The sequence below is a fragment of the Electrophorus electricus genome, chromosome 6, assembly GCF_013358815.1.
Source record: "Electrophorus electricus isolate fEleEle1 chromosome 6, fEleEle1.pri, whole genome shotgun sequence".
Lineage (NCBI taxonomy): Eukaryota > Metazoa > Chordata > Actinopteri > Gymnotiformes > Gymnotidae > Electrophorus > Electrophorus electricus.
In genome coordinates, this window is record NC_049540.1 from 10,460,799 (window position 1) to 10,680,798 (window position 220,000).

Consider the following 220,000-nt stretch of genomic DNA (forward strand, 5'->3'; position numbering starts at 1 on the left):
CTGAAGTGTGCCAAACTGAAACATGCTGTTGTAATGGAAGCTAACGAAATCATTTAATTGCATTAAGTTTACAAAATAAACAAGTGGATGAAGAAGCACAGAAATTGCCTTCAGTGAAGCAGGTCACCTTTTTTTAAATAGTTAACGTAAGAGTGTTTCTACTGTCATCACTAAATGAAGTTAGCCAGCCCAGCAACTAATGTGTAAAATGCACACCATTAGTTCCAGACGCTTCCACAGTCAATGAGGAGAAAAAGCAGGCTCCTCTTCCTTTTCTGACATTTAACCCTTAAATGCACAACAACCAACCTCATAAAAAAATGCAACTTTTTAAAATTTGTTTATTTTCAGGAAGGGAATCCCTGAGCATACAACTGTGCCCTGGGTGTGTGTGTGTGTGTGTGTGTGTGTGAAGGGGTGTGTATAGGGTGTCAGTACCTGTCTGCACCTGTCTGGGTTCAGCACGTCTGCGGTTCTTGCTGTGCTGCTGGTTGAGTCGGTCGAGAGCATCCGACTCATCAATGTGCAGCAAGGCACTCGCTGCCCCATTCCTGTTCTCACAGCCATCATGGTCCTCTGCTCCTTAACCACATACACACAAAAGACAGTTAGCACTCACACATATCAGCCATTCCCAACACAAACACAGATCAGAAACTACATACAATTACACACACAGATCAAAAAGAGTTTGTGTGTGTGTATATACACGTGCGTGTGTGTATACGTATATGCATGGATATGTCTGTATGTAAATTTGCGTATCTAACCATAAGCAGCTGCCCACGACACAGGCATGAAGTCCTTGCTGAGGGCTGTGCTGTCATACGCTCTGTCATGAGCCACTGGCTCTTCGCCTCCAACTACCACTTCCATATACACTTCATCAGAGAGTTTAGAGCCTCCTACACACACACACACACACACACACACACACACACACACACACACACACACACACACACAGGTATGCAAGCACGCACCGTGAGAAATGGAGAGTGAAATAGAACCCTTGTAACCAGGTATTTTTTCCAGATCAGCATACTGTTTAAGAGGATCAAGGGCGCTCAGTCTGAGGTATGCTGCTGTAGCAGAGGCCTAAGTGCCCTCTACTGGCAGGGTGTCTTACCGTCTGGCTGAGTGTGATGGCTGTCACCCACAGACATGTAAACCATCTTTTCCCTTAGCGGTCTGCCCACGGTATCTGTCAGTGCCAGAGTTTCCGAGTCACCTTCCCCTATATCCACTGGCTCACCTACGCACACACAAAATTATGCACTGTGCCACCATACATTTGCATCAGACAAAAAATAACGAATGTCTCTAGATTTAAATAAGAGAAGAGTAGGGGGGGGGGGGAACACACCCACACCCACCCACCCCCCCACACACAAACCCCCCCACACCCACCCACCCACACACACCCACACAGAGCTCACCCAGGTCATCCTCCCCGGAGTCAGCTTTAAAGATGTAAACCTTAATGACTTCCTGACCATCCTCGTCTTTCTCCACTTCTTGATCACCTATGGTTCCCTCCACAGTCACCTCCTCTCCATCAGCTGAAACCATCTTCCCCGCCTCATCCACTACAAGGAGGATGAGAGATTTAGAACGTCTGAGATTGCGTTCAGTCCTCACGGTAACAGAACTCTAGACGTCTTTAAGCAAAAGGCAGAGAGTGGAGGAAAGGATAGAGACACTGCAATTTGGAAAGAACAGAAACAGTGAGAGCAGAGCAGAGCTTAGCTTCTTACTGCCAGCATGGACAGGTGGAGGACTATTATTGCATGAGTCACAGCTTGTATAAGCATATTGTAGGGACGTAGTGATGGATAAATGAAAAAACAACAAATTGTTTTTTTTAATAAAAGTTACACACAAACACTAATTAAATTATCTAAATTTAGATGCATTTATGTATTTATACAGACTATCAGGCCTGTAATCTGAGTACCCTATCTGCACAACCATATCGAGATCTTCCAAAAAACAGCACATAGTCACTTAAAATATCTGCTTAGTGCTGTAAATGTGAACGTACTGGTATAAACAGAGAAAAAGAGGCAAAGAGGACTATTACAACCGAAAATACAAAGAATAAATTAACACATGAATGAATCACTGAATGAGACTCACAGGAGATCATCAGATAGTCTCCACACGTGTCCGAGTCCTGCTCATGGTCCAGCCCATCATGCTCCCTCCCGTCCGCTACCAACACATCCTCCGACATCTCCGCCATGGCGACACCCTCCTCATCCTCTTCCTCACCCTCCAAAGACATCACGCACGTCTCCACGGTGACACCCTCATCGTCGTCGGCGACTACATCCTCCACGGCATCCTGGATGACGAGCTCATCAGAAGGGAAGCCCCTCACTGCCACGCCCTCCCCCTCTCCTTCTCCCTCCCCCTCTGAGACCAATACAGTCTCCTGCAGTTCCACAACATACTCCTCTCCACACATCCCTCCATCATCTGAGAAAGAGAGATGATGAGGGAAAGGCAGAAAGAAGAAGAAAGAAGAAAAAGAAAAATGTTTGGACCACTAGGACATTGGAAAATTACTGACTGCAGCACAATGAGTGCATTACTCTGATGGTCCCTAAAATAAATAACAGGTCTGGTGAGCAATTGCTTCACTCTGGGGGGCAGGGCTACACTACCTGACCCATGGAGGATGATCTTCGGCTCTTGGGAACGGAGTGCGAGTCTCGTCACATCCTCATCCATTGTCTTTACTCGTCATTGGCCTCCACCAAACTACACCAGAAAAATCCATGAATCAGAGACCTGCTCACATCATATGCATAGCCAATTAAAAGAGCTTGCCCAAGGCATAATATACTCAAAACATGCTTACAGTGACAGCTGAGACACCCTCTCTATAAGGCCTTCAGAATATGGACAAAATGACATAGTGATTATATTGCAACTGTGATATGCCTTAATACCACAAACTGATGAACACATAATGTGACATGCTCAGAGACTGGCCAGCATTATTTTGGTCAAAATTATTCTAATTTCTTTGGAGCAGGTGAACATTGTGATTCATTAGAACTCTCACATGTATGTAGAATGTCTGAGGTTGGTCTGGACATACAAAGCGTGCACACACAAAAGATGCAAATCATTAGAGATCATATTTCAATGAACAAACGATATGCTGTGTAGCAGTCCTCCCTACACATAATCCAGTTAAAGAATCATGTGGTTTTATATGCATCTTTTTTCACTGTTCTTGGCTGAAGAATTCTGGTATAGGCAGATCTAGGTATCAATCACTGACTTCACTGCCAAGGAATCTAACAGGGAATACATACAGAAGACAACAAGCACAGCAGCTCAGAGTCCATCATGCTGCCCACAGACAAAGAAACTGACTTAAGTAACTGAAGAGAACAGGACAGAAACCAGGTTTCATATGGTAAGCCTTATAAAGGGCAAACATAGCCACACCTTAAGCACATCACCAAACTATCAACCCCAATAACACACACCTCGAGCCATGCTGAGGGTCCCTGCTGTTGACAAACCACAGCAACATGAAAACGATGCAATCCAAATTCGCGGAGAAGCGCAATCACGCATGCGTCTACTTTCATTGCACATGCTCAGAACGTTAGCCCCTCCCCTTTGATTTAATTCGCAGGGCTGAACACGCAGGTGTTCCTATACTGTTAAACCACTACTTCAAAAAGAGAAGGGGTGGGGAACAAAAAAAAGAAAAACTAAGAAAAAAAACAACATAACCTGCGATTTGTGCAGCCGCAGAATAAACTATTTGACACACAAGAAAAGAAGCCACATGAATGCATTCTACATCTGTGAGGTAGGTGGTTTCGGTGAAAGAGGCCCACAGGTATGGTCACGCCGCACCTTTTGGACGGTCGTCCGGAGCAGACAGCCTGTTTAGCTAATGCAAGCAGCGGTCGCCTGTCCCTTTAATTTGAGGATGAGTCTGCAACAGAGGGCCGGCTCTGAATAGAATGAATGAAAATGAAAACATGGACTGACTATTTTTGTTTAAAATATGCTACATTAATAACACAACTGTGAAAACAAATTTACACTATGATAACGTGTTTTAATGTACCAACTGCTAAACTATGATTATGTTTTACTGCAAATGCAGCTACTACTGCTGCCGAAAGGACACAGCTACTTCAAATGTGGCCAGCTAACAACATTTATGAAGAAAAAATTGGATTTTTTAATGTTTCCCCGCACCGACATCCCGACCCCTGGAAAGACAGAAGGGCATTAGATTTATCCACCTTCTCTCACCGAACCCGTCTTTCAACACCTGAAACCGGACATAAATATGGCGCCCTATGACCATAATTCTCCCTTTTACTGAAAACAAAACCTTTCCGTGAGCGCCATTTTGGACGAAATTGGATCATGGATTTTATTCCCGCGTCGCCGTATAAGACAACAGACATAAGACTATGCCCTGGTGCTGACCCTCCTCGTAAAACAAAGAACCGCTTTAATGCTGCGCGTTTCTCCCGCGGTTTTGCAGACAGGGGGGTTTAAAAACAATACCCTCCCCCGATCGCTAAGGCCTCCCTGCGGCCTTCTCACGGCCTCGGCCGTCGACCATATCGAGGCCTAGAGTCTACAAGCCGTACAAATTATAATTAAAATAAAAATTACAAGTCGAGTTACTTGAGCAGTCGCGCATTAGACACGTGCAGAGCTGGCGCAATACGTGACGACAAAGAGACACAAAACGGGCGCTCTTACCATATATCGGTTAACGGGGCGGCCTCCGTCTTGTTAGTCGATTTCCCAGGCCGTTTCGGTTCCCCCAGACTCGGGCAAGTCTCAATCGGGAGTTTGTGCTAGCTGGGCGGGCCGCCGAGTCGCAGGGAGGGAGGGGCCGAGTGTTTCGGAGCTCCACTGAAAGGCAGAGAAAGCGCCGCAGCCCGCAGCTCCGCCAGCGCCGAGGCCGCCGTCAGCACGACACGTCACTGCCCAGCCGGCGCAGGAAAATGCGGAAGAGCTTTGAAAGCATTATTGCCCGGGGCAGGCCGAAAGCTCCGCTAGAAATGCGAAGCGGCAAAGCTCTGGGTGCAGTTTGTTCTCGGAGTGCTGCGTATAGGTATCCGTAGCCATTTTAGCAGCTTGCGGGTTTTCAGCGGCTTCGAAACCAATTTAACGGCTCGGTGCAGGTTTTTCTGTGTTTGAGCGCGCGCTTCGATTGTTGCATTGCATATGCTCGCGTTGTGCATAAGACGTCCAAGCAGAGTCTTTAATGATTACTTTATTAAACGCGTTATCTTTGTAATAGGTTGGTGTGCCACCTACGTATACAGAAATGGACTTATCGGTGTCGTCCGTGGGCGAAAAAAAATGGGTAACTTGCACGGTTCGGTATGATTTTCCACACTGCTTTTGCTGCGTTGTAATCGAATGTACTGTGATCTGACAACCCTCAATGATAAACAACCCTTCCGGAATTTTTTTTGTTTGTTTGGGTTTGTTTTATTTTGGTTGTTCAAGTTCATGAACTCTCACTTTTTGAAAATTGTTTTTCTTCGTAAAGTTGTTTTGCGACGTCTCTCAGATACGCGTATATTTACATATACCATCGTAATAAAATAAAGGTATAGATTTCATACGACGTTTTTGTCAAATTCAGAGGTGGTAAAGTTATAGCTTTGCCTTTGAAGGAACAAGCATATACTTTGACAGTATTTTTACACCTTGTTGCAACCCTTGAAACTACAACAAGAACAGATTCAGTCTTAAATTCATATATGAATATTCATAACTGGAACTTTATTTTAATCATGATGGAATGTGCAGGTGCTCAGAGATCGTCCTCTTGCTCCATGCCATCCAGTGCAAGCTGATTGGACCAGTAGCAGAGTTTCTCAGCTTCCTCTTCCCACTCGGAATCGGACGCGCGCAAAGTGCCACTCGTGACCTCATCCGAAGCCAGTGGCAGAGGTGTGTCAGAAAGAATACATTTTTCATCAGCCTTGTTTTGTGTAACCAGATAATTGTCATTCCTGTCCGTCCTGAGAGTGCCTTTCTTTTGTTGTTCTTTAGCCAACACCTCCAAAAGAAAACAAATTGTTTACCACTGCATACTGTTGTCTTTATTGTGTCTTATTTTATTGGGCGTCATGGTATTTGGCATGACATTTAGACTGATTCATTAACAGAAACCTGTAAATGTTCTACCAGAAAATTTGCTCCCTTGCTTCTAACAAATTATTTTCAAAGCTGTTTAGTTATATCATAGCTTCTGGATCAAATTGTATTCCAGAAGTGCTCAATAAATTGGTCAATCTGGGTTTTTGGTTCTTTTGGATGAATTACTTTTTGTCTATAACAGAGGACTGAAACCGCAGACTACAGTGCTGCAGGGCCCCACTTGGTGTACCTTGATTTAACAACCTTGATTCAGTTTGGCTTCCTCATTGTCCAGTTCATCAGCATGTGGGTTAAGTGCTGGGTTAAACCTAAACCATGCAGAATGTGACCTCACCCTCTCGTGTTCACCCGGGGTGTAGAGGCGTCTCATGCGCCTAATGTGCTGTACCCGGGCAGAGTGACGTGTGCAGGTTTGGGGTGCCAAGCTAGAGACCCTGGAAGACAGGCGTGCAGCCGGGGACCTGGGCAAAGGGGGCAGTGCTGGTTTAAAAAAACAAAACAAAAAAACTGTGCAGCCCACCCAGTGCCAAATGTGTCTTCTCATAGTTCTAACATGGAATTCATAAATGTGTGCAGCTTGGGGCAGATGCACACATCTAGTGTACCTGGAGTGAATGAAGGAGATTCCAGAATATGCATGGATGTCTTAGTCCTTGCTCTGGACACATGTGAGGTGTTCCCCAGTTGTTATAATAAAACTGACTCAAAGCATAATTAGCCAGTCTTCTGTATGCCAAATGAAGTCTGACCTGATTTGGCAACCCAACACTGACACAAGGAGCTAGTGGGATGAGTGTGTATAACCAATCCAGGCCTGAGAGCAAGGATATAGTGTACTCTCCTTCTCTATTAAAACCTCTATTCATAACCATGAAAAGGATCCAGTCTCGCACATCACTGTAAGAGGTGTGATTAATATAGGCCCACAGCACAGAACAAAGTCTATTTATAGTGCCAGACTTGTGACAGGCAAAGTTAGAGAATCCCACCCTCCAGTGGGTTACCTCAGTGGAAGAGCAAGCTGTCCACCTGCCTTGGGTCCTGAGATGGCCTCATTCTGCAGGCTGCGCAACACACTGCTTATTCTCTGGTCAGCTACGCCATCCGTACTCGGGCAGTTCCGGGACAGCGCTTTCAGGGACAGATGTCTCCAGGTATTTCCTCTGCCCCCCAGATGGATGGGTAACTCGTCTAAGTGGCTAGAGTACTGATGGGGGTTTAACTTTAATCGGGAGGTGTTTATTTTACTTTCTCTACAGATGCTAGAGTATGGGGATAAAGAGTGCAGAAGCATGCAATGCCTTTGTGGCTCAGTGCCACATTTGCAAACATGGTGCACACTGTGCAGGTTGTAAACATTCAGTTTGCACCCATATGCAGACCTACTTTAGATTTCTTTGTTTTGGCACACAATAATAATGGTCAGAAATCCTGCAGTCTGAATTTGATTTAAGAAACAAACACTACTTGGCTCCATGTAAAACTGCATGACCAGTTTTGTCACCTGCATGTAGTCTCTCATGCACGTGATGTCCGCAGGGTCAGAGATTGCTTGGTCACGCCACTGAATCTCGTCCTTGGTCATGAGTTCCACAAACTTCCTCTTCCCCATTATCTGAAAGGTGTCTGCAGTGGCCTGTTAATACACAGGAACTCTGTAGAAACCATGTATTTTTTTCCCCCCAAAGATCAAACTTTTAAACGCTTTAGATACCTAAATCCTAAACAGCTTGCTACTGCTTCCTGTTTTGAGTGCAAGGTTTTGAAACAAAAATAAGGGGATGGTTCCTATGCTCACTTGATTAGAAGGCCGGAAGAGCTTTTTTCCCGACAAGTAGTGCATCCCTTGGCCCAGGTGGAAAATCTTGAACACAATTACAGGTGGAAACTGAGACCCTGAGAATCTAAGCAACAGAACAGGTGCAACACAAACAGGGCAGATATTGGATTTCAGTCTATGGACAGGTCCCTCAGTTCTTTTACCCCACCCCTAACACTAATCCCACATGGAGTCTGCTGTCCTGTTGGTGAGTGGCTGTCTATCAGTCAAAGGTCGTCATCGCAACATAGGAGCACTGGGTGGGTTAATACCTGAATCTGACCTTGCATGGAAGGCTGGGGTCTCTCAGCAGGTGTGCCTCTCGTGGGCTGAGCTGGCGTAGAACTGCTGGGGTCAGACACTGTTCCTAGACACCATCAAGCACAGAAATCACTTCAGTGACAACGTCGGGGAACTGACAAACGCGCCACAAGGTGTTGCTAGCGGCTGGTCAAAAAAAGAGGAGGCGGAACTATTCATAATATATCATTTATTCATTATTTATCTGATAACAATGGCGGTGACGTGTCCCCAGAAAGCATTACAATAAAATCAAGACATTAAAGCTTTGAACCTACTGCCGAGCGCACAGTGTTTAATAGCAGGCGAAAGAGTCGCCGATCTTGGTAGGATCGCCAGTATGCCTGGATTTTCCTGGCGGAGTTCTCGCGCATCTGTCGGTTTAGGCTGTACGGGTAACAAAATATGAGATTTGGTTTCTTGATCAAAAAGGGAGCTAACGAAAACAACGAACCGAATAACACTTTTGCTAACTATTGTCGTACATCTTGAATACTTACCCATATTCCATCATTTCAAATGAATAATTTAGAACCTGTGGTGCTCAAACAATCATCTCTAGTTAGCTTTAAGTTCACAGAGATCCATGGAAATCTCAATCGCGTCTCTGTTGCCAGGCAACAGAAAGCCGTAACAACAAATGGGAAAGACACGCCAGAGTCAGTAGTGTTAGGTGCGACATTTGCATTAGCTTAGGCTATCTGTTAAACGACTAGAGAGTAGGACGCAAAATATATATATATATATAATTATTTATAGGTGGTCTAATTCCTTTAGCGGATACAGCACCTTAGAGCTACACTAGGTGGCAATATGCACAAATGTGCACGCATTCCCCGCTAAATACTATAGCGAAGAAGAGCATGAACATGTACAAGGTGAGAATTAAAAAACTTTGGAGAGTGAATATACAGATTCCTTTACAGCAGGAGGCTTAAAACATTTTAGATCAAAAACCGTTTAGCGCGTCATTCTGCTAAAAGCAGGTGTGTCGTATGCTAAATTTGTAACCTAAGGGCGCTAGATTTGTTCTCAGCCGGGTGGTAAAGAGGGCACTTGAGAATTGATGAAGTCGAAGGACATTTCAGGCTTGCGTGTAGAAGTGTATCATTGCTTTCCTTTTAATGCTGCCATTTCGTAACGTTTAATTTAATTCAGTTGAAGCTGCATAATAATGACTATACGTGCAAATCAGGAGTTTATCTGCTGCAAGGCAAATGAAATTTGTGTTTTGAACTTGTTTTGTTAACGAATGCGACTTCGTTTCAAATTGTCATTTCATTTTATTTTGGTCAGATACATAGAATAAACGATTAAAGTAAAATTGCAGTCTAAATATGTTGGCACTTAAGGTTCCTGAGGCAGAATTCATGGTTGCATTTGTTTTAAAACACTAGGTGGCGCTGCCCCTTCGTTTAACCTGTCGAATGCGTTCTTATCACGAATTTAAGGGTGTTGCGTACTTGGATGTTGCATGAGCAATACATTTGTGCTTAAAATACGATACACTTCACTGTAATTTCATGCTCAAATGCTGAATGATATTCTGCAAATAATGTTTTGGAACCTCAGTTTTCTCAGTGATCAAAGTTCACTGTAAATTGTATCCTAATCTAGTATGTAAAATTTATACAGATCCTCTGGCCTTTGCACTTCATACTGGACATGTAATAGAAAGAGCCTGAGCTCATCTATAATGGAGTTGCTAAGTAGGTCCCTCACAATGAACTCGTATTGTGTGGGTGTGCTTTTTTTCCTTTTTTTTTGTGGGGGGAAAATGCACACATTATCCACCAAAAACACATGCATGTAGAAATCTAACATAGAATAAACAGACACAAAGTCTCTATTTAAGTGTGTACTGGGAGAATAAACAAGTTAGCATTCTGTATTGATTAGTTATGTCTCTCTGTATTGCCATTTCTTATCACAGTTTTCTTTAGCAGTCTAGATGAAAATGTTCCATTAAAAGTTTGAGTTTCTCACCTGTTTACATATTTGCAAAGATTCCTGAATTAATACAGATCACTATGATTGCCTCTCTGCCATATTCCATTTCCATGGTGATGGTGGATGCTGCTCCAGGTGGGAGGCACAGTTGGCCTCTCGGGCGTCCTGGGCATGATGTCAGCATCCGTGCTAGCTGCCAGTGACGGCGAGAAGCCCAGCGACAATATAAGTGTGGATGAGGTAAAGGCACCCCAGTGCCTCCTGATGTGTACAGAGAATAATATGCGTATGTGAATGTTTTGAATCTTGAGGAATCTTCCAGAGCTGTTGGCAGTAGGTGTACTATGTGTGTCTTTCAGCTTTCTCTCTACACGATTCCCCAGCAAAACTTCAACTATGTGGAGCCAGAAAAGGGACCGGTGGAGGACGGTGTAGCCATGCTGAGGAAAATGGCAGAGCCATACACCACCTGGTGCCAGGTACTCACAAGGGCTTGGCCTCACCAGTAGGCTCAGGTTACGGGCTGGCCTGCTGCCCAATGTAGACTTCCCTTGAGCAGACTCGTTCCTTGAGGCTCTTGTGCTGTACACTTACCTGCTTTAATGAAGTGACTCACCTCATTCAGCCACAGACTCCTTCAAACTGGCCTCATCCTGGGTTGAGTGCACCCAGTTACCTAGTGTGACGCAGTGGCTTGTGTAGGCACCTGCCCAACTTTCTCTCACATGCGCTGGGTGTGCTTGGAGCCAATGCACTGCTTGGCCTCTTGCTTCCTCAGCACAAGCTTGCAGCTTCTTTCTGGGTCAGATTCCAGCCCTGTCTGTGCTGATTTAAGGCACACAGGCAAATGCTAGGCCAGTGCTTCTTCTAAAGATTCTTATGCCAGACAAATTTCACTGGTGGTGTCCTGTGGGTGTTTCCAGTTACAGATGGAGGATCCAGTCACCTTTCTTCCATAGTGGAGTGTCTCTGCTGGGCTGTTTACTTTACAGTAACAGTAAATATGCTCTCCACATGGCCCGGCCCAGAGAGCTGTGTGTAGTAAATATAGTAAGTTATGCAGATGTAAAAGGTCGAAGCAGCCTGACTCTGGTCCTTCACCCTCTGACACTTCACTTTCATGTACACTGGACAATGATCTCTTAATCTCTGTTAATCTAATCAAGCTTAATGAGAATTTCATAGAAGGAACTGCATGCCTTTAACCAGATAATAAACCCAACATACAATCACAGATAAGCTGTATGGTTGTATCCTACTAATCTTGATGCTCATTGTTGGGATACTGATCTAGAGTCAGCCACTCCACTACTTCATTTATGATCTAGTGTTTCTAATTGTTTGGTCATGGTTTTACTGCCCTGTCTCGCTGACAGCCCCCTTTCAGCACACGAGCAATTTAACCAAACAGAAAGTTCAGGTGTCTTCTCACCCCATGGCTACACGCACACATGCAGGCACCCACCCTTCCTTCCCATACTTTGCTGCTTTGCACTTCCACTGCTGGTAGTCTACATTGGCAGTTGTCCTGTATAAACTTTCCAGCTTCTCTGGCTCTTCATGAGTGAAATCAGAACTTATGGAATACTTGGTCTGCATGTTTGATCGTCCACAACCTGGACTCCTTTCCTCTGTGAGTGACCTGAGACATGTCCAGCCTCACCTTGTGCTCCTGTGTGGGATACAGGCCTGGTCCAGCCTTGACTTTGCTCAGAGCTGCATCATTGAGTCTTTGTCCTTTCTCTCCTTTGCTTAAAGCAGAGCTGGATTGAGAGGCACTTCTCATATGGACATTTGGCCTGTCAGCTGGTGTTGCTGTTTTTGCTTGTGTCAAAAGGTTTGTTTTTCGCTCTGGAGAACTGAAAATGTGTGAGAACCAGCTCACCAGCTGCGGGAGGCTGTCCTCAGAGGAATGAGCAGAGTAATCCACCATGTCTGCTAAAAAGAGGCCAGTGTGTAAAGAAGAAGCAGTGTGTTATGAATTAGCAGCACCCACAGGCATTGCTGAATTGGTCTTTCTTGGACCTATCCAAGCAAATGGCAATGGCAAATGGCTTTCACACTCTCCACAGCTACAAATGCTGGCACTGACTGGCTGATTCATTTGTGACCTTTGATTATAATATTTTGTTATTTTGAAGATGAGATGTAGACATTCGCTTATACACACTTAAACATAGGCCTCAAGGGTGACCTACACACTAGTTTCCACTGTGCATATCCTAAATTAATGTATTGAACATAATTTCTTCATGGTGTTTCAGGGAAATGCACTGGGTTCCAAAAGCTGATGTGTAAGCTCACAAGTCATTCTGTCAGACATTATGGCTTAACCAGAGCCAGACACTGAGTGACCATAAAAATCATAAACATCTCCTGGTAAACCTTTGGAATAATAAATCTTTTGAACTTTCTCATCCGGCAGAGAAAGTGAGAGAAATTTTAACCAGGAAAGAAAATCTGAGTGTGTGTATACAAGTCTCATCAAGTAACCGGCTCAAAAAATGGAAACACAATGTTCAGCAGTGAGACACCAGTCTGTAGGAGGATAATGTTATTTCCTGTGTGAAACAGGGTGCCTATGGAGCAGTAAAGCCCAAGGTGGACTATGCACTTCAGTTTGGCCAAGGTGAGAAAACACAGTTAAATAAGATTAACAGTAGTTATAGTACATTTTAAAATGGATGAAGTTAACATTAGAGCTGGTTCTGTGGGTAAAGAGCCACAGATTTGGTGGCTGGTTACTGTACTGGCTCGGTTAATGTAATTGCCAGTTACTATAATTAACTGTAGTAGTGGTGGGATACTGTAATGGCTAGTTACCATAATAGCTGAATACTCTAGAGGCTGGTGAAGGTAATGACTGACTGGTTACTGTCCCATCTCAATTCTACAGACAGTTATACATATTTGAAGAACCCTCCCTCACAGTTCTACCCCAGGGCAGGAATCATTGGTTTTGCTGGCATCCTTGGCCTCTTCCTGGCAAGAGGTAATGTGACTATTTACAACTAGTTTTAACACTGCAGTGAAATTTACAAATAGTGATAGTGATGTGCAATTGTCACGGTCTTTGTAGTAGGTTTCTGAAATTGTGCATTACCAGATAGGTGACCTGTGCATATAGAATGTTATAAGCCCAGAGTATATGTTATTTCATAGTAAAGGTGAGGGGGTGCACTCATTACATTGTTAGTAAGCATGTGTCTTTGATGACCTTACTGGTCTGTGGTCTGCATGCTTCTGTTTTATTCTGAATCATTTTGAAGCTTTGGCTTGTTCACTGTTTTTGTATATGTCTGTGTTCATTCCTCCAGGTTCCAGGCTAAAGAAGCTGGTCTACCCAATTGGTCTGATGACTGTGGGAACTGCCATGTACTATCCACAAGAAGCAGCCAGCATTGCAAAGGTGCGTGTGAGTGCAAGCAAATGTTTAATCTGTATTTATTTTTAACTGCCTCTGAGATGAGTCTGAGATATTGAAATGGTAATTGTGCAAGCTGGGCCAGGGTGTGATTTCAGTTGATGCCAAGTTATGGCTTTATCAAGTTCAAAGTCACAATAAAAGTGAATGTTAGGTTTGGAACACACATGCCCTGCTTCTGGTTGGGGGAAGAAGATATCTGCTTATATACTTCCAATCTGTCAGACGCTCAGTTTGAAGTTGTAGCTGCATGTGCTGTTACATACGCCACTACAACCTGTAGTAACCATGTGATGTGTTTCTAATGCTCTGTGGCTAGAGTGCATTTTGTTCAGTACCCGTGTGTGCGTGGTCGTGATGCTGGAATGTGTTTTTCTCCATTCCTGCTGAGTTGTGGGGAATGTTTATTATTAACCGATCATTCTATTATCATCACTGTCTGGAGGGGGGAAAGGGTTGGGGGGGCACAAGTTCATGATCCAGAAGTTTCCATCACACCTGCCCAGATTAAAATGAGAGATGGAGTGCTTCTCTCTCTCTCTCCAGGGTAAACCCATCATGGTGCTGACCCGCACCCTCCTTTCCTTTAGCTGCCTGCTGGTTGTGGTAGATAGCTGGACTTTTTTCCCCATGTGCAGTGGGGGTTAATGACCTTTTCCTGCCATACCTCCTGCTCAGGTGGGACCTGCTGACTGAATGCTGTAACACCCCTCTGACACTTTACTTAACGTGAATGATGATTGACAGGGTGAAGGTGGGGCTGCCTCATCTTCAGACACATTTGTATTACATGTGTTTGTAGAGGAGTCACACGAAGCTCTGAGGGTCATGGGCTGCTACGACATGGGTGGAGTTGTAGCAATTGTAGCTTGGCATGTTCCAAACCTATCACTGTTCTCCAGGGTGGGGTTGGGGGGAAAAGGCTATTTTTTGATGTGCTTTATCACTGCTATTTCCTATTGTCCTCTCCATGTTCCGTTCTCTCATTCTCTCTAATATGCGTGTGTGTCTGTATTATGGCCTTCCTGTCGCTTCTCATCCTCATGCAGAAAACTGGCAGTTCCGTGTATGAGTGGACCCTACATGCGTACATTGCTGCAGAAAACCTGATTAAAAGCAAGCCGGGCCCAAAAGCACATGCAGAGAAGGCAAGTCTTCTCCAGCACAGCAGAAACGGGAGCCATGCTTCACTCTGTGTACTTGTGCACTTGGTGTAACTTGCTGAGGCACTCTGATCCCACAAGATTCAACCGCCTTTTTCTTTTCTTTTTTAAATTTAATTTTGTTTATTTAAGTGTGCCTTGTAACCCCTGACTCCTGACCTTGCTTAATTTTTCCACAGATTGAGCAGGCAGAGGAGAAACCTTCCAGTGAGGAGACGAAAGCTTAGGTAGGGAATAACAGCCGCTTCATCACAGCATGATAAAAACATCATAACTAACACTACAACACAGCTGGGTATTGCATCATAATACCGTACCCATAACACAGCTCAGTTCAATATAATGTGCTTGCTTGCACAACCGCAAGCTTTACAGCCAGTGTCATGTCTCTTCAAGTGAGTACAGACCTTCCTGTGGTTTAGTAACCTCTGCATATGTTTTATTCACTTCCCCATGGAGCAGATTTTTGATACTATTGTGCTTTAACCCTACAGTACTGCTGATGGAAGTTGCTGTTATACTGGTCTGAGTTCAGTTGTGTACAGTCTTATGATGAGGTTGGGGTTTGTTTAGGTGGAGATGGTCTTGGATTTAAAAGAGCACATCCAGCTGCTGGTGGAATGTTACTCTCTGCACTGCCTTTTTGAATCAGTAGTTTGGTTTAAGAAATGCCTTTTTCTTAAAGTTTTTGATGCTTATTTTGCCTAAAAGCTGGATATAACTATCATCTTCATTTGCAGATATTGCATCCTTTCTGGGTTGACAGGGTGATGGCATGCTGTAACCTGTGAGCTGGAGTGTTGAGGATACAACCCATAATGCCTGAGCTCTCCCTCCTCCTCCTGTGAATCTCCTGCCTTCTCTTTTAATTTCTGCCGTTTGAACTTCTCCTTTGGTCACTTCCTTTGGCTCACCCTTTAGACCTGCTTATACACTAACCACTCCTTCAGCAAAAGGGGAGTGGTTTGTCAAAAGTTCTGAACTTGGAAACTTCAAGAACTACCACAATGGTATTTTAATGTATATTGATGATTATTTTAATGTATATTCATGTACAAACTTGAATAAAATGGTCTAGATTCCACATTCTTGTGTACAGTGTTGTAAAAGGAGATGACTGGATAAAATAAAGTATGCCATAAAGTAACATTTTACCATGGGGCAGTAGTGCTGGTCCAGACATCTCCAAGGCTTGCTTGTTCTGGCATTTTTTTTTCTAAAAATCACTTCCTTTTTTAAGCAGACGGGTTTCAGGGAAGCATAACTGACTACTTTGTCATGGAAACAAACTCAAAAACCAGTTCTGTCCAGAAATGGACATCCACAGTTTGTTGCAAAACAGTTTCACATACGCTGAGTGGGTATTGCCTGTCATTGCCATCAAGTCTTTGAAAGGAGAAACGGCTGCACCAGCTTTACAGACTAAGAACTATATAAGCTTTAAAAGTGTACTTGTTTAAATGAACTTTAAATCTGATGAGAAAAAAGTACATTTTTGGCAAGCCTTGTTAGGGAGTAAGAAATGAGTAAATTAGAAAGTTTTTATCTAGAATTTTAGTTTTGGAGAATTCACAAAACTAATCAAAGCAGTAACCAATGATTGAATGTGCCAAAAAAAGCAAGCCATGTTAGTTTTCATGGTGCAGACATACTAACTTATCATTTTTGCAATAACATTGAATTACAACCATAAAATCAGTTCATATTCCAGTATATTTTACATGTGAGACATTGTTTCTTTTGCAAAGTATTTCAGTGCACCTGCTTGGTGGACCTCCATTCCTTTGACCAAAATTGATTTAATCATGTTACCTTTAATTTCATTATGAACAGCTAATTTGAGTACAGTAACATCCATTTCTTTAAAAAGAGAAAGCAACAATCTCTGTATGTTTTAAGTTCTTTCCCACAGGCTCTCTCCCCCCAAGTTAGGTCCCAACCCAAGAGTAGTCATAGTTTAATGTGCTCATCAGTCCCTTAATCTGAGAATGGACCTGTGAGCAGGGTTTTGAACAGCAGTTTCACTGCTCAGATACTCCTGAATAAACACAGCTAAGTAAGCCTTTTATAAGTTGAAATGGGGAGAGCAGCCAACACACAAACTAAAGAAAAATGGTGCACAACATTTCTACAGTAAATGTGTACTTTATTAGTCTTGAGAAGTACAGGGGAGCTTCAGCTCATTTTTCTCAGGTAAGAGGGGTGAGCTGGGCTCCGTATGGTCACCGTCTGCTGTCTACTTGGCGGACATCTTGAGCAGGCTCTGCTTGTTGATCTCAAACAGTCGCCAGCCCTCCTCGAGCGAGAGGTCTGAGGCTCCACGCCGCTTGTAGAACTCGATGGACGGTTTGTTCCACTCCGCCACGATGAAGTGCATACTGCTGCAGCGAGTCTTCACCGCTCTCTGGGGGAGGGGCAGAGGAACTCCATGGTAATTTTAAACAGTCCAAGACAGTTTTACTTAACATTCAGCAGTGGAGCAGATCACCACTGCAGGTTTTATTCTAAGTAGATGACAGAGATGTAAAACTTACTTCACTGAGCAACTTCAGGATTTCTGAGCCAATTCCATAACCTGGAAGTGACATTTCAATTCATGTACACTTTAGTTTGATATGAATGCTTTAGAAGGTAACATTTGTAATAAACAAGTCAGAGAGGCCATACAAAAGATGTTGATCTTTGTCACAGCAAAGGGGTATTATGGCAGAGGACATGTACCTCTGAACTCCTTCATGACGTAGAAGTCTTCCAGGTAGAGTAGCTTTCCAATCCAGGGGTCATAGGTGAAGTAGTACATAGCAAAGCCAACCACTGTATAACCTGAAGTGGGTGAACAAGTTTCCGTTAGCGGACGAATGGGCCAGAATTCCTTTAAAAACCACCTACGCTCTGCTTTGGACAGAAGTGATGGAAGGAGCAGGAATACGAGAACAGGATCATGTGACTTAAGTGACTCATGCATAATGTAACGGTATACGCCCGTGACGTCACGCGAGCGGAACGGGCGGCTTGTGTTATGGGTTTCATTTCACTCATGAAATGAACCACGGACATGACTGGCTCTTGGCGAAAAGTTTACAAAGTATAAATGGGTCACGTCTGTAATAGTATCTTCAAAAAAAACAACCAAAAAAACAAACAAACAAACAAAAAAAAGCACTTGCCCTCTTCGCTCTGTTTTTCCCGAGGTACTTCCGCGACGACGCAGTGGTAGAACGGATGGTCTCCGAAACCGTCCTCCAACAGCTCTAAAAGATAAACAAACAGTAAGCGGAAAGAGACCCAGCAGTAGAAACTTCCGCCATTATTTTGTGACAACAGAAAGAGTGAACTCGCCCTACCTTTCTCGGTCAGAACGACCTGTTCTTCCATTTCTTCGAATTTGGCAAGCTCCTGAAATGTATTTGGGTTTTTTTAATCGTTTGAGATGACACATCAGTTAACGCACAAAGGGTTGCTGAATATGTGGCAAAGCCCATCTTCCTTGTGCGTTTTATCAAAATGTATCATTCGACGTTTGTTGTTCAAACCAATATCCGACATTTACACGCTGACACGAATTTTACCTTTATGAGACGCAAAATATCTGAGACGTCCTTGGGCTCGGCGTTCCGTAATATAAAATTGGCCATTTTCTTCTTTTGCTCTTTTTTCCTTTTCTTACTTGTCCTCGGTAGGTGAAGAGAAGCAAGATTTGTTTCTTCATTCGTTTCCAAGGGGGTTACCCTCAGCAGTAAATCGGGGTTCTGACCCTTCACTAAGGGATCACATGAAGTCTGCAGACACTGACCGCGCTTTGTCCTACTGCGCCGCTCAGTTCGTATTTATACTCGAGAGCAGATGTCGTAATTCCCGGAGCCGAGCAAACCTGCGCGTCATATCCAGTCCCAAGCAGGCTATGTAAAATCTCAAATGCCCGAACAACGGAAGGAGGTCTACTGCGGCGTGTGCTAAAGTACCTTGGCGCTACCTCTTTATTGTATCGGGTCTCCACCACCCCCACCCCCACAAATAGTAGAGTATATTATTCATTTAGTTCAGTAATTTCTTCCGATAGCAAAACAGGAAACCGGAACTACAGGTGATTACATATGATAACGATAAGCAGAGAGGCCCTTATTTGTATATGTGCCATAATTCCTGTAGCGCTGTTGGACAGGTCTGTGTGAAATCAGACACTGAGATGAAAACATGAAATTACTCATCCTCATGTCAGCACACAACATAACTTTGGCTAGTTGGGCCCTACATGACAGCGGAGACTTTGTGTCTTTTGTGAAGGTGACTACATTTAGCTACTTACATTTGAAATTTTATTTTGATGTGATTTTGAAGTTCTTAATCTATGGACATATGTTTGACGTGTTTATCCCCTATTATGTGTGTTCTTTCCCAGTGTCTGGGAAAAAAAAAAAACATATCCTGTGCATATCTATTGCCCTGTAGTGACAGACTGAAAAGGAAGTTTAGTTTATATGTGTGACCTCACTTCCTGTTTCAGTGACAGATCTCCACACACACAAAAAAATAATAGAACAAAGCCGTCTCTAAAGCATAAATCAATTTCTTTGATCTTTGGAGGATGTGACTTTGATTATTTGTATGCTGTAATGACTTTAAGCAGCTTTAAAAAAAAAAAAAAAAAGATTTGGTAGCAGAGTACTTATGGAGGAAACCATCAAGTGTAGGAACATAACAGGATGCATCAAAATTTAAAGTGAGACAAGTGGGAATTTGTAACAAAGTGAGGTAGTTTTGTAACAAAAAATAAACTATAAATAAATAAACCGATTTTAACTAATCTATATTAGTACTGTTCATTAGTGTACTGTGTTTAAAAGCTCTGATTACTTTTATTTCCACATTTCTCACTGTGACATGACATAGTGTCTTAACACTTCAAACATGATACTTAGCCTGGTATTGATTTGGATATTACTGACTGTTCTGAATGAAGGCACTTTATTTGTGCTGAAACCCCAGATTACAGCCTTGTACCCAGCCTACATACAGACCTGTGACCTGTCATCCAAACATCTGTTTTGAAGGCTTTACAGCAGAGGCAATAAAATATTATTTTATTGTTTTATTGTTTTGATCTAGAGGTAAGTATTTTTGTTTTATTGATTTATATCAGTGATTTGATTTTGTGATCCCTCCAAGTGATCCGAGGAGATAACTGCTTTAAATGAAACGTGTTACAGAGGATCTGGCAGTGTGCTCAGAAATTGCAAGTCATTCCTCCAAATATGTAGTATACATTAGAACAAGATTATTCTGATTTATGCTGCTACATAACAGCATAGTAGCACAGTACACAGAACAACAAAGTGTGAAAGCACAACAGTATAAGGAGAGTGTAGAAGAAGAAAAAAAAAATGGATACATTAGGCCCAGCTATTACAGAAGAATAGAGTTCATAATTCGTGTTTAATTATACATGTCTAGTAACTACATTTATATATCATTTACTAACTATGTATTCATATTTGTTGGAGGCCTGTTTGTGTTAAAATCTCACTGGCCAGGCCGAAGGTCAGCCGACATCTTGCAGCTGTCAGGCCCTGCACACGTACTGGTAAATCAGAATGTCTGTACCAGGGTTGCGAAACACCTTCCAACACGTTGTCTGTATCCTTGCAAACATATATATAATTAAGCTGTGTATACAAGGCAGGTATAGAATACCAAGAAAGGAGTTTAGATTAAAAGTTCATGACTGATGTGAGAAAGTTGATTAAAAACTCTGACATGTCGAGGGGAGGTTATGGTAAAAAACAAAACAAAACAAAACAAAACCTGCTACTAAGACTCAGAGCCACAGCTTAATGTGAGATTGCATAAGTTTAATATGATCAAATGACTCACCTCAATTCTCTATTGCCTGCATCTCAGGGACCTGCAGCATGGGCTCAGATAGGCTTTAACAATTGTCTACTGTGAACCAGATTAGTTGAGTCTATTAAGATAAAAACATGAGTCCTTGACTCATAGTCATTTAAAATTGCTGTGTGGTAGTATGTAATATATAGTCTAATTAGTCAGAGTGGAATAACTATAAATTCTTATTTGAATAAAACATGAGCACTGAACTGCCGAGTTTTACTATCTGATTAGATGATTTGACAATCAATAAGGCTATTTGTGAGGATAGCTTACTCTTAAAGACGGACAGAACAGACAGCTTAAAGGCCTGTGTTAACAAGTCTAGAACGTTTTAGAGAATAATCACACATAGTCCTAAAGTGGATGTCTCCAATGAGATAATGCCTGTCATAAATTTAAGAAATGCTTCTTTTGGTAATCTAGAATCTCATGTTCAGAGTGTGCCTGTGGTATTGTTAAACAAAGGCCTCTCTCTTGGTGGCAGGGAACAAATGCCTTCAGTTATGTCATAAATAACCCTGCTACATTCTTACTGCAGCCACAGGGAGGTCAGAGAGCTCTGGGGCCTTCATAAGTCTCCATGTGTTTTTTTCACTGTGCTATATGTGAAGCCTCTGATTATCTTTGAGGCTCACAAACTTTCTCATCCCCCAGATAGTTGTAATCCACTTTTTGTGTGACTCAGAGAGTTCCTGTACTGGTCACGTTTTTATTTACTTTGTAAGACACGACAAAAAGAAACACATTTACATTGTATATTTACGTAGTTCTTTGCCAAATTAGAAGTATGTAACATTTTAGCAATATAAATTAGTACAAGAGTCAAAAATCTTTATAATTATTAATACAACTACACAGTAACAAATAGCTATGAATAGTGCAGAACAGTTTGAACATTATCCAGCAGTTATCCGTAGTCTGACTATGTGCTTCTGTGAATTTTTATTCCAAAAAATTACTTTCCTGCTATTTTTTTTTTTTGGCTTTGTTTTTGATTTTACTTTATAGGCTTCACAAATCTCATTACACTGTATACACATAGAATTACAATGAACCAAACAAATTTCTAAATTATTTCAATTTTCACTCTTCAGCCATCATTTTCATGAGACTCTGCTTGTCGATCTTAAACAGTCGCCAGCCCTCCTCGAGCGAGAGGTCTGAGGCTCCACGCCGCTTGTAGAACTCGATGGACGGTTTGTTCCACTCCGCCACGATGAAGTGCATACTGCTGCAGCGAGTCTTCACCGCTGTCTGGGGGAGGGGCAGAGGAACGTCACGGTAACCAGAGTCTTATTAGATGGAAAAGAGAAGCCAAACTATCTTGTTTTAATTAACACCTCAGAGGATTCCACTAAATGCTCTGAGGTGTTACTAAATTGTGATGGCATTAATTCATACTTCTTAGAATTCATTGTAATGTGAACATTGTACTTAGGATATTCATATGAATGTTGCTTTGGGGAAAGAGTATATCACAGCTAATCAACAGTCCTCAATTATTATTAACTTGCAGGTTCCATGTGAGCCACAAACATGGATGCCAAGACACAGACCTTTATGGGCCAGTGGCTACCAGTGGCTCCATCTACAGATCTACATGGGCACTGCTGGGCTGTAAACAACAAGCACAGCAGTGTCTGTGTTGTTTTTCAGCCCAACCCATTAACTTGCAGGAGGGAGATACGTACATGGCTGAGCTCCTTCAGGATTTGTGACCCGATTCCAAAACCTAACGAGGGAATACAGAGATGTGAAATGTAAACAAGCAACAGCTGCACTATTTTTTTTACCTTCCATTACTCAACATAACTCCTGAGTGTCATGTTTTGTTCTGCATTAAAACACTATGAAATTAATAGGTAATAAGCACAATTTGATAATAATCTGATTATCTGAAGCAAATATATTGCCACAGACAAAACACCAAACAGTGCTGTGCTGAGGAACGCCAGGACTGGATCTAAGTAACTGTAAGTGCTGTCTGTTTGTCACTGCTTGAGTACCAAATCTAAACCATGACTCTAAACTCATCACCCATGTACCTCTGTACTCCTTCATGACATAGAAATCTTCCAGGTAGAGCAGCTTCCCAATCCAGGGGTCATAGGTGAAATAATACATGGCAAAGCCAATCACTGTGAAGCCTGGTGGGAATGGGATAATAACACTTGAGCATCAGTTGACTGGAAAATCCACAGTGGACAGAATCACCTGGTTTCCAAAATGTTGACGACAATATTCATAACAGATTACACTGGTAAATTGGTCTTTTTTGATGTCACCATTTATGATTTAGATGTTTTTGAAATTAAATGGTCACTATTGCTAATTACAACACCATTTGCCACCCTACACCACCAATTTGCCATTCTAAAGAGCGTGTGTGAGTTTTTTTTTTTATGTTAGTACAGCTCAGTTTCATTAACTTTTTATACAGCATAAAACGTTAATAGTCTATTATCATTTTGGTTAGTTTTGGGCAGATCTTTGTGTGGTGTAAGGCTGGCGAAACTCCATGTCCCGTGGACCTTACCTGTACTTTGTGTATTTGTATGTTACACTACTGTAACCGATCTTTCAGTTACCTCCCCGCCCACCCATGTACACGAAACGGGTAGTGTACACGGCGAAGCAAGAGACTGTAACCTGAAGACATAAATTACAGAGTGGGGTTTGGGATTCGTCACAATGTGGTGCACTTTATATCTAGTTCGGGAGCGAAAAGTTTAACAGAGGTACCGTCAGCCAGAATCTGATAGTGGAAAAAACCCTGGGAATCTTACCGTTCGTGCCTTTCTCCTTAGGCACTTCAGCAACGATGCAGTGATAGAAAGGGTGATCCCCGAAACCATCCTCCAGCAAATCTGAAATAAATTAACTCGAATAAAAGAACGTTGCGTGTGACCTTTTTCATGCTTAGCTTGCTTGATTTGGCTTGGCTTGGCTTACCATTTTCAGTTAAAATGACTTGTTCTTCCATTTCCTCGTACTTGGCCAGTTCCTACAGCAAGATAAAAGTGAACAGCTGATAAGGTTCTTGCAATACTGCTTTAACTTTCACTTACGGTTTTTAAAACCTCGCACACGCAACGTTTTTTCATTGTAAACGTTTATTTGTCCTCATTTAAATAGGTAATCCATATCGAATTGTTTACCTTTATGAGTCGCAATATGTCAGACACGTCTTTGGGTTCCGCTTTCCGTAAAATGAAATTGGCCATTTTCTTCGTTTACTTTTCTTTCCTTTACTTACAAGTCCTCTGTATGTGAAATGTAGCAAAATTTGCTTCTTCATCCGCTCCCCCGGGGGGCTACAGTCAGAAGTGAGTCTAGGTCTCTCGCCCTTTCCTGTGAAAACGCATAAGTGAGCTGCTGTCCGCTAGAGCTCGCGACCTCTATTTATGCGCTGCATATGGGCGGAGTTTTCCGTTTATTTGTTTTTGTGAGACTTGCTGAAATATTAAACACAGGATAGTGATTATTTGTCAACAGTCGTTTTCCTTGCGTGTTAGTTACGCTTATTGTTAAAACAAGGGTTAATAAATGTCAAAATATTTTAGCTTAGTTCTACTTACAATCTTTCTGATACTACACAGCAATAAACACAAAACTGCCTGTGCATTAAAAAAAAAAAAAAAAGCTCTTAAGACTCTACAGCACTGCATAAACAGTTGTAGACATATGTCGACGGTGACATTACTGAATCTCCTAAACTTACAGGTTCATATTCCAGTGTATTTAAGAAATAGGAAGAACCACCAGACACCAGCAGGTTCATCTCTACCCTTGCATAAATATTGCTGTCACTGTAGCACTGAGTTTATGAGGTTAACAGTTGTTGCTGTTTAAAGAACCTTTTCTGAATGTTCTCTAAAGTAGTATACATTGATTCTTAGTCCTGCTGTTTTCTAGTGGCCCTGGCAGCCTTGGGCACTGTAGTATTTTGTTCTGCAAATTGACTATGTCAGTGTGATTGAGCTATTCAGCTCAGCATGGGTGTTTTCACAGAAAAATAAAAGAAGTGCAATGTATAGACAGGGAAAGCAAAGCCCATGGGTGACAGTGCTGAGTTGAGCAGCTTAAATCCTTTTTGTGGTGCTAAGCAGAACTGTTCCAAGCTCATTGTGATACAAGGTGTTCAAGCTAGAATTAAAACAGCCATCACTGAATTTCAACCAGATGTTTAACAAAATGTTATGCTTTTGGACAGAGTTCCTGAATGTTGTGCAACAGAGCCAAGAGTTCCACTGTACCAAGTGGAAATTTACAGCATGCCTCTTTGCTGGGACAAAGTTCCCTATATCGTACCTTTGACCCTTAAGGTGACATTGCATGGCAGCTGATCTTTGCTGCAAGTGCAGGTGCATGAACATGTCTGAAGTTGAGAAAACACTAAATACAAGGACAATAAACAAAATTACAGGGTTTTAATTTAGGTTTATTTATGATTAGATAAAAGTAACAGCATCATGGAGATGTCCAGGACTTTCCTGGGCATAAATTAAGACATCAGAGCGTCTCCCCTGTAAAAGTTGTAGTTCATTACCAAGCTCTGTTTGGAAAACAAAGTAGGCGTAAGCATAGAAATGTTCAAATTCAACAACAAAACGCAGAATGTTCTTGCAGGTTTTCATTAAACTTTTTCCAGAGGATTTTGTAAAATTTGCACAGGCCTACATACAGCAGACAGGGTTGTTCTGAGAGCTGCTGGAAACACAACTCTAGAGGATTCAAACAGAAGCCAGTGAGTGAAATTCTGAAGAGTGTTTTACAACTGTGTACGAAAAAAAACATATAATTGAAAGTCAGTTAAAATGCAATATGACTGCATTAAAATGGATCTAGAGGAAGCTTATTGAAAATGTTAGAATGTTTCCCAAACATGGTGCATCAGCACTCTCTGCAGGTTAGTGTGAAGTACTAAAATGCTGGTGAAATGCTGCATGTAATTTCTGTAACAACTTCTGTAACAACTTAACCTGTTCTTACTCTTTGTATATGGGTGTGCTTGCATTGTGTTGTCACTGAAAATGGAACCAAGAACCATCAAACAACCAAACACACACTAGTCTTTTACATGCAGAATATGCATTTTACAAGCAAATCTCAAAAATGATAAAATCAGATGTATGGACCAAACAGACCACAGCTCTATCAAAAACCCTGTTTATTCTGTGCTTAGCACACAGCTGTACACCTAGAGCACTCACAGCAATGGCAAATGTAAAACATAGATGTTAGTTCAGTTTGTCAAAATACTTCAGTTTGCCAGAGGGGTCAGGAATAATCTGCAGAGGAAAGAAAAGACAGAAATAGAATTAATCCAGAGTGAGATCACAATCTCACTGGCGCACGCGCGTACACACATGCACGCACGCACACACGCACACGGGCTTAAGATAGGACTCACCGTTTCACTGCCCGGTTTCCAGCCAGCTGGGCAAACTGTAAATAGAGAGAACAAATAAATTCATTATAAAACTGGGACAACATAGTGCTGCAGGTGTGTGTGAGAGCGAGTGAGAGTTTGAGACTGAAAAAGAAAAGTGTACATGCGTGTATATGAATCTGCAAGAGAAAGACAGAGTGAGAGACTGCTGTGTGAGGAAAATTGTGTGTGTGGGGGGCCTGCCTTCTCCGTGCTTGTCCGTGTACTGGAAGGCCTGCACCAGTCTGAGCGTCTCATCCACGGAGCGACCCACAGGCAGATCGTTCATAGTGATCTGCCGCAGTATGCCTTTACCATCGATGATGAACAGACCTCTGACAAACAAACAAACAAATAAATAAATATGCATGTGTCAACAGATAGCTAAAACAGATTACAATGTAATCTCCATGGAGCTCACCAAAAGTCTCAATCTTCACTAAGGTCTAAAGTTGATGTGATTATATGTTACATGTTCCTGTGCTATTCTAACAAAATTCTTATGTACTGAGTACATTTGCCAAATAAACAGATTCTGATTTTTGAGATCCAAGACAAACATAAAAACCAATGTATGCATATAAAAGTTCTTAAAAACAGGTGTGTTCACATAGCAGCTCTACATGTGTTCTTATAACACCCCCGTACTATTCTCTTTGAATCGTTACTGGTATCTGTGGTTTTTATGTGCCTGTTAAGCTGTGATGTGTTGCATGTGTGTGTCTTAACCTGAGTGTGTGTCCCTGGTCCTCCAGGTAGACGCCATAATCCTTGGCGATCTGGTGTGTGAGGTCAGACAGGAGGGGAATTTTCAGTGGTCCAAGACCTCCCTGCTTCCTGGGGGTATTAATCCTAAAAACACAAAAACAAATAAATTTAATTATTGCAAGATAATATGTTGTATTATATAACATAACAGAACAGAATGGAGATGGCTGAAGAATATGTCCTCACCAGGCCAGGTGGGTGAACTGTGAGTCGACAGAACATGCCACAACATCAGCATTGATGGCGTGGAACTCATTCACCCGGTCGCTGAACGCAATGATCTCAGTGGGACATACGAAAGTGCTACAGACAGCGGCAGAGCACAGATTGTATTCCACTATGAGCCTGATTTTTTTTTTACCACACAGAGAAACTTTTTTATATGCTAATGAATGAGTGTTTCACTTTAGAAAAGATAAGATACATCATGCTGTGAAACAGATCCCAGCAGATATACAGTGATCAGATTTACGTTTGCAGGTGCACACTCACAAGTCAAGGGGATAGAAGAAGAAGACTAAATATTTTCCTATATAGTCAGATAGTTTCAGGTCTTTGAACTCTCCGCTGATGACAGCTGTTCCCTCCCAGTGTGGTGCGGGTTTAGAGACTGCAACACAGCAGGTTTTCACAAATCTGAGAGATTTAAAAAGGTTTAAACGTATCTCATAATATAATAATCGAAAAAATATGGGTGCTGGGGGAGGGGTGATACAAAAAAAATGCTCTGGCCCATGACACTAAAATTGTCTTCTTAAAAATCATGCCAGGCCACCAATTTGCAGTATGTCCGTGAATGCTGTCCAACCGTGACGTGTACCAAGGGGAGTGAGATTAGTTCTCCAAAACAAAACCTCTTACATTTACGGCATTTTAAATAGATGTCAAATAGAATCTCTAGGCAAATCTAATCTACAATTTAAAAAAAAACTACCCGTGCGTCCAACAGCATTGAATATAGAAATATAAGTCATTTAGCCGATTATAAGGTGAAGGCTAACTACACGAATCTGTAAATGGCTGTATTGTTAAAAGTATGCTTCACCATAGTTATGTGCAGGCCAAAGCTAACGTAGCTACTACTAAAGCCACTAAGGTAGCGTGTTCTAAAAACTGAAACCATAGCTCACATAAAAGTGCACTTTTCAAAACCCACTTGAGTCAGTGCCAAGTGGTGCTGTAAAGCAAAGAGACAGTAATCATGTAAGCATGCACACAAAGGATCTGCGGGGGGGAAAGAAAATGCAACGCAATGCTTACTTTTTGCTTTGCTGAGATGCAAGGAATGGTCGGACACGGGAACGCGAAAAGCCTCGCCAGGGTAAACGTGTCCTCCGGCGTAGTTGTAGCATTCCTGGTCCTTTTTCTCATTTGCGCCTTGCTCGACCGTGAACTCAAAAAGCAAGCACAGTGTGCAAAACACGCTGATCAACTTTTTGGCCATTTTACTATAATGCAAGACGTCCATTGCTGTGGCTCGCACGGTTCACGTCTTTCTACCAGCGGGAAAACGACTGGCTCCGATTATTTCCGTCTTTTTTCGCCGATTCTTAACACAACTGGATCGAGTGAAGATTGCGAATGGAGTCTGAGCAGATGATATATAATATTTAATGGTTTGATTTGAGCATTACTGGCAAGTAGGGGGCGGTGTAGCCACATGACTGCGCTGAAATGATTGTAAAATCATTGTGGAAGGACAGAGGCGACTCTTCTTGGTTTGAGCTGGCCTTGGTAGCATGCAAAAGATGCTTAACATCATATCCAACGTACTGAGGGGCAGTGCCAACAGAAACGTAAGTATCGTATCTCTGTGCTCTTCGTTATCAAAGGTTTATGTTGCTGGTGCTCAAGAGCAGAGGAACAAAGCTGTTCTGTGAGCAAGTCACAGAACCGCATCCGTGCTTGCGGTAGCCATGTAGCTTAGCTAACCGCTAGCATAGTTATGTTGACCTTGCAAAGGTATCTTACTGGGCCAGATTGGCTTTGGCTAGGTAGCTACAATCTGTAAGAATCTTAGTGGATGTTTACAGTACAGTTCAATGGATCGGTTATATTTAGGTAAAAGAGGTTTACTTTAAAGGTAGGTTTCAGGAATATGTTAGCTAGGTTAACGTTAGCTAACTAACTGGAAGGAAACTAATGTGCTGAACACATCAAGGTTAGCTAGCCAACCGAGTCAGCGCTGAAATACGTCCACGTTATGTAATCATGTTAGCTAAGTATTCTTAAAATAAAATGAACCTGTCTGTCATCTTGGTGTCATTTAGTTGCTAATGTCATGGCTTCAAATCTAAGCAACACAATTGTGCTGCCAGCAGTGATCAATTGTTTTCAGTTAAGATAGCTAACTAGCAAACTATGTACATGGCGCAAATTTCGCCAAATTTCAGTGTCTGCATCTTGTCTCAAACGCAACAGTGGCAACACTTAGTCACTCGTAACCTTGCCTCTGTACTAAGCCATGCCTACGTAGGCTGCGGTGAGCTGTGTGCAAGTCTGAAAAGGTACCATCACATTCTTATATTGTATACGTTACCGGAAGCGGGGACTTGGGCAGGTTAGTCACTCCTCACAGCGGTCCCCTCTGAGAGTTCATGTGCTCTAGCCTGATGAGCTTGTTCCTCGACATCTGTTTAATTTAATGCCAAAGTAAAGGGTGCGACATGACTGTGATGCCTGTTATTGTTAACTTTGTTTTGGAATGTAGCTAACGGAATCACGCTCGATGCAGTAGTGTTTGTAGCACTGGAAAGGGGAGGTCACTTCATAATAATTATATTTATATATTTTCTCTCTCTCCCTCTCCCTCTCTCTCTCTCTTTCATGGGCTGTCTGTAAGGGAGCTGAACTGGTTCGTGAGGTAAGGGTTTCTGATGAAAGGGTGGAATGGCTGCAGCTCATCAGTACATCACTATATATTTAGGTCCAGAAATACTGTGATTTACTGTTTTGTTCTTCTGGCTTTGCTCCCTTTATGAAGGTCAAAGATTGTGTGTGTGTGTGTGTGTGTGTGTGTGTGTGTGTGTGTGTGTGTGTGTGTTTACAAATTATTATAATTCAGTGATTTGCTCTCATTTTTTCTATTAGTCTACTGTCAGTTTTATTTATATGAGCTAGTTTATTTTCTTAAAAACCATCAATTATGGTGCATAATCTAAAACCAATTTTACATTGTACTGGTGTAATTTGTCTTAATGGAGTTGCATTTCAACTAGTCACTCCTGCCTGCTGCTGCTAGTTCATGCTAATGTCTCTGTCTCTCTTTCTCACACACACAAACATAGACCCACTCCAAACAGATAGGTGTGTGTACATACTATGAATTCAGTGTGTATTGTTGATTTATTTATTCAGAAAGCAGCTGAGCAGGTTGCTGAATACTGTGGCGTTAATAAGCCTTAGAGGACTGTAGATTTACCTTGCATGCTGAACTTGTTTAATTAGTGGAGCAGATATGAAGTTCAATACCAGTCACCTTTTATATTTGAAGCATTTTGTCTAGAGTGATGAGTGGTAATATTTAACATTTACTCTGCTTGTTCTGGCTTTTTTTGTGGGAGTGGGGTGTCTTGATCTTTGACTTGTATCATGGCGACCTGTTTGCCTGACTCTTCTCTGCAGTCATCTGTGTGTAGTGCTGTAATGCAGCTCTTGGCAGGGCAGGGCGAGTACGCAAACATGACCTCGTCCCCTGACCCAGACCCAACATTACACCCTAAAAAATACCCCAAACTCCCCTCAGACACTCCACACACATCCAGTGCTTCCCATCCCTCTGCCCCCTGTTCCGGAGCTCTAGAAACACACCAGAGGTCTTGGTGCAGCAGTCAGAAGAGCGACTGCTAGCCTTGACTCCAGTGGTTAGTGTGGAAGAAACTAGTGCATCTCTGGTGTGCATTGCGAACAATGTGGATGATCCCCAGCCAAAAAAGCTTTCAGTGCAGCCAACAGTGGCCTGGACAGACGGTGTCTTTATAAGGGAGTCTGTGGTCCCCCCAGCTAATGAAAAGGTGTTTGAACCAGTTGAAGCACTGAAAGAATCACAGATGGTGTTTGATACATCCACAAAGGATGATGCATTATTAGAATCAACTTTAAAAGAAATATTAGTAAGCGGTCATGTTTTTAAAATGCCTTCTCCTGAATATGATGCCCCAGATTGTTTGGTTATACGGAACTTTTCAGAGAGAACCCCACCCATTTTTGCCCTAACCAGACCACAACATGCCTGTGACCCTTGCCCCCATCTCTGCTCTATTAATCCCTCCCCTCACTGATTACACCCCTGCCACACTTCCTCCACACGGGAGCCACCCGAGTGCTGATGTTTCAGAGAACATCTACAGCCAGGCAGTAGAGACTGCCATAGCACAGCCACTGCTTGCTGTGAGTACTGGCAGCTTCTCATTTACTGTTCCTCTACATCACATACCTGGCTTCCCATCAATCCCCAGCTTACCCACCTAAGCATGACCCCCCCCACTATACATTACACTTAACCTGCTAGGTCAGAGTTTTCCCAGAACGCAGCTTGACTGCTTGCGGCGCACAGCAGTTCCTCAGTGTATGTTTCCATGATTTATCATGTTTACTGTTGACCGACTGCAGTGTCTTAACTTAAACAAGAGAAGCTTTTTTTTATGTCTCTGAAGCATCCAACTGGTTTAATCTCCCTGGTGTCGCAGAGTAACCAGAGTGTAATCTGTGTTACTTTGAATTCCATTGTCTTGGTTCAGGTGGTCAGGCTTGTTTGCCGGTATGGTTTGGTGTGCTTTCATGTTTCATCTGGTGGATATAAGTGTGTGTGTGTGTGTGTGTGTGTGTGTGTGTGTGTGTGTGTGTGTGCGCGCGCGCGCGCGTTGTTTTCTGCTGCTGGCCAAAAAGTTCGGGGGGGGGGGATGGGAGTGTTGTTTTAATTTCTGTGCTCATCTTCTCATTTCTTCATTTTATAGGGAAGCAGAGTGGTGGTGGCAAGTAGAACCTATGCAGACTTCACTCCCCAGGCTACCTTTGACATCAAGGTGAGATGTTAACTGTGTCAACCACAGGCACAGGTAAATCCTGGGCTCAATCCTGGGTAATATTTTATTCATAGTCTAGAAAACATCTGCCAGGTACCACAACTACAAGGTAAATAAATAGACAAATTAATAAATATCAGGTAAACACCCTAATCCCAGATGGAAATACTTCAGTTTTGCTCTATTCTGTTAAATGATGGTAGTTAATAACCTAATTAAATATGTAATAAGCAGAATAATGGTCATGTCTTGATTGGCTGAATGTACTATCTGTCACTCTTGGGCAGAAATGTGACCTGCACAAACTGGAGGAGGGTCCACCCCTGCAGGCGGTGCTTACGAGGGAGGAGGGGCTTCAATACTACCGCACCATGCAGGTGATGAGACGAATGGAGCTGAAGGCAGACCAGCTATACAAACAGAAGATCATCCGAGGCTTTTGTCACCTGTATGATGGACAAGTGAGGAGACACCACACACACACACACACACAGCTTCACTACAAGCAGATACAGTTTCAGATACTGCATGTTGTCTTGATTTCATTCAAAAAGCACTATCTGCACATAAGAACAAATTGTTTCCATTAAAAGCCTTCTTTTTCAGTCTTCTCTCTTCTCTTCATCTGACACATTTTCACCTAGCACATGGTGTGAATTCTGTTTAGTGATTTGATGGAATATCTGAAGATTTTAGCAGACAACACGCTCACTCACCGTCTGCTTAATGCTGTGCCAATAGGAGGCATGTGCTGTGGGGATTGAGAGTGGCATTAACCGCACAGATCACCTTATCACAGCATACCGTGCTCATGGATACACCCTGACTAGGGGCGGCACCGTCCGTGAGATCATGGCAGAACTCACAGGTGAAAATGCCACAATACCCCCCCCACACACGCACACACACACACACTCCTCCCTCAGTGTTTCATTCCAGGTGCTTGGCTTTCAGATTGGTTCAAATCAGCAGGTCGAGCTAAATAGAAATCAAATGGGTGATCAGGACAGGACTTGTTACTTTTTAAACCAACCATTTACATCTCTGTTCCAATGCACCACTGCATATACCACAGAAAATCATCAAATAAATCAGGAGACCAACTTTGGGCATGAACTTTAGTTTAGCTACTTTAGTTCAGGCATTTTAGCATTTTTGGGTTGGATCCTACTGATGTCTGTTAGAGCAGAGTACTGCCTGTATTCACGTAGGTAGACATACTAAGTACTTGTGCTCTATTAGTGTACCCCTCCATTGCAGGTCCAAGTTGAACACCCATGTTCCTGTGTGTCTGGTCTCCAACAGGCCGTCGCGGTGGCATCGCAAAGGGAAAGGGGGGTTCCATGCACATGTACGCCAAACACTTCTATGGAGGAAATGGAATCGTGGGAGCCCAGGTGAGTCAGGATACATGATGCAGTTTTTTGGCTGCTGTCATGTTCCTGCATGCAAGTGGTGTATTTTAGCCTACCGGCTCCAGCTCTACCTTGGTTTTCATTGTAAAATTTAAATGTAATTTCCCAGGTGCCTCTTGGGGCTGGTGTAGCATTGGCCTGCAAGTATCAGGGCAAGAATGAGCTCTGTGTCTGTCTCTATGGTGATGGTGCGGCCAATCAGGTGAGTCACAATTTAAAAAAAATTTTTTTCCCCTTTCTTGTGCTGTGGTTTCATCTACTTGCATTACGCACTGTAGAAAATCAGGGAGTTGTCCTGATGATTTTAAACGTTGACTCTGTTACTCTTCAGTGTTATGTCTTCAGCCAGTGACGAATGGTGGACCTTTTGTGTGTTTTGTATGCAGGGTCAGATCTTTGAGACATATAACATGGCAGCTCTGTGGAAACTGCCATGTATCTTTATCTGTGAGAATAACAAATATGGTATGGGCACGTCTGTGGAGAGGGCAGCAGCCAGCACTGACTACTACAAGAGAGGAGACTTCATCCCAGGCCTGAGGGTAAAAAACACACACACAAACAGTCCAAGGGGGACTTGAGGAACGAATACTGGAGTGAGGTTTATGCTACTGAGGATGCTACTGAGGTTTATGCTACTGAGGTATGGCTTTTTGTCCAAATAATTGTGCTATATGAAAAGAAAGCATAAATATGCTGACAAGCCATAGGTTACCAAGGAGAAAGAGAGAAAAGATTTCAAGTTCAGGTGTGGACGGAGCAGTCGTGAGGGCAGCCGACCTCACCGGCGTCATTTTGCAATATTTACTATATAGATTTCTAAAAAATAAATAGTATACTTAAAAAGGTATAATAAGTCCAGTGATTTGGACTGTAATTGATGCGCCCTTGGTAATAAATATTATAGAATGCATGAAACCTTTTACACACATTCACAATCAATCTTTCATTATTTCCCACCAAGATGAAAACAGCGAGTTATTCCTATTTATAAAAATGGAGACACATCTATTCTCAAATTATAGAATAGTTTGTTTTTCCAGTTATAAAAAAAAATTGAGACTACTTATACACAGGTTTGATTAATTTCATAGAAAAACATTTTATATTGAGTGACCATAAGGTTGGCTTTATAATAAATAGGTCCACCGCAATGGCAGTGAAGCAGCTCATGGAGACATTTACTACAATAGTCAGCAGGGACTATACTGTGAGGGTGTTTATAGATTAAATACTATTGATCATGGCTTATTAATGAAGAAACTAGAGAGAGAGTATGAGAGAGGGTATTAGAGAGACAGCATACTCATGGCTAATAAGTTACATTGATGATGCATATTATCAATGGCTAGGCTGGGAGGACATAACAGGGTTTGAGTGTAACAGCAGTAAAAATAAATAATGGAATGCAAACCAGACAAACAGGTTGAAAGCAAAGGTCAAGTGTATTTAAGTTTTGTTGTTCAGATCTAGAACTATACAAGTAACTGGAGCAATAGCTTCAGGAGTGGCCCAGCACAACAAACAAAACCACACAAGAAACAAAACGACAACTGACTAAGCTAACAAAAAGAAACGTACAATGACTACATTGACTATACTGGTATATACAGAGAAATTCACCCCCAGACAAAATGGCAGCCACTCCTCATCACCAGTGTGTAACTGCTATATACAGGACAATATATACAAGATACAAGAGACGTATATTAACCAGCAACCAAACCAATAAGGGACAAATCGATGCGTAAATCAAGAGGAGAATCCAAATTCATACACACAAATCCAAGCAATCACAATATCAAAAAGCAGAAACAAGTCAAAACACTAAACAGCAGCATTAAATTCTCTAATGAGCCCCAAGAATAGCCCTTCTTCCCTTCCTCCACCTTTTCATATGCGTCTTTTGTCTACAATCAGGGGAAGCCAAAACATAATTCATAGGAGTCTTTTTTTCTGTCAGGGACCTGCAAAGTGTGCACTCAAGAAAGATCCCGACATGGGCAAAAGGGCTAATTCCTTGTCACCAGCCTCAAAAGAACGGCTGCTTTTCGGTCATGCATTGCCTTCATAGCTGCCTCGGAGTCACTAAGATTGTTAGTTTGTTTGGCTAGTTTTCTAACAAACTGCAATCAGTTAGGTAGTTTAGCCACAAAATCACAAAGCACACTAGTCCTGGGACTGGATGACAACCACGGGTGTGATAAAACTTTGAGTGGACTGCACACTGTGTGTCCGAAAAGCAGTGCATTACGGCTGAACCCTAAAGAATGTCACGGGTAGCAGTGTCACGGGGAGCAAAAAGGAGCAGAGGAACACGATCATCCTGATCATTCTCATACTCAGTACAGTAAGACCTCAGCATATTTTTAAGTCTGATGGAACCTTTCCAACACACCTTGAGACTGAGGGTGATGTGCACTGAAGGAGTGGTGTTGGATACTTAACTCATGCATTACTTGTGTAATGGGTTTAAATAGGTTTGAGATTAAATTAGTCCCTCTGTCGGATTGGATACATTTAGGTAGGCCAAAGGTAGTACAGAACTTAATCACTGCTTTAGATTTAAGTGAACGAAGGGGGATCGCATCTCAGTATCTAATGATACTAATGGTACACATTAAAGTCAGCAAATAACATCCTGCCCGTGCCTTTGGCAGGGGGCCTACACAGTCGAAGAGAACATTCACCCACCACAGAAATTGGAACCAAAGGTGCAAGGGGAATAATCTGATTTGGTTTCTTAACCATTTGGCATGTAGGGCAAGTTCAGCAGTAGTAACTACGTTTTTTCGAATTGATGGCCAAAGGAAATGTTCCAAAATCCACTGTGTGGACCCTCACAACCAGGTGACCTGACAGTGGGTGACCATGAGCTACAAATAAAACATGGGCACGGTGGCTGGTGCCACTATTTGCATCACTGTGTTCCACGCTTCACTAGAGTGAGTCAGTCAAAGACCACTTCCGCAATAACATTTTTTCATTGTGATGCTCACTACTATAGCCTGTAGCTTTTTCTCCTTGTTTATCTGCGAGGGTTAAGCAATGCAAAAGGGTGCTGTCGGCTCACTGAGCCACAGCCAGCTCCTTTTGCCACATGAGATCTGGTATCTCCGGATCAGGAACAGCGGGCACAACATTTTCTTCAAGCACTGCTTGGGCATCACCTACTGGCACATCACACATGAATTTTCCTTTCAGGGGAACCACATTACAGAGTTTCTATGCTTGAGCACGGGTCAAAAAAAAACAAGCAGGAAATGTGCCTAATACCTCTTGTGCAGACTCATTAACCTCCACAGGATTCTCTATTGCCTCGGGCACAGAGAACAGCAAACTAATGGCAATGTCATTGCCTAAAATTAACGATACACCACGGACGGGCAGTTCGGAGTGTACCGCCACTTTAGCTGGTCCTGAATATACACTTATGTACAGTCTCATAACATGTCGTTACCACTATGTCTCTTCATGACAGTGTCAACACGCTTTCCGATATATGATATAGCAACATCAGTGTCCCTTAATCGCATGATTAGATAGACACACAGGTGGACATATCGATATGAACAAATAATGTCAAATCTAATTTGATTACTTGTGGGGTTCCACTAGGTTCAGTGCTAGGATCCAAGTTGTTTATACTGTATATAAATGACATTTGTAAAGTGTTATTTTTAAAATATTATTTTCTGAGGACAATTTATTTGAAAATGGTTTCTGAATTAAATGGAAAAGGAAGTGAAAGTTTTAAAGAAATGGTTTGAAACTAACAAGTTATTGAATTTTAGTAAAAGTTGATCCTATTAAGGAGCAAATAAATTGGTAATGGGCAAATCAAAAATCAAGTTAAGATTAAGATCAATAAGATAGAAATAGAAAGAGTGTATAAAATACATTTCTGGTTGTGATGATCAAAAATTATATTGGAAGCCACTCAAATAATATAAAATAAATGTCGAACCATTGCATTACTATATAAAATTAAAGATTTTATTGAATCAGAATTCACTATATGTACTGTACTGTTCTCACATAGTTCCATGTGAGAGATGTGGGGAAATGCATGCAAAACTAACAAATGTTATTCACAATACTGTGAAATCAACCAACAAACTATATAAATTTACATGTTTTACATAACAAACAAAAAAAAACTAAGGTAAGGACAAATATTTTTAAAAAATAGATGTACATCTGTCAAAGGACTAAACTTGTGATAAGGATTTAATAATGTAGCTCACTTTTATAAAAATAAAAAATTAAGATAACTCCTTCAAACTAAGATATTAACAAATAAGGAATGAGGAATTAATTACAGTAATTCACGTGTGTGTGTGTGTGTGTGTGTGTGTGCGCGCATTAAGGTCGATGGTATGGACATCCTGTGTGTGAGGGAGGCCACCAAGTTTGCTGCAGAGCACTGCAGATCTGGAAAGGTAAACCAAGATATCATTCACACCTCTGGCCTTAAAACAGACTAATTAGCTGCTGACAGACAAAAAAGGAAGTCATATATCCTCATCACGGTCACCCCAAGCACTTGGTTATTTATGTAATCAGGCTATCAGGTGGGTGGCAGTGGTCCAGTGCATAGAGACATGCATTCAGTTAACGTTCACTGACTTTGACTTTGACCATAAGTGTTGGACTGTCAGAAACGGTTGATTTTCATGCACAATAGTCTGTAGTGTTTACACAGAATGGTATGAAATACAAACACCATGAAGTGAAAACACCTTGTAAATGAGAGGCCAGAGGGGAACAGCCAGCTTGGTTTGAATTGTCTGGAGGTATCTGTAGATTCATGTTAATCTTGTAGTTGTGTTACAATTTGTAGGGCCCAATTCTGATGGAGCTGCAGACATACCGTTACCACGGACACAGCATGAGTGATCCTGGCATCAGGTAAGAATAACTCATCACCACCTCCACTACCATCACCTACAGTAATATGTATACAAAAGGGTTAGCTCAAGGTGCTAGCAACACCAAGGTCATCTGTATAACCATGTCAGACAAAGTGATGTGAATGAGGAGACTGATCAGCTGTCTACCTGACTGGCATGGCATGCATTTTACATTTATTTCTGTTTATAATAACAACCAACATGGGGAAGTTTTTGTCATGAGTTCAATCTGTTTACTTCTTACATACTCCTCACCTACTTGGACCTCCTGGATAGTAGTGAGGTTCTTTTCGTTTTTATCGTCACTCTTAGTTTCCCACAGTACCCTTGTAACCCCATCCCAGGCATCCAAACCTACCATGGCGACAGTGCATGAGCTTTCCCCTCTTGACCTTGCTGTGTTTCCGTAGTTACCGCACACGCGAGGAGATCCAGGAGGTGCGCAGCAAGAGTGACCCCATCTCCCTGTTGAAGGACCGCATGATCAGCAACAACATGGCCAGCGTGGAAGAGCTTAAGGTGGGGTCAGGGAGGAGAGCATTTATACAACCAGAAGAAAAATCTCCCTTCATAGACTATGGTCTTTTAGTCCTGTCATTTTTATGAAAAAGGGGTTTTGCTCTGTTCTGTACCTTCTGTTCCAGATTCATTTCAGTATTTAGGTGAGAGTCAGTTGGATGAGTTTTTGTTTTGATCAGTTCTAAACATTGTGTGTCTCTGTCAATTCCTGCAGGAGATTGATGTAGAGGTCAGGAAGGAGATTGAGGATGCAGCTCAGTTTGCCACAACAGACCCTGAGCCCCCTCTGGAAGACCTGTGCAATCACATCTTCTCCAATGAACCTCCCATGGAGGTACGGGGAACCAACCCCTGGGCTAAGCTCAAGTCCATCAGCTAAGAACTCTGCAAGCCCTATAGCCTCTTCTTCCAGAGAGTACTTTACCCAAAAAGGCTAACATGGCTAACCCTGAGTGTAAGCCGACAGGGGTGAGCTAGCGCTGTTCATTGTCTCTGTGGTAATTGAACTCCCACTAGCTTTCATTAATAGTTAGCTGTGTTAGCATTTGTAGACTGACATGTTTCTAGAAACACACACAGCCACATTTGTACTGTACTGGATGGTTGAAGGGTCAATTAAGGACGACAACACACCATTTGAAACTCTGCGTCCTGTTCCCGATGGCACCGTTTTCTGCCACATCCACCCTTTCGTTTGCTCCAGGTAAAAAAAACAAGCTCATTGGAATGAATGTACAATTACACAAGTTAGAATGTTTTTGTTTGCTGGGGATCCACAAAATATCAACAAAAGCTGTTTAATAATGAACTTCATTATATATGGAATCTGTTATTTGTATGTAGGTAATGGGATGCCATTTAGTTGCTTTATATCTTGACAAGCAATTTGTGCCTGCTAGATGAAAAGTTACTGGAGACTTTTAAGTCGAGTAAAAACTAGGAGGGGAGGTGGTGGTACAGAAATTAAATCTCTGAAACGCACAATGGGAAATATAGGCCCACTGGACCTGAATATAATTTCCTGTTTCTTTTTGTCCAACCAATATTTTTCTTTCTTTTTTGGGGGGGGGGGGCAGAAGAATGTAGTTTTGTTTCTAAAGCAGGAAGCAACTTTAAAAGTTTTGACAACCATTTTTGGAGGCAATTTAAAAAGAAAACTTGTGATGGTGAATGGGGAATTGAGGTCAGACGTCAGGCTTTTATCCCATGTTGGCCATGTTTGTGTTGTTTCTGCCATAGCCTTTATAAAAATTAAAAATATGAATACATTTAATTGTCTGCTTTTTTAATTGTCCACCTTTTCCCATTTTACATGGGGGGGGGGGGACATAGCTTTGCTTTGCTGGGGACAAGAACGTGGACTGTGTTGCATTCAATTCGGGTGCCTCTCAAATTCATGTTCCCTTTAAGAAATCGAGTCCTTGGGCATGCATGTTCATTGTAAAAAGATCAGCTCTAGGACTGAAAGGAAGAGGTTCACAACATGGCTGGCATTGTAACAGGTTGGGGCAGCCTGAGATGATCCCAAGTCCCTGCCCTGCCCCAAGTATCAATCAGTTAGGTCTATGTGGGATTGATAAATCACATGCTGGAAGAAGAATTAGTCCTAAAATCTAGGTATATGTGTGTTTATAGCACCTCATACATGTTGCTATCTTGTACAACTTTTAAAACTGCACCGGAGTTGCAGTTTTGGCCACCGAGCTGGTGAATCAACCACATTTTAGCTGTTTTATGCTGTGATTGGGCTTTTAGTAGACAGTACAACCTATCCAGCAGTGCTAATAGAGGCAGTAGCTAAGACCTCTTTAAATATTAGATCTTTCCATCTCTCTGGCCCTCTTTAGAAAATGGGACATTTCAGAGCTGTTCCATGAAATGCATTAGGAGCAAATTGACTTGTATAGATAAAAGGGCAGAATCTTAACAATCATCTTTTGGGCAAGGCCCCTCTCCGGAACATAGTGTTTCACTTTGAGCTGTGTAATTCATGGAAAAACAGTTTGAGAGTTCCACTCTGCTCTTTACCAATACTAGCAGCACTTTGTCTCTTCCTTCCTTCCTCCCTCTCCCTCTCACACACACTCTGTGAGAGATCATTACACTCCACACGGTGCTTTTCTGTAGCTATTCAAGACAGGGATAAGACGTGCTGTATCCCTTGACTACATTGTATGAACTGCGTGTAAGTGCGTCTGTGTGACAGGGTGTAAAACATGCCTTTGAACTTTTTCTCAGCTTCTACACTTGTTTTGCCTTAGGTCTAAAGCTATTAATATTTACAAAAGAACAGGAGACAAAAAATATTATTGCAGTAAAGACGGAAACCAAAGATGCAAATGTAACGCAGAGTCAAAAGGCCAACAGGCAGATGACGTATCGGAATCAAAGCGTTTACACCACATTCAAAGGTTCAAGAACTAACAGTACAACATGAGGGATTGGGAGCATATGGCGTCGAGTTTATACATTCCATGCCCTGCTTAAAATTACGGTTCGTGATGGCGTGTGCAATGCAGTGCAACAGTGAGTACAGTTCCGCATAAAAATTAATCTGAGAACGCGATTCAAATAAATTTCTTACCTGAGCTGTAGTGTGCCGCTGGCCAATGGGAGGCCATTATTTCACGCCCACGTGACGTGCCCTGCAGCCTCATTCTGAGAGACAGGTAAACGGCGCGGCGCCATGTTGACTAAAAAACGGAAGTACGTGATCGTGCAGTAGAAAGGTTAGGAATTACACTTAAAGTACTTAGGGCAGTTGAGTTGCGAAAGGTTACGCAATCTAGAACGTATTTCAATAAAAAAAAAATAAAAATAAAGTTTGTTTGACTTGTTAACGGGGTCAACCCCTTCGCGGGACGATCTTTTTTTGTAACTTACATTGAGCGTGTGAAATCACTTCAGTCCGCTATAGTTGCAACTCTATCTGGACTGGACGATGCCCCTGGCACAGTTTGCGGATCCTTGGCAGAAGCTGCCAGTTGGACATTTGGAGCATGAGGTAACTAGCTACCGATTAGACGAATGTACCCTCTGTTTTACAAGGAAATCGAGTATGCAATGCACTGGCACACAAGCGCATCTTTGAAGACCGCCAACTTTTCTTAATGGATGTAACGGGCTAACTAATGTCGCGAAACTACGTCAGTTGACCGTGTATAAACATTTTGCAATGCATGGCTATTTATAAAGTGTTTAAAAACGTCGCGGTGATGGCACCGTTATTTGGCCAGCTAGCCAGCTAATGCAACATTACGCGACGCTGTAACTTTGTTGGACCTGAATGCATTCCGTCACATGTTACTGATCTTAATTTATCACAGCTTTCCAGAGGATAGCTCGGTTAGCCTAACACTTTACGGTAATCTAGGTAAAGGTCTAAGATACATTAGAGAACTGTAAAACAAACGTCACTTCGTAGATAAGTATTTAGATTGCCTGGCTAGATAGTTAGCTCGAATATATTATTTCTTTCCGTTTCCAATAGCGGTAGCTCTTCGGAGAGCTTTAGCTTAGCTATCTTCATATCTATGCTTAGACCTGACCGGACAAGCCCAACTTGGCATTCAGTGGACTAGTTAGCTAGAAGGGTGAATTTAGTCTGCTTTATGTCTTATTGCATGTTACGCGTGGAGAGATGTGGTAAACAGACGGGTTATGTTTTACCTGGTAATTTATTTGTTTTGTTTTATGGAAGGTTACGAGATACATTGGTGTTTCAAGTACGGAACTTTTTTTCCCGCAACGTGAGAAATAGGTGACAGCTAAACTTCTGGGCAATGCGTCCTGAATCTTGCTTGCTAATGAAATATTAGTTATCCTACATAACTAGCTATTAGCTAGGTAGCTAGAGAACCTCACCAGCTAGGTGTTTTATACCACGCAGATTTTGTCAAAATCAGGAATTCCCGGCGTAGGCTCCTCTTTAGGATTAAGCCACAGGCTAGTGCTGTAGACCTCGCCTACTTAGTCAGCGTCTTGTCTCTACGGTCACAAATAATGATTCTGCCCAGGTGAAAAGTCGACAATACAATAGCGGAAGGTCGGTCTCCGAAAACCACCGGTGGAGAGCTGTTCATATAGGCTACGAGTATTCTCCAGAGTCATGCTATATGAATGGTTACTTCCAGTCTAGGGTTTATTTGACAAGCAACATTTCTTCCCGCTGTTGGGTGTTGTCTCCCTCCTTAAGACTTCCCATAGCATGACTGCATGCAAAATATCACATTTTGGATCATCTGTTGTTATATGCTGGCTGAGCTTTGTAGATCCTGTGTCTGTCTGTCTGAGTGTTTGTGGTAGAAAAAGTCCTCTTATGTCCTCCGTCTGGTTAAGCACACACACACGTGCACTCATTGAATTCCAGACACTCTAGTTGCCTAAGTGCATGGTTTCATCTCTGCTTCAATGTACACTGAATAACATGCCTCTTCTTGTGTGTTTGACAGGATGACTCTATGGGGGATGACGATGCAAATGCAGTCAGTGTAAGTCTTCAGAGAGTGCGTGTGTGTGTGTGTGTGCGTGTACGGGAGTGTTGCAGTGACTGTTGATATTTGACCTTTTTTCAAAACCAAATGCATTGTTGCACAGACCTCGAGGAGGAAAAACAGTGTCTTTCTATTCTGGGGGGAAACACCTAAAAATAGTCAGACTTCAAACTTTGACTCATTGTGACTTTGGATTCTGAGTTTATCTTTTTCTCTTTGTGCACGTGTGCATACGTTCAGAAATATCTGCTGCCTCTGAACGCTACATGCAGCTGATTGTAAGAATTTGCAGTCTGAAGAGAACTCTCCCTACTCCCTTGTACTCCTTCCTTGCACTCAAACTACAGTAGATGCAGCTGGAGGGGGATTATGAGCGACAGGATCAGTTGAGCAATACCACTGCCACAGCATGGATTATCTCACGTGGAAGTTTCTAGAAGCATAGGGGTGGATCCCTGTACGAGTCAGGCCCAGAATTCCCTTGAAGTGTGAGTGGCATGGCAGGCAGCCTATAGGATTAGAGTTGGAAGTCGTACATTATTCATTATTAAACTACTCCAACAGCAGTGAGAAGGAATAAAGATCTCTGCTGAACTGTTCCTAAGAACAGTGCATGTGTGAGAGTGCATAAATGTTAGCAGACAACTGTCTATGTTCCTTTTGTGTAATGCAGGATGCAGCTAACAGTTGTGCTTAAGTCTCTGTCAGGATGACTGACAGAGAGTGGTGTTGCACACTTTAACTTCCCCATCCTTTGGTAGGTTTCATTATGTTGGGATCAGTCTACACACTATGTCTGTCTTTCACCAAAGACACTCTAATCGGACCAGACACTAAAAATTTGTCAGCTATGAGGAAAGTCGAAATTGGGCTGAATTTATGTAGTCTGGCCCTGGCGTTAAACCTCATTCACCTTTGACATTGTGTGGTTGTGACTCATGACAGGAAGCAGTAACCTCTGTCTTGGGAAACCTCTTTAGGTGCAAAGTTGTGTGTGTTTGTGTTCACATGCTATCATTTAGCATTTTAATATTTTTACTGAACATCAAGTTGTGCTTGTGAAAGGGCAGTACTGGTTAACATCTTTGAGGATTCTCCTTAAGACTTCCCATAGCATGATTGCATGCAAAATATCTGCTTCTGAAATGCGTCAGGATGAAGCTGAACAGTTGAAGACTGTTTAGGTTTGTTGTATACATGTATTAAATAATCAGGAGAAAGTATGCACTTTGTAATATATTGATATCTGCAATTTTAGCACTGCTACCATTGTACAGTTAAACGATTGTAAAAGTAAATTAATTTATACTGACTTAGAAGACTGTAGTGTACCTACTGTATGTATATGAATGGGACCCCCCCCCCCCTTTTGTTTAACCTTTTTTGAAATCCATTCAAAACTGTTCTGTGGAGCAGTCAAGTAGGCACAAGCATAGCACATACAATGCTGCTCCAGATTCCTCAGTCATGCTGTAATTGCCCACAGTCGTTGTCCAGGTGATGTGTTCTCCTCATAGTCATAAAGCCACCGAACACACGCCGTCATAGCTCAGCCGCCAAGCACTCGTGACTACTTGGCCACCAAACACTCATGGGCTCACAAGGCCTGCTATCCATCACTTTAAGATTGGGTGTCTTCTCATTGGATTTACTGTTTACTTGCCTCAGTTCCTTTTGCGGTTCTCACTGACCAAAGCAGGAAGCAGCAATGTTTGCTGTGTTCAGCAATGTATTCTGCTAGGCTCAGGGCATCTAGCTGTTTGTGTCTGAAGTAGTTATTCATGTTTCTACATTGCTGTGAAGCACTGCTGTAGATTTTACAATTACCTGAATCTTAATTGAACCACACTGTCACCCACCAAAATCTTCTGATTAAACAAAATTATATAGCTATAGCAATTGCATGTAGTCTAATTTCATTTCAAAAGTAAATTCATCTTAATACAAATAAAATATATGTTAAGAAACATAATTACATTTAACTGTTTAACTATGCTCATCACTAATATAAAAACAAATCTCATCAAACTTAATATATCACTTTGATGCCCAGAAGCGAGTCCTGCAGGAAGTGGAGCTTTTGAAACTGGGTCAGATGTCTTATGTAGCAAAGATTATTTTAAGAAAAAGCCATCCCAAAGTAAAAGGAAAAACAGTCACTTTTATTCTATGTGACATCGAGGCTTCTTTGGTATGGTTTATAATGCGCAGGGCAAGTTTAGATGGTGGGGACTCATTCTGATGTTGCTCTGATGTTATACTCTGGACTGTATAATAATAATAATAATAATAATAATAATAAAGTTTAATCTGATGTTGGTGCAATGTCACTGTTGCTAGCGTGGCCCGAGTGCGTTCTCGAGTGGCGTGCCTTTCTGAAGATGCCTCATGGCACATCTTAAGTGAGCTCTGTGTATCCTCTTCCTCAGGATGAAGGCCCCATAAAGGAGATCAGCATCACACATCACGTGAAGGAGGGCTCAGACAAGGCAGACACGAGACAGTTCGAGCTCCGTAAAGTTCTCGGCCAGGGCTCCTTTGGCAAGGTGAGGAAGACGATGGCTGCCAATGCAACACTACTGAATTTCGGGCAAATCGGGTATGCAATTTTGTTTGCATGTTTGTGTGAACAGGTTTTCCTTGTGAGGAAGATAACTGGGCCAGATGCAGGACAGCTCTATGCCATGAAGGTCCTCAAGAAGGCAACACTGAAAGGTGTGTCTCTGTCTCTGTGCATGTATGCATCTCTCTGTGCTCATGTCTGTTTGTCTGTCCACATGGGTGACTGTACATGGTTCTGTGTCACTCTGTGTTTTCAGAGAGCAGGCTCACTCCACTGCGGTTGCTTGTTGTTGTTTGTTTATTTATATATGTATATAACAGTGATATTTTATGACTGTCAACTAATCTCAGTATCTTACTGACACTTAGAGTTATCTGATTGAAACAGTTCTCTCTGCTAGTAGGACTATACCCATTGTGGAGTAACAAAAGAAGCATTTGGTCTCTGCCAGTGTGTGGTGTAGTTTAGTGAAGAAATTATTTATTTCTAATTCTGTTTGCTATCAAAGGCTATAAGTTGGTAGTTTCTATCTTGTCTGTGTGCATGCGGTTTCAGTAAGAGACCGAGTGCGGACAAAGATGGAGAGGGACATCCTTGTCGAGGTCAACCACCCATTCATTGTGAAACTGCACTACGGTCAGTGAGTAAATACGGCTCAACCAATAAGATCTCTCCTCTGACAGTTCCTAACATAAGTACCTTAGAACAATAGTTCTAATAGGAGCAACTGTTATTAACAGAAACACACTATTGTTTCCTAGCCAAATCAGAATGAGCAAAGGGGACAGGGCTCAGAGATGCTCTTTACACTGATGCATCACATGATTGGTTACTTTTACTCAATAGCTGTACCTAATAGATGTGGTCAGTTGAAAATTGTGATCCGACACTCCTGTCACCACTTTTCTTCTCTGTAGTTAGGGGAGTGACTGCACTGAGGTCCTGCACCCTGTGTAGAATGTGCTAACATGATTTGAACTCTTCCATGAGTGACCTGGCTTTGAGCAAAGGACAAATGTTAGCTGGGTTCTTTTAGTGTACATTTATATAAGCAACTGTAATTGCATGTGTAAATGCACGTGTGTGCATACATATGTGCAAATATATATACAGTACACTCTTCATAACCTCATAGCCTGTAGGTTGAGCATTACTGTAGGTGTACATAATAAACCCATGTTTTAGGTTGTACAGAAACAAAATCACATTGTTCACAAGCATGAACATTGTAAAGGATGTCAGCATCCTCCTCATTCGATGCTTTATTCGCTGGGTGTGTGATGGCCACACACCTCACCATGTAAACCTAAAGGAGAGTGAGCAAACGTACTGAAATGCACTGTGGCATCCCATGTTGTGGGCGTAGCTTCTGGGTGCCGCGTGACACGCCTATGCACACGGTGAGGCTGGGAACAGGCAGCTGAATCCATTCTGTATCCCACACAGCGTTCCAGACGGAAGGGAAGCTTTACCTGATCCTGGACTTCCTTCGAGGAGGGGACCTGTTCACTCGCCTCTCTAAGGAGGTCAGACACCTGCTCTGGCACCACTGATCAACCTAGACACCAGGCGCCACATCTCCAGTCTGTTGCTTCGGTCCGGGATTTTGTGATCACTTTCAGTACTCGAACGTTTTGTGTAACCCATTGGCCATTTTCATTCGTCAAACCCAACTCCTCTGCTAACCGAGAGTGGAAAATCTGTAGTACCTGGTCCTCAACGGCTATGATTTCACAATGGGTGATTACAAAATACAGTGCCAGATTTTGGATTTGAGAACTGGAATTTCATGTCTTTTCTCTAACCTATACTCCAGTCCTGCTTTTTCTAATTATTAGTGTGACAATACAGCCATTGGGATGTAACAGGATTCTGAGGACACGGGAGGCAGAATAGGGTGCTGTTTCTGCCTCGTGGACATGGTTTAGATGCTAAAACTTAAAATAATGACTTATTGGGGAGTTTTTCCTTCCTGTTCTCACTCTTTGCTTGCTCATTAGGGTACTGGAAGCTTTGTGACAGTGTGATGTGCTCTATACAAAGAAAATGGATTTGAGCTAAATAAATCTTCAGGAAAAGCTTTGACTTTTGGTTTTTGATCCGTCTGTTAGTTGCTATATAGACTGTCAGATAGTACCACTGTGCTGAGTGATCCTCTGGGTTTGGGCAGGTCATGTTCACGGAGGAGGATGTGAAGTTTTATCTGGCTGAACTTGCTCTTGCCTTGGACCATTTACACAGCCTGGGAATCATCTACAGGGACCTCAAACCTGAGAAGTAACTGTCTACCTCCAGAGTTATTTACTTGCCCAAAATCATATTTGTAGCAACACCCAGTTGTGTGTCTTTGTGTGTGTGGTAATTTCAGCATTCTCCTGGATGAAGACGGTCACATTAAACTCACTGGTGAGTTCCAAGATTCGACCTTCTATCTTACTGTAATCTTTGAGATTAAGACCAAGGTTCAGCTGTATCTTATCTTGATTTGGCCTAAGATCATGTTCAACTTGGCTCTAAATTATTAGGCTTAAGTGCTGGTATGCTCAAAACCACTCCTAAATCTTACACAGATGATGTAACTGCTGCTTGCTAAATGTTTTGCTCTTTGTGTGTTGCATAGATTTTGGGCTGAGTAAGGAGTCTATAGACCATGAGAACAAGGCATACTCTTTCTGTGGGACAGTGGAGTACATGGCCCCTGAGGTGGTGAACCGCAGAGGCCACACCCACAGCGCTGATTGGTGGTCTTATGGTGTACTTATGGTGAGGTGGTGGAGTCGCCACAGAAGTTCATCTTTGTTGACACAAGCACCATCATGCAGCTGATGAGAATTAAGATTTTTTTTTTTTTGTAAATTGTTCCATATTAATACTGGCTATTTGTAGTAATGTTGCAGATTGTTCATTAATGTTGCATTAATGTTATTGTTGTGCCACTGTATGTCTACAGTATGAAATGCTGACCGGAATGCTGCCATTCCAGGGGAAAGATCGAAAAGATACCATGACCATGATCTTAAAGTGAGTCCTTCTTCTGCCTGGCTATCAGTTTTAACCACATGGCTCTGGAACTCAACAAATATAGAAAGGAACACTATTTTGGTGTGTGGTGATGAAACCTGGAGCAGTTTTTTTGACACACAGGCACTAAGACTAGGCTAGCTTCCTGGAAACCTGTGTGTGTGTGTGTGTGTGTGTGTGTGTGTGTGTGTGTGTGTGTGTGTGTGTGTGTGTGTGTGTGTGTGTGTGTGTGTGTGTGTTGGCAGAGCTAAACTGGGTATGCCTCAGTTTCTGAGTCCTGGGGCCCAGTCTCTCCTCCGCAACCTGTTCAAACGAAACCCTGGCAACCGGCTCGGTAAGCAGCTCATCCTTTCAATGGGTTTTATCTCCATAATGTCTCAAAAGGGGTTTCAGGGCTAAGAAGGTTTTTCCTTCAATGGGTGTGAGAGATGACGAGTTGATGCACTGATGATTAGTGTAATCTTTAGCTGTGCTGTTTCTCTGTCAGGGTTATGTGTGCTGATTGGTTGGGTGAAAAGATTTGTGTTGTGTCTTTAGGGGCGGGGCCTGATGGGGTGGAGGAGATCAAGAGGCACCCTTTCTTCTCCACCATTGACTGGAACGTAAGTGTGTGCATGCAAGCATGTGTGTATGGCCATAAATGAGTGATCGTATTTTTTGTGACTTACAAAATAAGTTTTAGGTAGTGTCTATAAAAGATTACTTGAGAGATCACCAAATAGTTTTCCATCGGTATCTAAACTTCTGCCTAAACGCGCTTTGTATCTGGTGTTTTGGAATTTTAAAGTTTTAGGGATGATTGAGATTAGTGTCCTGTTTATAGTGGTATTAGTCTTCTTTGTCTGGCGTGTTTTCCGTAGAAACTGTTCCGTAGAGAGATTAACCCACCCTTTAAGCCAGTCAGTGGACGTGCGGATGACACTCTCTACTTCGACACTGAATTCACGGCAAAAACTCCACGAGGTGAGAGCACAGACTGAACACAAACACTGATCCCTAGCAGGGGGTGCAAGGCTGCTTTCCCAGTAAATTTCCCTTCGAGAGAGACTACACAGCACACCATACACTTGATATCTCTGTGCTTTATTTTGCCTTCAGATGTGTGGCGCTAATGAGGTATCAGCTGTTTATGTATATGTTTTGGTGGAATGTAGGTTAATTCCATGTTTGCGTGTGTGCGCACGCACACATGCACACTCTTCGTTTAGACTCCCCCGGTGTGCCCCCCAGTGCAAATGCTCATCAGCTGTTCAGAGGCTTCAGCTTTGTAGCAGGAGGAGCAGAAGAGGAGAGTCAACCTCCCATCCAGACCAACACCACCATCAGTAGTGTACTGCAGGTACACGTGTATATATACACACACACACACACACACACACACACACACACACACACACACACACATACACACCCTCCCATCCAGACCAACACCACCATCAGTAGTGTACTGCAGGTATACACACACACACAAGCTCCCATCCAGACCAAATATCCACAATTTTGTACTACAAAATAAATGACAAAATACTTAAAATGTAATTTAAATATATACACATACTGCCCATCTCTGACTACACGTGCACACATTAGTCTGGATGTTTTTAAAACAAGGTGTGTGTGTGTGTGTGTGTGTGTGTGTGTGTGTTCGTGTTCGTGTTCGTGTTCACAGCACCGGAACGCGTGTCAATTCACTGATGTGTATGAAGTGAATGAGGACATCGGCGTGGGCTCCTACTCCATCTGCAAACGCTGTGTCCACAAGAGCTCAGCCATGGAATATGCTGTCAAAGTAAGGCAGGAAAACTCCCCCCACAAGCCACACTGGGCTCACCACTGAAGAGGACAAAGTCCGAAGTGTGGCCATATTTCTAATTTATTTAATCTACTCTATTAATTAATCTATTTAAGTGCCCCTCCACAATTTTAGTTAAAGTTTAACCCACGTTTTAAGTTAAAATAAAATAACATTCCATTCCTTGCTTGGAGGTGGTTTATGCAAGTTGTGATGTGATGTGATCATGTTGATTGGTTGTAGATAATCAATAAGGAGAAGAGGGACCCAACAGAAGAGGTGGAGATTCTCCTGAGATATGGACAGCATCCCAATATCATCACACTGAAGGATGTGAGTTTCTGTTTGCCTGTGTGTGTGTGTGTGTGTGTGTGTGTGTGTGTGTGTGTGTGTGTGTGTGTGTATATAGAGTGTGGGTGGGTGTACTTGTACATGTTGTGTGAACAATGTGTCTGTATGTGTACATACATGTTTGTACATGCACTTTTGTTTTTTTGTCGTGTGTCTTAGTGTTGGCCAGCCTGTTTATTAAGAACATGTTGGCACTTTTTATTGTTGTGTGTGTGTGTGTGTGTGTGTGTGTGTGTGTGTGTGTGTGTGTGTGTGTGTGTGTGTGTGTGTGTGTGTGTGTGTGTGTGTGTGTGTGTGTGTGTGTGTGTGTGTGTGCGTGCATGCACGTGTGTGTGTGTGTGTGTGTGTGTGTGTGTGTGCGTGCATGCACATCAGGTGTATGATGATGGTCGGTCTGTGTACCTGGTGACGGAGCTGATGAAGGGGGGAGAACTGCTGGATAAGATCCTCCGGCAGAAGTTCTTCTCAGAGAGGGAGGCCAGCGCCGTGCTGCACACCATCACCAAGACTGTGGAGTACCTGCATGTGCAGGGGGTGAGAATACTCACACTCACGCATGTCAGGCATGCTAACCCTAACCCTTGTAATATATGAATTTGAAGTTTATTTATTTGATTAGTATCTGTTGATTCTCTGTTGGGTTTTTTTTTTTATTTTATTGGTTACGTGAATGATTCATCAACTGTTTGATCCATTGTTTGGTGTGTAGGTGGTGCACAGGGACCTGAAGCCCAGTAACATCCTCTATGTGGACGAGTCTGGCAATCCTGAGTCCATCCGGATCTGCGACTTTGGTTTTGCAAAGCAGCTCAGAGCTGAGAATGGCCTACTGATGACTCCATGCTACACAGCTAACTTTGTCGCTCCTGAGGTGTATATACATACACACATAGGTTCTGCTGATCTGACTGAACATATAATCACTAGGTTGGCTGTCATGTTGGCTTGTTTTTATGACTGTGACTGAGTGTATTTTAATGTGGGCAATCTGTGTTTTAATGTGTCTTTTATAGTTATTTTGTTTGTGTGTGTGTACACTAAAATCCAAAGGTGCTGAAGAAACAGGGTTATGATGCAGCCTGTGATATTTGGAGTCTGGGAGTGCTACTGTATACCATGCTTACGGGGTACAATGCAGAGCACACTCTCCAACAGACCCACAGCATGCACTCAAAGCACATACTGTGTCTGTCAACACCCTCTTGTTTTCTAGTAGCTACAGTATGTTTAGGATTTATGCACATGAACACCCGTCAATTCTAAATACGTAGGATCAGATTTCATATGTTTAAGCTTTGAGCAGAAGCATAGACACAGATGAATTAGCAAGGCAGGTTGGTCCAGCTGTATGATGACAAACTGCCCCTCCCCCTCAGCTTCACTCCCTTTGCTAATGGTCCTGAAGACACTCCCGAGGAGATACTGGCTCGCATTGGCAGCGGCAAGTTCTCCCTCACGGGTGGATACTGGAACTCCGTCTCGAATGAGGCTAAGGTTTCTGCTCTACTGTCTCTCTCTATACTGTCTCAACAGTGGAAGCACACCACACCTGGTGCTGAGAACAGTGTTTGTGTTTTGTTTTATTCTTCCGGACAGTGATATTATCTATATTTAAAATGTTCCCCATGTATTAAGTGTAGTAACCCTATCGTGTCATAATTTACACTGAAAGCATCCTCCATACTCCATTCTCTTTAATTACTATGTTCAGTCTGCCAGCAGGCATGATCCAGTTTAGTGAAGTTGATGATCTTTAACTTCTGTGCGGGCAGGACCTGGTATCCAAGATGCTGCATGTTGACCCTCACCAGCGACTGACAGCCGCCCAGGTGTTGCGTCACCCTTGGATCGTCCACAAGGACCAGCTACCCAAATTCCAGCTCAACCGACAGGACACACCGCAGCTAGTAAAGGTAACACCACCGGCCCCTGAGGCCATGATCTACACAGGCACTATTTCTGTACTAATAAACAGCAGGATCTCAGGGCATATTGTACACAGGCAGGACTACTGTACTCTACATACCAAGATCTTGGGACATGTTTTACATACAGAGAACTGTTTGTTTTTGGTTGTATGTTCCCCAGGAGGCAATGGCTGCCACTTACTCAGCTCTCAATAGAAATGTGTCCCCTATGCTGGAGCCCGTGGGCCGCTCCACCCTTGCCCAGCGCCGTGGGGTCAAAAAGATTACCTCCACTGCCCTCTGAACTCTGACCTCCCAGCAGCAGTGGCCTGTGTTGGGTATTAGCGCTGCAACATCGCTCTGTTTGAATATGGAACAGCGGACCAAAATTTAAAAAGGAAAACGGGGATGTTTGGATCTTCCGGCCTCTGGTGATGAGGAATGAAATCATCAATCAGTGGAAATTCATTGCTCGCACAATCACTGCTGTTTCTCAAATTGGGAGCATTATGCAAAGCTCTTTAAAATGGAAATTAATGTATATTCTTTTATAAAAATGTTATAGAAATTTACTTTATAATGGAATTGTGTATGACTATAATGCGGTTTGTATGAGTCTGGGTTCAAAAAACAGTTTTACATTGAGGACCTGAGAAATGTTTGTGGGTTTTTTTGTTTCTTTTCTTCCGTGTTATATTTATCATATGGAAGTAGCTCTTTGACACTCTGCTATAAGACCAACTTTGCTTTATCCAAATGCAGACCACCTGAGCTGAGATGCATGGGCTGAGTCACTGTGCTATTCAGAAGAGTGAAAAGAGGCTCTGGGAGCAGACACAACAATAGTCATAAACATTAAAATAATTCTGTAATATAAAATTAGAAAATTTCAGTTGTTTTCTAGAAAGGATTTCTTAGTATTGTTTTAACAAGGATTCTCTGTCCTACAGTAATTTTAAGAAAAATGACACGCCAATCTCAGGTGAGCTCTTACACCTGCATCTGTGAAATCAGTCCCCATAGGCACATGTGCGCTCCTTATTCATGGCTTGTCCTTTTTATCCAGGTCTGTTTAAATGTGGCCACAGCAGCTGAAACGCACAGCGCAGAGCTGCGATACATGTTAGTATGGTAGGAAATAAGCAGCGGGCAAAAAGCCTCGAAGGCCAAAACTATTTACTTGGCGATTATTTGTGCTGCCGTCGTTTGCACGGGGTTGGTTACCTTTTCACAGCGTCTGGTTATAGAAAACAGCACAGCTTACACTAAAACGGACCAGCCTCTGCGTAGCACTGTACTTCTCTTAGACCCAGAGCGTTTAATCACTCCACCTGTTTTTTTTTTGTTTGTTTTGTTTGTTTTTGTTTTTTGTCTGTGTTCGTTTTCTTTGCAATTTAAAGAAAAGTGTGTAGACTTCGGGCGATCTGATACACATTTCAGACCTTTCAGAATGTTTAACTTGTACATGAGTACAATCAGGTTTCTATTATGGTGTACGTGAGGAAGCAGATTTGCTGTCGGATACGTGTTGTGCGGCGGAGGAACAGGAACGCTAACCTAGCGTTCCTCTCACGGCCTGCTGCACTCGGCGGCGTGTTGTTTTAATCTATAAACTGCTGTTAATTTCAACGTGGGTTTGAACGAGGTCCTTTTATACTACTCTAGTAGTAATGAATATGTTCTAAACAATCATAATAAAACATTTAAGTATTATCAACTGCGCTTTTCAACTAACCTTTACTATTACAAAGAGGAATACACGATCTGCTGTTAATTCCTCTGTAGGTTTCAAGATAATCAAAATACAATAAGTATAATAATACTTGAACGGCAATCCTCTCAGAATAAGTGTATATGCTAATATATAACGTTACTTATGCCTATTCATCAGCAGTAGGACTCTAGAAATGATCGTGAGCAAAAGGACTTGAATAAAGTTTTTTGAGCTTTCTGTTACACGCAGGCGCAAATCGTTGTCTTAGGCGGAAGTCGTTTCTAGTGGACGAGGGAAATAGCGTTAGCTAGGTAAAAACGCAAGAAATATCTTAACGGTCCACGCTTTTCATTCCCTACCAGAGTTTAATTACTTTGCATCAGATTTAAAGTACGCAAGTGGAGCGGTAAAACCTTCGCCTATAACGATGCCGAAGAATAAAGGTAAGACAAAAACAATGACTAATGTCTTCGATCGTTAACGTGTGTTGTATTGGGTGTCTGGGTGAACTACCCGGCCTTTACGGGCAATGCGGCAACGTGACCCGACGAAAGCGCCCCTTTACCACGGCGCTGAAGTCCAATCTGCCAGCCTGTCCTCGTTTGCTTGAGGCATTTTATGCCAATTTGGAACAGGTCTGAGTATATTGTGGAGATACTGATTGTGTCTTTTTACTCTTAGATGGCAGTTTAATCTTCTCTATTAACTGCGAATAACACAAAACCTAACGTTAGCATGCTGTGGCTAACTTGTGGGAAAGCGCTAATGTTAGGCCCCCGTGTAGAGACTTGCGTAACTAGCTGGGGTAGTTTTATTAAGCTTTGCCTATTCCAAGTCGAGGATTAATTGCACTTTGGCAGGGTTGCTTGGGCTTCACACCATGTTACTGACTCCATGATACCATTTTGGGCCATTTCCGTCATCCAGCAAGACTTGTATTTATGCCTTCTTGGGAATGTCTTTTGGGGTTTTATTTTTTGTTGTTGTTTTGTTTAAACCCCCCTCCCCCCTTTATGCCAAACGGTCCTGGTACGATGCCGTGTAATTGTGAAAAAGCAATTTTGCAATTATTAATAATGCAAATATAACCAGTCAACACCCGCTAGCTTCCCACCATAATGCGATCATTGTTGAATTCAATGCACTGAATCAAAGACCTGAATGAGTGTTCTATTTTTTAATATTAATAGATATTACTACCTAATGAAAACACTGCATGTCAACTTTTTGGGCAAAGACTAAGCAAGACTAAGTAATGTACAGAAAGAGTAGCGTTACATAAAAAGGCTACAGATACAAACGGCTCCGTAAAATCAGTCAGATGTGGTGTACTTTAAAAAATTTATTTTCTTTCTTCTACTTTTACTTGGTTGAGGGAAAAAAGATGCATTGCATGCAATAATATGGCCAGTTTACGAAACAGCTTTTCTCCCTTCAAGCAAAATGACGTCCCTGTGCTGTAAATGGGATCGCTTTAATGTCAAGGAAAGTGGAGTTTATTGTACTTTAAAAAAAATAAATTTAAATTACCTTTAGCAAGTTTTGTCAAACTTGTGCAGTCCTGTAAACATTTCATTAACGAATGCAATAGCTAGAATAATTCATGCTTGAATTGTTCGGTTTTTGCAAACCAAAAAAAAGCATGAAAAAATTCCATGTCTTGAAATCAGTTTATGCTTTAATAAAACATCTTGTTTGTCATCACTTCTAGTTAAATCCTTCTTTTAGCTGCAGTTCTGTTGTTCTTTCTGTCTGCAAGAGTGAAAACCGACGGTAATTCTAATGCATATTTCTGTGTCAAGTGTTTTACATTGTTGTTGTTTTATCTATACCTCTGAGCCCTTCAACAGGAAATAAATGCTCTTAAGGAACTAAAACTTTCTGATGTTATCATCATAAGGTCCGCTTGGCTAGGGCAACTACCCACCAGGAAATGTAGCCCACATAAAGGTTCAGACATTATGCAAACGTGTTCGTCCCGGATTCACCCTGCACTCTTTCTGTGTTTGTGTAGGTAAGGGAGGGAAGAATCGGAGGCGTGGGAAGAATGAAAATGAGTCTGAAAAGAGAGAACTGGTGTTTAAGGAGGATGGCCAGGGTGAGTTACCAAGGCAACAAACATGTATATCACCTAGCCTTGGATGTCAAGCTGTGTTTTGAAGTGTTTTGTCCACACGGGCTGGTGTGTGATCCCTCAGTAAACCTGACATGTTCAAACGCACACACTCGCACATCAGCTCTGAAGGATACAGTATGAAAGAAATTCACTGAAAGCATTCAGTAGATAGGGCGTTAATGATGCTTTTAATACTCAGTCATCACTTTGTTAGCGTTGGACATTACCTTGCATAGCCTTGAGGGTACCATTTCTTATATATTTATATTTTTAAACTGCACAGACCTCACTGAGCTCTAATAAATTATAATTTTTTTTTTTATTCTAGATCAGCGGCTGAGCTTCACAGTGGTGCTGTAGTCATGGGTACTTTGTCTTTGTTCTAGAATATGCCCAGGTGATTAAGATGCTCGGCAATGGGAGGCTGGAGGCTATGTGCTTTGATGGGATGAAGAGGCTCTGTCACATCAGAGGAAAACTCCGGAAAAAGGTACACTGCTGATCACCTCTCATGTCCACAGACGGAAGCCACTGAAGGGACAGTTCAACCGAGTAGTGCTAATGGAGCCTGCACTCAGTGACTGCTAATGTTGGCTGTTAGCATTGTTTGGTCAACCCCTTTACCTCAGTAAACCATGATCTGTTGTTTACCATGATGTGTAAGCACATCTTCAAACATGAAATGCTAAGTGGTGGTGATGACAAAGAAGAGAATTGAGTCAGGCCTTCCCACCCATGTACAAGTTGCTAGCAGATGAACATCTGGAGGGTTCCATGCTGTTTCCATCACACCATGTAACTGTCTGTCTCCTCCTGTAGGTCTGGATTAACACATCTGACATCATCCTGGTGGGACTGAGGGATTACCAGGTGGGTCTCAAAGTTGGATAGGAAACCCATGTGTTGTGGACTAATTTAGATAATCCAGACACACACTCTCTCACTCTCTGTCAGGACAACAAAGCTGATGTCATTCTGAAATACAATGCCGATGAGGCCAGGAGTCTGAAGGCCTATGGAGAGCTTCCAGAGCATGGTGAGCATCATCACTGTAACTACAGCAGATGGTGTGCTGTTACTGTTACTTAGTGTCTCTGTTTAAAACCCCTTTCAGCTTTTTAATGTTTGAGAGTCACTTTGATTAAGAACTATTGTCCGAGTCACACCCAGCAAAAGCATCACCCATCTGACATTCTTTCTCCATCTCTCTTCTATATTTCTCTCGCTCACGCATCACTTTGCTCCTTCCTGTAGCTAAAATCAATGAGACGGACACGTTTGGACCTGGTGACGACGATGAGATTCAGTTTGATGACATAGGAGATGATGACGAGGACATTGATGATGTAAGTTTATTGTTGGATGTGTTACCGTGCGAACTGCGTCATGATGACGATGGTCTTGGTTATTGTTTTCGTGTCCTTTACAGTAGATGTGAAAAAGCTTTGCACTTGGAAGAGGTGATCTTTGTATCTTGAAGTTAAAATTTGTTGTGTGGAAAAAACACTTTAATTGCTTAACCCCTTTTTTAAAAAATGCTGTTAGGATCTTTTCAAGCTGTCATTTCTGGCACCCAGTATCATTCATGTGCTGATATTCTGAGCAATCCATTCAGTATCATCTCACTCCTGTCTGTGTGAGACTTGTTAGTTGTGTAAATCTGAGCTTTGTGGTGCTGTATACACCCGACGAGTCTCAGAAAGACCAGCCAGCCCAGGTTGAACTGCCTTACTGGTTCATCTTTAAGGCTCTGCAGGAGTTCAGCGCTCATGTCTTTACAATCTCTGGTAGCTTCTTGAGTCAGTGTATCTGCCATCTCTCATGTGAGCTCTGTGTAATATTTCTCTTTCACAGATCTGAGTCTGGACTGAGGAATGCTGGTGGCCTGTTGTGTTTATACTAAGAGAATCTATATTGGACTCTTCTGAATGGGACAGACTCCATTGCGCTATCCCCACTAAATAATTAGATGGAGTCTTCTCCCATCCTCCACCCATGAAACGCCCGACTCACTACAAGACTGCTCCTTCCACCAGTCTAACAGATGAAATAATCAGTATCTCATACAGGGACAGACATTTCAGACTGCATATTTTTGTTATAGTTTTAATGTATTTATATTTTATTTCACCATATGCGGTGGAATTTAAGGTTCAAAGTACAGAAAACCAGAATTTACAATAAAAGTCTAAACCCATTGTAATGTATGGCTTGAAGGGGGTTTTCTTTTCCAGTACATGGATATTGCAGTGATTGCACTCTTTTACCAGTAGACGGAGCAATATGAACAGCAACCCAAACAGCCACACAGAGGAAAGGGCCTGTTCCAACTGCTCTGTCTTGATCCAGTTCTCCCGTTTCTTTTTTGTCTTCGCGGGGCTCTAATAAAAGCTTCTGTCATGTTTTTACGCCGTTCTGGGTTTCTCCTTGTATTATTATTTTATTTTATTTTTTTTAGCAGTAAAAGGTGCATGAGCTCGGTTTGCTCTCTCTTTGCCCTCATTCAGTTTGTGAAATGGCTTTCTCTGTCCTTCCTCTCCCTGGAAGCCGCTCGTTCTGGATTGAGCTGGAGGTGACTGCCCAGCCAGACGTGTTTAACTTGGGCCTTGGCCAGTTGCTGTGGGCAATGTCACAGCTGCAGGTGACCCCCACTGCCCTCATCCTGTCCTCCATGTTATTTGCTATATGTACTGTGAGAGCTTCAGCATCTCGACTCGCTGACATTTCGTGCACTTGAAGTGCCTGAAGGATGGAGGATACATGAGAGAATCAGGAATTTCGCGCCCCCCCCCCTCCCCCCCTTAGTTAGCATCAAAAGTTAGAAAAGTTTAATCTTGTAACCCGCTGCTATGCCTGATAATTAGCAGTGGAGAATTTATGTGAATGTTTATGCCTGTCTGTAATCTACACTGTTTGAGGGATAGGTGAATTAGGTGAACGTTTTTGTTCTATGTATATTTATTCTACCCTCCAATACCCTCACCCTCCGACTTTTCTTGCACTCTGGTTTACTATTGTTCACCGCATTCTCTCACTCTCCCTTTCCTAAAATTATACTTCGTGTTTACAGTGGTGAATTTTGCTCTTGCAATTGGTGTTCCTGGAAGAAGTTCAAAATCAAATTACACGCAGCAATTAAGACGAATTTAAAAGGAAGCAAATTAGATTGCATTTGAAGGCATATATGCCTCTAATTACGCTGGCTTTTATCGGGAGGTTGATATATCGTTATTAAATAACCTGACTGCGACGTCGTACGAGTTTAATGGATCCGAGTAGATTTTACTTTACAGTCGAATCCAGCGTATCACGTGAGCACAGGTTAGACCAGCTTGCAGATTCGGTGGGTTTATTGATTTAGAGATGAAGACAAGCACTTACTCGGTAGCACAATTCCATCAGCGCACACTGTAAGGTGGGAGTGCTTCGGAGGGACGATCCGAAATGCACGCAGGTTGGTCTTGCTTTAGAAGAGCAGGTGCAGCTGTTTACGCTGCTGCTCTGCAACACCCGTGTTCGGCCCGGGGCTGCGGCAGCCCGTGCCTATAATACACGAGGGACAGATACAGTCTCAAATCACATCTGCGGCATTTGATTGTGTGTATTCTTATCTCGCTAATCGCTGTTGCTATCACGGGCCCCGGGGGAAAACATTATGGAAATAATCGAAGTATTATATTAGTTCTCCACGTGGACTTCATGGTAATATATCCACGACGCTGTAAATTGTTATTTGACGAACTTTTGGTCAACAGTACTCGCCGCTTGACCTGCGTAGTCTGATCACGGTATGTCATCAGTGGATACAGTAAATGCCGTACTTGACGTTTCTGAACTAGCATCTCATGGTCTCGACGGCCTATACATCCTTTAGTACACCGTATCCTTTCGTCATCGGGTCTAGCCTCGGCAACGCCAGCCAACCAAAGGACGCAGCATATTTTGCTGAGACGCAGGAAAGAGGATATGCTCTCGGCAGCGCAGCGCCACAGGCTGTCCTGCGGTACCCGAACAACCTGGTGATGCTCTTTCTGCCGGCTTAAATCTTTCGGAAGGGCTTCGCTGCGGCTCTCGCGTTGACATTGCGTCTTCAGGGAACTGGACGGACACTTGCCGGTGACCACGAAGATGGCGGAAAACGCGGGTAACACCGAGGACAGCGCATTGACAGGTGGGGAGCGATTATTGAAATGCTGTGTAGTTGTTCTGGTGTATACATGCGCCCGTACCCCGTTGCCTTTTGCGCTTTTTATTGCAGAAAATAGGGTATCGCACAATAGGACGTGGGCTAAATATTGGTGCGTAGTCTAGCACGGAGACCTGATTCACTCCATGCAGACTAGGAGGATCAGGAACAATGAAAACCTCACTGTTATTGTGTTTGGTTGGCTGTCATTGAGTTTCACTCCGTCACGGTGCGAAAAGAGACAGTTAAGCAGTATGTATTAATTATGCCTGCTTTTCCATTCGTGCTGAAGATTATTTAATAACTGAAAATCCCTGCCTTCCACTGCAGTTGATGTTTTATGTGATATATTTTTATTTGTTTGCTATAAGGAATTGTCGTTGTGGATTTTTTTTTTTCTTCTGTGTATGTTTGTAAGGTTTTGAGAAAACAGTGACCAGACTATGAAGACTGGAGTATAACGAGATTAGAGGAGTCCAGTCTGAGATCTGTGCACTTGTGAAATTGATGGCAAGAACTGCATCCAGCTCACAGGGCAGACATCAGAGCCTTGTGCGTGTTTTATGGGGGATGAGACATAGAAAGAGAGAGATTGTGTGTGTGTGTGTGTGTGTGAGAGAGAGCAAGAGAGAGAGACTAAGCTCTGTAACAGCCATTTGCTGGATTGAGCTCTTTCAGTAAGGCTGTAGAATCATCGTGATTCTGTGCTCTTCCCACCCATTTGACTGAGTCCTCTGACTTGCTCAACACTGCTACAGGGTGTGGTCCCCAAACTCAAAAAAAGACACAAAGAGACACAGCAACCCCTGTTAGCCTGAGCTCATTAAACCCTGTTTGTTCTACGAGACTGTACAGAAGAATGGGTTAACAGCTTTAGCTACTTATGCTGGACTTGTGCTGGACTTGAGTTGTTTCAAGTTTCAATACACAGATTTTCCAATTTAGACAGGTATCCAATTTAGCCAAAAGTCTAGTCTGCAAGCCTGCCTAGAGAGACTTTGCTGTTTGCGTCTCCCTATAATGAGTGGTATTGATTTTTTCCTCGGCTGGAATTCATCAGGAATTAACTCCCAATATCTTTGTCTTCTGTTTTAACAAGATCATGGCCCTTCCCTTCCACCACTTCTTGACTATTATTGCATCATTCAGAATCAAATAATTGAATGGCTGTTGGAAAAGATGCTTATATCTCATTGGCAAATTCAATTTGTGCTGTAGTTTTGTGAATAGTTCTTTCTGTATAGGACAGAACATTAATATTCGGAGCAATACACAAGACAAGCCATTTCGCACCATTGATGTCTGCTCATTAATTGGTTGCCTTGACCAGGTCTTCAGCAGGACTTCAGTGGATTAAGCCTCTTGTTCTGCCTGGCTGCTTTCTCTTGCCTTCCTGTTCTTAGCCAATCATTTCAATTAGGGATAATAAAAAAATTACCTACAATTGTCAGTCGCCCTGCTGTTGTGTCATTGTAGATACAGATGTGAGTCCTATGCACACACACTGGTGTGCTGCATTGTCTGCTGTTCTGTTTTCTTCTGCATTTATCAGGGCATACTGTGTAAAGCATCTATTACTGTTCTACTCTTTTCTGTTCTGCTTCTCATCGGAAGATTCTAGAATCACTGCTATGGTGACTGTGATGCGCTGGCCCAGTACCAGGATGCTGCTGGACGTATGAATTGTGCCAGTCAAAGTCTTGTAGCTCTTGTGACCTTCACAGGGCCTCCAGAGAGAGGGGTCATTCCAGACTCCAGAGCCCAGTCATGGAGGTTACTGTTTTGTCTGTATGTCTGTGTCTCCGCCTGTTTTTCTGTGTGTGTAAGTACTGCTGTTAGCATCTGTGCATTCTCAGCACTGTTAAGTAATCAGCTGCTAATTGGACGTGTTGTTAAATGTGGAATAACAGCTTCAAACCACTTGAGGAGGGTCCTGTTAACAGTAATCACTGTAATGATCATTGTAATGATAATGTAATGTATTTGAAAGACTGTGTGAACGCATACATGTTTGGGAAGGCGGGAGGAATTGCAGCCATCTGCATGATTGTTTTTTTGTTTGCGTGTGTGGGGGATAGTGGCTGTTGTATCTTTTCATGTTTGTCGGGGATAGTGCCCGTTGGACGTGTGTGTGTGTGTGTGTGTGTGTGTGAGTGATGAAATGGCAGGCTGTGGGATTTGGATGCATGTGATGCAGAAATAACAGCGTTGGATTATAGCTCTAGTCCAGAGGAAGTGAAGCACTGTTTCAAATGCACGGTGTTTCTACCCCATGGCTGTCCTGGATCCTGCCTTTACTCGTCCAGAACGCAGCGCTGCAGTGATCTCGCACATCCCCCCCTCCCTACACCCATACACGCCTGCAGCTCTGCTTCAGTGGTGGCCAAAATACTTCGTTAGAATAGAAAAGTTTTATACATTTGTATAGGTATTTATGAACATTTTTGTGTATTGTTTCGGTGCTCTTGTACTTTCAGGTAAAGAACATTCAGACTCTATCACAGTCGTCCGTTATTGCGGGTTTTTTAAATCTGGAAGGGCAAAGATTTTTTGTATGCACGCATTTCGGTGTGTACTTTTCCAAATGCTGAGGATGCAAGGATATAAGGATGAAATACACTATTTTTTCTGTCACAGTTAAAATGATGGCTTCTTCGCCTGCTTCTGAAAAGAAACATCGGAGTAATGGCAGTGCCGCCCCTGCTCACCAGGCAGCCAATCACAGCAGCTCTGTTGCTGGTAAACAGAGTAAGCTCCTCCCCTACTGTGTGCATTGAGCGATGATGTGTACTGACATACAGAAATGTAAGTGAGACTGGGATGGGAAAAACTCCAAGGCAACTAATGGGTAATTTCTAAATGTAAATTAATTGACAATTGGATGAAAAATGCAAGGCTGCTCTACCTCTATATGTCATGCGTATTTTTAGCTTCAATTCTTTAGCTGAAATAACTATGTCTAGGTCTATATAAACACTTTGAACTTCCTCAGTGTATGAAGGGTGCTATAAATAATCTTACCGTGCCTTGCCTATATAAAATAACAATGTCTTCGCTCCCACTCTCTCTCTCTTGCTCTCTCATTCTCTCTCTCTCTCTCTCTCTCTTGCTCTCTCATTCTCTCTCTCTCTCTCTCTCTCTCTCTCTTGCTCTCTCATTCTCTCTCTCTCTCTCTCTCTCTCTCTCTGTCTTACTCTTACTCCCTCTTTCACTTGCTCTCCACCTTCGTCGATAGCTGAGTCCTTGACCCCACCGGCTGTTACAGAGAAGAAACCCCAGACCAATGGGCAAGCTTCGCCAGTTCGACCTCCCGCCATCAGCAACAACAGCCAGGCAGGTAAACAATGTAAGTCCCACCTTCTCTGGTCTGCCATGTCATCCACCACTGCGCTGTCACACCCTGTTTTCCAACCGTTACACCCGGTATCTCCCAAACCTTCGGCCGATGTGTTCCCCCAGGCCTGGAGGGCTTTCTGAAAACGGACGACAGGATGCGGCTGGCAAAGGAGAGGCGAGAGGAGAGAGAGAGGAGTCTGGGTAAGTGGGTCAGGCCTTGCCATCCTCTTCACTGTCGAGTCTTGTGGATCGAGGGGGATATGATGCACTCGACGACCCGACCAAGGGGTTTGGCACGTGTGTACAACAAGCTCTGTTTGAGCCTTAATGATGACCTTGGAGCTTGATGGCAGTTGACTGTAATAAACACACAGTCCCCTCCCTCCTCTATCTCTGACATAAAAGAGATTCGGAGCCAGTGTGGAGTACAATTTCAATGTTCAGTAACAAAACCGTTTGTTTTGCTATTCTTATATTGTCTCAGTATTCCAGCTAAGTAGGTCTATGTTTCATTACTTGATCATTTGGATTTTGTGAGGCTGATGTTGTCTTAACTTGAAGGGTTCAGGTTATGGTATTAAGGAGTTTCAAATGCAGGATGTTTAAGGAACTTGCTTTGACAAGTAGGTCAAGAATGCTTTGTGCAGTGGCAGTGAGAAGCTACCCAATTCTACCCTAGATGCTTTTGTTTAGTGTCCCTCCCTCTCTCTCGTTCTCTCCCTGCCTCTCTCTCGTTCTCTCCCTCCCTCTCTCTCGTTCTCTCCCTGCCTCTCTCTCGTTCTCTCCCTGCCTCTCTCTCGTTCTCTCCCTCCCTCTCTCTCGTTCTCTCCCTCCTTCCCATCAGCGGCAAGGGAGCAGGCTATTCGAGAGAAGGAGCGGCGTGCGCAGCTGCAGTACGAGCGCACGGTGGAGGAGAGGTGGAAGCGCTTAGAGGAGCAGAGGCTGAAGGAGGAGCAGCGCAGGGCCGCTGTGGAGGAGAAGAGGAGACAGCAGCTAGAGGAGGAAAAGGTCAGGGCACAGAGGTCATAGGTCAGGCCTGTGGAAGTAAGTGGCAGGAGGTGGATTTTTGTATCTGAGTACTTTCATGCATACTGCAAAACTGAGGTTGGGTCAAGTGCGCTCTCTCTCTCTCTCTCTCCCCCTCTCCCCCCTCTCATTAAGTTAATCAAATCCACCAAGGTCTTAAATCACATCCTCTCATTCTCTCCCTGCAGTATCTGGTGGAGTCACATTACATGGACCTCACTAAGGGTGAAATTAAGAATTTGTTAGCAAAAACACATTGTTAGGTGCACTTGAAGATGTATTTGAAAAGAAATTTTGAGATAAGCGATATAATGAAAGTGACAAGTCTGGCTGGGTTTCCATAGAAATTGGTTTTGTTAACAGTGTGCCCCTCGTCTGATGCTAGACAGCTTAGTCTTACACAATACAGAATAACACACATTCTTTAACAGACAACAGTAAACAACTGTACCTGAAAAAGTGCTGTTTGAAATAACGTTTTCAGGAATAATTTCAAAGATGCAGCAGTCATCTACAAACCTTTGATGACACACACACACACACACACACACACATATATGACATGCCAGTTACCATGCAGCTATCATATGCTGTTTCCCCAGTCCCCAGAGACTTTCATCCGACAGGCTAATGTCATCATAGAAATATTTGGCATTTCCTCTCCTCTGTCCTAATCCTGGGAGACTGGTCTCACCCACATCACCCAAAGAAAAGCCAGAAGCTTTTTTTAGGTTGTGATGATTTTTTTTTTTTTTTTATCGATCAACACACAATGCCGAAAGCTACCATGGAGACGCCCCACTGGACTGGGTCTTGAAACTGATTGTCCATGGGCAGAGTTATGGGATATGACATCATCAGGATGACATAAATCATGGCCAATTAAAGTGTCATCTAGAGAGTGGATTTTGCAACAAAGTACAACTGATGGTCTCCATGCAGTCCTCTCCAGCCTGGTTTTACAGGCGTCACTCAGCGTCTGGCTAGAGAGTGACGGGCTGGAGGTCAGTTAAAGTGCTGATCTTAAATGTGCTTTGCTGCTGCAGTGAACATTCAGCACACATAGCTGAGAGAGAGGGAGTGACAGAGTCACACAGACAGACAGACAAACAGACGGTTCAGGGAAGGAGGAAGACTATGAGATGTTAGGTGACCCCAGGAGAGATCTGACTGTGTGTGTGTGTGTGTGTGTGTGTGTGTGTGTGTGTGTGTGTGTGTGTGTGTGTGTGTGAAAGAGAGAGAGAGCGATATGCTGGAACATGGAGGAGAGTGTCATGGTGTTAGTCGACAGATGGAACTAGAACAATTTTCAAAAAAAGCATGTCACACATATTTACGTCCATACGCACACAGGCACGCACGTACACACATAGACATGCTCACGCGCACACACACTGCTGCATTAGCCTTCTTCTCCTAACCTGAAGAAAGGTTAGCCTGTGCTCTGGAAAACTGATTTGCTACTGGGAGGACAGAAAAATGAAGAGGGACAGACAGGCTGGAGTAAGAGAGTCAACTGAGAAGCAAAGACGGCTTTAATGAATTGGCCTGAGTAGTGAGTGATGGCTGTCCGTGTGCTGGTAGGAGCGACTGGAGGCCCTGATGAGAAGGTCTTTGGAGCGCAGTCTGCAGCTGGAGAACAGGAGCAAGCGTTGGATATGGGGAGGGAACGGATCCGGACATGGTGAGTACCAGTGCTCCCGGGAAGGGGGAGAGAGGGGGAGGAAAGCAACAGACATCTTTTTGGCGAGTGACTCGCTGAGCGGTTCAGCAGTCTGCGCGTCATTATAGAATCAATATTTTGCTGTGAAGAGTCAGAGAAGGGATAGCCATATTGGGAAGCCTGTGCTCTTTAGCTGGGAGCTTCATGGGTGTGGCCTCCACTGGCCAGCGAATCCTTGAGGAGGCCATGAACTGAGTGCTGATGGATCTCACTTTCACAGTTTAGTGGTGTGTTTTTTTCAGTAGGTCCACAAATAAAGATTGAGATGATGGTACATAAAAAGGCTCGCTGTTATTTCATATTTATATTTGCTCAAGTCTTGATCAAATTGCACTGCTTGTGAGGTTTCAGTTTCCTCATCTGTGACTTCACCTGGGTCCTGAAAAACATCTTGGCTTTTCACTGATAGTTAACCTTTACAGTGCTGTGAGTTTGTGTGTGTGTGTTGGTCTCTTCCAGCCTGGCTTTATAATTCCCATCCAGTTTAAATGTTATCTAAAATTGTGTGTGTGATATATACATAACAGTGCTGCTGTATCACTCTGTTTGTGTGTGTGTGTGTGTGTGTGTGTGTGTGTGTGTGTGTGTGTGTGTGTGTGTGTGTGTGTGTGTGTGTGTGTGTGTGTGCGTGCATGCGACAGGACAGTGGAGCTCAGAATGAATCAGCATGGTACATCTGTTACATCCGTTATTCAACCATGAGCATTAATAATTTGAGGTTGGGGATTAATTATGGATCTGGGGATATGCTACTCTGTGCTGGAATGGCTCTGAGGCCTCTTTGCACAGATTGCATTTTGGGTCCTCTCTGGTATCTGGTATCACACATATTTTTATCATTTACCCAAGTGTGTAAATAGGTCATTATATTTGCTGCTGGTCATCTCAAGAAATGTACACTGGAAGCTTGACTTGGAGAACTGCCTCACATCCTTTCTGTAGTGAGCCTTCTCTTTGGTTACACTCCAACACCAGCCACCTATGGTTTGTCCCAGGAGGGCACTTACCATTGAACTGTCCTCAACATTCAACCCAGGCAGCATCCAGGCCTCCATGCTCTCCTGTTTCAGAAGTAAGCACATTGCAGCTTCCTAGCATTGGTAGATTTTTGCCTGACCCAGAGATCAGACCCTCAGAAGTGCCTTAGCCACTGCACTAGTACACCAGAGAAGATCCAAGGTGTAGACTGCGTAAATCAGCCTCTGGGACAACAGCGTGTCTGTGACGCTGACAGAGAACGCATGCACTGAGAGACACAGCCAAGTGTAAGGGATCATATACATGAATATATGCAAGACGTGTGAGCTGGACACTCCCAAGTCCAAATGGGAGAAATTATTATTATTTAAAATGAAGTGCACAAAGTTTCCAGAGAAACAGGCCATCTTGGATAGAGGTCCTTCATCAACTGTGCAAGCAGCTTGATATTTGATGAATGAGTGTAAATTTTGGATGTGTGTGTATGAGACTTCATCCTTCTTTCTTGCTCACTGAGCTCAGGTGTGCAAAAAATACTTTGGGGTATGTTTCAAAAGTGTGTTTCTGTGTGTGTGTGTGTGTGCTTGCTCGGATACAAACACAAACACACACACACACATACACACACACACACACACACACACACACAGACGGAGGAACCAGCCCATCCATAATGCTCTGCTCTCTCTGCTCTGCTCTGGCCCTGCCCCTGTTGCCCAGGTGACTGGGAGAATGCCCCCCCTCTCTCTGCTGCCTCTGTTTCCCCCTATGACCTCGCCGCCCCCTCTCCTGCTGCCAGCGAATCAGGCAACGGTATGAACCCCAGCCGCCCTCTTTTCCCCCACCCCCTGCCTCTTCTCCCCTATTGACTGACATACTGTTCCTCCAATGGCATGCCAATACTCCCAAACAGCCTTGTCTTTCATTGTCCCGTGGCAAATGTATCATTTCACATACTATAGAGGAATTAAGTAATTGTAGTTTGTGAGGGCTGTTTTGTGTTCTGACTACATTTGGACCTCAATAATTAATTGCTAATTTTTTTCATCAATAATCCAGGTGTTTTGCTATGGCAACTGAAGAGGCTCAAAAAGAGTTGCTCTCTAGGACACTCAATAAATATTAGTGTATGCTGGTTGTTAGTTTGTGCCAGATGTTAGTGTGTTTTAGGGGGGGATTAGTGTATACTGATGGTTAACATGGGATTTAATTTTAGATGCATGTGCTGTGAATCTGAAGAGAATCAACATTACTTTTTAATATAGTAAAAATCTAATAATTTTATTTGATTGTAAAACTGCTCATGTTAGAAAAGCTGGGCCAGATGGGTAGATGTCAAGTGAATCAATTTTGGTCTTTATATCTAGAGCTCTGCTGAGCGGAGTGCGTCCCACCAGTACCTTGAATAGGTGAAGCAGCAGGTGTGAAATCACAAATTGCATCTTTGGGCCACGGAGATGCTGAGATCAGTGAGATGCTATGAACAGTGAAACTGAGAGCAGTGTTTCATTGCTAGGAGTGAGACCTGGGAGCAGTGAGACTCTGGGGGCAGTGAGACTCTGGGAGCAGTGAGACTCTGGGGGCAGTGAGACTCTGGGAGCAGTCAGGCTGTTTAAGGCTGTGAGATCAGTGAGTCTCTGGAAGCGATGACACTCGGTAAGACTGTAAGATAAGTGAGACTCTGGGATCAATGAGACTGTGAGTTCAGTGAAACTCTGCAAACTGAGACTGAAATCAGTGAGACTTTGGGAACAATGACAGTCTGGGAGCAGTGAGACTGAGATCAGTGAGACTCAGGAAGCAGTGAGACAGAAATTAGTAGACTCAGGTAGCAGTGAGACTGGGAGCAGGCTGTTGGGAGGTAATAAGGTGAGCTCTGTGTGTCTGGCTGAGCTGCTTTCCAGGGGAAACAGTCAGGCTGCAAACATGCTTGTGTGTGTGTGTGTGTGTGTGTGTGTGTGTGTGTGTGTGTGTGTGTGTGTGTGTGTGTGTGTGTGTGTGTGTGTGTGTGTGTGTGTGTGTGTCTGTGTCTGTGTCTGTGTCTGTGTGTGTGTGTGTGTGTGTGTGTGTGTTCTCCTGCATGGGCCCTGTGTGTAGCTCAAACCAAATATTTGTGAAAGCATGCCATTATGTGTCTATGTGTGTACTGTGTGTGCTTACCCTAGTGTTTGGTGGTGGTGTGTTACATGTGCAATTGCAGACCAAATTTTTGATGGGTACTTTAATTTATATGGCCTAAGATGGTTTTTTTCCCCCTAAATTCTAAAATGTTTCTGTACCAGAGGTTTGTTTTTGTGAGAGTTTGCAATTAATGTGAGTCACTTTCTCATTTTGACACAGTCATTCACACCCATACGACATGTTCTCACACTGTATCCAGAGTGCGTCACTATCTCTGCGTCTTGGGTGTGTTTTACACGGAGAGGATGGTGTCACTGATATCCACTGCTTCCATTGTTCTGCCGAATTTCCTGAACTGTGCTTTCCTCCTATTCCCCCTCATCATCTCGTATTTCATTTGTCCTGCTCACCGTCCCTTTATTGTCCCTGTCTCTGTCCATTCCTCCATCAACTCTCTCAGTTAGTCCAGCATCGTCACTGAACTGCTGTGGGGAACTTGCAGCTCTGCCATCTCTCTGCGCACGTGCACACACACACACACACACACACACACACACACACACACACACACACACACACACACTCACACTCACACACACACACACACACACTCACACACACACACACACACACACACACTCACACACACACACACACACTCACACACACACACACACACACACACACTCACACACACACTCACACACACACACACTCACACACACACACACACACTCACACACTCACACACACACACACACACACACACACTCACTCACACACACACACACACACACACACACACTCCACACACACACACACACTCACTCACACACACACACACACACACACACACACTCACACACACACACACACACACACACACACACACACACACACACACACACACACTCACACACACACACTCACACACACACACTCCTGCTGCAACAGTGCTGCCGACCTGTGTGTGCCCTGCCCACACTGCACAGCTAACACAGACACATACACATGTATATACACACACACACGTCACATACATAAGCACTCAATCGACATGCACACGGGCCAGGCTGTTTGTGCATACAATATAACCTTCAGCTACACAGTACACACACAGACATACTGGTATCTTACTCCTTCAGTAGGTTGGGCTGACCCCATAATTTTAATCTTGCAGATGTATGTGATTCATGTATTTGTTTGCACGCTGTCCTAGGTATGCTCACAAGCAGTGTCTTTGTGTGTGCGTGTGCAGTTGATGAGTACTGCAGATTTATTGTTTGTCTGTGATCTTTCTCAAGCATTATTGTCTCAGAATTACTCTCAAGATGACAGGTAGAGCTTCAGCATACCTCAAATAACCTCAAAACAAACTTTTGCCACTGACCTCTAACCTAGAAGTATCTCACCTCTCTTCCTGTTCAGTTACCTCCAGTCCCCACAGGTCGCCGTACCGAGGGTCACCCAGCCGTCGCCGAGGCAACGCTGCGTTCACTGAAGAGCTTGGCAGAGGATCCAACACAGCTCCCAGCACCCCAAAGGTCAGGAGGGATCAGGGCTACAGCAGCCTGTTGAGTTTGGCTGAACTGAACTGGATTGATTTGAACAATCACACCGAAGTTTGCATAAAATTTTATTTAATCAGTTCCAGATTAATCGGAAAATGTGCTTGACCCACATAACTTCTACAACTACAAGAGTTTTCTCACACGTGTGTGTGTGTGTGTGTGTGTGTGTGTGTGTGTGTGTGTTTTTCTGCACAGAGGGGGAGTTTGCGCAGGGAAAGGGGCATGATCTCTCCGGCTACAGGGTCGCCTGTGAGGCGACCTGATGATGTCATCCATCGCTCCACCTCCCCTGCCACACCAAAGTAGGTCACAGACATGCTAACACACACCTTCACAGACACAACCACACTGAGCGTGATACGGGCAGGGTAAGGAACACCCCCGTTTTAAAAGCTTTTATCCAGATCTGCACAGACAGGGCGATATATCTCCCTCAGACAGAGTCTATGATGCTCTAGGAGAGATGGAGGTGTGCTCTGTACCTCCCATGTGAGGTTGAGCAAACCCAGCCCATCAGGGGTCAACATCGGCAGCTCTCGTAGACACCAGACATCTGATCACTTCGGGCCCAATCCTCATGCAGGTCTAATAGTCTTGAAGCTTAGGTTTCTGAAATAATACTCTTACATTTACATTGTGCGTTTACTGCATTTAGATGCTTTGTCAAAATAAGTATTAGCTCTATATCAGACAATAAGTGCAGCAAACAATACCAAACAAAACATCCTAGAATTTCATTTACTCAACAGTAGTATGAATTTCATTGGTGCAAGATCAATGGTTATGTAAATATTCCACAAATAGATAAGTTTTCGTTTGAAGACTACAAGGGACTCTTGTGTGGACAGCCAGTGGATGTTCATTCCATAGAGAATAGTCTCTATGCTTGTCTTCCATGAGACTTGAAGTATGGTGTTTCAGTCTGAGCCGTACTTGAGGTTCAATGTACAGTTCGGCCTTTGACCACTGACCTCATGTATCGAGGGGCTGGTCCACTTTTGGCTTTGTAGACGAGCATCAGGGTTTTAAATCTGATGTATGCAGTTACTGGAAGTCAATGAAGGGAAAGCAGCAGTGGATTGATGTGTAAACTTCAGAAGATTGAAGACTAGTCATGTTGCTGCTTTCTGGATCAATAGTAGAAATCTGATGGCCTGTAGAGGAATGTCAGCAAATAGCGAGTGACAGGAGATTGCACAAGCGCGGGGGTAGCTTCCTGTGAGAGAAAGGGCCGAATCCTTCACATGTTACAAAGGAGAAATCTGGGTCAAGTTTGAAACATGAGTTGAGAATGACAATTGGTGGTCCAAAGTTATGCCCAGGCTACATGCAGCGTGAGATGGTGATACAAGGGCGTTCCCGTAAGAAACAATATGGTCATGGTAAGGGTTGGGAGTCCATAGGATGTACAGAAGCTCGGTTTTGCTGGTTTGTCCATGAAGTAAAATCAGTCAAGTGTGCTGGAATCCTGAGTGTCAGAAGGTGGGAAAGAAAGAATTACTTGGGTGTCGTCAGAACAGCAGTGGTAGGAGAAGTCATGAGGTGATATTATATCACCAAGAGAGTGAGTTTACAAAGAGAAGAGAAGATATGAGACTCTTACTCTCAGTACCTGGCGTATTAGGCAGATACTGCAGTTTGTGTTCTCACACTTAATCCAACCCAGTTTAAAAGCAGCATGTTTGGATACTTTGTTGGCCTTAACTTTGTTTACAGTTATGTCCTTTCTGTCAGTGTACAATCCTGTCCAGGAACTCTAAAACAGTTTGATCCAGGCATCTTAGTCAAGCCACGAGAGAGCAGGATTGTTTGCCTTAACTGTTGTATGTTTGTCTGTATGTGTCTGTAGGCTGACCCCTAAGAGGCGCAATCAGTCTCCTGTCACTGTCCGTCAGTATCCAGTATCTCCTCTGAGACATAGGCCTGCCACACCCAACGCAGACAGCAACAAGGGCCCAGACGACAAGGTCACCAATGACAAACAAACCACAAAAGTCAGAGGTCAAAATCCTGGAGATAAAAAGCACCTCCAAGATGAGGAAGCTTTGAAAAAGAGCCCCGATACAGCGACCCCAGGCATAGCTGGGAAAATGGAGTCACCCGTTCAGAAGGCCTCCAGCCCAGGGACTCCGGAGAAGGGGTCCAACTCTACAGCTGCAGCGGCCCCAGGGCAGAGGGGCCCTGCCATGGGCAACCAGGAGGAGCAGAGCCTGAAAGCAGGAAGCACACAGAAGCACAACACAAACAGCCTGACCACAAACAAAAGCACAGGTGACTGACACAGCTGATCCCATCTCAGTAACAGTGTTCTTTGGAACTGATGTAGTCTTTTACCCACATAAATATCTGAAATTTAAAATTCAGCTATTGAGAATTTATCTTAAGCATATAGAATATTATCTGTATTACAATTACTGAATTATGTTTATGAATATTCAACCCCAAAAAAGTATTCTTGGGTTGAATATTCATAAATATAATAAACCACAGTGTTCTACCTAAGTACTGTAATGTTCAGCTTGAATGAGGTAGTGTCTATCCAGACACTGGTGTTGTCATTTAGTTTTCATGCAAAAGTAACACATTTGTAATTATTCTTGGTAGATGTTTGATGCTGTGTGGACTGTGACACAACTGGATCTAAACTTATCAAACATAATCGCAGCATGAATAAAAATTGTCAGATTGGTTACAGAAATTGAAGTTAGGCTTTGTTTGCATGTTTGTTTGCAAAATCGTTGCATTTGTAGATCACATGCATATGCATCTGTACTTTAATAATGTGGACTTGTGTGTTTTTGTTATTTTTTTCCTCTGTTTCCCTTTTTACAGATCAGTCGCCTGCTACCCCGGCAGAGAAGGCTGTTACCAGGATGACAGATGCAGAGGAGGTGTCTCGTCTGCTAGTGGAGAGACGGCATCTGGCTCATGTCCAGAAGCAGCAAGAAGAGCAGGAGAGGTGTGTGTGTGTGTGTGTGTGTGTGTGTGTGTGTGTGTGTGTGTGTGTGTGTGTGTGTGTGTGTGTGTGTGTGTGTGTGTGTGTGTGTGTGTGTGTGTGTGTGTGTGTGTGTGTGTGTATTTGCATGCATGTTATGAGGATATGTAGTCTGCTTGTATAGTGTTTTGTTTCGGTATTTATTTGTACATATCTTGAATTTGAAAGGGGATGTACATAAATGGTCATTATATTTTGTGTGTGTCAGGATAAAAGCAGAGTTAAGAAAGAGGCAGGTGGACATGCAAGCTCGTGAGGAACAGGAGACCCGGCGTGAGGAAGATGAGCTCAGGGCCAGGAAGAGGGAGGAAGAGGAGCTGGAGAGAGAGGTTAATATGAGCTCAGAATGGACACTGTCTCTGTTTTATTAGTGCTTACAGCAGGAGCCCAGTGAGTCCTCACATAGAATAGAATGTTCTGGACCCAACCACTCAGCTCTGGACCCTATCAATTAGAACAGTAGCTAACAAGAGTAACTAGAATATTATACATATACAGTATGAATGTACATTGGTGTATGTGCATTGCTTAATCTGTGTGTTTGTTTGTGTGCGCACGCGTGTGTACATGCGTAGGCAGTGGTAGCTCAGTGGTTAAGGTACGTGAGTTGTAATTGGAAGGTTGCTGGTTCAAGCCCCACCACTGCCAAGTTGCCACTGCTGGGCCCCTGAGCAAGACCCTTAACCCTTAGTTGCCCAAGTTGTCATAATTGTAAGTCACTTTGGATAAAAGCGACAGCTAAAGGCCATAAATGCACATGCGTGTGTGTATAATCAGAGAGAGGTTGTGGAGCGTCAGCGGCAGGACAGGGAGCTCATGAAGCAGCAGGAAGAGGAGGAAAGACAGCAGAGGAAAAAGGTTTTATACCACTTTACAAACAGCTGGACACCATCACTGCTTCACATCAACACTTTCTAAACAGCATCTTTACCCCATCACTGCTTCACATCAACACTATACAAACAGCTGGACACCATCACTGCTTCACATCAACACTATACAAACAGCTGGACACCATCACTGCTTCACATCAACACTATACAAACAGCTGGACACCATCACTGCTTCACATCAACACTTTCTAAACAGCATCTTTACCCCATCACTGCTTCACATCAACACTATACAAACAGCTGGACACCATCACTGCTTCACATCAACAATTTACAAACAGCTGGACACCATCACTGCTTCACATCAACAATTTACAAACAGCTGGACACCATCACTGCTTCACATCAACACTATACAAACAGCTGGACACCATCACTGCTTCACATCAACACTATACAAACAGCTGGACACCATCACTGCTTCACATCAACAATTTACAAACAGCTGGACACCATCACTGCTTCACACCAACACTTTCTAAACAGCATCTTTACCCCATCACTGCTTCACATCAACACTATACAAACAGCTGGACACCATAACTGTTTCACATCAACAATTTACAAACAGCTGGACACCATCACTACTTCGCATCAACACTTTAAAAACAGCTGGACACCATCACTGCTTCACATCAACACTTTACAAACAGCATCTTTACACCATCACTGATTCACATCAACACTTTACAAACAGCTGGACACCATCACTGCTTCGCATCAACACTTTAAAAACAGCTGGACACCATCACTGATTCACATCAACACTTTACAAACAGCATCTTTACACCATCACCACTTTGCAGCATCATGTCATAAACATCTTTACACCTGCATCACTTTACCAACACCGCTGTTATGCCACTACATCAGTATGTTATATAATCTATAATTTGTAAACCTAAACTTTATACTGTGACCTCTTTGTAAACCTCACCTTTACATCATCACCCCTTAACAGTCAATGTAAATTGCAACACAGGCAGGCTAAAGCAGTGTGTGGATCTGTTTGCAGAGAATTGAAGAGATCATGAAGAGGACGAGGAAGAACGAAGGGGAGTTGAAGGTACTTGTCATGAAACTGTAAAATGTGCAAAATTAAAGTTTTTTTTTTCTAAAGTCTCTTAGAAGCATCAAGTGCCCAGATAGCAAACAAGGCAAACTTGGGAGACTTGAAGCTGCGATTATGGGATAAAGTGGTAAAGATACATTTTGCTCAGCCAGGTGCTTTTATAACTGCTGCCTGGAACTCGATCATTTCATTATTCATGTACCTCACAACATGTGGCTGACGTTATAAAGTGCGTGTACACACACACACACACACACACACACACACACACACACACACACACACACACACACACACACACACACACACACACACACACACACACACACTTTTTACACTCACCTTCACCACAGGCCTACACCACTGCAGTGTTTGTGCACCTCGTGCCGCTTGTATGGCTTGTTAAAGCCCACAGAGAGGAGCAGATGTAGTGGGAGTCTGGAGGAGAGGACTTAAATAGACCAGGTTTGCGTCAAAGGAGGAAACTAGAGCAGAAAGGAATGACAAAGGCTGAAGTAGCATAATAACCTCCATATTTCCGCAGAGAGAGGACAGCCAGGAGCCTCAGTCACCCTCCCCCCTCTCCCCTCCAGGTACGTCTGCCCCACTCTCACTTTCTCGCTATGTCGCTCTCATTTAAAAAAATAAAATAAAAAAAAAAAGCATTGTGGCCAGTGTGTCTGTTATGGTCTGTTATAATTCTGTATGATCGTGCGTTTAGATACATCTCGATGAGCGGGACGAGCACTGCTTGAAATCCGCTAGAACAGGCCTCCTGACTGACACCACACCCTGTCTATAAATTGAGGAAGAAGGCAGTGATTAGCCTGACTTTATGGGATTAGCCGGACTTTATGGGATTAGCCGGACTTTATGGGACTTTATGTGATTAGCCTGACTTTATGGGACTTTATGTGATTAGCCTGACTTTATGGGATTAGCCTGACTTTATAGGATTTTATGGGATTAGCCTGACTTTATAGGACTTTATGGGATTAGCCTGACTTTATGGGATTAGCCTCACTTTATGGGACTTTATGGGATTAGCCTGACTTTATGGGATTAGCCTGACTTTATAGGACTTTATGGGATTAGCCTGACTTTATAGGACTTTATGGGATTAGCCTGACTTTATAGGACTTTATGGGATTAGCCTGACTTTATGGGATTAGCCTGACTTTATGGGACAGCGGGTTTTTCTCTTGCCTCTCTTGGCTCTTCTTTTTCTGAAGCTGCCTACCTATGCAGCTACTGCAGTAACAGATCTGGTTTACTAGATAAGACATTAAAAATGCACGTCTGCGACCTCTAGTGGCTGCTGTGTGTACTTGCAGCATGTCAGTCGGACGCCGTGCTTTACTCCTGTGCCAACGTTTGCAGGTTTCCAGTAGCTCGTCACTGGAAGGGATTGCAATCCTTCTGTGCTGATATTTTTGTGGTTTAAACCTAGGCACCAGGTGTGGCTGTGATTAATGTAATATTTAGCAGTAATTTTGTGCATTTGCAGGTGAAATCCAGGTGGACTCCAAGCCGGCCAATGAGGTGAAGGCTCCACCTTCTGGTGCCCCGGTGGGGTCTGCCCCAGGTAGCCAGGCTCCTCTCATTGGTGCCCAGGTGCGCTCCAACCCAAGCAGCCAGGCTCCACCCACTGTTGCCCAGGCACGCCCCACCCCAGGCAGCCAGGCTCCACCCACTGGTGCCCAGGCAGGCTCCGCCACAGACAGCTGGGCGAAGCCACCTGGCACACCTAGCAGGCAAGGCAGCGCAGAAAAACGAGTGGAGAGATTTGTTGGGAGCGAGAGTATGCATGCACCTGCGCAGGTTCTGCCAAGGAGTCCCTCCCCAAACGGACAGGCCCGCAGTGCAAAGGCTCTGGATCAGAAGGGCAACAGAGAGCATGAGAAGCCTCAGAGCAACTCCACTCCAAGAGACGAGGTGAGAAGGGATGAGAGCTCCCCAGCGAAGGGGCGGCCGAGCCAGCCGAAGGCCTCGGCTGAAACCAGTGTTCAGAAACCCGAAAATATCCAGCCTCCAACCCGGAACAGAGAGCGTGCAGTTGCCCAAGAAAAGGCCCGCGCCCTGGTACTCGTGCCGCGCCCTCAACTGCATGCCAACAGCATAAGCCCAGCAGTCACCCAGGAGCAGAAAGGGGAGGCTCAGGTGAAGAACCTTGCGTCTGAGAAGGCCACAATCCTGCACGAATCATGGGCACTCCTGCAGAAGAGTGCTGCAAAGATGTCCGACAGTCCCCAGGTGAATGGCCAAGGTCACCAGATGAAATCCCAGATCTGCACTGCACAGGTGAAGGCTCAGGCCACTCCACAGCCTAATGGACAGGCACCTTTACCGGTGATGTCAAAGGGGGTGGTGAAAGAGAGAAGCCCTGCCTCCCACCCCCCACTTGCTGTGTCACGGACCCCGCCTCCTCTCATTACCCTAGAGCCTCTAGAGGGAAGGCAGGGAGCAAGGGAGAAGAAGTCAGCTGATGAGGTGCAATCAATGGAGATCAGGTGAGTCCGCAGGGCGGCCGCGTTCCAAATCAATTTCCAGTTCTCTGTTAGGGACTGTCATGTCTTTTTAAGGGTAAACTCTTCTTTGGCTAAATTAAAAGGAGAATCATATTCTTTCTGCATCAATGTAGATTGCTGATACAGAGTGCAGAGAGTAAATACTGAGTGTAGTGTTGATAATGAGTTGACCTCCAGTCTGACAGTCTGACCCTTGCCTCCCCTCACGTCCCATTAGCCCTGTGTCTAAGGAGGAGCTCATCTCCATCCCGCAGTTTTCGCCGGTTGCAGACGTGCGGCCAAACAGCATGAGTAAGACGCGGGCATTGGAGGACCTGCTGGATCTGACTGGGCAGGTGGCCTACCCCAAACTCCCACCCAGCACTGCCCTGGGAGACTGCAACAAGAACCTGATCGAGGGCATGTGCAGCCCGGGCTCGGAAACCAAGGTCATCGCCAACAACCCCCCAGCCTCCAGCAAACTCAACATTCAGTAGAATGGAATGGGAGGTGATTTATAGTTACATACACACACACGTGCATACACACACAGACTGGAAGAAATAGTAATACAATTTATACAAAAACATAAATACTTCAGAATCATGTCCATAATAACAATGCGTTTTTACATGTTGAAGACGTGTGTGTTTGTGTGTTTGTGTGTGTGTGTGTGTGTGTGTGTGTGTGTGTGTGTGTGTGTGTGTGTGTGTGACTCGGACAGATTAAGTGAATGGCAGATCAGCAAGGCTGTGGATAAAGTGGGCGATGAGGAGCAGAACAGTTCTCCATGGGAGATGTTTACTGACTGCTAGAGAATGGACCTTCAATGTGGGGTGACCACCTTCACTGAACGCTTTGCCTGTATGTCTAGTGTTCTGTATACTGCAGCTGCAGGAGTGGCAGCGCAGTGTTATGGACTCAAGTATTATAGTGATGAATGTGTTGTTTCTATATCCTCATGGAGTGCAGACATTAGTGTGAGCTGTTTATTAGACCTGGGTAAGTATGTGTGTGGGGGGGGGGATGTGTGTGGGTGTGTATGTATGCAGGATACTGTATATGTTTGTACCTGACCAAAGCGAAGTGCTAATGAAGGAGGTGGAAAAACTGTTTGGAGCTATATGTTCTTTAAACCATGTGCTTTCACTGTTTTCTAATGGTGAAAGACTCCAACTGTGAGTCAGGTTAGGATATAAACAACAGGCAGTGGTTGTACCTCTCACCTTTAAAGAACAGAAACTCCAGTCTAAAGAGGTGTGTGCCACCAACCCCACTAGCTCAGCTAGCTGTAACCTTCGTTCCCATCATATTAGATTTTAACCCCTGAACAGTGGAAGGACACTGTTCTAAGTCTGCTCTAGTGTAGCTGAATTGTATTTCATGCTAAAACGATAAAGACCTTTGCATTGCGTTGCATTTTACAAAGTCTCAGATGTTTGCCAGTAGCTGCTTTTGTTCCTGGTGAGGACTGAGTACTGTAGAGAATCTTCCCTGTTAGCTCTGCATTGTATGTAGTAAGTGATTTAGGTTCACATGGAGTAACTGAGACTGCAACTAGAACATCTGCTCTGTATCATGATACTGGAAGCTAGTCAACCACAACTGCTACAAACTAGGTGGGGTAATTTTAAGATCACTGTCGGTGTGAAGTTCTGTAGGGTCCTGGAGGAAAAATGTGCCTGCTCTTATGGCCTTCTGCTAATATGGGGAACGGGACCTCTGACACCTTTTTCAGCTTTAATTTGGTAGGACAGGGGGACAGTTCTGTGGTCAGGACACAGTCCCTTCCAGCTGCTTACTGTTGTGCTTTGACTGAATCAGACTTGCTGCTGTCAGCTGCTATTGGTGTGACTGTTGCAGATATTGCAGATATGTGCAAGAAGATGAGTGTCAGTGATCACTCTTCTGTTCCTGTTCTGAATGTATCAGGATGTGGGGATTCACCAAAAAGTGTTTACTTGAAATGTTATGAACAACCAGGGATGTTCCACATCAGAACAAAAGAGGGGTGAAACCTAGTTTCTTATCTTTATGTGAATAAAACAGCATATTGCAGTAAATTCAACATGTAATTTCTTTAGAAAATGTGCATGGGTCCTCTTTGGCATGACTGCTGTGCTACAGTTATACTAATAATAAAACACATGAACCCTCCCTTAACCGCTCTTTTATTCTATGTTCTTTGGTCAATATTTGTTTTTTGTTTTTGTTTTTGTTGTTGTTGTTGTTGTTGTTTTTGGACGCTTGAACCATGAACCCTATGTCTAACAGTCTAACATTCAATGACCTGCACCCATTCATTAGTGCAATGAAGTACAAAAAAAGTTTACAAAAATATAATTTTGTTTTTGTTAACCTGCATTAAACCATTTTGCCAAAAATCTGTACTCTTACAGTTTGATGACATTTTTGGTATTGCTACATGCACATTAAAAAACCTCCAACTGTTAATTTCTCCATTCACCAAGTTCCACCCAGCTCTTGAATATAAATGAAGTATTTCCCGGCATGAAGATGGCCTTTTTGGATGTTTCAGTGAAGCTTTGAAATTCTTATTTACTGCCATCTATTATAAACCTACAGACTCTCATTACTGTTTGCAGTACAATTCTTCACATACCAAGGCCTGTAAAAACTCCATCCCTTAGTCACAGCTACTTAGACTTAAACACATTTGCGGTGAGAATCTAGACTTCCACCAAAAAAGCATGGAAATGTGTGAATATGTTCAAAACTGTGGGTTTCCCGAGGAGGTTGTAGATGATGTCTTTTCTCATGCTTTACCTTTTCAGAAAGTAGATGCAATGACCTAGAAACAATCTGCTGTTAAGACTACAAGAATTCCCTTGGTGCTGACTTCATCCTACAAATAAAACAGTAGCTGATATTATACTTAAAAACTGCAGAATCCCCCAGGACGATGCAGAGACCACATCCCTTTTTAAGGATCCTCCACTAATCTCCTACAGACGAGACAAAAACATCAAAGACATGCTCGTCAAGAGTAAGATAAATTATCCTTTAAATAATGGCTGTGGTACTGTAACCTGCAACTGCTCTAGATGTGGTACATGTAAATATATTAACACAACCACTAAAATATCTGGAACAAAAGTATCATTTATCATCGCCCATTAATCACTGCGGGAGTTGTCTACTGTATTACTTATAAGAGATGTCATCAGCTTTATACTGGGAAACCAAGAGAAGGCTTTCTGATCTGTTTGTTGAACACTTTTGGACCATCAGAATCACTTTTGGATTTGTCATTTCCAGAGACATGGAGTTTTAATAGTAATGGACACTGCATTATTGCCTTCTGTTTGCATTGCCTGTTGTTGCTATGGCAGCAATGAAATAAGGAAACTCAACAAAAAAGAATTATCTCTACTCTTGGAACTTTAGAACTCCATGGATTGAATGTTATGATTTAAACATTTACTTTTTCATATATAAACCAGCTCCTCCTACTACTAATTCAGAAGCATTTGGCTTGCACAGCTAATGAAGGACCTCTGTCTGAAATGTTCTTTTTCTCTGGAAATAATTTTGAATCTCTCTCTCTCTCTCTCTCTCTCTCTCTCACTCTCTCTCTCTCTCTATCTATCTATCTATCTATAGAAAGAGATTCAAAATTGTAGTAAAGTACATATCATTTTTAATATTATAAAAAAATTGGTCTTCCAATGACAGTATTCCAGAAGGCTGCAGTATGCAAATGTACCTTCTAACAATTCATTTTGTATGTGTGTGTGTGTGTGTGAGAGAGAGAGAGAGAGAGAGAGAGAGAGAGAGAGAGAGAGAGAGAGAGAGAGAGAATGCATGCACATACAGCAGTCAGTCTCGGTTATTCAAGGTAAGTGCATTTTATCTGTTTAATTAATTATATAATCCATATAATCCCACAAATATAAATATTTTTGGACAAAATAGTACAACTGCTCTTAAATCGTGTCACATCAAGGACGCGCCAATGTGTTTTTAAACAAATTGGAAGACATAGTCATAATATGTAGCATTATAATCTAAGTGTAGTATATTGTGCAGTCCTGCTTTGAAATCTGTCTCTGGTGTCACCTCATGCATCATTTGCTATGCAATGTACACAACAGCTTGGCCAAGGGCTCAGGTAAACAGCATAGTGAGTCAGAATGAATGAAGTATTTGGGTGTTTTCTTATCTTGAATAATTGTTGAAGAATAAGGGGTTTATCTTTGCCATTGTTACCCTCTGGCACCCAGATTTATTTAAAGCAGCTTTCTAACAAAGCCTCTTGTAAAATTATTAACAGGCTAACATCACAGAAATGTAAAAAAATATAGTTATATAATATATACTATATTATAGCATAGTATGTCTTGGACGTGTTTCTTCAGAAAACATTTGAGATAACTGAGATAGGGCATGCAGCTGGATACTTAACAGGCTGTTTTTGTTTTTTTTGTTTTTTATCTAAGCCTCTTCTAAGACGTCATTGAAAGTGTACTTGTTGAGTGACAAAGGCCAGCAGGTGAAGGTTTATTTACTTAAGGTATGCGTCTCAATTCGTTCATACTGGCCTGGAATCAGACCGAGCCACTCGGACGTGTATTCCCTCACATAAAATGAGACAGTGATACTGAGCTGAGGTCAGGTTTATTTTGCTACGAACAGCCACATTCATTGGCGTCACTTCCTACATGCAGCTGTTGCAGTTCTTTATAGCTATCTTAGCAAGTCAGCATCGTTTTATCTTTGGCGACGCAGTATGAATGCAAAGAAAATCGCAATTCTAACTATTTTAGTCGAGCTACGCTAACAACATTATATTAACTGTACATCTGATATAAAGTTTTTGCTTCTGTTTTTGACTAACGATTACCAGCTTCAAGAATAACAAAAAAATCGAGCTACGGACTAGCTAGCTACTTAGCTAGCTAGCTACTAGCTTTCTAGCACGGGCTAGCAGTACCTTCTAAAGTAACCTTGGGTAAGTTGTTTCATTTAGACTAATGACCTTTGTATAGCAGTGCTAATGCAATGTTTTAAGACTAAAATATTAGTTTAGCGTCTTAAATAATTATCTAATTACCTATCTCTATTAGCTAACGTTAACTTTCCGCCTTGAATTAGGAATAGTAGCTAGCTAAGTTTGCTATGTTAGCTTAGTTGTTGGCCTGGTTTTGGCTAAAGCTTCCTAAATCGTAGCCATGTTTTTATTTAGCTGTCTACGTAACACATTATATAGAAGCCCGAAAGTAAAATATAAAGTGTCTTTGAATTTCCAATGTAGATTTTATGCATTTAATCTACAGTTTACCCGTTTATTCAGTTGAAATTGATATCACGTCCTAACATAATGGCTACTATGAATCGGGGCTGGTTTGGATAGTCTAACGAGGCGTTGTGGTTCTAGTCGAGTTAAGCTTAAACATTCAGGTTGTTTAGTTAGGTAGTTAACTTTCGCTTGATAGAAACCTAGATGGTGGTGGGTTGACTTAACATTATTTTTCATCAGCGAACTACTCAGTAGTTCAGTCGACGCATGCTACGCTTCAGTTCTTTAGTTTCCGTTCCTCCTACATAAAAAGCTACTTTTTCACGGAGCCACGGCGCCATGATGTCACTAGTTGGGAGAACTTGCAGAGACTCGTTAGTGTGAATTAATAGTAATAATTCTGTTACGGGGAAGTTGATGACGTTGTAAAAAAGCTTTGATAACGGACTTTTTGTTTGGTGTTACTGGATGTGCTAAAGTAAATAAGAATTCTTTTCAACAGTAAGGTCGGAATCCGAAGATGGTGAGACCACACTCTGGGTCTCCCCGTTCTAAACAGAGGTATTTTTAATTTTAAATTTTTTTTTAACCATCTCTAGATTCAGTTGTTGAGTTGGTAAAGTGAACAGTTTTAGCAGTGTCTCAATTTCTTTGTTTTTCAGACCATTCTCTGATGGCTACCACAGTGAGCACCACGGGGGCCGTATGGGCCCCTCTTCTAGGAGTCAGAGGGGATTTCGAGGCCACCCAGGTAAGGCGCCTCCCAGCTGGAGAGAGAGCAGCAGCGGAGGACCCTACCCCTACTCCAAAAGACCACCTCTAATGGGAGAACCTAGAGAGAGGCCACATGGACACTGGATGTCTCAGAACCAGGATCACTTCAGGCAGTACCACAGCCCCCAAGATTCTCAGCGGGGACACAGGAGGCCTTCCCTACCATCCTCAAACCGCTCTCCCGCACTCCAACACAGACTGTCCCCGCACGGTCCCTCACATGGACCGCCAGGACATCACAGACCTCCACCCTTCCACAGGAATCACTCTGGTCACGTTTCTCCTTCATCTCGTCACTTCCATGGCCCTCCCTCAGACCGCAGAGGGCCGTCCCCCCACAGCACATATAGAGCACCTCAGCGCCACCTGAGTCCTGCCCACGAACAGGAGAGGAGCTGGGGGCCTCCGAGGTACCTGGGTCCCAGGGAGAGGCCCCTCATGCGGCAAGCCCGCGGAGGGCATCGCTGGAACGGCCCAGGGGGCTATCCTCACCCCAATGGGGAGGTTAGGCCCTCTGGCTCCCCCTATAGGAAACCAAGGGAGTTTCATGAGAGGAGCTCGTATCCAGAGAGGTACAGGAATGAAGCCATGAAGGCTGGGTGAAATGAATGGTAGAGATGCAGGGGCCATATGATTGTACAGAAAAGTGTATTAGGTTCAGAAATCACCAAACAGAGAGATAAATTAACCCTACACTTCCCTGCCTTTATCCAATGTAATTCACTGAGGGTAAGGATTGCAGCAGGATCTAATTGTAGCGGTATTGAGTCCTTTATACAGTCAACCAGTCAATGTGGAGGAAATGTTATATATCCCTTGAATCATTTATAAAAGAGTAAAACTGGGCCAAGAAGTGTTGTGGCATTCAGCAAAGTTGGTCCTGGATGTAGCATGTTGAAGTTAAACCACCCCCCCCCCCCCCAAACACACACACGTCCCTCAAAAAAATGTCCAGCACTGCTCCAGCGGCAGGAGCTTCTATTATAACCCACATGTTTGTATTGTTTGTGATGGATGTGCAGGTGGTCTGCAGAGAGAGATCCACGAAAGCCGCTTGGAGAAGTTGGCAGGGATCGGGGGAGGGTTAGGCCTGGGCACCTGACCCCAGAATGGGTGCACCGGGAAGGAGGTCACCCATATCCCCGCCCCCCTTACAGAGCACCCTCATGGAAAGCTGGCCCACCTTCTTCCTCCAACTCATCTTCCAGATTTCCTCCACCTATGCGGCCTCAGGAGAGGCCCCCACTGAAGAGGAGGAGTCAGGAGTTCGGACGTCCTCCATCGTCTATGGGCATGGAATACGGACCGCCGAAGCGGTTTCGCAGGGAGCTATCAGTTCGACCACTGCCCCCTAGAGGGTTTGGAGGTCGTGGTCTGTCCCTCAAGGACAAGTCTCGGCTGTTGAAGGGGCGTAACTTCAGGGCTGAATCTGTGGCCCGTTTCAAATTGCCCCCGCCAAGGCCTTCAGAAAAATTACAGAAGACCAAGGTACAGAAGACTTCAAAGAATAGCGAAGAGTCTTGTGAAGATGCACCTCGCAAAGTCCCTGTGAAGAAAAGTGCTAAGAGACCTACAACTAGAGAGTCGCCCACCGACACCGACTCCAAATCAACTGACCCCGAAAGGGACTCCGAGACACAGGTGGAATCCCGGCGCTCGGTGAGAGCACACAGGTACGGTATCACCCCTCATACTGTGGCAATGGGCGCGTGATGTTTAGAAGGTCAAGCTTCCTGTTTGTCAATGGCACTGCTTTCACCAAAAGGCGTCACTGTTCACTTGCGCCAAAGAATAGAGGCTATTTTACTCCTCATCAAAATCACCTCTAAGATGTGTAATCTTCTGTCGTTGCCCACAAAATGTCCTTAAGAAAGTTATCGCAGGGATATCTAAGGGGAACATTCCCAGAAGTGCTGTCTTAATCACACCACATCAAAAAAAGTCAGTCTGAAAAGGTGTCTCATGGTTACATCAGTTGCTGTCAGACCCAGGAACGTGATGACTTGTAAGGGAGGTACAGCTCTTTTAAAGCACTGACCAGAGAGGAGAAAATAACATGCTTCCATCCTCCAGTGTGTGCAGAGAGAAGGCCACAGCAACAATATCAACAAAGGTTGAACTTTTATTCCTTTTATGGGAATGATCATTCAGATTAGCTATACTGTGTTGACACATTTGTATGGTTACACAGCATTCCCCATTATGGCAAGAAAAAAAAAGTCACCCATGATTTTGTCTTGGAGACAAAGTTTGAAGAAGTTGTATCTTAGCAATTGGAGAATCCACTGATCACATTGGAATTCCACTTATGCTGAAGAACATTAGCGAGGATGGAATATGACTGAAGTTTCATTAGCCTCTGTCTGAGGCTGCTTCTTCCTGCCATCATGAAGTGGCACACCTGGCTTGTAATAAGATGAAGAAACCAATCGGAGGGGGAGTGTTCATACGTGTGTGGTTTTATGGAGATGTGGCCTTAATGCAGTGCATGACCAGAGAAATAACTTGGCCTGCCTGTTAAACTATGTTCTGAAAGGCAAAATAACACCACCACTGGACCCTGGATTACTTCTTGATCATTAGAAACAACAGTGTCTTCAGAGTGCCACCAAAAGAAGGCTAAAGCAGTTTAGGATCCTAGAAGTTCTCCTACATATCTGTCATTGTGGCTATAACAAATTTTTATCATGAAGGGCCCAAGATGAAATAAGAATCAGCTGTTTTTTCGAGCTCAGGCCTGATCTGATGCCAACTTGTTAGTGGGTGGTTTTTCAAGATAACAGGAACGGATTGCTAAACTACAGGTCAGCCAAATGGAACTTTTCATGTATCTCAACATCAAAGATCATTGGCGCTTCAAACTAGGATGCGTTTTAGGAAGGCTTGATGACAACCACTGAAGAAATGTGTAAAATATGTTGCCCAGTTGACAGCAAAATTACCTTTTGAACATAGAATATAATCTTCATAAAAACTGCAACAACAGTTCTCCAGTACAGTACAAAACAATGTTTTGAAGAATCCTGAACCTGGCACCTTCATATCCAGATGCCCTCAAGATAAAGATTAACAAGGTGGCATCAGCACATAATGTAAATGTTGGAAGTTTTAAGGAGGGATGCAGTGAATGCAGGATGGACAAGCTACTGACACTTTGGATTAAATACCTTGACAACTGCAAAAGTATGATCTGAAAAGTGGCTTGGGATGGCACATCCAGGAAAAAAAAAGGAAGTTGCGGGATGACCATTTATTAGGAGTGCAAAACAAGATTATCAATCAGATCCAGGCATATCCTGTCTTCTCATTTGATTCGTCAAAGTCAGTTACACGCATTAGAGAAAGGAAAGCCATTAAGAGCCAGAGTGAATCAGAAAACTAACCTACCAGTTCAGATTGGAGCATGGAGATGATGGGCTTGCTTTGCTGTAAGTACTCATGGCAGTGATCCCCCTTTGGTTATTTGCCGCTTTTGTTACAGTAGAGTTTGGTTTGCAGGACTGTTTGTGATTATCAGTATTTTTTAATTTGATCGTTGCTCTCTTGCACCTCAATTCATGAGGAAGGTACACATGTTTTTAATTTTATAATCTGCATGTGTGTCTTCTCTCTTCCTTATTAATACAAAACATGTCCTAATGCCAACAGTGGTGTAATCATCCTCGTTCTTCTTAGCTGTCTAACTCCTGTTTACTTCAACCACTCTTGCCAGCTCTTCACCCATAGACAAACTGACCCATGACCTTGTTGTGGTTTCCCACTGGGAGGCTGAAACCAGACCAAGTTCTAGTCCCAAAAGCAGCCCCCCTTGGAAGAACAGGGCATCCAAGCATAAGATGGGTAATGTCTTATCTTGCCATGATCAGATTTCGATAAATCTATTAAGTGGATATTATTAATATTTCTTTTTCTCTGAAAGTTTTGAGTTTTCATAGAAATTCATCATCTATAATTTTCAGACACCTCAAACTCTCATGGGAATCTGACACCGAACGAGCGCTTTGGCAAACTGCACAGCACTGGAAGTGCACTGCGTGACCAAAAGGATCGAAGGTAAATCACTTGTCTTCCCGAAACAATAGATTGGAAAGGGTGGGAAAATTGTAGTCTTGTGTAGCGAATGCCATCCTTACAGATGTGTAATATTGCAGGCCAACCACTGGTCCTGGAAAACTGATAAGAAAGCCAGGTTCTTTTCAGGTAAAGCAACTTTGAAAAATACCCCATATTAATCACTATAACCACCATGATTTCAGTGTAAGATCCTGTTTAATCATGTATATATATTTCAATATAGAAACCTAATTTTCGCCCAACCCTTGGAATTAAGAAGGGCCCATGCCCTGATGGCGTCTTCAGAAAGCCATTAATGGTGAGTGTCGTGCTGTAATTCCTCTTCCAGTACATTAAGAGGGAAGGTGTCCTGTTCAGTTACTGAATATGGGTTTTGGTAGCTCAGACATGACTTAATTCTGCAGTGGTACAGAGTGGTACAGAGGTTCAAAGGCCATTGGTTTGTTTTATTCTCTTCCACCTTAAGGCTACCATAGTTGCACGGCCACCCCTCCATCAGAAGCCTGTGTTCAGGAAGAGTCAGAGCATCATGTCGAAGTACAGGAACCTGCAGACGCTCCGACGCAAAGCACCACCCCATCCACGCCCTGCCACCAGCTACCGCCGCTGGTGAAGTTCCAGCAGGGTAAATTGGCAGCCCCTGTTCAGTTTGCCCATTCTTCTGTGCCATCATGCCATAAATGTGACCGTCATCTTTGCATTTACATTTTAATGCATTTCGTTTCACAGAAGATTTGTCATTACACGCGAAGGTGCTTCATCAAGATGGACATTCATCGGCTGAACATAGCAGGCCTCTGTTCATGTGCTTTTTGCCCAAAGAATGGCACCTGTGTTGAGCTTGGATCCCCCTCCTTTCCTGCAGCCTCTGTCCAAAACGCAGTAATATTTTTACCCTTTTCTCCAGCTGTCACTCTGCATAAACCATATTAAGATTGCCAAAGTTTACTTTTATGTTTAATTGTTTCTCCTTTTAGTGTTTTCATTCATGGATTCTTCACTGGATCATGGCATAATATTACCATGCAACCTGATTTGAGATTGAAAAATGATCTTTTTTTTTTGTGGAAAGGGTTTTTGGTTTGTTTCTTGGTTTCTACCCTTGTGCACATCTCAGTCAAGTGACATGTCTGAGTTCCAGATCTGAAACAGTAGCAGCTTTGCTATGATGTTTGATGTAGTAGTCATTCTGTTGTACTCAAAAGGCAGATAAGTTGGGTCTTTACTGGGTTCCCTTAATTCTATATATATTATATATACACTGTCAAAGCGCTTTGTACAGCCCCTCAGATATTATGTACATTGTTTATAGAGGCAGATTTCAATAAAAGAACTGGAACTTTGCATCTAGTGTTTATACTTTATTCACTTCATGTATGAGGCTCGTGTTCATAAGGAACTTCATAGTAGAAGTTACTGATATAGCAGTCATACATTCTTTTATCCTTATTTAAAGATGGTGCTTTGTATTTATTTTCAAGGTACAGAAATGATTTTCTCTGGTTCTGTACATGGTTTTCCTGACTCATACTTGGCATTTGAGGAGCAGGGAAACCACTGAATTATGCAGGCCTATGTGTGAATTTTTTATAGTGAGATGTGGATGATATATTTTTTTAAAAAGACCTTTTAACTTAGTCAAAACTTCCCAAAAAGAATAGGTAAAGAGCAATCATTTAAGGCTACAGCCAGGAAAATGAATATTCTCCCATGATTATGCTTCTTGTTTCAAGCTCTTCTGGTGGAATTCTATTCAATTTTCAGATTGGAATAAAATAGTTTTAAGATTTATATATGGCAAGGCAAATGACCATAGAACTAGGATTAGATTTAAACTCGTAAAGGAGTAAGGGATGCTAGTACTCCATTTTAAAGATAATGATGCAGACATGGGAAAATATTGAACTCTATATAACGAATGATTCCCCTAATTAAGGTAGTACTAGGTAACATGCTTCCCTCTAAAAATCTGGAATATGGGTTGGGAGGGCATGATCAATTGAGAAGAATCAGTTGGTGTTCTTACGATGAAGAAACCTAAAATATTTAAAAACCTAGATGACTAAAGGAGTAACAACATTCTCCTCTCAATGACCTTTAAACTTTGAGAGAAAAAAATACACCAGAAAACAATTTTTAGATACCTCCAAATACATCACCATTTTGACCACACCATTAAGAATGAATTGCTGGCCATGAGCAGGGCCATGAGCAGCTTAGTAGTGCATGTGACTCGGACAGAATAAAGTAAATGTTTCATATCCAGATTTCATAAGGGCTTCATTGCAGAAAAGAATACATAACATACTCTACTGGGCATGCTGCTGAATGGTGGAGATTATGTACTCTACTGAGCATGCTCCTGAATGGAGAAGACGCGGGAGTCGGGAAGCCAATCATTGTCATGTGTTCTGGGAGTGCCCTGTTGTTACTGGACTGAGATGTATAAAGCATTAAAAGGATATATTTAACATCAAAATAATCTCTGCATTATTATAAATTTTATACATTATATTGCTGATCTGCATTCAGGAGTGTTGCATAAATACCTATCGGGTGCTGACATCTGCTTGTAAAACAGTTCTCACCAGGGGCTGGCATCTCCCACAGTAGAAGAATGGATATATTTATTAAATGAAATATAATGGGGGGGAAAAAATTTGTTCTCACTTTGTCTATAAATGAATAAATTTGTCAAGTCCTAGTCAAAATGGAGAGCATTTGTGCAATCCTTATGACCAGACTTTACAGAACTAGTGAACTACTCTCTATATGCAGGTGTACTTATAGTGGTGTCCTTTACCAAACTTTACCATAGGCCTCACTAATCTGCTACACTATTGTCCTTATCGTCTCTTTTTCTTTTTGCTGTACCTATACCTGTCAATGTATATCATTTATAATTGTAAAAACAGTAAAATGGTAAGAAACAACAGAAAGAGGGTGGTCAGGTTATTACTGATTTTCCTGATTAAATTTCTGTCTGTATGTTCCAGAACCAGATCCAAGTCCAGATTAGGCCCATATATTAACTGCCACTTTAAGATAAGTGGCATTCACCAATAATTATTTTAGGTTTTTTGACTATTTGTTCATTTGATACATTTTTAAAATTAAAATAAGTGCATTGTAGACAGACTGTGTATCTAATTAAGCAAACAATACGTAAGACAATATGTGTCAATTAGATGTTCATTTAAGTTCCACAATTTTGTGCATCATTTGTTATTATTTTTGGATTTTATGAGATGCAAATAAATAAATATATTTTAAAAATCCCTACTGTATATTGGCATTATATATCTGGCATAAGCTGCCCTGCTCTCTACATATCAACATTGGCATCAGCCATTGAAATACCCATATTGGTCAACCCCTAATTAGGAATAAGAAATATTTCTGGTAGATTCGCTGCTAGCCTTGGACTAAATTCCAGGGCTAATTTTACCCCTCTGGCATAGAGCCCCACCTTTTCATATCCTAATGAATAAAACCAGATACAGGGGAAGCTGATTGTAGATAAATGTTCCGCTTTAGGCATTTGCTAATGTTCATACATCTTATTAAACCAAAACCAAAATTCATAATCATTCAGTGATTTATAGTTTAACAGCATCAATACTATATGGCACAGTTTTTGTTAAGACAAGACAAATTTAGCACTGGCACCACACTGAGGATAAATTTAATTACACCTGCCAAATACATGTATACATAGTTGGAAATCTTTATGAATTTCTTATGTGGTCAGAAAGCAGCTAGCCGTCTCAGCTGAGGCATGCTTCTGTCTCTCTGAGAATGTCCTGTTTCTCCTTGAAGTAGTCTCTGAACCACCTAATGTGCTCCACCTTCTGTTTGACAGAGAGGTGGTGGTTCTTGGCCAGGCCTGTGATCACCAGCTCCATGAAGTGCCTGATGGGGCCCTGCTGGGGGAAGCCATCCTCCAGGTGGTGCTCTAGGAATACATGCTCATGGAATGGCACGGTAGCATCCTCTTCCATACCTGAGTGACGGAGAAAATTTGGGATAGGAAGGAAGAGATGAGGTGTTTCTGGTGGAAAGGGGAAGTTAAAGGTAATAATCTCAACTCCGCCACAGCAATCCACGTTGAAAAACTCTGCAGGGAAAGTAAAGACACTCACCTGCCTCATTGTTGATTGGGTATTGCCACAGCTTGCCTTCTCTAGTCCATTGAATCATTTCCTCAAAGCCATTCCGAGGTATGTTGTTCACTGCCTGGGCAATCTGATTGGCTAGATCTATGTCCCAGAGGGTGGGGCGTGTGGCTAAATGCAAAAACACGCATGTTGATTTGTATGTATAAAAAATAACTGATAGAATCTTCATTTGGAGGTTCAATGACTGAGATCATAAAAACTCCTACAGGATGGTGTAAACTGTCAAAAGATCTGACAAAAAAAATAACAAAAATACCCAAGTCAGTGTCTTTCTCTTGATCTCCTCCAACAGCAAAGATGCTTAGCCTTTTCCCTGAGAAAGGACTCTTCCTGTTGATCAAAACATCACTTCTGTATATAAGGGTTGAAGTACATTTTATATATCCACTTCTGTGCACAAGAGTTGAAGTACATTTTAAGGGTCAATGCTATATTACAGTATGTAAAATGCACTCTGTAAAACCACCACTGAATAATATATACAGCAAAGAACTCTAAAGAAGCTTTCTAATTAAGCTACACAGTAACGGTTTTCACACAGTTCCTGTTTTCTGCATGGGGAAGCTGCTGACATTTACCTCCTGCGGATTCCGTCCAGCTCACTGGTGATGCCACGGTCATGGGTATATCCCCGCCCATCATCATCAAAGCGAATTTGATTGGTTGGTTGGACAGACGGTCTGCCATTGACCTTCCTTCTCACTTTCATATGAGCAATAATGTTGCTAAGAAACAGCATTGTTGCAAAAGAAACAGAGTCAGCGATTTAAAACACCAGAGTTTTTTCTGTTTACAACTCTAACAGTACAAGCACAAAAACAAGAGAATTGGTTTTGCTACAAGTTTGCTCCAGCAAAGCTCAGGTCTGCATAGAGCATTGACAGGGAAGCCCTGGACAGTTCTGCCCCTGAGAACATCATCATAGTTCCATGGGGCACAGCAGTGCTCACCTGAGGCTCTGTTGTCCTTCTTTCCCCTGTGTGTCTGAAACAGCCTCATGTTTCCGCAGCTGCCTCAGCAGCTCAGACTCGGCCTGAGCGCTGTCAGGCAGCATGGATGCGACTGCTGAAGCAGCAGCACGCAGCTCTCCACTCAGACTCTCACTGCAACGCAACACACACACACACACACACACACACACACACACCTTTGAGGCATTTTGCCTGCTGGGTAGCCACATGGATAGTTATACCAGTAGGTGGGTATTACCACTGAGCTTACAACATAATACGCATCAGTGTATATGTGTAGCAATACGACAATGCATCTCTATCACAACTGGATCAATGGTTAAAGCTCAAAACCAATTCGGAAATTACTGATAAGATTTAAAAAATAAACAATTGAATAAACTGATTATAAAAAATTGTAATCCAGTATCTTGAATACAAAATGAATTTTTAATAGACTTTTCCAGCATATCAGATTCTACACTGTACCTTTCATTAGCTACTACCATCTACAGACATATATTAGGTACTTCATCCACACTGACTGCACTATAACAATGGGTATGAATACACCTTAGACAGATAAATTTGCAAAGGGACTGATGCAAAGATGTGAAAAATCAATAGCAATCAATGAATTCATTTTAATATTGGCAAGCCAGGCAAGTGTAATGGAGTCACTGCATGCCAATTCACTTATACCTCCATGTGCATGTCATGGATTTTCTTATTTAAAAATTTGTGTACATTTCTAATACATTCATGAGACATTGCAAAATCATGATTTTTAAGCTGGCCATCTAAGCTAAATTTCATCACTTTTGCAGTTCTTTGTGTGTATACTAAACCTCACCAACTGTGTATTTTTTTTTTACTAGATCCAAGATACCCTAAGGATAATTTACAACATGTATTCATGTAAATATTTGTTTGTAAATAAAGGTTTTACAGTAATCACATTAAAAAACAAAATTTACCCAAGTAATAATTGAACTTTCAAAAATTAATATCTCCACTAGTTTTCACTTTATTACAACCAGCTTTTGTTTCTGTGTAGTATTAATATGGTTCTATGACATTTAAAAGTGCCCCATAAAAAGCTGAATACCACAGATCATGTTAAATATAGCTTCAGAGCTGAAAACCCACTGTAAAATATTTTGTATATTATCCCAAAAAGAATTATTCCAATAGCCTTGAAACCTTTTGTTTTTTCAAAATCACAGTAAAGTACACAATATTCAGAGAAACTGAACATTTCAGACAAAGGTCCTTCAACAGCTGTGCAAGCACTCTGAATGCACACATATGCTATATTACTGAATCATTTAATCATTTTCACACTTGTAATGGTTCACAAAGCTAGAGGAACAGGAGATATTAAATATCACAAATTGAAATTTTACTGAAGATGAGAAACAATTTAGAGGCAACTTGAAGGATCACAACACTGTTGAAGAATGCTACATCTCAGAAAGTACTGCTAGAGATGCAAGCAAACTGTGGAATCACCTGTCAAGTCAGAACTGCCACATCTCGACTTCAGTAGTTCCTTGACTAATCCTAATGCAGGCGTACTTGAAAGATGAACTTTCCTTAGTGCAGACTGTCCTGGGACAGCATACCTCTTCTTGTAGTCTCTCCCCATAGAGCAGGGCTCCATGATCTCACCATCACATCAAACTAGGTATGTAGCAGTGCAGTGTTCTGCAATTAGTCCAAAACTTATACGAGTGGAATTAACCCAGAAATGCTTTATAGTTTTCTAATACTAACTGACATGAGAAATTAGTTCAGCTGTTGTAATTTAATTACATGCTGTAGCTTGTTTATTTTCTGACCCCAAAGAAAAACAGGCTCAGTAGGCATCACACAGAGAAAGAAAACCTTGAAGTCCACATAGCAGACCAAATATCTACCTATGAAATAAAACAACAGGACATAATATTACAGCCAGTGAAATAATGAAAAAAATAATTTTCCAAAAATTATTAAATGATGGAGCAACATAACATATTTAAGTTTTAGATATTTCAACAATGAACATTTACACTGTCCTAGAAAAGTTAAGGAAATTGGAATAATCTTTCTTGTGAAATACACAGTTAAAATATCTTTAAAAGCGAGTTTCTCAGCTCTATAAGCTATATTAAGCAAGATCGGTGGTATTCAGTGTTTTTATGAAGCTACAAATAACTTTTGTAATATTTGCGACAGTACTATATTAATACTACCCAGAAATAAAATTAGATTGCAAGAAAGTGAAAACTAGAGGAAATATTACTCTTTTAAAGATTCTTCATTTGAGTAAAAATTATTCATCAATTTGATTATTGTAAAAAATATTGGTAGCAAGTATTTACATACTGCATATGTAATTTGCAATATTTACATAACATATTGCAAATTATCCTTAGAGTTTATTTGATGTCCAATACAAATTTGAACCCAAACCAGTGACAAAATAAAATGAAAATACAAATAATTGCAAAAAAGTCATTAAATTTAGTTCAGAGGACCAAACTTTAAAAAAAAACAACAACAAAAAAAAAACCCCACATCATAACTAAAAAAAAGCATTTGGAATAGGTCTCAAGAAAATTCAGGTTATGAGCTAGGAGATCTAGATGAGCTGGCACAGAGTGACTCTGAAGCTAATAATGATTAGAATATGGTTTTCATGACACTTTAGCCCAAACAGCACCATTTAGCTGAACCATCATATTAAGTTACTAAAGACAGAAGGTCAGCTGTTCACCTCACCTCTGTCCTGCGGCCTCACTGGTGGCCTGCTGGAACATACTAATGGTGCTCTCCATGGCCTCCAGCTTGGGTCTTTGTGGAGCTTCCTCACCGCTCCTCAGGCTCTTGAGGGCTTTGAGCTTGCGCTTGGTTGTCCCCTCGACCTTCATGGCACCCAGCAGTTCTAGGAGACCCTGCTTACCTGTCATCGTCTTCCTCTCCACCTGCCTGTCGTCCACTGTGGCTTCTGCAGTTGCCTCAATGTTATTCTGTTCTTCAGTGTGTGATCTCATTTTTGCCCCACCTTCTGTTCTCTTAAGCTCAACATCCTCCACCTGCAACTGTCCCGTCCTCTTGCCATCATTCTTTACCTCTTCTAAAGGGGGACAGGTAGTCCCTTTTTCCTTTTCACAGCAAGGAACTCCAGTGGTCCAAAATGCCCTATGGCTCACTTTGCCAGCAGCCCTAAAGCAAAGAGCTGAGCTCAGTCAAATAAACATTGAAACGATCACCAACGGGTGGTGGTTAATATAGTGTAGTGGGTAACAACACCGTGTTACCACTGTGTGGAACTCTGGTTCAGTCACCTATTTGGGCAAAGGCTTTATGCTATACCAATAAGAGTCCTTTGGGCAAGTCTCCTAACACGACATTCGCCTACCTCTGTAGCTAACATGATTGTGAAATGTAAAAATGAAACACTTAGCTAGCACTCTACTTAGCAAGCTGGCTAACAGTTACATAAGGATAACATAAGTAGCAACTCTGCTTGCTAGCTTAGGTTAAAATGTCAACCTGTAATCGTTGCGGCAACAAGGTATGGTTAACTCACCTGAAAACGAGAGCAGAAAACATATTGCTACATTTGTAAGAAAGCATTCGCGGATTCTGAGCATGACTTAATACAAGCCGACCCTGGTAAATATATAACACGCATCGATACATAACTGTTCTTCCCTGGAACTCACAATGTCGCCCATGCACGTTTCCTTGTACTTCGACTGTAAATGTCCGTCAGCTATATAGAAAATAAGAAAGGTTCCGGGTTCAATGCAATTTAAACACGATCATTTCACAAACGCGCTTTTTAAAAATAATCTAGTAATGCATATTTTTGTTGCATGAAGGTTTTTAGGTTGATGCATCACTATAAATCAGGTTAATGTGATATAATTAAACTTTTTTTCCCAGAATTGTCCGTGACTAGCGCATTGGCGCCACATATGACACGTGGTTATAAGAATAAATAAAATGCCGGTTCTCGGGAACACGCGAGCCCGGCTCGAGTATAAAACGGTGGTCAACTGATGCAAGCGTACCAGAAAGTGACAGCGAACCGAATGCGACGGAGGTGTGGAGATGAATCATAAATATAGCTCATCTTTTGGCTGGATAGTTTCGACTACGTAGGTATTTGTGCTTTGGACATTTTGTGCAATTACACATAGCTATCTATTTGATTGTGTCGGTTATCATTTTTGTGGTTCTAGCTAGCTATAGTTAGGTAATTATTAGACTATCTTGCCAAACTAGCTATGTTAGTGCCGATAAGTTAGCAAGCCGTATATTTTATCAAAACATTTCCGTTTAAAATGATAAATTGGACACTGTCTTTGAAATAATGGTTAACATTAACTTAGCTGGCTACCTGTCCAAATGTCGAAAATAAGTCTTGTGAACACTTATTTTTATTTCATGGTATGTTCTTGTGGAATAAGGTTATCATGTTTTTGTTGTTGTTGTTGTTTGTTTTTTTTGCTTTGTGCTCTTAAAAAAGGAACCGACTCTGGCATGGGAAAAAAAAGCATAGCCATGGTAACGCTTAGGTCTAGATTGCTACAGTAACCTGTCCTGTATGCTTTCCTTCCCAGACATTAAACCTCAACTGAGATGTGGTCTAATGCTGAAAGGAATTTTCAATGCATAAGATGAAAGAGAATTTCACAGTAACGTGCAGGATCATTTGTATATCAATAACTCTCTCTTTCTCTCTCTTTCTCTCTCTCTCTTTCTCTCTCTCTCTTTCTCTCTCTCTCGCTCTCTCTCTCTCTCGCTCTCTCTCTCTCTCGCTCTCTCTCTCTCGCTCTCTCATATTCAGATTGTTTTGGACTCAAGTCCAGTAAGCAAAGGAAATAGTAGTCACAGGAGTCCCGGGTTTCATAACTATGGCACCGGACCCTGTGGTCCAGGCTGTTATAGACCTGTCGGCTGGAGCAATAGGTAATGTCCAAATGGCCTTTATCCCACATGGTGCTGATCGTCATCAGTGAGGGCTCTTTATAACATTTGTACAACCACTTTTCTCAGGTACTCGACCTCACTGAGGATGCTTCACTGGTCCTCAGTATTCCCACTTCATTCAGTAGTTCTAGTTAAGGCTGCCATATTGAGTAACCCTTTGTGTTACAGTACCATCTGTTTTGGTAAAGCACTGTATTGTCTCTCACTGATCTTTTGTGATCATTCTTACTCCTGTGGTATTGTGGCTGTGCCAGCTATCTTTTCATCCTGATCTCTGACCCTGAAAAAGATAATCACACCATGCACATGGGTACAGATGTCACACATTTTTAGAATCATTTGTCAAAGCAAGCACAGAATGGGAAACATCTGTATGATTTCCTGTTGTTGCATCATCAATGACAAAATGCTGTGATTATATTACTTTTATTAGGTTTGTTTCCATTACAATGCTCGTTTGATCATATGATAATGAGAGATTAGCAGGGCCTTTCTGCTATTCTTTGTGGCTTCTCCTTGTCTGTCCCTGATTGGCCGTGCCTATGCCTTGTCTTTCCTTGGCCCGCCCCTCTAAAGGAGGTACAGCGTGTGTGCTGAGTGGGCAGCCACTGGACACAGCCAAGGTGAAGATGCAGACCTTCCCCTCGATGTACCGAGGTTTCCTGCAATGCTTCCTGACCACCTACAGGCAGGTGGGCATAAGGGGGTTGTACCAGGGCACCACACCCGCCCTCATGGCCAACATTGCTGAGAACTCCGTGCTCTTCATGAGCTATGGCTTCTGCCAGGAAGTAGTGCGGATCTTCTGTGGCTTTGAGAAAGAGGCTGCACTCAGGTAAGGAGGATTCTGGGATACTGGGGGTTTGATGCAAGTTTAAACTCCATTTATAAAGAACATTCTATTAAAACATATGTGGGACCCCTTAGAGATTAACAGTTGTTTTGAGCATTTTATGTCTTTTATATCAATCTGATTCACTACCTGATGCAGCCCAAATGGAGACAATTGCTGACCTATATATCCCTAAGTGTAATGCCACCATTAAAGGTGACTGAGAAGCTCACGTAAACATAGATGAGGTCGTTCTGGCCATCTGGTCTACACAGAGTGGCAAATCTCTAGGCTTCTGATGGCATTCCCACAGATCTTTAAAGGAAATTCTCCAAAGAACTTGCTTCTCTACTCCTGACAACGCTCAATGACCCAGAGCATCCTTCCCCTCTTCTTTTCATCCAGCAACTATTTTGTTTTAATTTTAAAAAAGGATAAGGACCCACTAGATTGTGGTTCATTTCACCCAATTAGCTTACTTGACATACACATCAAAGTCCTGACCAAAATCCTTGGTAAATTACCTGAGTCTGTCCTACCCAATACAGATCAAACGGTTGTTTGTTGTTGTTTTTTTAGTGAAGAGTGTAATTTTTCAATATTAGGAGAGTAATAAATATATATTTATATAACAGTCCAATCTGTTTGTAATTTGTTTCATATAACAGCCCTATCTGCTTGTAATTTGTTGTAATTAACTAAAGTAAATGAGTCTGGAGTATTACACAAAGTGTAAGTTGTTGACACTTTTTTGTTTGTTTTTTTTAAAACTCAAAACATTACGAGCGTTTCACAGCGATGGTATCTGAATTAACAAGTAGTGGGACAAACATCCCTTTGATGGAATGGAAGCAAGGCCAGCAAACACTCTGGAAAACACTCAGCTGGAGATGTCCTGGACTGGATCAGGCCTGTTTGAGTTGGGTAGTTAGTTTTTGACTGAGCTACATAGTGCGAGCTATGGTCAGGTCTAACTAACACTCCTTCTCCCTCCATCTCTCCGTAGTGACATGCAGGTCTAAGTCTCCTTCTCTCCATCTCTCCGTAGTGACATGCAGAAGGCATGTGCAGGTTCTGTGGCCTCTATCTTCTCCTCTCTGGTGTTGTGTCCAACGGAGCTGGTGAAATGTCGGCTACAGGCTATGCATGAGATGGCTGCTTCAGGCAGGATTGGCAACAGCCAGTCGTATGTCACCATCTCTTGCATCAAATAATTTGTCAGTGTCGTTTGGTTGTCAGTGGCTGGTTTGATGCTGAAAAAGCATTGTGGAGTAATTTCTGACTTCCTGGGTTTCAGTGAGCCACCTGAAAGAATAATTTAGTGTGGTAGTTTTAGCTTTTGCCCCTCTCTCTTTCTGCAGCACTGTGTGGGCTGTTGTGAAATGGATTGCACAGAACAAGGGTCCTACTGGTTTCTTCCAGGGTCTGATCCCTACCATCGCCCGTGAGGTCCCGGGGTATTTCTGCTTCTTCGGGGCATACGAGCTATGCCGTTCCTTCTTTGCCAAGTACATGTGCTGCAGCAAGGATAACATAGGTATGACCCCAACCCGACCCCTGATCTCTCCCAATCCAACCCTATGTCTAATCAGGCCCCAATCTGGGCTAAAGGTATGGATTCCAAGTTCTCACTCCAGATCACCTTGGACGGTCTTGGATGAGGAAATCCTAGGGCAGGTAAACCTTCAGGGTAAAACCATGCCTTCAGGACTGTGATTGAGTGCTACTGGTCAGGTCATCATCCTGTACTAATCTCTTCCTCTGGTTAAATCCAAAATGTTCAACACAGTGAATGTCAGTTTTGTGTCTCTGGGATCCAAATATGTTATTGCTGGGTTGCCCCGCATACGCAGAGCATGTATTCGTGAGGTTGCACTTGCTTTTTTAAGAGTGTGCTGCAGCATTTAAGCAGCTTCAGGGTTCATGACATAAAACAGTGATGGTGGGTTTTCCCAACAAAACATATACAACATGTGTATTGCAAGTGAATGTCTTGTGCATTTGTATGCATGTTTAGGAAGACGCCCCCCCTCTGTGTGATGCATAAAAGGGACCGGGTTGGCAGTGACCCTACAAAAACTCAACTATTTTAATTCAACAGTAATTTAAAATGAAATTTGCCTATTCTGCCTTTTCGTGTGTGTGTGTGTGTGTGTGTGTGTGTGCGTGTGCGTACGCGTGTGTTTTCAGGCATTACACCCACTATGTTCAGTGGAGGGTTTGGGGGTGCATGTCTCTGGTTGGTGGTGTTCCCTATGGACTGTGTAAAGTCAAGAATACAAGTCATGTCCATGACCAACACACAAGAGGGCTTCTTTAAGACCTTCATGCACATCTTCAGGACAGAAGGCAAGCCTCTGGAGCCATGGACACTAGAGCACATAAGAATTCTGTTTAAAACCCCATGTACATGACTTCTTTTTTTTTTTTTTTTTCCCCCCCTTTTTCCAGCATTTTGTCTCCAGTGTGCATTCAACCATACACCAAGCCAGGAAAAAGACAAACATTTATTGGTTTAACATTTGTGGGTGTTTCTTTTTCTTTCTTTCTTTCTTTCTTTCTTTCTTTCTTTCTTGCTCTGTCGCTCTCTGGCTGCAGGTGTGAGAGCTCTTTATTCTGGTCTCACTCCCACGATGATCAGGACGTTCCCAGCTAACGGTGCACTGTTCCTGGCTTACGAGGCCAGTCGCAAACTCATGATGTCAAAGTTGGACAGCTAGCCCACCCACACACACGATAACTTTCATTTTCTGTTTAGATGTTTAGGTTTGGTATTTGAGTCTTACTCTGGTGTACATAACCAGGTCAAATGTGCTCCAGTTCTGGCATTCTACAGGTGTGCATATACATGCCAGCACTGTTTAGATGTATGAATATAGATGTATTAGATGAATACATATACATACTGCATATGCATATTAGATATATATTCGTACTGTAGAGCTGTTTTTGTAAGCTCTTGGTTAACAAAAGTTGCCCAGTGTGTTTGTTGCATTGATGTCTCCAGTACTAGGTCAAAGTGACACCAAGGTGGAGTACCTTTTACACCGTGTGAAATTTTTCCCAGAGTGTAAGGATTTTTTTTCTGAGGGTGCTTCTGAGCACTCGCTAAACTGAGTGTTCTAGCCCAAAAAGCAGTAGTCTACTGCCAGCTTTTATTTTTTAGTAGCATGGTCATCATTGCATGGTTCAGTTTGTATTTATGTTGAATAAATAATCCAGCCCTTTCAATGATTTCACTGTTTTTTTTGGAGAATCTATACTCCTTTTTTGCCAATCTGTTTACTGGTTTCTTGTGTGCTTCTGGTTCAGTCACAGAGTGTAAAGAGGGCACAAAGACAGTTGTGCCATATTCTGTCATTTCAGCAGGTACGTCAGACTATACCCCATAGCATCTGATTGCCAGCATTGAAATGGAGGGAAAGTCTTGTGCTATTCATGTCAAAGCTTTTATGTAGGGTTTTATGTTTATGTACAGTTAACATATTAATATTTAAGCATAATTGGAAATATTTTGAAGGGTCGTCATATTTTATTATAAATAAAAGGTCAGCTCTGTGTGGGAATAAAGGACACACAAGAATTTTACATTTACATTCGAAGATCTATTCTAATATCTATTTAAATTCCACAGCAGACTCTACCGCCACATATTCCAAACAATCCATACCGGAAAAGGATTATATTTATTTTACTAAATGCTAAAAAAAAAGATGGGCAAAATTGCAGTTGTACATGTTCATTATGTAAGTTTTGTGTGTGAGTGCAGTGCAATAGTCTGGTGTGGCTATTGCTGACAGCCTACTGTAAATGCACAGAAATTGGACTGTTTCTAAATGTTAACGATCAAATGTTATTTATAGTAAAATAATTTACTGTTATTACTATTGTTGTTTAGTACAGTTTGTAGTTTCTGTGGCATTTCACACAACTTTAGCTACATTAAATTGTTAAAATGTATCTAAATGATTATTTAGAATGCTGTTACATGTGTGGTAAAGTGCAGAAAGGCATGTTAAAATGTCACGTCACTCAGACCATTTAAAAAGAATCCAATGCAATTTTATTTTTAATATTTTTTACTGCTGTGACATCATACACTTTGTCTTATGTAAAGCAAATAGGTTATTATTAAAAGCTCATAAACAGGCTTGTAAATGATCTCTGCAAGAATAGCTGTTAAAGCTATGAAAATTAAAGAGTGAAAAAGCAAGCAATCTCTCAAAGTATTAAAAGATCACTAGTTATAAACAGTGTAGCTCTGAGTCCAGGTTCTTTCAAGTGTACATAATTATGGTATTTTTGCATTTGTAAACATACTAATTGCTCAGTAATCATAAATATGATGAAGTATAGTAGAAGCACAATTTTACATCATGGTCTTTTAACGCTGAACAAGTCTGGCTAAAGTTAGCAAGAACTTCAAAATTGATGATGGATTTTGACATGAAAATTATAATAGTCAAATATGTATCAAACATTTATTTAAATCAAACTCAAAATATTTTTGTCTCAATGTTTTGTCACTAATGACTATTTGAGATAATATTTGGAGACATTGCCCATCTTTATTAGCTAGCTACATGGAAAAGCTTGAATTCACAATTCTGTGAGTGGAAAATTATGTGAATGGACTCAGTCTTTTAAATTATACAATAACCTGAAATGTATAACCAAACAATGATGAATGATAACAATTAAACCTTTCTGAATTCATTGTTAAACTTCTCTGAACTGCTTTAATTATCCAATCCAATATAATCACTGAGCAGGCAAACTTATTCTTCTAAGTAAACGGTAATGGGATTTTCTTCAGTTGTTCCCTAGAGGGCGCTGTTTAACTGTGGTGTTGAAATATGCTCCTGTGGACACCAGTCACCCCCAAGTTTTACAGAGTCTGAAAAAGAAGTAATTAACAGTTGAACACTTCTACACAAATCAGGTGAATTCAAATGCAAATTTACAAAACTATATGCAACTATATGTAAGCATCAGCTCAATGCCTGTTTTCACTGTAAACGATGTCATTATTTACACAAATCTTTTATTTTCACATTCATTATGAAACCTGTCAAATATAGATCACTGCCTGGACTTGGCGATGAGTGTATCTATCTGTTAAAATCACTCTTAAAGTACACTGACAGGGACCAGCACACTCTTTATGTAAACACATAATCTGATATGTAAGATCCCACTAATAAATTCTGTTTCTGAGATGGCACTGCTGTGTGTAAAAGCTGTCTCTCACTCCTTTATCCATGCAGGTTCCACAGAGGCAGCCAAACAGACCGTTGATCATCTGGGAAGCACACAGGATAAGCTCCAGGCCACTGACCACCAGCAGAGTGGAGAACAAACCCACATTAAACTCCACCACGTTCTTTGGCTCCATGCATGTACTCCACCAGTCCCGATGATTCAAATAACTCTCGGACCTCATGGAGAAGGAGACAGCGCCACAGGGAAAAGGGAAGATAATGGTGGTAGAGCATGAAAAATAAAAAATAAAGAGACAGAAAAAATTTTGTTACTGCAGTTTTACGTAAATGGATTAATGGTGGCAAAGTTGTAAAACACTGGCTGTCGTACATAACTACATGAGTTTCTTACTTGTCCTTAAAGGGTGTTCCCCAGAGCATAAGAGCATAGTTGCAGTAGGGCCCATTAATCAGCCCTAACAATGCCACTGCAAAACTGTAGAGGGCACCAGCAACACCCAGTGCTGCAAAGGCAATGGACAGGAACATCTACAACACATCCAAAGGTATTTTTATTTTCTGAGGAAGCATCTGCCAAAAAGAAAACTGCATAATTCTTGTTCCACTGTGCTTAGCTCTGTGTGTGTATACTGGGGATATTGGTTCCGGTAAGATTAGGCATATAGCTAACCCTAGAGCTCTTATCCAAATTACCCTTAAAACCAAGCAAAGGTTTTTTTTTCTGACACTACAATATGTTTATATATAGTTTTATAGATGGGTTTTATCCTCCAGTTTGTGTGGGATGTGAATTCGAATGCTCACTTAAATGTTACAACGGTGGACTCATACACTATGTGCAGACAAAGCCATTGCAAATTCCATCTTAATGTGTAGCACACCAAAGTCAGACTACAGCAGAAAGCCTGAAATCTGCATTAGATTTGATTGGTAAGTAGAACCCCCATACATTTAAGGGTGACTTCAACAGACCAATCAGATTCTAGTTGAGAGTAGGTAGAAGGAGGTGGAGTCATGTGGTGGAAGCAGCTGTAGAAATCATAACACTGAACTATAGCAACAATCTGGTTGAAAACACATTGAGGTGTGTGTGTGTGTGTGTGTGTCTGTGTCTGGACAGTTCATTCTATAGAATTTTGACTAATAAACGTGATGTTGTGGGAGAAATATGTTTGTTTGTATTTCATCTCCATGGAGACATGTACCTTCTCATATACCTCTAGACTTTGTCCTTTGTCCACACCTTCCCCTCTCTCTCTCTCTGTTCCTACCCTCTCTCAAACACACTCACACTCCTGCAAATGGTTTGCCTACCCTGGTGCTCAGTGTTCAGATATCATGTGACGGACAATCCGTAACCAGTAGTGAATTAACTGAAAGTACTCATTGTCAAAAGTGCTTACATCCAAGCAAATTCTTTTATTTCATTTATTATATTTTCAGCAATTGGGCAACTTCCATTTGTAGCGCACACGTCCTGGTGAATGTGAGGTTTATTGTATACTCACTCCACAACGGTTTGCACAACATCCCCTCTGCCCAGTTAGATGTATAAAGAGGGCTGGAGTCATCACCTGAGAAAGAGTGAGTGAAAGAGAGAGAGAAAGAGGTTCACGGGTAGAACAAGAAATGAATAGTTTGGAAACCATACAATCCAAAATTTCCATTCTCCATTTTCTCCTGAAAAGTTTATTAAAGGTCAAAAGTTGAAGGTGTACCCTTCACTGGTTACACATGTCACTGTCACTGTCACTCACTCGGTAAACATGAAGCTTTCAGAGAGTAAACAAGAAGGATACTTCTGCTGTCAGGATATCTGATTATAAATAATTTCATTTTTGTGGGGAAAAGTGGCCAAGTGATGACTTACTCAGAAAATTAAGGAGAGAGAGAGTAATTAAGTGAAACCCAATCAAACCCATGTCAAGCTATTGTACTGTAAATATATCTTTAGAAATCTGATCAAAGTAGATTGATTTAAATGTGCAGTTTAAATTTTAGTTGTACGTTTTATTTCTTGGATCAGCATACATACCCTATAGACTAACTACTAAAAGAGCATAAAGGTGCTTGAGAATCATTGTATTGGGTGGTGACGATCGATGTAAAATGAACGAAGTGGAACTCAACACAAAATGATACAAACGTAATACTCAGTGGTGTAACAAATAGCAAACGGATGTACAACGTAATGCATGTATTAATATTCGGGAAAGGAAGCATAGGGTAGGTTAACCCTGGAATAAAATTCTCTGTGCTTCAGTTTATTTCAGATTTAGGCATGTAAGCGACCGATCAGTACTGTGTTTATTTTTTAACAACTTTTAAAATAAGTTTTTTAAAATAACTTACCAGTAATCCCCCTCCAATTAGACCCCCCATGTATTTCACCTCTTCGGTAAGACTGCCATTTTGCGCGTATTTAACCGACCAACCGGGAAAGAACAGAATAATGTTACATATAATAGAGATAAAGGCTAACGGGTACAGGGATCCAGCGACGAAACGCGAGCACTTTCCCGTACACATCCTACAAAACTCAAAATGCACGCACTTGCTGTCCGCAAATAGAGAGAACGTTATCTACGCGATCTCAAAAGTAAGAGCTGAAGAATCAATATAGCAAACACAAGGAGTGGAGATACAAGTTCACAACAGTGGAGAGTTCGCCTATTGGGCTCGTGCAAACAAATGTAAAACTGATTGTAAAACCTCGTGGGTTATTGTTGTTTTTAGGTCACGTGAACAATGGATTTCGACTTTAGCCAAATAATTTGCGTTCGCGTCCGTGCTTGTGTGTGTAATGTGGCAAATCTAAGATAAGGCTGAACATTCTCATTTAAACACCTCGTACATAAAATGATTACTTTTAAAAATGACCTATATTGCGAGTCTCATCGTTAAGTTGATTTTTTTTTGTCCCTTTCGACAGGCATTTCTGCATGATGACCGGAGCCAGAACAATATTAGATTAGTTTTGTTTGGACATTCTTGGGCTTGTAGATGAACATGCTTAGAGAAGATGTCTGAAATGAATTATAAGCTTTCTGTCCTAGATAAACACAACTATACTCTGTATAGCTCTGGACTCTCTCTGCAGCCTTTACTCTGCCATATTTTATAAGGGTGTTTATTGCATCAGAAAGTTAAATTGTAGGTTATTTACTAGAAATTGATGCGGCTTGGTCTTGCTGTAGCTGTCTTGTACCTGTGTCAGTCATGCTACCTCTCTCTCCCTAAGTCAGTGAGTACCTCACCATTCAATACTTATATCTTGGCTATATTCTGATCACAGCCAAATGGGTAAGACTAGACTGTTTGTATAAAACTGTACAGGATCAGGGTTAAAAGCAGTTATTTAACACACAAAGTGAAAATAAATTCTGATGCAGGTGATGTTTTGGTAATTATGTTTTTGGATTGACTGCATTTGATTGCATCTGTATTTGATATTATGGACCACAGAATTCTTCTTAATCTTATTAGTGTTGACCATTGCAGTTTTTATTACTTGTCTGTTTTATTTCTACTCTTCTTTCAGCATTGTTTTATGATGTTTTGTAAATCACTTTGAGCGGCATTGTTAATGTATGAACGGTGCTATATCAATAAAGTTTATTATTCTTTTGATTAGTAGTAAGTGACTTGCCCTGTTTCCTAGTTGCACTGCAGCAATGTACATTGATGAGCAAATGGTGTCACAGGTCTCAGGAGTGCATTGTGTGTGTGTGTGTGTGTGTGTGTGTGTGTGTGTGTGTGTAAGAGAGAGAAAAGGTGTGAGAGAAAGATAATTCTAAATTCTGGATTTTTATTGTGGTTTCACCTATCTATTTCCTGACTAGGAACAGCACAGATGCAATTTATAGAATGCAACTAACCAAAACCACATAAAATTCAACAAAATAAGATATCATTAACATCTCGTCTGGAAGCAGCATCAAGCATTATAGCAATCTGGAAAAAAAAGAAAAATATGAATCAGCCAATCTTGAGTGGAACTCTTTTTGTGACATTTTAATAATATCTTCAATGTCTCTATTTAGCTAAAATACATGAGAAAGATTTTTGGGGGAATGAATTCATGGCTGCCTTGGACTATTGAGTTTATATTTTGTTAATTTAGCATTAAAGTACTTTTCTCATCTTTATGGTTCATATCTGTTCTTATTTTTACATTAGAAGTAGGAGAACTTTAATTGCTTAACTCCTGTAGGAGAGAACTTGTTCCGCAATTCTAGTTTCACAGTTTCAGTTGGAGGCGAACTTGTTCAGTCATGAGAGTAGATTGTAGGTTTTTAGTTTGAACAGTGTGATTCCCTGTGAAAGCCCTGAGCACCTATATTAATGTTTAATAGCACTCTAAGCCTTTCTGTGTTTGACTCCTGAATGAGGAATTGGCATGACTCATAGGTCGCTACCAAAATTCTACAGTGGTTTAGATAAAAGGGAGGAAACAGTTACTTATTGTATGGCTGGCACAGTCACACCCTTAAATAACACAACGATTCGCACACAGAACCTTTTCTCATACTAGCTACATTCCAATGTAATTAGATAGGAGGAAATTCTGACTGTTCCCAGTTCCACAGAACACACATACATGCGCACACATGCGCACCCACATGTACACACACCCACACACACACACACACACACACACAAAGCTTCATATTGCAGGATTGGAAAAGGGACAGCTTGAATGGTGACACTGATGTCCGTACCCCTCAAGTTTTTGAACACATGATGCTTGCGTGCGATCCCCCAGAGCAATGAATGAAGAATGCATACATATACACACTTCCTGAGCAAGACTATCTGGTTTTGACTTTGGAAGAGTTACTGCAATAGAACTGCCTTTATGATTATTAATTAAACAATGCTTATCATGGGAGTGGACATAGTGTTTCAACACTTCCTTTACAGCACCAGAACTTTATAGCCATGGGCAAGACTCTAGTGTCTGCTGCTCCCACAGCTCTCACTCTCCTCTGTCATAATAAAGAGCTCACCACACCACAGCCATTATACAGCCAGCCCTCACAAAACACACACCCCAATCACAACACTCATTCACTTCCCCAGTCCCAATCACCCACTTATCAAATTATCACCTACACCTGTTCCTTATTCATGTTCCTCCCTATTTAAAGCCTACAGGTGGCTGAATTTAGTGCTTCACATTGACTATCCCTAGTGGTTTTAGAGACCTTGCAAAGCCTCTTTCTCTTTTTTTTTGGTTTGCCTTTGTACATAAAACATTTTTGAGTTCATCACTTGCATCTCTTTTCTGTTTCACAATGTCACCAAGATTTTGTCACATATCAACAAATACATTGTGGACATATTGAACTGGACATTTTCAAGAACATACATTAGATAAAGCGACAAGAGGACACAACTCATTTATTGCAAGGGTTAACACAGACACAGATTTAAATCTAATTTGAATTGTAGCAATATCTAAATATGTAAAAAAAATAATAATAAAAAAAAAGCTCTTACTGATCAAATTCTTGTTACGTTATGGTTTTCATAAGCATTGTGTGCAGTGTGAAATATAGGCTGACAATATTCTAGAACATTTCAGGGAACACAATAATATACATATTAAAAAAAGATCAGAACTATTATTGCTCCATTTTCCTCTTCCTGCAAGACTTGGGTTTGGTGAATGCCAGGAGAGCATTACCTGCCTGACTGCACTGTACCAACTATGAGGTTTGGTGGAGGAGGGATAATGCTATGAGGTTGTTTTTAGGGGTAGGGAAATCTTAATGCTTCAGCAAACCAAGATAATTTGGACAATTGTATATTTCCAACTTTGTGTGATCAGTTTGGAAGAGACGCTCTTCTGCTCCAGCTAGCCTGTGCCCCAGTGCACAAAAAAAGGTCAATAAAGAGGGTCGGTGGGTTTGGTGTGGAAGAACTTTACTGGCCCACACAGGCCCCTGATCTCAATCCCATCAAACACCTCTGGGATTAACTGTAATGGAGACTGTGAGCCAGGTCCTCTCGTTTAACACCAGTGTCTGATCTCACAAATGCCCTTTGGAGGAATGGGCAAAAAGTCTCCACAGATGCACTCAAAAATCTTGGAGAAAGATTTCCCAGATGAGTGGACACTGTTATAGATGCAAAGGGGGGGACCAACTCCATATTAATATCTATGCATTTCGAATGGAATGGCAAAAATGCTCCTGTGGCCGTAAGTGAATTAAGATTGCTGGTTTTCTGAAATGTCTTGGTGATGGTACCTTTAGCCTAATGTTATTACTATTGTCCACATTACGATTGTGTATGTGGCCAAAGATGACTCGTGTCCGGCACACGTTCAAGTGCATCTTTACTCCTACTGCTATACCCCGTGTAGTGTTCCAGATAAAAAGTCTCTGTAGTACACAGTGAATCAGTGACTAAAGGAACAAATTCAGACACGGATGATAGAACTGACTAGTATCTAGTTCGTTTGTCGCCATCTAGTGGCGTAGAATGCGACTGCATAGATAATGTGAAAATAAAAATAAAATAAAATGGTCGAATCACATTTTAGTGGACTGTTTATTCACAAGTTAGTAATTTTTATAACATTGATATCAAAAGTCAATAAAAGTATAAAACAAATCATGTACTGATTACAGCGGAACCCTGTCATTATTGTGAGTTTACTAATGTAATAATCCTAGTACATCAATGCTCTCATTGCAGGGATCTTACCAGGGTTGGTCGCTGGGTGTAATAGCGACCACTCGGGAGTTCGCGCACCTAAACCATGGACACGTCAGAAGAAACGATGTCTCCGCTAAAGGCATTTCTACTAAGCTACTTTATGCCAGAAAAATGTTACGAACATTTCTTTCACCATCTTAACTTGACACACGGTGAGACGCATTTCCTAGAGAGGGAGTGTTATAAACCATGGCTAACGTGCTTTGAAATTCTTTTTGCGTTTCGTTGGATTGCGCAATTGCTGGTTAACTGTGTTCAGACAAGTTGAAAGAGCAAAGAGTTTAGTATCACGTTTCTATATATTATACAGTAATCAACTAACAAGAATAATGGAATAATGTTCTAGCTAATGTTCTACCTAATAATGTTCAAATTTAATTATCAATTATTAAAGTTATATCACTTTTGTCTCTTGCATGTGATCGATTAGCCTACTCAGACCCTGACCCTAAGGGATAGTCATGTTTGATTTGCGTTCGTCGATAAATTGCTCATGTTTGATGACACTAGCAATTTTACTGGTTTTGTGTTTTTAGTGCCGTGTCTCAAGATCCTTCTGAGCAAGATCATGGGTTTGTGCATCATGGGAACGCTCGTGGGTAAGCGCAAGCCTCCTTTTTGTCTTCCTGTTTCTTTGTACAGTCCTAATGTCTTTGACGGCTTTGATCTTCGTGACGATATTAATTGGCTATTGTTGATCTTTTTCCGTTTTTCTTACCTTGTCATCCTCAAACACACACACACACACACACACACACACACACACACACACACACACACACACACACACAAATACAAACGCTTCTGTTCAGCACCGTTGTCCCAGATATGGAGACTTTTGTGGGCTGGTAGCTCAGAGGGTCTCAGTCTGCTGTCTGCTCTATTGGACCTGCTCGTCGTCTCTGTTCACGTGGCCTTGTGTATCCACCTGAAATTCCCCATTGGGTAACATGCTGCAGCCTTACCTGTTACATATCAAAAAATTAAAACACTGCCCAATTCTGTGTTTAAGAACGATTTTACCACCTTGCACATGACAAAGAACATGATGTCAACATTAAGAATTTCTAGCTTTGCAGTTCTCTGACACAACAGTCTTGAAAAAAAAAATAGTATGCAGTTATTCCCATAACGCAAGGAGTGGACTGTTACAAAGAGTGGATTGTATGTAATCATAACTAGAAATCATTTCTAGTGTTCTGTAATGCCCCACTGCTTTCCACCTAACATTCAACATGTTAATAAGCCGAGTCAAATAGATCTAGCAACTCAGATCAGAATAGTGCAGACAAGCTCACAATACTAATTGTTTTTTTTTTTGTTTTTTTTTTTTGGGGGGGGGGGGGGGCGTTGTTAGTGGTTGGTTTTTAGAGTTTTTTAAATACTTGGCTAGTCAGTTAATATATCATTTAAATTAATGATATTTGATTTAAAAGCAGCAATGATGTCAGTTCATTATGCTCAGTGCAGCTTCTGTTTTCAATATTGTAAGTTTTATGCGTGTGAAAATCTCAAAACACTTTGAACAGTGTGAACTATTTTTGTTACACTGGTAATTAATGCAGTAACACTAATTTATTACATGTTAGCTAATAAGAGGCTAACATTGAATTACAGTTTGAGTTATGCTTGATGTTTGACACTCACTGATAGAGGGCTGCCTAGTGCATGCAAATAATTTCTTCAGCTATGCATCATGTTTGTTCCATCACTGTATGTCATTTCAGTAGATAGGTTTGTTTCTTTATTAAAGAACAGTTTGCAAGTAAAATCAGGAGCAGTTGTTCAAACATTATCCCTCAGTGCAGAGCTGTAAACCCCTGGCATGGTAGGAATGTCTGTGTGTGTGTGTGTGTGTGTGTGTGTGTGTGTGTGTGTGTGTGTGTGTGTGTGTGTGTGTGTGTGTGTGTGTGTGTGTGTGTGTGTGTGTGTGTGTGTGTGTGTGTGTCTTTCTGAGTGTGTAGGGCCTGGGGGGAGAGTCTGTTCATACTGATCCAGTATGCTGTGGTGACTTTCCTCATTCAGTACTACAGGGGAAACAGCATCACAGGTACTGAAAGTGCATGAGAAAAAAACAGAAACAGAAAGAGGAAGATGAATGAATGAATATGTTAACAAATGAATGAGTGACACAATCATTGAATGTAATTACTGTAGCTGGGGTTCTGCTCGTGGCATATGGAGGCTTTATGTACCTGCTGACTTCACCTTTGACCTCTCAGGCCATGGTTAGGGCAGCACGGGAGTGGAATGTTCTGATCATTATTGCTAGCCGGGTGAGTGAAACCTGCCTCTGATAGTCATTTTTAGATTAAATCGGCATCCAAAACCACATACTACATCCTGCATATTACTATGTTTTTTCATTTTACAGGTTTATATGGTTCATGATTGACACTATCCAATCCATATTTCACACAAGAGAGTTAGCCTTTTTGAGGTAAAATTATGTACATAATTTAGAAAATCTAAATGATGTACTATTTGGGCATTCTATTTACTATAGTATGTGGTTTTGGATGCAGTCAGATTCTTTATGTGTCACAACAGCTTTGAACATTTCACATAGTTTTGGGTTTTAATTGGCTTTAGATTCAGTAGTACTTCTAGATTATTAATATCACTCTTGTGTGTTTGTGTGTGTGTATGTGTATGTGCGTGTGCATGCAGTTGACTCAGGTGGCCTGTAACCATAGCAGTGGATATACAGGGCAGCTATCTGGATTATATGTATTCCTGATGTTTTTGGGCTCTCTGGGGCATATGTTTAGCTCCATACAGGTACATCTACACACATACACACACACACACACACACACACACACACACCTGCTCACATACATGTACAGAGGCATATTGCTAACAGAGATGTGATTAGCAAGTGAATGCATTTCCAGGAGTGTGTATTTCTCATATAGGCTCAAAAGATCAAAGTTATAATCCAGAAGGACGGCTGTTATATTCTCACTCTTGCAAACACACATGATTGTTGTTTTTATTTGGGGGTGGGGGGTGGGGGATGGGGGGGTTTGCATTTATTATTTAACCAACCAATAAGGTGACTGCTAAATACCAATAAGGTGGCTGCTAAATACATGTATATTAGTCAAGCTAATCTGTGTTACTTCTATCTCTCCCTCTCCTTCCCTTTGCCTTCAATTGCTTGCTCTCTCTCTCTCTCTCTCTCTCTCTCTCTCTCTCTCTCTCTCTCTCTCTCTCTTCCATTATTTTCCTTTGTTTCTGTGTTTCTATCTCTCGTTCTCCCTCTCTGTAGGAGACAGGTCATTCTCTCCGCACTCAGGCCTGGCTTCTGGCTGTCAGCTGCTCTGGGCTGCTCCTGGCTCAGGTTCTGCTGTTTCACAACCAGCAGCCAGTTCCTGGAAAGATATACCAGCAGAAGAAACAAGAAAAAGATGAAAAAAAGAAGAAGTAGATATTGTATGTAGTGGACTTGTCCAGCATACAAACACTAAAGCAGCTCCACAATGCTGAAAACATCAACAGAACACTGATGCTATATGACACAGGCAGTACACAAGAACATCAAGTCTTTAATGAGGCTTGACTAGGTATACTATTATGACAGTATTACTACTGTAATAGCTTAGACTGGGAACAGTCAAGATGGGTTCAAAATCCATTTGTACATCTTTGAAGACTTACTAAGTTGTTTTTAAACAGAGAGAGTTAAATATGGTCATGATTTCCAAACCAGGTGTGGGCAATCAAACAGATTCCTAAAATAAAATTGCTGCTGCATCAGAGCTGGTTTAAAACTGCATGTTTGATTACAGTGTTGGACTGAACATTGCTGTCCATCTGAACTGAGGCTGAGAGCACTACTGATGCAGAAGTCAAGTCTAATACCATGGAACTAATTTTAAAGACGTACAATTTCGTTTTCTTCAAAAAACTGTTCTCTTGTTGTGAGAGCTCTCTTATTTAACCAAATTCTTTAAAATTAAAAGAGTCTATGCAGCACTTGGTGCTGTAGGTTATTTGAGAGTTTGCTTTTTTTAAGTATAAGAAATGGCCATCATTAAAAGTCTGTGAAGAACGAAAACTTCTCAAGATGTAATTCTCGATGTTACCCCTAGATGGCAATAACGGGTTATATTTCCCCTGGCTTTTGTATCCCTGACAGATTCAGGATTTCCTCCTCTCCAGTCCTCTGTGCATATTTATACTGCCTATCAAACCACATCAGCTCTGCAGACTCAGTGAAGATGTGAACATTTAAGTCAAGCTGTGATGATGCATCATGTTTTGCTGTAGTGTGCCATGGTCCCTGCTTCTCTTAGTGGGAGGTCTGGCCAGGTGTGTGTGTGTGTGTGTGTGTGTGTGTGTGTGTGTGTGTGTGTGTGTGTGTGTGTGTGTGTGTGTGTGTGTGTGTGTTTCCGGAGTGATGAGGATTTGCTCCAGTGCATGAGGTATATGTGTGTTTCTGCTTATCTATGGTGTGTGTGTGGTGGGAGGGTTCATATATATCCCTGCCCAGATTTGTATCTAACTTGGGGTTTGTGGCATCTTGCTTATCTGCTTGTCTAGACTTAACTGCAATCTTCCATCTAATCTGTTCTTCTGAGAGACACACTACAGCTGTTTTAGTGGCAGGCACGTCACGTGTATATCTACCACATGTTTGTTTAAAATAGTGTCTGTAAATCATTTATGTCCTTGACGTTTGTAGTATTTGTATATTTTTTGTTTTACATGAATATTTGTGTGTATATGTGTGAAATCTCTGTCATCTCTGATAAATGGTTATGTTTGATATCCACATCACCAGAGTATCTTTCTGAAAAATGAGTGTTTGCTTTCTGGAGGGAGTTTTTCCCATTCGCAGTATGTACTCTATGTATGTGTGTGTGTGTGTGTGTGTGTGTGTGTGTGTGTGTGTGTGTGTGTGTGTGTGTGTGTGTGTGTGTGTGTGTGTGTGTGTGTGTTGGCGTTATGTTCAGGTTTGATGACATGTGTGGAGCTGACCAAAGCTCCTGTGTTTTGCTTACGCTGTCTAGCAGGGGCAGCCTACAGAGCTAGAAGAAGCCCATCAGTTGAAGAGTAACCGCAGTGGGACTGAGTCAGGGCTTAATGAGATTTGGATCATCCTGAAACCTTCAGTCATGCCTCTGAGACAACATGCACCTCAGACAACAGGGTCAACAACTTTCTGTGTTTTTCTTTTCCTTTCTTTCTCCCTCGTATTTAGATTTTGAGATTTTGATCAGTATGTGTAAGATCAGATCAGCATGGTGGCTCTTCCTCTTGTAATTCCCGCCAGTCCTCAGCAAACTAGAACCACCATGTGAACGTGTTTACTGAACTGAAACCTCTTAGAGAACCCCCTGGCTGGGCTTTGTGAAAATGCCCTGGCAGCTATGGACAGCCCCTGCCCTGTTCAAGTCTCTGGGTTCTCTAGCTCACCCCTCATTCAGATGCGCATTTAATGGGGCTGCGAATATGCAGCGACTGGGGTCTTGTAGAGCTGATGTTGGTCAAATTCCTGCAGCACCAAAGATTTGCCATGATAAACAGCAACTCTGCACCAGGATTCTAAGCAGTCTCAACCAATGATTAAAGGTTGAGAGTGAGTGAGAGTGGTACACAGGTAGCTATTGCAATGTCACTGATGGATGAGCAAAGTCTAGACCCTGAGATCTATTCCAAGGCTGGGGTGAGGGGTTTTGTGTGTGTGTGTGTGTGTGTGTGTGCCGGTCTGTCTGTCTATAGGGGTGTGATTGAGATTGAAGGATAAATGGTGATGGACTAAGAGGGAGAATGAGACACAAACACACACAAAACAGGCTGAGCCAGTCAGTTAGACCTGAAACTTTTTTTTTCTCATTTGAGTGCTGACACTCAAACCACTCAAAATTAGAGTGAAAGTAAATTAAAAAAAATAAATAAATAATCACCTCACTGAGTCACATTGGACACAAAGATACAGATCCAGGAAAAGCCTGAAATGTTTTCTAACTGGTCGTTTCCTGTAGCCTGGTTCTTTAACAGGATCAAACGAATCTGGTCCTTTCTTGCTAAGTATAAAGAGAACCTGTCTGCTATGTCTGCTTCACTCTCTGCTCCCTTGCCCCAGTGCCATGCTTCTCTTTCATTTTCATATTGTTCCAGTAAACAACGTTAATGCACACAGGAACTTTCAGAGAGGTGTGTGCGTGTAGGTATGTAGTAGTTCCTGCCGACTGTTGAATCTCTTCAGCCGAACGTTGTCCCTGTTCTGCCCTGCCCTGCTCAGCCTGACAGCCCACACACATACATTTGTGTTCACATGCTTGTGCTCAGACGTACTTACAAATCTCTGTGGGTACATAAAAAACTTACCTGGGAATAAGCCTAGTACTTTCCAACAAGACGGTTCTCCACTACTATGTCTACAACAGCAATTTGTGTCTAACTTTGTTTCACAGACACACAGAGAGAAGCACACGCATGTACATACTGTTTGTCTTCATAACACACCTGATATATGTTGCTGTCCCAAATCATCAGCATTCCATCTATATAATCAAATTATCGCAGAGTTGTAGTGTGAAATGAGAAATGTGGGAGGTTGGAGTGGGTCACTAATAGTTCCTAATTGGACTGGTCAAGTTAGGTATGCCTCATGATTTTATGTACATGATTTTAATATCACTATTTTTATTATTATTTGAAGTGGCCAGTGATAGGGAAAGGAGTTTATATGCATTCAATGTCTTTTCTCTTTTCTTGTCTTTCTGTGTGACTGGTATGGACGAGGGGTGGAGTTTTGGAGTTAGTTTGGGGGATTGCCGTTGCCTAGGGGACAACCTGTGGAAGCCTCTGTTCGTTGCTAGGAGATTCGATGCTTTCATGAAGAAAATCTGGCCCCTTCCTCCAACTCTGCCCCCTTCAAATGTACACACACCCCCACCCACACACACACGTACGCACACACATAGTCTTCTCGCAGATTTGCTGTTTGCCTGCTGATGAATTTGAGAAATAAGACTTTAAAATCACAAATTTCAAATGTCTCTTACGCCGGTGTCTCTTACGTCGAACTGTGATCTTAAAATGAGAACCGGCAATTTGAAAAAAAAAAAAAAAAAAGACATCAAAACTAATGGAAGGAAACTTTACGAGTTTATAACTTTGGCACTTGCTGATCCACAGACAGTGGTTTTATTTACTACACTGGCCTATCTCTGAATTTGTTATAGTGAGCAAATCGCCGCAGTTAAAAACTGTTTGACGCAGTAGGCCTAGGCAGCAAACACGCGCAGGACGCCTGGATGTCTCCTCTCACCCGCTTCCTGTTATACAGTTTATTGATCTGGATGACTATATTTTGGGCCATATACGTGAATGCTTGTGTTTATAACTCCCTTCCCCCTTTAGAAACTCTTTCTACCCCCGCGAGCATATCCCTCCCTCCCCTGAGCCCCCGATTAGCCGCTCCTGACTGCATTATTACCATGAGAATAGCGCGGAGCCGCGAGAGGGTTAAGCTTGCGCTGCAGAGAGAGGGGAGACGAGGCACTCAATGCAACGCTAATTTTCTGCCCGGTGGGAGACCGAGAGAAAGCAGAACAAAGGCGAGTATAAGAGGCGCTGAGAACTCCGCGCTTTTACTGTGTGCACCTGCGTACTCAAAAGCATCGGACAATGCGTCTTCGAAACGGCCAATTACGTGCCGGGCAGCCGCTCGCTTTCTATCTCCAGGAAAAAAAAAAGCGGGCAAAGTTTTTTTTAAGGATATTCCAACCCAACTTCTGTGTTTTGATCCTACTAACTTTTATCAGTTTTAATCGATCGTTCACTTCTAGAAGTTAGGAGACGAGGTCACGTGGCCGTGCAACTCCTGCCAATCTCAGTCCGTGTCCGCTTGCACCTTACAGGGTAGACGGCTCAGTGTGGGCTTTTAAGGCATTGTTTTCTTAACTGGCCTAATCTGATGTGTTTTAGCTAGCTATAATATCGGTTATAGCGACTTAAAAGCAAATGAGTGTCCAGCCTATGTATTCTTCTGAATTCAATAAATTACACTTTTAGCCTAACAATGGATACGCGATTTGGCAATGAATAGCGCTACAACAATCTGATGGGTTTATTACGTTTTTTATTGAACCTTAATATATGTATATTATATAGGCTATGGCTGTGTACTCCGCTAATAAAGTGAGCTGTTCATTTTTTCAAGTTGTTTTCGAGCTAAACAGTTTAGGATGTCGTATTTTAGTAAAAATAGACATTTTATAGGATAATCCAATAATGACGTGCCAGACAGTGCACAAGAGTAATAAACACGCAATCGCTACAGTGCGGTTTGATACAGCGTTATAAAGGGAAGTGAAATGGATTTTGTTATCCATAATCCTGAAAAAACAGTCGTATTATGAAAAGAAGTACTCACTCAAGTTACAAAAATAATAAAATACTTTATTACTTGTGTTTGTTTTTTGTTTGTTTTTCCATCAAGGTTGAAAAGTCACATAACACATTATTTACCCTTACTATAAGGGCTTTAAAACACAAAAGAAAGAAACAATTAACAACTGTACATTCTCAGTCAAACAGTGTCTTAAGAAAGTTAAGTCTTTAAAACGAACAAACGTTCTTCAAGACCTTTTTTAAACAATCACAACATATCTCTCTCAAAGGAGAAGAGAGTTAGGCCCAAAGGCCTGGTTCAGTAGAAAATACAGCAAAACCCCTCTGCTAGGGATATTTGTATTAATGTTTTACTTCTGAATGCACTAGGACAGTTGTTGCACGATGTGTGTATCCCCTTAACCACTGCATGTGCACTATTGTATAAAAGTATTCAAATTATTTCCTAAATCATCCAGCGTTTTAAACCTTGGGCTATCTAAATATGACTAGAAGCAGCAATAGTTTTTTTTTTTTAGAATTAAAGACCTCTGAAAGCAAACCTTCAGCAGTGGTATTTGAGGGTTGACTGGACCCTATGAAAGCAGCAGCAGATGAGCTCAGGTGCCCTTATCTTAACCTGCTCACTCCTTTAGCCTTCTCTTTAAAAAGTTTTCTCTTACTGAAACATTTCACATTTCATCTTTAAACCATAAGCTTGTGATGTTGTTCTAATGTCAAACTATGCAAATGAGCAACAGTTTACCAATCAAGATGTTATCCCATTCTCCAGTGACCAATCAATAACTACTGAGTATGCGTTGGTCATTTAACAGAAAGGCCACCTGTGAACAACTCAGGGTGATGCTGTCGGCATCCACCTACATACTCCAAGCAAAAATACTGATGGAAAACTTAGATTAGGACATGGTGATGTCAGAGGGTTGCCTTGTTCGCTACATCCAATTTAACCTATCTCCACACACCCTCCTCCTCATCCACCAATCAAACAGCCTTCCCTCGGCCTTCATCCAATCAAGTCAGGGCTTATCAAGTCACATGACCCTCTGTACTGGCCATCTCTCAGCCACCTGCCTGGCCAGGGCAGCATGCCGTTCAGATGTGTGTGAGTGGCGTCGTGCCTGTGAGGTAATGCTGCTGGATGTTGGTGTAACCCCTCTGTGCAGCCGCGGCAGCTGCGTCACCGGTGTCACCGCCAGGAATGTACATGCTGATCATATCCCTCAGGTCACCCTGTAGGGGCCCGCGCTGGTGGTTAGGGCCCCCGGTAGGGGAATGGGACACCTGGTCCGGTTTCACCATGGACATTACAGGGCTTGGCTGCTGTGGTGAACTGCCATAAGACATAGGGCTACAGAAAGAAAGGGGAGAGGGAAGGAATGGTAGAGAAATTGTTATTTGCACATAGAATAAGCTGCAGTATACGACGATCAAACATTAGCATTAACTGTTCTAGATCTAAATCTGCCAATATAGTTTGTAGATTGATTTGACATATTAGCGGTAATTTACATTCGCAGTCTACTTTATTCCTTCTTCAGTCGAGACTGTGGTTGTGAGTTTTATAATGAACGCAGTCTGTCACATATTTCGCTACATTCCGCACAATGTAACTCACCTGTATGAGTTTGCGCCATTCATGTAGGTTTGTGCCGTTGCCATGGCGGATGGATATTGTAGAGCTGAGAGGTCATAGCGGGGCAGTTGCTGACTGTAGCCCAATGCATCAGTCTGCATGCCGGCATAACCTCCTGTTGGACCCCATCCATAACTGTCCATTCTCGGGCTTCCTCCGGGTCCCTGAACGGCAGCCGCTGCCAACAGGTTTCCAGCGGACAGCGGGTACTTGGCAGCCGGATTGTCTTTCTTCAACACCGGTTTGTTCTTGCGTCGAGGTTTGTATTTGTAGTCGGGGTACTCCTTCATGTGCAGGGCACGAAGCCGCTTGGCCTCATCGATAAACGGCCTCTTCTCCGCGTCCGTCAGGAGTTTCCACTCCGCGCCGAGGCGCTTGCTGATTTCCGAGTTGTGCATTTTGGGGTTTTCCTGAGCCATTTTGCGTCTTTGACCCCGAGACCACACCATAAACGCATTCATAGGTCTTTTAACTTTGTCCATCGGATCAGTGCTCTTTTGGTTGTTGACCACTTGCTTGGATCCTCCGTGACTTACTCCGTGCACCCCCGCGTTTAATGGGGCCATCCCTTGCCCGGGTTGGTGCGTGGGCACCGAAGGTTTCATATCGTGCTCCAGCATGCTGTACATATTAGCCACGAAACGAGCGATTCGGATATCACCACTGTGTCTGAATCGATTGAAACCTCGTGATTATGAGAAAATACCTATAATACCTACACGAAATGTTCGAAAAAGCATCTACCAAATTCAGATTTACTCGAAAAAAAAAGTTACTTCATATCAAGTACATTTCAGACCTACTTGAAATTGTCAACGGCCAGTGAAATAATAAGGAGAAATGCCACTGAAATTGCTTTAGCGTCCTCGAGGAACAGTTGAAGTGACAAAGTGTCCGGACTGAAAGTTGCGTCTTGCCTCCAACTCTGCCACTGCTGAGTGATTAGAAGGTTTCATCACTGTCCGCCTCCAACCGCTCTCCTTCCAACACGCGCATTAACATCTCTAAAGAAGGGGCGCGGTGAATTTAGAGACCGGGGGGAGGGGGAGGCGCTTTGGAAAAGAAAAGTTTCTGCGCTCACCTGCAAACTCAGCACATAAACATTAACGGGTTCTCACACACAAGCCTCGTGTTAGAAAATTAATCCTAATATCGATACTGAATCTGATACAGAACCAGAATGACTTTAAGAACACGATTCTCTCATATTCTTACTTTCTTACAAGAACGAATAAAATATATATATTTCACAGACATATATTATAGGCAATGTAACTCAAGTATGAATAAATTAATTACTTGCCAGATTTATGTCTTTAATTACTACTTTATAATATGCAAACATGAAAAAAATGTCTAAAACTGGATCAGTTATCCAAATTTTACAAGGATGTGTATGTGCCTTGGAAAGAAACTCACGAAATTCAAAAATCAAAACCTGAATGAGCAAAAATAAATTAGGAAAGAAGACCGCAGTACCTTTCCTGAGGCACATGGCTAGATTTACAGAGATGTTTGGGTTAATTATGACATTTCCAGAGGTTCCAGGATTGGAATAGATACATCTTATTGTAGAGCAGAGGTAGACAAAACAAATGAAACAAATAACAACAACAACAAAAACAACCCTAGAAAAATGCAGGTACTGTGTGTGTGTTTTTTTCATGGGTGCATTGTGTCACCCCATTGTGGGTGCTGGTAATGGAGAATACAAATGTTTCAGATTAAAAGATTTAATGACTTTTTGTCCTTCCTGTCAGCCAAAGGGTGAATTAGCCTTATGAGCCAATCTGTCCAAAGTTGGTAAAATGATTGTCTTAATTCAATTCCGTAACAAAAACAGAAGGAAAACTAGACACAAGTCATTAATTAAATTACAAACACAAAAGACAATGTTTATTTTGTTTAAAATGGTTTCAAACCAAGCAGTATTTTAAATTTTAATCTCAGTTTCACCCTTTCCATAATATTTTTGTTTCATAATATATTTTATAATGTACTTTTTTGTACTTGTGTACATATTAATGTACCTGCATGAACATTTGAGTGTATGAATGTGTGTGTGAGTGTAAGTGGGTGTGTGTTGTGGAGGTAAAGGTGTGGCTACTGTTGTATGAAACATTCTGTCCCACCTGGTGAGGTTACCACAGCAGTAAAGACAGGTAGCTCCTCCTTAATACCTAACGCATACACACACACACACACACACACACACACACACACACACATTAGTTTCTACGAGCGCCACTTCACACCTTCATTATGGCAGCTCGTCCACAAACAGTGCCCCAACGACTGACCATCAGCAACACAAGCCGCCCACCCAGACACACCGACACCCAACACACACACCAATCACATGCACTAAAATAAATTAAGCACAATAGTGATGGCATGTGTGAAATAGTGGAGCGATGAATGTAATACAGAGTGCATCTTACTTTAATATGAATGTGTAGGAGACAAACCGGCTGCGGTAGGAGACCTATGCTGTTGCACAATAGGAGACACGGTGGGCATAGTGGCTGAGGGCTAGATACTGGTTATCTCTCCTGTGCAGTGATGAGTATTATGCATCTTCTTGCTGCTGGAGTCTCAAGGCAGCAGTTTGTTTTGGCAACCTTGCTCCCCCTGTGTTTCAGATGCAGATGTCTGTGCGGTTTGTTTGTTTGTTTATGGTTTGCAGGGGCAGAACACACTAATCAACATTTAAGTTGTAGAGTCAGGAGACAGTAGCCTCTGCAGTCACTGGCCAGATTACCAAATCATGAAGCCAAATGCAGACAGATTGGATTTAGTTCGCAGAGAGAAGGGAGAACAGAGAAGAGTAAGAGTGAGAAAAGGAGAAATAAACTGAAAAAGAGACAGGAAAAGGGACAGAACATGAGAGACTGAAACAAGAGAGAAAGCATTGGTTACACACCCCATTTGATGAGGAAATTCTCACCAATACCTCAAAACAGCTCAACAACAATGACAAAAATGTCACTCCACAGGTCACAGGGATGACCTGCCGTTGAAGCCACTCCAGGCAAAATTTTCCACAGCCAGATTCTCCAGCACAACTGTGTTGCGTCAGTACTAGCCTGAACCGTTGCTGCACGTCACCGTTGCACCCTTATTATGTAATTAACTTTCTTGTGGACGACATGCTCAAAAGGTGAGCATTGAGAGGGTTTGGGTCGCTCAACATGGCTGGAATCTGTTTTATTATGACCCAAGCAGGAGGTTAAAAAAAGGGGAAACCACACTGATGGCACCCAGTGCCATGTCGCCAATCACATCAGAGTGAAAAGTAGGGGCAGAGAAAGAGTGAGAGAGAGAGAGAGAGAGAGAGACAAACATCACACACGTGAAAATCCCAGAGAACCTGGATGACAGATCAGATAGTTGGGAGCATAAAGGAAAGGGGGAAATGGAGTGAAGGGGTTAAGGAAGAAAAGAAAGAGGAACGGACAGGAGGGAGGGGAAGAGGACGGTAGTGGAGAGTTCGGGAGAAGGGGGGTGAAGAGGAAAAAAGAAAGAAAGAGAAGGGCAGTAGCATGAGTGGGGGAGGGGGAGGGGCTGGCCACTGGAGAAAGTTCTTAAGCTTTTTCAATGACACACAGATTGAAAGGCTCCTATTCAGAATCCCCTTCTCATGGAAATGGGCCCTTGGAGTCTCCTCACCATCCATCACATGGCCCACTGGCCTAGCCAGGCCTTTACGAGCCCCCCACCAACACTGCAACTGAGGGGGGGGGTGGGGGTGTTGGAGAAGAGAGTCAGGGAGCTGGGTGAAGCAGGGGCCACCTGCACTGCTAAGGAAGGAGTATTAAACTCTGGCAGTGCAGAGATGAAGGATAGTGTTAAGGGCATCAAGTTTGGAGTCAGTGGAGTTCCTGTTATGATGTTAGTAACATATTAGCTCTAAGTTGCTGCTCCCAGTTTCAGGGAGGTGTCCTAAATACGCTGCAACGTCACAAGCTTCTCAACCTCTGATGAAGAGACACCTTCTTTGGGTTACAGTGACTGCAAGCTTCCGAGTAATCTTTTGTTCTGGCATTTTTTGAGGATTTTCTTCTTTTTTTGCATTCTGGCATTTTACTCTGGATCTTCATTACATTTTTCACTGCAGTCTGGTGGCACATGCTCTTCACCAGACTCATAAAAACTGAGGTGATGGTAAGGATGTGTGCAATGAATTTTCCAACTTGCGATATTTGCACTGTTCAAATGGCGTCATTGGCCAGACATTCCCTGAGGAGCCCAGCTGAAGTCACCATGTTCTCACTCATCGCTGTTTATTCCTCAGATCCTTCAACAGGACCCAACATCTGTATTCCAAGTATCCATTCACTGCCGAAAGCACAATCCAACATAATTCTAACGTTAATTCATGGTGATTTAAGTGGCACAAGACTTTTCTTTCAAAGCAGATAAGATTCTATTTAGAAAAAAGAAAATGCAGTGTTTGCCCCCTTGTGGTGCTAACCACTATAACTTCAAGGAAGTGGCTGCGTTTCAGAATAAAAAGTTACCATCAATGGGCTGTAGTTTTAAAGTTTCCATTTAACATGGTGGCATAATGTTAATGAACTTTTGTTTACATTCACCATGTTTCTGTACAAGAGAGGAGATATGAAATCAGGGTGAATAGAAAAGTGATCAGAACTCATGTTTGTGATTATACAGTAAACGGGACAAAATGATCAATTGAGCCACCACTTACACTTCTCATTTCAAAAACAGCTTAAGTAATTACATCTTAATATGATCACACTGTAAAATAATGTTTACTAACCAATACAGAGCTGGTACACTACTATTATCTTACTCAACATCAAATTTTTGTTTAAATAAATAAAAATCCAGCACTAAAGCTTGTACCAACAGAGATGAGTTGGACATACTACCCTCCTGGCTGGTGAAAGGTCTTTTGGGGGGGCAGTAAGCAGTAAAGAACTCAGGCACAAGGCAAAGCCACAGCGGTCACTCTCAAGTGAAAAAACAAACAAAAAAACCCTCCAATGTGAATAACTTTAGGAATCGAGAATCATGACTCAGTCTGAAACTTTATTAAGTCAACTCCCCTCCCCAGTATGAAATAAAGAATACATGTATCAAAAAAATAAATACATTGTTTTTGTTGCTGTGTGAAAACCAAGTGCAATATTTTGCAGTTTGTGTCCTTTTCTGCACCCAAGCTCCTGTCCCTCCCAGAAACCATGTGGGCAGAGGCATCCCAGCAGCCTGTGGGCCTGAACATGGACCACACCAAGGACTTCCTGTTTAGCTACTGCACTACACACAGGCTGCATGCCATTATTACACATTTAATTTCAGTCAAATTTAGCAAATAGTTTTGCCTCACTATTGGCGTAAAAGTAACCATAATCCATGCAGTGGATTACATACATCCTGATCTTTGCAAGAAATCTTACCAATAATTTGTCCACACATTTTTAAAACTCTAATTTCTAGACTGATGTACAGTGTAACAGTTACAATAATGGAACAGTGTTTCAGTCAGTGTTCTGAATGCACTTCCAGTGGGAAAGGAAGATGGAATACACCAAATATAGTCCATTCCATTGTTCAAAAACTACAACTCCCATTAGAAAAGGGGATGGGATAGTAACTGATCAGAAGTTAAATGCTGGTCTTAGTCCTAGGTGAAGGTGGCCAAGTTATTTTTTTCCTTTTATTCACACAGTATGGAGGGAAGGAAGGATGAATATGAGGCAGCTGATAAACTGGAGCACATTCATATTTGGGATCCAGACCCATCCTTAGTACTCACAAGCCCAAAGTGGCAGGGAGATGAATGTCGACAGGAGCAAGGGGTATGAAAGTGGGACCTGTAGGTCAGTAGGTGGGAGAGAGAGAGAGAGAGAGAGAGAGAGAGAGAGAGAGAGAGAGAGAGAGAGAGAGAGAGAGAGAGACAGAGAGACAGACAGAGAGAGAGAGAGAGAGAGAGGGGCCACTGGGGAGGACATGGAGGGCTGGTGGGGTGATCACATCTCTAGATGAGGTCGGCCACATTCATGGGCATCTCCTCGACGGTAGTGTTGTAGAAGGTCTCGATATCGCGCAGTGTACGCTTGTCATCTTCTGTCACCATGTTGATGGCCACACCCTTCCTGCCAAAACGGCCCCCTCTCCCGATCCTATAAATCACAACACAAATTGGCAGACTAAAAACTTGGCTGCGGAAAAAACATGGATTGAAGTCAACACATTATGACTGTTGTAAGTACTTCAACACTTGCTCTTGCAACTAAAATGTGATATGACAAATGACATTTACAGAAGCTACGGGAAAAATGCTAAACATGACCGTTTAAGAGCGGCTTACAATACCCAAGCTTCGTACGTTTTTTAGATCCTGCATAAGCTTGTACTCAAACGCACCTGAGACTGGTCAGCATTCATGGAATTTGGAGTGCTTATTAAGGTGGCTTGCCAAACTTGTTCTTTTATTTCTTCTTATTAATCCTCTTTGTAATATTGTCAGATGTCATTACTCCTATAGTTTTCAAGCTAGAACCACCAAGCTTTTCAGAACCCTTCATCCTATAAGCACTTGGTAAGCTTCAGCTTTGTAAGCAGACCACTAACTTGCCTTCCTTGACCATATTTCCTCACCAGATTGAGGCTTTCATAGTCACCAAACACTTCGTTGTCAGTAGGCTTTCAAATAACCCAGTTATTTTCAACACCTGTTATTTTCAAACACTGTTTTAGACTCCCGAAGACTTCAATATTTTAAAATCTTTGTTGCCAACATGCTTTACAAGCAAGAACCATCAAGCACTGCTCTTTAAGGACATCTTAAGGATACAACCAATTGGTTTCTCTACCGCTCGTTTTTCAACTCTCGATCGTCCCACAGGAAACCTTTTGATACGCCATTTTGATACGCCAGAGCGCTGCAATTTGATTTAAAATAAATAAATAAAAAATAATAATAAAAATAAAAAAAAAGTTCCACTACTGACCCAAATGACAAAACTGTACTTTATGCAGATGGCTCTCCAACATGTTTTAAAAATCAAACTTATTTTTATCTTGTGTATTGCAGCATGCTCAGTACTGCGACGACTATATTGCGCATGTCTAAACTACATATTAAGACACTGAGCAGTGCAGCAGTGATTCACTGCTACACTCGAACCAAACCTGGACATAGCTCGGAGCACTCACCACCCCACCTGCCCGGCCGCACGCACCACTCAACACCACCTGCACTTCATATCAACTCTGCACTGCGGTGCTACCTACGGCCAGTGCAAGCATTTTAAAGTTTCATAAAACCTTTAAAGCAATGCAGATCCTTTTGTTTTCTGGGAGAAGGTCTGTTTCTAAATGCTCTTCAGCCCTCCTAAGCTCAAAATTAAGAAAGTCCTATTTACATCCCCACCCAAGAACAATGGCTGGTTGGGTACTGAGCAGGGGCCTGGTTTTCATTGGCCTGAGATGCCCTATGTGCCTGGGTGACATACGAGTCTGACCTGTGAATGTAGTTCTCCCGGTTGGTTGGCAGGTCGTAGTTGATGACCAGAGACACTTGCTGGACATCAATACCCCTGGCCTACATAAAGGGCGTTTCAGAAGTTTCAGTTACATGAATGTAAAACATTTTTAGTATTAAGGTTTTTTTTAAATGTTTCTTTGTATTAAGTGTACTATTCCCAAACTTCTCTGTGAAATGCTTTATTTATGAACATTGTCAATAAATCACTAAACTTTGTGCTTAGAGTGTCACTACTTTAAAGGTGTGTGTAGGCTGCTTTTAAGTTGCGGAGAGGGACACAAAGCCCAATCACAGTGGAGACCAGCCACTCACTCTACCAGACGCCAATACTCCTCCAAGGCACTAGGAGGCACTATGGAGACAGGGTGGTCTGGACCTCTACAATATATACATTCTAGTTTATACAACAAAGAATGGCGGGGGTAATATAGGGCGTGTCGTGCAGAGCAGAACTGGTCTGGACTGCATCTACAAAATAAAGACGCAAATCATTAATCTGGGAATACTTTGATAAGACTACAGTAAAATGACTGTAGTTTTCATTCCCTGCTCTTAACTAAATATCCAGTTATATTTAAAAATCCACAATCCAATCGATTGACAAAGGGGGCAAGAGAATGTGTGTATGCATGTGTGCGCACTCGTGTGTGTACCCACCAGTAGATCGGTTGTAATGAGGACTCTGCTTGACCCAGAGCGGAACTCCCTCATGATCAAATCCCGCTCCTTTTGGTCCATGTCACCATGCTGACAGAGCGAGAAAGAGGCGCGTCAGCTCCTTTGTTTGCTGCAGTAATGTGTAGCTCTTTGAAGCTCTGTCCTCACACCATCCCCCAGCACTATTAAAGGCAGAGCTCTGGGCCCATTACTGTCAGCAGACTAGCCACAGTAAATGAGAGAGAGAAAGAAGGCATGTGAGCATTTCCAGAGTGTTCTCACCAGGGCAGAGACAGTGAAGTCTCTGGCATGCATCTTCTCAGTGAGCCAGTCCACCTTCCGGCGGGTGTTGATAAAAATGACAGCCTGGGTGATGGTCAGGGTCTCGTACAGATCACACAGGGTGTCGAGCTTCCACTCCTAACAGACACATGGCCACAAAGCAATAAGGCAAAAGCATAGCAAAAATTCTTAACAATAACAACAATATTGTGACAAAAGTAAATACCTCTCTCTCCACATTGATGTAGAACTGGCGGATGCCCTCCAGAGTCAGTTCCTCCTTCTTCACCAGGATGCGCACAGGCTCACGCATAAACTTGGTGGTAACATCCAGTACCTCAGCAGGCATGGTGGCAGACAGCAGCACAACCTACAGGCCAGAAGACAGAATTGCAACCAGAGATTACAATCAGACACCTTCAAAACGGTCAGTCAGCAGGAAATTGAAATAGGTAGATAAAGGTACAAATGAGGTGACGTGAATGATTTGTTTTTGCTCCACAGTGAAAATTATGCCTTTATTCTCAACACCAAAAACCTTCACTTCAACCTCAAGTGACATAATACAAATAAACGATGTAAACACAGCTTGGTTTAGCCAATATCTCATCCCCCCAAAGAATGTAATAAGAGAGGCATTGCATCAAAGTGCCAAACAAATCTAAAGCTAAAAATATTCCTGTTCTGACCTGAGTACTACTTGGAAGTTTTTGGAAAATCTCGTAGATCTGGTCCTTAAAGCCACGACTCAGCATCTCATCAGCCTCATCAAGCACAAACATCTTGATGTGTTTGGAAGCTGTGGGGGAAATAGTTCGATACCATTAACACTGGCCAAAGTTCTCCTTCTGAGAAAAAAATATAAAATGATCTGATTTAAATGTGTACTCTAAAGTAAATGCTCAACTTTACCCATAAGAAGAGGCCAACGTGTTCAAAGCTTATCAGCAGCATAGCAGACTCAGGCCAATAAAGCCAGTATACACAAGCCACTGCTGCATCCACAGTATATATGTTACTATTCTAACATATACACATCACTGTGTAAAGTACACAGTTCAGCTTAAGCTCCTGAACAAGTCGAAAGAGCTGCTTGTAAACACCATTTTGTCCTGTTATTTGAGGAGCAAGAGACTATTATACAATAACTGCCATGCATTAAGCATTTATGTAAATAAGTCATTCGTTGTGTAAAGTAAATAAATAGAAGCAGACGTACAGAGGAACCTGCGGCTGAGCATGTCGTAGACCCGGCCGGGTGTCCCCACCACGATGTGGGGAGCCTCTGCCTGCAGCTTGGACACCTCGTTCCGCACATTCGTCCCTCCGATACAGGCATGACACGTAGCTCCCATGTAGTCTCCGAGAGCCATGACCACCTTCTGGATCTGCCACACACACAAAAGAGTTTGAACATCAGAACAGGGCTCATAAGTATACCATGTATTAAGAATAGACATTCCTGTTTTATGAGAAGCTTTTTTTTTTTTTTTTTAAATCCTTTGACAAAACAAAATCAAACAGAGCACACTAAGAAACCAGCCTAAATTGATGCGTAAAAAACTCACCTTTACTTATGTAATGTAATGATGGAATAAACACATCATCTTTACTTGCATAGGCAAATGGCTCTTTTTTGAATCATTGCATTTTGACCACCATATGCACTGGATCTGACTGAACAGGCCAAGTTGTTAATGGAGTAGTCGTATGGTTGTAGGTCAGTGTTTCATAGTGCTAGAACAGCAGAAAACTTCTTCCAGAAACACCTGTTCGGCTCATGAGAAATCCTCGCCCTGCTCGAGGGGTATAAGGAAAGGGACAGGGCTCATCTGTGCCCTGTAGGACTCCTGGAGCACTAGGGTCTAGATGCTGACCACACACACAGCCAATATCCACAAGTCAAACCAGCCAGTGCAAACCCATCTCCCAGAGCATGGAGTTGGTGCTACATACCTGCTGTGCAAGTTCGCGGGTGGGTGCCAGCACCAGAGCCTGCGTACCCTTCAGCTCCACATCCACCTGTTGCAGGATGGAGATCGCGAAGGTGGCAGTCTTCCCTGTGCCAGACTGGGCCTGTGCAATGACGTCATAACCTTTAAAAAATTAAAACAATAGTAAAAACAAATGAACAAAAACAATAATAAAAGATACACAGGAAATGGTGCATATTAAGCAGTAAATGCAAAAATAAATCCACATTAACTAATCTATTTATGTACAATGACTTGCAAGCATAACGCTAAATATATTCCAACAAAATGCATTTAACATAGTACTATTAATCGCATTTATGTCAAATTTGGAAGAACCTCAAAGTTATGAAGAAAGAAATCATCCCAGTCTCTATCATTCGGTAATATTCAACAATTTATTTACTTATGAATTATTTTGAGTAAACCCTGAGGAAAGAACTGGCATTGTGCAGAGTTCATGTGTTGACCGATCACTACCAGAGCTGGACACATGGGGTTAAAGGAAGAATTATTCAATTTCACAGGGACACTAGGTGTCAGGCTTTTATACAGCACCACCAATGTCCCCCAACCAAACCCAGCATTGTTCTTTTTTGTACAACTGCTCTATGGTACTCGTTTCCTCACCAGCAACTTTGGATCCATATTTTAGTGAGCACACAGTGAATCACAGGCAGACAGTTTACAGCAAGGTTATGGACTCATACAAGGTTGCTTGCAGCTGTTTGGATTAACTACCATCCTCACATACCATTGGTAACAGAGATATCCAGTCATACACAATCAGCCTAAAAAGATTCCAAAACAATTAACATACACGGTGTGTGTGTGTGTGCACACACAATGGACAAGAAATTCATCACGGTACAATAGAACTTTAGATTTTGTATCTCTGTTCCATTTTCCATTAAGATTAATTAATTAGCCAGCGATGGCCACACAAAGCGCCTGATCTACCACCCACCTCCCTAAACTCACATTTTTACAGCAGATAAACTTAACCAAGATGCACTGTGAGAAAAACTTTCCTTTTGATCTGAAGTGGTAGTCTTCAACACATTGTGCACTGCTATAAGAACTTCAGTATACAACTGTATGCTCTTACCCTTGATACAAGGGAGGATTGCCCTCTGCTGGATGGCAGAAGGCTTCTCAAAACCATAAGCGTAGATTCCCCTGAGAAGAGCCTCACGCAGTTTCATATCGTCAAAGCTGTCCACAATCTCATGCCAGTTACACTGATGGAAGAGGGGGCACACACACAATGAGTGAGATCAAAAAGAAGCAATAAAATCGATTGGTTTCTGCAGTGTGTACTTGCACATTCCAATTAGTGTTTGAGTGATGATTTTAAATCATACAAACAGCAAGCCCACATTAAAATGGCTCATCTTAAGATATCCTTCCCTTTAGTGATCCCCATGGGGGAAACTCAGGTGATATAGCAGCTCTTACCCAGAATAAATGAAGTGAAATGTAGAATTACAATAAAATAAAGTAAAAATTTGTCTCTCAGAATCTTTATTCATCATGTCCAGTTTGAGAGACTACAGTGACAACCCCAGCATGCAGCAGAGTGGTGTTGAAAACACTGGGAGGAGTAAGAGTTGGGTGACAGCACATTCAGCCTGTCAGTGAGTGAAAGGCTCTAAACAGTTGTTGGACAGTTAGTGCCAAAGGGTGACATCGTTTAGTCAGGCACAGTAGAAATGATAAAAGCTGCTGTCTCCAAGTGTTCATCAATAGAAAATAAAGGGGGCTTATTGAAGAGCAAGTCACCTCAATGACTCCGTCCGGCTCCATGCCCTCTGGGCCATTATCCCTGGGCCTAGACATCAGAAACAAGGAAATTACACTTATCATACAAAATATAGTCAAAATCATACAAGCTTCAACAGCACAAAGACCGTTTCTCAGTCAACTGGTTCGGAGCAGACGACGTGCTGTGGCGTCAGTTAGCCAGATAAGATGGCTAAAGTACTAGCTATGTTACATTTACTGCATTGCCATTTGAAACTTGACAGCGTCACCCAGTTTTTGTTCAGACATGGAAGGTGGAATCGGGGGCTTGTGATTTCAAAATCTAGTTAACTAGTGTTACCTAGTTACATACATGGGTCTACGTAGTTAGCTAGCTAATGCATAACTTTAAACTAGCCTCATATACACAAAACAGCCGTATTCGTGCATGTAGGAACGCTAATCGCATTGATCCTTTTGGAACCACCACTCCTGATCTCTATACATATTATCCAGCGTTAGATACGTTCTCATGAATCCTATCAATTTATCCTCGGTGTTTTAAAAGAAAACGTTTACTTTTCTCTCGTGATTTCACGCGCCTAACACTGCGGCCACTACCGTTACCTACTAGCTAGCTACCTAGCATGGGGCGAAGAGTTGTTTTACGACCCACTGGATTTCAAAACTGTTAAGGCCATCATTAGTTTGTTAAGACAGTCCTCCACTTGCATGGTATTCAGTAACCGCTTCTCGGTCAGCATAAAGGCAACTTCAAGATTCCCGAATCAGCAGACGCTAAGCCATGAGTTTTATTTAGCCGATGTTATATCTACATTTTCTTTGTTTGCCAGCTGCCTAACGCTCGAAAAGTGTCTGAAATTTAGTGCCGTTAGCGGACAGGCTAAGCCGCTCCGGCCCCAGGTTAGACAGGCTAACTAGCTAGCTAGACAGACGTTACATAGCGTCACGATTAACCCTTAACAGGACGAGCAGTAACGCTCGTGACAGTTAGCTATCTTAGCCCACCAACCCTCCCGCTAAATTAGCGAGCTAGCAAGCTAGCTATCGTAGTCCAGTTCTGTATTCCATAATCTGTGAAGAGCAAACGAAATACAAGTCAGGTCACAGTTTAATCGATATATAAAATCCATAGGTGGGATTGGAGTCAGAAAATGTATAGAACATCTTAAAAGGACCGTATCGGACAATGGAAGCGTTTCTAGACTCCTACCTCTCGTCATAATCTGCCGACATTATCACAAAGGGCGAGTACACCGCGAGAATGTTTTATATACTTCGACGTCAGTGCAAAACTAAAATTCTGATTGTACAACGAAACCATCAATCAAGTGCTATACCACCCAACCTTACATTTCATTGGTTTTTTAACACGACATTTAACTGATGATGGCCGCCTTAAGAGCCAAGTAGGGTAAAAGAGGAGGTTTCCAGTCGAGTTCCGCCCTCTTCCTACGCCATTGGACCAAGCCATATGCACCCAAATCATTCATTGCTTCACTGACCTACTAGTTGGCGTTTTGGATCTAGGCACATTTTTACACAATAACGAGATATCCCATACACGATAGACTATAATGTAAATTATATTCTTTTCATCACTAGTGCCTGGATATCTTTCTGCAGGTAATGGTGTTGGGTATTTCACTAGAAAAGCAGTGTACGTATCTCAGCAATCCCAAAAATAATTCTGGACTAACGTTTTTCCAGAGATAATGCAGTAGAAGGTTTGGAGGAAGTTTTGACTGATTCTTTTAAAGCTAACAACTAAAGGGTAACTTAAATTATTCTACAAATGTGGACATTTTAGGCTGAGAATGTCAAATACAGAGTGTTTATATAATTTTTATTAGTTCATTTTACAACATTGTATGCATCTCAAAAGATATAAAACAGTTAATTTACAGCTGCTCATTTTGCACTTTGAACACACAAATACAGTAACAACAAACAATAGTGACCAAAAGAAAACAAGAATATAGTGTCGTGGTCCATACTGACTCTGTCCTCTAGTAATATGAATATCATTTCTTTATAACATATGCAAGTCTTTTCCCAACCCCTACATTTTCATTACCATTTAGCATACAGGTTACTGACATCAATAACAAGAATTTTTTTTTTTAATTGCCAAGATGATGGCTGGCACAAAATAGAATAGACCAACGAGAAGGTTTCTTTTATCCCGTCCCCATCAGAAAACACGATGTCCTCTTGAATTTTGTCCCATTAACCAACAGCAGGACATGGAGAGCAAATAGTGAGGACATCATTAAAGTCAAAGAGTTTAAAAAATAGAAAGAAAAAGAGCTGATGTGTTTGAAGGATGAATAGTCACTCCAGACAAACAGTCTCTCTCATGTCTGTCCACCACATATGGGGCAGGAAAGTGACACGGATGGAGAAGTGATACAAGATGGCCTCTTCTCATTCTTGTTCCCAGAGTCTCCTGTGGCATCACAGAGAGAGTTTGCAGTGACATAGTTCTTTGTACATCTGTCTTCGGAGTTTGGGCATGTCCTGCTGGCCAAAGCTGAAAGGTTGCTCCAATGCCAGGCACTTACAGTACTGCTCCCGGGAGAACCAAGCAGGCCAACATTGGGAGAGACAGACATATAAGAGCGATAGACAGAAAATTGTTATATGACCACACTAAATGAATACAAACAAAAGAGAAGGACAATTGTGAGAACACATGACTCACCTGGAGAACAAAAGCCCCACAGTCACTGTCATTGTTCTGCCTCGCCACATTCTAGAACATTCCAAAAGGCAGAAGAGTGAACCTCATTGACACACTCACCATCAAGCAAACAATATGCAATAATTATACTCATTCACACTCTCTTTCTCATGTGTACTCACACACAAACACACCATTCACACACAGGTGTCATAGTGGTGTCCTATGTACCATTTTAAAGAGGCCTTTCCAGCCTATGTAGAAGTCCTTCTGCTCCCTCTTGATTGCCTCTGCTAGCAGGTATTTTGCAATATGCTGATAAGAGATACGATGATGTGTAGCAATTAGCCAATGAGACACATCCCCAGATCTTTAGCCATCCACGAACGACCAAGGAAGTGAACCGAAGTTCATAAAGGAAGGAACAGGAATGCCACATACCTTGGGACAGCGTCGGTTGAGAGTCCGCTGGGAGTCAAAGTAGGTGATTGTCCGTTCAGGAATGTTCACACACACCAGAGACCAGTGAACCTCCAGGTGTATGGGAATCAGCAAATACTTCTTTTGAAAAATGTCCACCTGTGTAAAGACAGTAAACACATAATAAAAAAAAAAACAACAACCTTGTTTTTAGTAAACCCCTATTCTATGTATATGTTTATTACAGGAACAAAACATATTTCAAATACAGGTAAGATCACCAAGATATAGACACACAGACACCATACAGTACTAACATTTTTTGTCCACCGTTTGACACCTTCATATCCTTTTGTCCTCAGCTTATCATAAAAAAAGCTGTTGAAAAAGTAAACCTGGAACAGGTGAAAAAAGGAAGGAAAAATGTTATATGGATAGACTGCACTAAACATACAAAAGAAGAGGGAAATCAGCCATATTTAGCCATGCAGGAGCACTACCAGCATTTTCCTCTGTCTGTAGACACTAAAATAAAAGATCCACAGAATGGTATTGTGCACATCAAAACCGAACCTCTTAAAAGGCAATAGGAAGGAATGACCATGTGTGAAGGGGTCATCTTACCCGATCGGTAACAGAATCCATGACCAAATCCCCATACATGTTCATGACCTAAAGGGAGTAAGTTATTAACACCAAACACACTGCTCAGGACAAAGACATGACACAACGGTTGTTTTACCATGGTCAAAAATAAACCAGGCAGCACACAAAAAAATCCGTATGATTTCAGAACACAAAAGAATTAGTAAGAAATCTTTAATCAAATGAACAAAATATAAAAAGACTTGGTCAATTATGTTTTAGGCTGAATATCATGATGAGATTTAAGTTTTAAAAGCTTAAAAGGTTGCAAGAGACTCACCTGGTCGTTAAGCCAATTTTGGCCATAGAGAGTGCTTAGATCATCCATGGTGAGAACGTGACGTTTGTAGTTTACGCGGAATTCTCGCATCATGGCTGTTCCAGACATGCGCTGGTAGGACTGCATTAGATGTTGCACCATCACTTTCCTGAGGATGCACAGAGGTGTTCAATGCAATCTGTGCAACTTTATTGAGAAATTGAGAAAATAATGTGTGTGTGTGTGTGTGTGTGTGTGTGAGACCTATGGGGGCTGGAGAAACTCTCGTTGAAGATGGCCTGCAACCTCTCCACCACCTCATCCACGTGGATGGGGATCAGGCTCCCATACTGATGTAGGAACTCATCTAGAATGCCTGAGAAGGAGCCACACAAAAAAGCTCAATGCTTCATTCCAAGTGTAGGAAATTTGTCCTTTAAACTGACATTCAAACAATGCTAGTGTGACTCGGAATAAAGGAAAAAAAAAGTATTTGTTAGCTAAACAGGCTTTCATTTATCATTGCCCTTATCAAATCAATAGCTGGTGGAATATACACAGATATTACTAGACAGATGGCTGGATTCTCTGGAGTGACTAGGCCAGACTTTCTAGACACACCCTTAGGGCACTCACTCATGTTCAGAAACCCCTCACTCCTACCTTGTACACAAGAGATGTGCTCGCTGCTCAGCTGGTTCTGAGGCGGGGGCCTGTCGCGTGGGGTTGCTAGGATCCCGGAAGGGGAGTTGCGGTCCTCCCGGTTTGCCAGGTTTGCTCCATGACTTCCCTCTTTCCCAGCTGGGAGCCCATTGGCCCCATGTGGGTCTGAGGAGGGAGGCAACAGACAATGATGGCTTGGGCGGTCTGCTGGTTCACTCTGTGGTGCACAGCTCATTACAGGGCTCCTCCTGAGCAGGGCTGGGCTCCATCAGCACTGAGAGTCATGTTTTAACAGGAGGTCCAGCTATAAAAGGCTGAGGCTTTTACTACAGCAGAATAATCTGTCAGCTCTGGCTATGACAGCTCTGCCTTCAGGCTGCCCATGCAAGCACGATTACGCATCTCACCATTTCCATATTTCCTCCCTTATTAGAGTAAGTCGCGTTCACAGACAACCTGTCCCTGGAGTGAGTTTCCCCAAAACAAATAAACAAACAAAGAAACTTGATTTGTTAACTCCTAAGTGGATTTGAGTTGCATTAAATTGGCTTGTCAGTACAAGCAGGTAATTGCTCCTGTGGGATCAAAACATGTCATGTTGGGAAATGCACCACTGATCATTTAGACTCAAGCTCTGCTGAAAGGCCTCAATGTGGGGACCCCAGGGTAGAAGTTACATTTCTGACCCAGTCTGGTCACTGTCCAGGGGCACCACCACAGAAACCTGAGAGGGAGCTTGGCTCTCACTGAAATTGTTTTCTTTTGTCCGTGATCACAAGGCAAAAACTGACAAACAGCTGGATTACAATCTCTGCATCTGACCTCCTGGACTCGGCTCACATCTGCCTTTGTGAATTCTCAAAACAACATGAAGGTCTTGTTGCAGGAGTTACTATGTTAACACATCAGTTTGTCCTTTCATTAGAGGAGTTTTGAATGGCCAAACAGTGTGACATTTAGTGACAAAATGTGCAGCCTGAGCATATCATCAAAATGAGTTTTCAGTCTTTCTGGTACAAATTTTAAACATCTGGCAATTTCATTAACTGGCAATCTATACAAAGCATCTCTGGTCTATATAGCCATGGCAATGCACAGGCTTCTATGGATGAAACACTTTCTATTCAAATATGGGATGTACCCTGATGTCGTAGTTTATCCTGCTATGTTTCTTAAGGACCTTGGCAGGTGCAGCACAAAAATACCTAGATGACAGGGCCCACAACAGTACTTCCACACTGTCATTTTATTTCCCCCAAGATTTGGCACTATTGTAAGGAAAACAAACAAAAACAAACAACAAAAACAAAACAAAAAATGACCATCACCCTGATAACATTTAGGAACTGCTGACACCCCTCCTCACAGCACAGAGTGCCACCGTTCCTGTTCCACCACTGTACACTACAGCGCTCCTCAACTCCTTCCCAAAAAAATACTGCAGAAGTATCCAGCAAACACACAATGAAACTTACCAGGCACAACAGCTCCCCTGTCACCTCCATCTCCCCTGCAGTCGTCTGCCTCTCCATTTGTGAGCGCACTCACCGGCTGCCTCTGGCTCAGCTGGCGCTCTGGGCGTCGGCTTCTGCTCCACCTGCGGACACTCCTGTAGCCTAGAGTCCCCGCCCACTTTGCCCGCTGGCGCCAGGTGCGCCACTGCTGGGCCAGACGATAGCGAATGTTCACACACCTCCGAGCCCTGGGCCACCAGCGAGCCAGCCTCCTCATCCCTAGTCCAATGAGGCAAGTCTGGGTAGAGTAGCGAGGCGAGTTCCTGGCTACGGGGCCTACCTCCCTCTGTGCAGGCAGCAAGGGCTCCGCCTTCCCCCAACTCTCGTCGCCTTCATCATTCCACCTGAAGCCCTTGTCGACGACTTCTTCTACCTCCTCTTCCATTTCTTCATCATCTTTGTCCTCGTCGTCATCAGGCACTGTGTACTCCGTACCCCACGTGCCGATGTCCTCTCTGTGTCCCAGTTTGAGCTGTGCAGGTCTAAGGGCTTGGTGGCCTGTGACGGGGTCCATAAGATGGCCGCCTCTGATGGCACCCCCGCCGCTGGCGGGGCCCTCGTCCCCTGCTGTTAGTGTCAGCTCATTGGACCAGTGTGTCTGAGCCAGCCCGCTACCACTGTCTCTCATGGTCCAAGAGCACCCCACCACCTGCGCCAGCCTGCCGCCGGACTATCACAGCACAGGCAGAGCCAAGAGGTTATACTTTTACAGGAGCAACTCAGACTGCAAATAAATAAGAAAAAAAAAGAAAGGAAGAAACAATGACCAAACTGATATGTCTCATGCTGAGGGCTTTTTGACAAGATATAATGTAATTTTAATAAGGTTCTTAGAAAACAGTAATAAAGTTATAACTTGAAATAACGCAGGTAAACATTAAGAAAAGCCTCGTTTCAACTGCGAAGTATGAAGACAAACAGGAGCAGCGCTTTAAATCAAGCTGGATTAATTGTTGCGGTTCCTATGAAAGCACATCCAAATAAGGACAATAACAGGTCTATAGTGTAAGGTGCTCCGATCGTGCAAAAACTACGCTCATTATTACCCTAACTGTTGAATAGCGTATCCCAATTGCTTAGCATAATAAACGGTTCCGGGATAACTTCATCCAGTTATTATCAATAGATAGTTTAGCTATCTTGGCTGCTAAGAGTACGCTATCTAGCTAGTAAAGATGTGCATATTTATGTAGTCTTATTCGGGCCATGTATTTCTCTAGTCATCCAAAGAGCGATATACCGGCACATTAGTTGCTTGACCCCGGGAACACACATGTGGATGATTCGCTTTGTTCACTTATTTTCCTCTTTATTTACTCCTAAGTGGAAGTATCTGTTTGCTTCACGCATTCGCAAAAAAACTAAGGATTTGGTATTCAACCCTGACTTGGTACTAAGGGTTGTAGTTAGATAACAAAACATATTTCTAACTAACAAGAGAGCTGCCTACCTACCCAGCGATAGCTACAGAAGGCATTCTAGCGGGTGCACCAGGCAACACCACGAATGAACGGCCTCTAGTGTGTTCGGTGGGCGAAAGAAATGGGGCACCGTAAAACCTAAATACTCACCGTTTTACTCCAGCGTCCAACCAAAACCCTTGGCGTCGCCTTCCAATGTGATAATTGCATGTATTATCTCGGCGAGCGATAGAAACAACATAGAAATTCACGCTTATTTTGAATTTTGGCTCATTCATTGAGACCTGGCGCTTCTTTAGAGCGAAAACACTCTTCTTCCGCCGCTTAACAATGATGTCACCGCAAAATATTTGCATGAGCTTTAGGTTCATTAAAATCGTACAGCTGTTTGGGCGAAATTGGTAAGTGAGAAATTAGCTAGAAACAAAATAAAAAAATATAATTATAAAAATTAAAATAAAAAAAATATATAATAAGTTAAGCTTGGAGAAGTGTTTTCCCGTTTCGTTTGTTAGTTTGTTTAAACTAACACTCTTTAAAAATGGACAGAACTAATGGAATGTAGCCAGACTTCATTCACATGGGTTGGTGGAAAGTGAGTTCTTCGGTCTGGATACGAATTGCACGATTCTGAAAGTAACTAGAATAACTTTAGTCCTTGCTGACACTGAAAAGTGTCAGTAAATTAATCAGAAAATAAATCTGCAACTTGCACAATTATAAATATTGTAATAGGATCCCTCCCCTTTTCACATTTCGCAATCAGGATTCAAGATGGAATCTCTGTTCCTAAATACAAGTGTAGAAAAATACACATCAAATTACAAATTCCTAAAACACTATAGGCATATAAACACATAAAAAGTATAAAAGTCAGTTTACAAATAAGTCTTTTAACTGCTCAGGTTAAGTTCTGATTTTTAATGCAGTGTTTTAAAAAGGTGCATGAAACATTTATTTCACAAAATCATGGAATTGATACAGGTAATTTTGAGGTCATTTTGATGATATGCTTTTTCTAGAAACCAAGAACTGTCTATGGAAGGTTTTTCAGATCATACAAACAAGTAAGATTGTCAAAATCGTCCCCCTTTATAATACAGTGCAAAAATCAGAAGAAGAAAAAAAAACCACCCAGATTTTAAGGGATACATTGGCAAGTATTTAGTGTGACCTCTCCTTACACGTAAGCAATAGCAGGAACCTGGCTCACTTAAAACTAAATGGAACAGAACCTGAATGGAATGATATCAGAAGATTACTTCAGAAAACTTCAGATCTCCCCAAAATAGTTCAAGGTGTGCTTAGTGCCAAGGGAGGTCACACTAAATACTGACTTTTGCCTGTACATTGCCATTTTGTTGTGAAAATTGTGTTTTTAAAAAAATTATGTACATATTTCCTGCGTTTTCTGTATGTATCTTAAGAAAGCGACTGAGAGGTAATTATATATGGACATTATTCCATTGTTGAAACAACAAATTTAATGGTGGCCTAAGACTGTTGCATAGTGTGCAATTTTATATATATATATATATATATATATATATATATATATATATATATATATATATATATATACATACACATACATACATACATACATACATATATATATATATATATGTATGTATGTAATGTATATACATATATACATATACACACACACACACACAGTATCCATCATGAGATTATATATTCACATTACAGTATTACAGTATTCTGTCATTTTCATCCAAATACACTGCACCGCTGACCTGAGTCTCCAACATTTTCAAAGAACATGAAATCCTGTGAAGAAAATCATGAAATGAATGAATATCCTAATGAACAACTGGGTGAATTAATAATTGAATGAACTAATGAGTGTGGTCAATCACTCACTATGAGGAAGCAGGCTCCCAGTAGAACAGCCTTCATCTTCACATCCAGGTCCATGGGGAAGCTGATGCCAAAGTTATCAGCATCAGTCAATCCCTCTTTTATTAGACCACTCCACTGTTTACTGATGCGGCCAATCACATGCCCATCCTTGCCCTTCACCTGAGAATAGTGAGGAAGCACAGATATACAGGGATAAAGATAAAAAAAGATATCAAAATGTCAATGCTCACACTGCACTGCTTTATGGAACAGTAATTAAAGCGCTCTCATTTTCTGCAATTTCTACTTCTGTCCCCACCCTCACACATGCACACACAAACACCCCTCAGGCTGAAGCACACACATCAAAGTCGACATCACCACAGCAGCTGATTGCACACAGAGGGCCCTCGATAGTCAGCAGCGTCTCATTGGCTGTCCCCAGGAGGGAAAGCTTAGGCAGAAATGGGTGCCAGTTCTGAATCACGTAGCCTATTGTAGTCCCTGGGGGGGCCTGGACCTCCATCTGGGATCAACACAACAGGCATCTCAGCTGGGCCGGGGGGACGACAGAATATGCATGTCTTTCTACACATTGATATAATGAAGGTATTTTAACATTGAAAACAGAGCTCATGGAGGTGTGTCATTTCTTTTAGGAAGAACGTTTTTCTTTCTAAATACCATCAAAATACTGATTGTTCAAGTGATAAACCTGTCATTGTCATATCTTACAGCATGAATATCAAATAATTGACTCTCTGCAGCGAAAAATGGAAAGAATGAAACAAATGAACTCCACACCTCTTGCAGACAGCAGGGGCACATGCAGGAAGTGCAGCGGAATGGCTTAATAAGGTGAATCACTTCCTGGTCGTTTTGATCCTTGATCTTGAGGTCAAAGCTGCGCTGGGGGCCACAGCAGTTGCGCGTGCAGCAGTCATTTTGCTCCTTGGCACTGTAGATCTTCTGACCCATGCTGTTCTTTATTTCATATTGGTTATTGGTCTCAAACCCAATAATAGCTGGAAATAAACATAGCAGTCATAGAAGTGCAAGTTCAGTCAGAGTGGCTATGAAGGAGGCTTAAGAGAGTTAATTCGACATCAGATGTTCCTTTAAATCTTCTACAAAAACCAAGCCATTTTTCCTGTCATGTCACTGAACTATAGTGCCTATCCCCTTAAAGATAATCAGATTACAAATTACAGCTTGTTCTAGCAAGCATTTTTCATTGCAAACCAATACGCTGTTAAAGTAAATTTTTAAAGTCAAAAATAATTATTTGTCAGTCTTTAAAAAAACAACATTAAAACTGAAAACTGCTGCTTGCATTAGTATTCAACCCGTCAGACTAGTACTAGGTAGAACCACCTTTTGCTGAAATAACAGCTTTACATTTGATGGGGCAAGTTTCAACCAGCTTTGTCTGGGAATGATTTTCACCAATTCTTCCTGGCACTTTTGCTCTAGATTGTTCAGGTTGACTCTTATGGACTGCAGTTTTCATCAGTGCCAGATTCTTGATCAGACCGAGATCTGGACTTTCACTTGACCATGTTGAGTCCTTTATTTTGGACCATCCATCTGTTCTTCAGTTCTAGTTTTACAGGTTTTAAGAACCTCAGTACCTGCTGAGGAAAAGTATCCCCACAACATGGTGCTGCCATCTTCATGGTTTACTGTTGCTTTAAAAAAATCTTTTTTTTTTTTTTCCAATTTTTTTTTTTTTTTTTTTTTTTACAGAGGAATAGGCAGCATAGCTTTGGGCAACACATAGCCTTTCAAATTTTTCCCATAAAACCTCCATTTTTTTGTCTGACCACAAAAACATATGACATTTTATTGGATCACTCTATTGCTTTCTGGAAAACTCCATACATGTTTGATGTGATTTATCTTCAGTAATGGCTGCTTTAAAGCCAACACTCCATACAGTCTGGGTTGCATGTTATTATTATTGTGACCGATGCACCTTCACTCCAGTCTCAGCCACTCCTTCAGAGTGATTGCTGGCCTCTCTGTGGGTTCCTTCACAAGTCTCCTTCTTGGTCTGACCCTGAGATTGCAAAGACTTAGGCAGTACCTGGGCGATATGGGGCAGCTTCCATTTCTTCACAATCCAACAGTGCTCAATGGGCTATCCAAACACTTTCGTATTATTTTGTAGCCTTTTCCTGTGTTATGCATGGTTTTTACTTTTTCTCTAGATTCCTTAGAATGCTCTTTGATCTTAATTAAGCTTTCCCTTAGACTCAGTGTGAACAGTGGTACTTGAATTTATGGGGTCTTTATCTAGAAATTGTGTGTTTTGTTAATAATTCACAGGTATAATTCACCTTGTTACATGAACATTCACAGAGCTTAGCACATGGTCTTTTCCAGAAGGACATACATATTTATCATTTTGACAGTATGTGTGCCTGCTGGGAATCAAACCCAACATATTTATGTTGTTAGCACCTTGCTCTAACTGTAAATGTGTTTACCTTCAAGAAGTTCAATCTTCTGGTGTACCAAGATCTGATCAACCTGCAAATAAAGCAAGGGCCAACAGGAATGTAATCAGTGGAAAACTATGTATGATTAATCCCACTGAAGCAGCCTACCTTAACCCATCATAAAACACTGTATGACTTTCCCTTATCTTTTAGAACAGCCACTAACTTATAATAAACCTCAAGTTATACATCATTTTATAATGCACAGATGCTGCTGCAGCCCACAAATGGTCAATAGTAGATTTTTTTTAAAGACAAACCTGTGCTAGATATTCCAGTCCAGGGGGCACAGCTCCTGGGTTGTAATTGGGTACTGTAAAAGTGTATTGTGTGTTGTCCATGTTGCGACATAAAAGTTATACAGCCAGCTAAAAGAACAGATAAAGGCAAACGTGAACCAAGAGGGAAGCAATCGATAGAAAAATTAAGGCACACATTTTTCATTTACATTAACAAAAAGTATGAAGGGTTAAGAAAGTTAAACATTGTGTAACCGAAAAATGATAAGGAAAGGATAGCAAAGAATAAATGCCACTGTGGTCTCCATCTTTCACGAAGTTAACGTAGGCACTACTTTAGGCCCAGGCGTAGTTTTTTTTTCTTTGGAGGGTGGGGTGTCTGCCCAATAATTCCTGCTCACACTACTTATACAATGTGTTAGGTTGGGTGGTGTTTACAGTGTATCCCCCCCAAAAAGTTTAAATGAAGCCTACACCACTGGATTTTAAAAATAAAGGAAACAGGATTCTCTCTTCTTATTCTTCTATTTTTATTTAAACCAGTGTTATGAGGCTTCTTTTATATAAATTAAAAATCCACTTAATTATGAAGACCTAAATTGTCCTTACACACCCTAGCTGTTTCATAAGTGTACATTTCAAACTGTAGTGGCCCTATGTTCCGGTAATTGTTTTCTGACTAAAGTATCAATGCAGACCAAATGCTACATGGGTGACAGGCTATTCTCAATACTGTAACACTGATTGGCAATTATGTGGTTGCTAGCATTCAGCTGGTTTATTAGTTGCAGCATTGCTATCTGGTCATTGGTGAGCCTGTGGTCAAAAACTGACCACTGATGATTGGCTGGAGGATGGTGAACACAAACTGATCCATGGCAACAAATGGCCTACACTGTAAATGTACACCTAAAGTGGGTCTACTGACACTTGGGAGGCACAATTATTCATTCACATTGCTCAGTATTTCAGGGAATAAATACACTTTATAAGTGTTAACTTTTAGATGGAATAGTTTCTCAGGTAAATGCTCACACTCAAAAAGCAATAACATTCAAATGTTATTTATCCATTTTATAATTCTAATATTAAAAAGATATACATCTATTTACTGCATCAAACAGACTTGCCTTTTATGACATTCAAGAGTTAAAAGTCTGGAGAAAAAAAAAGAAAAAAAAAAAAAGATTATTAAGGTTAGATATGGAAACACTTACCTCTGGTCTGTATCCAGGTCCCTCTGACAGGAACACTACCACAAAACAGATAAGCAGTTGTTCATCCACCGATATACGTCAAAGAAGGAGGAGTGTGAGAGTGACCCTACTCCTGCACTAACAAAACTCACCACTTTGCATGTTGCTAAATCGCCAGAGACGTCACTCTTCCACTCCAACCTGAAGCAAGCTTTGATGAACAAAGTCCAAAACCACATAAAATGAAGCTCAACAAAACATTCACTTTAACAAAAGGTAATTTATTTAAATCTTTACTAAAGAGAATGGACAAAAATATAGTATTTACTCTTCTAGGTCCAGTATATAGTCTTACATTTGTACACAGAGCTGCATGGAGGAAACCATAAATATAGTAAGATGAGTTTGGTGATAGTACAAGAGACTGACCCATTCAACACTGCTAGCAGAATTAAAGAAAAAATGACTTTCACTGTGAATGAGACCAGATAAACAAAAATGACTCTAAACAGCTTCTGAACATACAAATCAAACATATAACCTTTAATCTCATATCTCAAACAAAACATCACAATATTGACAAATAAATTACAATCACTCAAAAGGAGGGGGAAGAAAAACAAACCAAAAACCCTCAAGGGAGCCTGATCCTTCTAGCTCTGCTTGCTATACATCTTAATTTCCTCTCCTGATGATGTCCAGTTTATTATTATTATGACAAACACTTCTGAAGAAAAATTAGTCAGTCAATGAGAACAACTGTAAGGCCAACTTTTGTTCCAGTCCTAGGAATAGGAAATTAGTAACCATGCCACATATTTGGGAAATGTGATTTCAAGTTCACTGCATTAGCCTCTATGATAATTAAAATACATTACTTAAATGCATTACTTAAAAGCAACTAGGGTGCAGAATTTAATTAAGTCATGTCATAGATGAAAATAAGATAAGATGACACACCCATCAAACTACATGCTTCTGAGCTGATTAAATGTGAGCAGTTTAGCCATGATTCTGTACATAAACCCCCCCCCAAAACAAACACTGAACCATAAAATTTACACAACCTGAAAAATGCCTTTTCTATTGACCTGATGTGTGCATACACCTCTTCCGAACATAAAATCATAACCTACACTTGGGTGTTGACAAGACATTTTTCGATTCCATTTATGACGGCAGTTCTTATGATGAAAGCAGGCATGACTGGAGTGTACCCAGGAATTTGTGTCATCAATTAAACAGGCAAAATAATATACTGAAATATAGTGAAATGCAGTGCAGGATATCCAGGGAACATCAAGAACTTCCTATACACTACAATGTGGTTAAAAATTTGACATAACATGCATGTCCTAAATATTAGGTTTTAGAAACAGGGAGCAGAACCCCAGTATAAGCCCTTGGTTCATACAAATAATTAAAGATGTAGTGATTTATTCACGCTCACAGTTTTCAGACACCCCAATATAGCAAAAACAATCTTTGAAATCATAGATGGACTACAGCCTGAACCTTGCTGTAAGAGAACTACCAATTGGCTGAAACTGCTAAGTGAGGCACACTAACAAAGTACTATTAGCTGAGTGACAATTCCCATTTTTAATATTCAAATGATATGTTGATGTGCATTTGCAGAAGGATGGCCTTTTGTTCATGAGAGGTAAAAGTCTTTAGCAAGGAAGCAAAGGCCTAGAGCCTCAACACACACACACACACACACACACACTCACTCACAGGTCTTTTTTGTGTGAAGAGCTGTGGGAGTCCCTACACCGGTGGCAGTAGAACACATCAGGTACATTGTTCTTCTTAATCTTGGCACAGGAGAGATGAACCCACACACCACACTCATCACACTCTATCATGGGTCGCCCTGCAAAGGGCTTCCCACAGTAACAAGTGATCAGATCCCATGAGTCATCCCCTATATTCAGGGAACAGAAAGTTAAGAGCTTCAGATTAGGTCCGTCATTTGTTGTATGGATCCATCAAATATTCTGTGTAATGAAATAACCCCTTAGGCAAAATTAGGTGAGATTTATGCACATGTACATTCTGAACTTTGTTGACTGTATTCTTCTGGATTCTAAATATAACGCAAGACACACACTTACCAGCCTCCACCATTATGTCCTCATCAGCCACCCATGTGTCAGTCTCACTGGAACTGAGATCCCGCTCCCTTGTAAACTCCTGCTTAAGTCCCCCCCCATGGAAAGGCACAGGCTGCTCCATTAGGCCCTCCTCAAGTCCAAGCTCCTCCCCACTTGAAGGACTGGAGCTTGTAAAGTCTCTCTCAGCCTTTGGGGACCGTTTCACTTTCTTCAGTCCTCCTTTAGCCTTGTTCAACTTTCGGCAACGTCTGATACTACTCTCTGCCAGGTCATTTCCTCCTTTGCCCTCTAAAGAGTAGTTCAACCTTTTCTCTCTCTTCTTGTCAGCTTTGCTGTGTGTCTTTCGCTGGCAGAGTGTGTCCTTCAGCCTAATGTTTTCAAGCAGAGAGTGGTCTGAAGATGGCTGCTTCAGTCCCGTACTGCTGCTGTGGGGCGGGCCTTTGTGGATAAAGCTGTGTGTGGGGCAGCAGTCAGGGAGACTGCCTGTCCAGCTTTCATGTAAGGTGTCTTCACCCACTGCTTTGGAAACCCCCACAGGAGAGGTGGATGAGGCCGGTGGCCAGGGGCTCTCCTAAAGCAACACAAAAACAACCATAAAACCACCACCACTTCACAATTACAGCATACACTTAAGGCACATAATTTACTTGGCATAGCACTTGGCTGTTAACAAGTTAAATATGTGCAATTAAAGCTCCATAGCCCCCAGCCTTTTTAATTAGATTTGCATAGTATTTACACAGCTGATAAATAAATGGCATGAGTCTGAAACAAACCTCTTTTAGAGGGGGAATGTATCCGGCATAGGCAAGAACAAAGCTGCAAAACTTATTGAAGTCTTCCACCGTCCTCTTTTTCTTTTCTGGGGGCTGGAAATGTACATTTGTATAAAAAGTACATATATTTTTAAAAACGAGAAGACCTTCAACAATGATAGGGGAAAAAAAACACGGAAAGGTAGAAGTACTTTGTCCACTTCAGAGACATTTCTTTTAGTAAATGGCAAACGTTTATAGACCCCATCCCCCCTGCCCCCATCAACAAGCACATACCATGGGTTTCAAAGCGACAATATTTTGTATTTATAAGGCTAAAACACTATTGCAAACTTACCAATGCCTCCGTTTTGCATTTTCGTACAGGGTCTAAAAACGAGATAGTGACAATGTTGAAATGAAATTCTAGACAGTTGGCCACAAAAACCAGCCTAGCGTACAAAGCACCTTAGCATTTAACTAGCTAGCTACGCATAAACGGTCGTGTCGAAATTTGCCGATGTTGTCATCTAGCTAAGAATGGATATGAATGTTTTCATCTACGAAAGCAATATTAAAATGAATGGTATTTTATTAGCCATCTAGGCTACGTAAGAACAAATTATAGCTAGAAAGCTAACTAAATAGCTAGCGCACCTTACCTGACTATGTTCGAAACTTTGGGCAGGAAAAAAGCCAAAGCAGAAAAAACTTAGAATCATGCTAACCTGGCTATCCAACACATCAGCGAAACCTCAGGGATATTTATCTATATCCCCATCCATATATCTATGTGACTGTACAAACAAACAAACAAACAAACAGACAGACAATAACGTTTAATCATATGCTGGCTAGCTAGCTAGCTAAACTTCAAGACAATTAGCGTTCTAATCGTTATGGCTAACTGTTCATCCGCATGTTAATGAAAGCGATGGCGTTCTTCAATTCACTGTAACACGACTATGATAAAGATTAACGAAATGTTGCTTTATTAACTGTGTTAATGAATCCAAATGGTAACGTTAACTGTCAGGCTGTCTAGCCAACACCTTCCTTTAGCAAACGTCTGTGCCATGGATGAAAAATGTAGAACACTTCAGTTAACTTGGTTGTGCTAGCGAGCTAGTTAACAATGCAATTCTCGGGTTTGACAGTAATGTTAGTGAATGCTCTTTCTTACCTTGGTGATCTGACATGACTCCAAGCATCGCTTGTTTACAAGTAGTTTTTATTTAAATCAGACATTGACGCTAGGTACTAACAATGTATCACGTTAAACTGTTTGATAACGAGTTAGTCCCTCTTGGAAATCAGTCGGAGGTAAAAGTGCACGTAAGCCGTAATCAGACTGATTTAATAAGTAATTATATGGCTAAAATATATCAATTTATAAACGATGTAACAAATAAACTAAGCTGCGCATTCAGTATTTACAGTCAATTTAGCTAGCGTGCTAGCTACTACAGCAAACAAACTAAAAATTGATTAGCTAGCTAGTTAGCATGAGTTTTCCCCCCGACTTCGTTTGATTTTTCGTTGACCACAACTAAACGGTAAGATTACCGCAAAATATGTCAGCTTGGTGACATCAACAACAAATAACAAAATGAAATCGTTTCGAAATCTATCCTGAAACGAGGTCTAATTAAATAAAGCAACGATTTATAGCTAGCATTAGCTAGCTATATAAAGTGCGCGCTGTTCCCGCAAAACCACTTACAACGTCAAACAACACTTTGCACTGTGAAGCCAACCATAACCAAAGACAGTTAGCCCAGCGTGTTAATTTCCGTTTCCTTAAAAGTACTTCAAAATGAAAGTTTAGGGTTGTTGCCAATTAGAGTACAGGTCATGGCCTTGCTCCAATTCTCTACAATTATGAAGTCTCAAAAGTCATAGAGCAAAGGAATTGACCAATTAGTACATGATGCTTTTGTTTATTTACAGTTAAGTATCTTGCAATATTGACATAAGTTCGGAAACCATATTTTAGTTCATATCTGATAATTCAGTGTGCTCTGTACTACAAATATACTTCTCAAACAGCAACGTGGCAACATTATTACATTTATTACATTTATGTGACTAATGGACCTTAAACTTCGTTAGTATATTTAAGTATTCATGCATAGTTCTACGATGGACTGTAACTTTCAAAATAAAGTTTAACAAATACACGAATGCGGTCAGCCAAATACTTCCTTACATTCCGTTTTGTTGGAGAATTGAACAAACTTCTCAAAGTGTGAATGTGACTATTTTAACATAAAATTGAAGAAATTCCACAGAAACGTATACATAGATACAACTATTTGAACGTGATAACTCTTGGAGAATCAGCCTCTCACGGAAAAAACAGGACAAATACCTATACAAGGTTTAATCATTTCTCAAAAGTGGATAATTTTGCAGTAGACATGACTGCATGAGAAACTGGTGTCTTTATTTATTTTGTATTATTTATTGATTTTTTTTATTAGTTTGCAGCGTGATCGTGTGATTTTTTTCCCCTTTAAAATCATACTGGCTACCGTCACCCGCTCTCACAGGCCATGGTCTTAGTGGTCGCCGAATGAAGGCGCGTTTGTTTTTTCCACGGAAGTGACGAAGCCAATGTATCGATGGCGGCTCACTGTTCGCTTCTGGATATCCTCAGAATCAAATTTGATGGCGTCTGACCGGACTTTTCCCCCACTTTGCCACTTGTCTAAACTCTTGGTACTAACGTCGAATTTTGCAAGCTTAATTGTTGTCAATTCGTGGAGGTTTCCTCCACGGACAGATTGTCAACGGGCTTGCTAGCTTTGCTAGCGCATTAGCTAGCTAGCTAGCTAGCTGGCAAAGAAGAAAACATCAAGTTAACGTAGCAGGCTAGCTAGCTACATTTTATCCTGCCCTGTGCTAGCTAGCTAGCTAGCTTAGCTAGCGTTTCCCAAGAACTCTGTGCGTGGCCAACCACTTGGATATTTAAAAAATACGATTTTATTGTTCGTTTTATCTTGGCTGTTTAGTATTATTTGGAAGATGATAAGCAACGCCTAAAGACCTGAGGATTGTGTGCAAGTTTCTGTTGGAAACAACGACGTTGTTGGACTTGTCCGAGTAGCTTTACGCAAAGAAGGAAACTGCTAGCAAACTAGCTAGCTAGCATCTGCTATAGCCGGTATACTTGTCCGATTCGAGACTGTGGACACTAACGTTTGTTGGTGTTCCAATCAGTTCTATCATTTAACTTACTTTTGCACAGATCCCTATCTATCAACATGTTGAAGACGCGTCAATGTTTACTTGGGATTCGCACTTTTCTTGGAGTGACATCTAGAATATGGGGTTTCATTTTGTACATTCTCAGGAAGCATCTACGAACGGTGAGAGGAGCTAATCTGTGAACTAACATAAAATTCGATCTTGCAATGTCACAGAACCGTGTATTGTGAAGAAACATAATGAAGTAATTGCTTTACAAGTCCGTTAGATAGGTTAGCTAGCCAAATACACTAACTAGCTAGCTTGCTATTAAGTTTTGGCTTTCTCTAGCACTCTTCAGAGTGGTTGAAGTGACGTCCCTGGTAACTAATGTGTGCTGTGATTTGACTGCATTGAAATCTCTTGTTTTAAAGAATATACAACTGACGATAATGCCTCATCCAATTCACTGTTTTGATTCGCTTTGTTTTTATTACAAGGTTTTCCGTAGAAAGAGGGTATTCCTCTGTCATATGTATTCAGACTGTTACATTGTGCACATCACTCAGCAAATACGTCCTTGTTAATCTGTCTCTAATTTTATCTCGTCGTTATTGTGTTATCTCACTAATACAGTCAGTTGCTATAACTCTTTATGGAAACCCTAAAATAACGTATCAGTCCTTATGGGATTGGATCCTGTATATTACATGCTGCTAATATTTGTTAACACTAATCTTGCAGAGCTGTGTTTATCTCCCCCCATTTCACTTACATACCTGGACTATGCACTCTTGCAGGTCTAACTGACACAAGAGCAGCCAAAAGCTGATATTAGTATCTAGGGTAAGGTTTTGGCAGTTACAGTTGTCATTTATTTTGTCCTGCTTTTAGTGCTGATATAATTACGTTGTCCACATTTTAGGCCAGCTTCAGGTATGGCCCTTAAAAATGCAAGTAAATTGTTCATAGTTTAGCTGTTCTCCACCATGATGGGTTTACCCTCTAAGGCCAACTACCTTAGATTTACCACTCACTGCTTGTTGATTACTTAGGCTATTTGTGTTGTGCAGTGTGACAGTTGTGCATGTGCATTGAATTGACAGTACTCGCATGCCATGTATACAGGTCTTGATAAGGGCTCCACTGGTAAATGGCAATCAATGAATGACCTTTAGTTGTTTTATGTAACCACCCTAAAGTTGTGGAGGGATTTCTGGCAGTTTGGCTTGGTAGGAACTGCCTGAATCTTATTACTCAATCTGCTGTTGCTCCCAAATCCCAGTGAAGGCAGCAATGGAACTAGCACTTTAGGGTCTACGGGGAAATGCTGCCTGTTTTCAGCTTTCACACACTCAGTCTTCTCACAAGTGCCGCCTCCTAAGACTACTGTACGCATTCCAGTGACATATAGAGTGTAGTATGTACAGTTTGACATAGATGGGATTCCATGCCAGATGTAATTAGAACTAGAGCCTCATTAAAGACTGTGGTGCACTTCTCTCACGCACTGACATCCTTTGACAGCTGTAGAGGAGGGGCTATAAATAGTAGAATAGTGGCAATCAGGTGTGTGTGGGAAGCATTGGGGGTGGTCTGGAAGCATTTTGGATATATGGTGCAACCCCCCCCCCCAGGCTGGACTTCACACTAGACAAGAGCAATGGCGATAGCAGCAGGGGAATATGAGACTGGTCGAGAGGGAGATGCAAGGGGGGAAGAGAGGGAGAGAGGGGCTGCTGTGGAAATGGGCCAGATTTCCAGGGAGTCTCAGTCTAATCTGTGTGGAGAAACACATTACTGAGTATGACCATTAAGGACAAGAGTGATCTGATGCATCAGTGTGTAGTATGCTGCCGGCCTTTTGGAAGTAGTGTGTCCATTAACTTCTGCAAGTGTTTTTTTTGTTGTTGAAAGATTAGCCATTATTGTATTTTGTTGTTAAGTGTCATAGTTCCTTGTTTTTGCAATGTTCTTTTATCTCTCTCTCTCTCTCTCTCTCTGTCTTTTTTTGTGTCTCACACATCTCTTTTTCCACAGATAATCCAGTACCAAACAGTGCGTTATGACACTTTACCGCTGTCTCCTGCATCGCGAAACAGACTCAGTGAGTGTGAGGTCTTCCTCTTGTTACCGCACCCTCTGTGTCCTTTTGAGGCCAGGTGGCTGGACACCCTTTGCAGACCTTTAGAAGTCTAGTTCAGCATTTACCCCAGCACACATTAAGTTTGGGTGTTCACTGAAATCAGTTTTCAGTAGGGAACAACTCATTTGTATCGTGCTCATATTCCAAGACCTGGCTTGTGCTCTGAAGTTAAAGACTGTGGATACACATGGAGTTTCATGACTGCCCTAGTTGTGAATGCCTGGTTACACTGTGGTGAGTGATGGAGAGAATGCACTTGCAGATGGTCTATGTCAAAAGGACATACTGGTTGTGCTTCTCGATGTGTGTATAATGCTGTCGTTTGCCTTTGCTGGATTATTTGAGCGCACTGTGCTGTCTTGGGGGGTGGACATGGATGTGTAAAAGTTGAATTTGTTGTGGGGTGTGACAGTCAACTGTGTTGTGGTGGATGATTAGTGTGTGTGTGTGTGTGTGTGTGTGTGTGTGTGTGTGTGTGTGTGTGTGTGTGTGTGAGAGAGGGAGAGTGTGAACTGACTGTTGGGAGAGTGTGTTTGAGTGAGCTGATTGTGTAGGGAGTGTGTGAGAGCTGATTGTGTTACATGCTATGTGTAGATGCGGTGAAGAGGAAGATATTGGTATTGGATCTAGATGAGACTCTGATTCATTCCCACCATGATGGAGTGCTAAGGCCCACAGTAAGGCCTGGGACACCACCAGACTTCATCCTCAAGGTACACACACGCATGCATGCACGCACTTATAAACACATCTCCCTACAGTCATGCTCAAGGTCAAACATGTCAAACACACAGCTTCCCATACCAACCCTTAAAACATTTTACACACACTGTTGAAACTGATGGAAGCAGTGGTGTGTGCTGTTACATTTTTGTACAGAGCAAACCTGTATTGTGTTCGAATAAATACACAGAATATCTTTTAATGAATGCATAACTCTTCCAGCAGTCACTACCAGCAGGGCCATTGTCTCCTACTCATCCTCCTGTTCTGTGGCATTGAATCGCTCATTACTGACATGTGTTCAGAGAGAAGGTCCCCTGCTTACTAGCCTGACAGCAAATGAAAACAAATGTCCCAAGTCAGCATATCAAAAACCTTAACTGCTTGCTGTTTGTTTTAGCCAGCTATAGCCGTTGCCTGTAAGAAATGACTGTATAGTGTAGTGTTATTCCTCTCCAGAGCTGTAGCGTGTCCACACTGTTGATATTGTTGAATAAGGTCCACACAACCAAATGGATACACAGCTTCTTTCCAAGCCCTTCAGAAGCTGAATCGGGGAGATGCAAGCCTGTATGCCACTGGAACAGGGGAAATGCTGCCTGTAGACACAAATTAGGTTTTGCATGTCTGTTTTAGATTTAGATGTACAAATTAGACATGCGATAAATGCATGGTTCTACATTTGTAAGCATCGCTGTAATCTGGTGTTCTGATGATGGGTTTCTCTCTTTAGGTGGTAATAGACAAACATCCAGTGAGGTTTTTTGTCCATAAAAGGCCCCATGTAGACTTCTTCTTAGAAGTGGTAAGTGCATGCTCTCTCTGGGTATGTGTCTGTAGTGTTTATAAAGGATTGAGGAGGAAGATTTGTTTTATTAACTGACATTATAGTCTAAAATAATAAATTGTAGTTATTTTTAGCCAAATATGTGTGCTGATAAGTCCAGGCACATGGGAAGGGGAAGAGTGAACATGCCCATATTTTGATTTACCTCTGCAAGCCAGGTGAAAAACAGAGCCCAGATCTGGATAATCTTAAGTATATATAAGACTAATGCTGTATAAGCCTATGTTTATAAAAGACTACTTATAAGCCTAAGTAATCCTGTCATATTAGGTTAATAGTTATAGAAGCTAAAGTGTTGACTTACTCAGTTCACTGGCCATTTTGCACTGGCCTGATCACAGGATTGGACTGGGTATAATATGGTAATAGACTTATCCCCTCATTACCACTGTCATGGCAGTGCCTTTTTGGCAATTTCTTCCCACAAATTTGGATTTTGTTAAGTTCTTTCCAGTTTGCCTTGAACTGATTTCCCCAAATATATAGTAAATCGCCAGCTTCCCCATCTGTCAACTGACTGTTGTCACCGGTGGTGCTCTCTTCCATTTGGTTGTACCTCACTGCCTGTGTTGGCTGATTACAACAGTGATAAGCATGCATGTTTAACCCCCCCCCCCCGTGAATTACAAACTGACCATTCTCATTCAAGTCACAGCCACAAATTGGATACATATTTTATCTACGGTCACACAAGAAAGTAACTCAAATCTGATTTCAAAAGATCGGACTTCTGTGTGTACATAGACGTGAAAAAATCTGACCTATTTGAAAGACTTTCTCCTGGTAATGCGAAGGTAGCCTTAGAGTAATGGGTCAGTTTGTTATTACAGCGTAATGAAGGTGTAAAGTATATTGGTCTCTGTCTTTGAGGGCTGTGATTTAAATACTTCTGGACTATGGTGTTTCAGTATGTGCACTCTACTGGGTGTTTGCAGTAAATAAGAATAGTGAATACAAACAAATTTCGTTTCCTCTGTTTAATAAGGTGCAATGTGACCAAGGCTGGCTGCATGGTGCTTAATGCTAAAGTTAGATCTGTTTATGGACTCTGGGAGCTGCTGGTCCCCTTTGACATGCATGACATGGAGCGCATACCGAACAGTATGAACCTACAATAGGAAAAATGAGAGGTGACCTGTGTTGCCATTTTACACCTTGGGGGGGCAATGTTTAACATCTTAACTAATGACATGACATTTTGAAGGTCCAGGAGCACTCGCAAGACATGAGTCTTGCAGCTGTCCTGTGCAGCAGTGATTGTGAGCAATTGGTATGCAGCCAATGGCCAATCTGGGGGGGGGGGGGGCTAGCAGCTAAATATCTGAGGACAGAATACTTAGCCTGTCCAAATTGTGTGTTGGAAGGAGCCTCATTGGGTCTGTTCTCTATAGCTGTGGGACTAAAGTGTGACCTGTCACAGCTTCATTCTCTCGAGTGTCTTGGAAGAGGCACCTGGCGGTGGGCATGGCATGTAGGCTGAGTGTCCTCTGTTTTTGTCTACTGTTTCTCAGGTGAGTCAGTGGTATGAGCTTGTGGTGTTTACAGCCAGTATGGAGATCTATGGTTCAGCGGTAGCAGACAAGCTGGACAACAACAGGGGCATTCTCAAACGGCGATACTACAGACAGGTAAACGCATTACCCGAGTCACTTCTGCACACTGATGTTCGGAGCAAGTGGGGGGGGGGGGGGGAAACAAAACAAAGCATACTTAGCATGTTCATGGGAATTTCATGATGTTAAAAACATGATGCGTCTCTAGGTTTCATTTAAATAATAGGTTAATATTATTTACATAAGGTTGATATTGAATGACACACATTCATTACTCTGTGTTGGGTTGGATCTATCTTGTTTTTGTGTGTTTTTCTTCCCTTGCCTGTGCAGCATTGCACACTAGACCTGGGCAGTTACATAAAGGACCTGTCAGTAGTGCACAATGACCTCTCCAGTATAGTCATCCTGGACAACTCACCTGGAGCCTACCGCAGTCATCCAGGTAAACAGCTGTATTTATAAATGCCTGTATGCTTGTCTCTGCGTGTGTGTGCGCTTTATCTTATGTAGATGATTTCATGCAAGTTATTGTACAGGGGTGTTAATTGCATTGTCAGAGCTTTCGTTTTGCTTCCTTTTCTTGGTTAACCTTATTATTGGATGCAGGGGAAAAATGCATGTCTGTGATGTTCTTCTGGCCAATTTGCTTCAGAGGTGACCTTTAGATAAAAACTTTCCCTCCCTGCCACGTCCTCGGCATCTCAAACTTCACCCCATCCTTGAAGTTGAACAATTTCAATATTGCGGCTGAGGGTGGGACTGTCTCAGTAAGAGGAAACCAAAACCTCATAAATAGCTCAGAGTCCCACATCTCAACTACACAGGATATGATACAATTTCCCTATTACAACAATGCTCCCCATAACCAGTCCTGGTGCATAAATGTGGTCATAACAGATGGTTCTTGTTGAAAGCCAAGTGGTTTTTCTGAAATTACGCTTCAGAGTACTGAGAATTGTACTTTTCAGATAGAAACTTTTTGGATTACTGATCCAACATAAAAAAAACTAAAAATAAATCAAGAGATCCCTTGGTGTAGGCCTTTAGTATTTTTTTTTTATTCTGATCTTTTGTTTCAATCCCATATTATGCCACTTGATAAAGGTGACTTAGCTTCATAATATTGCCTGTCTCTGAGCTCTTCTCACTCTGAAAGATTCTGAAACCTGTGCTTTCATCTATATTATTGCAATTCCCTCCTCCTGGTGAATGTATGGGCACTTGTACTAATATATTTTATAATGAACTTCAGTGTGAGGACTGCAACATATAGAACATTATTGTTAATGTTAATAATAACATGAGCCAATTAAGAACTACTGGGTTGTTTTATTACTTAAAAACAATTGGAAATTTATGAATTTTTTTTTTTATATTAATTCATTTCATTATATTTAATTTTGTATTTATCTAATGCAGAATTTAGTCATGTTTAAGTGATAGAATGTGATGGTCTTTTAACTATCAAATGTAATGCCACTGCTTTATTAATTCTCATTGGATGTAGCTTGTCTAGTTTTACAGAGTCCGATTTTTGTTGTAAGCAACACAGTTTTTTGACCATGTACTTGGAATGTTTTTTTTTTTTTTTTCTTGTAAACATTTTTAAAAAGAAATTACATTGTCTTGTTGTTCGCGAAGACGTGTTTGCTAGACTCCAACCTGTGGTAGTACAATTGCCAAGAAGAATAATACAGAGAGCCATTACAACAACAACAACAACAATAATAATACTAATAATCAAAACCAAAGACACTGTACTGTGCACTGACACTGTACACAGTGGTCACATGTATCCAAATAGGACAATTGAAATTCTTCAATTCAAAAATCCTTCGTGCACTGTTCAGCCGTAGCATTAAAACCACCTACCTAATATTGTGTAGGCCCCCTTCATGCTGCCAAAACAGCTCTGACCCACTGAGGCATGAGTTCCACAAGACTTCTGTTGATGTTTGGTAGTATCTGGTACCAACGTTTTAGAGATGTTAGCAGCAGATCCTTTACTTCTTGTAAATTGCAAGGTGGGGCCTCCATAGATCAGACTTGTTTTCCAGCAATCCCACAGATACTCAATCAGATTGAGAACTGGGACATGGAGTCAACACATTGAACTTTGTTGTTGAACAATTTTTGCATGTGGGAGGGTGCATTGTCTAGGTAGGTGGTGAGTATCAATAGAGCAGTCACATTGCCTTCTTCCCATAGTGCATCCTTGTGCCATCTCTTCCTTCAATTCAAGTGACATACATGCACCTAGCCGTCCACGTGTAGTAAAAGGAAACATGATTCATCAGACTGGGCCACCTTCCATTGCCACATGGTCCAGTTATGATGCTCACGTACCCATTGTAGTTGCTTTTGGTGGTGAACAGAGGTCATCATGCGCACTCTGAACAGTCTGGAGCTTTGCAGCCCCTTACGGAGAAAGCTATGATGCAGTGTGACACCTTTCAACAGTAGCTCTTCTGTGGTATTCGATCAGACAGGCTAGCCTTCACTCCCCACATGCATCACTGAGCCTTGCACACTTATGACCCTGTCACCAGTTTTCCAGTTGTCCTTCCTTGGACAACTTTTGGTAGGTACTATCCACTGCATACTAAGAACACCCCACAAGACCTGCTAATTTGGAGATGCTTTGACCCAGTAGTTAAAGCAAATCCACTTTAAGAACTGATGGTTCATTTGCTTCCTAATATATCCCTCGACAAGTACCATTGTAACAAGATAATAGTATTCACTTTACTTGCGTCTTTTTAATATTGTGGCTGATCTTTGAGCCTTTACATAGTTACTGTACTATATGTCTAAGAATGTAAAATACTTTGCATTTACATTATTCTGCACATATTCATGATGTGAATTAATGTTTAAGAAAAAAAGGTGTTGTAAATTATTTCAGTGCAGTTCGATTTCAGGGTTTTTTATTACTATTTCTGTATCTTTTGTGTGAGTGGGTGGGTGTGTTGGTGTGTAAAATGAAATGGAGTAATGTTGTGTACAGAAACCCTTCTTTTGGTTCCAAAGAAGGGTCTGACTTATCAGCACAGAACATCTGACTACCTCTTTCTGATATCTTGAGTTAGTTTGACTTACTCAGTGTGTTTCTCTTTCACAGACAATGCAATACCTATAAAGTCTTGGTTTAGTGACCCAAGTGACACAGCGCTGCTAAACCTGCTTCCCATGCTGGATGCATTGAGGTATAGTATCCCATCTTGCATAATTTAAAGGTTTTCTGTGCTCAGCAAAATGTTTGTTTCCCTTAGTCTTGACTTAGATAATTGACTCTCTTTATATCTTATTTATTTGTTTGTGTGTTTGTATAATAGTATTTTTTTAAATTCCCAATTAATGTTTTATTTATTACTTGTAGGTCTTATCTTGCACATAATGCATGGGTGCAGTCACCGAAACAAATCCCTTGTATGTGTAACATGCTTAGCAAAATAAATTGATTCTGATTCTGAATCTAATTCTGGTCAGTCCCAAACCTAGAGACCTAGTTACTATTATAGTCCTCAGAAGCAGAAGTAATCAGTAGTAGTATTCATTTTGTATGCTTTTCTAATTGTTTTCAGCAGGAGAGTTGCATTTTGCTGACTGTTTTTGCCAACTCAAAGTTGAAAAAAGTTGAGTTTTAGGTGCCGTAAGCTTGTAATGAACTTGTAAGAGCATGCAATGTGTGTGTGTTTTTTTTTTTTGTTTGTTTTTTTTCCTGTGCTGCTTCCTGAATGGTTTCTTTCTCTCTCTCTCTCTCTCTCTCTCTCTCTCTCTCTCTCTCTCTCTGTTTCCCTCAATCTGCAGGTTCACCTCAGATGTCCGCTCCGTCCTCAGCCGAAATCTCCACCAGCACAGGCTCTGGTGATGGAGTCTAAAGGGCCCAGTCATCGTTCTGGACCCCATGTTTGGTTTTAGAAGTCTCCGCTCGCTAGCTGTTAGACTCTCCACTGCTGGAACTGTCACCCTCTTATTGTCATGTGACCTCTTGTCATCTGACTTCTGAGGAACTTCATCAGTAAGACTGGAGGGAGAGAGGAGAACAATGCACATGGTGGAGAAGCTTTTACACATACCCACACACACACATCAAGCAGAGAGGCCCGCTCTGTTTTAGTCTTGCTTTATTCTCTTTTTGTTTTTCTTTTGTGCAAAATGGAAACTGCCTTACAGTGGTGGACTGATGGGCATGCATGATAGAGTGTGAAAACATGGGAGAATGTTTGCATTTGTGCTGCATATTATGTGGTATTTTCCCCTCTTTGTAAAGAGTGAGATTGGTGAAGATCAGAGAGGACATACATAGCCAGCCAGTCTCTCCTTGTCCTTCGTCCTTTGCACTTCTCTTGCCTCCTGCCATCCATTTTCATAAATAGGCAAATGTGCAAAATGTCACCAGAAAGTACTCCTGTTATCTCTATTTGGTCAATTTACCCTTGTTTTGGATTTTAGCATATGTTGACTATATCCCTCATGATCTGTTTGCTGTGGTAGTCCATGTGGCTCCATGTGACTCCAATAACTGACACAACACATCAGAACTTGGCAGCAGAAGGGGTGGAATGAGTCAGCCATGCCCATGCTGTGGGGAGCAGTGTTCTGCATGTATAGTATGCAGTCAGTAAGAGAGCAGAGCCCACTTGTTCTCATTCTACCACTACTAGTTTTATTCTTTCCTCCTCTCTTCCTGCCTTACCCCAACCATCTCAGGTATTGGCTCACATGAATGGGGTTCGTGCTGTTGTGAGTGTAGGAGGTGTGTAAAGTATTGAGCTGTGAGTTTCATACAGTACTCTGTGGTGGTACTGACTGATTCAGAGACACGACCACAGCAAAAGCCACCAATTAAGCTAATGGTATTATTTAGTACGTCGAACTTTCTGGTTTGTGTGTGAAATCCTAAAAACAATGAATCCATCAGGTTGTATTATTATTATTATTATTTTTTTGTTTGTTTTTAAATTATTTTTTACTTTTGTTTTATTCTGTTAAACATGAATGTGCATCATACAGGCAGAACAGCAGGACTCCAGAATGGGACAAGGCGGAGCCTGTTGCTAGGCACATCTCCAATGCATTTTCCTCCATTTCATTTCTGGTTTTCATCCTCTTCAGGATGGCAGCTCCTCCCACGCAGCACCAGGATTCTAGTCATTCGCAACTGGAAGTATTTTTGTTCTGCACAGAGCTGTTATCAGGCCTTTCCAATGCAAAGACATGCACTTATTTGTCTGGTTTTTTTTTTGTATCATGGACTTATTTGATCAAAGTGGTCAAAAGAGTTATATACACTCTCCCTCTCTCTCATGTTGTATTGACCTGCTCTGCCTATTTGAACAACACAAAAACAAAGTGTGTGAACGCACAGTTTTCTGGGCCAGCTCCTCAGGTCTGTGCGTATTTCCAATAAAACTTGTCACCGTGGTTCAGGCACTTGGTTTGTGTAACTTTGCTTTTAAAAGTGCATTATGTCATTATTTTCCAATGAACAGCCATTATATTTGGAGCTACTGGCCTGGATGTGTCAGTGTTGTCTAAATATATTTTATTTATGGCTTACCTGGGGGTGCTCAGTGGATCAAAAACTGATATTTCAGAACTACAAAGAAACTAAATTTTTCGTCTTGACATGTAGTTTATAGAAAAATGTAAAAAAATAGTCAGTTTTACACTGCACTCGTGGTAAAAATGACTGCATTTAAAACAACTACTAAGAGAGCTCATTGCAAAGGAATTGGATTTTTAATAGTTGCTGTATGAGATTATTGATATATAGCTTGTATATAATTGTTTCCCCTTTAAAGCTAGTTGTAAGTAATACTGTCAGTGTACTTTATATCACATCAGACCTTTTCTGCTGTGGTAGCCGATATTCGGGCAATTGCGCAACATCGTCTCACAAACGTTTTCTTCTATTAACTAGTTACTTAACCCCCCACGTTGTTAATGACGCGTCCACATGTCACGCAGAGCACGCGGTCATTCATGAAGCAGATTAAACAAGTTCTTACGCAGGGACGTAGGCCTTCCTCTTTTCTGGGTTATTGGATATCCTTCCGCTTACGACGCAGTTATCTAAACCCAGCTAGTTTGTAAACATCCAGACGGAATCCGTCAGCGACCATCATCGACGACAAATTTCATCGGAGATTATATCTTCCAACCTTTAACCATGAAATTTATGTACAAAGAAGAGCACCCATTTGAGAAGAGACGGTCTGAGGGAGAGAAAATTAGAAAGAAATACCCGGACAGAGTGCCTGTGAGTCAGATCTGTTTTCGTCAGGCTAAACAGCTGGCCTCTTTTTGCGGACAATAATAGCCTATGTTAACCTAGCTTCCAGTCAACGACAAAACAAAATACAGTCGTAGCCTTAGTCGTTTAACGAAAATGCACGTTACGCGTCGCAACTTCACTCAGTCCTATGTCACTGATACCACAGTGTTGAGGATGGCTAGCGTTAGCTAACTAGCTAGATTACTGACTATAATTTGCTGATGGCTAACCGTTAGCTTAGCTAACTAACTAGATAGCCTTACCTTCGAACTCGCTTATAAGAAAACAAGTTTAAAAAATGAATCGAAGAGTAAAGAAGCGCAGTCTTGTCTGAACTGTGGTCAAATATTCATTTTCGTTAGCCGACTGCATTACATCACAACTCCTTGGTTGATCTGTATTAGTAATTTGATTAAGGAAAACGACCATTATCCAATGTATGATGCTGATCATTTGATTGGTGCCGATAGGGTAGGTACCGATTAAGCTTCACCAGTGTGTGGCTCAACATTGTATCTTGTTTATTTGGTATGTAGACTAACCTAAGCTTAATGACTGTCCATGCTCATGCCTTGAGTTGTATCTAAATGCTTATCATTTTTAATTATTACTTTTAGGTGATTGTTGAGAAAGCCCCTAAAGCCAGAATAGGCGATCTGGACAAGAAGAAATATCTTGTTCCATCTGACCTTACAGGTTGATATCCACACATTTTACATTAAGATTTTCAGCAAAAATTTAAATAAACAAATCTGTAGTAAGACTAAAATCAGGCCTGATAAATTGTGAATCTCACTACTATTGAACATCTGACAGTACCATATTAACATGTTATTGTGCCTAAAGTGGGACAGTTCTACTTCCTGATCCGAAAAAGGATCCACTTGAGGGCTGAAGATGCACTCTTCTTCTTTGTCAACAACGTCATTCCTCCCACTTCGGCCACCATGGGCCTCCTCTACCAGGTGCGACACTCTTAATCAGTTATTTTTACCATCACCTTATTCAGCATAATGTGTGCTTGACATTTCAGATAAATACATTTACTTATAGACTGCTAAAAGTGTAACAGTATTGTATGTCTTTCATGTCAGACTGGACTGTTTCTCTGTCACAGGAACACCACGAGGAGGACTTCTTCCTTTACATTGCATATAGTGACGAAAGTGTCTATGGGGAAAGGGTGACAGACGTGTAGCCCTTTCCCCCTCCCTATCACCAAACCACACTACGCACCCAGTAAAAAACTAAATAAAAAAGCAAAAATAAATCTACCTACCAGAATGTGTGCGTTGAAGGCACGTTCATACCCTCTCCTGCAGTGGAGTCCTATTTGTACTATGTGCTGCTTGAACAGACTCACTTTGCTTTTCCTCTTTTTAACACTCACTTTCTGTATCTGTTACTCTTGCTTTTATTTGTTTGGGTTTGGCATGTTTCTTTGCTTCAGCGGTGGTTTGCTGATCTCTCTGATAATTTAACCCTCCGGCCTCTGGCCCTTCTCTCTGTTTTTTGTTTTCCACTCATTTTGCTCTTAGAGCTTCTTAGCAATCAGACATTAGTAGAACTGGACTCCTACAATACAACATAAAATCCAATTATGTTATTTAAAAAAACCAACTTGTATACATGTACAATAATTTGACCACCCCTGTCCCTTTTTTTCCCCTAAGGGTGGATGTTTTGAACATCTAATTCATAGATTCAGTTCCTTGTGTTGCAGGAAATTGCTTATTTGTTTTGCATTTAAATTTTTTATTTTTTTTTTTTATGACAAAGGTCCTGTAATATATTGAGAAAGATATAGACCCATTTAGGGGGATGTACTTTTGACTTAAGAAATATACTTTTTTTTTTTTCTTTGCTCTTTCCAGTAGCTCAGTCCTGCAGCTATGTAAAAGCTTACTCTTGCAACCACTATAAACATCATGGAAATAATGTCTTGTGTCTCTTTTATATTTTAAGCAGTAGTATTTATATTTGCATAGAACTAGGAGATTATGGTACTGAAGTGATTTTTGAGGTCAAGAATCTTATAGAAGTTGTGGAGCCATTTTTGTCCAGGCTTTTTCTCCTTTCTTAGTAAGAACTGTCAGCAATCGTTCCACTCACTCGACTTTCTAGGTCATCTATGCCATTACATTCTAATGCTAACCTATAAGATGAAGAGCTAAACTAGTTTGCCATGTAGAATTTGGTGGTGAAAAGGTTGACATGAAATGGGCCGTCTCTCTGACGTCATAGGGACGCACCCTCGCCGGAAGTGCGACACCTAAATTCTTGGGCATTTTCTTTTTGGCAATAATTGACGTATAGGAAAACTAAACGCACCTTGTATAAGTGTTTTTTTTTTTTTTTAAATATATATGTATATCTGTCTCGGTAATAGAGTATCCTTAGACCTTCAAACAAGCTGAACATATAATCTCATAAGCGGACAAAAGTGCGTTCCAGGAAGATTCCACGATTTTATTTCCAAGACTTCAATTATAGCTAAACAGTTTTTTTTAGCAAGCTAGCTGGCTAAACTGTCACTGTAGCAACCTACTACTAGCTAGAAAGCTACATGTCAAGTTGCCGCATTGGAATAACCGGAGAGACGACCTCATAGTTTTCCTCCATCAACTTAAACTAACTATGCAAACATTTGTATATTTATTCGGCCATATTTGTGGAACCAAGACAAAGACCAGCTAGGTTGTTAACTTTAGTTCATGACATTGGCAAGTTGCTACCGGTTGTGGACTAGTAGCAACTAGCTAGCTGCACTGGTTCTCGAGGTAGCAGTTCGCCAATTATTTAGCTAAACAGCTAATTTTCAGTCGTAGTCTGTATTACTCTTTGAGATTGTGGTTATTAGAATTGACATGGTAAGTCGGTGATGTTGTGGACGCTAGAAAGAGCTTTAGAATTGTCTTTTGGCAGCTACGTGTTGTCTTTGTGCAGTGACGTAAGATACACATTGTAAACGTAAAAATAGTTGTAAATGTTTGTAAATCTACCAACTATCATGTCATCACTTATTGGAATTTCCTGTAGCATTCTGTATTAGCGTTACTAGTTTACTCGTTTTTATAATAAACTGTTTTAACCATTAACTTCTTTCATTAAATTTACTCCTCCATCATTGCTGCATCTAGTAGCTACCCAAATTTGTGAAAACGTTTTGTAGGTAACGTTTCCCTCGTGTTACTTCTTGTTAGGACACTCTGACGTCTCTTGAAAATGTTTCCTTCCTCTGTTTATGCCCGCAGCTGGCACCACCAATCCCAACCATCATGCCTGCGCTTCTGGAGAGGCCCAAGTTGTCCAATGCCATGGCGCGTGCCTTACACAAGCATATCATGCGTGAGAGGGAGAGGAAGAGGCAGGGTGAGCAAAGAAATACTCTCAGTACCCATTTTACCTTCAATGCTTAGGACAGAGACAACATAACTAATGAGATTCTTAAAGTGGTGGCAGAACCTTTTTGGCTTTGCATTGTTAAAGGCTTTTAGTCTACAGCAGTGAACTGAATCAAGTGTAGCATGTGTGAATTCACCATGCCCACTGTTAGCAAACCACTGCCACAGCTTGCAGCATTCCTAAGGTTGGAAGTTACTGTGCTTGTGTTGAGGTGCGTCATGTACAACAGCTAATTAAGTACAGGTGTGTGTGTGTATATATATATATATATATATATATATATATATATATATATATATATATATGCACCTTAATATGATGTATAGCAGTATACCACCTCCAGGGTTCCTGACCTCAGTCCTAGCAATTCTCAGGATTACTCTGTCTGCATGTTCTGACTCATAGAGGAAGAAGAGGTTGATAAAATGATGGAGCAAAAACTCAAGGAAGAAGAAGAGAGGAAGAGAAAGAAAGAAATGGAGGAAAGGATGTCCTTAGAGGAGACCAAAGAGCAGGTGAGAGGAGAAGAGGAAGTCCTTAGACTGTGCATACGCACACACTTCCAGTTCATCAGAAACATTTATTTATTAGAACAGTTTTGTAGGTATACACTTAGACATTGTAGCCTGGCTGTAGATATACACTTAGAGATTATAACCTGTTTGTAGGTGTACACTTGGAGGCTATAGCCTGGCAGTTGTCATTCACAATTTCTGCCGTACACTATATTTCATGAAATATGATTTTCATCTAAGCTGAATTGCTAGTTCATAGTAGGAATGTCCAATAAGACTGTTTCTTACTTTTACAATTTTGACTTCTGGATAAGGGAGAAATCCTGTGTTGTAAAATCCTGTCACACACACACACAGTGGAGGACCCCATACTCAACACTCTCTCTCCACCTTCCGCACGCCGATCTCATTCTCAGATCATGAAGATGGGCGAGAAGTTGCAGGGTCTGCAGGAGGAGAAGCACCAGCTCTTCCTGCAGCTGAAGAAGGTCCTGCATGAGGAGGAGAAGCGCAGGAGGAAAGAACAAAGGTAAAGAACGCACACACACACACACACAGATAGACAGACAGTCACACAAACACAGTCACACACTTTCACACACACATATAGTCATATACACACTGACACACATATGGTCAAACATACACTGACACATAAATACACACAACATTCTTAGCTGAGTAGTCTTTTCGTGCAGTAGCATAGACTCCTCTGCTGGGCATTTTAGTAAGTTAGGTGTCACACTGATTCCCCTGGGGCACTTCAGTAGTGAATATTTGTGTTTTCATCGGGTCAGTCAGGTGCATTAGAGCCCGTAAACCATATAGCTTAGCTGCACATGCCCTTTGGTCTGGCCTGTGTAACGTGTTTCCATGGTCCTGGCAGTGACATGACTACCCTGGCACCCACTGCGTACCAGCCCAGCATGGCCATCCATTCAGGGCAGCACCTGCTCAGCATGCAGGGTGAGTGATGCCCGGAGACATGACTGCTGCTCTCGCACTTACAGCTGTACTACTGAATCCGACCATAGGATGACGATGGAAGACAGTTGTAGTAATGTATAGGTTTAGCACTGGGCTAGATGGATCGAACCACTGGAGGATAAAGGATAAAGGGGACATGTACTACTGTATAGCTTTAGTCAGACACTGGGCTGAATGGGTTACCCACACCGACAATTTTTTAAATACGTAAAAATACATCAGAGGCATCACTGATGATCATTGCTTTAATTTTTTCCCCTCTCTCTCTTGTTTGCGTTCCCTGCCTCCCCGCCCCCACCCAGCAAGTCCGGTGAGTCATGGTCGTCCAGCAGCTCTGCTGGGTGAGCGCAGTAACCAGCTGTTCCAGTCTCCTGTCATCTCTGTGAGTTGCACCTCTTTGCCTGAGCACTGTAGCTTTGCACTTCTGTCCTGTTGCCCTTTTGCATTGTCATGGTACTTGTAATAACATTAAAAATAAAAATAAATAATAACACCAATCTCATAACTGCAAATTCACAGGTATTCATGCTTTCCTATGAATAGTTACAAATGTTGAGCTAGGGACATTAACTGAAGTTGTAACTTCATTCACATGAAACCTTGTGTGAAATTATAATTGCAGTAAATTCTCATGAAATGGTGCCAAAAGTGGTTCCTAAAATGCCTTCTTGCTGATGTTAGCTGAACTGAGTGGAGTAGAGCATGCTTTACACTTTAGCAATCATCCCCTGCTTCCATCTACTAACCAATCACAGCAAGCGAAATGAACCGTGGTGGTATGTGGTTGGTCAGATTTGAGGGGTGTGGATAGGCGGCGCTTTTTTCTGGATGACTCAACAGTCCCCCCCCCCCCCCCCCCCCCCCCCCCACACACACACACAAGTAGCTTAAAGGAGTGCTGGATCAGCTCATCAAGCCTCAAAACCACACTTGTATGCAGCAAAAATTCCCCTTAATGTCAGTGAGAAGCTTCACATAAATGCCTGAGATTTTTTTGGAAAGGAAGAAAAGACTCAGAACTTGAAAGAAGTTCAAAGTTTCTACATTAGGCCTAACGTATGAAGAGACCAGCAAATATTCTGTGGCAGTATGCCTTGGGTTGTCAGTGTATTCACAGATGCTTTTACATATCTCTTAATTAGACATAGCTGGATTACTGTAGTATCTATGTGTGTTGTCTCATTCCTCTTGTGAACTCTCTGTAAATGTGCTCCATTCAGTTCATGTAAATGTGCTCCATTCAGTTTTAAACATTGTTCATTGTGATGTGTAAGTTCAACAGCCTGTATGTCTGAGGATTTCTATAAAAGTGTGCATGTGTGTGCATTTGTACAAGTCTCTCTTCACTTTTTCCTGCTCTTATTACTTGGGAGTCTGGGTTGCAGGTGTGGGGGTATCTTTGTGAGGAATTACTGATCTGGGTGACTCTCTTGCCTTGCAGAGTCGTCATTACCAGTCCCAGGCGGGGTACAGCACGCCTGGAGCAGAGCACGGGCAGTACTCCGGAACGCAGCCGGGTCATGGGCCCTACGGGGTCACGCAGCCCCAGCATGCCTCGGCCTTCCCCTCTACCCAGCCTGTCCCTGTGAGCTACGCCAGCAGTGCCCAGATCAGAGGTGCGCACCCCCCTCACCCCCCACCCTCTGGAGGCCAAGTCAGAATAAGCACATGGCCACAATTTAAAAATGAAACACCAAAGTGATCATACTGGGTCAGATTAGCTTGGCTCAGTATTGTAATGTCACTAACCCTGAATAGAAGCTAATGGCCCCTAGCGAGCATGTCAGCTGCATAAGTAGTGTTTCCTTTTTTATCTTAAATCTTATAAAGTGTGTTAAGTTATGGAATTCTTCTAAAATGTGTAAGTTGGCATGTGTTTCAGTGTATAAGTTGGTGTATATCTAAGCATGTATTGGTAGGTGTGTACCCGAGTGCTTCTCTTTCACTCTTCTGGTTCTAGGTGCGCCAACATTCCAGGCCATGCAGTACCTACCACATCAGCAACAGGGCTACACAGTACCCAGCCACTTCCCTTCTCAGACAGGTATGGGTGTGGAGGAGGAGGTGGGTGGTTGTGTGGGTGTAACCGGGTAGGTTGGGTTCGGTTCATACCTTTCTTCCATTTGTCTGTCCTGAGACGAGTCTTTCTCTTTCTCCCTGTATGTCCTCTTTATTAATATTTTTCACTGTAGGTTTTATTCCCAGTGCTGGAATCCCCCTACAGAAGCAGTTGGAACATGCCAACCAGCAGTCTGGCTTTACTGATTCTGTGAGTATTAATAAGGATGAGTCCAAAATACTTCATTCACAGGGGTGATTTATTGGCTGAAAATGTATCTGAGATAATATCTAAATGATGTAAATACCTAAATAATCTGAAAACCTGTCTAGCTAATACCTTACTAGCTAAGACCTGGACTGTTCTGATCATGGAAAACCTGAAAAAAAAACCTGCTCATTCATGCAAGTCGTGTAGGGTTATGAATGTCCATGGAATTGTATTCAGAAAGTATAAACTGTGTGTGTGTGTGTGTGTGTGTGTGCGTGCGCGCATGCGCACGTATGTGCTTGCTTGTGCAGAGCAACTTAAGGACCATTCATTCTCAGGCTCTCCATACCAGTGCTACAGGTTTGCTGCCCACCCCCTCCATCGCTGTCCAGATCCCCCCCACCAAGGTGAGAGAGCCTTGCCCTTTCACCACACAGCCCAGCTGCTGTATTACGTCCACGCTCAGTCAGACCACTGCCACCTTCCAGTACATCTGAGCTCCATTACCAGACCCTTACCTGCTGCCCCTCACTCTTATCCACTGGTCACTGTGCTCAGGGGATTTCTGAACACAGACCTGCTATGCTTTTAGCATCATTTAGCTGTAATGTTTAGGTTCTCGGCCTAGCCTGTAAGGACCCTGTTTGGTCCAATGCTTTTATTTTATTCCAGCTGCAGCATACCAGTTCCAGGTAAGGGTTGAGGGAGCATGGACCATCTGCTTTAACCATTACCACCTGCTTAATTTAATCTATAAATAAGTACAAAATTGCAATAATATTATGGGGGACTTTTTCAACCAATGTAGTCACTTTCTGTCTTTGAAGGCTGAATATGCCTGCTATTTTACAAAATTGTCTATTAAAAATTTGCTTTACACACCAATATTTAGCAATATACATGTGTGTGTGTGTGTGTGTGTGTGTGTGTGTGTGTATAAAAAAAAATCAGTACTTATGAATGTTTACATATAAATGCATTGGCGTTTAAATGAAATTAATTAACATTTATGCATGGTTCAAGAATATGGATTTTGTGTGAAATGGCTTCCAGTACTTGGAGACAATTGTGTAAATTTGATGTTTTGTCAAGCCATTCCTTTAATCAGTGTAATAAGGGTAAGGGTAATGACAGAGCATTGTGTGAGGGAGCTCCTGTTGCCAGTAACATAACATATAACAACCACAATAATATTGTCCTTTGCTGTTCCATTCTACTCTTTTTAAACAAACCGTCAGTCCACTTGACATTGTTCTTTTGTTATCCCCCCCCCCCCTTTGCTTTTTGATTAGACTGGCTTGCCATACGCCCACCCGCCCAGGCCTGCCTCCCCTGGGGCATTCACCCATGGAACCTCAACACAGCCTCCGCATGCGGTGAGTCCTGCTGCCCAGCCTACCACATTGCTTCCTGTGGGAAGTGAGAGACTATGGTGTAGGCCAGGCTGGAGCTCTCAGCAGTTACTCAACAATAGTGATGTACAGTCAGGCCCTTCTAACCTGGCAGAGAAGAGGTAGCACAAAAGTGGATGGAAAAAAATATGAACATATTTTTTTTTAAGTCAATTAAACAAAATCAACCTGTTCATATAGGGTACTTATTCATGATGGTAGGGAAGGTTTCTGTCCAAGTCATACTAATCAAAACTGCTCATTACTGTGGCTGCAGGGACTCGCAGCTGTGTACATGCCTATGTGCCACTTCTGATAATGTTCTGTAATGTACGTCTATTACCAAAATGACAGAAAATCTGATCAGTGAAATTAGGGGTGTAACAATGAATTGAGACATGATTCATCATGATATAGAAATGTGACAATGTGCATCATGGTGATGGACTTCATCACGTTCTGTTTATTTTGCTATCTAATGCAGTTGCATTGTTTGAACACTAGAGGTTGCATGTGTCCTATGGCAAAGCTATTGACAATAGCACATTTTAATACTATAGCATGTTTTATAAATTAATGTTCCTTGAATTTTCTTTGTATTTTATTTTAATTGCAGGGGAGTAAAAATTCTTGTTTAATATTTGCACGGTATTTTACATTGTTCATGCTTCAGAAATACAGTACATTTCATTTATAATTGTAAACTGATCCTAATTTCTTTTAATTGACGGGAACTAAAGATTCTGTTTTGTTTTAAAAATGTATACGGGGGGAAGCATTTTTTTTTGCATTGTTCTACACTTACTAATTTAGTTTTGAATATTGTGAGAAAATCATATCATGAATCCAGTATTGTGAATGGTATCGAAGCATGAGCAGGTTGTATCGTTACATCCCTAAATGTAATTTATTATTTTCACTACAGGGACTGTCCTCCTCAGCATTCTGAGGGGGCGCAAGCCTTATTAGTGAAACACCACTGTCTATGTTCATGCCACCTAACCTGCTAACGTCAAATGCAGTGTAAAAGTCAGACAGACATTGTGGCAAATGTAATTCAAAAGCCTTTTTCAAGGCCACCACTCAGTGAAAATCTCACAGTAATTCAGGTCAAAGTCAGCCAACTCCATTTTAAAAGATTTATAAAAGTTATCCAGAAAGGAAAAATTTCTGTGCCTATGCAATTTCTGTAAGCTGAAATGTGTGCTTGGCTAACAACTAGCCGTACCCACTTTCTGCACTGCATGCTGCTGCATAGCAATCGTATGTAAGCCTTCAGGCAGGCAACGTGTGTGTGTGTGTGTGTGTGTGTGTGTGTGTGTGTGTGTGTGTGTGTGTGTGTGTGTGTGTGTGTGTGTGTGTGTGTGTGTGTGTGTGTGTGTGTGTGTGTGTGTGTGTGTGTGTGTGTGTGTGTGTGTGTGTGTGTGCGCAGCTAGCTTTGTCTAAGCAGTTATGTAGTTTCAGCGTCTTAGAAATCTGTTTCCTGTGTGCCACGAATGCAGTACATTTTGTTGAGAGTTTCTTGAAACAGAACCGACTCATTGTGTGTCCTTCTCTCTTGTCCAGCAGGCCACATTTCAGAGCTCTTCACAGCCACCCTCACGCCACGCTTACCTTCCTCACAGCCAATCTGGACAGAGGTTCTATCACCATAGCAAATAGGCAGCCAGCTGGTTGCATGATGTAGGGCATGGTGACAAAGTTCTGTGGTTTGTTTTGGGTTGACTCACTTGACCTTGAGCACATTAATATTGCACACAAGCTGTATTTTATCATAAAGAAAGTGCATGAACGTTAGTATCATAAGCATGGGGACATCGTTTTGCTTTTTTCTTCAATCAGTAACCGTCGCTACAGAAGCACAGGGTAGGCCTTCATAAGCCATTATTTGCAAAGTGAGCTTATTTGATGTTCTAGTCTTGTAGGATATGCAACGGTTGTGCCAAATGAGAATATACTCACAATGACAGTACATGAGATGTATAAAACAAAAGGAAGTTATACAGTTTTGTGGTACATCAGTTATAGGCATTCAACTCTGCATATTTTGAACCACATGTCATGTAACATTTATAGTTTCCTGAAATTGAACACTGCTGTTTTTGTTTTTTTTCCTCATCTTTCTAATTTTTAGAATTGTGTGCTTAAACTCGCTCTCAGGGCACAGCGTATACATGCTGACAGATGCTCCCCTAAACTCAGAACACACACTTCACAATGCAGACAAGGGGAAGAATTATTTTCCTATTTTCCTAAAACGCTCATTTTAAAATGTGATATTTTTAACTGAATTTGACAAAATTGCACTTAAAAAATGAGAACAGATCTTATACACGGTAATAAATTATGAGGAAATATAACACATTTTGCTCCTTGACTCTGAAATAACTATAATATATAGTTCTAGTGGACAAGCCTGAGACAGATGCATTTTACCTTTTTCAAGACATTAGAATTGCAACAAAAGCAATCCTATTGTCTTGTGCAAAGTTAAACACTGCAGATAATTAATAATAGTTGACCAACTATTTAATGTTGATCTTATTCCATCTCAGTGCATGTTAATTGAAACTGGATGTGTGGGTATATATGTGAATCTCTCCTATACTCAGTATATCTGAGCAACACGCTCATCAAAATCAAATAAATCAGCCTGTCTGTACGAATGTTGTCAACGTCTGTACAAGTGTCATGTCTCTCTGACTTTCTTCAAAAGGACCCGTCCTTTTGCTGCCATGAGATTTTAGGTTAGTGGTCAAGGAAGCATGGGTTTACACTCATGAGTCCTGGTCATCAAAGCATTCTGTTGTGTGCGTCACACGGTGCCTATTAACCAAGAAAACCCAGATGTGATGACTTAAGTTAATCAGAAATCCTCCAATGTAAACACTACTTATAGGAGTCAAATTTAAATTCAAGCTGCTGAGTGCAAACCTGATTTCTAAAATGTCATATCTTTGTAATGGTGCTTGAAATCCATGTGGTTAGTGTGGCATCTCTCTGCCCAGGCAGCCAGTCTCCTGATGGTGAATTAGCTGTGATCTGCAACTGCATGTGTCTGCTGGGAATTAGAATGCCACACACACTTCTTTTTTTCTCTCTCAATTTCTAAATCTTCCATTGTGAGAGAACCTGCTTAGACTTAAAGCAGGAAGGCAAAAAACACATTTAAAAAGATGGTAATCAGATTTTAAAAATAAATAAATTATATATATATATATATATATATATATATATATATATATATATAGAGAGAGAGAGAGAGAGAGAGAGAGAGAGAGAGAGAGAGAGATAGATATATATATAGAGAGATATATATATATATAGAGAGAGAGAGAGAGATATATATAGAGAGAGATATATATATAGAGAGATATATATATATATATATATATAGAGAGAGAGAGAGAGAGATAGATAGATCGATAGATATAGATAGATATACATAGATATATATAGATATAGATAGATAGATAGATATAGATTTTTAAAAATCTGAAAAATCTGTCAGTTTGTAATATTGCATTCAGTAGTTAGTAAACGTGCATTAGATGGCTATAACTAGACTTTATGGCCATTAAGTGGAAAGTAATTAAAAACTAACTAAGCAATTTGAATGTGTCCCTGAGACTGAATAATCCTCCAGTTTATAGAATCCATTTTAATTCAGGGAATTCACAAGTGATCTGTAATAGTTAGATTTTCAAAGTAACCTGGGGTAGAGGATGATATTTATTTGACTTTTAAATTTTTTAGTTAGTATGCCTGTCGCACACAACTTTAGAGAAACCATGACCATTAACCTAGTCAGTGTATAAAGCAGGTTTTACTGGTGAGATCGTAACAAACATGAAAGAACAACTCCAGATCATAATAGCAGCTTGGGGAAAGTACCATGAATTTTGTCTTTACCCAATTTCTCCCACGTTTGGCGGTGTTACTCAAAGCATGTCAGGACACTGTAGGATCCAGTAGGTTTGAACTGGTGTGAATATATGGATGATACTTTCACTGTGGTTACATTCATTGCACATAAATTGTTAGTGACATTTGTGCATGTTGATTCCATGATCTGTTGCGCACACTGTTGGATTAGAGATAATGCACAGTGTTACACAATAGGTGAGGGGAATGGATTGGTGGGTGTGTGGGTGTGTGAGAGAGAGTGCCACAGAATGCGTATTTGTTTGGAAATCACTGGACAAAATATGAACGTGTAGTGAGAAATTGTGTTTGAGAAGACAAAGTGTGTGTGTGCGCCAGTTTAAGAATACAAGCCTAACTGTTGATTCACCTCCTGCCCACCCACTCTCTGTTGACCTCAGAGGTCTTCCTCTTCAACAGTGCTCTCTGGGTCCTGTACTTTGGGAGGAGGTCACAGAGATATGGTGAGAGCTCTCCAAAGCCTCCTCATAACTATACCAAATCTCTTCAAAACATGGTCTCGGTAGCCTGCCACCACGCTCATTTTCATTTTAGTCCTGCTGTCTCTCCCTTTTCCCTTTCTCCTTTCCTCCCGCCCCCTTAACTGAAATGCGCTGGATTTGCTGATCAAAAAAGAAACAAGAAATACCACATCCTCTGTATTAGTCACATAACAGTCTGTATTTGTGTTTCATATCGACAAATTTCATTTTTGGTGCTGTCTCAAAATAGAACACCACCACTGCAGATATGCACTTTTCCACCTTTCATGTCTAGTGTTTTGCTCTGAGTCAGCTGCTCACAGGCAGTTTGTTGATGTGAGTCTGTGTTTGTGTGCCAGTGCGCGTGCGTGGTGTCATTCTGAGCAGTTAGTCAAATAAGGACAGATGAAAGGACACGTGACGGTGCAGGCGGGAAGGTCTGGTGATGTTAAGAACATGAAAGTGTGATATGACGGTCAGAAAAGGTGCAAAGGCACAGCTGTTCTGCTGTTGTCATATAGAATAAAAACAAAAAATAAAAATCAATTTGGAGAAGTGACAGAGGTTTTTCATTGAAGGCAGCCATTTTAAATACAGCAAGGCGGAAGTTGAATATGCAGTCTCAGCCAGCAGAGAGAGAGAGAGAGAGAGAGAGAGAGAGGGAGAGAGGGAGAGAGGGGAGGGGGGGAGGAAAAACCTGCCTTATGGTGATTCAGAAGATGCGTCTTTTCCAGAAACAAAAATAAAAGACAGTTAACTAAAAATAAGAATTCCTAGAGGATTCAACGAAGAGTTTATTTCGCTTGGTTGTATTCATTTGGAACAGGAGGTCTCAAAATGAAAGTACAGCTGTGACTATAAATGAATGGACGAGTACATCATCTTGGGGAAGACCATATCTCTGTGCGGAAAAGGTTTGTTTTTGTTCGTGTTTTGGGCCATCAACCTCAATTTCGTATGCAATATTTTCATTCTGTATATTATTTTTGGTCTTGGTACTAATTTATTGTTATTAATGGTGTCAGAACACCTCAGCTTAAGTGCTGTCTTCCTTTAAGACACTTATTTCTACAAGTGTTTGAGCCTTTCTACAGATGTATAGTACCACGAAACGTATTCCCGGGTTTATTGCAAGGTATACGGTGGTACAATGTATCCGAAACGTGCACGAAATCTTATTGGTCATCTATCGCGCCCATTTTGTGACGTTTTAGCGTCTTATTTGATAAATTTCGAGTAAAATGTATGCCTCTGCCATTACCTGCTTCAAACTCATCCAAAGTGGCAATTATCGCATAAAAGTGATAAATTCCTAATTTTCGAAGATGGAAACTGGGTTTCCTGCGACTTTAAATTGTGTTTTTGATGTGTTTGATGCACTTGAAGGTGAAGAAAGTTTGGGTTATGATAACAGGTAGGTGACTTAAAGCTGTTGCTATTTGCAGATCATTTCAGTGAAGTTATTTCATAAAACCGAGGATATGTTCACATTATTTTTCACTAATTTCAGTAAAGGTTTATTGTCGTCGCAATATATAACTTGCGTGTACTGTTGGTAAGCTGCTACATGCTCTGACATGTGCTTTTCAGGATATGCAAGGGAAAGACATGGCAGTATGAAGCATAAAGTTATTTTTATAACAAAAATGATCATGCTGATTTATTATAAACCCAACTGATAAGTTAAATAACTATTTTCCATCGGTTCCCGGAAGAAAGGTTTTGTTCATGCTGTTCTTTCTCATGTAGTCAGCCATTTTAAGAGGTTTTAGCTTGGAGACAGAAATCCATCATTTTGTGCTTTTGATCAGAGGGTATAACATTTTTTTGTTACTTTTCTAACATTTGTGTATCTTCGCGGCATTTTACGTTGTAAAATCCACTCTTTTGTCCAATTTAATTCTCGTTAGGCTGGATTATGGGACAAAAAGATCTAATAAGGAAATATACATGAAATGGAGTTTCTCCTATGTTTATCTTACTATAGAAAAAATAGGAGGAACATTCTAGATATTAATGCTTTATGGGGTTAATATTTGCATCTTACATATAATGATAATTGTATTCTTATAGAACAATGTTGAAATGAATTAAAACCAGTAACACGTTTGCAGTTGTGAAATTTTACATGCATATAAACATATTTAGTGAAAATACAAAACGATACAATAATTTGAAAGGTTCAGTAGTGCCTTAAACATCCTCAGCCCTGGCCCTAAAGCCAGTTTTCAGATGTATTTGACTTCTTGATAAAATTCTAAACACACAGCTAGCACAGGTGTGTATTTTTCTGATCATATTTTAGAATAAAAAACCCCACAAATGTTTTTTTTTGGGGGTGGGGTGGGGTGGATCTTAATTAGATAATTTAACATTTACTCAGATCTAGATATTTGTTGTGAATATAATCAGGCATTTTCTTGTAAATTTCATCAAGGTTTTAGTGATTTCAGGTTATGTCATAATGTGGTATGAGATGCTTTTTTTTTTTTAAATTGAAAGAACATGCCTAACACCAATTGTGGGCAAAATACATAATACTGAAATATGGAAATTAAGTATTTACTGTTGAAATTTCAGTTAACATATCAAACATGAGGGCTTGCTACTACAGAATAAACACTCGAGCAAAGCACATAGTCTTGCAGAGGGAAGCCATCTTAATTATCAGTTTAAGACAAATCAAGAAGAAAGTGAAGGGCAAATAACAGGGTGTGGTTTGCCCTTTGTTGTCTTGTAAAAGCTTTCATGATAGCTCTTTATTTTTTCATAAATTACTTAAAGCACAAGGAGAAAATATGAAGTGTGTTAAAATACTAACGTGAGACTATACAGATAGTCACTTATAGTTTATTGGTGAAAGACTACACAATTTGGCATTCATCATGACTCTATACCTCATAAAGGAACAACTCATGTAAATATAATAATATAAAATATACTTATGAAAATAATAAACTCCAAATGTCTCTAGGACATATGATAACACTAGAATGGGGCACATGGTACAATCAGGCATTGCACGATGGCAGAGAAGTATTGTGGAAAATATTTCACAAATACAATGTCAAATACTTAGCTTTTCTTAAACTTTGATCCCATTGTAACATTTAAAAATCTTAACAGCTGGTGCTACATGATTCCCTGTACATTTACATTTTACACTTTGTATTTTACTGGCCTCCCCTGCACAAATATATAACTGGGCTCTCTCTCTCTCTCTCTCTCTCTCTCTCTCTCTCTCTCTCTCTCTCTCTCTCTCTCTCTCTCATATTATATATATATATATATATATATATATTATATATATATATATATATATATATATATATATATATATATATATATATATATATATATACACACACACACACACACACATTTTAACTTTTATTTATTTTTGGAGCTTAACAGTGCGCTTTACGAACGTGCTGATAAAGACAGTTTTTAGTTTTGGAAGGTGTCTGGCATTCGACATGTAGAGTTTATGACCTTGCTGTACGGTGTGCCTTCTGCTTCCATGGGTTCCTGAACCGCATTGTTAGAACATATTAAGGGAAAAAGTGAATTTATAGTTATTTTGAAAGAAACTGAACTTCTGTACTTTTGAATAACAACTCATATTACCTTAATATATGGATGTCCCTTTTATATGCTGTCTAAGCCTATAGAGCCGAAAGAAATCCTATATTCATATACATATTTTATGAGATCAGTACATTTGTGATGCAATAAAATTTACAACTTATTTTTCCAGGACTATGTCGCAGCAAATGTTAAAAAATGAATGTGTTAATTACCTGCATATAATGGTTTAATACTAATCAAAGCAATAACCAAAAGAAAAGGCTGAGATATTTTCGTCCTCATCCTGATTTTTGACTGACGTGCATCTGTCGCAACACTGAACAGAATCCTGTTGAATTTATGGTCATTTGAGAATAGATTGCCACCTTTCCAACAAACCAAAACCGGACACGCCTATTCCGTTAGACTCGCCACTAACGTGTCTTCCACTTGTACTTTGAATTTGACTTTGTCTGCGGACCTTTGATTGGCCTAAAATTGCCAGTGGGTGGGGGAAGTGTGGCAAGCCAAATCAACTGACCAATGGGACTGTGTTGACAGTTCAATCCCCCACTTTTTGAGCGCAACGCATAAAACTGTAAAAACAACAAAACACAGAAAAATGAAAATCCGGACCGGACATCCCGATATACAATCTGAATACTGGACTGTCCGGTTGAAAACTAGATTGGGGGCAACCTTTATTTGGTACAATAACCGAATAAGTGCAACACACGGAAGGTTCAATATCAAACCGGGTTGTGTGATAAAAGCAAACAATTTTAAAGATCAACGCTCTTCCATGTTTTATAACCTTAACATATATAGGCCTCCAGTAGAAATACGGCTGCTCTCAACTTTTGACGTTTCTAATTAGCAGTATCTTTCAACACGTCATGACCCACAATATTACGCCGTTAACCTGGTCGATTTCGTAGGGTAGCCTATTCATCACGTCGCTTTCAATCTGAATGGAATGAGGTAGTGATATACGAAATTGAAAAGGCCCGGTTTTAAGTTGTGGAAGAAATGCGGGGAGTAATTTGACTGTTCTACGGTTTCACATATAGATCAGGGGTGAAATAGTTGCATTTTGGACAAACACCAGAACGTTAATCTAGTTATGTCAAACGTGAATATAGGGCCGAGTATAATAAAATATAGATAGGGCCTACTAAGATGTGTCCAGATCACGCGGCCAGCATACATCCTGATAGCCTTCATCCTCACACATGTCCGTGTTTAATTTGTGTGTTTAGCTTGTGGTATATTAGAAAGGGTTGATGTATTGTTATTTTGAATGAGCGTAGTGCACCAATTTCGCATTGCGAACAGTGGGCATGTCGGCCAGCTCTGCGCCCATGGATACATTTCCTAATTTATAATTCAGTGGCGCGTACAGTAGCAGGTTTGTTGCGGTCTTCTCTTTCCGTTAGCTACCTCTTGCCTGTCTACTCCCCTCCTGCCTGTTTACTGTGAGCGATGACGAAGAAAAAACGAATAAATCACGGACAGATTATAAAATATAGTGGATTCTAATGCGGCATCAAAATAATCCAATTTAACATCGAGTACAGCCTCGTACGTTTGCTGTTGTTAAATAGTCTATAACAACCAGCAGGTAGCGAAAGACTAAATTTAGGATAATCAATTTAACACGGGTTTAGTAACTTATTAATGCGTTTAACCTCGTATTAATGCGTTTTGTGCAAAAAGCAAATATAATTCACTATTTGACGGTTAATCTTAAAGTAAGCACGGTATGGCGAAATAAAACCTATATTTCGCACCAATTTGAGGATGGTTTTTAGACTAGAATATCTTCTGGATCAAGTAGTCGGTCCCGGGTTGGACGTGCTGTTGTCACGTGACCGCATGACTCCACCTTTCGGGGAATCCCAAAAGCGCGTGGAGTTTTCGGTGGTGGAAGTAAATAATTTGTTTTGGGTTTTGATTCAGGCAACTCAGCACAATCCGGGAGTCGCCGTGAAAGACTGTAATCGGGAGGAGGAGGAGGTATTTCGGCGACTTTCACACCATGTCAGATACCTTAGCGCTAGTTTGAACGGACTTAGATGAAGCGCATATGTAAATGACAATGAATTAACTTGGGTTTCGACACAGAGCGGGGCCTGTATGCCAACGTTGGTGTAACGTCAGATGCTGTTGGTACGCTGTACACTTCGCAGCGTTTTCTAGCTATGACTAGTCGTCATTTGTTAGCGTGATATTGCTGGTGAAAATAACTGGCTTGCTTGTTAGTTATCCTAGAATTTGGTGAGCTGAGTTGTTCGTTGTGTTTGAATAAAATCAACGTTGTCGTTTACTAGTTAACCTAGTTAGCCAATCTATTAGCAAGTTTGTCATGAAGTCATTATCTACGTTACCTAACCAGCTAACATTAATAGTAGTTACTTCCTTTCTGCTAGTGTCCGGCACCAGATTAATTTGTCTTTGTCAATGAAAAGTTGTTTGAGTTTATATCGGACGCAAACTCATTTTTTATTCCAATCAAATGTAGCAAGCGGTTAGCCTAGCTTCACAACTAAAACAAACGATTCTAGCATATGTAATCTAGTACCTTTGCGCGTATAACTATGTAGTTAATTAACTTCCTATCAGCTAAACATCGCCTTCTAATAATTAATATTAGCTTGCCGGTGTGAAATTGTTTTGACAGTATACAGTTCTTTTCTCCAATAATCACTTTCACCACTAGGTAGTTTAACATTTTTATCTCTTAGGAGAGAGATCTTATTTTCCCCTTTCGTTTCTTCTTCAGCTTTCTTGAGCTTCTCTACCCTCTTTCTTGTACGAACGAGTTGGAGACAGAAAAAGAGGGCTTGATGGAGGAGCCCACGGAAAGTCAAGAATTCGCAGATCTTTGGTCACAGAATCTGATGTAAGATGCCGCCATTTACAGTCAGCACTCATATTCGACTGGGCCAGTAGAGTCTGACACACGACATACATATTATATTCGGGAGTTGGTTTCATTATGGTTTTTGCACGATTTCCATTTTTCATTCATTATATCAGTGAAATACATTACGAGATTACAAGGTGGTTTTACTGTAATCCCGTTTGTGTTAAGAGAAAATGAGTGGGTTTTTAAAATTTGACATTGACACCTTTTCAAAATGCTGCAAAGTACTTTTGCTATTTTAACGCAACTTTTGTTGAGATGTCCAGTTGGTCTTACTGTGCTTCATCTGTCATAATGTCTGTTCTCCTCCATGTCTGCTTCCATGGCCTTGTGTGCACAGGGTGCCAAAACCTGACGATAGTTCATGGGGAAATGATAACGAGGTAAGCGCTGGTCAAGTTCATCTCTTTCTCTCTCCTCTCCCTCTCGTTCACATTCACGTGCGACTTTAGCCATAAGTCCTGATTCGATGTGATAAAGGAATGGGTAGACCGAGCTTGGGTGGGTGTCTTGTGCAGTTCACTCTGGAGGACCTGCATGACATGCTGGAGCAGCCACTGTTCAGTGAGGTGCAAATGGAGCCCCCTCAGCCCTCCACCTCCCCTCCCGCCTCCACTGTTCCAGTTACCACCGACTACCCGGGTGCCTACGACTTCACCCTGCGCTTCCAGCAGTCCAGTACAGCCAAGTCAGTCACCTGCACGGTGAGCTTGTTGCATGCACACACGCGCTCACCTTGGAAGAATGCAGTTCTTGTGTTTACTCTGGAGCAGGTGGGCTAATGACACATGAAATGAGAATGGATATAATATGTGCATTTCTTGCTTAGTTTTATTCATTTATTTTTTCATTCATTCTTTCTTTCTTGCTAAACTAGTACATCATATTGAATATTATCATACTAAAGGTTGTTTTAGTATCTGCGATTGCAATAATTTGGAAAATGATGATGTAGCATAGGCATGCTTAATTTTGTGACAGTATCAGTAGAAATGAATCAAAAACCTGCTCCCACAAAATTTATATATCACTCACATACACACACACACACTTGAATGTCATCATACCTGTAGTCTCTGGTGAGCAATGAAGTTGTGTTGCCTGGAAACCATTGAGCTCCACTTTCATTCTCCATTCATTCTCCAGTCACTCTCAATTCATTCTCCTTTCTTCTCAGTTGGTTGTTCATTTTGAGACCAAAAGCAAACAGGACCCAAACTGTGTGGCTGAGCTGCCCATTCCTCCTTATACTTGGTTGATTTTTGATGGTGTATTTTTTTTGGTGTTGTCAATGCTGTGCACCGTTGGGTGAAGACATGAACAGGCATGTTCCAGATAGCAGGCTGGAAGCTTCTTCAGCAGTGACAGGGTTAACCCGTTGCTCCTCCCAGAAGCCAACCCCACAGCGACGGTTTTGTTTGCTCTTTATTTTAAGTGTCAGATGATAAAATCATGTCAGTACTTATCTGCCATCTACTGTCCTTAGCCCTGTGGCATATGCTATAGCTATTGGCCCAGGGCTAATCACTTGGTGAGAAATGAGTCATAGGTATGTGTACATGAAGGAGGCACTGAAAACCATATTGGTCTGACATGCTTTTGTTTCAGTAATTTACACACATGACCTGTATGGTCACCAGACTTTATATTGAGACATATAATTTTGTTCATTATTCAAATTGGTTAAGAAATCTTATTCATTATATAACATCTAGAATACACTTCCTTTCAAATTTACATTACTTAAATGTTATAATCTGAATCTCTCTATATTAGAAATGTATTATTTGAATTATTAATCTAAATATGTACTGTACTTGCCATTTGAGCTGCTTATACATTTCTGTTTCTGTTAAGAATGTCTAACATACTTGCTTTTTTTGGGGTGTATGTTTATCTGCATTTTTGTAGGATTTGTTGATCTTTTGATAATCTGACTGTAAGACTAGCTGGCTGGACTGGAGACATGTCTGAACATGCCTGCTGAGTCGTGTGGGAGGGGTGTGTGTGTATGAGAGAGAAAAACCACAGTAAAGTGCAGTCTGCAGGTCAGCGTGCAGCATCCCAAACCAGTGCTTCCTGCCACTAGAACAATCTTCTAAGGAATTTAAATTGGTGAAGAAATTCAGTCATCGTATTTTTTTGAGAAAAACGAAGAGGTGAGGTGTATGTGTAGTGCGTGTGCTTGTGTTCTCGTGTGCACGCATGAAAGGGAGAGGATGAGCAGAACTGCATTTAATCAGTAGGGTAAGAGTCAAGTTAGATTTTAAAACCTACCCTACAGTGAATGGAGTTGTCTGTCCTGTGACTACTTTGGGTATGTTTGTGTGCGTGTGTGAGAGCTTATGTGAATTTTGGTGCTTCTACATGAGAAACTGACTCAGGCTTATGACTGCATCAGACTTTAGTTTTCCAAGTGATGGAACCATATCTAAAAAATATTTAAACTACTTGTTTTTTTGTTTTTTTTTAAATAGGCAGTGTGCTCTGTGTAGAGTCACTACTCTGAGAGTGCACTGATCTCAGCGTTGGTTTGGATGGAAAGTCTGGTCAGAACATGGCTTCCCCACCATGTTCATCCCAGAATATCTTTCTTGGGGCCTTAGACTTGGACATATGTAACGCTCTTGTAAAACGTAGGCTGTTGTAAAAAGTGCTATATAAATAAATGTAACTTTGACTCTTCTTACTTTTCTTTCTTGGAACTAATTATATCTCTCTATTTCTATCTTTTTCTCTCCTGTGCAGTACTCTCCTGATCTCAATAAGCTCTTTTGCCAGTTGGCCAAAACATGTCCTGTGCAGATGGAGGTGAATTCACTGCCACCACTAGGGGCAGTGCTGAGAGCCACAGCCGTTTATAAGAAATCAGAACATGTAGCTGAGGTGGTGCGTCGCTGTCCCCACCACGAGAAGACACAGGAGACCAACAACGGTACACGCTTGCTCGCTCTGCCTCCACCCAAAGTACATGCAGTCATTGGGTGGATACTGCCAATTAGCAGGCTTTTATTTTATTATTGTCTTTATTACATTTGTAAGTCGTGCCAGATAAGAGCATCTACCAAATGCTGTAAATGTAAATGCACTGGCATAATACCTCTGGTTTAGATTTTTTTCATATACCAAAATACTTTCCCTATTATCATTATTCACTAAGACTACAGTGATTCTTACACATTGTGTAATACTAAACTGTATTCTAATCCTAAACTTCACTTTTGTAAACGAAATCATTACAGGCCTCTCAAAAGCACCATATTTAGTACCAAAGTTTTAAAATAGAAGGCCCCTTGGGTAGGGGGGCGATCATAAGTGAAGACTGTCGGAAAACATTCATTTTAGAGGTCAGAATAGCAAGTCCAAGTGTGTGTTTTTGTTTTAGTGTTTTGTTGGGGCTGTGCGTGTGTGTGTCTGTTTAAGGACTGGCCCCTCCTGGCCATCTGCTGCGTGTGGAAGGGAATTCCCGTGCCATCTATCAGGAAGACGACAACACCCTTAGACACAGTGTCCTTGTGCCCTACGAACCTCCACAGGTCTGTTGCTAATGACCCTGTACACTTTTAAACGGGTTAGAAGTTGCAGAAAAATAGTTATTCTCTCATCTCCAGAATGGAATGAAGAAATTTGAAGTTAAAATGTTAGCATTTTGTATTTTATTTTATTATTTTTTTATTGTTTTGATCTTTCTTTATTTTTTGCTATTGTTGAACTGTGTGTACATGTGTATATGTCTCCACCAAATGTCCACACATTTTATGACCTTGTCTGGATACAAATACTTCTTTACAAAAAATTGTCTTTTCATCTGATGGAGCCAAACAATTTACTTTTGGTTACTGAGGTAAAGGTTGGTTAGGTGCAAGTGTAGCATTAATTAGCTGCTGTAATCATTATGTCTATGGAATGCACCTACAAGAATAGTAAAAAGACTGTGTGTGAGCGCACGTGTCTGTGTCTGTATCTGTATCTGTAGGTGGGTTCAGAGTGCACCACCGTGCTGTATAATTACATGTGTAACAGCAGCTGTATGGGAGGCATGAATCGCAGACCCATTCTTACCATCATCACCCTGGAGACACAGGAGTGAGTAGTGTGTGTGCGTGCATGCTTGTGTGAGGGTAAAGATGAGTGTGTACATGAAAGCTGCTTCCCAAGCACGTTTGTGTGAGAGGTTCCAGGCATGTGTGTGCACATTCTGAAGCCACTGCTCTGCTGTGTTGCCGGGGGCAGTGGTCAGTTGCTGGGCCGTCGCTCGTTTGAGGTGCGAGTGTGTGCATGTCCTGGGAGGGACAGGAAGATTGAGGAGAGCAACTTCAAGAAGCAACAGGAGGCCAGACCTGCCAGCAAAACCCCTGGCCCCGCCAAGCGCAGTGAGTCTCTGCATGTGTGTGTCTCCCTGTCTGAGGAAGCATGTGTCCGGCTGTCCTTAAGCACATCTGGTAATCCTGTACATATTGGCTGCGCAGACATGCCCCCCCACCCCGAAGCTAGTAAGAAAGCCAAGACCAGCAGCACCAGTAACGAGGAGCTCTACACCCTGCAGGTAAACACACACGTGCACACACACTCATCTTAAGCCATGAAGTGATTTGGTTTTTGGAGAACTTGACTCATTCTCTCTGCAGGTGCGGGGTAAGGAGCGTTATGAGATGCTTAAGAAGATCAATGATGGACTTGAGCTCAATGACATGGTGCCCCCTGCTGATGTGGAGAAGTACCGCCAGAAGCTGTGAGTCTGAGCGTGCACACACACACACACACACACACACAACTTTCCTTTCTTACATGGTGATGCTGTGCTTCCAAGCAGCTGTTGTCATTTTATTGTGCTCTTAGTTTCTGGTGCGGGTCTCTTCATTGTCTCGCTCTTCCTTTGTGTATTTCAGTCTCACCAGAAGCAGGAAGGAGAAAGATGGCGCTGCTCCAGAGCCCAAACGTGGCAAGAGACTGATGGTGAAAGAGGAGAAGAGCGACTCAGACTGAGACACAGAGAGAGAGAGAATCAACCCCCCCCTTCCTTTTTTGTCCTGTCTAAAGAGAAGAAATTGGTTTGTAATGTTTGAGGGGTTGAAGAGGGGTGTACAGGGTTTGAGGTGTAAATTCTACACAGCAGTCTCTTTATGTTCTTTTTTAAGTGACCCCTGACCCCTACTCCCTTGAACTTCCCACTACTTGTTCAGTCAAGGGTTGTTCCACTTGGCGTAAACAGGGGGTACTTGGTTGTGTCCTGCGGCTGGACTGGTTTCCTGAGCCGTGGTAGTGCACAGACAGGTGCAGGAAGGTCAATGAGCTTTTCACAATTTTTTAAAACCTCTTTTTCTAACTACTGCATAGAGAAGTTTCTGTTAGTGTTTTATCACAGTATTTTTTTTTTTCCTTTTTCAGATTTTTTTTTTTTTTAAAAAAAAGGAACACTGCTTAGCTATCAATGCACATCTACTCAAAGAAGATAAAACTGTTAATTCCAAATTCAAAAGAACATCTCAGGTGCATCTAGAAAATCCATTATGTTAGTTTGAAGTGGCTTTTATTCTGCCTGCCTCCTTTTAATGGACCTTGTTTATGAATCTGATTGGTCAGATGAGAAATACCCCCCCCACACACACACACACTTCAGCAGTTTTTCATTAAAAAAGAAACTTTTTGTAATTCTTCTCAGGGCACCTAGAATCTTCCTGGTATCCTTGATAAATTTGTTGTACTTTTTGGTATTTTTTTTTCTTTCTAAGTAATCACTTTTCTGCTTGTCATACTGTATCAAATATAGTACGTTTATTACTGTAGTTAACTCTAGATGGATTCTTTTTAAAAAAATATATAAAAAGCCCAATAAATGTTTACTTTTTTTTCATCAAAAAAGACTTTATTCAGTCTTTATTCACAGCGTGTATCCAGCAATACACACATACAATCATAAATTCATTTAGTTATTCAGTTTTAAAAGAGACAAAAACAACCCATCCAAATGACATTTGTAATTAAGTAATTTTCTGTATTATGGAAGCAAACGACAAGTTTTAGGACAAAATGTGCAAACAAGCTGGCCTGAGAGGTGTATTGGAAGATGTGATTCAGTGCGTCTCTGGTGCTGTTTTTGATGAATACAGTGTTATGAGAGTGCGTCCATCCAGTGGTGCAAAGAGGGGATACAACTTCTCCCGGAAGTTTCCGATGAATGTGTAGATGTGTGAGCGTTTCTCCACATTATAGAAAGACAGCTGCCCCTCCTCATAGTCTAGATAGATCCCCACCTTCCTGGGCACTAGTGCCAGGGGCAGTGGGGTCTCAGGCTTGGTGCAGGCGTAGAACTGCCGTGTGCTCCTCCAGAGCACCCAGAAACCCTCGCAGGGGCTCATAGGGAAGCGTCCCTGGCGATTAGATGAGGCTGTAGCCACGCCCACACGCCAGTAGCCTTTGTTGGCAAGCTCCACCTCCCAGTAGCGACGGCCGGAGGAGAAGCCCTCCCAAGCCAGGACACAGGGCCAAGTGTCAAAGCGCTGGGGGGTGAACTTCACTTTCATTTCAGTCAGGGACTCCTGAACCCTCTTACAGTCATCAGACAGCAGCAGCCATGGGTGGTTCGTCATGGGGTCCAATGTGACCTCAGCTAAGAGAGAGAGTGCAAGCTATTCAGATAGGTCAGGTCTACAGGAAATCCTGTCTCACAAGGCCTTGGGTTGGCGATTACTCAATTCACCAGAAAGATGACCCAGTTTGATTAAGCTGTAATCTCCATAAAAACAATTACCCGCAGCACTGCAGATCCAGTTCCACACTAGTGGACGACACAGCCAGTATGAGAAAGCAGAACGTTAATAGTATTCAATGCTCATGAGAAACACGTAAACATACATAGAAATGGGAAGGGGTGGGGGGTTTGTTTACCTGAATTTGGAATGTATTTTGAATTTTCTGTCCAAACAGGTAAAAATAGTACTGGTTAAGATTATTCAAGTACAAAAGAAATGTGTGGTTCCGGTATACAGAGGGGAATGAATGAACTCACCTGGTCTCCAGGATTGCTGTTTACTGAGGAGCCAAAGCTGTGAAACTACATCCTGTGGAGCATACATAGCTAGAGTGAGTGGAAGAAATGCACACCCATAAACACAACCACATATCTGGAGTGTGGCAGTATGGTTAACATCTGGTTAAAGTAAGCAGTGAGCACTACCATTTTAAGCAGTTTAAGTAAACAAAACAAACATACATATATAGATCTACAAGACAGGTCCAGTTACACTTCTTAACACCTCTAAGTACTACATGTACCATCTTCCACTGAATCACACAGGGTTGATATTCATCTGTTTTAGGACAAAACATTTTTGGCTTGATCATTATTGCTTTGATCACAAGTGTATTGCGCAAGTCATACTGAAAAGCAATCTCCTTTATTTCTGTGCCAAGGATCCTGTTTCAGAGTGGGGTGGGACAGCTGCACAACGAGAGCTCAGGTGGCGAGCCTGAAGCCATGGTCTTTCTCGCGACCTTTACGGCCCACTGCGCTTTAGCATGCGTCATGTGATCAGCTCTGGGAAGGGCGGAGCTTCTCATGAAACTGCAAATCTCTCTCAGTGGATGCTCGTATGCGACGAGCTAAAAAAGGGAATCGCTCAACATCCTGTTCATTGCCATCGATCCACTTCCTGCTGTTCGTTTCTTTATAGTTTCTCCAGTTGGATTTTGGATTGGATGAAATTAAGGGTTTATTCAAGTTTGGATCTAAGCAGAGGTCGGTGTGACCTGTTTCAGCAAGGCCTGGGGATGCACATACCCACACATACCCGTACACACACACAAACCTGGTCGTGTTTGAGCAGAGACCATGTGATGAACTCCAGGAAAGGCAGCATGGCTTCCAGCTTCTTCTTCTTAAGCTCCAGCTGCCTGAAAGTCTGAGCCAACTCTCCCCTCATCATGCCGCACTGCTGCAATCACATGTACACACACACACACACACACACACACACACACACACACGCGCGCGCGCGCGTCCACGCACACACATGCATACACACGTGTGAACACACACACATTAATATAACTGTGCAAATAAAACACCTTACTAAGGTCATAAAAATCTAAGGTATAAAAGGTTTATAAATAGTTTATTACTATTTATTAAATGGTTTATTTTTAATATAAAAAGTTTATTATTGTTATAAATGCACATTTCAAACCACCCCCCGTCCCTCAGCGCAGACCCAACCTCCGAGACTGTCTGGAGTTCTTTTGCCCATTCCATGATTCTCTGCTCAGTCTCCTTCACTTCCTGGGATGTTCCTCTTTCCTGCTGCCCTTCACACTGACTGAACAGCTGCACAAAGGCAAGAGCAATGCAGTGTGGGTGATGAACCTCATGCACACTGCAAGCTGATTCTTTTTCTCCCCCAAGTTGCATTTCTACCCCTTAATACCTGGTAAACATTTGCCTCCAGTACTAGCCCCACAATAATTACCCCAGAATATCTGCCCCACAGTAAATGACCTATGTATGAGTTTCAATTAGATCCTTTCATGTGCAGTGTAGTATGGTTATATTCTTTGTAATATATTCTTTGATTTTTTTCTGTTATTTATATATTTATACTTCTATAAATCAACAACGGCAACTACAATTTTATAACAACAACAACAACAATCATCATCATCATCATCATCATCATCATCATCATTATTACATTAGGTGAGCTGTATACCCACTGTATCAACAGCTTTGAGATCGCTGGCCCACTGAAGAATGAGTCTGTGACGGTGTTCCGCACTGCGGCTTTGTGCAGTTGCACCACAGTCATTCCTGCTGCTGGATGCAGATACAGAGCCCCCATGCTAAAACACATACAAATATATAAATAATAGAACTCACACATTCACTGTTTCTCTCTCTTACACTCACACATACACATTCACAAACAAAAATAATCTCCTTTTCTCCAGTCTGCCTATAAATCCAACGTCACCTTTGTCCAGAGACGAACAGATAGCTGTGCTAACTGAGTAGCTGTGCTGTCCTGAGATCTTAATCAAATCCTCTGTGGGAAACTTCAGCTCAAGGCAGCTTAACTTCACTGAGTCAGCCAAGCACACACGCACGCACACGCACATGAACACACTGCCCTCATAAAACTGTATTCAGTGTCTGTGTGTGTGTGTGTGTGTGTGTGGGTGTATGAGTGACTAAGTGCATTTGTATTGTTGCTAGCAGCAACATTTAGAAAACTGATATGTAATCACTCATAAAAGCTTCCTTATCTTATCAAAAGGTGATCAGGTGATCACAGGTGAACAGAAGAATCAAGGTTATCATCCTATTTTTTATTCAGTTATTCATACAGAATAAGGTAATTTACAGTATACAGCACATCCTGAAGTCCAGCATGAAAACTAACCTTAATCTAAACTATGCGATTACATGCCACTACTGAAACTGCACCCTGCTGTCTCATCACCAACAAACCTACAGCCCCAACAACACTGTCAACAGCAGCATCAACTAGCTGATCAGAACAACTGGGGAGAGTGACAGCTGAGCTTAAGGGTCAGACAGTGCTTGATAAATCGTAAATCCCAAATCCTCAGCTAAAGAAAAAAATCAGGTTTCCAATATTGTAATCAACCAATCAAGGAAGCAGTAGGAGATGGCTGTTACCTTACAGATCTGCTCCACCTCTTGTTTCCACTGAGAGATGAAATTCACGCACTCCTGGAGACTGCGCAAATCCCTCAGGTCCTGGAGAAAGGGGAGGGAATGTGTTGATGTTGGATTCCATTTCTGTATATCTTTTTAACCCCCACCTGGATCTGTCACTATCTCTCCCCTCCCTCTCCCTACTGCCCATCTCTCTCTCTCTCTCTCTCTCTCTCTCTCTCTCTCTCTCCCTCTCTCCCTCTATTTACCGTGTGCCGTTGGGTACTGGTGCTGTTGGTAGGTGCAGAGCTGTGGGCTTGCAGCTCATGGTCGGGCAGAGTCCATCGCACTGCTCCAATAGAGTTGCTCTGACTGGCACTCTCCGACTGTGGCAGTTCTGTAACACACACATGCACATGTGTGCATGCACACAAGTAGCTGGCTACTTTCTCTAATTCTAAAAAATATATTCAAAGGAAAACAAAACCAACAAATGAAAAGAAAGATTCTGACTAAACTCACTCGGTCGTTTCTCCTTCAGAATACTTTTCATCTTGGCTGGCCAGTTTCACAGTCTCAGTAGACAAGCTATGAAAGAAAAATCAGACAACTTTATAAGAAATATGCCATCACACTAATCTCAAATAAATGATAATGGTATTCATTGAAGATTGTCCAGTAATTGGATCAGCAGTAGGTGATTAGTTTGGTTATTTGCATTTACATTTATGGCATTTAGCAGACTCTCTTATTGAGTGACTTACAAAAGTGCTTAGTTGTCTACTCAGAAAGTATACTTAGCTAGCACAAATAGGTTAAAGTTCAAAAAACTTTTAAAATACTGTTATTCAAACAGAATAACCTGTCTCTATGAATCATGTAGAAAAAAACAAATGTATTTGTTACAAATTTCTCACTTGCTGAAATGAGACATTCATTATAAAATAGATTAGAAAGACTCACAAACCTAAAAGAAGCTGTTGCCAGAATCTTGTCGCTCCCATAAAGCGTGTGGCAATGTGGAAGAAGAATGGCAGAGTGGCACTTGCAGCTGCAGTTTGTTTGCTTCGAGATTTATGACACGTAAGCGACCTTTGCACACTTCCTTTTCTGTCTCGTCCTGTCTTTACTGGATTATGTTACTAAATTCAACTGAATTTGGGATGTACATAAACTTAAAGGAAAATTCCAAATTTTTTAAAATAGAATTTAAGATACATTCTTTGACCAGAAAAACAGAAACCTGTGTTGAGTACCACACTGGAAAATCATTGGCCTTAATAACTAGGACATGTGACAGTGACTGAACAAGTGCACTATAACATTCCAGCATTACAGCTGTCCATACAGCCATCAGAGGTTCATGCAACTGGCCATGACTGATAGGTGGTTGCTCCCCTTGATGGACGTTTCATTGGGGTCATCCCATCACGTATGACCGAAATGACTGGACTACGCAGGCAAGGTCATTATTTCTCCTGGATATTCCTTGACTCCTTCTTGGTGATTCTTGCACATGGACTGGGAGAAGTACATTGTTGAACGTGCCCATCTTCTTGATGGTAAATAGTGCCCATGAATGGATGAGCATGGTTTTCTATGATGTTGAATATGCCCTGGCATCAAATTTTCAATCTGCAGGTATTAGTGGACCCAGTGTATTACAGATGAATGCCATCTAAACCATTACATTGTGTCCTTTAGCCTGTACAATTGTATCCATGCCTTAGTTATCCAACTCTTCTTGTTATACATGCCATGTCTGGCATAATACTAGACAGCCTTTTTTCAAGCCATCACTAGTGAAGTGTTAATGTGTCATAGCCCACTGTAAATGCCTTCAGATGAAGGAACCTGTGTTGTTGTCTGCTGGTATATTCCCCACAGGCAAGAATATAAAACATTTTCTGTGCAGAAATTGGTCATTGTACCCCACAGGTGTACTGTGACAGTAACCATTGTACTGCAGACTGGTGACTTATGGTGAGCTATTGTTTTTTGTTTGTTTTTAAGCAAACAAGTAAATAAATATTTTGAATCCACTGAATCACTTTCATCCCACTCTGTGGATTGTTGTACTGAGCAAAAGCAACAAAAAAGCCTCTATCTAGAAAAGCCTTCAAAACTCATGTCATTGTTTTGGGTCCTACTCCTCTACCTAATATATAATTCTGGACTCACTGGTTTGGGTCCTACTCCTGTACCTAATATATAATTTTGGACTCACTGGTTTGGGTCCTACTCCTGTACCTAATATATCATTCTGGACTCACTGGTTTAGGTCCTAGTCCAGAACGTAATATATCATCCTGGATTTCCTCCCAATTTGGGCTGAGGCTGCAACTTATTTAGGACCAGCAGACACGAGGGCAGAATAAATCTGTGCCAGATTCAGTATGGCTACAGCATGAAAGTTTCCAGAAACTAAAAAACCACTAAGAGCCCATTGGACCCTTTACCTTTTTGAAGGAGGTATCTAAAAGCCTCATCTGGCTTCTCTGTCTGTTGTCATTGCAGGAAATCGATTCATAAATATACATCCAGATCTGTAATATAAACACACACAAGTAGAATGAGTGATTAAATAGAGATCTTAATTATTGGTAACAGAAACTGAAGAGAGTAGTTAACATATATGATAATAAATTTACAGATTAAAACTGAAGTGAGGAAACCTGGTGCCATCATGGATGGCGATCTTAGCTTTAAACTAAACACTGAGGAAACCAGCATTTTTTTTTTCATCTATGGAACATGGATAAAGTTCAGTGCTTTTTAATAAAAAATAATGCTAAAAAAAGGCTGACTCGCTACCTTGGTTTTGACCTCTGCCTGTTTTTGAATAATGTTTTGGAACTGACCTTCTCTCATTAAAGCCTGTGTGTCTGCTTTTGCCCATGAGTATCTGGCCGGATTCTGTTTTGTTACAGAGCACTTTGCCATCGTACAGACACGCAGGCGCACACCAGTGTGTTGAATAATCAGGGTCAGGTTCTGGGACAATACCAGCAGCTACATGAGCCTCACTCAGTCTGTCCTTACTCAGCAACAAGGTGAGCAGCAACAATAGCTTTGACTGTTAATTTGAAGGACCTTACTTTTCCACCGCACTCTCCTGGTGGTCCGGCGCCTTGTTTGAGCTTGCTCACATAGACCTCAGAAACCAACTTCTGGCTAACGTGGGGCATGTTCTGAGAAAGGGGTTGGTCACAGAGTATTTTAATTTTTTTAACCTGTTATGTTTCACTGCCACAAGTCTGTCTCTGTGGTTCCAGCTCCAACTGACTCTGAAGCTAAGGCCTATTTCATTCATTCCCAGCTCATGGAATACTCTGTTATGGCTCTGTGTTGGATGGGGATCCTGAGAGTGATGGTATCATCTCTCACATTACAGAGCCTGGGAAGATGGCCACCAACACTCTTTATTACAAACATCTTAGGTCTGACAGAGAGCTGCTTATGCTTCCGCTCTGTCTCTGTTAGGTCAACATTCAAAGTCCCAACACAAAATTCAAAGAGCCAAAATCCCCCAGGAGTGATGTTGCCACTCAAGGTGGTTGTTAGTAAAGCCAACGCTACAGAACACCCTTCCCCTCCGACCGTACTATTGTGCTGTTCACCCTAGATAGATCACGCTATTCCCAGTAGATCCAGACTTGATCCCTTAACTCAAGCAGAGACCGTGGAGGAGTACATTTCGGAGGCCTTAGATTTAGCTTTAATAAAATTAGGTTTATCAGTTTGTCTTCATTGCCTGCAGCAACAGGTTTCTTTTTTGTTGAGAAGACAGATAGATGGACACTGACAATGTACTGATTATCAAAGCTTATACCAAATCACAAAGAAGTATGCCTGTCCTTTGCAGCTAGTGTCTGTGGCTTTAGAGCAACTACATGGGGCTAAGATCTTTACTATTCTTGAATTTAGAAGCGCTTACAATCTCATTCGCATTAAGGATGGGGATGAGTGGAAAAGTGCTTTCATCAACGCTAACTGACACTGTGAGTACCAAGTGATGCCATTTGGTTTATATAATGCCCCCTTTGTCTTCCTTTGTCTTGAAAAAAGAAGCTAATGAATTGTTGTCATTGTGCTGTGTGTGTGTGTGTGTTTGTGTGTGTGTGTGTGTGTGTGTGTGTGTGTGTGGTGAAACTGGGCATAAAGCCATCGGTTGCATGAAGAAACCGAAACCATCGTGAAATTGGCTCCAGTCGCAGCCAGAGGAGCCAGAGGTAGTCCCATGCAGTCCCAAGCAGATGTTCAGACATGTACCAGTGCCAATAACATCTGACAGTGAGGAGCATCTAACTCATGAGAATGTTACCCAACTCACTGATACAAAAATGTCTTAAGTGTTGAATGGGTATACTGTCACACCTGTGCATCACCCTGGAGCTCAAGTGAGTGTTCCTGATAAGTCACGGAAAGCTAGCTGATCTGTCCCCTAAATGAGCTGTAGGGAAATAAAGCTTTAAATGTCCACGGTGCAAAATAGAGCTATTGTTTGATGATTGAATGGAAGTGAGTGTGAACTTCCAAAAAATGATGATCCAAATTTGTCCATTCAAGTGTCTGGTGAGTTACACGAGCCTTGAAAGGCCCCTCCTACTTCAGCATAATTGAAGAACACGTGTCCTTTTACTAACCTCTTATGTCATTTCATTATATAATTTAACTCTCAATTCTGTTATTAATTGCGAAGCTATTCATATTTATTTTACTTCACGTATAGTTTTTAAATTTTACAGTTCAGTTTATTTAATAGTGTATTTTAGGCTCTTCTTTTTAGCCATTTGCAAAATTTGTACATTTCCTTTCTTTCTTTAATATAAGTGCTGGTAAATCCCGTACCTGCCATTTACCCACCTATAAAAGATGCTATATAAATGAATAATAATAATTAACTATTATTATTATTATTATTATTATATAGTATATATATATATATATATATATATATATATATATATATATATATATATATATATATATAGTAATAATTATATCATATAGTAATAATATTATTATTATATAGTAGTAGTAGTAGTAGTAGTAGCTGTATATGAGTGTTAGTATTATAATTTAAAGGGATCATTGTGCAACAATTTGACAAACAAACAGATAAGCAGAATCATTTTTATAAACTGCCATCATAATGAATTCACAACATCACTCCTGCACATGAAACTCTTATGCAATGGTTCATGGACATGAGACTCACACACTGAAGTAGGGAACATGAGACTTATTTTTTAACCCATTCAAATGGGGCCATATACTGTTGTCATAAATTACAACTTATAATCATCATCACACCACATCTATCATGGAGCAGCTTAAACCAATAACCTAAATTAACAAACAGATAATGGTAAACAGATAATACCTGTCTAATAATATATGTGTGATATGTAAATGACAAGATATTGTCAGCTGTCTGTGAAACAGAACTCAAAAACAGTCCAAATTTGTTTCTCCCACTTGAGAGTTTTCACACTGACATGATTGTTGCCACTAAACATAAGTGGAAAGGGTGTTGTATGTTGTCTTAGTGAAAAATGATGGCCTGAACTCTGAGAACAGGAAGCCACAGCGTGTAACACGTAACCACATTACAGCCTTTTCATTCCTTTTAAATCATAAATTATGGTTAATTCGTCACTCAGTCTGGGCCATATTCCTAAATCTATCAAACTAGTTGTTGTCAAGGCAAGCCAGTTTCTCCAAGCACAACACACTTCAACGCACTTTTGCTAGTTAGGAGTTTGCAGTGGCTTTGCCCTTTTTTGAATAGTAATAAGAATTAAATATTAGAATTTGGCTTCTAGAAACACTGCAGCACAGAGTCACCAAACTGCTGCTGGCTTCTGATTGTGCATACGTTTTTCTTATGGCACTACTGGATCTCAGCGGAGCATTTGAGATTATTGACCATGACGTTTTAACTGACAAAACTGAAAACATGGTCAATGTCTTTTGGTCTTTCTTGACAGACCAATAGCAATGTTATTGTAAATGGGAATTTTTCTAAGGTTAAAGTACAATACACTGTTTCAAGGTCCCTTATTAGTTTCCTTTTCTATGTAATTTGCCAACATGTTAGCTTTCATTTTTATAATGATGATACACAGTTATACTTATCAGTTTTGCAAAATGAAATATGAGAGAGCTTATACAAATTGGAAGACTTCTAAAGGCTGGAATAAGGCTGGCAGTTTTGTGCTGGACCTTTTTTCTGTGCGATTAAAATCTGCAAGTAAGGACACTGGTTTAAGCACTGATGCTGATTTGTCTTTCAAGAACCATGCAAGTAAGCCCTTTAAAAGTGCATATTATAATGTATGCAACATACATTACAAGACAAAATAAGACAAATATGCTAAACCTATGTGAGACTCAGCACCACTGGCCATGGTGCTACCCCAACCCTGGACACTGGCCATGGTGCTACCCCAACCCTGAACACTGGCCATGGTGCTACCCCAACCCTGGACACTGGCCATGGTGCTACCCCAACCCTGGACACTGGCCATGGTGCTACCCCAACCCTGGACACTGGCCATGGTGCTACCCCAACCCTGGACAGTGGCCATTGGTGTTATGCCAACTCTGGACAATGGTCATGGTGCTACACCAACCCTGGACACTGGCCCTGACTCTGAGCTCAAAGCCAATAAAGCCTGACGCCAATCAAACTAGAGCTTGCATTGGCCTAGTAACAATGACAAGATAATATACAGCCACATTTGTTCAATTGCCATTTATTTATTGACTGATTTGTACTGCTGCTGCACAACTGCATCTTATCAAAACTTTAAGTACAAGCATAAAGCACAAGTAAAAGCATTTTATGAAAACAATTCAAATCTGGAATTATTTCAATTCTCCTTTAGTATAATGTAGCTGACTGCTCAGACCACAGGTGGTGCAGACCACAGAAAGCAGTCAAGATGAGAGAAGCAGAAGGCTGTGTGTGTCTGTGTTTGATTTGTGTGAGCAATTAACTCCAGCTCTTGAAAAACTGCTTGAAGAGTATGGATTCACGGCCTTGAGGAAGAATCTCAACCTACAACAAAAGAGAAGCTCAATTTACACACAAATAAACATACTCCACGCACTCTCTCTCTCTCTCTCTCTCTCTCTCTCTCTCTCTCTCTCTCTCTCTCACACACACACACACACACACACACACACACACACACATATATGGATTAATGTGGTCTGAGCCACACTCTGAGTACACACTGCAGAGATGACAGTTGATGTTTATGCCTGCAGGGCTCAGCAAAGCAGAAATCATTTAAGGTTTTTCCAAGAACTGAACTGATCTCATGTCTTCTGCAGTTGCTGTGTGTTTATTAAATGAGTACCATTACCATACCTGAGTTTTCATTCTAGAGTAGTTCATCTCTTGAATAAACTCATCTGCCACCTTTAGGGCTACCCTCTTCTCCTCTGCATTGGCTCCATTTCCTGTCAATCAGCAGCCACAACCAATGAATGATTGCAGTTTCTATTGTTCATGCCCTCTCTCTCAGATATACTCACAGTTTTACTCTCTAACTAAGGCTTGTGCTTCACTACAACACACACACACACACACACACACACACACACACACACATACAAAAAAACAACAACAACACACACCTTTCCAGATGAAGATTTTGCCATTAGAGCCATTATCTAGGATGAAGCAGTCATCTCGTTCCAACATCTGTTGGTCAAATGGAGCCTTATCACATAGCTGTGTTAACGTCATGTAGCCGGTTGCATTCGACACCTGATACAGAGAGAGGAAGTGTGTATATTTGTTCCTTTGTGTGCGTGTGTTTAATGACCATGGAAAGGTAAAAACGAGACATCCCACCTTGTAGAGGGTGGCAGAGTTAGACATGTCTGCCTTGTTGTCTTCCTCTATGGAACTGTCTTTTAGGGCTGACATTGGCCCAAGTACCTGTCAGTCATGAATGGTGTGTTACCCTTCTGATGAGCGGAGGAGGCTGATTATGTTGGAGCGATGAACCATCTTCATGTGTTTGTGTTTGTGTGTGTTTGTTTATGTGTGTGACCTGTATCATTTCCAGTGTTTCCTCCCCCTCGGTGACATCACTGATGGCAGCTTTGCCGTTCCTCTCTGTGTCACGGATCAGAGCAGCAATCTCATGCACCTTCTGCCTCTCAAACATGTTTGCTTTGGAGCCACTCCACGAGATGATAGTCTGAACACACACGTATATGTATATATCATTTTTCACATGCATCCACACATACAGGTAAAAAGTACAAACACACTCCAAGACACACACTCCCCATGTCCCCCACACACTGACCCTCTCCCTCACAAACTCTTCCACACACATTCTCCCGGCTGCTCCTCTCCCACACATACTCCCTTATACACACTCTTGCACACACATTTTCCCAAACACTTCTTCCCACTGCACCTCTTCAACGCACAGTCTCCTACATACACCCTCACACACAATCTCTGCCACTCCTCTCCCACACACACTCTCGCACACAGCCCCTCCCCCACCCTTTCCACACCTCCCCCAGGTCCAGGATGTAGCAGTCTCCCCGGCTGAAGCTGCTCCAACTTAGCTCCACCTCTCGCACTCGCACATTTTTTTTGCCTTTAATCTGGTATAGGCGGCGCACTGGGCCGGAGTTGGACCGGGACTTCCTAAAGCCAGACTCTATACCTCCTTCCTGCACACACACAACATGTACACACGTGCATGCATGCACACAGACACACACACACAGCAGAGTAAAGTCAACAGCTAGATGCTGTACCATAGATGCATAAATGTGTGCAGCAGTCTTGATAACTGAAATGTTTGTGGGAGAGGCATCAGTCAGACATGTCCGACAGTTTGCTGAGCTGACAGGATGTTCTTCACACCCTACTATTCCAGTAAACTCCTTCCTGGCATGCTGTTATGGCCTTACACACACACACACACACACACACACACACACACACACACACACACACACACACACACACACACACACACTCACACACACACTCACACACACAGACACAGATACACACACACACTCTATGCCATTTTAGGCATTTCAGCACATCTTTATTTTTTGTCTTTTTTCTCACTGTTTTTCTTTTCCTGTCCCTCTCTCTTTCACTTTTCTCTTCGATTCTTTCTCTTACCGTTTTAATGCATGCCTTTCTGTTCCTGTTTGTCTGATATTCTGTTTTTCTTTCTGGTTCATTCTCTGTTACTGTGTTTTATCTGTCTCTCTCTGTTTCTCTCTGTCTGTCTCCTTGAGTCTCCCTCTATGTCTCGTGCCTCTCTTACCTTATAGCTGACTCCTCCAGGGAACAGGTTCATGAACTCAGGGGACTCGTAGCCCTGGACCTGTCTGTGCTGGACTGGCTCTCCCTCCAGGAAACGGTCCAGCTGCGTGGCCAGCATGGCACATGCGCACTGCTCGTCCCGTGACGACTTCTCACCTACACACCAAACGTGAGATAACAAATCATATGCTCCTCGCTATTAGTAAATAATAGCACCCAAGTCTTCAAATGGAAAGTAGCTTGGTATCTTCACATCTTATTTTCATGTCATATATTTTAACATAACATTTTAAAATTCCTGTTCCAATGTGAGCACACGGAAACACACACAGACACACCATCTCTCACCCATCCACATGTGCAGCTCTGCCCCGCTGCTGCCGCGGTTACTGAGGATGAGGTATGCGTCCCCCGTGTAGAAGACTCCCAGCTGGCCCTGTTCTAGCTGCACTGCCTTCATCTTCTCCACCCTCCAGCCCCACAGCCCCGGCTCCCGCACCTCAGGGCCAAACTGGCCTGCCACTGCACAAAAAGGAAGCATCCTGCTGGGGGAAGAGAGGGAGGATATCTGCACCTGGACATCCAGACAACAGGTAGGGTTGTGTTACGGGAGCTGGCAGAGAAGAAGGGGTGGGTGAGAAAAGAGGGAATGGAGCGAGGAAAATGAGAGAGAGAGAGAGAGAGAGAGAGAGAGAGAGAGGGAACGAAAGAGAGAGATAGAATGAAAGGCGGGGAGGGATGAGGAAGAAAAGGAGAGATGAAGCGAAAAGAAAGAAAAGGAGCGAGACATGAGAGATGGGGATGAAGGGAGGAAGGACAAGAGAGAGAGAGAGAGAGAGAGAGCGCAAGAGAGAGAGAGAGCGCAAGAGAGAGAGAGAGAGAGATCGCAAGAGAGAGAGAGCGCGAGAGAGAGAGAGAGCGCAAGAGAGAGAGAGAGAGCGCAAGAGAGAGAGAGAGAGATCGCAAGAGAGAGAGAGAGAGAGAGAGCGCAAGAGAGAGAGAGACACACACACACACACAGATGGTGAAAGAGATAGTGAGAGGGGGTGGCAGACAGAAAGAGCAGGAGACTCAAGCGTGTCCGACACAAACAGGGTGAGTCAGGGCTGCGGTCATCAGTATGAGCAGGCTCGAGCTGTGAGCGCTCCATTAGATGGAGACAAAGTGAGCAGCTCAGAGGTGAGAATGCAGGGGCCCACACAATACAGCTGGAAACCGAGCCCCAATAGCACAGCACAAATAATTCAGCAAGCCAGCTGATGCTCAATCATACAGGACCCCCACTGCCAGCATGGGACATGCCCCACTCACACACACACACACACACACACACACACACACACACACACACTCACACACACCCACAAAGGCACACGTACACGCAGCCACAGCCGCACAAACATGCACACACACACGCGCCCAAACATACACACACACAGACTCAATTTCATGATCTTTCATGTTACTCAACAGAGCAACAGAGAGTACCATAATGAGAAACTGAAGCAGGCACCCTGCTTCAGATAACATATATGACTTTTTTTTCACAATGACAAACATCCCACTTGTTTGTAAGTGTAAGTGTGCATTTGTAAAAACACATTAGTTACCAGAAAAAAGATCCATGGAACAGGGTGGAACAGTAAAATAAATAGAATATTATAATTCTATAATAATAGATTAGCATATACATTTGAGCTTTGCTGACTCCAAACCTGACAGCAGAGTTACTGCAGGGCTTTAGTGAACTGCTCTAGCAAGCTCTGGCACAATTAGAAGCATGTTCATGATCAATGTGCATCAGGGTGTGAAAATATAGAAAAACAGGATGTTCTGATAGCTCGCATGACTATTTCGGTTAACAAGGAGTTACACACAAAGTCCTGAAGAAGAGCACATCTGAGGCATTTTAGTGACAGATGACTACAGCAAATATCTCCCAGTGAGCATAGTGCTAATAGATATGACAATGTTAACTGCAGTACATTTTTCAATACCATTGTTCAGATATTTTGTATACACTATCAAACAGATACTCACTCACACACACACACACACACACACACACACACACACACACACACACACACACACACACACACACCACACACACACACAGCATATCACAAATATACTTTAAATAAGAATAATGCATTATTAATCCAAATATTGGCAGTGGAACACTGAACAATATTAACATACATAACATACACAGAATACAAATCACAACCGTCACATGCCTGTAGCATTCTGAAGTGCTGAACTTCACAATTATACTAAAGTAATATTGACCCAGTTAATGTGCAGTACCTTCACCTTCCTGCCTGATGTCTGCTAAGGTCACTGCTCCTTCACTGCTTCCTGCTGCTGTCCTCACCCCAGAGTCTCCACACACTGCTCGCAGCATAAACCAACTAACAATCAGACAAATGGATGACTATGGGCATGAACTAACCTCCAAGTTGTCAGATACACACACACACACACACACACACACACACACACACCGACATGCATGCACGCATACACAGATGCACACAGACCAAGAAATAGACCCACACACGTGGGCGCACACACACATGCGCATGCACACACACACACACATACACATACACGCACACACACATGCACCCAGACCCAGAAATACACACACACACACACACACACACACACACACAAATCACAAATTTGTGTGGTGTCTATGTAATGAGTAGTTGAACTCGGTCAGACTGTGATTGACCTCTTTTACATAATCTATGTAGTAATACTACCACCACAAGAGGGCAGTGCTAATTAATCTGACTGACTATAACGAAATCATTGTCTTAAAATTTAAGGTAAACAAGTGTGTGGTTTGTATTCTCTATTTCATACATGACAGGTCATTATTTGGCCATTATTTGGGGATTTGGGTTGAATTTATTATTCAGTTTAATCATAAACAAATGTGTTAGCAAATAAATCCAGGTGATTCTCGAAGTCTTTTATTGTACATTCAAATGTATTAATTTTCTTGTGTATGAAATAATATTAACACAGGTTGGGTAAATCTATGATTAAGAACTGATGCACATTAAGATTTTTATCCAGAATGTGACAGCATGTGGATGCGTGTGCACATGACGTTCCTGTGGGAAAACTGATCTGCATCCCTAATTGAGGCTGACAGGTCAATACTGGGGGCTGTGCCCACTCTTCAGTGCTGCTGTTCAAGTGTGTGTGTGTGTGTGTGTGTGTGTGTGTGTGTGTGTGTGTGTGTGTGTGTGTGTGCACGCGCGCATGCACGTGTGAGCATGTATGTGAGCATGTACATGTCCGTTAATAAATCTATGATGATGCAGTCATTGCTGCTTCCTGGGTCTTCCTTGCCTGATGGATGTTACATTGGTGTTAGCAGTAGTGGGAGGAGAAAAGGACTCCTGCATCAGTACAGAGAAACGGTGAGCACCAAAGAAAGCATGACCACATGAGGCTGACTAGACTGGTAGAACAACAGGGCTCCATCACTGCATTCTTTACAAGTAAAATGCATTAAGCAGCCAACATGTAGCATAAAACGTTCTATATACTACCAAAAGTATCCGAACACAGGACAATTACACCTATTTGAGACTGTTGGACATCCCATTCTATAACCATAGTCAATAAATGAGGAATTTTGGTAAGGTTTTCCACAGGATTTTGGAGTGTATCTGTGGGAATTTGTGCCAATTCAGGAAAAAAGCAGGTACCAGGACATGGCTCACAAATCAACATTCCATTTCATCCCAAAGGTGTTTGGTGGGATTGAGGTCAGGTTGCTGTGCAGGCCACTGGAGTTCCTCCACACCAAACTCATCAAACCATGCCTCACTTTGTGCACAGGGGCACAGTCATGCTGGAACAGGAAATTGCCTTCCACAAACTGCTGCCACATAGCTGGAAGCATATAATTGTGAAAAATGTCTTTGTATGCTGTAGTATTAACATTACCCTTCACTTGAACTAGCCCAAACTTTGAACTTTGAACAGCCACAGACCATTATCCCTCCTACACCAACCTTTTCTGTTGGCTAACTTTAGTATTGAGTCATATTCAAGCAAGAAAGGATGTAGCTAGTTTTATGAATTTAAAATTTTGGAAATGGTGGTATAGGCCCCAGAAACTGATTTAATCATTAATGTATTTAAATAAGCAACTATGGAAAAATAGTTAAAAAATCCCAGCGTGTGTGCCCTTCAAGGGTGGTTAATAAGGTACTAATAAAGTTCCTGAAAATCTATTGTAGAATTCTTAAGTTTATTAAGTGGTTATATAATCCTAAACTAGGGAGAGTGCTGAGTCATTTTATGGCTGCCTCTGCTGCAGCCTTATTCAAAGCCCATAGTTTCTCTGAAGCTACCAGCAGTTTGTAAGTGTACAAGCCTTGAAAGCAAGAGCTCCAGCTTCCACTTTGAGTTTTAAAAACAGTTTTAATACGTGTTTCAAATGCTAAAAAACAAGGGAAGCAGAATTAAACACCAAATCACCAGAATGAAAGTGGCGCAGAACATAACACTTGACTCGAAATATTGTTACTTGTGGCAGTATTTAATTGAGCGCACTTGCGAATTGAAAAATTCACTGAAGAAAAGGCATGCTGAGATGAGCATCAAGTAGTGATACCATCTCACAGTAACATGAAGGAAATAAATCCTTCAACAATGACAGTGAAACAAACCTCCCTTCTGCCTCCTCCGTTAGCTACAATTAACAACCACCTGGCGAAGACAGGAGTGATGTGACCACAGATCTTGGGACTGCTGTATTCGAAGTACATCTTCAAAAACGTACCCCTTAAACGTGACGAACTGACAGCTAGAAGCACAGATGGAGTTAGCCTGTCAGGAGGACAAAATCTTGCCACAGCAAACAGTAGCACTGCCCAACTGTGAGGTGAAATGACACAGATCAGGGGTGAGAGTGTATCTGAGCTGAGCGTTTGAAGGAGCATTTCATAAAGTTAGAACACAGTTAGCCAGCTAAATTTTAATTATAAACTAACTTTAAATATTATAGGTAAAAGTTTCTGTTTGGAATATAGGGTGGATGGAGTGTATATGTCTTTACCTTTGAAGTGATTTTAAATTTGAAAAGAGAAAAAAGACGCTTTGCATGAAAGGGCATGCTTGTTTTGATTACCCTTCTGCTACTGAAGAAATGGATTTATGAGGGTTCATTTACTTTACTGTTCTAAAGGTTTTAAAAGTAACATCCAAGTACTTCACATTTGAAAAGTTGTAACCAAACTCTCTCACGTTCCAAACTGTTTGGTCTGCTCCCAAATCCAACTTTAGCCCTTCCATTGCAACAGACCCAGAATTCTGTTTCAAAACCAGTTTGATTTATTTAAGAACCTCGGTAATACTCGCCACTACATAAACTCCGACACGACTGTATTCACAATATTTCCTCTGTTATCTGTGATTTGCAATACGGACCGCAGCACTGATTTCTTAAAAGGTAAAAGCAGATATCCTAACCGTTTTCCTACAGACATGACAGAAGTTGGGACGTTATACTGGTAAATTTGCCCATGCTGCCATTTTTAATTTTACAAACTGGAAATACCATGATTAAAAAAGAGACAATACATATCAGTGCTTAGTCTAAACTACCTTGACATATGGGCTCCAAATGGTAAGACGTGAGGCGCTGCATTAACTGATCTGAGCGTATGAGACTTTGCGATCTCGTGCAGTACAATGTGCCATACACTCAAACACTGAACTGCTGTACACAGAACACTTCGGATGCGGTCTGTCAGTAGAAGCTGGAGAAACGATACATAGAGGCTGTAGCGGAAGCTTCACTTTGACACACGGGTGGGAAACACGAACATACAGGCTAGCAATGTGCACAAAAGCATCACACGACCAGCACCAGCTGCAGCAGAAATGTCTGGTTGTTGTTGTTTTTTTTTGTTGCAACAAACAAAGTTCAAAACAATCAAATAAATAGGTAAATAAATAAATATTGGATGCTTTTCTGCATACTTGAAAGGAAATAGTACAACACGTGATCATCAGAAAGACTCGACTGTCAGTCCCAGTTGCTCATGGCCTTACTATTGAACTCCATTCAATAGTGGAAAACATGGTTAATCGCCTAAAGGTTTTTCATACATGTGTCAATTTGCATGGAAAGGCTTGTGATGGTGTTGTATGTTTCTCTGGATTGGAGTGCCTGTAGCTTCAAGGAGTGAGATGTGTGTGGCTCTCTTCATTGTGACTTCACTGAACATCGCAGCAAGGCAGGTCCCCTGGTGTTGAGCGAAATTGATGTGTATTTAATTTATACGTGTGTACTGCATCTGAGGAAAGGCAAACAATTCGGCTAGTGCTTCTGCGTGGGAGCTTCCCGGTTCCACCCCAGCCCCCCCACCCCCGGAAATGAGTCATCCCGCCTGATTAGCGAGTGTCGTGGAGGACAGCATCTTTGGAACATTTCTGCAGGAGATGGTGGGATTCGTGTCCCCTTTAACTATGGACATGAGTGATTGACAGCTGAGCATTTTCCACAGACAAAGCTCCCACGGTGCACCAGTGCAGAGCTTGGTCCAAGCGAGTGTGGGACAGCTGGAGACATGTCCGGTTTCCTCCCACACAGCAAGCAGGATGGATTGTCTTGATGTCCTACAAATAACATATGCACACATATATGTCATACATATATTATATCATTTAATATGAACATCATCTTTAAACTACAGGACTGCAACTCACAGCATCACTCTCGGAAGGCCGCATGAGAATCTGAATTTCATGCTTGTCAGAACACAGGTCTGTTGTCAGGACCCTATCCAACGGGGAGAGCAGTAGAAGGGTGCTGACTACTCACTGTATGTGGCACTGAGTATGGGCTACACCAGGCCATCGTAGAGGGACAGCGCTTGAACGATGGAAGGGTCTGCCTTGGAGCCCTCCTGAAACTCCTGCAGTGTCAGCATACCATCTGCATTCTGGGGAAACCAAAAGGCAACGTGGGTATGTATACCTCCAGGGGGCAATGCTTCAAAACCAGCAGTTCAGAACTCAGTAGTTTGTTTCTACAGCATCAATAAAATTCCTTAGTTTGGCTTCCACCCAAATAAATGAATAAAATAATACTGAGATTAGGCTGGTGCCTTAGTGTACTTGTTTGGATAGTGAGTTCAGAATAATTTGCTGCCCTACCTAAGGGCTGCAATGCAGTTGCAAATGTACACTAATGCTCCATTTTTAAAAAATATAGGCCAGGCATCTGCCACAAAAAGGGGACATAGCATTGGGTCATGGGGATTAAGAAGAAATGCTGGTTTGTAGTTTGTAGGCAAAAGCTTTTGAGTTGCAGTTTGAGGTTTGCCCAAGCCAGCGTCTCCTGATAGGGGCAGGATGGTGTGTTCATGCCTCTTTAAATGACCTATCCTGCATGGCCATGGTACAGGAAGAGCTCCACTGTGATTGGGCCATGTCTTATGAACACCAGGTCGCAAGCTGAGAGAACTGGAAATAAGGCACTATACTCAAATGGAACGGTAAAGTGAGAGATAACCGAAGCTTGTCAACATTAATAATAAATAATAATAAATAACATCATTTATACACCAGGGGCAAAGAATATTTTCCAATGTAAATGCAAAACATTAAAGGCTACAGTGACCAGCAGGATCATATGCACAGCTGCATAGCTGGTTGTCATTTCTGATGTTAATTTTCCTACGATTAAGCTTTCCAATTTTCCAATGATTAAGCTTTCTGTAGATTACTATAAAAAGTTAAAATGCTTTGTGTATATTTGTGTGTGTGTGCAGGTGTATGTGTGTGTGTGTGTGTGTGTGTGTGTGTGTGTGTATGGACTTTACTTTGTCCATCATTGCAAAGATGCGATCCACTCTTTTCTCTGGTGTGTTTTCTTCCTCAGGTAACTCCACTGTGTTTCCCTACAATCAAAACAAGCTGATAGCCTGAGACTCCAGTAGAATATAGACGCACACACACACACACACAAATAAAGGCCTATATTTTAACAGGTCAGGTCAGTGTTTACAGAGTGAGAAACACTTAAGGACTTGAAATGCAACAGAAAATTATACTCTATCTCTTTCTAGTTTTTACCTGTCACTATGTGGAGAGAGCGAGCTGTGGAGAAATATCTAAATTAACTCACCACCATTTGGTAAATGGCATCCACAATATTTAGCATCTCGTCTCGAGTTATGTAACCATCATTGTCAAGATCATAAAGTTTAAAGGCCCCTGTAACACACCAGTGCAATGCAAGCATATTAAGAAATGCATGCATATATATATATATATATATATATATACACACATACACACACACACACACACACACACACACACAGAAAATGCTCTGCAGAGACATTTACAATGAAACCTAAATAATCAAATCAAAAGGCAATTCATGAAGTTTTTATGGTGAAGAAAAGGGCCTGAAACAGCGGTATGAGGAAGGAGTGGATGTCTGCTATTACATCTGAGTTTCTCATCCAGTGTCCCCCTGGAGGTGACAGACAATGCCTGTATGAATTCAGAAAACTCAATGCGGCCATCCTGCAGAGAGAGAGAGAATAACAGGAGAAGGGGGAGAGAAAGAATGGGGGGGGGGTGTGGAGGAACAAAAACAGAATGTGAAAAGTAATGTAAAGAGCTGTTTTAATTCTCATAACAAAGACCCAGTGACAGGTGTGTTCCCACAAGGAGGATTAGAGGATTTAATTGATTGAATTTCACCAGACGAGAAGCTTTTGTATCTCTAGTCAGGCAAGCTTTATTTCCTTGCCTGTTTGACTGCTACTGTTACACACTGACTTCAGACCAGGCAAGCCCAACAATGTGTTGCCGCTTAGTAGAGCAAAATCATAACAAGCAAGCTGAAATTAGACAAGATTTGAGTTAGTCAAACTCTACAGGTAGAAAACTATGGTACACAGAGACAGCTTTTAAATGTTTGCTGCGGCAGTCAGTAATTGCGATGCTGACGTGTGAATGGAGGTTTGGATTTCGCAGACATCACTGCTGTGGAACAGGTCTGTCAACAGCCAGATAAGGAGAGTGTGTTCTACAAATGCACACCCAGTAATTGTCTCTTCATTACACAGTGCTTTATATAGCCTAGATTTCTGTCTGTATGTAGCCTAGATTTTTTTCCCAGATGTTCCTGATTTTGCCATAGTAACCACCCATATTCCATTGCCATTTTCTTTCACTGAAGCCAACTTTCACACATTCATGCCTTTCACTCCACTACCTTGTTCTCGTCGAAGACATTGAAGACAAATGTGGCAAACTTGGTGGGGTCCCCGAAGGGAAAGAACTGCTTGTAGATCTTCTGAAAGCCAGCTGAGTCCAGCTGTCCACTGGGACAGTCCTTAATGAAACCTTTGTACCTGCCGAGCAGATAGCCAGAAGGATGTGGGGAATGAGGAACACAGTTAACAGCATTACTAAATGAAGGATCTACTATAGTGTTAACTGGCATCTTCAAAATCGACCAGGTGACAGCAGATGACAAAATCTATGAATATAAAAACTAATGTCCATAAAATTTGGATCATAAATTTAATGTAAAATATGAGCAAACTGCCATGATGTTTTATGTTAAATTTGAGGTGGCAACAGCTGAGGTTAAATGCTATCTGGAAAAGGCTCTTTAAAGCATATACTTAAGGTGGAGTGTGAGAGGCTGTTACTGCTGCAGAAATTAAAAAGACTAGAGGGTGTGTTCATAGAAACTGAGTAAATATGCAAAGATATGTGGTGGAATGAACATTCTTATTTGAAGAAGCACTGGAGTCTGAGCCATAATCCACAACTACAAAGCCCAGACGTGAGTGCTCCCCCTCCAGTGCAGACGGCTGACAGCGAAGGGTTTCATGCGCCAGACGGCTTGTTTCTCCCCTTCGAGTGCAGTATAATTAGCATGCAAAAAAAAAAAAACGTACTGAACCACCCATCAACTCTGAGCTTATCCAGCTATTTAACCACGGTGATTCTGCGCTGTTCATTTCATCAGACTAATTGCGAATAAGAAGTCATGAGGCATGGCAGTGGTATGTGGACCCCTGAAATAGCCACACTTCGTTCAGAAATTCATGTTGCTTGGCAATTTGAAAAAGGTGATTAGGAAAGACTGGATGGGAGATAATGATTCTCTATCACTCAGCTGAGGAGTTCAGTTACAGTCCACAAGAGGCATTTAGTTATTTAGGTGTCCAGCCTGAATATAACACATCTGAAACAGAATATCCATACCTGCAGTAGCATCAGAATATTAGAGCCAGGTGTGTCGGAAATAAAATCACTGGAGTTCTAATGCAACTCTATATTACAACAGTATTAGATATACATTAAACCAGCAACTTTTTAAACCATTAAAAATGTCTCTCTGGTGTGATACAAGTTCCAGTTTATACCTGGAAAGTGCTAAACATATTGCTACAAGGTCTACAAGGACACATTTGGGATGCATTTTAATGCGAGACACATTAGCTGTACAGAAGGTTTGACTTTTTAACATCAGAAATATTTCACACATCCATTTGTAATTTAGCCAACATTCTCTAGGCCATCTGTATTTGGAACAAAGCAAAGCAGTCATGTGACTTAAGAGTTTTGGGATAGTGAAGAGAAGGTCACTGTACGCTGATGCATCCCAGCTCTCACACACATCCTGTGAGGAATAAAAAAGAAGTCTTCAACCTCCTGCAGAAACAGCTTCGTCACGAACTTGAATGTCAATTTTTGTGGCCAAATGGCATGTTATTTGAGGTCATCACATGGGTATAAAATGCAATTAAGGGACATTCACATTTGAGTGAAAGTCAGTGCCCACAAATGATGTGCTCTGTTTGCAAACACAAAATTGTGCAACTGTTTTGCTGTTGCTAGACCACCCAAGGGAATCATCTACTGATGATTTATGACCTTATGAATAGGTTTCATTCTGCTAAAAAAACATCAGTTGACTGGCACTAATTAGATTCTGTACTAATTACTTTGTAATGTACCAGTTGTTATAGGTGCATTTTGGCTATAAAACACTTATTAGGACAAAGTAATATGTCTGAGATTCTGCCAAGTTCATTATTGTAACAATTACTTTCAGGCATGTTTGGTCTAGTAGTATGGTTTTCTCACTCCCATCTCTATGGGGCTGAAGAGAGTTACACGGTGCCTCTTGTATATATAGGGGAAGCTGGGCCGGAAGTGACAGTTGTTATATCTACCATGTACTTATGCTGCATTCAAGTGGTGTCAGAAACTGGCAAATACCATTTGACCCACTTGTAAATTGTACTCAAACAACCAATGAAGTGATATTTAGAAGTGAGAAACTCAGTGATACACATGTTTATGAGATGAGACGTTGTTGTGAAGGCTGAGGGCAGCAATCACACCCAATCTCAAGCCTAGGTCTTGCAGCCAGAGCATCCATGTTATCTTCCTGATTAAGAGTCTCCATCACACCAGCCTCTCCTTCAGGGATTGACAGTCTCCATCACACTGCCATCACCTTCAGGGAGCACAGCCCTGCACTTCACGCTCTCCATGTGTCCTTCACATATCCAGCCTTCATCCGGGGTCACACCTGTGCCCCTCACCAGGGCTTCACACTGGACATTGTACCATCCCCTCACGCCAGAGGAGCTTCCTTTAACCATGAGCATACTCCCGATGGGCTCACTGTACTGTCCCACTTCTGACACCATTTGTGGCAAAGGTTGAGGGCAGTGACCACACCCAGTGTCAAACTGAGGTCTTGCATAAATATATCCTCTGACCACCAGACCAAAGAGCCATCGCTTTGTGACCATCTACATCACAGACGTATACCACAACATTTGCTCTTTTCTCTCTGATAAAATGGCCAACCTGCCTGTGAATCCTGTCGTGAAATCGAAAAAAATATATACCTGATGAATGTCAGATTTTGATGTTTCCGGTGAAACTAAAAGGAATGAGTGCAACTCTGCTAGTGCAGGGAGCCGTCACACTTTCGTTGTGTGTAGCTGGCACCCATAAATGCTTGCTCTTTCCATGTAATAATTCCCAGTAGCGTTGCCCACATAGCCCTAGGTGAGCTTAGGGGAAGTGGAGCAGGATGTAAGATAATTTGGCCTGAAGCCCCAAAGTCAACACAGGCTTTCAAACAGCACTAATGGGTAAAACTAGAAATAAAATGTGGTTTACCACTTTCTTATTCTGACACTGGCCTAGACTGGAGTGCTTAATAAATATTTTAACAGCTGCTTCCACGATATTGGGCTTTGCATTACAGATAATACAAAAGGCCTAATATGCAAAGGAGACTTCTAAAAGATGACACTTCTAAGCATCCTTTTCTCAGACATTCCTGATCATTGTGTTCTGTGGGAGCCTTGATGAATCTCAAAAATGTATATTTTTATCAAAATAAATCATACCCATTATGTCATCTCAAGCGTTCATCAATGTGTTCTAATATACTGCAATCGCAATATGTTTCGATATAACTACAATGCGGTATTTTCGGTCATATCGTAGTCCTAGTCTTAGGATGGTCGGTACGGTTTCAGCAACCGCTGACCGGTCCTCTAACGCTTCCCTTTGTGTACGTACTCACGTCCCATGAATTATTCATGACCAAAAAACTTATTTCTGAAATTATGGGGTCTGTATGCTTTAGTTGTTAACGTTATATTGCTCTGTCTTACGTTTGTGTGAATAGTTCAGCAAGACTATTTTACCTGAACGAGGGCTGTGTTTGACGAACAGGCTGGCAACGTTGCCTGAAAAAACAGTCTATTGTAATCAGGCCGCGGTCTGTCGTAATCAGTGGAAGATTCGGTTGAAGGGATGGCGAAGGGGAGACGCACTTCAGACTCAAGACATATCCACGGGCAGCTGATTGGCGTCTAATAAACACCGCGTGGGCGGGAATCTAACAGCGAGCGCTTGAGATGGACGAAACGCGTTTTAAGTGCCTTCGCGTGACGTATCCGAAATACAGTTTATCAGAAAGAAACGCTTGCAATTATAACGAGATTGTATGTTTGTGTGTGAGTATTTAGGGAACTTGAAGCTCTAGGAAAGACAGCTGTAGGGTGACTGGTAGGCCAGCTGTTAGTACTGCAACAAGAAGCAGTTTCAAATAACAACACGGCTGTTGTACAATGTGCTATTTTCTCAGTTGGCAAACCCAGAGCGCATGTGGCAGTTGTCTCATCTCCACTAGGACCGTGTGCTGTACACATAGCTGTTTTATTGTTGAATAATATTGCAAGGTTGATCGTATCTGATATTGCAGATTTAATGTGTGTGCATTATTCTGACCAGAATCATTTTTATGATTTTTCATCAAACCATCTAAAACGCGCGCCTGGAACATCTGAGATTTTCATAATGCTTACAGCACGCCAAAACATGTTGTGATTTGTTGGAGGCCTTATTTGCATATTTCAACACGTTATCAGTGTTTTAAAGGACAGCGGCAATGAACGAAAGATTGCGTGGATCTTCTGTGGCTCAGGATGCATTGCAGCATGAGGGTGCACGAGGTTAAGAACAATCCTTGCACTAACAGAATATAAAACTTTTTTAATTTTTTTTTTTTTTGGTGACACACCCAAAGTATCGATGCAGTAATGAATCTAAATTAAGACTGTAGCACGTGCACCAGTAATGTTATTTACATCGATTTCTTGGAGGCATTTGTAGGTCTCGTGTAGCCTGTGCTGTGTTTGACCAGTTTGTTAATTCATGCCATGTTTATGCATTTATCTTTATAAAGCAATGCAAATACAGCTGAAATTAAAAATCTGCAAGCTCACTAAAACAAAACAAAATTAATCGCAAAACAAAATGAATTAACAAAATCAATCACACTGAATCACTCATGGGTAAGTGGCACCTTCAACTTTAGAATCATTTGTGCTCAGGGTAAGCTACATAACTGCAAAAGCCAAAAGTGTGAAAGTAAAAATTAAGTGTACACATGACAGGGTAATTAGCATGGAAATTAATGTTAATCCTGAATAATCTTAATACGATTTTGACTATCTACCAACTAGAAATGGTCCCACTCAGTACAATTCAATGTTCAGTGCTTTGTTGAAACTTTGAATTCTGCCAAGGATGATTTTCTTGAGCCTCCTAGGGCAAAAAAATACCATTAATTTATGAAGTAAAATGTTTTTCCTCTGAATGTGTTTGATGAATTCCTCTCCGTTTACTGTACCAACAAAAAGGAAACAATTTGAACAATATTTTTAGAAGTGTCTGGGTATATATCCCATGAGAGTCTAACCGGAGGTACAGTAAGTCTCCGTCTCATGTCAACACGCATTCCACAACCCAAATTCAATAAAGCATTAGGAGAAATGGGACTACTACGTGTCCCGGAGGGCCACTGGCAGTCTGCATGCGCCCGCCACTGCAGGGCCGGGCTCCCGTGGGCTGGGCTCCCTCCTCCACTGAGGCCCCAGTCTGCACCAGACCTGCCTTTGGCAGCAGACTGCCCACTGAAAGCGCCTGCAGTGCGGAGCCTGACCAAACCCCTCACCGGCTCCCTGACAGCACTGTGTGTGTCTTTTCCCGCTGTCAGGTGAATCAGTGTGAAGCACTAATGTGGGAAGTGAGCGTGCTTCCGCGTCATAAAAATGAACAAGGCTTGGTTAGAATTACATTCTCATGTAGCTTTAGAAGGTGCTCAGTAATCCAACTGGAGTTGTTATTCACATCCTGGGAAAACAGCGAATTCACTTCCATTCCTGTTCTGTTGACCGTAGCCTTTTTTATCTGCTTTCACTTTGTTCTATTGTTTTCGTCCAGCTTCCTCTTACATGCGTTTGTGTTTGATGCGTCTGTCGTGGAACATTTATATCGCTCTGTCCCTCTTTCCCCGCTACTCCCTTCATTCCTCTGCCTGTCCTCTCTCTCTCTTCCTTCTCTCTCTCTTCCTTCTCTCTCCCCTGGGCACTTCATCTAGTGTCACTCGCTCTCCATCTGCTGTGTGTGGCATACAGCAGGTGGGCAAAGCAAGGCTCTTGGCACACGCATTAAGGGATTTAGGAAAGGAGAGACAGAGCGAGGCAGAAAGAGAGTGTGAGCAAGAGAGAAAGAAAGGGGAATGACTCAACATGGCCTAAATTTGCAGGCTAGCCTAGCTGATGTAAGATTGTTAATGTCAGGTTGCTAGTGTTAAGTCAACACCATGCAAAACAAAAAGAGAAAACAAAACATTTCTGTACAGCGTTTAGCTTATATCAGCCATTTGTATAAAAAATAAAGTATTGTATAAAGTCTTCTTTTAAGATGCCTTCATGTCCTGGAGGGCTGTGCACAGAGTCCGGCACAGCGTCCTGCGCAGAGTCCTGCACAGAGTCCTGCATGATTTGGGAGTTTCCTGCTCCCAAACCTCCCAAATCTCCTTCCTCCCCCCTAGCCCTGTATGACTAGACACGGGTGAGCTGGACCGGGTAAAGCGTTGATCAGTGTGGCATCACATGCATGTGTTGGCCAGGTATCGCCCCCTGCTGCCTGCATGGTCCCTCGGCCAGCATCCCAGAAGCCCACCACCCAGACCCCACCCAGCCACCAGGGTGCTGCTCCCTTCACATCATGTCCACTCACATCAGTCCAGATACAATGCCACACACCGTGGCTGTGGCATGGTGGCAGCAGGGTTTGGGTTATGGTGTCATGGTGTGTATGGTGAAGCACACTGGACCAATGTTGCGACAGCACCGAGGCTGCCTTGACCGCGCTAACCAAACACCCACGTCGAGTGACGTGTGAACAGACTGACGGGAGAGGTAAATGGGACAGAATGATGGTCTGTAAGTTTGGAGGAGGCGAGAGAGAGAGAGAGAGAGAGAATGTGTATGTGTGTGTGTGTGTGTGTGTGTGTGTGTGTTTGTGCACGTGAGAGAGAGAGAGAGAGACAGAATGTGTGAGAGAGAGAAGACAGTGCAACTTACCACTGCTGTACTTCCTTTTCAGTGACTGAAAAGACAGACAGGAGAGAAGAGACCATCAGTAAGATCTCAGCTTGTAAACAGAAGTGATATACTTAAAGAGAGAACGAACATCATGTATACAATAAACATACAATATTTGAACATAGGATATGCAAATACATAAGATACAGAAATACACAGAATTATATGCTGATACATAATCTTTTTGCCAATTGAATTCTAACATT

General features: G+C 41.8%; 27 protein-coding genes across 59 annotated transcripts in view; 12 read left to right on the plus strand and 15 right to left on the minus strand.

The window, feature by feature from the left end:
- LOC113570209 (zinc finger Y-chromosomal protein 1) overlaps positions 1-4,932 on the minus strand; it is a 7,236-nt gene extending 2,304 nt beyond the window's left edge. The window contains exons 1-9 of one of the 3 annotated variants that reach the window (XM_035527322.1): positions 4,756-4,932; positions 3,886-3,986; positions 2,867-2,897; positions 2,670-2,766; positions 2,140-2,481; positions 1,440-1,589; positions 1,130-1,255; positions 771-905; positions 439-582 (exon numbers count right to left, since the gene is read on the minus strand). In XM_035527322.1, the coding sequence (XP_035383215.1) occupies positions 439-582; positions 771-905; positions 1,130-1,255; positions 1,440-1,589; positions 2,140-2,481; positions 2,670-2,736 (964 nt within the window). In that variant the 5' untranslated portion in view covers positions 2,737-2,766; positions 2,867-2,897; positions 3,886-3,986; positions 4,756-4,932. The remainder of the gene's footprint in view (positions 1-438; positions 583-770; positions 906-1,129; positions 1,256-1,439; positions 1,590-2,139; positions 2,482-2,669; positions 2,767-2,866; positions 2,898-3,885; positions 3,987-4,755) is intronic. The other 2 variants (XM_035527320.1, XM_035527321.1) reach the window with 2 other exon arrangements.
- Positions 4,933-5,772: 840 nt separating this feature from the next.
- On the minus strand, positions 5,773-8,882 carry c6hxorf58 (chromosome 6 CXorf58 homolog). Of its 3 annotated transcripts, none has more exons than XM_026998495.2 (8): positions 8,794-8,882; positions 8,584-8,680; positions 8,266-8,360; positions 7,973-8,078; positions 7,679-7,810; positions 7,179-7,381; positions 6,509-6,635; positions 5,773-6,073 (listed from the first exon to the last, which is right to left on the minus strand). In XM_026998495.2, exons 1-8 carry the CDS (start codon positions 8,805-8,807, stop codon positions 5,825-5,827), a joined length of 1,023 nt encoding a protein of 340 aa, XP_026854296.2. In that variant the 5' UTR covers positions 8,808-8,882; the 3' UTR covers positions 5,773-5,824. The 3 variants fall into 3 exon arrangements, with proteins under 3 accessions (XP_026854296.2, XP_026854297.2, XP_026854295.2); XM_026998496.2 differs by having other exon boundaries at positions 7,973-8,038; positions 8,277-8,360; positions 8,572-8,680; XM_026998494.2 differs by having other exon boundaries at positions 8,572-8,680.
- Positions 8,883-8,983: 101 nt separating this feature from the next.
- On the plus strand, positions 8,984-15,916 carry apooa (apolipoprotein O, a). Of its 3 annotated transcripts, none has more exons than XM_026998488.2 (9): positions 8,984-9,171; positions 10,379-10,483; positions 10,603-10,722; positions 12,818-12,872; positions 13,140-13,235; positions 13,561-13,658; positions 14,717-14,815; positions 15,010-15,057; positions 15,571-15,916. In XM_026998488.2, exons 1-8 carry the CDS (start codon positions 9,115-9,117, stop codon positions 15,055-15,057), a joined length of 678 nt encoding a protein of 225 aa, XP_026854289.2. In that variant the 5' UTR covers positions 8,984-9,114; the 3' UTR covers positions 15,571-15,916. The 3 variants fall into 3 exon arrangements, with proteins under 3 accessions (XP_026854289.2, XP_026854290.2, XP_026854291.2); XM_026998489.2 differs by having other exon boundaries at positions 15,597-15,916; XM_026998490.2 differs by having other exon boundaries at positions 13,561-13,652.
- Positions 15,917-16,959: 1,043 nt separating this feature from the next.
- Positions 16,960-18,778, minus strand: sat1a.2 (spermidine/spermine N1-acetyltransferase 1a, duplicate 2). The gene is made up of 6 exons (XM_026998491.2): positions 18,400-18,778; positions 18,175-18,226; positions 17,998-18,081; positions 17,552-17,653; positions 17,365-17,405; positions 16,960-17,234 (listed from the first exon to the last, which is right to left on the minus strand). The coding sequence occupies exons 1-6, from the start codon at positions 18,463-18,465 to the stop codon at positions 17,067-17,069; spliced, it is 513 nt and encodes a 170-aa protein (XP_026854292.1). The 5' UTR covers positions 18,466-18,778; the 3' UTR covers positions 16,960-17,066.
- A 2,630-nt stretch (positions 18,779-21,408) lies between these two features.
- Positions 21,409-24,105, minus strand: LOC118240052 (diamine acetyltransferase 1-like). The gene is made up of 6 exons (XM_026998492.2): positions 23,878-24,105; positions 23,672-23,723; positions 23,506-23,586; positions 22,765-22,866; positions 22,411-22,451; positions 21,409-21,973 (listed from the first exon to the last, which is right to left on the minus strand). Exons 1-6 carry the CDS (start codon positions 23,941-23,943, stop codon positions 21,803-21,805), a joined length of 513 nt encoding a protein of 170 aa, XP_026854293.1. The 5' UTR covers positions 23,944-24,105; the 3' UTR covers positions 21,409-21,802.
- A 1,767-nt stretch (positions 24,106-25,872) lies between these two features.
- Positions 25,873-28,495, minus strand: prdx4 (peroxiredoxin 4). The gene is made up of 7 exons (XM_026998451.2): positions 28,179-28,495; positions 27,411-27,528; positions 27,105-27,221; positions 26,880-27,002; positions 26,355-26,485; positions 26,133-26,167; positions 25,873-26,010 (listed from the first exon to the last, which is right to left on the minus strand). The coding sequence occupies exons 1-7, from the start codon at positions 28,384-28,386 to the stop codon at positions 25,960-25,962; spliced, it is 783 nt and encodes a 260-aa protein (XP_026854252.1). The 5' UTR covers positions 28,387-28,495; the 3' UTR covers positions 25,873-25,959.
- Positions 28,496-28,598: 103 nt separating this feature from the next.
- pdha1a (pyruvate dehydrogenase E1 subunit alpha 1a) lies at positions 28,599-40,062 on the plus strand. The gene is made up of 12 exons (XM_026998450.2): positions 28,599-28,714; positions 29,761-29,781; positions 31,874-31,942; positions 32,230-32,403; positions 32,684-32,810; positions 33,248-33,339; positions 33,467-33,559; positions 33,744-33,899; positions 37,728-37,799; positions 38,201-38,268; positions 38,681-38,789; positions 39,004-40,062. Exons 1-12 carry the CDS (start codon positions 28,658-28,660, stop codon positions 39,166-39,168), a joined length of 1,203 nt encoding a protein of 400 aa, XP_026854251.1. The 5' UTR covers positions 28,599-28,657; the 3' UTR covers positions 39,169-40,062.
- Positions 40,063-41,488: 1,426 nt separating this feature from the next.
- On the plus strand, positions 41,489-54,629 carry rps6ka3a (ribosomal protein S6 kinase a, polypeptide 3a). Of its 8 annotated transcripts, XM_026998459.2 has the most exons (23): positions 42,141-42,382; positions 42,490-42,549; positions 43,241-43,279; positions 45,712-45,828; positions 45,916-45,997; positions 46,401-46,481; positions 47,292-47,371; positions 48,016-48,122; positions 48,214-48,251; positions 48,466-48,608; positions 48,796-48,866; positions 49,112-49,200; positions 49,404-49,468; positions 49,727-49,829; positions 50,075-50,205; positions 50,536-50,655; positions 50,902-50,991; positions 51,385-51,543; positions 51,719-51,880; positions 52,060-52,136; positions 52,386-52,503; positions 52,782-52,922; positions 53,098-54,629. In XM_026998459.2, exons 3-23 carry the CDS (start codon positions 43,250-43,252, stop codon positions 53,218-53,220), a joined length of 2,127 nt encoding a protein of 708 aa, XP_026854260.1. In that variant the 5' UTR covers positions 42,141-42,382; positions 42,490-42,549; positions 43,241-43,249; the 3' UTR covers positions 53,221-54,629. The 8 variants fall into 8 exon arrangements, with proteins under 8 accessions (XP_026854253.1, XP_026854255.1, XP_026854254.1 ...); XM_026998452.2 differs by lacking the exons at positions 42,141-42,382; positions 42,490-42,549 and adding an exon at positions 41,489-41,793; XM_026998454.2 differs by lacking the exons at positions 42,141-42,382; positions 42,490-42,549 and adding an exon at positions 41,853-41,935.
- Positions 54,630-54,879: 250 nt separating this feature from the next.
- On the plus strand, positions 54,880-59,158 carry eif1axa (eukaryotic translation initiation factor 1A X-linked a). The gene is made up of 7 exons (XM_026998461.2): positions 54,880-55,073; positions 56,645-56,728; positions 57,133-57,236; positions 57,566-57,616; positions 57,701-57,782; positions 58,001-58,092; positions 58,601-59,158. Exons 1-7 carry the CDS (start codon positions 55,058-55,060, stop codon positions 58,604-58,606), a joined length of 435 nt encoding a protein of 144 aa, XP_026854262.1. The 5' UTR covers positions 54,880-55,057; the 3' UTR covers positions 58,607-59,158.
- A 1,034-nt stretch (positions 59,159-60,192) lies between these two features.
- On the plus strand, positions 60,193-81,317 carry map7d2a (MAP7 domain containing 2a). Of its 5 annotated transcripts, none has more exons than XM_035526728.1 (18): positions 60,193-60,917; positions 63,570-63,680; positions 64,168-64,269; positions 64,392-64,469; positions 65,113-65,276; positions 66,879-66,978; positions 68,716-68,808; positions 71,545-71,660; positions 71,883-71,989; positions 73,537-73,958; positions 74,520-74,646; positions 74,891-75,011; positions 75,460-75,540; positions 76,591-76,641; positions 77,192-77,240; positions 78,155-79,157; positions 79,393-79,664; positions 79,879-81,317. In XM_035526728.1, exons 1-17 carry the CDS (start codon positions 60,875-60,877, stop codon positions 79,649-79,651), a joined length of 3,027 nt encoding a protein of 1,008 aa, XP_035382621.1. In that variant the 5' UTR covers positions 60,193-60,874; the 3' UTR covers positions 79,652-79,664; positions 79,879-81,317. The 5 variants fall into 5 exon arrangements, with proteins under 5 accessions (XP_035382621.1, XP_026854206.2, XP_026854205.2 ...); XM_026998405.2 differs by having other exon boundaries at positions 63,570-63,671; positions 64,168-64,278; XM_026998404.2 differs by having other exon boundaries at positions 60,194-60,917; positions 64,168-64,278.
- A 2,501-nt stretch (positions 81,318-83,818) lies between these two features.
- On the plus strand, positions 83,819-90,608 carry si:ch211-114c12.2 (uncharacterized protein LOC336578 homolog). Of its 2 annotated transcripts, XR_003409872.2 has the most exons (11): positions 83,819-84,126; positions 84,917-84,975; positions 85,077-85,760; positions 86,211-86,861; positions 88,901-89,028; positions 89,148-89,241; positions 89,340-89,388; positions 89,486-89,560; positions 89,729-89,887; positions 89,992-90,144; positions 90,240-90,608. XR_003409872.2 is itself a non-coding variant. In XM_026998462.2 (10 exons), the coding sequence occupies exons 2-9, from the start codon at positions 84,935-84,937 to the stop codon at positions 89,873-89,875; spliced, it is 1,869 nt and encodes a 622-aa protein (XP_026854263.2). In that variant the 5' UTR covers positions 83,819-84,126; positions 84,917-84,934; the 3' UTR covers positions 89,876-89,887; positions 89,992-90,608. The 2 variants fall into 2 exon arrangements, 1 of the variants encoding a protein (XP_026854263.2); XM_026998462.2 differs by having other exon boundaries at positions 89,992-90,608.
- Positions 90,609-92,922: 2,314 nt separating this feature from the next.
- On the minus strand, positions 92,923-98,115 carry mrps31 (mitochondrial ribosomal protein S31). Its single transcript, XM_026998463.2, has 7 exons — positions 97,965-98,115; positions 97,154-97,597; positions 94,391-94,543; positions 94,019-94,165; positions 93,697-93,770; positions 93,405-93,548; positions 92,923-93,265 (listed from the first exon to the last, which is right to left on the minus strand). The coding sequence occupies exons 1-7, from the start codon at positions 98,075-98,077 to the stop codon at positions 93,030-93,032; spliced, it is 1,311 nt and encodes a 436-aa protein (XP_026854264.2). The 5' UTR covers positions 98,078-98,115; the 3' UTR covers positions 92,923-93,029.
- A 267-nt stretch (positions 98,116-98,382) lies between these two features.
- Positions 98,383-103,436, plus strand: slc25a15b (solute carrier family 25 member 15b). Of its 3 annotated transcripts, none has more exons than XM_026998411.2 (7): positions 98,383-98,542; positions 99,231-99,352; positions 99,950-100,208; positions 101,254-101,391; positions 101,567-101,742; positions 102,396-102,554; positions 102,804-103,436. In XM_026998411.2, exons 2-7 carry the CDS (start codon positions 99,298-99,300, stop codon positions 102,923-102,925), a joined length of 909 nt encoding a protein of 302 aa, XP_026854212.2. In that variant the 5' UTR covers positions 98,383-98,542; positions 99,231-99,297; the 3' UTR covers positions 102,926-103,436. The 3 variants fall into 3 exon arrangements, with proteins under 3 accessions (XP_026854212.2, XP_026854210.2, XP_026854213.1); XM_026998409.2 differs by having other exon boundaries at positions 98,383-98,538; XM_026998412.2 differs by lacking the exon at positions 101,254-101,391 and having other exon boundaries at positions 98,383-98,538.
- Positions 103,437-104,245: 809 nt separating this feature from the next.
- si:ch211-137i24.10 (uncharacterized protein LOC565274 homolog) lies at positions 104,246-108,116 on the minus strand. The gene is made up of 5 exons (XM_026998545.2): positions 107,780-108,116; positions 106,936-107,001; positions 105,819-105,955; positions 105,457-105,643; positions 104,246-105,102 (listed from the first exon to the last, which is right to left on the minus strand). The coding sequence occupies exons 1-5, from the start codon at positions 107,954-107,956 to the stop codon at positions 105,094-105,096; spliced, it is 576 nt and encodes a 191-aa protein (XP_026854346.2). The 5' UTR covers positions 107,957-108,116; the 3' UTR covers positions 104,246-105,093.
- Positions 108,117-112,146: 4,030 nt separating this feature from the next.
- On the plus strand, positions 112,147-116,938 carry mpdu1a (mannose-P-dolichol utilization defect 1a). Its single transcript, XM_026998427.2, has 7 exons — positions 112,147-112,305; positions 112,690-112,752; positions 112,966-113,098; positions 114,118-114,203; positions 114,311-114,429; positions 114,824-114,934; positions 115,428-116,938. Exons 1-7 carry the CDS (start codon positions 112,197-112,199, stop codon positions 115,584-115,586), a joined length of 780 nt encoding a protein of 259 aa, XP_026854228.2. The 5' UTR covers positions 112,147-112,196; the 3' UTR covers positions 115,587-116,938.
- Positions 116,939-120,550: 3,612 nt separating this feature from the next.
- Positions 120,551-123,119, minus strand: sox19a (SRY-box transcription factor 19a). Its single transcript, XM_026998430.2, has 2 exons — positions 122,142-123,119; positions 120,551-121,874 (listed from the first exon to the last, which is right to left on the minus strand). Exons 1-2 carry the CDS (start codon positions 122,786-122,788, stop codon positions 121,619-121,621), a joined length of 903 nt encoding a protein of 300 aa, XP_026854231.2. The 5' UTR covers positions 122,789-123,119; the 3' UTR covers positions 120,551-121,618.
- Positions 123,120-127,194: 4,075 nt separating this feature from the next.
- On the minus strand, positions 127,195-135,625 carry eif4a1b (eukaryotic translation initiation factor 4A1B). Its single transcript, XM_026998512.2, has 11 exons — positions 135,565-135,625; positions 134,370-134,418; positions 133,696-133,828; positions 132,571-132,710; positions 131,834-132,002; positions 131,304-131,413; positions 130,841-130,984; positions 130,615-130,752; positions 130,333-130,422; positions 129,653-129,732; positions 127,195-128,308 (listed from the first exon to the last, which is right to left on the minus strand). Exons 1-11 carry the CDS (start codon positions 135,585-135,587, stop codon positions 128,164-128,166), a joined length of 1,221 nt encoding a protein of 406 aa, XP_026854313.1. The 5' UTR covers positions 135,588-135,625; the 3' UTR covers positions 127,195-128,163.
- A 555-nt stretch (positions 135,626-136,180) lies between these two features.
- senp3a (SUMO specific peptidase 3a) lies at positions 136,181-142,273 on the minus strand. Its single transcript, XM_026998429.2, has 11 exons — positions 142,107-142,273; positions 140,497-141,259; positions 139,022-139,186; positions 138,623-138,734; positions 138,380-138,527; positions 138,079-138,126; positions 137,772-137,849; positions 137,476-137,613; positions 137,266-137,349; positions 137,056-137,106; positions 136,181-136,919 (listed from the first exon to the last, which is right to left on the minus strand). Exons 2-11 carry the CDS (start codon positions 141,161-141,163, stop codon positions 136,809-136,811), a joined length of 1,602 nt encoding a protein of 533 aa, XP_026854230.2. The 5' UTR covers positions 141,164-141,259; positions 142,107-142,273; the 3' UTR covers positions 136,181-136,808.
- A 1,351-nt stretch (positions 142,274-143,624) lies between these two features.
- On the minus strand, positions 143,625-147,902 carry plscr3a (phospholipid scramblase 3a). The gene is made up of 7 exons (XM_026998550.2): positions 147,777-147,902; positions 146,581-146,688; positions 146,309-146,351; positions 144,624-144,844; positions 144,184-144,345; positions 143,841-143,999; positions 143,625-143,747 (listed from the first exon to the last, which is right to left on the minus strand). Exons 2-7 carry the CDS (start codon positions 146,659-146,661, stop codon positions 143,688-143,690), a joined length of 726 nt encoding a protein of 241 aa, XP_026854351.2. The 5' UTR covers positions 146,662-146,688; positions 147,777-147,902; the 3' UTR covers positions 143,625-143,687.
- A 113-nt stretch (positions 147,903-148,015) lies between these two features.
- phf23a (PHD finger protein 23a) lies at positions 148,016-152,378 on the minus strand. Its single transcript, XM_026998591.2, has 5 exons — positions 151,811-152,378; positions 150,986-151,017; positions 150,649-150,741; positions 149,873-150,443; positions 148,016-149,682 (listed from the first exon to the last, which is right to left on the minus strand). Exons 1-5 carry the CDS (start codon positions 151,836-151,838, stop codon positions 149,489-149,491), a joined length of 918 nt encoding a protein of 305 aa, XP_026854392.2. The 5' UTR covers positions 151,839-152,378; the 3' UTR covers positions 148,016-149,488.
- An 852-nt stretch (positions 152,379-153,230) lies between these two features.
- Positions 153,231-164,525, plus strand: ctdnep1a (CTD nuclear envelope phosphatase 1a). Of its 2 annotated transcripts, XM_026998553.2 has the most exons (9): positions 153,231-153,348; positions 153,878-153,998; positions 155,857-155,923; positions 156,557-156,675; positions 157,419-157,490; positions 159,044-159,160; positions 159,419-159,530; positions 162,210-162,294; positions 162,899-164,525. In XM_026998553.2, the coding sequence occupies exons 2-9, from the start codon at positions 153,894-153,896 to the stop codon at positions 162,957-162,959; spliced, it is 738 nt and encodes a 245-aa protein (XP_026854354.1). In that variant the 5' UTR covers positions 153,231-153,348; positions 153,878-153,893; the 3' UTR covers positions 162,960-164,525. The 2 variants fall into 2 exon arrangements, with proteins under 2 accessions (XP_026854354.1, XP_026854353.1); XM_026998552.2 differs by having other exon boundaries at positions 153,231-153,998.
- Positions 164,526-165,086: 561 nt separating this feature from the next.
- On the plus strand, positions 165,087-167,306 carry gabarapa (GABA(A) receptor-associated protein a). Its single transcript, XM_026998487.2, has 4 exons — positions 165,087-165,353; positions 165,986-166,064; positions 166,215-166,333; positions 166,486-167,306. Exons 1-4 carry the CDS (start codon positions 165,264-165,266, stop codon positions 166,564-166,566), a joined length of 369 nt encoding a protein of 122 aa, XP_026854288.1. The 5' UTR covers positions 165,087-165,263; the 3' UTR covers positions 166,567-167,306.
- A 90-nt stretch (positions 167,307-167,396) lies between these two features.
- Positions 167,397-176,610, plus strand: gps2 (G protein pathway suppressor 2). 3 transcript variants are annotated; one of them, XM_035527172.1, is made up of 12 exons: positions 167,397-168,238; positions 168,623-168,740; positions 169,179-169,288; positions 169,705-169,817; positions 170,175-170,254; positions 170,578-170,657; positions 171,717-171,891; positions 172,236-172,319; positions 172,468-172,544; positions 172,856-172,951; positions 173,837-173,920; positions 175,502-176,610. In XM_035527172.1, the coding sequence occupies exons 1-12, from the start codon at positions 168,236-168,238 to the stop codon at positions 175,595-175,597; spliced, it is 1,116 nt and encodes a 371-aa protein (XP_035383065.1). In that variant the 5' UTR covers positions 167,397-168,235; the 3' UTR covers positions 175,598-176,610. The 3 variants fall into 3 exon arrangements, with proteins under 3 accessions (XP_035383065.1, XP_035383066.1, XP_035383067.1); XM_035527173.1 differs by having other exon boundaries at positions 175,505-176,610; XM_035527174.1 differs by having other exon boundaries at positions 167,397-167,811.
- Positions 176,611-179,035: 2,425 nt separating this feature from the next.
- Positions 179,036-190,589, plus strand: tp53 (tumor protein p53). 5 transcript variants are annotated; one of them, XM_026998414.2, is made up of 11 exons: positions 179,037-179,255; positions 184,691-184,810; positions 185,175-185,217; positions 185,353-185,538; positions 187,583-187,769; positions 188,258-188,370; positions 188,811-188,920; positions 189,068-189,207; positions 189,295-189,380; positions 189,463-189,566; positions 189,724-190,589. In XM_026998414.2, exons 1-11 carry the CDS (start codon positions 179,203-179,205, stop codon positions 189,818-189,820), a joined length of 1,239 nt encoding a protein of 412 aa, XP_026854215.2. In that variant the 5' UTR covers positions 179,037-179,202; the 3' UTR covers positions 189,821-190,589. The 5 variants fall into 5 exon arrangements, with proteins under 5 accessions (XP_026854214.2, XP_026854215.2, XP_026854216.2 ...); XM_026998415.2 differs by having other exon boundaries at positions 179,039-179,255; positions 189,304-189,380; XM_026998413.2 differs by having other exon boundaries at positions 179,036-179,255; positions 189,068-189,380.
- Positions 190,590-190,684: 95 nt separating this feature from the next.
- si:ch211-114c12.5 (E3 ubiquitin-protein ligase TRIM39) lies at positions 190,685-195,517 on the minus strand. 2 transcript variants are annotated; one of them, XM_026998419.2, is made up of 11 exons: positions 195,436-195,517; positions 194,991-195,056; positions 194,738-194,865; positions 194,490-194,570; positions 193,544-193,669; positions 193,050-193,157; positions 192,643-192,765; positions 191,844-191,895; positions 191,723-191,749; positions 191,586-191,612; positions 190,685-191,444 (listed from the first exon to the last, which is right to left on the minus strand). In XM_026998419.2, the coding sequence occupies exons 2-11, from the start codon at positions 195,019-195,021 to the stop codon at positions 190,909-190,911; spliced, it is 1,239 nt and encodes a 412-aa protein (XP_026854220.2). In that variant the 5' UTR covers positions 195,022-195,056; positions 195,436-195,517; the 3' UTR covers positions 190,685-190,908. The 2 variants fall into 2 exon arrangements, with proteins under 2 accessions (XP_026854220.2, XP_026854219.2); XM_026998418.2 differs by having other exon boundaries at positions 192,643-192,768.
- A 5,706-nt stretch (positions 195,518-201,223) lies between these two features.
- capga (capping protein (actin filament), gelsolin-like a) lies at positions 201,224-206,309 on the minus strand. 5 transcript variants are annotated; one of them, XM_026998424.2, is made up of 9 exons: positions 206,110-206,306; positions 204,142-204,335; positions 203,795-203,949; positions 203,019-203,180; positions 202,541-202,690; positions 202,339-202,425; positions 202,119-202,251; positions 201,850-201,941; positions 201,224-201,534 (listed from the first exon to the last, which is right to left on the minus strand). In XM_026998424.2, the coding sequence occupies exons 2-9, from the start codon at positions 204,332-204,334 to the stop codon at positions 201,469-201,471; spliced, it is 1,038 nt and encodes a 345-aa protein (XP_026854225.2). In that variant the 5' UTR covers position 204,335; positions 206,110-206,306; the 3' UTR covers positions 201,224-201,468. The 5 variants fall into 5 exon arrangements, with proteins under 5 accessions (XP_026854225.2, XP_026854224.2, XP_026854223.2 ...); XM_026998423.2 differs by having other exon boundaries at positions 206,104-206,306; XM_026998422.2 differs by having other exon boundaries at positions 204,142-204,338; positions 206,104-206,306.
- Positions 206,310-209,134: 2,825 nt separating this feature from the next.
- Positions 209,135-220,000, minus strand: part of ncs1a (neuronal calcium sensor 1a) — a 17,112-nt gene continuing 6,246 nt past the window's right edge. Inside the window, exons 2-8 of the mRNA XM_026998426.2 lie at positions 219,774-219,798; positions 213,065-213,203; positions 212,289-212,367; positions 211,961-212,049; positions 211,656-211,733; positions 210,653-210,773; positions 209,135-210,447 (exon numbers count right to left, since the gene is read on the minus strand). Coding sequence (XP_026854227.1) covers positions 210,675-210,773; positions 211,656-211,733; positions 211,961-212,049; positions 212,289-212,367; positions 213,065-213,203; positions 219,774-219,798 — 509 coding nt within the window. The 3' untranslated portion in view covers positions 209,135-210,447; positions 210,653-210,674. The remainder of the gene's footprint in view (positions 210,448-210,652; positions 210,774-211,655; positions 211,734-211,960; positions 212,050-212,288; positions 212,368-213,064; positions 213,204-219,773; positions 219,799-220,000) is intronic.

Excerpts from the sequence above, each read along its gene's own strand:
- plscr3a (XM_026998550.2), bottom strand. The coding sequence starts at position 146,661 with ATGGACAACACACAATACACTTTTACAGTACCCAATTACAACCCAGGA. Across the intron at positions 146,352-146,580 it reads GACTGGAATATCTAGCACAG|GTTGATCAGATCTTGGTACA; the intron begins GTTTGTCTTTAA and ends CTTTATTTGCAG. Across the intron at positions 144,346-144,623 it reads GCCCCTGCTGTCTGCAAGAG|ATGGAGGTCCAGGCCCCCCC; the intron begins GTGTGGAGTTCA and ends TGTTGATCCCAG.
- c6hxorf58 (XM_026998494.2), bottom strand. Across the intron at positions 7,382-7,678 it reads GCATGAGAGACTACATGCAG|TACTCTAGCCACTTAGACGA; the intron begins GTGACAAAACTG and ends AACCCCCATCAG. Across the intron at positions 6,074-6,508 it reads CCCCGGGTGAACACGAGAGG|GTGTTGGCTAAAGAACAACA; the intron begins GTGAGGTCACAT and ends TTTCTTTTGGAG.
- mpdu1a (XM_026998427.2), top strand. The coding sequence starts at position 112,197 with ATGGACACGTCAGAAGAAACGATGTCTCCGCTAAAGGCATTTCTACTA. Across the intron at positions 112,306-112,689 it reads CCATCTTAACTTGACACACG|TGCCGTGTCTCAAGATCCTT; the intron begins GTGAGACGCATT and ends TTGTGTTTTTAG. Across the intron at positions 112,753-112,965 it reads CATCATGGGAACGCTCGTGG|CACCGTTGTCCCAGATATGG; the intron begins GTAAGCGCAAGC and ends GCTTCTGTTCAG.
- phf23a (XM_026998591.2), bottom strand. The coding sequence starts at position 151,838 with ATGCTTGGAGTCATGTCAGATCACCAAG. Across the intron at positions 150,742-150,985 it reads AATGCAAAACGGAGGCATTG|CCCCCAGAAAAGAAAAAGAG; the intron begins GTAAGTTTGCAA and ends GTACATTTCCAG. Across the intron at positions 150,444-150,648 it reads ACATTCCCCCTCTAAAAGAG|GAGAGCCCCTGGCCACCGGC; the intron begins GTTTGTTTCAGA and ends GTGTTGCTTTAG.
- si:ch211-137i24.10 (XM_026998545.2), bottom strand. The coding sequence starts at position 107,956 with ATGTGTACGGGAAAGTGCTCGCGTTTCGTCGCTGGATCCCTGTACCCG. Across the intron at positions 107,002-107,779 it reads TAATTGGAGGGGGATTACTG|GTGATGACTCCAGCCCTCTT; the intron begins GTAAGTTATTTT and ends ACTCTTTCTCAG. Across the intron at positions 105,956-106,935 it reads GTTGTGCAAACCGTTGTGGA|ATGTTCCTGTCCATTGCCTT; the intron begins GTGAGTATACAA and ends GATGTGTTGTAG.
- capga (XM_026998424.2), bottom strand. The coding sequence starts at position 204,334 with ATGCTTCCTTTTTGTGCAGTGGCAGGCCAGTTTGGCCCTGAGGTGCGG. Across the intron at positions 202,426-202,540 it reads AAACACTGGAAATGATACAG|GTACTTGGGCCAATGTCAGC; the intron begins GTCACACACATA and ends CATGACTGACAG. Across the intron at positions 201,942-202,118 it reads CAAAATCTTCATCTGGAAAG|GAAATGGAGCCAATGCAGAG; the intron begins GTGTGTGTTGTT and ends GCTGATTGACAG.
- eif4a1b (XM_026998512.2), bottom strand. The coding sequence starts at position 135,587 with ATGTCGGCAGATTATGACGAGAG. Across the intron at positions 130,985-131,303 it reads AACTTCCAAGTAGTACTCAG|GTTGTGCTGCTGTCTGCCAC; the intron begins GTCAGAACAGGA and ends TCTGGCCTGTAG. Across the intron at positions 128,309-129,652 it reads CGGGAGAACTACATTCACAG|GATCGGGAGAGGGGGCCGTT; the intron begins GTCAGACTCGTA and ends TGTGATTTATAG.
- pdha1a (XM_026998450.2), top strand. The coding sequence starts at position 28,658 with ATGCAAAAGATGCTTAACATCATATCCAACGTACTGAGGGGCAGTGCC. Across the intron at positions 38,269-38,680 it reads ATGAGTGATCCTGGCATCAG|TTACCGCACACGCGAGGAGA; the intron begins GTAAGAATAACT and ends GTGTTTCCGTAG. Across the intron at positions 38,790-39,003 it reads CCAGCGTGGAAGAGCTTAAG|GAGATTGATGTAGAGGTCAG; the intron begins GTGGGGTCAGGG and ends CAATTCCTGCAG.
- ctdnep1a (XM_026998552.2), top strand. The coding sequence starts at position 153,894 with ATGTTGAAGACGCGTCAATGTTTACTTGGGATTCGCACTTTTCTTGGA. Across the intron at positions 153,999-155,856 it reads TCAGGAAGCATCTACGAACG|ATAATCCAGTACCAAACAGT; the intron begins GTGAGAGGAGCT and ends CTTTTTCCACAG. Across the intron at positions 155,924-156,556 it reads TGCATCGCGAAACAGACTCA|ATGCGGTGAAGAGGAAGATA; the intron begins GTGAGTGTGAGG and ends TGCTATGTGTAG.
- rps6ka3a (XM_026998452.2), top strand. The coding sequence starts at position 41,731 with ATGCCCCTGGCACAGTTTGCGGATCCTTGGCAGAAGCTGCCAGTTGGA. Across the intron at positions 51,881-52,059 it reads CTAACTTTGTCGCTCCTGAG|GTGCTGAAGAAACAGGGTTA; the intron begins GTGTATATACAT and ends TAAAATCCAAAG. Across the intron at positions 52,504-52,781 it reads CCGTCTCGAATGAGGCTAAG|GACCTGGTATCCAAGATGCT; the intron begins GTTTCTGCTCTA and ends CTGTGCGGGCAG.
- apooa (XM_026998488.2), top strand. The coding sequence starts at position 9,115 with ATGTGCACGCATTCCCCGCTAAATACTATAGCGAAGAAGAGCATGAAC. Across the intron at positions 9,172-10,378 it reads AGAGCATGAACATGTACAAG|GTGGGAGGCACAGTTGGCCT; the intron begins GTGAGAATTAAA and ends ATGCTGCTCCAG. Across the intron at positions 10,723-12,817 it reads CATACACCACCTGGTGCCAG|GGTGCCTATGGAGCAGTAAA; the intron begins GTACTCACAAGG and ends TGTGTGAAACAG.
- senp3a (XM_026998429.2), bottom strand. The coding sequence starts at position 141,163 with ATGAGAGACAGTGGTAGCGGGCTGGCTCAGACACACTGGTCCAATGAG. Across the intron at positions 138,735-139,021 it reads GCACATCTCTTGTGTACAAG|GCATTCTAGATGAGTTCCTA; the intron begins GTAGGAGTGAGG and ends GCTCCTTCTCAG. Across the intron at positions 136,920-137,055 it reads GTGGGGCTTTTGTTCTCCAG|TACTGTAAGTGCCTGGCATT; the intron begins GTGAGTCATGTG and ends TCCCGGGAGCAG.
- mrps31 (XM_026998463.2), bottom strand. The coding sequence starts at position 98,077 with ATGTATCGATGCGTGTTATATATTTACCAGGGTCGGCTTGTATTAAGT. Across the intron at positions 94,544-97,153 it reads AGTGAGGCCGCAGGACAGAG|TGAGAGTCTGAGTGGAGAGC; the intron begins GTGAGGTGAACA and ends GTTGCGTTGCAG. Across the intron at positions 93,771-94,018 it reads CTGGACGGAATCCGCAGGAG|GAAGAGTCCTTTCTCAGGGA; the intron begins GTAAATGTCAGC and ends TTTGATCAACAG.
- sat1a.2 (XM_026998491.2), bottom strand. The coding sequence starts at position 18,465 with ATGGCCAATTTTATATTACGGAACGCCGAGCCCAAGGACGTCTCAGAT. Across the intron at positions 18,082-18,174 it reads GGTCGTTCTGACCGAGAAAG|AGCTGTTGGAGGACGGTTTC; the intron begins GTAGGGCGAGTT and ends TTTATCTTTTAG. Across the intron at positions 17,406-17,551 it reads CGTCATGAAGGAGTTCAGAG|GTTATGGAATTGGCTCAGAA; the intron begins GTACATGTCCTC and ends TGTCACTTCCAG.
- prdx4 (XM_026998451.2), bottom strand. The coding sequence starts at position 28,386 with ATGGACGTCTTGCATTATAGTAAAATGGCCAAAAAGTTGATCAGCGTG. Across the intron at positions 26,168-26,354 it reads CACGGACAAGCACGGAGAAG|TTTGCCCAGCTGGCTGGAAA; the intron begins GCAGGCCCCCCA and ends CTCTATTTACAG. Across the intron at positions 26,011-26,132 it reads GGAAACCGGGCAGTGAAACG|ATTATTCCTGACCCCTCTGG; the intron begins GTGAGTCCTATC and ends TTTCCTCTGCAG.
- LOC118240052 (XM_026998492.2), bottom strand. The coding sequence starts at position 23,943 with ATGGCCAATTTCATTTTACGGAAAGCGGAACCCAAAGACGTGTCTGAC. Across the intron at positions 22,867-23,505 it reads TAAGGAGAAAGGCACGAACG|GCTTCACAGTGATTGGCTTT; the intron begins GTAAGATTCCCA and ends CATTCCCACCAG. Across the intron at positions 21,974-22,410 it reads TCCTGAAGGAGCTCAGCCAT|ACAGCGGTGAAGACTCGCTG; the intron begins GTACGTATCTCC and ends CCCCTCCCCCAG.
- sox19a (XM_026998430.2), bottom strand. The coding sequence starts at position 122,788 with ATGTACAGCATGCTGGAGCACGATATGAAACCTTCGGTGCCCACGCAC. Across the intron at positions 121,875-122,141 it reads AATGGCGCAAACTCATACAG|CCCTATGTCTTATGGCAGTT; the intron begins GTGAGTTACATT and ends TTCTTTCTGTAG.
- tp53 (XM_026998413.2), top strand. The coding sequence starts at position 179,203 with ATGAATGGACGAGTACATCATCTTGGGGAAGACCATATCTCTGTGCGG. Across the intron at positions 179,256-184,690 it reads CATATCTCTGTGCGGAAAAG|CTTTCTTGAGCTTCTCTACC; the intron begins GTTTGTTTTTGT and ends TTTCTTCTTCAG. Across the intron at positions 189,381-189,462 it reads AGGAGCTCTACACCCTGCAG|GTGCGGGGTAAGGAGCGTTA; the intron begins GTAAACACACAC and ends TTCTCTCTGCAG.
- si:ch211-114c12.2 (XM_026998462.2), top strand. The coding sequence starts at position 84,935 with ATGGTGAGACCACACTCTGGGTCTCCCCGTTCTAAACAGAG. Across the intron at positions 89,029-89,147 it reads GGCATCCAAGCATAAGATGG|ACACCTCAAACTCTCATGGG; the intron begins GTAATGTCTTAT and ends TATAATTTTCAG. Across the intron at positions 89,242-89,339 it reads CGTGACCAAAAGGATCGAAG|GCCAACCACTGGTCCTGGAA; the intron begins GTAAATCACTTG and ends GTAATATTGCAG.
- slc25a15b (XM_026998411.2), top strand. The coding sequence starts at position 99,298 with ATGGCACCGGACCCTGTGGTCCAGGCTGTTATAGACCTGTCGGCTGGA. Across the intron at positions 99,353-99,949 it reads CCTGTCGGCTGGAGCAATAG|GAGGTACAGCGTGTGTGCTG; the intron begins GTAATGTCCAAA and ends GCCCCTCTAAAG. Across the intron at positions 101,743-102,395 it reads CTGCAGCAAGGATAACATAG|GCATTACACCCACTATGTTC; the intron begins GTATGACCCCAA and ends GTGTGTTTTCAG.
- eif1axa (XM_026998461.2), top strand. Across the intron at positions 56,729-57,132 it reads GTTTAAGGAGGATGGCCAGG|AATATGCCCAGGTGATTAAG; the intron begins GTGAGTTACCAA and ends TCTTTGTTCTAG. Across the intron at positions 57,783-58,000 it reads TGGAGAGCTTCCAGAGCATG|CTAAAATCAATGAGACGGAC; the intron begins GTGAGCATCATC and ends TCCTTCCTGTAG.
- si:ch211-114c12.5 (XM_026998418.2), bottom strand. The coding sequence starts at position 195,021 with ATGAAAAGTATTCTGAAGGAGAAACGACCGA. Across the intron at positions 194,571-194,737 it reads CCAGTACCCAACGGCACACG|GACCTGAGGGATTTGCGCAG; the intron begins GTAAATAGAGGG and ends CCCTTTCTCCAG. Across the intron at positions 192,769-193,049 it reads AACTCCAGACAGTCTCGGAG|CAGTGCGGCATGATGAGGGG; the intron begins GTTGGGTCTGCG and ends ATGTGATTGCAG.
- map7d2a (XM_026998404.2), top strand. The coding sequence starts at position 60,875 with ATGGCGGAAAACGCGGGTAACACCGAGGACAGCGCATTGACAG. Across the intron at positions 63,681-64,167 it reads CTCTGTTGCTGGTAAACAGA|CTGAGTCCTTGACCCCACCG; the intron begins GTAAGCTCCTCC and ends CTTCGTCGATAG. Across the intron at positions 77,241-78,154 it reads CTCCCCCCTCTCCCCTCCAG|GTGAAATCCAGGTGGACTCC; the intron begins GTACGTCTGCCC and ends GTGCATTTGCAG.
- gabarapa (XM_026998487.2), top strand. The coding sequence starts at position 165,264 with ATGAAATTTATGTACAAAGAAGAGCACCCATTTGAGAAGAGACGGTCT. Across the intron at positions 166,065-166,214 it reads TGTTCCATCTGACCTTACAG|TGGGACAGTTCTACTTCCTG; the intron begins GTTGATATCCAC and ends TTGTGCCTAAAG. Across the intron at positions 166,334-166,485 it reads CCATGGGCCTCCTCTACCAG|GAACACCACGAGGAGGACTT; the intron begins GTGCGACACTCT and ends TCTCTGTCACAG.
- gps2 (XM_035527172.1), top strand. Across the intron at positions 168,741-169,178 it reads GAGGGAGAGGAAGAGGCAGG|AGGAAGAAGAGGTTGATAAA; the intron begins GTGAGCAAAGAA and ends TCTGACTCATAG. Across the intron at positions 172,320-172,467 it reads CCACTTCCCTTCTCAGACAG|GTTTTATTCCCAGTGCTGGA; the intron begins GTATGGGTGTGG and ends TTTTCACTGTAG.